At 41.7% G+C, this 243,793-nt stretch overlaps 6 protein-coding genes and 1 long non-coding RNA gene across 9 annotated transcripts; 3 read left to right on the top strand and 4 right to left on the bottom strand.

The window, feature by feature from the left end:
• The first annotated feature begins 18,089 nt into the window (after positions 1-18,089).
• osbpl6 (oxysterol binding protein-like 6) lies at positions 18,090-82,155 on the top strand. 2 transcript variants are annotated; one of them, XM_061234269.1, is made up of 23 exons: positions 18,090-18,265; positions 35,934-36,173; positions 44,650-44,772; positions 44,969-45,022; positions 48,466-48,579; positions 49,106-49,276; positions 50,586-50,691; positions 51,286-51,389; positions 52,127-52,219; positions 58,911-59,079; positions 59,508-59,638; positions 63,919-64,026; positions 65,794-65,931; positions 67,442-67,529; positions 68,712-68,965; positions 71,817-71,954; positions 73,456-73,519; positions 73,823-73,901; positions 74,608-74,752; positions 75,359-75,503; positions 75,825-75,951; positions 76,722-76,844; positions 77,813-82,155. In XM_061234269.1, the coding sequence occupies exons 2-23, from the start codon at positions 36,024-36,026 to the stop codon at positions 77,919-77,921; spliced, it is 2,733 nt and encodes a 910-aa protein (XP_061090253.1). In that variant the 5' UTR covers positions 18,090-18,265; positions 35,934-36,023; the 3' UTR covers positions 77,922-82,155. The 2 variants fall into 2 exon arrangements, with proteins under 2 accessions (XP_061090253.1, XP_061090254.1); XM_061234270.1 differs by lacking the exon at positions 52,127-52,219.
• Positions 82,156-83,048: 893 nt separating this feature from the next.
• Positions 83,049-92,304, bottom strand: prkra (protein kinase, interferon-inducible double stranded RNA dependent activator). Its single transcript, XM_061235603.1, has 8 exons — positions 92,087-92,304; positions 89,587-89,765; positions 89,189-89,270; positions 89,012-89,090; positions 87,385-87,502; positions 85,636-85,730; positions 85,239-85,401; positions 83,049-84,114 (listed from the first exon to the last, which is right to left on the bottom strand). Exons 1-8 carry the CDS (start codon positions 92,143-92,145, stop codon positions 83,957-83,959), a joined length of 933 nt encoding a protein of 310 aa, XP_061091587.1. The 5' UTR covers positions 92,146-92,304; the 3' UTR covers positions 83,049-83,956.
• Positions 92,305-95,557: 3,253 nt separating this feature from the next.
• cfap210 (cilia and flagella associated protein 210) lies at positions 95,558-106,708 on the bottom strand. Of its 2 annotated transcripts, none has more exons than XM_061235748.1 (9): positions 106,446-106,708; positions 103,505-103,716; positions 102,287-102,460; positions 100,250-100,455; positions 99,918-100,074; positions 99,088-99,227; positions 97,655-97,847; positions 97,144-97,308; positions 95,558-96,275 (listed from the first exon to the last, which is right to left on the bottom strand). In XM_061235748.1, exons 1-9 carry the CDS (start codon positions 106,480-106,482, stop codon positions 95,922-95,924), a joined length of 1,638 nt encoding a protein of 545 aa, XP_061091732.1. In that variant the 5' UTR covers positions 106,483-106,708; the 3' UTR covers positions 95,558-95,921. The 2 variants fall into 2 exon arrangements, with proteins under 2 accessions (XP_061091732.1, XP_061091731.1); XM_061235747.1 differs by lacking the exon at positions 106,446-106,708 and adding an exon at positions 103,888-104,039.
• Positions 106,168-107,818, top strand: phospho2 (phosphatase, orphan 2). The gene has a single exon (XM_061235749.1). The coding sequence runs from the start codon at positions 106,229-106,231 to the stop codon at positions 106,949-106,951; it is 723 nt and encodes a 240-aa protein (XP_061091733.1). The 5' UTR covers positions 106,168-106,228; the 3' UTR covers positions 106,952-107,818.
• Positions 107,819-110,579: 2,761 nt separating this feature from the next.
• itgav (integrin, alpha V) lies at positions 110,580-145,351 on the bottom strand. The gene is made up of 30 exons (XM_061233837.1): positions 144,820-145,351; positions 144,265-144,395; positions 140,925-141,016; positions 140,548-140,662; positions 139,934-139,995; positions 139,682-139,727; positions 138,591-138,719; positions 138,311-138,355; positions 136,444-136,487; positions 136,297-136,353; positions 134,452-134,504; positions 133,844-134,049; positions 130,803-130,994; positions 129,962-130,007; positions 129,009-129,116; positions 127,433-127,488; positions 125,508-125,662; positions 124,435-124,572; positions 122,577-122,644; positions 118,416-118,563; positions 118,217-118,321; positions 117,157-117,236; positions 116,435-116,515; positions 115,593-115,698; positions 115,047-115,205; positions 114,787-114,918; positions 113,377-113,490; positions 113,181-113,288; positions 112,943-113,065; positions 110,580-112,430 (listed from the first exon to the last, which is right to left on the bottom strand). The coding sequence occupies exons 1-30, from the start codon at positions 144,978-144,980 to the stop codon at positions 112,338-112,340; spliced, it is 3,153 nt and encodes a 1,050-aa protein (XP_061089821.1). The 5' UTR covers positions 144,981-145,351; the 3' UTR covers positions 110,580-112,337.
• An 8,529-nt stretch (positions 145,352-153,880) lies between these two features.
• Positions 153,881-165,601, bottom strand: zc3h15 (zinc finger CCCH-type containing 15). The gene is made up of 10 exons (XM_061237076.1): positions 165,416-165,601; positions 164,433-164,534; positions 164,006-164,114; positions 162,246-162,398; positions 161,957-162,048; positions 159,741-159,926; positions 159,233-159,379; positions 156,144-156,257; positions 155,625-155,757; positions 153,881-155,061 (listed from the first exon to the last, which is right to left on the bottom strand). Exons 1-10 carry the CDS (start codon positions 165,491-165,493, stop codon positions 154,892-154,894), a joined length of 1,284 nt encoding a protein of 427 aa, XP_061093060.1. The 5' UTR covers positions 165,494-165,601; the 3' UTR covers positions 153,881-154,891.
• Positions 165,602-174,403: 8,802 nt separating this feature from the next.
• LOC133123268 (uncharacterized) lies at positions 174,404-175,183 on the top strand. The gene is made up of 3 exons (XR_009708216.1): positions 174,404-174,496; positions 174,589-174,613; positions 174,724-175,183. It is a non-coding gene; the product is annotated as an uncharacterized LOC133123268 (long non-coding RNA).
• The last annotated feature ends 68,610 nt before the right edge of the window (positions 175,184-243,793 follow it).

The following is a 243,793-nucleotide window of genomic DNA, read 5'->3' as shown; positions in this document are numbered from 1 at the left end:
TAAAAAAAAGGCTCCAGCTGGCGAAGTGGAGGGTCGAATGAGGCCAGTAGCTAGTGACTCACTAAATGTAGTTCTCCATGGCTTGATTTTCCAGAGCTGATAGGGAGAAGAGATGACCCCTTGGGGGTGCAGTGCCTGGGTGGAGATCGATGGAACAGTCATATGGGCGATGATGCGGCAGGGAGCAGGCTCGGGTCTTTTTAAACACAGCATGGAGATCGTGGTAGAAGGCGGGTACTTTAGAGAGATCGATGGGCCCCTCTTTGACAGACGGAATGGGAGTGGTAGGTCCGGATTGAAGGCAGGAAGCATGGCAGTGTGGGCTCCTGCCAGTGATGGGCCCCTAAACCCAGTTGATCTGTGGATTGTGTTGCAGAAGCCAGGGCCGACCCAACACCACAAGAACATGAGGAGACTTCATAACAAGGAAAAGGATTTCTTCCCGATGATTCCCAGAGATCAGGATTCCCACAGGGGTGGTAATGTGGTCGACATCAGCCAATGGAGCACCGTTCAGGGTGTTGGTCTGGAGGGCCAGTGGCGAGACAGGATGTGGGAGTGGGAGTGGGAGTTGGCTGACCCATGAGGGGCAAATAAAACTGACGTCAACACCAGAGTCAAACAAAGCTTGGACGGGACGTGAAATTCTGTTGCAGTAAATTATTGCGTGCATAATGGAACGAGAGTTCAAGGGGGTAGAGTTCAAGGAGACGCCCATCAGAACCCCCTTATTTACTGATGGGCATTCCCTTTTATGTAGCATTGGGCTACAGCATGCCGAGAACTGCCACAGTAAAGACACAAATGTTCATCAAAGCGTCTTTGTCTTTCTCTGCTCGATAATCCAGTTTGATTCATTTGCATTGGTTCTGGAGCAGTGGAATAACTTGGTCAGCGTGACATACGTCTTTCAGCACGTCTCTCCTGCAGTCGGGAGTCCACTCAGATAGCAAGATCAATTAGCGCATCGTGACTCTGTGGAAGTTTGCAGGTAGTAGGTTTGTCTTTAATGGTTTGGAAAGTCTGTCGAGGAAGATACATTGCCAGGGAATTCCAGCCCATGGAGGCAGCTAACGTGTGGAAATCAATTTAATAATCGGGAACGGAACTGTTTCGTTGGCAAAGTCTCAAAAGCTGATGGGTGGTGGCACGGATGTTACGAATCTCAGACTTGTGTTGGCCCAGTCTTTGTCCTTGAAGTCCGAGGGCTTCTTGGGCAGTGGGCAGGGTTGCTGGTTCCATAGTGTGGCTAGATTGTTCTGTAAGAATGCGAGGCAGAAGAACCAATAGCAACCCGGAAGTATGCAGAATAATTTTTTATTCTTTATTCCAACAGAGACAGTCCAAACAGAAATGGATCAATCGGCAGCAGACAGTTGTAATAAGGGTAATCCAAGATGGTGTCAAAGTCACAAGCAAAAGTTTGTTCATCAGCAGGCAGTCTTACCAGGCAGAGGTACAAAAGATCCAGGAATCGTAAAAATAGAATGCAGTACAAAGTCGAAAATGAAATATCCAAACTGAGACAAAATCAGTAATCAGAAAACAAAAGTCAGGGTACACGAAAAGGGTCGCTACATGGGTAAAGCAATCAAATAAACACTGGAGAGTCACAGGTAAATACATAACAATCTAGTAACGAGAAAAGGAAATAGAGGGGTATAAATAGACAGGTGAATTAACGAAAATTACAAACAGCTGAAAGACTGGCAGAACTACGAAAAGCAACAAGGGACAAAAAACACAAAAACGCCAAGGACATAGACACCTACTGGAACGAGAGGAATAACACAGATTAGGGCAGAACAGCTCGGAGTCTGACACATATGTTGTGTGGTGTTCTTTTGGCCCTCTGTAACTGTATAAAATGCAAGAAAATATACAATCTTTAATAAAGAATTATTTTAATCTCAGATTTCTTTGCAGGTGATTCTGGTGGCACTTACTGTACCTTAGGCTCTAAAATTAGATGTTTGTCACAGATTTCTCATATTTATTTAAACTGTTGGGTCAATTTGATCCCAAACATAAAAGCGGTCATAAAATCTTAACATAACAAGAGGGTTAAATATTATCCCAAAAACTAGGTTCATTTTTCAGTTCACTCATAAAATCACCCTTGTTGCAAATGTTATACCTGTGGAAAACCATAGAATGGGAAACCATATTTCAAACTCAGTATTTAATAAACACAATCATAGCGGACGTCACCACTGATAAATGAAAACCATTTTCATGGACAATTGGCTGCTTTGCCTGTTACCTAGCAACAAGCTATGGAATTTTCAGCTGTAATTTTCAGAGAAATCACTCCATTCAAATCAGACTTTTTCTTTGGCTCTGATTTTAGTGCATTCTTAAATAATGTGTAATTTAAAAAGGACACAAATGCAGTGGATTGTAAGAGCTGTTTGTATTGCTGTAATTTTAAAAGTTTGTTTGAATGATTTGGCAAACTCAGCTGTATGCATTGCTATCTGTCAGGGCGCAGATCCCAGGAACCAATTACAAACATTTATTAAATGACTGGCAGGTCAAACAGGCAATGGTCAAGCACGAGCAAACAGGAATGTAATAGCCCATTCGTTGTCAGTAATCCAGGTAGGGGTTTGGTAACCAAGCAAAAGGATATAACACAGGTAATCCAAAATCACAGGCAAAAGTTTGTTAACACAAAAGCAGTCAGAGAAGGCAGGTAAACCGAAACGAAATCCAAAATCACAAACCGGGAATTCAAACAAAGTCCAAACACAAGGGGTAAAGTGCAAACAGAAGGGTAATCCAAAAAGCGGTGGTAGAGGTGCACAAAACAGGTCAAAACACAGGCAGATCAGACAGATATCTCCGCTGGAGAGAATGGCAGGAGTACATTACAATCTGGCCAACAACTGACAAAACACACTGTTTAAATACAACAGATAACAAGGGAAAACATGAATCAGGTGTGCACGATAATCAGGAGGTGAGAGACAAGTGAAACGGATTAATTAAAATGAACCGAAAACACAGCTACGGAAAACACAGAGGGAAATAAAAGGTGAAACACTGTAGACTTAGACAGAAAACAGTTCCAGGAAAAACACAGATCATGACAGCCATCACATATAGGCATGAAGGTCCAAATTATCAGTCAAATATCCAGCAGCTAATTTAAATTGAAATTGCCTGTATGCTCTCAGAAGAAGGTCAAAGTAATCCTTTAGTTGTAAAATTTAGGATCAATGCAGACTCCCATGGGTATATATCCTTGTTGGTATTCCAGGAATGAATGTCATGAAATTGTAGACCTGGAATGAGACATGAGCACTGCACTTCAGCAGGGACCTGCTGAAAAAACCCTCCACTCCCACCACCATCCACAGACCAATGGGGGAGAAGAGTATTCAAGCTCATAGGCCCTCAGTGAGATACATTTGACTGCATGGACTTGAATTGCATTTGAGCTATGCATATTCTGACCAGAGTGATTTGCTTTGCATGAGCAAAATAATCATTTACAACCCACCCCAATCACAATATACATGTTTCCAGAACAAAAGCAGAAATGTGTAAATAATGCATCAGACAAAAACAAATGTGCACCCTAGTCCATATAGAGTAAAAAATGGGTTCATAAAATGAATTAAAAACCTATCCTGCTTATATCAGATAATTTGAAGACTAGATAAAATTCCAGCCACTAGATGGCAGACTAATAACTAACAGAAATAACATCAAAATCCTGTAGCTATTACTGAGTTAGAGGCATTAAGCCTTGCAATTTTCGCAGGGTTTATAATTATGGTGCAGAGTAAGGCAACCTATTGTTATTGTAGGCTTTCTTCTTATTATTAGGGGTCCAAGCAGTGAAGCTGCTGGAACCCTATTGTTTTTGTTGTTTTTTATTATATTGTATATTTTTCTTCCCTGAAATGGAATAGGCGGCAAAAACTGCAAATCATTCAAATTGGCAGGTGTGTTCCTATGCCCACCAACTACTCAGGTTATCAAAATAATGCCTACTGACCAGATGGTGTCGCTGTAACGCAACTATTTACATTTTGCAAACTTATTTGCAAACTTGTCTGGGGCCGTTTCGCCCATCGTTACCAAATTAGGCTAAAAAGAATCTGTGGAGCTGGAACCATGATAATTATCAATACATTTTTGTGGGTGTGCTATAGGAATAAAAAGAATGCTACACCCATGGTCCGTCAACCGGCGGCCTGCAGCGTAGTGGTTAACGTAAATGACTGGGACACGCAAGATTGGTTGTTCTAATCCCGGTGTAGCCACAGATCTGCATAGCTGTTGGGCCCTTGAGCAAGGCCCTTAACCCTGCATTGCTCCAGGGGAGGATTGTCTCCAGTTTAGTCTAATCAACTGTATGTTGATTAGGTAAGATTAGATAAGATAAGAGCATCTGCCAAATGCCAATAATGTAACCATGGTTTGACAAATCAATTTGAACTTTGCATGCTATGTCTATGTGTCAGTTTCCCATTGAATGTGTTGAGCAGAGGAATTTCACACCTTATAATGAGGCACGACCAGGTATATCCAAGAAGGATGAATTTCTTTGCAGAAATAGTACAGTACTTACACACAAAGTGGTCAAGCATGAACTGAAGAGATGGAGGCAGTCTCTGCCATAATAGTCATAAAGTGTCAGCTGGTACATGCATTATCCAACTTCTGATGCTGGTACATAGTTAATGCATAGGCATAGAGTGGAATATAACAACATACAATGAGCACCATAATTCATTGGGCAGTGACACATTTTTCTTATTTTAGTTTTGTACTCCAGCACGTTGAGCTTGAAAATATACACTGAAATGAAGTACAGCTTTAATTTGAGGATATTCTCATCCATATATGATGAACCGTCTAGAAATGATACAGCTTTTTGTACATAGTCCCCCCATTTTCGGGCACCAAAAGATATTGGGCAGTTTAACATAATGTAGAATAAAGTTTTAATATTTGGTTGCATATTCTTTGCATGCTTGAAGTCTGCAATGCATAGACATCACCAGGCACTGGGTATCTTGCCTGGTGATGCTGTGCCATCCCTCTCCTGTTCCTTCTTGACCTGTCTGCAGCAATTGACACGGTCAACCACCAACTCCTGAATTCCACCCTGGCTGAGATGGGCATTTCTGGAACTGCTCTGTCTTGGTTTGTGTCTTATCTAGCAGATAGGTCCTACCAGGTCGCCTGGAGGGGGAAAGTCTCTGCTTCTTGTCCCCTTCTCACAGGAGTGCCACAGGGCTCTGTTCTGGGTCTCTGCTGTTTTCCCTTTACACTAAATCTGTTGGCTCAGTAATTGCATCACATGGCTTTTCTGCCTGCCTGGCCGATATCTCATCATGGATGGCCAGGCAGAAACTGAAGCTCAACCTCAACAAGACAGAGCTGCTCTTCATCCTTTATAGAGCCTCCCTACTACAAGAATTCTCAGTCACCATTGATGGTACTACAGTGACTGCCTCCTGCTCTGCTAGGAGCCTGGGGGTGGTCCTGAATGAGAAGCTGGACTTCAAAGAGAAAGTTGCAGCAACATCAGGAGCCTGTAGATTCCTTCTGTACAACATCAAGAGAATTCAACCATGCCTGACCACATACTCCACACATCTCCAGACTAGATTACTGCAACTCACTACTTGCAAGTCCATAATTCCAAAAATTTTACATGTCATGCCCCTGCAACAGTCACTCCAGTGACTATCAGTTGTTGCGAGGATCAGATTAAAAGTTCTGACTCTGGCTTCTGCTGCAGCCAACAAGACGGCCCCTCCCTACCTGTAGGACATAATTCAGTCATACACACCAGCTTGACCACTCTGCTCTGTTGCCACAGGCCGGCTTGCTCATCCTGCCGGCTGTGTGAATGACTCTCGCTTGTCCCGACTGTGGTGCTTCACCACCATAGCTCCCCAGTGGTGGAGCAACCTCCCCATCCCCAACAACTGCTCACTTGCTGCCCATTTTCCGTCACAGTCTGATGACTCATCTCTTCACACTGTACCTTTACTCCTCTGCAGGAGTCCCCAAAGCTATTGTCACTTTATCACCTGTCAATCTTTACCCCCTTGTATTTTTTACCTTAATCTAGGACTTTTTAATTTGTATTTCTCAGTACTGTAGTTTTTCAAATTGTAGTTGTCTTGGTATGTCAGACTTGGCCTATCTATCGTGTGTACTAGACATATGTTCATAGCCTAACAGCCAATCCTATATGAATTGTACCTTATCTGGCATGTTTGGTCTGCTTGTTGTATGAACTTGAAATGCACGGTTTTGTATGTCACTTTGGATAAAATCGTCTGCTAAATTAAATGTAATCTTCAGTTCCTGCTTGTTCAGCATGTAAAATGCATGTTCTGTGGACATCCCACTGAATTGAATTTCCTTTATACTGCTAAATGCTATGCTAACACATTTCATCATAGGCAACAGGAGCAACAACTTCATATTAGCACATGAAGCATCAAATTGTTCTGTAACCACAAAATTACAAGGCTCCGTATCATCAGTAAATAATCGGCATGCAGCTTTTCATTACTTTTTTAAAATATTGTAATTACGAGTGCATTTGTGTACCAAATCAAACAACAAAGATGGTGTTATCTATCCTCGGCTGGCCAGTTTCATGGGACGTACCAAAACATGTTTGTTTTTTTTCCAATTGCCCTCGACATTGGACACAGATTGCCATCAATAGGCCACTGATAACACAAATGTATCCTATTTGTAATCACGTTTATAAGTTAGAATCAGTTAAGTCAGATTTTTTAAATCACAGGAGATGCTAAATAAATATAGACAGCTCTTTCTCATTCACCCATTCATACACTGCCATGCAAGGCACCAACCAGCTCATCAGGAGCATTTAGGGGGTTCAATGCTACATAGTTATATTTAGCTTCGGACGTTCTATTTAATAGGGAGCAGTATACTGGAACTATCATTCCCCATCCACTTTACCTTCCTATTGGATTCAGATCTGGTGATTGACTTGGGCAGTGAAGGATTTTCCACTTTTTGGCTGCTGGTGTAGTCTTCTATGTATGGTTGACTTTGACACATCTGTACCTGCATCCCGGAGTGTGTTCTTGATCTTTTAGGCAGTTGTCAGGGGGGTTTTGTTCACCATAGAGAGCATTCTCCGGTCATCCACTACAATGGTCTTCCTCTGTCTACCAAATCTTTTGACATAATTGAGTTCACCAGGCGTTTTTTTCTAATAATTAACCAAACTGTTGACTTCGGCCCGGTTTCCGCAATTTTCCTGATTGATTGATTTTAATTGAGTCTTATGACTGTCAGCTTCATTTGCATTGACACTGCAGTCTTCTTCGTGTTGTCACATCCCAACAACAATCTCCAGAGGCAATTGTAAAGTCTAGAATCAAGACCAGACATCAACAGTTTTCTTCTGCATTCACAAACAACACAAATGAATACTCCTGCCAAACGAAACACATCTGTGAAGGGGGGGACCATGTACAAAAGGTGCTGTCATTTCTAAACAGTTCATCTGGAGGAAAATACTCTCAAATGAAAGCTGGCAGTCTGTACCTCAACCTCATTGTATCATTTCAAACTCAGACTGCTAGAGTACAAAACCAAAATAACAAGAAATGTGTTATTGTCCAATGAATTTTGGTGCTCACTGTACATAATTCTACCACTGAATGGTACAAGGTTAACATATAGTCAAATATAACCAAGTCAATGATTGCTTAGGTCTTATCATATAGTATGCATATTGGATGAGCACACAGTGACATTTAGCCCTTAACATCACACAAACAGTTTGAAGTGAGAAATAAGTATTTGGTCTCCCACAGTCATATGTTTCCTAGCATTCAATATGAACATATTTATATATTTTGTGTCGTAAGAAACTGACTTCTCATAAAACTGACTTCTACATTATTTCCAAGTGGGAATTACTTTATTGTCAACAGCATAGGGTCTTAAAATATCTAGTGGTCCAATAACCTCCCCAAACAAGAAGAAAATGTTTTTTTGTCCAGTATAAAGAATTTATATTAGTAATTTGTTCACCAGAGCCCTGTTAGCAAGCAAAGATACCCATCACAATAAATATTTGAGGTTAACAAAAAAAGAATGTCACTATAATATCAACCTGAAAGAAGAAATGTGATGTTACCACCTCCTATGGTGTGGACAAGGGGTAGGACTTTAGGAGGCATAAAACATTAACAGTGATTAGTGAAAAGTTGTTTTTTTAAATACTATGATGGTGAAAACTATTTACATGCCTGCCTCCTCTGAAGGTCATGCCACTCTAATGAAGCAGATGCAGTGTGCCATGCTGCAGAGAGGGACATCACAAGAACAGCACCGTTGCCACCTCCTCATCTTCCCCCTGAACAAATAAACAAATGTGAAATGTTTGAACAGGAACAAATTACATTATTCAAAAAGCATAATCAGCCTTGGTACACACACCAAAATATATAATCACACCACTTTTGTTCTGTACTTCTGTTCTGTAATATACTGTGTATGTTTCACAATTGTTGCCATATACGCTCACTGAGCACTTTATTAGGAAGACCTGTACACCTACTTATTCATGTGATTATCTAATCAGCAAATCATGTGGCAGCAGTGCAATACATACAATCATGCCTATACAGGTCAGGAGCTTCAGTTAATGTTCATTAACCGTCAGAATGGAGAAAAAATGTATGTAATGATTGTTAGTGCTAGATGGGCTGGTCTGAGTATTTCTGTAACTGCTGATCTCCTGGGATTTTCATGCACAATAGTCTCTAGAGCTTTTGGTGCAAAAAAAACATCCAGTGAGTGGCAGTTCTGTGGATGGAAACGCCTTGTTGATGAGAGAGGTCAAAGGAGATTGGCCAGACTGATTTGAGCTGACATAGAGGCTATGGTAAGTCAGATAACCATTCTGTAAAATTGTGGTGAGCAGAAAAGCATCTCAGAATGCAAAATTTGTACAGCAGAATACCACATCTGGTTCCACTTCCACTGTCAGCCAAGAACAGAAAGCTGAGGCTGCAGTGGGCACAGGCTCACCAAAACCGGACAGTTGGAACCTACCCTGGTCTAGTGAGTCTTGATATCTGCTGAGGCATACAGATGATAGGGTCGGAATTTGGTGCCAACAGCATGAATTCATGGACCCATCCTGCCTTGTGTCAACAGTCCAGGCTGTGGTGTAATGGTGTGGGGAATGTTCTCTTGGCACATTTTGGGCCTGGTAATACCAATCAATCATCGCCACAGCTTATTTGAGTATTGTTGCTGACCATGTACATCCCTTCATGGCCACAATGTATCAATATCCTAATGGCTACTTCCAGCATGATAATGCACCATGAGAAAAGTTGTCTCAAACTGGTTTCATGAACATGACAATGAGTTCAATGTTCTTCAATGGCCTTCCCACAACTGTGCAGCTGACAAATCTGTAGAAAGTGTGCGATGCAATAATGGCAACATGAAACAGAATCTCAAAGGAATGTTTTCAACATCTTGTGGAATCCATGCCATGAAGAATTGAGGCTGTTTTGTGCGCAAAGGGCACACATGGAATGACTGTGTACTGGAAGAAGATCAAATTATGAGACCTGACAATGTGATCCAGTAGACGGTTCCCATTGGGTCTTCCAAGATGAGCGGCTCCCAAAGGTGCAGTTTGCAGGCTTCCCACTTGGGACGATGGCCTGGTGACGCTGACTTTCGCACTTACTTTCCCACTTGCTTTATTGCCACAATCCGTAGCTGTGGTCGTGAAGCACTCTGTGGTATACATTGCTAAGCTCCGCTACTGCTATCCTGTCTTTCTCTGGTGAACCTTTTTTGTCACAACATTTGTAAGAATGTTTGTTGTACATTGTTCTACTATCTAGCTAACTGGTTAACTCGATATAGCTTGATAGCTAGCTTGTCAAACATAACAGTTTTTGAGTTTGCTAGTTAGCAGAGCACAATTGCTGTAATCCAGTTCTTTAATACATTTTGTTAGCTGGTTTACCAGCTTTCATTAGCTTTTCTGTGAGTATATTCATGTAGCTAATGTAACAGTCGCCAAATGCTTCCATAAAAATTCCCAGGGAAACATAGAAGCCACATCAAAAATGTCCTTGTCACAGCTAGTCGCATCCCTGTGGCTAACGTCATTGCCCTGTGTTTACTGGTGTATTCCATGATCCTTCACATTTAGTACCCAGTGCGTATTCTCTGGAGCCCAAAGCCCCATAGTCCAACATGGCTGTCTCCTTGAATTGGCTTCTAGTACTATTGAGCAGCTCTGATAGGAATCCAAGGTACCAGAAAGGGGATTCTGTCTCCACTACACTTTGCATTGTCGAAAAGATAACCAAGGGAGATATTTCAAACATTATGTAACCAAGCGTTTTTAACTTGGGCAGTAATAATAACATAACTTATAACACACAAGTGAGTGAGGAGAAAATGATCGAACATTTACTGTCTGCCAGTTCCGACCAGCGGTACAATCGCATTACATGTATCGCAAGTGTTGTTGTCAGCTATATTGTCTCGGCTGTTGTTATGCATTGCCAGCCTAAGTAAAACTACATTCTGCACTCTTGACTCATGTCTCATGTCACATGGCGTGGTGGCAGCGTTGGGAAGACTCACTTTTACTTTCAATTTCAGCGTGGAAGTGCCAGACAATTATGGCACAACAACAGTCACTGTGATAGCACAAACTCACACTTAGTGAAGCAAAAAATGCCGTCTACTCACTATGCACCGAAGCAGTGGTGCATATCTAAGACTGAAACTATAAACAGCTTTGAAAACTGGAAAAATAACCTTATGTACACACTGTCACTAGATGAGAGGTTTGCATTTTTGATTGAGAGAGTTAACTGACTCAAGAAAGGTAAAGCTCAGCCACTGAGAGGATTTCTGGATAACACAGCGGTGGTCCCTGCCCTGAATCGTCTCACTGCTATCCAGGAGGTGAGCTCATTTGAGCTAATGCTCCTACAGATCACTAATTACTGCCCAATCATTTCAAGGAGCACTCTCGTTAAAAACGCCATATCACTGGAGTTCATATAGCAAAGTGTTATACAGCACTTCGGGTTTTAAGTGACTGGAGCACAGTTTATTGACTTTTCCGATATACATCTAGAGGGAGACGAGCGTCCAGAGGACCTTTACCAGCGGCTGATGGTGTTTGTGGAGGACTCATTATTGCACCCCAATGGCCTCAGTAACCATGGTGAAATGTTGCTAGATGATGAGGAGCTCTCACCCATGCTGGAAAACGATGGCTAACACTCATACAGCCTAGCATCCCTTGGCTCGTCAAACAGAGGTATGGCACAAAGCTGAGATCCTGCACACTGGTGTGGCCCCTAGACCAGCAAAAAGGCCGCTCCCTAGAAAGCTCCAGAACAAAGTCTGTGCCCTCTGAAAGCAAGCAGGCCGCCCTGAGACACACCATTTTTTGAGTGTATCTACCTCCCAGACGCCGACTGCTGCTATATCGTCAGAGTGTGGCAAATAGTAAATATCCTCAAGGACAAGTCAGATGAGGATGATGACCAGGAGGAGAGCACACTGACGCACAACACAGACAGCGGAGCAGGCATCCCCAGTGCCATAGCCTACCGCATTCAGACTCGTCAGTCTCCATGATCTTCTTCACCCGATGTGACAGAGTCTTCCCTTTAGAAGGTCTCATTGTAAAGAATCTTGACGGTGACATACTCTCCGGCACACCATTTATGGAGACGAGTGACATCACTTTGCATCCCCCTAATAGAGAGGTCATCTTTGGTGATGGCACAGTATACAACTATGGCTCCCCCACACCGAGTGGACCCAACACGGCAGCACGACTGTACTTTGCGCTCCGACACACTCAAAGACTAGGTAGCCTGGTGAGTTTCTGGAGATGCAGCTGATGGCCGATGTTACAACAGATGCTGTGTATACAATGAACTATTTGCACAGATGGCCAGACCATCGCAGGCGTGGCCTCAACTGTGCATTATCTCCAGTGTAGCGGGCAAGATACGCATTCTAAAGTTGTCAGTTGAGCCACAGAGGCTAAAACACCACAAACACTTCTGCCTGGTCACACCTGATTTTGAGCCCGACACAGACCCTACAGTCGACGTGATACCACACCCAATGACAGTCGACAAACAAGAATACAGATTGACCCTGATGACCTCCTGCCACATAAGACTGTCGCCCAATTCAAGACCCTACTAAAAGACTATGATGTGGTCTTTCACCCTAATTTTTAAAGCTTGCAATGCCGCTGCCGGACCATTCAAGGTTAACATGGGCTCAGTTGACGCCCCGCAGTGGAAAGGACACCTCCCCCTCTACACCTACGGGAAACTTGTGGAGCTTCAGGTTAAGTTTTACCTACTGGAGGACCTTGGTGTGTTCACACAGCCAGAGGACATTGATGTGGTGGTGCCTCAACCCCTCCTTCCTAGTGAAAAAGCCTAACGGGGGGCACATCTAGTGACTGCTTTTGCTGATGCTACAGCAACCCCCAACCCTCTCTGTTGCCCGATGTAGACTCTACTCTGCACCACATACTCTGGTAGCACATTATTGTTACAGACTTGACCAGTCCATTCAACCACATATCCTGAGCATGCGAGTCCATGAAGTATTGTGGTGTTGCGACCCCCTTCAAGGGCATGCGAGTGTACACGCAGTCCGCGTTTGGCATGCCGGGCTCAGAGACGGCCTTGGAGGAGCTCATCTGCCACATCCTGGTTGATCTACTAAAGGACGGCCTTGTGACTAAGATCGCTGATGACTTCTACTGCAGTGGTGATACATCCCGGGAGCTGCTTCATAACTGAAAGTGGGCACTGCAGGCATTCCACAGATGTGGCCTCTGCTTGTCAGCATCTAAGACAATCATGAACCCTGGGTCCACCACCATACCCGGCTGGATTTGGCGTCATGCGAGGCCCCCAACACAGTAGATGGCATGAGATGCTTCATCGGTGTGTACAAAGTGCTATCCCGGATGCTCCTGAAATGTCCTCAGAGACAGTCATGTGGACTGATGACAAGGACAAGGATGGTCATAGAATCAAATCAACAATCAACAAATCAATTAACCATAGCTGGAATGTTTACATAACTTCAGCTTAGGCCTATAGGTTACTCACGTGTCAGTATCTGAGGAAAAGCACAACACAATAAATTCACTGTGTTCTTATGCCTAATTCACTGAATGCATTTTTTACAATAAAATGAATTAAGGTATGAAAATCTGTTCATTTCGTAGCTTTTGTTTTATCTTTCAACTTGTCATTATTATTTTTTTAAAGTATAATTCTGTTTATTAAGGTACTTTTTCTTATTATGGATGTAACTCCACCTGCAGTTGATAAAACTGAACGGACCAAATTTATCCACACACCTATTTGGTCGCTTCCTCGTTGTTAAGCCATACAATTTATACTTTCTGTATCATAAGATTTTTAAAAGCAGCCCTCTGACTTAACAGTGGGGGAAAGCTGAGTTTACAACAGAAAACCAGTCCAGCAATTGAACAAACAAATCTAATTCAGCAACAGCTTCCTTGGCTAATTTGAATGCAATGCGAGTGAAGTACATTTATGGACATTGAGTAATGTTAATGAATCATTGCAGCCGGATTTTCTCCTGAAAAAGTACAGTAGGCTAATGTTATATCTAGCTTGCTATCCTACCTGTAAGGTTTTGCCGCCATCGGGTGCAGTGATTGCGAAGGAAACAGTTGAGCAATTATTTTTTCAAAAAGCTGTCCAGTTTAAGTAGTTTTGCCACCTTTTCCTCCTGGTCATTTTTTATCCTTTCTTTTCTGCGACCCACACTAGGCAGCTAAATGGCAATTCTTATGTATTTTACTAGCTATCAACACATGATCAAGACAGTGGAAACAGCCAACATATTTCCTGGCAGCACTCTTTGCATATCAGAAAATAATAACCAAATGACCTGCAAACTAGTTATTTAATTGAATAGTTAATACATTATATCCTTTTTTCTATAAAATAGACACAGTAGACATTTTGCATGATCACATATTGTACAAAGAAAGTGTAGCTAATAACCATGACCGAGACAAGGTTTGCTCATTTAAGGATATTTAAACACACATCACTATTAAAGCAAACATGGTCTTTGTGTTATTTTCTGGTGAGTGGTTAGAATATAAATACCTGTAAAAAAATGGATGAGCTGATATAAGACACGGAGAGTCATGGGCCCTCCTAAACCATGGGCCCCGGTGCCGCTGCACCTGCTGCACTGCTGCCTGGACCCTGTACATCACATGGGAGGGTAAGCTACACCTAGCTGGCTTCTTTAGTGCCAATCTATGCGGGTCCCAGACAACATGGCTACTGTGTGAGGTGGAAGAACTCTCCATTGCTGCCGCCACCAATAATTTCAGCCCATATATTATACAATCAAAGGAAAATGCATGTTCTCACTGATAGCAAGCCATGCGTCCAGGTGTACGATAAACTGTGCTGTAGTGAGTTCTCTGCAAGCCCACAGCTTTCAATGTTCCTCTCCATTATCAGCCGATACCAGGTCTCTGTCAGAAATGTTGCAGGCGCCGCCATCCTCTTTGCCAGCCGCAACACCCCACCATTTGTTAAGGATGGTTGCCAGGTCTGCGCCTTTATCCAACGCACAACAGACTCTGTCACCCATTTGACGTTGGTGTAGGTTGTGTTTCCCTTCACTGTACACATGCCCTTCACTACCCGTTCAGCCTAGCTGGCCGTACAATCTGAGTGTCCTGACCTTCAGCATACTCATGTCCACCTCATTCAGGGCAGAAGGCCGTCCAGGAAACTCACAAATATTAGAGATGTCAAAAGATACCTAAACGTGGCTACAGTAGCAGCCGATGGCCTACTTGTGGTTAAACATGATGTGCCCCTCGCCCCGTCGCATGAGTGCATCATCGTCCCACGCCAGGTGCTGGATGGCCTACAACTGGGCCACCCTACTTGTTACCAGCTGAGCGATGGGTTCCTGCAGCAGCACAGGATCAGGTTGGAGCTAGGGTGCGCAAAGAACATGAACAAGATTATTGTTGCCGAGAAGGCAGTTCAGGAGCTGGAAGGCAAGCTGTTGCGCCTGGATCCATTGGGTGGTGCCGTCACTCCCCTCACCGTTGCGGTTGCCACGGCTAGTAGATGTACTGTAGGTGGCAGAGCCTTTTCCTCTCAAGCAGCCCCTCTCCAGTGGAATGACTTACCCACTGATGTCACACATCTGACATGGATGAAAACTTATCATGTGGAGGTCACCAACTATAGGAACCCCCCAAAGCTGGTATCTGGGAGGCGAAATGTGTGTAGTCTTACTAGGCGCTACTGGAACAGGATTCATTCAATATGCTCTTGTTTATCTGACTCCAAAGATCAGGTTAATTGCGCCTCTGTTCTAACAGTTCAACAAAAGGAACTGAAAATGTCTGCCAATAGTGTGGCTCTATACCATCGCTATCTATCTGTGAACACGCAGATGCGCCTCTGGCCTATATAGCCAACAATGATACAATTATGTATCTTATGACGGCACTCGTGTATAGGCGAGTGACTATAGGATGCAGGTATCCTATGTTAGCTATGTCTGTTAGGAGTCTAACTGCTAGGTGTCCTGTGGTGCAAGTGAATAAGGATGCAGGATAAAATTAATACAATGTATTTAATAATGTGCAAATGCAGAGATAGAATGACAATGTGGAAAGGTGTAATATGAATGGCTATACGCAAATGGTGGGCACAAGGTTGTATTAGCGAGTCTCCTCAAACCATTCCATGTTTCCCTTTATATATCCAATCCTGTATTGACCAGCACTGTGTTTTCATCAAACCTTGCTGACCCTGTGTCAACATGGTAAACACAGTCTGTTTTCTTTTGGGGGTCTGTAGAAAGGCACACTTGCCCTACACCTATATAGCAAATGATTTAGGTGAGGGACACGGCTTGGTGTTGGCATGAATCATAGAGTCTCTGGTGGACTAACTGGTCACTGCTGTCGCTGTATCATGGCATGGACCCTCTGTGTTGAGTGGATCTAGCCATGGTCTGGTGTTGATCTTCTTAGGGTTCCTTGCCTCTTGTCCCCTAGTTGTGCTGCCATAGAGTTATTCGGCCGGGGGGTTTTCATTATTGCACACAGGAATCTCTTTCCGGAGGCACGGATGGTGCAGTGGGTAGCACTGCCGCCTCACAGCAAGGAGGTCCTGGGTTTGAATCCCCGTCGGCCGGGGCCTCTCTGTGCGGAGTTTGCATGTTCTCCTCGTGTCTGCGTGGGTTTCCTCCGGGTACTCCGGTTTCCTCCCACAGTCCAAAGACATGCAGGTTAGGCTGACTGGAGAGTCTAAATTGCCCATAGGTATGAGTGTGTGAGTGAATGGTGTGTGTGCCCTGTGATGGACGGCGACCTGTCCAGGGTGTATTCCTGCCTTTCGCCCAATGTATGCTGGGATAGGCTCCAGCCCCCCTGCGACCCTGTTCAGGATAAGCGGGTTAAGATAATGGATGGATGGATGGAATCTCTTTCTCCCTCTTTTCTGCTGTCCTGCTTCTCTTTTTCAATTTTACCACAAACCATCCACTAATCATTGCCTTGTTTCTGCTTTCCTCTACCTGCTCCAGGCTCCGGCACCACAACTTGTCTCCAGCTTCAGCTAACCTGCCACTTCTGCCCTCCTTGTGCCAATAATGGAGCTATAGATAATCACCCATATTTGTCATCAGCATAATTAATTATTTGTATAATAAATTATTTAATTTCTTAAATTAATGAATTTATATATTACAAATAAACACTACTGTTACAGTCACTGTTTGCCCATTGCCAACCAGAAGCAGGTAGGCTCCCCCTCTGAGCTTGGTTCTGCTCAAGGTTTCTTCCTGTTAGTCTAGTCGTTTTTCCTTGCCTTTTCGCGCTAGGCTTGCTCTGAGGGGGTTTCAGGCGTGAGCTCTTGGTAAAGCTGCTTTATGACAATCTTGCATTGTAAAAAGAGCTATACAAATACAATTTAATTAAAGTGAATTATCTGCTTCAGTTCAAAGTCTGGAATACAGCGTCAAATTTCTATAAATTGCTTACTATTATTTTGCGAGCTATTAGTTAATAGTCTAACGTTATATTTCCTTTCGTCATTTCCTTTTGTCGATGTTGAGCTATAGCGAATTTTCTTCGACGATGCAGATTGCTTTTAGTTGCAGCAGCTGCTTTAAGTTTTTTTTCTCAGCAGCAAGGACAATTCTTCTCCAGTTCCCATTGCATTTGAATTAATAGGCCTACATTTGTTTCTGTCTAAAAATAAATTGTCCATAACTACATTACTTTGGTAAATTAGCCGTGGTATAAGCGGGATAATACCCTGATGAGTCCGAAGTGCACCACCCTGTCAGGGAATTATTTAATCATAACTGAGTCGTTCATATGATAGCCTATTATCCAATACGTAGCCTGTCATTTAAATAAAACGCAGCATGGTTAAGCAAACTGCATATCGACTGGGCATTACAAGATAAAAATAGGTTTAACGTCTTTGGAATCATGTTTAAGACCGTGTTAACGGTTTTGTGATTATATGCAGCAGCTTGTTGCCTACGTGATGACACTGCAAAAGACGACGACTTCTGTCCGAATTCACTGCTAATTTGCGTATTGCGAGCAAACTATTTCGCTTAGGATACTATATGGACATTCAATAAATAGGGATTAGTAATTGAACAATGAGCCATTTCCGTTTTGTGCACTTAAAATTCTGTGCGTAAAATTGCCTACTGTCGTAATTTATCATTTGTTATTTTCAAGTTATTCGCATCATGATTCTAAATCGCCTATAATGAAGTTTGCTAAGGGCTCATCGGTAGCCTACCGATTCCTCCGTGAGGACGCTACAGTCTCCACTGCCTATTTTCCTTGCGAACCCGTGACAGCCTCGTGCGTGATCCACTCCGGGCCTTAGCTCGTTCCAAACTTGTCTTGCTGCAGGGAGGAGCGCGGCGGAGCATCCGACCAACTGCATCCGAGAAACAGGCAAACACAGCACTTTTGGGGGCTTGCGTCTCTGCGTGACAACATGATTATTTGAAAGTGGCAATGGTCGCAAAATAGAAGGAAGCTGTTCAACGTCGTACAGTAACTGACCAAAAATAACGGTCATATCTGTCTAGCGACAGATAAATTGTAGAGCATCTGTTTCCTGCACCAAGGCATGCCCAACGCATCAAATCCCTGGTAAGCCGGCCCCGTATAGTGATGTTATTTGTTGGGTAACTAGCTATTATTTTTCACTCTCAAACCGTAGTAGGTTGCTAGTTAGCATGCTAACTACCTAATTCAATTAGCTTTGCGTTAGTATTGCGCTAGCTAGCTAAAGGTGAGGATTGCGACAGTGGGTGGTAAGTCATAGTTTAACGTTAGTGAGCCACTATTGTGTGCAGAAAATAAATAAAGCATTAGCAAGTGAAATGAATTCCGATGCATAGCTATTTTTTAGTAACCAAGTTAGCTGTAGGTAGCTAAGTAGCAACTGTAAGTAGCTTTCTCGGGGGCCATGATATAGCCTGAGTTCGCTATAACGATAGCTGGGCACACAACAAGAGTAAGAGCTGGTCAAAGGGAGACAGGTGATTGTGACATTCGTATGAAGCGAATGGCGTTTAACTATTGCATTGTAAAGCGAAATATGTTGCTAATCAGTCGTAGATGTTCATGTACATTTATGATTGATATACAAGACAGTTTTGAGTAGCCACCGGAACATTATTCGATAAATGGCGATAACGTTGGCTAGCCTAACGTTACCTGTCTGTGCTGGGTGGGTTCCAGTGCCTCGGCAAAAGGGAACAACCTAGTTTGCTGGCGATTGTGCATCATGACATATTTTTGATCACTGAACTGTGGCTTAATAATGATGGAAACATTCTAGCTGGCATTTGATAATGTAGCTAATAATGTGTGCTGGTGTAAAGTGTTGACGTGCGACCTTAAACAATGTATGTAATTAGCTGTGTACTTCGTGACCATGCCGACAGAAATAACGTTACTAGCTTTTTTTCTACCATCATCAGTGTTTCATGTAGACTAGCCAACATTAATTTCCTTTTCAGAAGAGATGTTGGCTTATGTTGGCACTAGCAACATGGGTATATCACGCTAGCACAAAAGTAAAATGTTTAGGTATATTGGCTTAGCTAATGGCTGCACTGTAGCAATGTACTAGTCATAGGGCATTTCTCCAGCTAAGTAGTCAGGCTTTCATCGCATGAGCGCCTTGCTAGGGTTAGCGAGATAGCCACCTAGTTATTAGTAGAAAGGAGTTACTGGTTTCAAACCAAGGTCAGAAAATGACATTGCGGGATGGCAATAATTTTAAGCAGGGCTCGACATTACGGATTTTTCGACTGCCCTAGCCGGGACAGTGTTCTACTTGCTCACGTACATTTCCACTGGCCCAGTTGCCAAAAGACAAAATATATTTTTAAATAAACTTTTAACGGAGAATATATTGCATGGGCATATTTCAGTGTTTTAGTGTTTTAGTAAAGTTGTACACTTACGTTTTTGTTGGTCAAACCGAATTTAAGATTCTTGCCGGATTTAGGCTGCAAGTTTCGGTAGCGTTTATTACTTCATTACTCGCACAAGTCTGTAATTTAAAAAGCGCGTTGATGGCACAGCCCATTCAGTGACGGCCAAATAACACAAAAGGCAGGTCCTTATGCCATCGAAGCGCCGAAAAAGAGGAGTTTCTCTGTGTCACAAATTATGTAAAAACTAAATTTAGTCCTATAGCATGGTTCCCTTTTTGGTATAATAAATGTCACAGCCTATGCAATATATCCGTGTAATATCGTACAAACAAAAACATTAAGAATTACCATTTTTGCTCAACAACTAATTTATCAGTTCATACGTAAATGAGCAGACCCACTTCTCACAGAAAACCCAGGATATACACGGATATTGAATCGCGATCGACCCACGTTTGACCCATTCACACCACATGATGGTCCCGGGAATGTCCCGGGTCGTGCCATTCACACCATACCCTGAACTTTCCCTGATCAGCAGGGAAATCGTTAAAAGCGGATGATATGTTCCCGTGAACTGATCTCTAGGCAATTCCATCGTTATGGATGGACACAAAATCCCTCAAAAAATTACTCTTCTTACATGATGAAAAATATGAATACATATTATCATAGCACCCACTTGGCTGAGGGGAAGGGAAAAAAAATCTTAAAAAAATATTGTTAAGCCAATAATAATGTGACAAATAACTGGCACAAAAAGACAGGTATAATACACTTTCTAAAAACTCTAAAGTCTAATGCAGAAAGTTTGCTATCCATGTAATTTAGCTGAGCAGAAAATAGCAATTTTGAAAATATTTATATTTTCATCTTAATTTTCTATGAGGAGATGCCAGTGTTATGGATGTGACGCCATTTCATTATGGCTGTGACACGTCTGAAATGGCCATTGTTTGATGACCCATTTCCCGATCAAATTTTATCATAACACATTTGTTGTCATCTGTTCTGAATATCAGTTTTGACATTAGGAAAACATTGAAATAGTTCTGAATGTTTTCAAGATGGCCATCAAGATAGCATTGATTTCTGTGGAAATGGGACTGGTAAATTAATTTAAAAGAATTTTCCTGTTGTTAGCCTACATTTTATAAGATTTCAAAATGGTCACAAGAACCAAATAACCCCTCCCCTTCCTCATCTCTGAAACATGGTGGTGGTGGTCTTATGGTTTAAGCATGTACTGCTGCCACAGGTACTGGCTCACTTTTCTTTATTGATGGTGTATTTTCTGATGGTAGCAGCAGAATTAATTCTGAAGCCTATCTGATAAAATTCAACCACGTGCTTCCAAACTCACTGGATGATGCTTCATCTAGTAGCAAGATAGACTGCTAAAGCAACAAAGGAGTGTTTCAAAGCCAAAACTGGAAAACTATAGTCAATAACTGACTGCCTAAGTAATTAATCCGATTTGAATCCAATTGTACATGCATTTCATATGCTAAACGGGAATTAAGGTAACTAACCCCCAGAAAAGGCAGACGCTGAAAATGCTTAGTACAGACCTGGAAAAGCATCACCAGAGAAGATCTGTGATAAATGGCCCAAAAATTATGGTGTCTTGAAATGGGGGACTACAGTGCAGTCTGTAAGTATTTGGACAGTGGTATAATTTCTGTTTGTTTGGCTCTGTACTCCAGCACATTTGATTTGAAATATACAATGAATATGAGGTTAAAGTGCAGACTGTCATCTTTAATTTGGGAGTATTTACAGCCATATCGTGTGATCAATGTAGGAATGACATCCCTTTTTTTACATAATCCCTCCATTTTAGGGGCCCAAAAGTAATTGGACACTGTTTCTAATTAGTCTGGTGTATTCAATTGCTAATGCAAATATTTAATCAGCCAATCATGTGGCAGCAACTAAATACATGAAAGCTTGCAGACATAGTCAGGAGGCTTAGCTGGTTCAAGACCAAATGCCATGGAACAACATAGGCTACCTGTAGATATAGTTGCCTGCTAATACACAACTTTAAGTGGAAAAAAAGGAAGTCACGTGTTTTTTTTTCGTTTGGTTTAAAGAAATCTGGTTGCTCATTTGCCTGGAAATGTAACAAGCAACCAGTTTTTCCACACTAGCTTGCGCTTTAATTTTACAATTGATTTAGATATTAACTCCCAGCCAAGGTCCGCAATCGCAAAATCCTATCCAGTTATTTGACACTTGAAGTATCATTTCTCATTGTAATTTCCCCCTTAAAAGCCATCTCATGTTTTCTTTTTTTGTTTCATTTTGTTTCAAAGGTAATAAAAATTAAAGTGACGTTTCTGATTCCAATCAGATCTATGAGCTGCGGTGTTTGCATGTGCTTCTCATCTATGCTGTACTGAGCTTGCAGTACAGCTGTTTTCATTTCCCATCTGTCAACATGTTACAGTCTATGTCGCCGTTGTAAGGGAGGTCACAAAGCTATGAAAGCTATTTACTTTTGGTACTAGTTATTGACCAGTAATATGAACTTGTGTTCTTTGGTTTAACGTTATCATTTATTCTTTTGAGAGTATAAAATGTGTGACATTTCAAGTGGATAATCAAGATGATACCTTTGTTGAGCAGTTGACCAACATACTGTACAGAAATAATTTAATGTAGAAACCTAATGAATGTAAGTGCTTCCATACAGGTGTGCTGCATGATACAGTTACGCAAATTATCATCCTGCCATGCTCTGTGGCCTGTATAAAAATGCTGAGCTGGCCCAGATGACCTTGATTTTTGATCAAGATGGCAAGAGATGGCACAGTGACTTTGAAAGAGGGTTAGTTTTTGGGGCATGGATTGCAGGAGCTTCAGTCACAACGACTGCTCAGTGTTTCAATAGGAACTGTGACTAAAGTGACATCTGGATTCAGATTTATGGGAAAGATGTCAGTAAATATGGTTGAAAAGTGTGGTTGAAAGTGCACATTTAATGGCCTTGATGTTTGTGCATTACAGTGATATGTGAGGGGAAAAAAGAAGAGCAACTCTTCCTTAGGTGACTGAGAATGTCAATGCACGACGTCTCAGACTGTGTCAGCAATAACTACATAGAGAGGGATGTTATTGCAGGGTTGTAGTTTATAAACCCATCCTTTGGAACATTATTAACAACAAAGAGAGCACTGGTGAGCTCAGTAACTGCAAAGGGGCGGGTAGGCTAAGGAAGACCTCTACAGTTGATGACTGAAGACTTTTCACCAGCAGCCATACCATCCGGCAATCTGCTCCTGCCAAATGGCTGAAGATAAGCAGGTTTGGGTTTGGTTAGTAACTTTGATGTGAGACCTCCTGGGAAAACTAAGTTGCTGCTGGATGTTGGTCAAATAAATCCCAATGCCCCAGTGCTGTGATGTGGACACTGCTGTAGGAGATGACTCCTTTCAGATGAGACGTCAAACAGAGGTTCTGACTCACTGTAGTCATTAAAGATCCCATGACACTCTTTGCTTAGAGTAGGGGGTTCGCCAGCATCCTGACTAAATTCCCAACCTGCCACCTGATCATCTCCTGATTCATGGGCAATAAATTGTTCTCTCCCTCTCCTCAGCTGGTTTGTGGTGGGCAAAATGGCTGCAGTTGCATGACCCAGTTGGGTGCACATGGTGGTTGTTGTGGTGAGTTTCCCCTCATCACAGTAAAGCCCTTTCAGTCACCGGCTAGTGAGAAAAGCACGATGTGAATGCAAGGAATTAATTAATAATTCATCACAATTAGGAAGAAAAACCCGCAAATACCTGTCTGACAGATCAGAAACACTGTTAAGGAGGCCGGCATGGATTTGACACTGGCTCCTGTCCACAGAAGACCTACAGAGGCTACACTGCAAGATGCAAACCACATAGTTAACTGCAAAAATAGGATGGTCAGGTTACAAAAAGTACCTTAAACAGCCTGCATAGTTATGGGAAAAGGTCTTGTCGACAGATGAGATTGAGATTGAGTTGTATCAGAGTGATCGCAGGAGCAAACTTTGGAGGCTAAAGTGAACCGCCCAAGAACCAAAGCACCCCTCCTCACCTGTGAAACACAGTGGTAGTGATGTTATAGTTTCGGCATGGCTGTTGCAGGTGCTGGCTCACTGGCCTTCATTGATAATATAACTGCTGATAGCAGCAGCAGAAGGAATTCTGAAGTGTACAGAAGCATCTTACCTGCTAAAGTTCAAGCAAATGCCTTTCTTTCTTTTTAATGATGTTTCAAACCGTTTGCCGTTTATTTGGCTTACCAATGTATATGACTGTATGTCTCTTATTTCTCAGCCTCATGATCGCTTCGTTGTCTTTCATTGGCACAACTCTTGTTGACAAATGGCAATGATAGACTTCAAAGGAAATGAAAAGGCAAGAATCAAGACTAGACCCTGAAAGCTTGACCTGCACTAAGGTAGCAATCAAATGTGACTAATCTGTAACAGCTGAGAAGCAATCTGTCCAATTACATTTGGTCCCCTGAAATGGGGGGGACAATGTATAAAAAAGACATATAATTCCTTCACGGATCACTCGATATGGATGTACATCAAATTAAAGGTGGTCCTCTGCACTTTAACCTCATATTCATAGTTTCATTTCTAATCGATGTGCTTGCGTACAGAGCCACAATAACAGGAATGATACCACTGTTCAAATACTTTATACGGTTTGCACTGTACAGTATTTGAACAGTGAAACAATTGGGTGCTCACAATTGGGAGTCCCTTCTATTTCAGGGGACCAAAAGTAATTGGACAGTTGGCTGCTCAGCTGTTTCTTAGCCAACTGTGTGTAGTTCATGCAAGCAGAAGCTAACAGAGTCTAGAGTTGATTCTATGTATCAGTTGGGTGTGTCAAAATAAACTATTTGATACATTATAATGAAGCGAGAAAAAACTAGTGAGCTAAGCAAGGCTGCAAGACCACCAAGGACCACTGTAGTACATGACCGAATACTTTCAATTGTGATGAAAACTCTTTCTTTCTTAGCAACACCTAGCAACCACCTTAGCAACCACCTAGCAACACCTTAGCAACCACCTACCAAACACTAGCCTTGGCAGTAGTAGCAATAGTCCACCAATTCTCTTTAGGAAAAACATTATTAATCTGCTCAAGCGACATTGGCTCAGGTAAGAGCAGTTGTCTGGCAATCGGAGGGTTGCCGGTTCGATCCCCCGCCCAGGCTGTGTCTAAGTGTCCCTGAGCAAGACACCTAACCCCTAAATGCTCCTGACAAGCTGGTTGGTGCTTTGCATGGCAGCCAATCGCCATTGGCGTGTGAGTGTGTGTATGAATGGGTGAATGAGAAGCATGGATAAAAGCGCTATATAAATGCCAACCATTTACCATTTGCCTGTAAAATAGCAATTATCCAATGCATGACCCTTTTCATTAACATTATGTGGAGATGGAACACAATCTTTGGGCTAGTTTTCAGATGTTTTTATTTTTCTATAACATGAATGCTAGGGCAGTTTATTCCTCCCGAGATGTCTACTCATCAATTCGTTTTTTTTTTTCTTTTCTTTTTTCTTGTCATCTTTTTTTCTCCCCACTATGGAGGTTTTTTTTAAAATTATTATTTTGTATTTTATTAAAAAATATTTACCTCTGTCTTCCTTGCTATTTGGGGGCTCAGGGCTGGTGGTCTTTTCTCCACCTACAGCCAAGTCTTGGGCTTGTGGTAGAGGCAACCAGATTGTCAGCCAAAATTGCCTGGTAGTTGGTGGAATCCATGCTTTTTGTGTTCACTGATTGCAAGCAGTTAGCTGCTCGTTTTTCCAGAAGCTCAGGAAACATAAGACTGCTTTGTTAAGACAGGTGCTCTGCTAAGGTTCTGAAGGATGGGAGTTGTGGTCATACACTCTGAGGTCATTGTTTTGAAGGCTGTGTCTTGTTACCACACTAATTAGGAAACCTGGCTCCTTGCATGTGCAAATTGGATTTTAATCCACTTTGTCTTTGAAACGCTGACAGGGCTTCGGAACGGGCCGGAACAGATTGGGTACCCATGACTTTCTGTCCACAATGCTGACCTATGACTCCACTAGTTTTTTTTTTTTTTTTATAGAAATGGATATAAGTGATTCTTTTTCAGATAAAACAGGATAGAATTTGTATAAGGCGCTTGATTGCATTGATCTTGTATAGTCTTGGCTTGATTGTGTTATCACAGATTCTCAGGAAATAATTGTTTATGTCTCTTTTTTCACGTATGTACTGTTTAATTTACAGTGGATTATAGTGGATTCTCCTTGGAATTTTGGTCAAATCTTTCTTTGGTAATCCACTGGTTACCACAATCTCAGATTTTTTTTACCTTGCTAATGTTCAGTGGAGGTGTTTTTGTTGATATGTTTGAACAAGGCTGGGTTTTGAGGACTGCATGCCCCCTTGTAAATAAGCTGTTAAAATCTTATGGAGCAACCATTCCATGCATTCTCTACTTCAGTACAGAAACACACTTTATCTGAAGTGCAGCTTGTGATTTCTCTCATTTAGATTCCTCAAGGGTGTTGTTGTGGATTACTTTCTCCAGAAGAATGGCATGTACAGAATGCCTTTCAAATATTGGGTTTTCTCACATGCTTTAGCTCATAAGTGGTGGTAAACCGAGTGGTAGAATAATAATGCAGGACAACTGTGTTTGAAAACGCAATTATAGGTGAGAACTGCTGAGATATCACTATTGCAGACACAGGAGACATCAGTGTTGCCACAGAGATCTGACTGCAGCATTGTTGCAGATGCATGCATATGCATTGACATCCCTGATGTTTGAGAGAAATGACTTGGGGCTAGTTCTTGGTGTGCTTGACCAATTTTGAGAGTTATTGGCAGCTGTGGGATTGGAAAGGGGTTCAATTTTGGTATGATTTAGAAAGTAAAAAATGCATGGTGGCTGTGCTTAAAGTCTGACTCCAAGTCTAAACCAAAAAAAAAAAAAAAAAAACATGATAGGGGAAGACAATGGTGACCGTATAATAGTGTATATATAAAGAACGCTAAACTACATATTTCAAATGTGGCCCTTATTTTAAGGTCATCCCTGTCTTTCAGAATCGAATTCAGAGAAGAATATAGGCTGTTTTTGTGTAAGGCTGAGATTTGGTGTCATCTCTGGAAACGAGAAAACCTGGGCGCACAACAACATCCTGACACCCAGGAAACAACCAGGAAAAGCATCTCATTTTTAGAACAGGACAGTCCCAGAACATGCTTATGAAACACTAATACACATGAACAGAACACATTTATTGCTTGGCTCCTATGTTAAATTTAATTATTTTTGTAAGCAAGTGATCAGAGGCCCGTAGGAGGGTCTAGATTATGTAAAAGAAGGTGCCCTCAATTTGTTTACTTAGAAAGACACAATCTTTGAATGCAAATTCAGGTGTCGCTAAAGATGCCTCACTCTGTTTTTAGAAACAAGCACTGAAAACAAGTGGCTAAGGGTGAAATTTGCTTTAGATTCTACTGGAATACACAGCTTTTGTACAGGTAAGTACAAAATAGAACTGGGACAGAGTGTCCTCTTTCTTTATTTCCTCGCTTCTGCTCACATGGTTCGACAAGAAAGAAATGCCGGGAGAGTGCAAAGGTGGGGGTAGCTAGGACCTGCATCTTTAAAGGCCTCACACAGTTGCTTTCTGCTGAGTCATAGAGAGGGGGTATTGCATGTGTATTAACATGAGCTCTACATAACAAGTCTAGAAAGTATAGGCTCCACTGCAGGTACTGTTGGTATTGGTTAACTCGATTCAGCTGATCCAGTGCCTGCTAGTACCAGTTCTAGACTGCTCTAATTGCAGGGCCAGGGTAACTTTTTATTCAGGCAGTGTATGCCATACCATTTAACAAGCTTTTTCATCCTCGGTATACTACAGTGTGTATTATAGTGTATTACAGTGATACATTTTTTGTTGTTTTGGCTTTGTTCTCCAGCAGATTACATTTTAAATGAAGGAATGAATAAGTGGTTATAGTGCTCACCGTCATCTCTAGTTTAAGGGTATTTAGATATCTCAATACAATTTCTATGCTTGGGGGCCTGGCACTCTTTACGGTGTGCATTGCTTGTGTCAAAGTACAGCGACAAAAACAGTGATCGTATCAGTTTGCACAAGGGATGTGCACAGTTGATTAGACTAAGCAGGAGACAATCCTCATGGATTGTTAGCTACTTAGCTATTTTCAGTGGTAGAACCATCCAATGCAAACATATTGAGACTGCAAGTTTCTCTGTTCTGGTGCTTATCCCTGGGGTTTCTGTTTGGGCAAGCACCAAGTTGGCAGTTCAGCATTAATGAGAAGTTATTCCCTGAATTGTACTTATGTCATGAGTTTACAATAGCTACTGTACTGTATTACAAGACATGCAAAGACAACAGACAACTGTCAGCTTGTTATAATATGAGTAATGTGTCTAATGTTGTTTATTATGAAGATAATTACTTTGAGGACACAATATGATCTATATGATCAGTGGTCTGATGTAGTAAGCCATCTAATAATAATAATAATAATAATAATAATAATAATAATCTGAATGAAAACTTTTTTTCAGAGCAGTATTATGGAAATCTCAATTGATACTCTGAAAGCAGACATATTTGTTTCAGAGTACGTCTTCCGGTTTTCCCCTGCATTAATGCTAAAGACATGAGTCTCAAAAATCGAATCCAAAATTCAAAAGTTCATTTTTGGGTGCCCCCCCCCCGACCTGATGATTTGTCATGGAACGATGGACCACAGACAGAGTGCCGGTTCTTTCAGCAGGTGCTTCCCACTGATACACATGTCTCAAAATGTTGCAACGTAAAGGTGCTTTACCAATGAATTGCCTGCTAAATGGAGGGCCAGCCATTTTAGTGAATACCTTTCCTTTTATGCATTCCTGTGGAAATGATATTCACATCTTGTATTGTAGCCTGCAGCAAAGGCTGTGTCATGTTTATAGAAGTGTACTTCTCAGTTTCCTGTCCTTTAGAACAAATCCTACCATTCTCTGTAACCGTCCACTGGATCTTCCCCCCCACTTCAGTTACATGGTATTTTGAACCAGCCCAGAAATTGCTGTTCATAATTGCAGTTATTAATCTCCTCAAGTTATCCTTCCATTAACCTTTGGGAAGACATGGAGAGCTGATGACTCACCAGTGGTTTGGATAGGTTTTTTTCCTCTTGCAGTAAATCAATGACTGAGAATTTCAGGAACAGTCTTTGCACTGCAATAGTTAAGCCTGCAGCCCCCTCAGGTTTAGCTCTCAACATGGAGAAATTACTGTGTTGCCCCCAAAACACAAATGCCTGCATGTTTTTGTGTATTGGCATCACTATTACCTTTATGGCTGCAAAGTAAGCCAAAAATAAGTGGCTTGTTATCACTGCACTTATTTTGTCCTTGGTATTACACCTTTGGTACATAATGTTGTCCCAGGTTAGTGTAATTGTCTGATGGTTTAATAGAACACTTTCATGTTGACGGCTTTGGAGTGGTTTACAGTTTCATCATTTTTGTACTGTAACACAATTTCTACAAACTGTTCCTTCCCAACACTGAGCATAGGTCTGAAAATCATTTTAATGACTTGTTTGAAAAATATTTTAAAGAACTGTAAGGCGCCACCGTAGCTTGTACCATAGCTTGACCAACAGCTGTTGAAATTGGTTAACATTGTTTAACATGTGGGCATTACCTAAATAAAAGAAAAACACCAATATTTTGGGAAATATACAGTCGCCTCCAAAAGTATTGGAACAGGCCAATCCTTTTGTTTTTGCTATACACTGAATAGGTATATTTGGGGCTGAAATAAAAAGATGAACACGAGACAAAAGTTCAGAATGTCAGCTTTTATTTCCTGGTATTTAGACCTAGATGTGTTAAACTACATAGAACATAGCACCTTTGGTATCAGACCACCCAATTTTTAGGTGAGCAAAAGTATTGGAACAGAGAGTATCTTAAGTAGATGAAAGTAAATAACACTTAATATTTGGTAGCATATCCCTTGCTTGCAATAACTGCATCAAGCCTATGATCCATTGACATCAACAAACTGTTGTATTCTTCTTTCGTGATGCTTTTCCAGGCTTTTACTACCACCTCTTTCAGTTGTTGATTGTTTCGGAGGGTTTTTTCCCTTCAATCTCCTCTTCAGGAGGTGAAATGCATGCTCAATTGGGTTACGGTCTGGTGATTGACTTGGCCAGTCTAAAACCTTCCACTTTTTCTCCCTAATTAAGTTCTTTGTTGTGTTGGCAGTGTGTTTTTGACCATTGTCTTGCTGCATGATGAAGTTCCTCCCAACTAATTTGGATGCATTTTTAGGTTTTCGTAGACTTCTGAATTTATCCTGCTGCTACCATCATGAGCTACATCATCAATAAAGATTAGTGAGCCCACTCCAGAAACAGCCATGACACTTCCTCCACCGTGCTTCACCGATGAGCTGTTTTGGATCATGTTGGCCTTTCCATCACTTTAGTAGAGGTTAATCTTGGTCTCATCAGTCCATAAAATGTTGTTCCAGGACTTTTTTTTGTGGCTCATCTTCACTTCGCCTTCCGATTCTTACCACTGATGAGTGTTTTGTATCTTGTGGTATAGCCTCTATATTGCTGGTCTCTAAGTCTTCTTTGAACAGTTGATTGAGATACCTGCGCTCCTCAACTGCTGTTGTTTTCCTTGTTTGACCTGTTTGATGTCTGTTCCTCACTATGCCAGTGATTTCTTTCTTTTTAAGGACATTCCAGGTTGTGGTACAAGCTAACCCCAATGGTTGTGCAATGGCTTTGATCGATTTCCCCTCTTTTCTAAGTTTCACAATGGCTTGCTTTTCTCCCAAAGACAGCTCTCTGATATTCATGTTGGTTTATCTTTTCTAACACAAATTCAGTCGGCAAAACCCAAGGCTAAAACCAAGAGTAGACATTCTCTTTTTATTGTTACTATTTTTGTTTAACCAATCAATCTAACAGGACACATCTGTGCAACAAGAAACACCTGTCAGTCACATGTTCCAATTCCAATTTTGCTCACCTAAATATTGGGTGGCCTGATACAAAGTATGATATCTTCTGAGTTGTTTAACAAATCCTAGATAAAAATACTGGGAAATACTGTCATCTCATGTACATATTTGGACCTCAAATTCAATTGTCTTCAGTGTAAAAACAAAGGAATGTACCTTTCCAATACTTTTGGAGGGGACTTTATTTCTTATTTCCCCAGGCTACAGTGTATATTCACTTTTCCGATAGCATTTTCAGTCTTTTTTTCTGATCTGAGAGAAAAGGTAACAGGCTAATCATTGTTTCATTGCCAGGGGCAGAGCTCTTTGGGTGAACTTTAACAGAAATTCACAAATGTATTGTATAGTTCTAATGTATCCACTTTTTTTTCATCATTTCTGAGCCAGTCATGTCAGCCAGTCATTCCAAAGGCGACTTACATTGCCTGATCCTACAATTCACATTGACCAGCTCCATAACACACAGTGGACTATCAGAGGCAAATGGCCCTGTTTCAGCTCAACAGAGCAGGACAGCTGGCACGTGGCACTTTTGAATTGAGAAAGGTGAAGGTCAAAAAGGAAAACAAAAAAGCCTAATTAGACTGATTCAGCCAGACAATTGCCGTGTTTGTCAAAGAAGCCTGCAAAGTTTAGATAAATGCTCCATTCCTCTTTGTAAACTGTTGTGAGATCACAATCTCGTGCCCTGCAATGGGTGGATGAATGTAATTTGGGAACCACTCAGTTCTTCCTCAGTTGTACAGTGGCCTGCGACCCCATTCTTAAAGGCTTAAAACAAGCCATACTTACATTTGCAGTTGTACCACGTGCCTGTTCCTTCCCACCACAACTATGGAGAAATACTGTATCTTCTTCGTACCACCTTTCCTGTCAGAGGATGTGCTGCAGTATCAGTATGGACAGCGCAGTGTGCCTTCCCATGATACTGCAGTTCGTCTACCAGCGCACTGATATTTCAGACACCCAGCTGTGGAGCTCATCAGTCATAAAACGGGGAATAAACAATGTTCTACTGAGATACCATGGAGATACCATGGAGATACCATGGAGATACCATGGAGATGGAATGAACAGTTAATTTGCCTAAAACTACTTAATAGTCTTACATTTTACTGGGCAATACTGAAGTGTCCACCTGGTGCAAGTGCAGTAACACTTCCTGATGTGGACCCAGTAATGCTGTTGGGATTTAACTATAATCCAGGTTACTAATTGGTCCATAGCTCAAACTCCTCTTTGGAACTATTTTAATATCAAAACACAGTCAAGTTAAAAGAATGGGTTATATCAAAAATAATTGATCATACTTGGTTAACTTTAATGGTTGGTAGACACAAAATAGATGCTTGTTTACATAGTTTAAGGAATATAAAAAACAACAACCTCAACCTTGATGGGAGTGATTTAATTGTCTTTGTCATGTGATAAGGTAGGTTCACCAGTTTTGAGTGTGCTACATTTGGTTGCTTCTCTGTCTAACTGTCTGGGCACACTGTATGGAAGCTAGGGGTGTGAACGATTAAACGCATAAATGGTTAACTGAGACGGAGTTGTAAATGTTTACAGAAAATTACTAAACGATATCCGATTCTTTTTTTCTGGAGCTGAACCCTCAGGTTAAAATAAATGTGCTTTTACCACCAGTGACAAAACACACAAATTGATCAGACACTGATCAGGCTGTTCACATTCTAGTAATTGACAAGCTAGTTCTAGCAAGCAATCTTTGGCTATTTCAGCGGGTGCATATTATACTTATCTTTAAATGTGTAGCTGTGGTTCACTTCACGGAGGTGCTTATTCGTTGACACATGAATTCAAAATACAGGCAAGCGTACGTAGCTTTCATTACATACAAAATAAATCATTAGACAAATGTTGCATGCAACATTACTAATTTACGAGTAAAAAATTAAAACTATAATTGCGTTTGCTTGTAACCACTATTCACAATTTTATTAAATCCACCAACTTTCCAACTAATTTTTAATCTACTTAATAGTGCAAGACTGGGCTGCCTACATTGACATTATGTGTAAAACTGCATAACTAATGATGCCCATGTGGTGGTGAGGGAAGTGAAAGGAATTAAATACAATGTAGATAATGCAGGCTGTACAGTCACACTCAATACAAGGAGTAGTATATCATGAGTTGTGTCATAATAGACATTGCTGCTTCCCATATGAATGACACACAGTGTGCTCATGGTCACGCTTGGTAGGATTTCATTTTTCAGTTTGGTGAGAGCTTGAGTTCTCAGAATAAGACTGATTGTTTCCCTTCCCTGTTGATATCTTGTGTAATTTATTACTTAGGAATGAAAGAATGCAGAGGAAATTACATTTCCAGTTTAAGGTAAAACACTTTGTGAATTTTTCAAGTGCAGTACTGAAAACACAGCATAAAATACAGTGCCTGTAGTATTTTCCACCTTTTTTTTTGGAGCCCACCAACTGGGGCGCTGAGAAGTCAACTGTCCAATTACTTTTGGTACTATGTATAAAGGGGGATGTAATTCCTTGACTGATCAATACTCATGTGAATATCCTCAAATTAAAGGTGACAGTCTGCACTTCAAATCAAATCCAATGTGCTGGTGCACAGAGGCAAAAGAGCAGAAATTGTGCCACTGCCCAAATACTTATGGACTGCACTGTATATGATGGCTCTGGTCCCATGTAATATTTAAAACAACTTTAGAATATTAACTGTTGGAAGCATGGCAGCATGTTGTAACGTGTGCTGTAAGATGCAATTAATTACAAAAATGTAGGACACATTTCTAAGGTTATCACTTTCTGACCTCACCCTTTTAGATTTGATCACATTTTTAAATGCATGTTACCCTATATTTGTCTTAGAATGACATTTGATTAACCAGTATGACCAACCATTCAGGAGACAGGGGACCTGAAAGTCGACCCATATTGGACCCCCCACCCTACCTAAAGACACATATCTTCTTTAAAAATAAACATAACAGTATTCTTCTCTTATCGGCAGGCTTACAAACAAGTTTATTGGTCCAAAATTAATAAATATGCAAATTAGGTGATTTATTTGTCCTTAAAGCTTCATTTGCAAAAAACCTTTTTCATTTTATATATATGTTATAGGGTAGACCCTTCTTTACATCTCCTGAAGTTTTCATGTTGTGCCCGCTATCAGTTGAGCAACAGCAGATTTCTGAGAAGGGATAAGTCAGTCTAACCAATGAAGCCAAAAGATTTTGCCATGTTTTGACTCTATGGAAAAATGAAAGCACCATTTTTGTATTTTTATCCAGTTGTATTTTTATTACTTCGTATTATTTGCAGGTGAAGCTGTCCACACTGTATTTCTTTGGTCAGTTAATGGGCTAGTTGGTTGGTCCAACCACAGCCACACCTTTTAGCTACATAAGCAAGGCACCAACAGACAGTATTTTGAGTTTTCCATCAAAGTTCCATCCTGTGAAAAGTTTTGCATTTGTTTCATCTTTATTGTTCAGAGTTTTATGGGGTTTTTTATGCTGGTGTGATAATGGAGGATGAATAATTAATGTGTCTGAGTGCTGTGCATCTGGGCTTTCTTAGGTGTGTGTGGAGGAAAGGAATGATTGGAGGGAAGACCTTCATTACATAAAATAAGTAATGAATAAGAATTGGCACCGTAAACCAGTATGATTTTCTTGTCTCTAAGGAGGGCAGTGTCCATGGCCTTCTTACAAATGTACGGCAGTGCATTACGTGCACATAAATGTGATAGACATGGCCTGCCTACATGTAAATGGTAAATGGACTACATAATTATTTAAAACATACCAATTTCTCTTCAATAATATACTTGTTTTATATTTTTGTATATGTTGCTATGTATTATCCATAATTAATTATCAATAAATATATTAATAAATTATCGAATGTGTCAATAATATATAAAACGCATAAAACGTGTTCTCAAAGGCCAACCATAGTTCTATTCCTGGTTTGCAGTAATGAAAAGATTTTCAGGAATGTAGAATTGCCGGCCTTTCGCACCAGATCAGCTGATCAGATGGATTCATTTGCAGCTCTGAAACAGAGAGCTGATGCGTTTTTTTAAAAACTGTGAAATTTTAAAGGCCTCTTACACGGTCTGGCAATTCAGCTGGTCTCACTTCAGTTAAAGTTGACAACAGGGACATGAATGTGGGGAAATTCAGATTTTACTGTGGGGTTCAGCTCCCAAGAAATTACAGAAACATCCGGGCCACTGATTGCTGTGTAGAGACAAAAAACACTGAGGAGTTGTACAGATAGAGAATTGCTGACCTACGTGAAGGTCTTGGTGGAGCATCACTCATATTTCTGCTGCAATACTGATCTGTCTTTGTACAGATTTGATGATCCATGAAAATTATAGCACGTTAGTCTGAGATGCTTACAGCTGTGGATTCTATCGTGAACAAGTGCTAGGTGCAAGACGTGATGAATTTTCAATCGATTTTCAGTGGTGAGTTTCATAGAGCGGTATGTTTTGTCTCTGTATTTGCCTCAACAAGGAGGTAATTATATACACACTATAAGCCAGTTTAGCTAATTTCTGCCCATTTGGTTGCTATCAATTTTTAGATTAGTGTTGTTATACGATGATTAGATGATGGCAAATGATTTCCATTTTTATGGGTGTGCTGCAGTCTAAAAGAGCATGGAAAATGTTTGCTTAAACATAAGTTGAGCCTTTGAGAAATGTTCATTGGGACCTCTGTATCTCATTTTTTGGATAAGAACAAGGTCAAAAAAAATGCAGGCATGTGGATCGCACGTAATCAGCAAGATGGCTGGGGTACAGTCCACTGTTTTACAGGGTCTTACTGAGGGAGAGGTGTGGTAGGTGTTAACTGTGTTAGTCTGAATAATTTGTATATGCAACCATACTTAAAAGCCCATTCACCAACACATTTTAATAAGGAAAAAGAAAAACTGGGCCTCGAACTTGCATTCTAAAATTACTTGTTGAAATGAATGGCTGCTGGCACCTATGCCACTTCCAGGCTGTTGAATCTTTTAGCAGAGTGTCTTTCGGAAGAGGTCCAAATGGATCTCCTCTAGCCCGGCTGGTAACAATAGGCCAAACGCCGACCGATTCAGTTTCAAGCCGTTCTTGTCATTAATACAGGCCCACGTGTTGCTAAGTTCTCTTCCCTGATAAACACCCTGTCGGTCCTGCGTGGCCCCTCGACTGGCTAACGGGCGGTTCTGCATCTTGACAGTGGAAAGGAAGCAAAAGCTGACGTCACTTCCTGCCCCCCGCCCCCCCCCCCCTGTCGTTGCAGTTGAGAAGTGCGAGAGAGGGAGGGTGTCCGCGTCCCATAATGCCGTTTAACTGAGAGACCCGGAGCCACCGAGGGAGGAGCCCAGCAGCCATGTCGCACCACCACCACCAGCAGCAGCGGGGTCCGCAGAGCCGAGCCATGAGCGCCGAGGAGCGGAGCAGCACGCCTGTCCACAAGACCTCCACGGCCACGCACAAGAGCGCCTCCTCGTCCTCCTCCTCGCAGAGGGACAGCCGACAGGTGAGGGTGGCCGAGGAGCTCCGTCACGCGGCGGGGGGGCGGGGGGTGGAGAATCGGGTTCCTTAGCATCGCCCGCTGCCAGCGGCTCAACGTTTCCATTGGCAGGGTCAGGTGCTCTTTCATGGAGGGCCGTGAGCCCAGGAGGCACAGCGTCTGAAACCAAAGACTTGGGGCTTGTTCCATTTGCTTATTTTTCATGGTCGCGTGTAAGAATTATTTATCGTTTTTGTCTGAATAATTCTTATTTGCAAGAATTTGTATGTGCTGCTTTAACTCTTGCCTGTGTATTATAACAAGGAATGAAGACTTAAACACTATTACGTTATTATAAGTCCTCATTCCTCCTTATAATACAGTTTTTTATGCTAATGCTGATTCTGTGCGTCAGACTGAGACACAGCCGTACCGTCTTCAGTACGGCAGAGACTACGAGCATCCGCACTCCGTGGTGACATCACCGCTTTTCACAGCTCTTTCTGATGTGCAGATAAGTAACAGGGTGGACTGTGTGGGTGGTGTATTGTCAGTAGCCATAGGAGATCTCTGGCACCCAGGACCTTTCCTGTGGGAGGGCTGGCCCTAAAGGGAGATGCTGCTTGGGACTGGCTCGCTCATGCGTCTCCCTGAGCCTCAGTGTATGCTGCGAGGATCTCAGAGGCTTCATAATGTTACTCACAATTTTGTGACGTTTCCTGGCAGCACAAAAACCAAAAAGAAAAGACATGGGTTTTAGGTCAGGCGTGCTCCTGCCATTGCCCTTGACCAAGGCACTGGGCTCAGAACTGCAGTTGGTCCCCGGGGGCTGCACATTGGCTGCCCACTGCTCCTAAGTAACTAGGATGGGTCAAATGCAGAGGACGTTTTGATTTAGATTTTTAGATTTTTGATTTTTTAAGTTAGTTTTCCGCCAAAGTTGTTCAGTTTGTAAAAATAACAGAAAAACAGGTTCAAAGGGTTCCTGTGCAACACAACGGATTCTTCTCGTTTCCTCATTTTTCAGTTTTTTTTTTGAATTAGAATTGCTCATTATTTACCAAATTACTTTTGTGTTTCCTCAGCAACGTAGCTGCTCACTTTCCTACAAAGGGTGTCTTAGTTAGTTATTGTGAAGTACTATTTTGTAGCTGAATGAAGGTTGATTGGTGTCTTATTCTTTTAGCTGCTTGAATATTTTCTTATGTTTGTCTTTACTTTTTCTATATTTAATAAGAAATAACTCCTGCTAAGAACCTTTATTCACTGCTTCCCACTGAGTGGACGGCAGACACTCTGGGGTCTGATTTATTTCAAGGAAGGTTTCCTATTCCTTATTAATAAAAGATGTGAACTCTTCCCCTCTTGCCTTTCTGCTTTAGTAACAAGGTATTAAATCGCCATTGTGTGTCACAAGTGTGGTCTAAAATCTCGAATAAACATATCCGGGTTTTCTCTGAGACTTATTGAGCGGGTAGTGACATAAGGAACATTGGGTGTTAATATGCATTTCTTAAAAATCAATGGCAGGAAGTTTTGTGAAAGATGACTATATTCTTTTACAGTTTGAATGAGCTACACATCACATAATTCTGTGTGAACTACTGAAAACTATCGTTTTAGAGACCTTCTTTTTACATTACGTGGCATTTAGCAGACGCTCTTATCCAGAGCGATCCAGTGCAAATCAAACACAAGAACAAGTGCAAAAGTGGACCTGAGAGGACAGTACAGTTCCGAGTCCTAGTGTAAACATACAGAAATTCAGAACCCTTGAAGAGTAATGATGTTAGGTGCATTTGATCTGTCATTATTTCTGTCAGATATAGTGCTGAAGTTAGCACTTATACTCATCGAAGCGTTAGGGTTTTTTTCATGTTCTGAAAAGTGATGAAAGAGGGGCTGTTTTGCTTTGGGCAGTAAGAATTAGCAATTATAATGAACTCTATTGATTTCACTATGGATTTTGATCTTCCTTCTTCAGTTCATGCAAGTTAAATAATTGAGAATTGCAACACCTATACATCTTCTTTTGTAAAATGTGTATGGCAATTTATTACTGAGCCTTTGGGGTTATATGAGTAGTTGTTAATAATATTTAAGTTATAGTTATAGTAATATTTGTAATGCTTTTCTCTTGTCCAAGTGTTATCTGTATTTCATGTACATTTCACATTCTTAATTTTATTATTCTTTCATTCGAGAGGAATGAATTGGTCCCTGATTTGGTGATGTGTGTGCACGTGTGTATGCACCACACTGGAGCGAATGAAAAGCTCCCGGCTTTAGGGAAGCTCTAATGAGGCGTCTGCCCTGTGTAGATCAATCCCAGGGTCCTCTTGGCTCTCAGGAGGCACTCCAGTGCAATTAAAAGCTGCCGTATGCGGTCAAGCTCTCATGATGAATACAGACTGCAGGAGGCTCCAGTGGTGGGGGGGAGCAGTGTGGGAGAGGGGTATGTGTGTGTGTGCGCGTGCGTGCGTGCGTGCGTGCGTGCGCGCGCATGTGCATGTGTGCGCGCTGACCTCTTCCGCATGTAGCGGTTCCCACCTCACCTGGGTGTGATAACAGCTGCAGACAGAGCGCCCGGCTCATGCCTGTGCACAGTACTTGAATATGGCACTTAAGTGTTTGACGACAGGGTTTTTAGGTGAAAGTCATGACCCCATTTTTCGCCAGTCACACTAAACCTTAAGTAAAGACCTTGGGCCAGATTTACTAAGCCTTTCGCAACGATTTTCATGCACATATATGACTGCCCCGTGTTTTATGTATGAAACCGCCGTATGGGGCTGAAACCCCAGTATGAAATTTGTACGCCTCGAAAAAGCAAGCATGAACTGAGGCACGGGCGAGACAGAAACAGTTATAGGCTCTGAAGATGCGCTGAAATTATCTTTGCAACAAAAATCACACTATTTCAACTCCAGGAAATCATAAAATTATTATCATTAAATATTAATTATTGTATCAAGCATTAATTGAAGCTGGGTGTTTGTCACAGAAAATAATGTATTAAATCAACCAATATCTCATGCGACGCAGCGGGAAATGACAGAAATGTGCTCAACTGTAGTGACAGTAACAAGTTTCAAAAATCATTGCTGTTAGTAAAAAAATATGAATTGAACTGCTTTTGTCCATTGCAGAACGACACACCTTTTGCCTTTAACAGTGTTAGAAACCGAGCATTCTCAACTGCCATTGGTAAAATAATAAAAACAGGGTTGTGTTTTTGTTTTGATTCGTTATCCTCCAAAACAATCACGGACAAGAAAAGGGCAAAGACTTGTGTGACAAACAATCAAGCATACAAATAATTGCGCTTCTGGGAGAAATAAAATATGTCATGGAACTTCCCACACAACGTTATCATTCTATCATGGTTTCCCGGCAACAGTCATGCTCATTACAACGTTACATCTGGCGGATTAATTGAAATGACAATAGCCACCACAACTGGAATATGTATACGTTTTGTTGTATGCTGGATATGCTTTAACGTGGCAGTAGACAGAAAGATATCGCATGCTGTGAAGATATTCAAAGCACTAAACACGTGTTTTAACTGCGTCTTTTAATATCTGCCTCATTCACAAAATGCGATTCATAGGCAGTCCCATTCGCTGATTCCGTAATGAGCTGTAGCCTTTGTAAATAGGACGTTAATTTCAAGCAGACTTCAGCCGCACCAACACACTCTCGTCAGGCCGCATTTCGCGCTGTGAGCTTGTTGAGTATCAGAGGGCAGGGTGAGGAGTCCGGATAAAGTCCTTATAAGCCCTGCCTGTGAGAACACAGGCCCTTATTTGAATGTCTCGTTTCATTACTGCGGCTGCTGGGGGTCAGAGGTCAGTGGTAAAAACATTTCCCGTCTTATTGTGTCAACTTTCAGTATCATTCATGGCAGGTACTTCCCTAATTATAGCTGCTGTAAAATACATGTGTTGTTGTCAGCCTTTACTTTATATTCACATAACTGTCAATTTCCTTGACATTTGTTAAGATACCTAATGTAAGGCATAGCTCGTTAAGTTGATAATTTTTCATTTTATGAGCCTGTTTGAGGAATTTATGAAAGACCAGCCCACTTCAGGTTTTTTTTCCTGCTTTGGTAGCCACATGTCCATAGATTTTTCAAGATGTATTTTATTGTATTTAAAAAAAAAAACCTTTTTAAGGCACCGGGAAAATGCTTGAAACTGTTCAAAGACAGATTTAAAGGACAACATTTACAGTCTTGTCACCTGAAATTCTTAATTAAACCCTTAAATGCCCTTATAGATACCTAATAAAGTGTTCACTGAGTGTATTTATTAGACTTATTTTTTATACATCTACTGCTGTATACATCCACTTAGAGTTATGATGCATTGTATGTTATGAGATGCTCTTCTGCATACCACTGCTTTAATGTATGGTTATTTGCGTTACTGTCACCTTCCTGTCAGCTTTGGCCAGTCTGGCCATTCTCCTCTGATGTGTCTCATTTACAAGGCATTTCTGTCTGCAGAACTGCTGCTCACTGGATTTTTTATTTTTTTTCCTCCATTCTTTGCAAACTCTAGAGACCAGGAGATCGGCAGTTTCAAACACCCTGTCTGCCACCAACAATCATTCCAAAGGCACACAGTTTTTCCCTATTCTGATGGTTCATTTGAACATTAACTTAAGCTCGTGACCCGTATCTACATGATTATATGCACACACACAATTGGCTGATTAGATAATCGCATGATTAAGTAGGTGTAATAAAGTAAAAGTGAGGGTAGTACTATATAGTATTTCTAGGATGTACAGTAGAGTGACGTCTTTCCATAGTAATTATTTCTTAGATAGCACGTAGCATGTGAGTGAATGTAGAATTTTTATTGTTTGTTATTGTTTCTGACATAATAAGAGTTTTATATAGCCGATTGGCATTAAAAGTGTATAATAACGGTTGGATTGAAAAGCAGCACTTGCAGTTGGTGCATGCCCAAGTTTCAGACTTCATTAATATGAAGGACCTAGTATCTTCATGCCACACAGGACAATTAATACATTTATTAATTAATTCTCACTGGATGCTTAATGATAATGAATAATGGATAAATACGTATAATGTGTATAATATGTATAATGTGTGCAATGTGCATAGAATACAAATATAATGCAGTATAAACGTCTTGCCAACAACCAGTCGATGCATTGTCTTGTAATGCTGTGCTTGTCTCCATTCCACCTTGAATTACAATTTCTGTCACACTGACCATAGGAGGAATATATTTCAAACCTCTGTTGAAAACATTGACTGTATTCACCAAGGTAATGTTTGCAAATGCATTTAAACTTACACTTATCATTATGCTTCAACTGATTAATCTAAACAGCCATGAGTAGCTTTAGTGGATTCTATTCATTTTCTTGTTTGTTATTCATGTCCCCGCTAGTAATGTATTCTTTGTAAAATATGTTGCTCACATGTATCCAGTGTGAGTGTGCTGTATTTATAGATATGGATTGAGTGCTGCAGTGAGGTGTCTCTATGGAGCATTTGTCCTTTCTCCACGTCCTGTTGCCATTACCTGTATTGTTGTGATTCATTGCAGCATTAGGAGCCTAATGTACTGCGCACGCCAGCACTGCTGGTGGGCCACAGGAGAACAGGGAGCCTTTACAAAGAGCTGCAGGGAGCTGCCATAGATCGATGTGACAACGGAAATGCTACTCGGTTAGCATGTTTCCAGGTGTACACCTACCTGACTCCTGGGAATATGCTCACTGGAAATATTTCTGAAGGAAATGTCTTTCATTTGGCTCCCAGGTTTCCAGGTGTACGTCTAACAATTTTTAGACTGATATCGCCTATACCTGTGAATGCGCTGAGTGAAAGATGTACACAGGAAACATGGTAGTATTTGTAAAGACGGACACCTGGAAAATGAAATGTGAAATAATCAGGTGAATGGACATGTGGACAGCTGCTAACTGAAATAGAATGTAATATATAAAATGTTCAGATCACTGGATTCCTGGAAACGTGCTAACTGAAATGTGAGATATTCAGATGGATGGACGCCTGGAAACTTGCAAAATGACATGTTTCTCGGATAAATGGTCACATTCTCTGGCACAATGGTCCTAAAGATTTTGAATTGCAGGAGAAGTGATCTGTTATTCAGAGCAAACCTTGATTTACATCACCGGCAGCACCATCCTCCTGTCCTCTCAACACTGCTCTGTCAAGACATTCAACAAATCCATATTGTTGCTTTGTTGTCTGATAAGCAATATTTGAAGGCTGAGTGATCATATATAGAGAGCTGATCGATAAGGTGTTGAAGAACGGCTCACAGCGCGGTGTAATCGGCGCTTTGCATGTCTCATAAATAAGGCGATCTGTCCTCGGGTGTGTGCGTGTCGCCTTGGAAGCGCAGATTTAGTGCGTTGTCAGGACGCCGGTTTCGACGTGCGGTTGTTCATCTCCTGCGGGCAGTCCCTTTCCTTACCGATGTTTCCTTTTCAGGAATGATTATATGAATTATGATGGCGTTAATAGTCCTGTCATGGTCCGTTCTTTGGGCTGATGCTTGCGACGCATTGTTAAATCCCCCATCCGTTGTGAAAGAGTGCTCCAAGGTCTTCAGGCCAAGGAACGTACAGTCTTGTTGAATCCGGGCTCATGGGTGTTGGAGTGCTGTCCCTCAATGGGCTAACGTGCAGGACTGATATCCTGCTGAGCCTGTGCTATGTATGGACTGTGTTAGCTGTGCTAACCACCCCAGTCATGCAGTCCTCTGGTACACCAGCGCATGCTTGGCTGTTGGGAGACCTGCAGAGCAAGAAGAAGCGGGTTGCATCTGCACTCCCTCCATAAATTTGTGTCGTCACATTGGGGGATAGGCCTGTTGCTATTAATAAGTTATGTAAATTTGTGGAATAAACGCCTTCCCATTCAATCTTTTTTGTGATGAGAAGCGTTCAGGTGAAAACCTGGCTAAATTTGGTTGATAAAAGTTTTCCGGACATTTTCCGGACGCAGGTAAAACCTGTGCTATATTTGTGTTAACCTAGTCCGTTTATGTCAAATGACCTAGATTTTCACTCCTCTACGCATCTACATTCCTGCTTTTGTTCACTGGGATTTGATCTAAGCAAAATAAAGCTGCAGCGGAGGGGGTTGCTTTGAAGTTTCAAGAGTAGATTGCAATAAACTTGATAAAAAAATAAATAAAACTTCATTAATTTTTCTAATTATTTTTATCAACAGAACAAGAGGGCAAAAGTGGTAGTGAATTGTGGTGAATTTCACTGGCAGCAAGTACAAAAACCACTCAGCGGCTATGTTCTAAACTGTATACTAGCATACTACTTGTAAAAAAAAAAAAAAAAAAAAAAAAAAAAAAAAAAAAATGTCAGACTGATTTTTAGTATATGGTTTCGAACACAGCAAGGGTTTAAGTATGGGGTGCAGAGACCCTCCCGGTGCTCCAGGTTACACACAGTGTTGTTTATTCTCTAGACAGCAGGCGAAAGGACAAACCGAATAGCCCGTCCACGTCATTGTGTTTCAGCTTTCTCATATGTATGCCCACTAAGTGGCCGTTTTCCAGTGACTCAGCAGAACATGCGGATGGTTTGACTGTAAAAGACTCTTACGCTCTGGTCGAGTGGTTAAGGAGCCTGATTGCTTGGACAGGGCAGCGAGGTCAGCAGTCACGGTGTGTATACTGTGACAGAAAAAAAAAAAAAAAGCAATAGGATCATTACAAAAAGCCCATGTGTTCATCTGCATACGTGGGGTCAGGGGTCAACTTGCTGTTAGTTTGTGAGACATGGTACCCTTGGGAGCCAGTGATCCCCACAGCTGTGCGCACAGTCGGATTCCATGAATGTTTTCTTGTCTGAGAAGGGGTGGTGATGCGTTCCCACCTCCCCCCTCCTCCCATAGACTGTCAGCAGAAACTTGGTACTGCTGTAGGGGCTACACATTTGCTGGGTTTGTACTGACACAGGCAACGCATGTAAAAAAATATATTATAATAACAATTATGCCACAAAATGGTTTTCGGCAGGATGGTGCACTGAAATACAGGATACAGCTCAAGATGAATGCTTAAATGTTCTGCCCAGTATATATACATATACATTCCAAACACCCACTCCCCCCACCCACAGAAGAGTACAGCCCTACACTACAGACTCAGGAGGAGCAGAATTCTTCAGGAAAAGCGAAAGCTAATGGAGCGGTAATGGCGAGAGCGCTTGATGATTCACAATCCTCCCACAGTTCTTAAATGTGTTAATGAATACTTTTCATTTGGTGTGATGGGTAGGGGGTTCACAATGGCATTGCTCTCTTGTTCCCTGTCTGGGGAAAGGTTTTGTGCGTGCGTGCGTGCGTGCGTGCGTGCGTGCGTGCGTGCGTGCGTGTGTGCGTGTGTGTGTGTGTGTGTGTTGGCCTTCTCTGTGAGTGACACAGAGTTTCATAGTGCTGCGTTTCCTCTTTTTTTCCCTCCAGGAGACAGACAGCTGGGAAATCATTGAGGGGCTGAAAATCGGCCAAACCAACGTCCTGAGACCAGACAAACATGAAGGCTTCATGCTGAAGAAGAGAAAATGGCCACTGAAAGGCTGGCACAAGGTCAGGCTTCAGGCTGGCTGAGGTCTTGAGTTTTTATTTCTTAAGAAGTAAAGAGGTTTTGATGGGCCACTTGGCCAATGTGGACTGCCTCTTGCAGCCCACCAAGATTCTGTTTACTACCAACATCCTTCAGTGACTCTTATGAAGTGAAATACTACATGCCGCAGTTGAAATGTATTTTTGTCTTTCCCCACAGCGCTTTTTTGTTCTGGATAATGGGATGTTGAAGTACTCAAAGTCTCCCATTGAAGTAAGTGTTTTGCTTTCGATAATTCCTGCTTTCCAAAATGTTAAAGGGGCTGGTAATAGTTTAAATAACCATACATTATCACAGAGAGATGTATCCACTACACATCCTCCAATTATCTATTCAAAGTAATGTAAATAACTAGAATAAAAAAACATTTCAGGTCATAAACCTCAGGTCATAAACATGGTTGTCTGGACCTCCTCACCGCCCCACCTCCTTCTTGAACTCCTCCCAAAATATACCGCACATAAGTAAATTGTATTGGTGAAGGAAGGACACCCAGTGAGGGATAAGGTTGGTAGAGGGTTTAAGAGCTGAAAAATAGCAAAAATGCAAACTCCACACAGAAAGGCTACAGTCAGCTTTATCCACTGCACCGCTGCCACATAGCTCACGCTACTAATCTCTATTAAATTGTCAGAAACCTTTTATTTCACAGCTCTTTAAAGGTACACTAGGTCATTTTGGACTTCTAACGGCCAAGAGAGGAATAGCAGCAACAAACACCTTCAAACCACAATACTGTTTATCCCTCCCCCTTCTGTGAAAACGCGCTGACCTTGAAATGCCATTGGCTGTAGCAATTGAAACCAATTTTCAACCAATGAGCTTGAATTATTGTACAGTTAAACAATGTTTTGGTACAGAGTGTCGGGCCGTCCAATGTGTATTTTGAAAAACAAATTTAAGGTCTGTAAACACAGGCAGATGGTGAGTGAACATGGCAGTGAGCCTTTTCTAATGATAGGAAGGGATTTGCAGTGGACTTGTTACAATTATTTAACACAAAAATCTTACCTATTGTACCTTTAAGTACCTAATATTTACTGGGTAAGTACACAGCTACAGTGTGTATGTAATTATTAGATAACTACTTTGAATATTATGGAACAAAGTCATTAAGTACCATATGTAAGTACTATGTAAATACGTTTTACAGCCAGTTTCATAGTGCTTACATCTGAAATCAAAATAGTTCCCTAATAAGTAGCTGGTACTTATCCAGTAAATACTAGGTAATTAACAGGCTGTAAAATATAGAAATTTCTCTATATACTGCTCTGGAAAAAATTAAGAGACCACTGCAAAATTATTTGTTTCTTTGGTTTTACCGTTTATAGGTATGTGTTTGAGTAAAATGAACTATTTTGTACTTACAACATTTCTCCCAAATTCCAAATAGAGCCTTTATTTGCATATCCAGTTAGAGCATTTATTTGCAGATGACACTTGGTTTGAGGTTTTCAGACCTCAAATAATGCAACATTTTTAAACAACACAATACTAATGTTTTAACTTAGGAAGAAATATTTGGTGGAATAACCCTGATTTACAGTCACAGCTTTCATGCGTCTTGGCTCCACCAGTCTTTCACATTGCTGTTGGGTGACTTTATGCCATTCCTGGCGCAAAAATTCAAGCAGCTTGGCTTTGTTTAATGGCTTGTGCCCCATCCATCTTCCTCTTGATCACATTCCAGAGGTTTTCAATGGGGTTCAGGTCTGGAGATTGGGTTGGCCGTGACAGGGTCCTGATTTGGTGGTCCTCCATCCACACCTTGACCTGGCTGTGTGACATGGAGCGTTGTCCTGCTGGAAATCCTCAGAGTTGGGGAACATTATCGGAGTAGAAGGAAGCAATTTTTTCCACTATAACCTGATTCATGCGTCCTTCACAAAGACAAATCTCCCCGATTCCAGCCTTGCTGAAGCACCCCAGATCATCACCAATCCTCCAGTGGGTGCGAGACACTGTGACTTGTAGTCCTCTCCAGGTCTCTAACTATTAGATGATCAGGTGTTGAACGAAGCTGAAAATTGGACTCATCGGAGAAGACGTCCTTACTCCAGTTCTCTACGGTCTGATCCTTATAGTCTTTCACAATCTTCAGCCTGGCTATTCTTGGCTTCTCATTGATGAAGGGCTTTTTTCTAGCTTTGCAAGACTTCAGCCCTGGCCCTAGGAGCCCGTTTCAAACTGTCCTTGCCGTGCACTTCACCCCAGCTGCCGTTTGCCATCCTTTTTGTAGGTCAGATGATATCATCGGTTGTACGGTTGTTGAGTGACATTCAAACAGGTTGCCGGTCATCTTGGTCAGTAGAGAGTTGTTTTTGCCCTCTGCCGGTCTGTAGCATTGTTGTCCCTGCTTGGCCTTGTTCTTATTAACAGCCTTCTTTGAAACTTTAAGAAGGGAAGCAACCTATGCTCACTGTATTCCTCTGCCAGTAAAGCCAGAATTGAACCATTCTTTTCCTTACTCAAGACCTTTCTTTTCAAGTCCTTTGCCATGGTCAATAGTTTATTTTTATTTTTATTCCAATTACATTTGAGGCACTACTAGCACTGTTTTTTGCCATGCAGCTGGTTCTATTGCAAGAGGATAGTGATGACCACCGCAGTGGTTTTTATACTTTTCCTCATTAAATGAGATTTGGTTTAGGCGATCACCGAATCAGTACCTCATTATGTAGAATGAGGTGTGCTTGTGTTGGAACAGACACTGGAATGGAATGGCTGCCATACATATAGAGATGCTGATTTAAGAAAGATTTGGCGTGGTCTCTTAATTCTTTCCGGAGCTGTACATACAAATCTTGTTAAACCATGGGAGGAGATATGCAATGAGACTAAAACATTTATTGGCCATTAGGTCAGGTCATTTATGATGTCATGAAATTATTTGGACCCATTAGCTCAGACTTTGGTAATAACTCCACCCAGGTAATCCCCACATTGGGATATATGGAAATGTTTTGACTGATATAGGTCAATATTGCAATGCATTCAATTTATCTAATTTTGATGATGTTTAATACAAATCATAATAACCCCATACAATGTAGTCTGAATCCATTCATGGATTTACCTTTACAGTCACTTGAACTATTCTGAAGGACTGAATAAAGCAGTATTGGGCAACATGCAAATCCATAAAGCTTTTTTTAAGACATTTTCAAAAATTCACACACATGTTCATACAGTGCAGTCTAAGTATTTTGACAGTGACACCTCCTGAAAAACTGCAGTTTCCAATCACTGGTTTGAAATGAGTGAAGATGATGCTAAATAAACCCATTGTGTGTTTCAAGTACAGTGTGCTTAATTTAAAGTAGTTGTGCTACCCATGGGAAATCTGACAATTTTCTTACAGTTGCTGTACCATCGTGCTTGCTTTAATTAGCCAAAATGCAATTATTCTCCTTATTAGGCAACCAGGCAGTGATATAGAGGATTCGGTAATTACTGTTTTCACCTTTGTCGATTTTATTTTTTTTGCGTTAGAAAAAGTCATTTTTGAGCTGTACATTTTCCTTTGACAGATTCTATAATTGCTCAAGCTCGAAGATAACAGCTCATGTCATCCATGAATATGCTGTACCCCAGTCACAGTGGTTTTACATGGCCTTTAGCATGCTGGCTGTAACCTTTAACTTCACTCTAAGATCCAGAAAGGCAAGCTGCATGGCAGCATTGATGTTGGTCTGTCGGTGATGTCAATAAAGAAACGGGCCCGTCGAATTGACCTGGATACAGAGGAGCACATCTACCACCTTAAGGTACGTACGTACATGCGCGTGTGTGTGTGTGTGTGTGTGTGTGTGTACATGTGTGTGCATGTGCTCGCTTGAGCTAATATATACATGCCTGTGTGTTTGAGCCTGTGTCTACAGTATGTGTGTGTGCACATGTTTATGAATGAATGCATGCATGTGTATTTGTGTGTGTGTGTCGATGTATGTAGTGCGCAAGTGTCGGGTCCTAATCCTGTCATTTTATACAGGCTTGGTTCAGATCGGGCTCTTTATAGCTGGCCCTTTAAATTCTGAAGCAAAAGCACAAAGCGCCACGTGAGCTGGATGGCAGTTGTAGACAAGCTAGTATACGCTAAGCTATGCGAGTGAGAGAATGGAATTTATGTATTTATTTCTTTTGGTACATTGCAAATCATTCTGGTGCCCTCTCTGTGTGTGCGCCTCTGTGTGTGTGTGTGTGTGTGTGTGTGTGTGTGTGTGTGTGTGTGTGTGTGTGTGTGTGTTTGCCCCTGAAGCGGTATATTGAGGTGCTGTCCTCTCCACCATCCAGGTGAAGTCTCCGGACTTGTTCGACGCCTGGGTCTCCAAGCTGCGGCACCATCGGCTGTACCGTCAGAACGAGATCGTCCGCTCGCCCCGTGATGCGTCCCTCCGCACATTCCCTCCTCCGCCTGTCGCAGAGTCCCCCCAGCCTGTCCCCACCACAGCCCACGAAGCAAAGGTAGGTCCCTGCCCCCCACGCTTCTGCTGCCCTTATTAAGGTTCATTAAGGTTCTCTAGGTCTGAATTAGCATTTTGCTCAGCTCCATGCATTATTTCCCAAAGTCATGCAAAATGCTATGCCTGAACAGCTTGAGGAAATTCTGTGAGTAAATGAGATGCCATTAGTCCACCCCATCCAGGGGACATCTGCAAGAGGATTCCCGCAAACTGGCTCTGCCCTCTTGTTCAATCTTTTGAGCACTTGACTAATCAAAAATAGCTGAGAAGCCAACCGTGGAATTACGTTTGGTCCCCTAAAATGGGAGGACTGGGACTATGCATAAAAAGGGATGTTCACAGATTTTCTGGAACATGGACAGAAGTAAAAAGAGTTTTACTTTTTGCTATTATCTGGCTAACTCAGTAATTTTGCTTTGTGAAACAAGCCCCTGGTCCTGTACATTTTGCAACTGGGAAGTATCCATGTCACTGCTTACAGTAGCTTTTGACTGTGTGGTTGACCTTCAATAATGTGAACCCTAGGAGAGTACAATGCAATTATTGGGAATATTTAGGGAACTGGACTTGTAACTCACGGATTTGATTCCCAAGTGGGGCACAGTAGGGCTGTCACTTATGTCCGATAATCAAACATATTTGAATCTCTGCAAAAGGGTTCAAACTTGTAATCCCATTGCCTAGGTGAAAGAAGGGGCCGTTTTGCTCTCTGTGCTCATCTGCGTTGTGCTTATGGTAGGACTCAATATCAAAGAAACAGATAAACAACAAGCCATGTTATTGTTTTGTCTGGACGGTATACTGTTAGGTGGCCTAAACCTAAAGTTCATGTCTGGGTTGTCCTGTCTGTGTAGCATGTAGGCTGTACATTCCGAATGGAGTCAAGGAACATTGTAACTCCACCACACTTCAGGAGTGCCTTTTGGAAATATTCGGGGTTCTATGCTATTGGAGACAAAATAATAACACTTGAAATGTGTGCAAGAGGCAACTGCCATACTAAGCCTCCAATGGGTGACACTTTTTCCCCCTCAGAAGGAGATTTGAGAGTTCAGTTTATTTTAAGTATGCCATGACATTGTTGTGAATTAACGATGGACTTGTGCTTTTATTTTGTTTTAGCAACAGTTGCTCTGCCAAGTTGTCATTATTTCTTGGTTATAGCATACTGCAATTAAGATATTCAACTACTGATTTATTGGGAAATTAGAACTGCTGGGCCATAATAATAATATATTTAGATAGTGTTTAATTTCATAATTTAATTTAATTTTGATGGTAGAAAATTAGGTCTCCCTCCCTTGTCCCAGGCCAGGCCCAGTAGCAGCAGTAGCCTGCCAGCCTCCTACAGCAACGGCCAGAGCAAGGTGGCAGCCTGGCTCCAGGAGTCTGAGGAGATGGACAAGTGCGCCGAGGGTGAGTGCCCGCTTCGTCCAGCCCGGCCTGGGGCCAGAACCTGCTAATAAAGACTGCAGGTTTCTGCAGTCCTTTTAAAACATGTTACACACCTTCTGGAAAGTCCTGAGAGATGTGGAAATGCAGAGAAAATGCCAAAATAATTTACCAAAGAAATACATCTCTCTGCACTTCCATTTTCATTTCATGCTAATTTTATAGGATATTACAACAGCAATAATTACATGATCTTTAAAAGTGGATCTCATTTCTCCCTGAATAGGGTAGTTAGAATTCATAACCTGGGATCAGCTGGTAATCTTTACCGTTCAAGATAATGGAAAGAAAATGTCTGGTTTTGTTGTTATTCAGTGCCTAACTGATTATAGAGTGAACTCACCTGACTGCGTTCTTTAGGTGGACCTGTTTTCCTTTTAGTGTGGAAATAAATAAAAAAAAAGCAGTTATGTGGGTCTCCAGGGCCAGAGTTGGCCAGCCCTGATCCCTTGGAACCTTTGAGAAAGTAAAAAAAATAAATAAAATTGTGATGACCTGTGATCGAAGTCAGCAACAAAATATGTCCCTGCCCCTTCAGCACACTGTGTTTGTCTCCAGAGCTTGCAAACTGCCAGTCCAGTCTGATGGAGCTCAGCAGGCTACTGCAGAGTCTGGAGATCCTACAGAGGACCCAGTCAGCGCCCAACTTCTCCGACATGCAGGTAGGCCAGCCGCAGGGCTGAGAGAGCGGGGTTCCTTCCTTGCCACCACAGGAACACAGCAGTCACACTCCCAGGATGCCTCTACGGGGGGAGGTGGGGGGGGAGGGGTAGACGTGCAGCCAAGAACCTGATGCTGGTGTAGGACCTCTGATTGTGTGGACACCTCAAATGACGTTTCATTTTTCTGTGTACCCTAAACGTTGAAGGAGCAACGTAGATACTGTAGATAGTTATTAGTGTGGATAAAGGCCAGTTTATAGTCCAGCGACAGGGCATCACTGCGCCCAAAGATGGATGCCGCTGGTCGCAGCAACATTTGATTTATACTCTTGGTGACATACGCCAATACTTACGTTTATACTTTTTGCTCGGGACAACAACCACAGTCTATGTCGTGCGACAATAGAATGTTCATGAACATTCTACGATTTCATTCGAACGACACACTGTTGCTAGACTATAAAGCGGCCTTCATACTGCAGTTACAAGTCATTAGCAGTTAGGTCACATTCTCAAGCGCTGCTGTGATCAATTACGACACGTTCAAGAAGGAGAAACAATTCGACTTTACTTTTACTCTGATGCTTTACATGTTGATATTGCCAGTTTTTCATTTCACTGCTTAACATTGCTAAGCCATTTCTTGCCAACCATGACTTGCTGAGGAGGAGTGGTGCAGAGACACCACTCAAGTTTTTGTCTTATTAACCATCTCTTCATCCATCTGTGTAATGTAGGCTAATTGCATAGATATGTCAAAGAAAGACAAGCGTGCAAGCAGAAGATGGAGAACCAAAAGCGTGAGCAAAGATGCAAAAATGCAACTGCAGGTACAGAATTTCCTCATTGTCACTGGCTTTGTCTCGGCTTTGTCTCTTAGATACAGGGTCACTTTTGTCTGTCAGAACCACTGCCTCCAGCCTTCTGTTTCTACTGAGAAAACACTCCTGTGACACACCTCTGTGGTTTTGGAGATCCCAAAACATTTTGATTTCTGATCTCAGTCTATAAGTATGTTCATGGATGTTCAGAGAATACTAACTAGCAACTAACTTCGTGTGATTAATCTGCAGTTATAGTAGTAAATAATTATAATAAGCTTCATAGAGCACTTTCATATAAACTTTTTCACAGTGAAATATATAGGACTATTGGTGCCAAAAATGAAATAAATACATTCATAAGTAGTTAAATAAATACAAAATTAATTTCTAAAGCTTTGAGTATTCCCAGGAGAACGGAGCCCTCAATAATTGAAATCAAACAAGTTTGGAACCACCTGGGCTCTTCCTAGAGTTGGCTGTCCAGCCAAACTTGAGTAATTAGGCAAGAAAGGCCTTGGTCAGGGGGTGACCAAGAACCCAACCGTCACTCTTACTGAGCTTTGGAAGTCCTCTGCAGAGATGGGAGAACCTGCTGGAAGGACGACCATCTCAGCAGCACTCCATCAATCAGGCTTTTATGGTAGAGTGGCTAGACGGACATCACTCTTCAGTAAAAGGCATATGAAAGCCTGCTTGGAGTTTGCTAAACAGCAAAAAACACAAGGAAAAAGAATCTCTGGTTTGATGAGACAAAAATTTTACTCTTTGGGCAGAATTCCAAGCACTATATCTGTTGAACACCAGGCACTGCTCATCACCTGGTTCATGCCATTCCAATGGTGAAGCATGGTGGCATTAGCAATTTAGACAGCCAAGAGCTACTAAGTGCTTTTGTATTATGTTTTGTATGAAGCACTTCATCATTGTACCAGTAGCCTAATATATGAGTGGCTGTCAGTAGTTCATAGCTGACATTAACTAAGATTAAATAGTTATGGAAGCATATCACGGCCAAAATTGAAATGAAAATGAAATGCGTAAAATAGCAATGTAATGTTTTATTTTACAGTTTTTTTTACAATCACTTCGACCATAATCTCACAAGCTTGTGCTCAATCAAAACCTTAGACACAACACTCAAAATGGTAAGCACTTGTTCGCCTGTGTTACAACATGCATCTTTGAAGAAATCTTGCACTTCCAAACTCATGGGTGCAAATTCCTCATTTTTCATGAAATACAATAGGAACATTTGTTTAGATCGCCCACACAAAAGATACCTATAACACTGTTTAGTTGTTTTTACAATACTTTACTATAGCATGTAAAATACTTGATACATGTTTCAATATGGTCTTTTTGTGGTTCTAAATAAAGGGAATAGTGGAAACAGTATAAGAGAATGGAATCATTGAAATAAAAATGAAAATTTATAACATACTGTGGGTTTGGTTCACAGCTGTTGTTTTTTGGGTTTTTTTAACTACAATTGCAAACTTGCAAAAAATATTTTTTTTTTTTTAGAACTTTTCACAGTTAGCACAAGATCACTGTATGTGGACCAAACTGAATTATTTTGTCATTGCTTTTACAAAAAAATCAGGCTGAACCACCAAAACGATACATTTCTACAGTCCAATTTGAAAATCACCAACAGAAAATAGTGCATTGACTGTAATGCCACTGGTTGTTAGTTGTTTTTTAGATTATTGTTCTATGATTAACACAAACAATTCTAGTGCTGGTGCTTTTCCTTTGAGACATGTTCACAGTGGTTTTGTAGTTTTGTGAATGAAATGAACTGACAAGCTGCATGTTGATGCAGAGTGTTGTATGGAGAGTTTTGAAAAAGTGAATTTTTAGCAATTGTAAAAAACTGTAATCATAGCAACAAAATTATAGGTACAAAGTGGGAAACAAATCCTGAACTGCAGAGAAAGACACTGTCCTTTACCAGGACAACCCCCCCCCCCCCACCTCGAAGACGAGAAACAAGGTCACATCTCTGAAGGAGTACTTGTCGTCTGCCATTCCATTGATCAACTCCACCTCTTCCTCCTCCTCTCACTGCTTGATCTCTATTCTAACACGGATCATCTGATTGCTCAATGTTGTCACTATGTTGGTGCAGGTGGATACACATCCTTACTTCTGCTCTTAACACTATGTAAAATCAATCATCAGTCATTTGACCACCAGCTCAAACATGCGTGTCAGTTAGGTTCAAAACCCCTGTGACAAAAGATGGTGATGGTAATGTGGTAAAATTGATCCTGTTCCAAAGTAATTGTTGTCAATAGATTTATTTATCCTAAAACATTCATGATCTAAACATGGAAGTAATCTGTTTTCATAAAACTGTGCTTTCGGAGTAATGTTACACTTAATTATAATTTTTAGTATTATACCAATGTTTGATACATTGGTAGTTAGATGCATTGTAATGGATGGAAAGACTGTATTTTCCGAAGTGTTTCATATCTTTGTTTTCAGCTCAAACTCGGCTACAATAATATGGCAACAGTAATTAGATCAGAATCATTTGAAACATATCCGAACAGAACACGGGGAAGCGGCCGCTTACAAAATAAGCTAGCAAGTCGATAAGATCATTTAGGCCTATGTATTTTTTGAGAGCAAAAATATCATAGTTTCATGCACGCCGCCTTTTATGGCTTAGAGTGGCTCCACTTTTAGGAAGACCACAAGTGGTGGTCGATACATGTCCCCTGTGCTGACACTTGCTGGGTGACATCCAACCTATTTCACATCCGACCTAATAATTACAATTGTTTTTTTTGTTTTTTTTATTACCTCCGGAGGATAACGAGGGCATTCTTCATAACCAGGAACAGAGTGTTCCCAATATTGTGGACTGGAAGGAGTTTGAAGAAGTTTTTAGCAATTGTAAAAAAACTGTAATCATAGCAACAAAATGATATAGGTACTAAGTGGGGGGAAAAAATCCTGAACTGCAGTGAAACTGTCCTCTACCGTGGTAGTTGGTAGTTAGATGCATTGTAATGAATCAAAAGACAGTATTTTCAAATGTAATGTGTGTATTTCATTTTTAAATGCTAATACTTTGAAAGTTAAGTTGAGTCATTGTGAACAAGTGATTTGGTTCAGTGATCAAATTATTTTTCTTTATGTATATTGTATCCAAGCAATTGAAAAAGTGTTTATAGTTTTGAAAAATGCCCTCAAGGTACTGAAATGAGTGTTTTTGTAAATGAAAATTTCCCACTCATATATACACACAACTAGCAATAACACTTGCACTTGCGTTTACAGCCATGTTGCACCGAGTGCAAGATTGAGCCCCTGGTCTCTAATCAACGGCTCTCATTCTACAAATTCAACTGATCCTGACTGAAGGGTCTGTAAAATTCAACCAATCTAGTCAACATCACCCATTAAAGCAGTGTCCACATACCTGGACAAACCTGAGATAATTACATAAGGATATAAATAATAAAATGCGGAAACAAATTTTTTCATTTTATTTTAATTTATCCATTTAGTTTTGTGTTCCATTTTGGCATCAATAGTCCTCAAAGGTTACCAAATGGGCACTCATATTTCACCTTTTTATAAACATAGTTTTAAGATGATTTGGATGTTTTATTCCCTCCACAGTTTGCTAGTTGTCACTGCCATTTTATCACTGATCTCCCATGAAAACATGAGTCATCAGTGGAAAGGAAATATGAGAGGTTAAAAGCTGATACTCTGTGTATTTGATTTGCTTATCACAGGGCACATCACTTGTACAGCATGAAATTTCATATTTGGTCCATTCTGTGTGGTGTCAACACCATATTTATTTGTACATGCTGGTTTGGTTTCCTCTGTAATGCTGGTGGAATATTGGTTAAGCTAGCAGAAATAATTGGCACCTGCAGATGGAGGGAGAGAGCAGTTGGATAATTCTATCTGCTTTCAAGTGCCTTCGCTTTGCTGGTTGATTGAGTCCAATTTTGTGTGTGTGTGTGTGTGTGTGTGTGTGTGTGTGTTTCTGGGTTCTCCCCAGAATCTTTAAACAGAGCGATGTTCAGACCCTCATGTCTTTGAAGTGGATGCGTAGGTGGGGTGCTGTTAATAATGGACTCAAAGTAATCTTAAATTAGATGAACAGATAATAAAAAGGACTACAAAAGAGAAATATGCAGTATTTTTGAACATGAACATAATAAATATGAACATTAATAGACTCCAAAATAAATGAAAGTATTCCAATATAAAAAATTAAATAAGAAAATAATTTTTAAAAATCTTGGTTCGGTAAATACCTCTGTTCTGACATTTTCAGTACAGCCGGGAAAAGTGTAAAATATAAAACTTCTTTTCATTTATTATGAAAATGTAAATAGTGGCCATAAATTCAAGCTGAACAAAATTCATCACATTAACATGAAGGCACCACTGAAGATGTGGAGTTTTGAATTTAAGTACTGCACAAAATACAATAAGGTTCTGCACATGCGTCAAAGCATTTTTGTGAGTTTGCTTCACTGTGAGTGCATTTCAGTGAGCTCACTTCACTGTGAGTGTGCATTTGAGTGAGCTCACTTCACTGTGAGTGTGCATTTGAGTGAGCTCACTTCACTGTGAGTGTGCATTTGAGTGAGCTCACTTCACTGTGAGTGTACATTTGAGTGAGCTCACTTCACTGTGAGTGTGCATTTGAGTGAGCTCACTTCACTGTGAGTGTGCATTTGAGTGAGCTCACTTCACTGTGAGTGTGCATTTGAGTGAGCTCACTTCACTGTGAGTGTGCATTTGAGTGAGCTCACTTCACTGTGAGTGTGTATTTTCTGAATACAGATGCCTTGGAAATGAAAGTGAATGAAATGTGCGCTCTCCCTCTTTCTGTGTAGTGCTTCTGTTTAAGCGTTGACATGACAGGCCATGCTCAGGGTGTGAAGATTCGGAATCCCATTTCAGGAGAGTGACATTACCAAACCACCCGAACTCCCATTGATTAAGCTGACAATTCAAAATGCACATAAAGCACCTTTTTTGTTTCTTCTCATTTTGGATCCTACATCTGTTTGCTTCACTTTCTCATGCATAATCATGAGAACCATAGACTGAATCAGAGGCCTTAGAACACATATTCTGGACTAATTTCTTACTTAAAATAGAAAGTGCTTTCTTTGAATAGCGTTGAGGTCAGGGTCTGAATTTAACACTCACTGCCAGCCTAGTCGCCGTAGTCACCCACCACATTGGTGTTATTTTTTATTTTTTAAATTCATATGATCAAACGAAACAAAATTTGCTTTATGTTTATGATATCAACATTCAGACACTTGCACGCTTGTCTCTTCACTGCATAGCTATAGCCCAGCTGCTATATAGATGCATTGCTGCTAGGAAATAGCCTATACAGTGACCGTGTTCCCAACCCTGATGGTCATTTTACAGGTTATGCTACAATGCAACAAAATCAAGTTCTACTTCAGCAAAATGTATAGATTACTGCCTGCAATGTACCATGATATGATTAAACATATGGTTACCAAATATGTAATGATTATTGTCCTGAGTGTTACTGTACTCATATGCAGGCAGCCAGTGTAGCGTTTTTGACCCAATAATAGTAACGTTTAATAGAGAGATTGAGTGAAAGAATGGATGGCTAGTGCCATTGAACAATGCTAGCCATAAATGTGAAACAACGAGGTTGTGTGTTAGATTTCTGAACAAGCATAATTAAGTAACATTTATGCCCAAAGTCAACTGATTGTCAGCTACGCTACAGGCCTGACAGGCGGCCTATAGCGTAGTGGTTAAGGTAAATGACTGGGACCCGCAAGGTCGGTCGTTCGAACCCCGGTGTAGCCACAATCTGCACAGCCATTGGGACCTTGAGCAAAGCCCTTAACCCTGCATTGCTCCAGGGGATGTTTGTCTCCTGCTTAGTCTAATCAACTGTAAGTCACTTTGGATAAAAGCATCAGCCAAATAACATGTATTGTGATGATTGACTTTAATTTCACAGAATTTTCTATTTGACAGTGGTCGCGCTAATGCAATGCTGCATCCTTGGGACGCATTTTTGCTTCACCAGCTAATACAAAATAAAATAAAACACCGGAGCAATTTCCATTTGAATTAACTCATGTTGAGCAAGCTAGCTAGAGTGTGACATCTAATTTTCAGCTTTTCAAATTAAGCGCTTTCTCTTTGAAGCTCACAATGCCACCAAAGGCTGTGTAAATATTATCATGAAAAAAGATCAGAAATATCCAACCTGGAATGCGAGTGGCTCAAAGAAACAGGAGTAATTATTGTTTTTTTTGTTCAAGTCACCTGTTGTCATCTTAAATAAAGTTAGGTATTTTGTGCATTGAAGGACATGAGAAATTGTACATGTTAAATTTACATATTAAAATATTACTCCTATTCAAAAATGTAAATACATAATTCACGTCTCTTCTTGAATCAGGTTCTCTCTGCTTTGTCACGATCCCGAGTGTGAGCATGTGGGGAGCTATTATCTGGCCACAATTCCCAATGTTTCAATGTGGAAAAGAGTGTCTTTAACCAATGTGCCCGTTTGAGATTTAAAAGATCTGAACGCTTGAGAAACCATCCAGTCCTCCTCTTGAACACTGATCCTCTTTTGCTCACTGACATGTCGGTTTTTAACGGTTGAGTAAAAGCATCTTGGTCTCCCTTCCTCCTCAAGGTCCCTCTGAGCGCCACCATGTCGCCAATGCGTCTGCACTCATCCAACCCCAACCTGTGCGCTGACCTGGGTGACTTCCAGACCCCCACGACCCGCCTAGCCGACGCTATCGAATCTGCCGCCAGCTACATCAAGCTGCAGGAGGACTTCTGCCTCATCGCTCAGAAAGGTATCGGCTCGACCCGAACCCTGGTTCTGTCCGTGAGCCCCCTACAGCGACACGCGATTGCACTGTCGTCCCCACACTGCAAAACATTTGTTTTAACAAGCGTTTTTAGTCTTGTGATAACACTTAAGGTACTTTTTTCCTTTCAAGTACAAAATATTAGCTTGGTTTAAGATACCGTTTGCTTGACAATTCCCTCCCTCATTGGTAAATCTTGAAATGAGTCAAACTTTCAAGGTTTTTTGTCTCATTTAGCAAAAAAGGTAATAGACATATTATTTAAGTCTAAATATAAGACCAAGATACTTGTTAAGACTGACTTATTTTTAGTTCCTTTGCACTGCAGGGAGGGAGGGTTTTGTTTTATGCTTTGCGCTTTAGCTGCTTCAGAATGCTTTGCTTCTTTACACCCCTCACGGTTTCCATTGCAGTTCACTCTCTGTTGAAGTCGGCCTTCAACACAGTCGCCATCGAAAAAGAGAAGATCAAAGAGCTCCTCTCTGAGCAAGAGCAGCCGGAGCAGACGGCCCAGATTATGACCCTGAGGAGGTCTTTATCACAGGTGAGCCGGGCACACCCCAGGTGACCCAAACTGCCCTCTTGCTGGTAATACACTGCTGGACGCTCATGAGCTGGCTGATAACAGGGGGGGGTCTCTGGGAACTGGTCAGGAACAACCTGTTCCAGCTCTCTGACGAAGGGGTCACACTGCGCAGGCAGTCGCGGAGAAAGTGTAGGAGGCGTTCCATGTGGGTTAGGTCATGGTTGCTAGAGCAACAAGCACAGGGTGCCTTCAGGAATTTGTGTCGCAAACTAGAGGGGAAAAGAATGTCAGATTTCAAGAACCCTGTTTGCATGTTAGAACAGTTACTCCTGTGATACAGTGGTAGAATACAAACCACAGAGACCGCATTTCAGTTGGGGAGTGGCAAATGATGACTCAGCGATTCTTGGCCACTGGTAAACAAATGTTTGTCTAATCAATGAGGTAGATCAGATCGATCACGGTGTGTTTTGGAAGTGCTGCTGCAGGGTTGTCTTCCACTACCGCCCCACGCCCTTTCTCCCACGTCAGAACTCAGAGCTGAAAAAAACGGCTCAACTAGGTTTTGAAACCGCTGGTAGCTGGTTGATCAGTTCAGACCAGCTCCCAGCTGGACATAATTTAACCAGTTCAAGATATGTTTTGAAACAGCTCAGACAAGCTACCAGCATACCCAGCTAAACCACCTTATCAATTTTGAAGCTGGTCAAGCTAGCATAGCTGGATTTTTGAGGAGGGTACTGCATGGTAACTTGCTTGAAGGGCTGACCCAAGAGGTCCCCAATTGATTTTCTTGAATCGGGACACCAAGCCAACTGTACCCCGGAGCTCAGCCCCCCAGTGTTGTCAGCCGATCGTCACCTTAGTATTCCCGGCTTTTAGTAAATGGAATGGTAAATGGACTGTATTTATATTGCGCTTTTATCCAAGGGGTCAAAGGCTGAACCAATTGGGGCTGTGTACAGATATCAATCAACTGATATAGGGTAAATGTCAAGCCCTATAATTCTATAACATATTCCATCTGTGGCTTCTGAGAATAAATAACTTTTACTGTTATGGATTTTGTGCATTAAGATGTCATTTTACATTTACATTTTAGTCATTTGGCAGACGCTTTTAATCCAAAGCGACTTACAAGTGCATAGGTTCTACCACAAGTCGAAGCATCACATCCAGAACTAGAAAAATACACCTGGACTGCTGTTCTAAACATATAGTCGTCATCATAAGTGCAATTTTTTTTTTTTTTTTTTTTTTTTTTTTTTGGGGGGGGGGTTAGACAGGGATAGGGGTATCAGAAGGGGGGGGCAGGGTAAATCAGGAGGGGGGACTAAGGTAGAGTTTGAAGAGGTGTGTTTTGAGTCTGCGTCGAAATAGGGGGAGGGATTCTGCTGTCCTGACAGTGGTAGGCAAGTCATTCCACCACTGAGGAACCAGAACGGAAAACAGGCGTGAACGTGCAGCTCGACCGCCAGGTGCCCGTAGAGAGGGAATCGTAAGGCGACCAGAGCTGGCAGACCGGAGTGGTCTAGCTGGGGAGTAGGGAGTGATCAGGGATTGTATGTAATGTGGGGCAGTCCCCTTAGCAGCCTGAAATGCCAACACTAGGGCCTTGAATCGGATGCGTGCGGCAATAGGAAGCCAGTGGAGGCCAATGAGAAGCGGGGTGACATGAGCCGACCTGGGCTGACTGGTGATCAAGCGGGCTGCAGCATTCTGGACCAGCTGGAGGGGCTTGATGGCGCACGCTGGGAGACCGGCTAGGAGGGAGTTGCAGTAATCCAGGCGGGAAATGACGAGCGCCTGGACTAGGAGCTGGGTGGCTTTCTCCGTCAGGAGATGACGGATGCGGCGTATATTAAACAGGAAGAACCTGCAGGTTCTGGCAGTGGAGGATACTTGTGGAGCCAGGGAGAGGCAGTTATCAAGAGTCACCCCAAGATTCTTTGCCGTACGGGAGGAGGAAACTACAAAGTCCTCCACAGTCAGTGAGAGGTCGATTGACGGAGAGGACTTAGCAGGGATGTAGAGAAGCTCAGTTTTGGCAAGGTTGAGCTTCAGGTGATGGGAAGTCATCCATGCAGAGATATCAGCCAAGCAGGCAGAGATCTGTGTGGTGATTTGGGTGTCAGGGGGGAAGGAAATGAAGAGTTGGGTGTCATCAGCGTAGGAGTGATAAGAGAAGCCGTGGGAAGAGATAACAGAACCAAGAGACATGGTGTATAGCGAGAAGAGGAGAGGCCCAAGAACCGAGCCCTGCGGGACTCCAGTTCGTAGGGGTTGAGGGTCGGAGAGTGCGCCCCTCCAAGTCACCTGGTAGGAGCGACCAGAGAGGTAGGAGGAAAACCAAGCGAGTGCAGAACCTGTGACACCCATCCCAGACAGCGATGAGAGCAGAATCTCATGGTTGACTGTATCGAAGGCGGCCGACAGGTCGAGGAAGATGAGGACAGAGGAGAGGGATTTTGCTTTAGCAGAGTGGAGTGCCTCAGTGACCGCGAGCAGGGCGGTTTCAGTGGAGTGGCCACTCTTGAAGCCAGACTGGTTGGGGTCATGGAGATTGTTGTGGAGAAGATAAGTGGACAGTTGGGAGCAGACCGCCCGTTCCAGGGTTTTAGCAAGAAAGGGAAGAAGAGAGACAGGCCGGTAGTTGTTCAGGGCAGAGGGATCGAGAGTAGGTTTTTTGAGGAGGGGAGTGACTCTGGCCCTCTTCAGGGAAGAGGGCATGGTGCCGGAAGAGAGGGAGGTGTTGATTAGAGAGGAGAGAAAAGGGAGAATGTCCTCAGATATAGATTGTAGGAGGGGAGAGGGGATGGGGTCAAGAGGACAGGTGGTCGGGCGGTGGGAAGTAAGGAGTTTCAGCGTGTCGGCGTCAGAGAGGGGAGAAAAGGAGGTTAGGGAGTTGGGGAGGGTAGGAGGGTCAGCAGGGGTGGAGGGTTGGGAGAAGGAATTGCGAATAGCATCGACCTTCTTTTCAAAGAAGGAGACAAAGTCATCAGGTGTGAGTGATGAGGGGGGTGGGGGGGGAGGGGGGGCCAGAAGAGAGGAGAATCCATGTCAGAATCCATGACCGTGACATTTACTGTCTCATGATACATTTAGTTTGTTTTAATGCTAGATGTTTGAGAGCTATGTAGATTGAATCCCCAATGACTGCTCACTTTATTTGTATTTTACAAATGGAGAGAATCGGAGACAAAAAAACAATAACTGAGTACCGTGCTTTCTTTTAACTTCACTTCAGTAAGTCAGGGAAACTGAAGCTTGTCATCTGTAGTCTGTTGGGCTTTCTTGGCGTCACAGTGATTAAATGGAAGAGTTTGTACAGTCTATGCAAATTGTAAATTATGCATTGTTTTTGTGTAATGTATTGCTTTTCACATCTTTGATTTGAATACAATACTGGCCTCTGAGGAAAAAAATATGACCATACTTTTGAATGCCAGACGTTCAAATATACAGTATGCACACATTTCATATATACCAATGCAGCTTCTCTGCCCTCTTAGCAAGCGGTTGCTAAATTCAGTTTTAAGTGAATAAAGTGAAAACCTGTTAGCTGCGCTGTATAGCAAGGATCATTGAATCCAAATCCATCCCTGGTTTTTTTTTTCTCTCTGATGAAGGGACTGTCTTCGCATTTGACTTACAGGTAAAGGGAGGCTGGAAAACCAGCAGTTCTTTGCCCTCGAGTACCATGGGTTGCTGAACCCTGCTGTATGGGAAAAGCAGTATTTCCATAATGAATCTGCTTTGTGTACTGATCAGTAGGAGAGTGGAGTTTATGGGTCACTTAATCAAAGCTGTCAATTGGCTGTCATATTTTTATGGTTCATAGGCCCATGATTTGCACTGATGCTGAGTGTGTTTGTACGTGTGTACATGTATATGTCCGTGTATAGTATGTACGTGTCTGTACGTGTGCTTGCCTGTGTACAGCAAAAAACTGTATCAGACAGTCCTTCAAAGCTCCTTTGGAAGATTTCTCTTTTTTTGGGGTCGGCGGGCAGCCTGTAGCATAGTGGCGAAGATTGGGACCCAGAGGGTTGGTAGTTCAAGCCCCAGTGTAGCCATGATGAGATCTACACAGCTGTTGGGCCCTTGGTAATAAGCTGTCTGTTGATTTTTTTTTTTTTTATATCCTTGAAAAAGAGATCTTGATCTCAATGAGACCACCTGTTTAAATAAAGGAATAATAATAATGAATAATAGGAGCAGCCCACTGCTCCTAAGTAACTAGGATGGGTCAAATGCAGAGGAAGGGTTCAATAAATATCTTCTTCTTCCCTTTTCAGGCGCTGACCCAGAACGCGGAGCTTCGAACCCGTCTTAACCGCATCCACTCCGAGTCGGTCCTGTCCGAGCAGGTGGTCAGCGTGAACATAATCCCCAGCCCCGACGAGGTACCTAATCAATTACGGCTGCCCCATTCGCTCCTCTCCGTCAGTAAGCTGGGAGGCGTGGGCGAAGGTGCTGGACGAGGCACAGCCTAACTCAGCGCTGTAGCAGCGCAACAGGGGGGCGGAGGAGTTTAAAGGCGCTGAGCTTTGTGCACAGGGGCGAACGGTCTATGGAGTAAGCCGTCTGTGGGTGAGTGTTGAACGATCGGCTTTGTGAGCCTCATCCATCATGCATCTGCTGATTAGTAAGAATAACGACGCCGGCTCTTTAATCGGGAGCGGGTCAGCTTGAGAGCACTTACCGTCTGGTATTAGCACGCGGGAATCTTCCCTGTTTTGCATTATATTCCCACGGTAGGCCACACTGTCTAGCAGCTCTAATAATAGCGCTATTAATGTGTTGTTAGCCTTTTCTGTTTCACTCCCACGGCATATATCGACTGGTATGGGATGTATGGATTTCTTGAAATATTTTTGCATTACTTATTGCGTCTCATGTTTTATGGGTGCAATTTGTTATCCTACTATTGATTTTGATCTTGACGGATTTATGCGATAAAAGTGCTGTTATAGTTTGACCCGTGACCTTTAATGATGCATGTTGGCTCAACCATTGAGATAAATGGAGGAGGGAATGGGGTGGCCATTAAAGTGCAGTATCTCAACATGTAAGAAATTGCGATACACATGCATCAATGGGCCTGATCTGTTTTTCACATTGACGGTGGTAGAACTCCACTTTGTGTAGCTTTTTTCGTTATGTCAGAGGCCGAAGACACGGCATTCAGCATGCGCTTGTTTGCATCGAGCTGAGGTGTTTAAAGACAAGCTGAACTTAAAATTCACTATCTCCTCAATTTAGTAAATTCTTCATACCTATACGAACACGTCTGTATCAGTACAGTAGCTTCAGAAAGTATTCAGACCCCTTCACTTTTTGCACACATTGCGTTGTAAATTTTAAATGGATAAAATTGTACATCAATCTACACTCGATAACCCATAATAAAAAAGTGAAAACATGTTTTTAGAATATTAACAAAAATATTTTTTAAATGAAACACTGAAATATCATTTACGTAATCAGACCCTCATGCAGAAGCCCCTTCGGCAGCAATTACAGCTTTGGGTCTTCTTGAGTAAGTCTACAAGCTTTGCACACCTGGATTTGGGCAGTTTATCACGTTCTTCCTGGAAGATCCTCTCAAGCTCCATCAGATTGGATGGGAAGCGTCTGTGAACTGGAGGTCTCTCCACAGATGTTCTACGGGATTTAAGTCTGGGCTTTGGCTGGGCCACTCAAGGACTTCTGTTTCAACTTGTCTTTAAGGATGACTTTCTCCTTATTTCAGCACTTCAGTGAGAAGCTATGAAAGGCCTTATGTACCGAGAGCAGGCTGATATAAGGAGGTACAGCAGTGGCAGGCAGCCTACAGCCCAGAGAAATTCCAAATATTTCTTGAGACGGAGAAATAGAGAAGGATCACGGTACAGACAGTGCTACACCAGGGAATCCAACCCCCAGCCACAGAGAGATTTTGCTTTATGTTGACCTGAAATTTTTCTAATTTGTATTACATATTCTGTAGTAGTATTACACAGTGCTCCTTCAAGTAAATGCGGTCTTGTAGTAATTTGGAGAAATTAGGCCACTCTACAGGACTCTGACGCTGATGTAGAAACGAGTCCCTCTCTCCTGGGCGTGGAGGTAGCAGTACCGACACGAAAGCCGTCCTGACATTCGCCTGACATTCACATTTTCCCTTTCAGCCTGGCAAACAGATCCACGTGGGCATCCCCCTGTCGCAGCAGGCCTCCAATGAGAGCAGGCTGTCCATGTCCGAGTCGGTGTCCGAGTTCTTTGACGCCCAGGAGGTGCTCCTGTCAGCCAGCTCGTCGGAGAACGAGGTGAGGAGAGGGAAGTGGGTGACGTGGAAGGAGCAGTGACGTGTGGCTCATTCCAATCCTTATTTTTATCCTTTTTTTTATTTTCCTGGCTCCTTTTCTTACTTCACCTAGAGGCTAGAAAAAGAGGCCAGAAAAAGAAGTGAAGACGGGGGAAATTGAGAAAATGTTAATTGGGCAAATGGAATGTCCTTGCTCCTTCAAATTCAAGTTCAGTTGAAGGCTACTTCAGTTAGAGACGTGGCAGATGGGTAGAGGTGAATCCACAGGTCGATCATTCATATGTCACGCTTTCCGAAAAGTTACTTCCATAAAGGACGCTCATGTTTCCTTGCTCAAAGGCAAGGTTGGGACTTCCAATTCTAGCTGCTAGAAGGAACATCTGGCAGGTTGGAACGTCCTTAAAGATGGTAGAGCTCGATGGATTTCCGGGTCAGGAGCTAAAGTTAAAGAACAAGAGGAGAAAAACAGGTCATTGGAATGAGCCCCTGGTCTCCACTGCCATTTTCCTGTGGGCCCTGTTTGGGCCCTGCTATCTCTTAATGTCAGCCTCTGTGCATGCGCTCCTCCCTCATTGGCTCCCATACCACACGGCAGAGAGGTCACGTGACCAACGCTCTAACCCTGCCATCTCCCTTCTTCCTGTCTGGACTGGATATCGCTCTCTTCCGAGGGAAAAGCAATTAGTCTCTTTCTGGCGGGTAATGAGCGATGACTCGGCCGTCTCTAAGGCATGCGGTTTCTTAGTCATCGTGCTTTTAACAAGAACAGATTACAAGCCTCCTGAAGCAGCTGTAAGCAGGATGTAGCTCCATCTCCTGCTCAGCTACAGCCTGAGATTGAGATGGACTGTTTCATTTTTAAATTGCAGATGGGATCAATGGACACTGGTCCCTCGTTCATCCTGAGAGTCATTGTACTGCTACGATAAATCTCTCACCGTCCAAACTGACATGCTTTCTATGTACAGTTAGATGTGCAAATGGAGGAATTATGTTAATAGTTGAAATGAGATTCATATGGACTAGTGGCTCTGTGAGCACAGCATTTAAGCCATATGAATAATCTGATTAATGATTTTTGATTAATGAAAGAAATAAGAAGAAACTTTACAATCTCACTTTACAGCAACTCACACATTGCTGCAAATATTGTGCTTGTATGTCACAGAACAGTCCAATGGGGAATATGCTTTAAGGACCTCTAAGTATAGACGTGTATATGTAGTCGCCCTCTTTGCCTGTCTCTGTAGTATGCAGGGTGTGATTTTAGGATTGCTATATTTCCGTTTGTAGTTAAAAAGGCTCCCATAATGCATATTTTTCTGTTCACTTTCACTGCGCTTTGTTTTTGCCCTTGCCTGTGCTCATATGCGCTAGCGCGTGTCCCTTATGTGCTCAGCACTGGGGATGAATGGAGACGGGTTTGCTGCACTGTACTGCATCTGCATGCCTGGCGGCGCCTGTCCAGATCAAACTGTACAAATCCCTGTCCCTCTCGCTCCTTTCCTCAGGCATCAGACGATGAGTCATACGTCAGCGATGTGAGTGATAACATTTCCGAGGACAACGCCAGTGTCACGGACAACCTCTCCAGGCAAAGTACGTGTCTCTGCACCGCACCGTCGAGAGAGAATCTAACTGAGTCACTGGCTGTCATTTTGTTCCGTTTCCATCTGAAACCCCTGTCTTTGTATAGCCAGAATCCCATCTGAAACCTTGTCTAGCCCTGCTTGTTCTATTGCTCTCGGTGAGAATGAAGCTGGCAGACCTGCATGTGTGTGCGTGTACATGCACTCATAGAATGGGTCTTTCCGGGTTATCTTTCATTCAGATGCGATGTACTTGTCTGAGTTGGCAGTATCCTGTCTATACACTGTAGTTTTGCCCTTGGCTGCTTTTTCTCTTTTTTCAGTGCTAATTCTGATTAAATATCAACCCCTCCCCCTTCCCATAACATTAGTTTGGCTGACAATCATTACTGTAAGTCATATATGCCATGGTGTTTATAGCAGGACAAATAGGTGGTATAAATTAGAGCTGACCATTATGAGAGTAGACGGCTGTTGCTCACACTGTAGAAAACGATAATGAGTGTTGGCCAAGTGCATGTCCTTTTCTGTAAAGAAGGGATGAATAGTGCTGCCTAAAGCCACATTTATGAGATTATTTACCTATATGAGTGGTGGTTACAAAGACCATAGCTATTTTGGCTGGATGGCGGTGGTTTATATTAAGGTCCCAAAGCATCAAGTATAAGCATACCATTAGAAATGTTTTAGAAAGTTTTAAAGAAAACAAGCTAACAAGGGAATCTTTTTATTCAGGCTAATGCTTGGTGCAAAAACAATTGTCCCAGTGCACAAAAAATATCAAACAAACATTTTGGTCAAAGCACCGTCATCAGTACTACTACTCCAGGTTCTTTAACAGTATTTTTATATTTTTTGTGATGCACCTTCCACTGGGACAAACTTTTCTCTTGAGAGCTGGGCTTCTTTACTTTCTTTACTTTTTCCCAATGGACTTCTCTTAATTGTTAATGGGATGCGAGTTGTCTACCTGATGCTTTGATACTTTTTTACAAAACTTACGCTACTCCATCAACCATTGAAAACATTCTGTAATATAAGGCACAGCACCTGGCCACATTTATTCATTATATTAAGGCCCCAAAATATACTATTAAACATTATTACCATGTATTTTCCAAACATAGATATCATTCACCTCAGCTAAAGGTATGTTACCATTCAGGCTAAAAGGTATGCCCTGTTCTTGCAGTGCCTAACGGTGAGCTAGCTGGGAGTGGCTTTCGGAACGGACGGCGTACGTGCCTCCCCGCCCCATCCCCCAACACCAGCAACATCAACCTGTGGAACATCCTGCGGAACAACATCGGCAAAGACCTTTCCAAGGTGTCCATGCCCGTGGAGCTGAACGAGCCACTCAACACGCTGCAGCACATGTTCGAAGAGCTGGAGTACTCTGAGCTTCTGGACAAGGCTGCAGACACCACCGACCCCTACGAGCGTATGGTATGTCCCTAATACTCATCACCCCTATGAAGGCATTCTGCGTCCCTAATACATATCACTCCTATGAAGACATGGTATCTCCCTTACACACCACCCCTATCAAGGCATTGTGTGTCCTTAATTCACATCACCCCTATGAAAGCATGATAAACCCAACAAAACACCTTCCCTATGTGTCTCCAGTACATGTGACCCCTATGAAGACATGATGAATCCCTGAGAACCTGAGAAGCACCATCCTTATGAAGGCTAATACATATCTCTCCTATGAAGACATAAGTCCTAAAACATATCGCCCTGTTCAACACATAGTACATCCCTAACACACACCACACCTGTAGAAGACATGGTATGTCCCAAATACACACTGCCCCTGTGAGCGCCTGGTATATAACTTACACTCATAACACCCCAGAGAGAATATGGTATGCCACACAGCACCCACTGAGTTCATTCCAATCACATATTATATCCACTGCTTTCCCTGGGTCCTGACATGACCCGGAATCCGATCTAGGTCTGCCATCTTTAAAGACATTCTGATCTGTTAAATGCTCCTCGGAGGCACAGGGAGGCTTCCAGATGGGATTTCACTGAGGGTACGCAAGCGCAGCCTTTGCGGAAATCTTTTTTCGGAACGTGTACATGATTCACCTCCCCACATCTGCCACATCTTGGTGGGAACACCCCTACACAAATTTAAGTACTTTCAGTATACCTTTCCTTTCCATTTATTATAAAGCACTTTAATCCATATTTTAATCCTTTAATCCAATCGTGTCTATTCTTGAAAAAAGTGCCTTAAAACAGTTAAGAGTAAGCATAATATTTCTGAAACACAACCATCATTGTTTAACGTTAACCCCTCTCCTTTCAAAACCATAATATCACCATATGTAGGCTATGCAATAGGGCAAGTTTTGCCTATGTCCTTGCCATTGAATGCATCCAGTAAATGACTCATGAATTGGCTCTACAATCGCAGCATATGTTTTCAACTGCCATGGCTTAAACAATATGGGCTTGTATGGCTGCCAAATGTATTGGCTCACTTATCTTCATTTATGGCAGTGAATCAAACTATTTACAGCTGCATTTTTCATGCTTGTGTATATTTGTTTTATTATTCCTTGCATTGTATTTTCCAAATTTTATCACTGCTTCTTGGTAGTCTTCTCATCAAACTGATCTACAGGTTTCAAGTTATCTACAGTGCCCTCATAATGTTTGGGACAAAGAGCCATTATGTCTCGATTTGCCTCTGATTTTGGTTAAAGTGCACATTCTCAGATTTATATACATTTTGGTTTCACCATGTAGAAATTACAGTGGTGTTAATACATAGGCCCCCCATTTCAGTGTTTACTTGCCTTAATGCAGGTGTTAGAGAGCTCTCGGCACCTAAGGAAGCTCCACAGCTGATTATAGAAGAATTCTCTACTTAAGAAAGACCAATCCCCAGACAACTGTCCAACAGATCAGAAACATTCTTCAGAAGTCAGGTGTGAATTTGTCAAACCACTGGTTAGCCACAAGTTTGCCAAGATGTACTTAAAAGAGCAACCACAGTTCTGGAAAAAAGGTTTTGTGGACAGATGAGACAAAGAGTAACTTATATCAGAGTGATAGCAAGAGCAAGGTATGGAGGAGAGAAGGAACTTCCTAAGGTCCAAAGCATACCACCTCATCTGTGAAACAAGCTGATTGGTTGTTATGGCCTGGGCATGTATGGCTGCCGAAGGTACTGGCTCACTTATCTTCATTGATGATAGAACATAACTGCTGATGGTAGTAGTAAAATTAATTCTGAAGTGTATTGACACATCCTATCTGCTCAAGTGAATGTCTGAAATCTCATTGGCCAGAAGTTCATTCTACAACAAGGCAATGATTCCAAACATTTTTTTCAAAGCAAAAAAATCACTTGAGCATTCTTTCATATGCTGAAGAGAAAACTTAATGGGACTAGCCCACAAAACAAGCATGATGGCTGCAATTCAGGCCTGGCAGAGCGTCACCAGAGAAGACACCAAGCAACTGCTTCAAGCAGCCATTCCATGCAAAGTATATGTACCAAAATACATGACTACATTAATTTACATAACATTGTAGTGTCCCAAAAATGATGGTGCCCTGAAATGGGGGCACTCTGCATGCGGTCAGTTCTACATGGTGAAACCAAAATACAATATGATGGAATTAATTAAGGCAAATAAATAAATGATGGGTCTTTGTCCCAATCATTAGGAGGGCACTGTATGTGGTCACTGTACTTCCCTTTCAGCATACCCGTCCCTTGTTATGGTTATGCACTTTGAGGTATTACAGCGTCTGCCAAATGCCTATAATGTGATGTAATGTAATGCATTCATGCCCGGGCTCTGCTGCTGATACTGGAGAGTACAGACCGATCTCCTCTGGCTGTTTGTTTTCACACCACAGCCCGGCAGGGGTGGCTGGAGAGCAGAGAAAAGCCTAAACCCGTAAATGTGAACCCTCCTGTCCCCGGCAACGGTCCAGATTCGACCTGAGACCGCAGGGCTCAGCCGCAAAACTGCGGCGTTCGCTAAAACCTGTATTCACTGTTCATTGTAGGTTACGTAATTAAATATTTAAGTAATCATTTTTCAAGAAGATGTTTTAATGGCTGTGCGTGCTGAGATCGCAAACGCACCCTGGCTTTTATTATTTTCCAATTGGAAGCCTCCCGCTGAAAATAAGATGCATTCAGGTTGTTGCCAAGTTCAGTGAGAGCATTAAACTAAAAGTTGGCATTATTACATCAATTGTAATTATTTTCTGGCCTAATGTTAACTCTGTGATAACCAGTCAGTAATCTTTGATCCACCAGGTCCTGGTTGCTGCTTTTGTTGTCTCTGGATACTCATCCACATACTACAGAGCAGGAAGTAAACCATTCAATCCATTACTTGGAGAGACCTATGAATGTATCCGGGAAGACAAGGGCCTCTGTTTTTTCTCTGAACAGGTATGTCCTTTCACTTTCTTTTATTCCTAACTTATGTCATGACTACATTAAAAAAAAAATGTCAGCCTCGGACTCATTTTCAGTTGTTTAACCCGTATTTGCAAACCCATATAAGTCACATGTTGGCCAAGCTGTGCTCCTACACCTACATGGTGGTTATATCATCAAGTACTAAGTCTTCTGGATGGTTCTATAGTCATGTGCACTATAATGGTATTTTCATACTGTATGATAATTATAAGAATTATTCAAATGAAATATAATTTGACAGACAGACCCATCGCACCGGTTTCAGAGCAGGTGGAGTTGTGCAGTTCCTCTCTTGTTCCAAAGTGAGTAGCTGTATGTTAAACTGGCACTGGCAGGACTGTTGCACAATACAGAATCCCCCCTTAGGCCTCCGAGCAGCAACAGCAACATTCCCACAATGCCTCTCTCTGGCTTTTGTGCCAGCTGGAATGTTGGCATTCGGTGCTGACTCCTCCCCCCTTTGTGTTGCATCATATTTAGTGGCCCTGCTATTGTGTCCTCTGTACCCTTCACCCTTGCTTTAGCACCAGTGTCCTGTTTCACTGGCAGAAGTCCATGTCTTCAGATGACGACATGGCAGAACGGGTGTGCACTGTGCACCGGTTCTGTCGTTCAGTTGAGAGAATTTCACTGGATATCATTCATCTTAGAAATGCCATTTCCTCTTAATAGAACACAACACAATCTTTTATAACACTATAACAATCAATGTTATACTTTTAACTTTTTGGCTTCTGTTGTCCATGTCTTTTGTTTTTACACATTGCAAGCCGTTCTTCCTGCCATGGAAGGCGTACACAGTTGTTTGTCATTACTTTATTAACTTATATGTGTATGAATTGGTTACCCTCTGTAAGAGAACTTGATGTAGGGGAAGGTAAAAATATGCTAAAAAGACAGCCATTTGATTATTCTGTGGCATAAACCATCCAACAAAAGAGTATGAAACTGTGTTAAAGCCAGTTTATAGTTTGGCAATGATGATAGCCCGACAGATATCGCTACAGTGTAACCAACATTCCATTATTGCTCTACTTTGATATTGAACGCTGTCGCTCATAAAATGTGTAAACGTGTAAACGGATAAGAACATACTGCCGAACGTGGAGTCATTAACGGAATCTTTGCCCGGTTGGTAGCATACAGGCACTGTGTTTATCAAACTAAAGAAACATTTATTTATTTTAAGGTTAAGCTAGTCGATGATTTTAAGGCCAGTTTACTTTTATTTCATTCCGAAGATTGCGACTTGAGATTAAAACATCCTATAATAATATTGTCAGTGATGGGGTCAAAGTTCAGTACAATTTAAATCTCAGCGAAAGGCGCTCAATTATATTCTAAATGTCAAACATCAAACATGATAATCGCCGGTGGCAACAATCAGACATCACCAAACTTATAAAATGGCCGTTACACTCCAGCCACCTCAGAGAAGCAGTCTTACTGTTTGCAACTGTCCTTTTTACAGGTGAGCCATCATCCCCCCATCTCAGCTTGTCACTGTGAATCCAAAAAGTTCACCTTCTGGCAAGGTAAGAGATGCCGTTCACGCCCTCAAGCCTCTAATAGAGTGAATGAGGACGCTATCTACCGGCTTGCTCCTCCAGACAGGAACTTATTGCCATGTCTGTACAAAGCTAATTGATAGAAAATCAATATTTAGGACAGGCAGCCGGGATTTTTTTTTCTTCCGCACGGAGGGGAAAAATAAGCCAGCACTCGCACACAGAAGTGGACTTGACTGCATGTGTGTCCTGAATGCCAGTGTGTCCTGACTGCATGCATGTGTGTCCTAACTGCAGAGTTGACCGGTCCTCTTTTGCTTGGCCTTTCAGATGTCAGATGGAAAAACAAATTCTGGGGGAAGTCCATGGAGATATTGCCTGTGGGGACAGTGAATGTAATGCTCCCGAGGTGAGATGCAAGACACTACCGATTCTCTTTCTTGTGTGTGTGTAGGTGCATCTGAGTATCTGTGGGTGTGTGCGTGTATGTGTGTCCATGTGTGTTTATGTGTGTGTGTCTGTCTGTGTGTGTGTGCCTGCATGTGTGTGTCTCTGTTTAGATGGAGAGAATGAGATGCTTCGATCTGCCTCTTTATCTCTCCTTCCCCTCTTCCTATCTCTCTGTGTGTGGAGGATTTAACAGCTGGGGACAAACTGTTTAGTGACACTCTAATATCCCATAATGCCTTTTGTAGGGCACTGCAGTCATAGATTCGTGTTGTGCTGTGGTCCAGGAAGTGCTCTGATGTGCTCATTTCCCAGCTGTGCTCCTGGGGGGTAGCTGGAGGGAGGGGGGTACTGAGCGCGCTCAAAGAGCTGCCGATCCCACAGGGAATCCATCAGCTCATGACGCCACTGCGGGGAAGAAACCCACGTCGTCACCCACAATGCCCTGCAGCCTAGAGAGATGATGTCATGCCTCATGACTCAGCAGCTGCTTGTGCTAGGCCCGGGGGCGGGGGGAGGAGGAGGGGGGAGTTGCTGCAGTTTACAGAGCGTATTACACACCACAGGCGGGAAAAAACGGTTTTCAGTGGAATTGCAGGACGTGTGGCGGGAGACTGAGCGTTGAAGTCACCGAGGCTCTACGTCACACGGTAGTTATGTGCACCCAGGTTCGGCGATCACTACGAGTGGAACAAAGTCACCACCTGCATACACAACATCCTGAGTGGCCGGCGGTGGATCGAGCACTATGGAGAAATCACCATCAGGAACAACCGGAGCAGCGCGTGCATCTGCAAGCTCACCTTCGTCAAGGCAAGTTTCGGGTCGGAAACAGTCAAACAAAGGAATATTTATTTTATCTTATAGATTACAAGGTCAAGGCGCTGCTTAAAATGTACTTTTTTACTGTATATCAGAGCAATGTTTGAGAAATTTTTCATTAGCCAGCAGTCGAAATTCCGGTAACGCTTTATTTTACATCTTGTTAATTACCTAGTAAATACCCGCTACAAATTCAGTAACTATTTAGATTTATAGGTAACTACTAAGAAATGCGCTGTAAAATGTATGTGCATAGTACTTACATATAACATAAAGTAAGGTATAGTAATGGAACAGGTGTACCTCCTGCCTAGTTTGGTACCTACTGACGTAGTACCACCGAAATCAAAGTAGTTACCTAATAATTACACAAGTAGACATGTCCTTACCCAGTAAATACAAGGTAATTAACGGGATGGAAACTAAAGCATTACCAAAATTCCCGCCTTAATTAGTATATATTTCTGATTTACACAGTAAAACAGTGATGTCTTTATCAGCTGTGTTTGTCCCACCGAACAGTCAGTCCGTGCGAGCGGTTAACACGCCCGGTCTGTCACCGTCAGCTTGTCACTGCTCTGCTCCGTCTCCCTCCAGGGGAACTACTGGAGCTCGAACGTGAACGAGGTCCAGGGCGTGGTCATAGACCAGGAGGGGAAAGTGGTGCACCGCCTGTTCGGCAAGTGGCACGAAGGCCTGTACTGTGGCGTCCCGCCGTCCGCCAAGTGCGTCTGGAGACCAGGTATGGTCAACGTTTCACCAAGCTTTCGGTCGTTTCACAACCCCGTTTCGGGAATGTCCGTTACATGACGTTACATTTTATTCAGCAGACGCTTTTATCCAAAGCAACATAGAGAGAGTGCATATGAAGGTCATTAGAACACACTGCCAGACAGGTCTGATCAGGGAACACCTGCACGTCCTAGCTAGTGCTTTGATCAGTTACAAGTCTTCACAAACAGGGCTTGGCAAATTTTTATATTTTGCGCCTCGTAATGCAGTTGTCCTTTAAGGTCCTTTCCTGTTGGAAAATGTCTGCCTCTCCTGTGCCCTCTCCACCCAGGGTCCATGCCCACTGACTATGAACTGTACTATGGCTTCACCCGCTTTGCCATCGAGCTCAACGAACTGTGCCCGGAGATCAAAGACCTTCTGCCGTCCTCAGACGCCCGCTTCCGGCCTGATCAGAGGTACACTTTGTCCACTGCTGCCACCTTCAGGATGAAAAAAAGTAGTTCCAATCCAAGCTGATGTACAAACAATTATGTACAATGACAGTTGCACAAATGCCCCTTTGCCAGCCACTGTAGAGTAGACAGGCTGCCAGAAACTTGTGTAAGTCTCTAAAATAATCTTCATTGCAAACTGTCTGGCAGGTGAAGATACACTTACAAAAACAATAATATCGAAAAGCTCCAGAACGTGAACAATCCTGCATTTAAGTTGGTAATGGGTACAATAGAAATAGCTGGGGCCTGGTTAAAGGTCCCATGACATGGCTATATTGATTATGAACATGTTGAAATGTTATAAACACTGTGAAAGTATCAAAATGCATGCCAATTAAAACCACACAATGAAGAAAATATGCATTTAAATGAGCCGTTTGGACTTCGGTGAGGTTATGATATCACAACAATCTACTCGTTTACTTCAGCGCAGCCCACCAGAACAAATGCAAGCACTCAGCACAGAAGGTTTTCAGCTTGTTGGAGCTAGCCAGCCAATCAGAACAGAGGTTAATTGATATCAATGAGCCTTAAAGACACAGTCACTAAAGCAGCCTGTTCTTGGTAAAGATCATGAGAGGCCCTGATGAATGGACATGAAAAACTGGATAGAAATTGTTTTTTGTACTTAAAACCACACAAACGCCATCTTATGGAAGTATCAGGACCTAAAATAAAACACTGGAAAGGTGTACAATATGGGTCCTTTAAAGCATGGTGGTTGTGTGCAGGTACTTGGAGGAGGGGATGGTGGAGCAAGCGTCTGCTGAGAAGCAGCGGATCGAGGACCTGCAGAGGACCAGGAGGAAGTGGCAGGAGGAGAACAACATTAGACACCTGCCCCGCTTTTTCAAGTGAGTGACACATACAGGACGCCTGGGTTACACAAGAACAGCCCTCATCTGATCTGCCTGTGCCAGCTGGCTGCTGTTATGGAAAGAGTGCTGAACCCAACGAAACACACACAGCACACCCACCAATACACACAGAACACACACAAACACACTCGTACACAAACGCATTCACACACTACTGAAAGTGATATTGCCAGCTTTCTCAAGACAAATAAGGGACCTACGCCATTAAAACAAGCCCAAACATCTGGGTTGAGTTGAATACCTAAATCAACTGTAAAACTAAAATGCTTGCTAGAGTCCTTGAACAATAGTAGACTAGCTATAAATGTGGAAATACTGGTTGCTTGTTAAATTTCCATCCAAACGAGCAGCCAGATTTCTTAAAACCAGCCAAAAACCTGTGACTTCCCTTTATCACTTTTGAAATAACAAACGCAAAGTCACGCATTAGCAGGCAACTGTGTCTACAGGCAGCCTGCTGTTCCGTTTCGTTCCTTAGATAATGTCCTATAGTTAGAATATTTTGAATATTTGTTGTTCAGCGAGTCGCCAATTGCTGAATATCTTAGTAATGATGCCATTTTCATACAATCACCTCTTGTCAGTGTCATGCCATCAAAATATTTGGAGTGTGGAAATATTACAGGTGATAGGCTACACCATTATATACATAAGTTGTCTTTTCTGCAACCATAAATTCATGGTCATTTTTTGTTTTTACTGCCCATATTGTGTTGCAACATAGCTAATTAATGTGTTCATACAGAATTATATGGTTTTAGCTGTGTTCCAGCCTATTGGGGCATGCTTGTACAGCCAATTACAGGTGTTCTAAAAATAGATTTTTAATCGGCTAATCAATGAAATTTTGCCAGTTAATCGAAACATGGAAATACTGTAAAATGCCCATCCCTAGTATTTACCAGCCTTCTCCTGTTTCTAACATTCTGTCTCTCTCCTCACAGGAAAGTCATCGATGCCAATCAAAGGGAGAGGTGGGTCTCCAACAATAGTTACTGGGAGCTCCGCAAAGCACCCGGGTTCAACAAACTGGAGAGCCCTCAGCTCTGGTAGCATCTGAAGGGCTGCTTCCAACATATAATCTCAGACAAAAAGGCTTTTACCTATGCACAGTTTTTGTTTTGATCGCCCTCATCACTAAGACCATGACCATGACACACACGGATACCTGGGACTACAGAACCAGTGGAGAAGTGAACATCATCAGTGGCAACAATGTCCATCACCGAAACGTTCCCCTGTAGGACTACATGCCCTTCGCCGACTCGCAGAGACACGGTCGTCAGGGCAGCGGTCTGACTCGTAGATCCGTCCTCTTGCCCTATTATCCTCCGAGTATGTCTTTGCCTTTGCTAAAATGTCTTTTAGCAGAAACTGCAGAACATATTCAAACACTTGTGAAGCTGTAGTGGAAAAAACTTGATTTAGACTGCTGTTCGAATCGGGCTGTTAGTTGCTGGTAGCTATTAGTATTACACGCATGTTAAGGCAGCTTTCATTGCCATAAGTTAACACAAATTCATGTGTGTCTCACAAATCAGTGGCATTTGAAAAGAAAATAATGAAAATACGTAATATTTATGTAAAATCTTTTTTTCTCATGATTAGGTTGAGGAATTTACAAAATAGCCTACGCATTTGTCATTGGAGAAATATATCTTAGAAAAGCTTTCGTTTAGCTGAATCCATTTCATAGCCCTATACTCTTTAGGGACAAGCACGTCCTATGTAAATATGATTTTATTCCAAGAATATAAATAGTTGGCATGATCAATGAAACTCTATTTATAATTTAAAGAGACTGGAACCAGTATAGTATACCATTGTATACTGTTAATAGCGTTTTTCAATCTCTCATTCTACTTGAAAGAGCTTTCGCAGCTATGAGTGATCTGGTTATGCACAAAATGAACCCAAACATTTCCACATCATCATCAGCACCCATACCACATACAGTACTACTGCTTCTACCAATACTTACCATTAGAGATAGTCTATATAAGTAAAAATGAAGTAGGCCAACTAGTAAAAGCCAGTCACTTAGAATCTGGACGTAGACATGCTATTGGTCCGTTAGCGACCGTTTCGTTACAGCACAGCCTGCCTGTGCCTTGGTTACTTGGAGTTAACCTCCACCCCTGCTTGTATGAAGAATGAAACCGCTAACTGCTTGTCTATAAATAAGAGACTACGTGTCAAGTGCTCCACTCATGATGTGGACGTATTTCAGCCAGGAATGTTTGGCACCAGCCTGTACTTTAAACTCCAGCGTGTATTTGGAGGCCGCTGATCGGAACTCCCCACGTCAGTTTGACCCTCACTGTACTTAAAGGGCAATGGTGTATTTCTTTCTTCCCTTGGCCAGAAGCCTTGCCGGGGATTCTGCGAGCGACAGGTGACTGTTCCAAATTCCTTGGAAAACCTTTATGATTTCCCGCTTTACTAGGGAGTAAACGGGCACCCTCCGTCGCACTGTGGAGGTTGAGGTGTCCTCCAGTTTCTGGTTTCCACATTTATGACCCTCACTGTAGGGCCAAATGTTTTTCTCACAGCTCAGTGGAGCAAATGTATAGCGGAACGGCACCACCTACAGTTAAACTCGAGGAATGAAAATAATTGGTAGCAATTTTGCATGAGCGGCCCAATAGGAAATGTGACGACAGCACTGTGCGGTTGAAGACGGTGCATTGGCTTATTCATGAATTTTAGGATTTCAAAAGCATTGCAATGCTTTGATTGTGTTTGAAGTATGCATTTTTTTTGTCCGATTTTTAATTGAATGTTATTTTCTAAAGCCAAAGAAGTGCACGTCCGCGTTTTGTTTTTAAGATACCAAATGGAAAGGGAAATTCATTTTAATGTTTAAAAATACATTTTGCTGTATTTGGTTATGATCTAAAGTTTTATTGGTATTTGAAGAAAAAGAAAAAAATACACTGGCCAACACTGCCTTCTTATAAATCCATACTGTAGATTAACGTTTCAGTTGACTAAATGTGCAGCTGAGTGTAATTTACCATTGTATCTGTAAATGGAGGCTTGGTAAGTATACTGAGCCATCTAAGTGGGTTTTATTAAGCTCATCTTATTCTTATTGTTTTGTGTTATCAGTGAATAATGAAAGTAACATTTTACACTGAATTCACAGTTGAGGCTCGGGAGCAACAGAACATAATCCAGCTTTGATTGAGGGGGAGGGGGGGTGATTTTTGTTATTTAAATCCATTTTATGTTGGTTGGTTTGTGGTTGTTATTTGTTTCATCTCAGAAAATGTCCGACCCATTGAGGAAATCATCTTGTATGTCCTTTCTTGCGTACCATCAGTATGTCACAGGAAAGAACGAGTAAGCAGGCTTGACAGCCTTGCATAACCTGCGACAACTTTAGCATCAGTTAAAAGCTTTTCTGTAAAAATGAGCTTTCTCAGCAACAGTTCAACTTGCTGTGCCTTAACACATTGAGCCCTCAGACATTACATAATGTCATTTAGCAGATGCAAGTTATCCGCAATTTACTCAGCAAACCGGGATCCTCTAAGTCAAGCATTTTGGGTACCTGCACTTTAGGAGGAATTATTTTCAACCATTTTACTTTGGCCCTTTATTTTCCTTGGCTGGTAACCTGAAAAGCTGGTGTTCTTCAATTTAGTTTTGCTCTGCAAAAATGTGTAAACAGCCACCTATCCTAAAGTAATGTTCGGTAGCCTAGCATTAGAATATTAGCATTGTGCGTTTGGCTTCTGGAAACAAAAGGCTAACCTTACCTTTGTATTGATGATTGATTTTCACATTCTTTTCCTTCTTTTTGCTAACTATAAAGAAATTAGTTTTCTCAGTAATCTGTTCCAGTCAGCAGCTAGTTCCCTTTCTCATAACAGTATCTCACGGAAGCCTTGACCTTGCATAGAATCACCACATCATGTCCTCAGACATGGCCATCGATCAATTTCCCGATGTACAGGTCAGTTAACGTGGGCCACCCATTTGAATATCTGAGTGCACCTCAATACATTTTGTTGCAATTTGACTTCTATGTTGTCGAATAGTCATCTGAAAATATATAAGCATCGTCTTTGAAATTATTTCCCTATAATCAAACTACTTTAAAAAAAAAAAAAACTTCAAAAAAACACTACCAAATTAGTGATTCAGTTGCCAGTGGGTAGAATTAGTCAAAATGCTTACAAAGATATTTGCCTTTGGCTTCTATTTTTTTTTTTTTTTGATGCATAATTACAGTTGTTTTATTGTGGGCATTTAGAATTCTACCTTGTATTTTGTGCATGCAGTTATGCTACAAGAGAGGAGAAGAATTCACTGGTATTTACAGATATGAGGAATATGCTTGAATGGTGACCAGGACCGAAATTTTCCAAAATACCAGAAATGCATTGTGCTTTTCTTTTTTTTAAACACTTGTACAAACCTGTTGATGCATTGGATTGGTACTTACGTTCTTGTTGTACAACCACTGCTTTCCCATAAACGATTCACAACCACTTATAATCTCTCCAGGTACCGGTAGCTCAGATTCCACAACACTCTGCCCGTGCCCAGCTTTCAGCTGTGCAGTAATGCATCAAAGGCTGAATCTTAACACTCGTTCCAGTCATAACATGTTGAAAGTAGCAACTGTAGACTTGTGTGGTTTTCATGGCAGCTGTAATGCGTTTCAGTATCAAGTCTTCTTTGATGTTCTGATCTTTACAAAGACTAGAGTTTACAATTTTATGGTGGTTTCTCCTCCTGAGAAACATGGTTCTGCAGGCTGTGTGCTACATTGACATTTCTCATCTGTTGTGGCTATAACAGATGCAATAAAAAAAGACTTGAAGATTTGAATAACTTTGTGTGGAAAGCCTACTATAACGTTTTTTGTTTTGAGATGGAGATCTCATCTTTCAAAACATGCATTCCATGTTCCACATTCTCAGAGCAGCAAACTGAATAGAAAACTAAGACTCATAAGTTACCACTGCACATCTCATTGACTGCAGGAACAACATCCCTTACACCCATCAACTGTTACGTCAATAATACTTGCATGTGCAAATGACATAGCCTGCCAATGAATGTTGCAGATGCCTTTCCTTTAGTTTTCCTTTTTCAGATTGACCTGTGCCACTCTATGGGCACAGTGCTGTGCTATCAGCTTAGTTATTTAAATCCATTTTCTAATGGGTTTCTTTTAAAGAAGTGCAATTGTATAATGACATACATATCTTTTCATGAACACTGTACATTGCTGCTATATAGTGCTTGTTCTAATAAAAACAAAAACAAGATATCTGGTGGTCTTCCTTACAGTTTGTCATGTCTAGAAAACGTTGCCATTAAAAGCTAAGGCACGTAATGCAATCTGGTAAGCGATCCTACAGGTCCTTGAAAACCTTGAATGTGGTTTATTTTTAATGTGTGAAAATCAAGGTTGTGGAGGCGTTTTGATTTTTCATTGTTAAAGGTGGCTCATTTTGATGAACTTCTGCATTTCCACTACACGTTTATTAAATATTTGTATTTCCCATTGTCCAACAGTATTTAATTGTAATAGTCCTGCATGACCTTAGGAGACCTGCCAGCCACAATTTGTTATTCCACAGTCCACTAGCTAAAGCCATTGGTCTATGTGAAGTTGCAACATTCTTGTTGACAAAACTCTCCCTTCCTGGATAATATTTCAATGAAGCACCAATTGCATAGTTCAGCACACTGGAACAGTCTTATTTGCTAGATGCTTCGGGTTCTGTTCAATTTTTATCAAAAGGATTAAAAATATATTTATATATGGATCAGAACAGAATGATCCACTCAGCAGCCACACATTAAAGACCCCCTACAGCTAGACAGGTTGTAACCCAAGATGGTGTGATTGGAAGAAAATATTGTCATTTTCAAAGACAAATGCCCAAATCACCCTTGTGAAAACGTAATTTCCCCATTAAATGTAATAATGGGTTGCACCACCTTTAGCAGCAATAACTGCAACCAAAGGCTTCCTCTAATTTGATATCAGTCTTACACATCGCTGTGGATTTTTAGTTTTAGTCCACTATTCTTTGCAGGTACTGCCTTAATTCAGGTCCTGCCACAGCATCAACAGATTAGGGCTGTAAGATTTCATGTTGTATTTACACATGTATTATGTGCCTGTAAAAGAGTGTTTATACCAAGGAACAAAACCAGGACACAAATGCATTTATGGATTACATTATGAAACAAATCAGCTGCCTGCAAAAAGTCATACATATTTTAGACATACTGATTCACTTTACTTTCCCCCAGCAGTTGGCATGAAAACCATAAAAAGACATGGTCCTGGTCTATGAATAAAATTCATTAAAAGTGCCAATTCCTTTAGAAGGGGTCAACATACTTCCATAGTAAGTTTAATCTTTTATTGCAACTTATCACCATTTATCAGTAATGACAAATGGGTTTGCAATGCAGTGGGCCAATTATATTAATAATTTCCCTTGATATAATATGTATGTAATATTTACGTAACAACTGACAATGACAAAATGCCACACAAGAAGAAACTTTCATTTCTACAGGTGTTTCAGTGCTTATATTCATCTTTCTCGCGCCCAGTAAAGTTTGAGCAGAAGTGCAGCATTCCAACCTAAATTGTTTTAAAAACTGTTTTTTTAACTTAACTGAGCTTTCCAGGGTTTTTTGTTTGTTTGTTTGTTTTGTCTCTCCTTATGTCAAAGGAATGTAATGTTTTCATTATTGAAAGTCAATTAATAACAGCAATTTAAGCCCATGACCCGTACACTGGCTGTTAAATACAACGGCTAAGAACACACCACACAGGCACACCAAAATGGTATGTCACTGAGGAAAACAAAACCTGGAGAACATTTGCAACTCTATTACATATGCATCTATATTACTCTGGGTTTGTTTTCAATTCCTTACTAACATTGTCCAGAAACTTTATAAGCATAATTTATGGACTAAAACACTGTCCAGTAAACCTTTTTCTTATTTCTTTCCTTTTTAAACATAATTTTCCACAATCCATCCTGTAGGTCTGTGAAAGCATGGGTGGGTTGTACTGTGAAACGCGCAGCTCTTGCGTAGCTTCACTTGATGGACACCATGATCTTGATATACTGGAGCGCGCTGTGGGCGGCGTCGTTGTGTGCGTTGCCGCAGGAGATGCCCGTGCCGTGGCACACGGTGACCGGTATGGTGGACAGTTCTGCCAGGCACTGGTACTGCCCATTCACCGTCAGCTCATCTGCCAAACAAACGCCGCGAACATCAGCCTTCAGCTCAAGCCACATTAGACACTTAGACTCAAGCAAACCGAAGTGGGTCCGGTACACTAGCACCATACGTAAATACTGGTTGAACTGCTGTCGCAAGGGCATTTTAAAATAGGTTATGCAGATAGAACTGTGAGTTTTAACGCTTTCAAATGGTATATCCTGTATCCTATATGATCAAAAATTTCTAAAAATGAATTAATTAAGCCCTGGGCCGGTGAGACTTAAGGGATTAACTAAATGAATTAAAATTGTATTGGCAATTTGACTTTGATTTAATTTACAATAATTGCTAGGGGTGCCAATCATTTTAGCAACGGTTAGCACTGGTTTTCAGAAATATATTTGATTACTAAATAAAAAACTGAAACATGAGAGTAAATGTATTTAAATTAAAGTATATAGTTCATTATAAAATATAATGTATATATCATTATCCAGGTTCATTATTACAAGCAGTCTTTTTTTCACCATTTTTATTAATAGCCAATATTTCTGGAGCCCACTGTAAATGACTGTCGCCAACAGCCAACAATGTGTGTAAGAGAGCCAGAATGGATACTGGGTCAAATTGGTTTATTCCTTCATACTCATACTTCATACATAATTTTATTTTATTTAACCCTAATATGAGAAAATACTTTAATAAATTGTGTGTTTGCTTTAATGTCATCTAGATATAATGCTAATTGGCAATATGCCACCACAAATAACCAGCAAACACATTTTCCGTGTACAGTACTGTCTTTTCAGATAGATCTGAGAAACTGTGACTGATAGTTTAGTATTGAATTTGGACTGTTATTACATTAGCAGTGGAGTTATTACATTTTGTAAAACTAAAATGTTCAACCTCCCTGTTAACGTAATAAATCCCACTAATGTAATAAGTACATTATCTGGAAAACATTAATTACGTTAATGGCAGGCAACAGTTACTATGCAGGATTTTTACATTATCAGCTGCACATTATTACATGAATGATTTATTACGTTAACAGGCAGTATTACATGCACAGTAGCACAGCTCATATGGTTCATTCGTTGCATTCTGTAATGAGGATGATGTGGCCCAACAGTTCAGCAGGCAGCTCACCGATGTCGAAGTAAGTGACTTCAAAGCCCTGCTCTTTGGACAGCTCCAACATCATCTGCACATAGTCTGTGTTGGGAATGCTGAGCGGATTCCTTCTCAGCATTGAAATATTATCTCCGGAAGACGTTCGCAAACATTCCAGCCTCACGGTAGGCCTTGGAGTCTGAATTATATAAACACACATACGGGATACTGACACACACTGTATATGCAATTATTCTAAAATTCTAAGTGAGCGTTATAGAACTCCATTGCTTTCTGCTACTAGTAGTGATAAGACACATAAGCACACATAAGTATACAGCTAAGAATGTTCTAATCACATATTTGTTATCTTACAACTAAAAGGGTTAAAAAGTCAATAAAGACTGTTTATAAAAAATTTAATTTTACAGACCCATGGCATATCGTGACAGCCGGACAGTGATTGGATCTTTGCAGCCATTTTCTCTGCAGCGTCTCGCTTGGCAGACCTCTTGGAATTTCCAGTTCCTACAGTAGATCAAAGTTCTTAACTCTTAACACCATTTTGTTAAACTGACTCTTGAAGCATCTCTGTAGAGTTATTCTGGAAGCCAAGAGCCTCTAACCATCTATTCCCGGACATGCAGTACCATGGAAGGAACAGCACTAGAACAGGCCCATGTACTGCAATGCAGCAGTAAAGCCAAAACTCACTCCATTATCTTGGAGATGGTACTTATAGATGCTTGGACCTTATTATAGGTCCGTTACAATTAGTTAGAATTGGACCTCATTATAGGTCAATACAATTAATCTGTCCTAGTGGACAATCTCATGTGCAGTCATGCAAGTCTCAAACTTGCTACCACACTCAGTGTAATAAAATATAGAAAAATGTTAAGATAGATGTCAACACACATCATGTGCTTGGACAAATACTGAAGGAAGTAATGTGAGAATATTTGGAGACTTGTCTCAAAGTCGTTTCCCAATTGACTACATGTAAAAGGAGACACCTACTTTTCCCTCTCTGTATTTTTTTTATTTTTTTATTTCTTTAGCATGAATCTGAATAAATATTAACAAGGGCTTGTTGACCACAATGTCAAAAAGGCAGACTGGACCTTGCTGATAGTGGTAAGCACATAAGATTCTTCACAGCAAGGCAGCACACCCACATTAGCCTTGAACATTCCCACTTCCATATTTTACACATTCTTAGCTTTAGATTACAGGAGGTTCCTCTAGCTCCATTTACCCCTAGACCAGTGGTTCCCAAACTCGGTCCTGGAGTACCCCTGTGTATGCTGGTTTTCGTTCCAACCACAATTTCAATCCAAAACATTCCGTAATTAGGTGCTTTTCTTGTTTAGAGGAATTAGTTACCTCTTAAACCACATTTTGTCAGATAGCGATACATACCAGAGGCTAAAGAATAAAATCCCCATGCACATATTGTGCATATTGTGCTATATTGCAAACAAAGCATACATTTAGCAGGAAAATTGCATTAAAAAAAGTGGTAAATTATCTGTAGCTAATTAAAGACTGAAGTGACTCAGTAGGCTCCTAATTGGTGAGTGTTAACAGCTGGCCAAAAATAATGAACCATTTTGGAAGATAATGAAGAATTCAAGGGTAAAGCAAACGATAACAAGGCAAATCTGCAAGGAAACAAATGACAAATGAAATTAAACGTGTGTTCAACTACCTAATTATGAGCCTATTAGTTAAGCCCAGTCTTTTATTAATTACCTTATTAATTTCTAATAAGCACAATATGAACCTAATTGTATTCTTCATGCCATGCAAAGCTATTACTGGCATAATGTGATTTAAGGTGAACGATCCATCTTAGGATGAAAAGCACCTAATTACAAAAGATTAACAGCTTGTTAAAATTATTCGATGGAAACTGGGGTTGGAACAAAAACCAGCATACACAGGATCTCCAGGACCGAGTTTGGAAACCACTGCCATAGACAATGTTATTTTAGAACTGGTTTCTAGGCTAGGTTGCACCATAGTAAACAATGCTTATTCACATATTACAAACCAAACCATAAAGACTTATCAAATACACTGGAGGCAAAAAAGGCAAATAAACCCCGCTTCTATTAGATTAGACATTCTATTAGATATCGCTGCAGATAATTTAGCAACAAAGACAATGGCGACTGACCCGTTTCTGACAAGACCTCCATTTGACACGTAATGGTGAACTCTCTCTTGTGAGGTGGGCCTACTTCCATGCAGACGGAGTATTCGGGGAGACGCCATCCCCGCTGAAGTGCCAGTTCCTGTCGAAGAGCAGGTGGAATTCAGCAGGGGTGTACCCCTCAAAAGCTGATAGAAAACAGCCCAGTTTACTGGGCAGCAATTCAAAGAACCTCCAAAATGGCACCCTATTGACTGCACCACATCTTGCCTTTAATGTGTTTTATATCAATGGTATGAAAAGCGAAAACATTGACAGACTTAAAGGCGTTGCTACTTGCCATAAATAATTTCATACTTTCTGAGCAGTGAAAAGCAGAGGAAGATGAAAATACTGTTGTTAAACATAATTAAACATTGGCCAAATGGTTGCGCTATAGCAGTCAACTGAATTTACACAAATTAAACTATGATAAGTTCTGCTCCGTTTGATGGGACATCATTTATTGGTCCCTACAAAATCCCACTATATATATACAAAGCAAATTTGCTTCAAGGAAGCTTTAGCCAAGGACTGGATTTTCCACCACTGTGAAAACACTTAATCTCCTCCAAGCAATTTGCAGAAAACTTTCACTGATGTGTTCATTGAATGCCGTTCTTAAAAACATATTTAAATTATGGATCTCAAAAAAGATGGCTGCAGTAAGCCAATGAAGCTGAATGGATAGATGGTACTCTGGTAAGTGGAAGCATACTTTAATTGAATTTTTGAGTGAACTGACCCTTTAAAGAAGGAGTAGGACAGTAACATTATGGACGTCTGTGTACTTTATCACACGGTTACATTTAAGTTATTGTTTATTTTCGCTTTGCTTGTAATCACAGAAACCATCATCATTATCATCCTTATTGGTCAATTTTGTCTTCCCCAATAACGTCATCCATATTATTTTCCCGATTAATATCATCAAATCGACACTTAGACCACACCTTTGTTTTGACTGACACACAAAATGACAAGCACAACCCACATTGATCAATTTGCATGAAACTTCCACAAATTTGTCCAGTGCACTGATTAACAGTTCTATTAAAAATATTGTCTGTGAAAAATCGTGGCCAGTGTGTTCAATTCGGATTTGTTCTGATGCCAAAATGAGGCAATTTAATGTACACTAGATATATGGTATATTGGCTTGAAATTTTACAGATTAGTAGCGCACATTGGTATGAGCAAAACAATATTTGAATGGTGTTGATCAGATGTTGGCATATCCGTTTCTGCATGTAATGCCAACTTCTGCTCTTAACCTCAGTCTTTCATTTGTTACCTCATCTTACGTAATTGTTTGCAAGACTGTGCAATAACCATGATATTAACATGGTCAATGTATTCTTCATGCATGTGCAAAGCTATTTCTGGTACAATGTGGTTTAAAGTAAATAATCCCTTTAAAGATTAACATTACTGAATTAAGAAAGATTAACAATGTACACACCATGGACACTCCAGGACTGAGTTTGGGAACCATTGCATGACATTGTTTAATCCTTTTTTTCAAAAAAATATTGTGCTGTTCTATACACCTTAAGACTGTAAGATGAAAGGCACTTCACAAAAAAAGTATTATAAATAATCAGTTAATTACCTGTAGAATGCCTATAGGATTGTGTTGGTTGTGGGACTCCACAGCAACACCATTATCCTCATTCTTTGGGATGGGAATGCTGCAGGGAAAAGCAGAAGGCAGTGGTAAAGCTAAAAGCTGACAAAACCATCATCAGCTTTTTAGATTTAGGACTGACACGAGATGCTCCAAACTCACTTTGGTCCAGGCTCAATTTTCAAAATGTTCAAGGCCAGTTCGGCGGCCTGGTGCTTTGCCGCTTTTTTACTTGGCCCCTGACCTGTAGTGAGGTAGAAACAAGGCGCTAGCTCTCCCTGAACGAGCACCACACTGCTGAGTTGAAATGAGAACCACAGGGTTGGTTCTAGGTTGGACAACTTGGGCGAGCCCATATGAGGAAAGTGCTTAACCTCAATTGATTCAATTAAATTTCAGATTAATCAATGGATATGTAAACACTGTGGGTCGGCCAGGGCACCTGGTAAACAAATAATGTAGGCCAATTGTATAAATACTTATAATTATTATAACAATTCCATAATAAAAATAGCAAACTGTTCATCAACAGGGCACTGCTTCTCCAAAACATGACATACCTGTACAGGTAATATCTCCTATTGTGACGTTGAAAACGAAACTAGGGTTGTGGGCTTCTCCTTCAGCCTTTTCCATGACGTACAAGGGTAGGTTTCCAATCTTTGTGCCATATTCGTGGAGAATTTGAATGGGAGTTTTTTCAGGGCAAGGAGAAGGCGGCTCTTTGGCACAGCCCAAGCTGTGTGCGGAAGTAAAATACAAATAGCAAGAATTAGACACCAATGACTTGGATGTGCTTCTGGGCGCGTCCCATTATTTGTCAAATGCATACTCCTTCATTCCACTACCACCCTCCTCCACTCTGTGCCCCGGAAACCGATCTTTGTGGACTGCCTCTCTCCACTGTCCCATCATCTAAATAGACTTAAAAAACGGCTTCAACTCCGCTCTCCTCCACTCCCCAGGCATGCACATACATAAATACATAATATTTAAAGTTTTCTTCCCTTTTTCTCTCATTCGTATCAGTCTTGGGTGGGCACACCTCTTGCGGCCCTGGGGCGCACTTACACTGCGCCCATATGGGTGTTCAATAGGAGGGGCGTTTTTTCTTTTGGGTGACATATTTGTGCCACATTGATTGGCTGCTGCCAGAAATACACAAATGCACCTTTTAGTTCCCCTGGCCAATAGGCATTCTATTCCCACCGAGTGCCTTTGCTAGAGCAGCAACCATTGGCAGCGACTCCTCCACATACTTTCTGTGGGCAGGAGACAAGGAAAGAATAAAAGAAGAAAGATTTTGCAAGTCATCAGCACACTATTTTAATATTTTGTGTTGTTACATTCCCTAACTTCTCTATAATTATGTTGAAGGTGAGTGACTTGGTGAAGACATTTCAAGAGATTTCACAGTGGGTGTTCTAACGCTAGCAGAAGCCTATTAGTCTCCTTCACAGATGTAGCAACTATGGCTAGTAGTTTAGCCATTCTGAAATGGCAGGACTTTGTCTTCATCGTGAACTTATAGAGCATCATGTTTGTAGCTAGAGCAACGAAATTGGCTAACTGATTTTTAAAAGCAAGATGCCGGATACTGTCCGGTGCCGAGATTTAACCAGTTAACTTCTAAATTAGCGAACGTATTTGTTCCCGAATTATAATTCGATTACTAGCTACCTCTATAGGTATTGCGTTACTGAGGGATTTATGAAGGAGATGGCGTTGTGGATGGGAACAAAAACTGGAGTAGCCTAACAAACATGAAATTGCATCTTCAAATTTTATATTAAAATAGTTTCATTTAAATGTCAACATTGTAAGTCAGATAATAGCCTAATTAAGGATTTACATCGTGCTCAAAGATGTCCAACAGTCTGTAGGTAAAGCAGTACAGGCTACGTCCAGGCATGCTTGTTGATCGGGTGTCATTTTTTAAATGCATCAGTTAAAATTATCATTCTTTGTGTTTTCACCCCTCTTCCCTTTGGATCCTGTCTGACAGACTTGATTAGCATGAAATGTGCCTAATCTGCTGCTTTTAAGAACTTGAGTTACAGACTAACTCGAAATTCTGTGGTCACGTTAAGTTATTACAAAGGCAGACTCTTTCTTTGAAGTGTCTGACCTATGTGTGCGCTTTGTCACTGGTGGTAAAAGCTACCACCAGGCTATCGGTTAGCAATTTTTGGTAAATGTGCGCAACTCATAAGGATATTAACTTATGGTGGAAGCGGCCGCTAATTTTGAGAGTTTAATGTTAATATTGCAAACGAGGTCGTATTACAAAATGTATATGTATGAAGTTGTTTCATATGTATGAAATATATGTAGCCTATGCATTTTCATAGTCTTGCGTCTTGTCATTGTGAGAATAATTGGCAATGGTTTCTTTATTTACATACACCTATGTTTTGCTGTTTAATTGGCAGACCACGTGTAAGATCGGTAATTGGCTATGGGAATGTGTGCGCTCGGCAAAAAATAACGCTTATGATAGGGCTATTTCATGAACACAAGAAGTGGACTTTGATGATGGGGAAGCCGATAAGCTTATCTGCTCTATATACTTCCGCTGGAGTGGTAGTGGGAGAGTGGAGTGAAAAATAATGGGACACACCCCCCACCACCTCTACTTGTAGCTCCGAGAAAGAGCATAACGGGTTGGATCCTCCTCGATCGATTTCCGGGTCGAATAAGAAAAAGGAAAAAAACAAAATTATAAAAACTATTTGTAAGAGCCCAAAGTCTGAAACGTGTTCGTTAGTAAGCTGGACAGTAAACTATAACAAACGGTTCGCTTTGAACATTTAGGTTCATACACAGTCTCTAACATTAAAAAGCAAATAGAATATTTTGCAGTCAACATGTGAATATAAACATCAAATTTAGCTAAACTAGCTATCAGGCTTAGTATCTTGTCATCGGACGTTTAGTACCAACCTAATCATAAGATAGCTATTCAGCGTAAACACCTAGTTAAATACAGGGTTTTAACTTTATTTGGTAGGTACTCTGCATGTGTGAATAGATAGGGAAAGACATGAATGACGAACGAACCAGTTATTACTGTTAACAGGAGTCCTTGCAGCAGCAGTGGGAAAGCCGTCTTGAGACATCACGAGCTAATTAATTAGCTAGTTTGCCAACTAACTGCCACAACGCCGTGTTGAAGATTGGATTCTGGAGGACGGGACCACAGTGGAATAGGACCCACCGGTTTCCCATGTATAGAAATGTCGACACTAACAACAGAACTACGAAACTACTGCATCCAGTTGTACCATCGAGTTATACAGTATAACTTCCGGGTTCTTCTTTTATTAATGCTGTTTGGATTTGTGCATTACCGCCATCTATTGAATGTTCCGTTGTTTTTGCTGTACACTGAATACAATTGAGTTTGTTACACATGAGATGACAGATGCGAATTTCAGCTTTTATTTCCTGGTATTTGTTAAACAACTTTTTGTATCAGACCACCCAATTTTTAGGTGAGAAAAAGTATTGAGACATGTGACTGACGTGTTTCTTGTTGCCCAGATATGTCATGTTAGATTGACTGATTAAACAATAAATAGTTCTGAATGTCTTCTCATGGTTTTAGCCTTGGGTTTCGCCTGTGAAGACTGTATTTGTGTTAGAAAAGATAAAGCAACGTAAAGCCAGAGAGCTGTCTTTGGGAGAAAAGCAAACCATTTTGAAGCTTAGAAAATATCCAGGGTTTGCATCTTGCTATTTTTCAGATCTTAATCTCACTACCAACCTTATCCATGTGCCAGTCTCCTTCCTTCTCCAGTACAGTTTAATTGTTGGTGGTACATTACTGGAAGAGTCAAGGAGGGAGGTGGGGTGGAGTGGCCGTCCAGACCACGCCTATACAATCCTGACATTTTTTCAATACAGAATTTATGTCTGAATTGAAGTGTGTATTATTACATTTGCATTTTACATTACATTTTCGTCATTTGGCAGACGCTTTTAATCCAAAGCGATTTACAAGTGCATAGGTTCTTCCACAAGTTAAAGCAACACATCCATAACTAGTCAAATACACATGAAGTGCTGTTCTAAACATACAGTCATCATAAGTGCAATTCAAATTCATTCATTCATTCATTATCCTAACCTGCTTATCCTGAACAGGGTTGCAGGGGAGCTGGAGCCTATCCCAGCATACATTGGGCGAAAGGCAGAAATACACCCTGGACAGGTCGCCAGTCCATCACAGGGCACACACACCATTCACTCACACACTCATACCTATGGGCAATTTAGACTCTCCAATCAGCCTAATCTGCATGTCTTTGGACTGTGGGAGGAAACTGGAGTACCCAGAGGAAACCCACGCAAACACGGGGAGAATATGCAAACTCCGCACAGAGAGGCCCCGGCCGACGGGGATTCGAACCCAGGACCTCCTTGCTGTGAGGCGGCAGTGCTACTCACTGCACCATCTGTGCTGCCGCAATTCAAATTTAATATTATTATTTTTTTGGGTTAGACAACAGGGATAGCGATATCGGAAGGGGGGGAGGGGGGGAATCAGGAGGTAGGACTAAGGTACAGTTTGAAAAGGTGTGTTTTTAGTCTGCGTCGAAATAGGGGGAGGGATTCTGCTGTCCTGACAGTGGTAGGCATGTCACTCCACCACTGTGGAACCAGAACGGAAAACAGGCGTGAACGTGCAGCTCGACCACCAGGTGCTCGTAGTGAGGGAACCATAAGGCGACCAGAGCTGGCAGACCGGAGTGGTCTAGCTGGGGAGTAGGGAGTGATTAAGGATTGGATGTAAGGTGGGGCAGTCCCCTTAGCAGCCTGAAATGCCAACACTAGGGCCTTGAATTGGATGCGTGCGGCAATAGGAAGCCAGTGGAGGCCAATGAGAAGTGGGGTGACATGAGCCGACCTGGGCTGACTGGTGATCAGGCAGGCTGCAGCATTCTGGACCAGGGCTGCGGCATTCTTATAGTTATTTACATTACTTTGAATAGATTTTTGGTGGATGTGTAGTGGATACATCCATATGTACTAATGTATGGTTATTTAAAACATTTCCTGCCACTTTACAGTCATTTTAAGTAGGTTAAATTTGGTTACATTTCCTCTCAATTTAGTGTAATGGCAGCTGGTAGCCATTTGCCTGGGTGGGGCGCCATACACACATGCACACACGCAGACACACACCTGTACTCACCTCCAACCTTTATACAACCTATACAAAGAAAAGACAATACAATGCCAATATTAAAGAAATACAAAAACGGTTATCTTAATAATCTTAAACTTGGTGGCTTAATAAACTGTATATGGTTTATCCAATAACAATCTCTGGTGTTTGTAAACAGTGTTACGAGAAATAAAACTGGGAGGTAGCTTATATCACAAATGAATGTGTTAAGAGTTAGACTGAGTAAAATCTTCCAAAACTGGAACATGGACTGAAGCTAAAAAGAGCTGTTCCGGGTTGCACTCTGTGAACTTATTCAGCTAACTCAGTGATCCTGCTTCCTGATATCTACACCCATAATGGGAAATAACGAAAATGGAAATGAAACAACATGGGTAACAGAAATGGCTAATGAAATGGGCGAACACCTCCAGTCCCTAAAAGCTAAAAAACATAAATGGCTGCTGAATCAAAGTAACCACTGTATAAATGTTTTTAGCTATAGGCTACATATGCTTAAAATGAGCCAGGATTTAGCAATTATAATACATATTTCTTGCCTCATTTCTATTCTTAGAAAGATTTTAGTAATATTTATTGCAGAAATGGTGAAACTAAAAACTTGATTTGTAAGCTTGGCTTGTCTCATCTGCCATCTCTCAAAGAATGGTGGGATATTAGGTCCGTTCTTGTTGGGAAAGCATCCAATGTCCATTTATCCATTCTTGAATTCTTGAAATTGGAACCACACTTGGCCCGTGAAAGTTGACGTTAACAGGTTCACAAGAACACAAGAAAAGATGAGAACAGATATTGAGATATTGAGAAACACCACACCTTTTTTGGAAAAGATCTCTCAGCAATAGGCAGTGGGGTTTGTGAATGAACTTGACTGTGGTTGCAGATAGTTGGACATTCCAAAGAGTGGGAAATTGAACATGTGCAGCCCCACGTTATATAAAATAAGAAAAAGCAAACAAAAAAGGACATGCTTTCTTTATATTGTGTTTGCCAATAGCGAAGATCTGGGGCCTGTATCACAAAGCAGGTTAGACAGCTAACTTTGTGCTAAGTCACCACAGTGACTGATCTGTGCTGCAGAGCTAAACAGCATACTCTAGCTCTCTCTGTGCCAGCCTCTGTGATTAGCTAATTGTTACAAACAGCCCCTTTTATGTGAATGTGCAGTTCCAAGGGTTGGCAGAGTAAGTTTATAACCAGTGTTTTGATACCCATTATCCGTGATTGCCAAGTTTAGGATTTGTTGACCCAGCTTTCATGGATTTTGCTTGACTAAATTGAGATACTTTCGTGATACAGGCCCCTGGTGATTAACCATAAGAGAAGCAAAGAGAACTATGAACATTTAAATGTTTTATTGTTTGTGATGTTACACTAGCCTGAAATGGGAGAGCAACACTAAGAAAAATTACAAGGTGGATAGTCAATTTTTGTTTTTTTCAGTACAGGGTGAAGAAATATTTCACACAGGTAAATGGATGAATGCTACACCATTTAAAATATCTGAACTGACCATGATATCCAGTCATATCTATATCCACATAACACATAACTGTTACTGTATAGCCTCTAAGGTATACACAGTATATTCCCACCCTTTTTAAAATTACTTCCAATAATTATTTTGATTTTTGCTTATTTTTTACTAAAATGGGAAACTTGTACTGTAACATTGTTAATATCAACTGTCTAAACAGTTTTGCATTACCATGAAAATCCCAGTCTTTTCTTTGCCTGCTGGATGTCATTTGTCTCGTATAACTCCTTTACGTCTTGTGTTGTGCCAGAGATGTATTTGGGCAGTTCGACCCCAGTGCTGTCATGAACCAGGTAACTGGGTTTCAGTCCTCCAAAAATAGGACCCAGTCCGCCCCCAATGCCCTCTCTGGCTGCTATGCGGAGGGGAAGAGTGTTCCTCTTGGCCTCTGCGGCAGTGCTAATCACTTCATTGGCATACTTCTGGAATTGCTTCTCCTCCTCGGCAACAAGCCCTATGTTTTTAGAATCGAAATCCAGCTGTTCTTTTTTTCCAAGTTGCTCCTTGGCTCGTCTTTCAGCCTAAACAACAATTGGAAGACATAAAAAAAACTTCAGTAACTATTTTTTTTTTCTTTACATGAAAGTGATGCAGTGTATTTGCTGAATAACACGCCTTCAAACCTCCCAAGATTTATTGTGACAATTATGTTTTCTTTACATAGACAGAAAAGCATTTGACCCAATTATAATATTTGAGTTTCAAGATCCCTGTAAGTTCCTGAATTTAAGATCACATGATATGTTTTGTGGTATTTTGAGTGAAACTGGAAAAAGAAAACAATTTTGAAATTTAGAATTGACACATCGGCAGGGGCGGATGCGGAATGCGGAATCATCAGCACGGCAGCTGGCAACATGGCCGACACCGTTCTGGAAAATATGGTCCATCGTTACACATTTGAACTGTAGAAAACTATGGTGTCAGAGAGCACAGATACCAGTTCCTGATCCTCTCCAGACTCACCAGGAGCTTCCATCAAATGGTAAATAGTAAATGGTTAGCATTTATATAGCAACCTTATCCAAAGTGCTGTACAATTGATGCTTCTCGTTCACCAACGGTGATTGGTTGCCATACAAGGCACCAACAAGCTCGTCAGGAGCATTTGGGGGTTAGGTATCTTGCTCAGGGACACTTTGACACACTCGGGGTGGAATCGAACCGGCAACCCTCCGACTGCCAGACGACTGCCTTGCTAGCAAATAAATAGCAAGAAAACATCAGTATCTAAATGAGCTCTCAGCCAAGCTCAAGATTATAATGGGCAAGCACTTACTGTCCAATGCCAGTCACAGGTTGCCACTCCTACTCAATATAAGTGGGTGTTACTACTGGGCTTTAGCACAAATTTGTCCATTCAAGAAAAGATTATTATTATTTTTTTACCATTTGGTGAACATGGAAGTCTTGTAATTCCACACAGCTGTCCTTTATCTTTTGAGCCTTGAGCAGCTGTTTTTCCAGGATTATCTTGTCTGCCTCTTTCTTGGCTTGAAGCATCTCAAGAGCCTTTTGCTTTTCCTCTTTGATCTTCTGCTCCTGTTTTTGTTGCTGAAACAATGCATTGTGTGACAATCTAGTTAATTGGGCAATATTAATGTTTAAATGAATAATAACCACATTATACCGCAATTAAACAAATAAATGTTTTATTAAGGTGGAGTGTGGCCAGATTAAAATATGGCTATATGGATGATTGAGAAGGAGCGACATACACACAGACATAGCAACAGTGCATACTGTAAATTGGAATGTTTCCATCTGAAAACCCTGGCGTCTTCCAAGATCCCATATTCAGCATTAGTGGCATTTTTTATGGATTTATAAGATAATGGGACAGTTTCCCCAGCAAGATAAATCATCCTTGTGTTTAACTGTAATTAGAGAGAGGTGTTACCACGGCTTCTCTGTGTGCTGTGATGGAGTCCAGCATTGCTTTCTTTTTTGCTTCATTCTCTCTCTGCTCTCGTTCCAGCCTTGCTTCCTGCACTGTCACGGCGTTGGCAATGAGCTCTTCATCATTGCTGGCCTTCTCCTGCAGTTGTGCTGCCAGCCTCTCTACCATTTTCTCCTTGTGCGTCTGCAACTCTCTAAACAACAGAATGAAGCTCATTATTATGAGTCTGAATGTGGAGGAGATGCTGGTTGTTTACTAACAAATTATAAAGAATTCCTATAAATTGGTACGTACAATTCCTATCTAGACTAGTCTCATTATCTGCAACCACAATCGCGTTCTTAAACAAATCCCACTGGAATGTAGGCATTCACGGTTCTCTGAAACACGTCATGTCAGTTCCTTCTTTTCACACCACACACTACAACTAAGCTTGCAGTGGAGTCAGAGGAAGACCATTCAAATGCGGCTTTAACATTCAGTCCACAGGCACCTGATCAACAAGCGGGGATCATATGACAGCTGATAAACACAGAACCCTAACTGACTGAACCAGTCGGCACTGGCACAGTCCGGATATGATCAGAGACCATGGGGCTCATCCATGCTCCACAGTATGGTGCTTAAAGGCATACTATGCAGGATTTTCACCTTGAAAATATTATGAAAGAAACATACTCAGTCATTACTATCCTGCCCAAAACCTTGCTTGTCTACTTGTATTTGTTATTCTAAAAACTCCTTGGGCCTCTTCTGGGCATGGCCTTTTTATTTCTGTGCTGTATCTGAAAAACATGTGTCCAATACACTGAAATCATATGTTCTATGATCCAATAGAAGGAGGAGGGGGCAAAGGGAAAGGATTGGCTACTATAGTGGTGAGCTGGGTTTGCGAGAGATTAACCTTGGTGACTTACCATTAAGCAAGTGTTTGCCAGCTTTCAGTAACATTAATTAGCTACCATGTTATAAGCAAACTAAATTTAGTTTTGTATGTCAGCTGGTTGGCCGTGATAGCTGGTTCCCACTGCACAGTACTAACGTCACTGCTTAGCTATATTTTTTGGAGATTCTACCAGCACATTTACACAGGTGCGAAGCAAGGAAAGATATTCCTGCGTAGTTTGCCTTTAAACGAATGAGCAATCCAGCAGTTCACTGATAATTCAATGGCTGATATGACCAATGCGTGGGACTTTCTCAGTCGCCAAACATAAAGCATCTTGTTAGAAACATTTAGCTAAATATATTAAAAAGGAATACACCCCATATACAAGGGACTACAATTCACTAAGAGGCTCAGATGGATAACTTTAGCAGTACAAGCTCATAGAACCTGTGAAATCAAATATATAGTGTAATGCCAATATTATATCAAAGCACATACCTATTTGCAATGTTTTTCATTGCTAATAAATGCATGTATGATTTACCTAAACATTTCTGCCTCTTTCTCTTTCCTCATCTTCATCATTTTCCGCTTTGCATCTGAGAAGAGTTTCCGACACTCTTCTTCTGCCCCTTCTTTTTGCATCTCGATTGCTCTGATGAGGTTTCGGTTGGACAGATGCTCCTTTAAACATGCATGGAAATTATGGGAATTGTAACCAAAAAACTTTACAATCATAAAAAGTCAACAATGTCAAATATTACTTACGTGTCATTATATTTGACATCAAAATGCACATTGTATTACTATTTCTATTTATTCTACTAGCGGAAATCACCGTATGTGTCTGTGCAAGCATTTCTGTACTTTTCCGCCAAAGCACATCAGTATTCTAGTGCAAAGACACTTTGCTGCAGAATACTGCTGTGCTTTGGCAGAAATATATGCTTGCACGTATGATTAAAATGTGCTTCTTTTTTTTTTCCGTGATGTTCACAAGAAACTGTGGCATTATATTTGGAAACGGATGTTGCTGTTCAGTTTTTCAAATGTAAATTTGCAGCAAACTGATTACCAGAAAACAAAGGGCTAATCGAAGTCTATTATAGCACAGTGAACTGCATTTAAAAAATCTAGAAAATATGTCTGAAACTATCTGAATGGATAGATAGTATTCTGGGTAACTGGAAACATACTTTAGTTTAATTTAATTTTCATTTAATTTAATGTCATTACACATCATCATGCATTTGGTGGTCACTGAAGTGAATGAAGAATTTGGTAGCCAACTACCAAAAATCAGGATTGTACACCTCCACTTAAAATGGAATAGTCAAACAGGAGAGTAGTTGGCTTGCTGTTTTTGCCTCTCACCATATGATCTTTCATGATGTTTCTCTTCTCCTCTTGTTTCTTTTGCTCGTACATGCTCCTCTCCCAGTCATGATGATCTTTCAGCTGCTGGAGTTCCTCCGCTTCTTTCTTTCTGTCCAGTTTCTCCTTTTCTCGAATGGCCTCTTGCTCCTTCATCCTTACAAATCCAAAATTACTTTAACCATTACTTTAAATAATTACACATCCAAAAGCTAAAATAGTGTTTACTTGGACATTATAGCTTTTTGTAATTGTGATACAAATGTGCTCAGTGTTGTCAAAAGTCAAAAGTGCTTTCTCAGAACAGGATGGATTATCTAATATAGGCTTACTGCTGCTTCAGGTATTCAGCAACGTTCTCTCTCTCCTGCTTCACTTGCAGTGCTCTCTGTAGCTCCTGCTCCAAGGCCTCCTCGTCTTTCTGCTTTAGCTGGGCAATGATGTCCTTGTTCACATCTTTAGAGGCCATCTGCTTCTTCTGCTTCAGCTCTATCTGAGCCTCTCGTTCCTTCAAGACCTCTGTCAGTAAGAGGCTGCTCTGCAAATAATCATTTGTTAGATTTCACCACTGCTTCAATGCGCAGGCAATACGTTATTATGTTGACACTGGAGTTGTAAAAGTGAGACTTCATGTACCCCATAATAGGTTGGCACTGGCACACTGTGTTAGTCACAGATCTATGCAAAAAGAAAAAAGCCCTTTCTCTCCATAGTGAACAAAATTGTTCACTCATTAGTTGATGATAACAAACAGTGGCTTCAGAAAGTATTCCGATTTATCATTTTAAATGGATACAATTGCCTCTTTTGCCCATCAATCTACCCTCATTAACCCATAATGACAAAGTGAAAACATATTTTTCAAAATGTTTGCTAATTTATTGAAATTGAAATCTCTCATTTATATAGAGACCTGCCTGGCTGACTGGCTCTGGATTATTAATTCTGTAGAATTTGCTGTTGCCTTTGGCAGCAATTACAGCCTTGAATCTTCTTCGTTAAGTCTCTTCTTGGTTAAGTTTATCCCATTCTTCCTGGCAGATCCTCTAAAGCTCTGTCAGATTGAATGGGAAGTGTCTTTGAACTGCCATCTTCAGGTCTCACCACAGATGTTTCTATGGGGTTTAAGTCTGGGCTTTGGCTGCCACTCAAGGCCAGTCAGAGACTTGACCTGAACCCACTCCATTGTTGTCTTGGCTGTATGCTTCCGGTCATTGTGGTGCTGAAAGGTGAACATTCACCCCAGTCAGAGGTTGCATGAACTCAGCAGGTCTTCTTCAAGGACCTCTCTGTATTTGGCTACATTTTTTTTAATTTTTTTTAAAGATATTTTTTAGGCCTTTTTCAGCTTTATTGGACAGTATACAGTATAGAGAGACAGGAAGAATGGGCGCGAGAGAGAGGGGAAGACATGCAACAAACGGATTCGAACCGCCGACGTCGCGGCTCGCAATGAGCATGCGGTCAGTGCTCTACAGGCTGCGCCACCGAGACACCCAAGTATTTGGCTACATTCATCAGTTCTGCCCAAAGAGTTCATTCTTTCCAGATAATGACCAGATAATCTTTTTCCTCATGCTTCGTCCTATAAATGCCGTTTTGCTCCAAGCAGGCTGCCATATGCCCATTACTCAAGAGTGGCTTACATTACATTACATTACGTTACATTATTGGCATTTAGCCAAGCAACGTACAGTTGATTAGATGAAGCAGAAGACAATCATCCCCTGGAGCAATGCAGGGTTAAGAGTGCTGATGGTTCCAAACTTCCATTTCACAATTATTGAGGCCACTCTGCTCCTGGGAACAATCAAAGCTTTAGCAATTGTTTTATACCCTTGCCCTGATCTATGCCTCGCCACAATTTTATTGCGGAGGTCTACAGAGAGTTCCTTGGACTTCATGGCTGACATGCAGTGTGCATTGTGGGACCTTATATACACAGGTGTGTGCCTTTCTAAACTATGTCCAGTCAATTTAATTTGCCACAGGTGGACTCCAATCTAGACACATCTCAAGGATAATTAAAGCAAATCGGATGCACCTCACCACAATTTTGAGTACCACAGCAAACGGTCTGAATATTTATGCAAATGAGAGATTTCTAAATACATGTTCTCATTATGGGTTATTGATTGTAAATAAATGGGCAAAAAAATAATAATAATTTCAGGCAATTACACAATAAAATGTACAAAAAGTGAAGGGGTCGGAATAAAAAGTGTGCTCCACACACTTCACTCTGCCATCAGTTGTTAAAAAGGAAATTCATTAAAAATCAAACAAATTTTACATTCTTCTTGTTGCACATATTCGTACATGAACTGACTCTAATGCTTTATAATAATATGCTCATAGTAAGAACTAACATGAAATCCTTTAACTCGGTCAGTCTGGAAGTACTGTTGACTTTTTGCTTTTTCAATGGCCTCTTTCCGTTTTTGTTGCTGGTACTCCGCCTCCTCTAAATCAATCTGTTTCTTTTCCTCTTCTTCAATTTCCGCTCTTATTTTTTTGGCTTCCAGTTTCTTCTGTCTTTGCCCCTGCCAAATTGGTTACACATTGGAATATTGTAAGTTGAGATAATACGGTACATATACAGGGCAAATACAGTACGGGAGCTTTTATGCATTTTGTATTTATTTTCTGGAAAATAATGTTAACACTACAGCCATAAATCTTTTTAACAGCTTGTTTTACTAAATTTTCAATCCACTTTAGATTCATTTTGCCACCAAAACAAGGTGACAGGAAGGCCACAGCAACTCAAATAACCATGCGTTGCAACAGTGTTATGCAGAAGAGCATCTCTGAACACCCAGCACATCAAACCTCGATTTGCTGTAGCAACTGAAGACTGATAAGTATAAAAAATAAGTCTAGAGTTGAGCAAAGTAACATCTCTACAAAGTAACATCTTTGTAGAGACCGGGGAACCGGGGAGACCGGGGAACAGCCAAACACTTTAAGGTTTTCACTTAATTTAAAAAATATATACACAGATAGGAGAAAAATGTTTTATCCAGAACTAAGATGCATGTCTTTGCTATGATAATACACCATCGGTACAGTTCTACGACATTCCTGCTAATTACAGTTCAGTCGATAATAGGTGGGGCATGTTGGAACACAGCTTCAGTTAATCAAAAAATACATTGATGAAAAAAGATTACTTTCATAGTGCTAAAACACAGATTTGTCAATAACTCTGGAGGTTTTCAAATTTTCCGGCCTTTCACACATGAGACAAACACATCATTCTTGCGCAAATGCAACTATGCAAAATCCCCATGTTTAAACATGCCCCCTGTTAGTTTGTTCACGGGTCTACTTGCAATGTAAGTAGACACCTACTTAAGGCTAAACGTTCTTATTTTCAACATTCGAACGTTCCACAGGAACTACATCGATGGCAGGACTTGATTGGTCCTAAGTAGCCTGTAGGCTACGTGAAGGTGTATTTCATGTAGGCCTACTGCTACATGTCAAAAGGTGAACAAAGTGAATTACATTACATTACATTACGTGGTATTTAGCAGACGCTCTTATCCAGAGCGACGTACAACAAAATGAATGATACTACTCACGGCAATGGTGTTGGACCAGAATTTTACCACTTCTTTGGAACGCAGATGCAACGCATGCCGTTCCTTAGATGCCTCCAGAAGATTCTCTTTGTGTGTATTGACATGGTTCAAGTTGTCTTGTATGCGGAGCCAGTCAGCTTTTGGCAAAACTGTGACTTGACGGAGATCTGGAAGACGCACCGGTGGGGTTGTTTCCTCTTTTGACTGCGCTGCTGTATTCGTGTATCAGTGTTAATTCAAAGAGAAATGAACATTAATTACTTTTACACCACGAAACCACAATTTACATTGTAAGCATAATATTAATAATCTGGCGAACATACTGAAATACAGCTTGCTGGTTGACTAGCCTAATGTTTGGTTGACTAGTCTGCTCAACTTACACTTGCAATCCATACTGGGGTTTTTCATGCGGTTATATTGTGGCGCTGTGGCCGTTGCCATCTTCACTTAACTTTTATTTAAATGTTCTGTCTCAATAACGTTACTCAGTTGTAGAATTTAAAGCAGGACACCTGCAAGCTAACAAACCATAGATTCCACTACAGCCAAAATTCGGAATGGAATGAGAACCCATTGAAATCCATCCGTCTCCGAGCAACGATAAACATTTGCGTCACCATGGTTGCATTGCCTTGGAATTCAGTTTCGCCCACCGCTGTGTACGAAACCGCATACTACGTAAGCTAATACATACAGTGTATTAGTGTTACACTAGATACTGTAGTGGTATGCAGTATAGGACACAGTAAGTCACCATTAATTATTAACACTGTAGTGTACTGAATGATTGTCATTATAAGTTTTTTTCCGAGAGACGCAGTGTATTTTTACCTCAGACAAGTAGGCTACAATTTCTACTAGGCCGAGGACGAATGAGTATTTTCTTTCCAGAACATGTTCAATTATGAGGTTCAGAAAAGGCGAAGAGAGGCATTTGGAGAACGGGAACGCCTGCCCATGATATTATATTTAAACATGAATTTAAGTGAAACAAGCTAACATTCTAAAGCCGGTTTTACACCAGGTGTGCATACATACGGGCAAGGGGAGCGCATGTGAGGGGCTTTTTCCACCAGAAGCGTTTTTAAAACGCAGGCACGCCGCCCGCCAGATGAGACTCATTCGCACAACAGGAGTGGATTAATTGTAAATATAAATATTTCTAAAATGAGTTTGCATGGTACAATTTATATTTTTGAATGTTATTTTTATCTCTATATTTCTTTCTCCATTCATTTGCTTTTTAAATAGGCTAATGGTTCGTTTGGTTATATTTATGGGTATACGTAGCCTGTATCCATCCTCTACTACGTGTTGCGGTTTGAATTTTTTTTTTTTTTAATTCAGATGATCAAATAGGCCCTGGTCCTTATCTTTGTTGTGCAGGTAGCAGTTGAAATTGTACTTCCCTCTAGGGTCTTTCAGCGCACTTATCCCTGGTTATGGGCATGCACTTTGTTGTACGTCACTCTGGATAAGAGCGTCTGTCAAATGCCATTAATGTAATGTAATGCCCGTTTCTTTGTGCTTCTTCAACAGAGCTTGGACAGCACATCTGGAAACCCCTGTCTGCCTTGAAATTTCTGCCTGGGAGAGACCTTGCTAATGCAGTATAGCTACCCTGTGTCTTGTTGCTGTGCTCAGTCTTGCCATGGTGTATGACTGCTGACATTAAACTGTCTTCAGCAACCTCACCTTGGAAGCATAGTTTGGCTGTTCCTCACCCAGTTTTAACCCTCTTACACAGCTGTTTCTGTTTCAGTTAATGATTGTGTTTCAACCAGCATATTAAATTGATGATCGTTAGCACCTGTTTGGTATAATTAATCACGCCTACAAAATCCCTGACTTAGTGCAAGTGTACCTAGAAGAATTGATGCTGGTTTGAAGGCAAAGGGTGGTCACACCAAATATAGATTTGATTTCTCTGTTCGCTTATTTTGCATTTTGTTAATTGCTAAAAAAAAAAAAAAAAAAAACTATTAACATTTCTATTTTTGAAAGCATTTTTTCACACCTGCCTAAAACTTTTGCACAGTACTGTATATGTCAGCAAGCCTACTTTAAAAAAATAGGGTTAAAATACGATGTCGTTTTTTTGGTAATATTAAAATCCCGACACACACTCCTTTCCAGTCAGTGGCAGTATTGCTCCTAAATATTAAAACAAAAGAAGACGAAGACGGAGATTCTGCAGAAGTCCTTTTTAGCCTACAGACGATTAACTCAATTAGGGACATAATTAATATAGCATTTGGAATAGGGGGGGGAGGTAAAGCAATAATTAAAAAGAAAATATTGGAACGCTGGCAAAAAAGTGGGACAGTAAGGGTAGAATATACTATACGGTACAAAAGTCCGTTAGAGCACAGTGTTAACGGGCGAAGCAGAAGAGAGGAGGTATATCCAGATTAAGGTTAGACGAGGTTGGGATTTGGAAGGGACACTAGGAACAAATTAGGAAGTAGGAAGTACAGAAATAATAGAGTTCCTTATAGGCACAGGATTGTTTAATAATCCTTTCCACATACTCCGGTACAGTAGGTGGCAGTATGCACCTAAAGTTAGTACTAAAACTTGCCGAAGAAGAAGAAGAAGAAGAAGAAGAAGAAGAAGAAGAAGAAGAAGAAGAAGAAGAAGAAGAAGAAGAAGAAGAAGAAGAAGAAGAAGAAGAAGAAGAAGAAGAAGAAGAAGAAGAAGAAGTGGCGTTTCCTGGACAAGATGAAGTCCCTTGTCGTTTTCGATTTTGACCACACGATAGTGGACGATAATAGCGACACCTGGGTGATAAAATGTGCTCCTAACCAAAGTCTACCAAGCTGGCTCAAGAACTCGTACCAGAAAGGACGCTGGACTGAATATATGGGGCGAGTGATGTCTTATTTAGGAGATCAGGCAGTTAGCCGCGACAATGTCCGAAGCGTCATGGAATCCATACCTTTTACAGACGGAATGGTCGAGGTTTTAACGTGCATCTCTCAAAACAAAAATCACATTGACTGCATCATCATCTCCGATTCCAACTCCATCTTCATTGACTGGATTCTTGGAGCAGCTGGTGTCAGAACTGCGGTTGACAGTGTCTTTACAAATCCTGCCACCTTTGACGACCGTGGCTACATGTCAGTGCAGTGCTATCATTCTCATGAATGCGGTCAGTGTCCTGTCAATCTGTGTAAAAGGAGAGTTCTGGATGACTTCATTAAACGTCAGAGACAGGGCGGTGTACAGTATGAAAGAATCTGTTATGTCGGCGATGGAGGGAACGATCTCTGTCCCGTAAAGATTCTTAGAGAAGGGGACTTGGTAATGGCGAGAACGGGATATACGTTGGAGAGGCTTCTCTCATCTCCACGTGTCTCGGAGAGTTCATTAAAGCCACGAATCGTTGTGTGGTCAAGCGGATTTGAAATCCTAAATGAAATTCATTCACTGCTTATTTAATGTTTATCGGCCATTACCAACATGTCTTCGCAAGATACCATTCATAATTTAAACAAAGGGGGTTCTTTTTATGCTTTCACTTATGGGCCATTTGTCTTGTAAATTGTTGCCCCCTCCAATTAAAGCATGAAATGGTAAAATAAATCTTTAAATGCTAATAAATAAATAAAAAATCATTACAGTATGATTTAATCTCTTCCAGTATGTAAATGGAAACATTCACAAGGTAAATGTATGAAAATGACAATTTTCACTATGCTTCCTATTAGGACATGGCTGTCCCCACTATGAACCCTTACAATTGTGTTCAAAATTAATACCTCAATAGTTTTCAGTAGCACATTATGTTTTATGAAATATGAGCTGAAATAATGCAATCTGTTTTGTAATGCATGCTCGGTTATGTTGTGGCGCTGCTTAGCTGCGCCTGGCACAGGGTGCCTTGAATCTGTGCAGGGCGCAATGAAATCTCAGGACTACAAGGCATTCTGGAGCCAAACATACTGCCCAGTGTTAGAAAGCTCTGTTTCAGTTGCAGAGCTAAAAGCACCCAAGAATGGATAAGAAAACATTGGACTATTCTGCAGTGGCTGAGTCCTGATCTGAATCCTGTTGAACATCTATGGAAAGAGCTGAAACTTGCAGTCTGGAGAACCTGAGACAGCTGGAGCAGTTTGCTCAGGAGGATTGGGACAAAATTCCTGTTATCAGGTGCAGAAGTGTCATTGAGAGCTACAGAAAATGTTTGATTGTAGTGATTGCCTCTAAAGTTCTGCAACATAATATTAGGTTAAGGGTCTCATCATTTTTGTCCAAGCCATTTTCATTTGTTTTATTAAATATGGAATAAACAATGGTGGCTGCCAATTACTTTTGTCAGTTTCAAGTTATTTCAGAGAAGATTGTGCATTCTTCATTTTTTGTGGAGGGGTACCAACAAATTTGATCATGTCTGTATATTACTGTTACTGCATGGAACCAGGCCTCCCCGTCAACATTAAAACCTACTTTGTCATGATACAAACAGGCATTGAAAATAATAGATGAATGGCACCACTGTATCAAAAGGTATCATTTCCTCAGCTTTAACAGGTTTACACATTTTTCTTTAATTAAATCAATATTTACATTTGTGACCAATCGAGCCCCATCTATACTAGTCAATTTGTATCTGAATAACTAAATAGCAGTAAAGGGACTACTAGGGGCTTGGTAAATGGCAATTGCAGAGTATCACAATGTAAAACAACCTTTGGTAAGTCATCCTTCTCAGTTAAGTACTTTATTAGGTATTTATTAAACTAATTTTTTTAGACTTCTGCTGCTGTAGCCTATCCACTTAGAGTTATGATGTGTTGTGTGTTCAGAGATGCTTTTTTGAATTACTGTCACCTTCCTGTCTGCTTTGACCAGTCTGGCCATTCTCCTCTGACATCTCTCATTAACAAGCCGTTTCTGTCTGTAGAACTGCCGCTCACTGGATTTTTATTTTATTTTATTTTTTTCCAGCATTCTTTGCAAACTAGAGCAGAGGTGGGCAATGAGGGCCATATCTGTTTCTGGTTTTCATGCCAACAGCTGGCCATAATTATTTATTGGTTCTAACATTAATGCCATCTGACATTTTAGATACATTTCTTGGCGGGAATTGCCCACCCATGCTCTAGAGACTAGTGTATGTGAAAATCTCAGGAGATCAGCCGTTTCTGAGATACTCAAACCACCCTGTCTGCCACTAACAATCATTCCACGGTCAAAGTCACTTGATCACATTTTTCCCCATTCTGATAGTTGATGTGAACATTAACTGAAGCTCCTGACCCGTATCTACATGACTATATGCATTGCACTGCTGCCACACAATTGGGTGATTAGATAATCACATTAATAAGTAGGTGTAATAAAGTAAAAATGTTCCTAATAAAAGTGCTTGTTGAGTGTACATTTATGGAATACTGTTCCAGCCGAAATGGAAAAATTGGCTTTAAAAGAATTAGACTTGCATTAATTAATTAAATACTAAAAGAAATAACTATCCTGTTTTTTTGTTTGTCTTCGTGCAATTTCTTTTTTTTAATTCAAAAGCCACGTGGCAGCAGTTGCACATGATCTAGAAACCCTGTATGCAGTGCACTTGTTTCATTTTGTAACCTTTAACAAGGTCAACTTGTATTGTCCCTGATAAATAAACAATGAAAAAAATTTAAATAATAACCGTGTGTCAGATCCAAAAACATTTGAAAGGCATTTAGATTACTAAATGCCTTGAAGAGCTTATAACGTGTTACAGAGAAATGTTTGTGTTCAAATCCTAAACAATTGATTTCACAGTAGAAAACTATTAGCCAACATTAACACATTTTCAAATCTAGCCTTCATTTCAGTTTATCATGCAACTTCAGCTTCTTTGACTGGGTTTTATTGTCATTTTGTCGCAGCTAAAGGGGCATTTGGCCTGACACACAGTGGAGGGTCGTTACCCCCTTGCTGTGATAAACATACAATAAAAGATGCAGCCAATCTCTGCAATTCTTAAATTGTGATCCTCGGGGTCCTTACCGTCACCATCTTCCTCACTGTCCGTGGGGACAGTGTGCACGTGTGTCCTCTTCATGGCAAGTCTGCAACGAGCTAAGTGGTATGTTTAACCGTTTCTGTATTTTTTTTTGTACCGATTACCAGACTTGTGATGGCCAATTACCATCAGACTCTTCTAAATTCAATTCTTTGGCTTTTCCCATACTGACAAAGGGATTTTGCATAATTTTTTTATTCTTGTGAAACAGGAAGTGATGGAATGACACAATTTAATCTTTATTTACAATAAATCAAATCATACATAATTTAAAAAAGGCACGTCCTTTAAAAGTTAGTATGGTTTTCGGTGTGTATTCAAGTGAATTGGTAAGTGACCAAAAACTAAAATGTCCCTGTTTATAGGTGTAATAGCCTCCAAGCTTGCCATTATTTGCGGTTTAACAGAATGCCATCTAAAGAGAAAACAAGACAGTTGGTACACAGGGAGGTCATGGATAGAGCTTCAGATCGAAGGTTAGTGACACTAAATGGTGTTCATGCACATGCAGTGTCCCTTTCTCCCTTGTTTTCAGTGTTTAATATGTATTCAATTAATTAATTTATTTTACATAATTAATTAACTCATCAACATGTTTGACATGTTAAGTTAGTCCCGTGTTTAAATGTGTTCAAATTGCTTGCTTACTTGACATGGAGCATCTAAAAGATGAGGCGAAGTGATTCATTGAAAAGAAACAGCCACCTGGCCACAGATTGGTACCAGATTGGTACCAGATTGGTTTGTATGGTAGGGTATTTGTTTCTTAACAACCAGGTATGCTTCTACAAACAAAAGTAGCTTTCCTCATAGATTTGGATGGTACCACAACTCACCTCACGGTAAGTTACGAAGTTGCTTGTGCGTCTTCTTTCATGAATAAAGCCCCATGCTTCATAATCTGGGGATGTAGCTGGTCTCATGTTACCATTGGAATGTGCAGATTAATATTATCTTCTGCAGAAAAAAAAACCTGGGTATGCATATTACTGTTACAATTATTACACACCTGTACTCCATTCAATCATACTACAAACATCGGACAGCATATACTTTGTTTTTAATTGTATCCAACACAATTAATTTTATTTGGTTTATTTGACTGAATGAAGTCCAAAACTTTAAACGTAAAATTTTACATATTAAATCTGCATATGATTAAAAAAACAAAGATTAATTAAAATGTCCCCACTTTAAAACAATTATTGTTAATGCTATTCTTTGTTCTTATAAATTATTTTCCAGAATTCCATACTTTAAATTAATACCCAGGTGATTTCACATTACACTACAAGGGAACAAAGCTACTTTAAAGAAATCTAAAAGCCTAATAAAATTTTTAAAACAAATCATAAATGAAAACAAACTAATTTGCACATTACACAATTAATTCAGACAATTTAATGCACAATAATCTTGAATCTGATATACACTCAGTGAGCACTTTATTAGGAATTTGAGATTTCTTTGACATATTGGTTGTCTGTTGCTGTAGCCTATCCACTTAAGTGGTTTCATGGGTTGTGTATTCAGAGATGCTCACTGGATGCTTTTTGTTTTTTGCACCATTCTCTGTAAACTGTAGAGCTTGTGTGCATAAAACAAGACCTGCCACTTGATTGGCTGATTAAATATTTATATTAATAAGCTGGTGTACAGGTCTACCAAATAAATTGCTCACTGAGTGTATATATATTTTTTTCTTGCTGGATAAAATAAGGGACATCCTTTTCCTGAAATGTCTCGAATTTACAGTAAAACCATTTTTTTTCCAGCTATGAAAATATGACAGCTATTTATTGTCGTGTATTGTTTAATGCATGTGAATGCGGAATGCGGTGAATAAGTTCCAACAGATTTGAGTAAGACATACGTAACTTAAAAGCACGGAAAAGACACAACGTAGGCACCGCAAATATTCTAAGTAAGTTTACACAAACTCATATTTGTCTCCCAAAAAGAAAACAGTCCACAGAGGATACTAAAAAATTCTGCTGTGTTATACGTATATAGGTATATGAATCTGGCATGGGCTTTTTAATATATCCACAAAAACGTACAAGCCTTATTTACAATTATTATGTTTAAGTATATAACACAGGAGTTTAAATTTGTGCTCTAGAAATATTCTGGATACTGTACAATATAAGATCAATAGAGTGTCCTTGGAAAGGGTGATAATACTATCTCAAAATAATAATAATAATAATAATAATAATAATAATTTGTTAGATGACTGGCTTGAAATGTAACCATTAATTGGCACCACGTTGTACACCATGCCTTGCATTTGAAATCATTGAGACTGTATTTAATTTACCCAAACATTTTCCCATTTTATGTACAACATCATTAGACAAAAAAACCCCACAGCAAACACAAAGCCCCGAAACCCACCCATTGGCAGTAGCCATTTCCAAAAATACTAAATTACTGCAGTCAGATTAGATTAGTTTGAAGTTTCACACAGACCATAGTAAAGATGGAATAGGGTTTGTTTTACTGTACAAAACATTACCACTTGGCCTCTCAAGTTTGCATTTATGAACTGAAGACAGACATAAACTATAAAAATATCAGTGCACTAAAATGCATAAAGTAGTCCACATTGAAGAAGCCCTGAGCTCCTCACCAGCGCAACAAATGGGAGTAACCTAGCAGTACATAGCAGTGCTCAGCCTCCATTCCCAACTGCTATGTTTGTCAGTACCACTCGGTATCACACACTTTCTGCACCCTTTCACTCCGCCCCCCCCGTAGGGCAGAGTCGTAACTGCCTCGGAGAGAGGGATTTTACAGAGTTTGGGGCCCTCAGGCCTCAGCATTGCCGTTCTCCTGCGGCTGCAGCTGTTCCTTCTCCGTGCAGTCCTCCTGGGGCGGCCGCACACGCTTGAAGAAGCCCAGCTGAGGGAAGGAAGTGGGGGAGGGGGGCAAAGCACAAACTCACAAACATTCCAAGACCCACTTCATGAGTGGAAACATTTTCTATGACCCATCTCTTATCATAATGTATAATGCTTTTATAACATTATATTACAATCTTCAGATAGATATGGAATTAATTTTTCTGCCTGCCTAACAACATGTTATTCTACAGAGAGGCACTGTGCAAGTACAAACTGTCACGTGAACAGAACAAGGACATTTGGTCAAGGAGGGAATGGAGTTTCTTTGGCTTAATTACAACAACAATATACATGTGTATCATGCCCCATCGATGTCTTTCTGATCGATCAGCCTAAGCACCTGTGGCATTTTTCACATGTAGTTCCCCATCCACCTCAACCCTTCTGAACCAGTAGAGGGCCTCCACCTCCCAGTCTGTGGAATTGCTGGAGTGCCACCTCAGTCTCACACGGCGAGTAGACATTTAACAGCAGCATAGGAGATGGAGGGGCTGCAGGAAGGTTGCTTACCTTGTACATGATAAAGATGAGCAGAGCCAGGAGCAGGAGCCCGGCCAAAACCGCCAGGGCGATCACCCAACCTGGAACTGGTTGTGCTGTCCCAGTCTGGGCCCAGATCACGGCCGTGTTGACCTGGGGTTAGAGAGAGGCGGGGTTGGCTGGGGTCAGTCGCATTTCACTGTCGAAGGCACGTCTTCCCGTTTCGCCTTCATCCACCAAACTGAGGTTCTTCAGCTCAAATACTCACTCGTGTGGAGTCTGATGGGAGCTCCGACACCAGATTTTTGTAGGGCATTTCTATGACATTGAAGGTAGCAGAGGACTCCACACTATATGACCGGTTCTGGACCTCTGCCTAAGGTAAGGAGAGAGAGCCGGTTACCATCACACAGAACAGAACAGGTGTACAGATGGCGTGGGATGGTTGTGGGGGGGGCTCTCACCGTGAGGAAGGTTGCCACGCCCAATCGGGAGCGGATGAACAGGACAGCGCTCTTTCCCTTCTCCAGGCGGCCCACCTGGCACTTGATCTTCACGCATTCAGTTTTTGTGCAGTCCTGAGAATGTAAACACATCACAAGTGCTCAGGTTCAAGAACAACACATACAGTGTGATCACTTTATTAGGTAGACCTGTACACCAGCTTGTTAATGCAAAAATGTAATCAGCCAATCATGTAGCAGCAACTAAATGCATTAAAAAAATGCAGATATGGTCAAGAGATTTGGCTGTCTGACCAAATGTCAGAATGGGGAAGAAATGTGGTCTAAGTGATATTAACTATGGTTGTTGGTGCCAAACAGGGTGGTTTGAGTATTTCAGAAACTGCTGATCTCTTGGGAGTTTCATGCACAACATTCTCTAGAGTTTGCAGAGAATGGTGCAAAAACATCCAGTGAGCAGCAGTTCTGCTAATGAGAGAGGTAGGGGAGAAGGGCCAGCTGACAGGAAGGTGACAGTAATGCAATTAACCAAGCATTAAAATAGTGGTATACAGAAGAGCATCTCAGAACACACAATGCATCAAACCTCTAAGTGGATAGGACCTCTACAGCAGCAGAAGACCAATAAGTCTAAAAAAGAATTCCCTAATAAAGTGCTCACTGAGTGTATATTCCATAGAGCATCTAACAACTTGGCCATTTTCTAAGAAGCAGAATGTAATTTTTAATTGGCCTCGAAATTGGTCTAATGATTTTGGCAATGTTGCTGTCTTGTGAGGAAGACTGAAAACAGTAGGTTGGGAGCAGTCGATAATGATGGCAGGCTGGCTGACTGCCTGCCGAAGAGAATATCATTTTACTTCCACAGCCAATAGCAGACTATATGATAAGGGAGATATATGATAAAATCACCAAATAAATTTATGAAAGCGATTTGTTGTAATATGCAGTCACAACATTGGAACCTTTGAAAATAAGTTTTATAGCTCTTTTTATTTAATAAAGTTAGTATTTAACATTCCAATTAAAAAAATTAGTAATTTTCATTTTCATTTTTCATTGAATATTCACATTAAAAGAAAAAAAAGAAAAAAGCTACATTGAAATCGAAAAGCACAAGTATTTTCCAAAACCGAATCAAAATTGAACCAAACTCAAAAAACACTAATCGCTCAGCACTAATAGCCTAACCATCGGATCACTCAAAAGAGTCAGTCTAGTAATCTGATAACCAGTCTTCCTACCGGACTCATAACTAACCAATGCAACTAAGCAAGCAACAATTTGCGATGGCAGCACTAGGTTCAATAGCGGACAGCAGCGTGCATCATGCACCAAATGTCAATTGTTTTCATATGGTGCGAGACATTCAGTAGTGGCATGCCCGCTGTTCATGTGGGGTGAAGGTACCAGTATCTCCAGGGACTCCCCGTCCATCCGTTTTTCTTCCAGGTCGCGGCGGTGCACGTGATTCCGCTTCCCGCCTTCAGTCCGGTCTCCACTCTCTGGAATTGTCTCGTTCGTCCCTGCAGCCGTGGGATTCTGGGAATCGAAAAAGCAGGAAATCCCAAAGCTTGGTATGCTTGGTCTCATTCAACATCCTGATAGGGAGCGACTCAGACAGCCCGGCATGCGGTGATAAAATAGCGGGCAGCACGGGGGTAGCGTACCGTGACATTCAGAGGGTTTATCTCCATGTCAGTGCTGCAGTTCATGGGTCCCTCCACCTCATACTTGGTGATGTAGAGTAGGGAGCCATTGTGGAACCTGTAGGGCCAGGATATTTCCAGCATGGCCTTGCTGAAGGTGCTTGGGCCGTTGTTCCGAAGCTGAAAACGGTGATTCACATTCATTCACTTAGTAGAAAATACCCCCCAGAACGACTTGCAGGACTGTGCACACAGTATGGCTGGATGAAAAGAACAGTTCATAAAGCAGTTAGGTTCTTTATAAAGCGTAACTGCATAAAATAATACAGGAGTAAACATATTACCAAGCACATTTGGCACAGTGAGAAAGATAATTCAACACAAGTCAACCTCAAAAGTACAATATCAATCACAAAGTGTGCCAATAATCAAGTACAGACTGACTGTCAAGCAAACTGTCAACGGAAACAAAAAAGGAATGATTAACCTAACCAAGCCTGGCATACGGTGAATTTTCCATTCGTTCAGAAATGGCATAGAGGCATCAGTAAGAGGGGAGGTTCTGACCTCATAGGTATGTTGAACCAGTGGTCCAATGTCATCCTCAAGAATGGGGTTCTCTTTTGGCAGCCAGTTGGCGATGGGGAGAAAGACCTGGTCAGGATTGGACGCACTGGGGAGGCAAAGGGGAGGGAGGTTAGAGTCCATGGTGGACTGATTCCATAAGATAAGCGATGCAGAGAGCAATTTTGTGTGGAAAAAAATAAGTAGAAAATGAGGTGGACACTGATAAATAAATGACAAATAAATGCATACAAAACACAGAATGAAGATGGTTTATTTCCACCAAGAAGGAGAAGGCTACAAAAATGGTGATTAGGCTTAGCACTGCACACAAATAAACCTTTTCCTTCATGTTTCCCCGTTCATTCACTGTGCAAAAACTTGCTATTGTTGTGCATTCGCGATGTTATGTTGCATTCTGACTTGAGTAGTTTAGGCTGCCGCCAGTTTTATAAAAAATATATTGGTTCATTTTTAAAACCGCAATTTTGATGGCAATAATTAAAATTACATTTAAAAATAAATCCAACTTTGCCATGTAAATTAAGGATTCATCATGACTCACCACAATCCATCACGATTCAGTCATGTGATGTGGCAGTTGTATCGTGACATTTGCATTAAGATGCATCAATATATCTTTACACCCCTAATTAGCATGTGGTTAAAGTACACATTCTCATTTTATTAATGGGAAATTTTAATTATTTGCATGGAAATTGCCATTTTTTTAAATTAAAATCTCAAATTTAGCAGTACAGAGGCAAATAAATGATGGTCTTTGTTCCAACATTATGGAGGACACTGGTAATGCTAAAAGGAAAACAGACTGCACAGCTACATACCCTCGGATTTCCACCTTGGCCAAAACTGCAAGCTTTATGACACTGGAAGCCATAGGGCTGGTGTTATTAAACTGGTTGGAACTGTAATAAAATAAAAACATGGGAAGATTAAGAGGAATCTAGAAAGATAGAACAATGTCAAGAGGAAGAAAGGTTTCTCAGTCAAAGGATATTTTATAACCAATCAGGTGGTGGTGCTGTTGCATTAAAACTTTGTCTGAAATCATGCCAAGATGTCATAAAATATGACCTAGGTAAATCTATACCGGACTAAACATTTAAACCATTTTGAACAAAAAATAAACACAGAAGACAAAATAATACATTATTTTATGTATTATTTTTCCTTAACTTTTTAAGAATTTTAAGTTAAAGAATCTGCTCCATTTCTCAAACACAAATATGTTTCAACTACAGAGGGGAATTTTTGAGATATGCTTGCCTACATTTGGCCCAGTTATGAAGAAAATGTACAGTATTTGTAAAAATGTACAGTATCACTTCCTGCTTCTGTGGACATTCTGAGCAGCTCATGCAAAAATTGCATGCTTATATTCTGCATTCGGTTTCCCTGAATAGGAGTCGTCCCTGAATATTCTGCTGAATAAGGTGTCACATTTGTTTTTATGTGGCTTTTCATGTGCGTATGTGCCCTAAACCCAAATAACCTTACTGTTGTTTACTGAATGAGCCGTTATTTTTCTGCTTGGCCTGCGCTGTACCTCTGGATCTGCAGGTCATACTTGACGGAGGTGTCCTGCTCAGAGAGCTGGTGTACACTGAACCGCAGTCCCACAACCAGCTAGAAAAGAGGAAGAAGGAGATGAGTCAACTCTTCTGTGTAAGGGAAGTGGGCACAGAGACTGCTACTGGTCATATCAGCCTGCCATCCACAAAGCGAAACCTCTGCTATCTTTAATCTTGGCAAAATCTTACTACTAATGAATATGAGCATCTTGGGGTATAGCCTCTATATTGCTGCTGTCTAAGTCTTCTTTGAACGGTTGATTGAGACACCTTCATCCCTGTCCTGAGATTGTTGCGATGTCACTGAATGTTTCGCAGTTTTTATTCACAGCTCTCACAATGTTTCTGCAATCAACTGCTGTTGTTTTCCTTGGTCGACCTGTTCAATGTCTGCTGCTCAGTATGCCAGCGTTTTTTCTTTTTCTGGACATTCAAAGTTGTTGTACAATGCTTTTGCAATGTGCAATGGCTCTGATTGATTCCCCTCTTTTCTCATCTTCAAAATGGCTTGCTTTTCTCCCAAAGACAGCTCTCTGGTCTTCATGTTGGTTTATCTTTTCTAACACAACTGCAGTCTTCACAGGATAAGCCCAAGGCTAAAACCAAGAGTAGACATTCAGAACGATTTATTGTTTAACCAATCAACCGACCAGGACACATCTGTGCACCAAGAAAGACCTGTCAGTCAAAAGGTGATAAGTTCTATAAAAATACCAGGAAATAAAAGCCGAAATTCGGATCCGTCATCTCGTGTACATCTTTTGACCTCAAACTTGTCTTCAGTGTATTGCAAAAAACAAAGAAACTGGCCTTGCTGTTCCAATACTTTTGGAGGGAACTGTATGTACCTACTGTACTTCTGATTGGAATGAGACTTGAAATTGCAAGCAGACCCAAGGTATGAACTGGTGGAATTGGGAAATTAAACCCTCATTAATAAGGGTGCATTCAGTCCGTATTCAAACAGTACAGTGCAGTGCAGTAGTGAAAGAGAAAGGTGGAAAGACAATTGGAAAACAGGAAAAAAATACTCACTTTGGTTCCTCCTTTCATTGGGTTTCCCAGGTCACACACCACCACGGCCTGTGTCTGGTTTTCCCTTTTGTACGCGCAGGAAATTCTGGATAGTCTGGATGGAGTCTAAGTGGGAACATTTTCCAAACGTTCAGCCTTTTATTCCAGTACACACTGTTCAACTTCAGCTTTTTGACGGAAAAAAAGGGGTCAAGCTCACCTCCGTGTTACGCACAACGCCGATGTAGTCTGCCTGCGGGGGCATGAAGACGTACAGCTCGGCCTCGTAAGCTCCCTCACCCCTGTTCTCTGCAGTCACCTCCAGGGTCATTGGGCTGTCGTCTCCAATGTAGATCTGGTTCTGATCACTGAGGGGGGGAGAGAGAGAGAGAGAGAGAGAGAGAGAGAGGGAAGGAGAGAGGGAGAGAGGGAGTGAGAGAGTGAGAGAGAGAGAGTGAGAGGGAGAGAGAGAGACAGAGTGAGAGAGAGGGAGTGAGAGAGAGACAGAGAGTGAGAGAGAGAGAGTTAGAGAGAGACAGAGTGAGAGAGAGAGGGAGGGAGAGAGAGAGAGAGAGAGGGAGAGAGGGAGTGAGAGAGACAGAGAGAGAGACAGAGTGAGAGAGAGAGTTAGAGAGAGACAGAGTGAGAGTGAGAGAGAGGGAGGGAGAGGGAGGGAGAGAGAGGGAGTGAGAGAGACAGAGAGAGAGACAGAGTGAGAGAGGGAGAGAGACAGAGTGAGAGAGAGAGAGTAAGAGAGAGAGAGGGAGAGAGAGTGAGAGTGAGAGAGAGAGAGGGAGTGAGAGACAGAGTGAGAAAGAGAGAGAGGGAGAGAGAGAGACAGAGTGAGAGTGAGAGAGATAGAGAGAGAAAGAGAGTGAGAGAGAGAGAGAGAGGGAGGGAGTGAGAGAGAGACAGAGTGAGAGTGAGAGTGAGAGAGAGAGGGAGAGAGGGAGTGAGAGAGAGAGAGATAGAGCGAGAGAGAGAGTGAGTGAGAGAGAGAGAGGGAGTGAGAGAGACAGAGTGAGAGTGAGAGAGAGAGACAGAGAGACAGAGTGAGTGAGAGTGAGAGTGAGAGATATAGAGTGAGAGGGAGAGAGAGAGTGAGAGAGAGGGAGTAAGAGAGAGAGAGGGGGAGAGAGAGACAGAGAGACAGAGTGAGAGAGGGAGAGAGACAGAGTGAGAGAGAGAGAGTAAGAGAGAGAGAGGGAGAGAGAGTGAGAGTGAGAGAGAGAGAGGGAGTGAGAGACAGAGTGAGAAAGAGAGAGAGGGAGAGAGAGAGACAGAGTGAGAGTGAGAGAGATAGAGAGAGAAAGAGAGTGAGAGAGAGAGAGAGAGGGAGGGAGTGAGAGAGAGACAGAGTGAGAGTGAGAGTGAGAGAGAGAGGGAGAGAGGGAGTGAGAGAGACAGAGTGAGAGTGAGAGAGAGAGAGATAGAGCGAGAGAGAGAGTGAGTGAGAGAGAGAGAGGGAGTGAGAGAGACAGAGTGAGAGTGAGAGAGAGAGACAGAGAGACAGAGTGAGTGAGAGTGAGAGTGAGAGATATAGAGTGAGAGGGAGAGAGAGAGTGAGAGAGAGGGAGTAAGAGAGAGAGAGGGGGAGAGAGAGACAGAGAGACAGAGTGAGAGAGAGAGAGAGGAAGACAGAGTGAGAGAGAGAGGGAGTGAGAGAGACAGAGTGAGAGAGAGACAGAGTGAGAGTGAGAGAGATAGAGAGAAAGAGAGAGTGAGTGAGAGAGAGAGGGAGGGAGTGAGAGAGAGACAGAGTGAGAGTGAGAGAGAGTGAGAGAGATAGAGTGAGAAAGAGAGAGAGTGAGTGAGAGAGAGAGAGGGAGAGAGAGAGACAGAGTGAGAGTGAGAGAGAGATAGAGTGAGAGAGAGAGATAGAGCGAGAAAGAGAGAGTGAGTGAGCGAGAGAGGGAGAGAGAGAGACAGAGTGAGTGAGAGAGAGATAGAGCGAGAGAGAGTGAGTGAGAGAGAGGGAGTGAGAGAGAGACAGAGTGAGAGTGAGTGAGAGAGAGAGAGAGAGAGAGAGAGAGAGGGAGGGAGGGAGGGAGTGAGAGAGAGACAGAGTGAGAGTGAGAGTGAGAGAGAGGGAGAGAGGGAGTGAGAGACAGAGTGAGAGAGAGTGAGAGAGAGAGAGATAGAGCGAGAGAGAGAGTGAGTGAGAGAGAGAGAGGGAGTGAGAGAGACAGAGTGAGAGTGAGAGAGAGAGACAGAGAGACAGAGTGAGTGAGAGTGAGAGTGAGAGATATAGAGTGAGAGGGAGAGAGAGAGTGAGAGAGAGGGAGTAAGAGAGAGAGAGGGGGAGAGAGAGACAGAGAGACAGAGTGAGAGAGGGAGAGAGACAGAGTGAGAGAGAGAGAGTAAGAGAGAGAGAGGGAGAGAGAGTGAGAGTGAGAGAGAGAGAGGGAGTGAGAGACAGAGTGAGAAAGAGAGAGAGGGAGAGAGAGAGACAGAGTGAGAGTGAGAGAGATAGAGAGAGAAAGAGAGTGAGAGAGAGAGAGAGAGGGAGGGAGTGAGAGAGAGACAGAGTGAGAGTGAGAGTGAGAGAGAGAGGGAGAGAGGGAGTGAGAGAGACAGAGTGAGAGTGAGAGAGAGAGAGATAGAGCGAGAGAGAGAGTGAGTGAGAGAGAGAGAGGGAGTGAGAGAGACAGAGTGAGAGTGAGAGAGAGAGACAGAGAGACAGAGTGAGTGAGAGTGAGAGTGAGAGATATAGAGTGAGAGGGAGAGAGAGAGTGAGAGAGAGGGAGTAAGAGAGAGAGAGGGGGAGAGAGAGACAGAGAGACAGAGTGAGAGAGAGAGAGAGGAAGACAGAGTGAGAGAGAGAGGGAGTGAGAGAGACAGAGTGAGAGAGAGACAGAGTGAGAGTGAGAGAGATAGAGAGAAAGAGAGAGTGAGTGAGAGAGAGAGGGAGGGAGTGAGAGAGAGACAGAGTGAGAGTGAGAGAGAGTGAGAGAGATAGAGTGAGAAAGAGAGAGAGTGAGTGAGAGAGAGAGAGGGAGAGAGAGAGACAGAGTGAGAGTGAGAGAGAGATAGAGTGAGAGAGAGAGATAGAGCGAGAAAGAGAGAGTGAGTGAGCGAGAGAGGGAGAGAGAGAGACAGAGTGAGTGAGAGAGAGATAGAGCGAGAGAGAGTGAGTGAGAGAGAGGGAGTGAGAGAGAGACAGAGTGAGAGTGAGTGAGAGAGAGAGAGAGAGAGAGAGAGAGAGGGAGGGAGGGAGGGAGTGAGAGAGAGACAGAGTGAGAGTGAGAGTGAGAGAGAGGGAGAGAGGGAGTGAGAGACAGAGTGAGAGAGAGTGAGAGAGAGAGAGATAGAGCGAGAGAGAGAGTGAGTGAGAGAGAGAGAGGGAGAGAGGGAGTGAGAGAGACAGAGTGAGAGAGAGTTAGAGAGAGACAGAGTGAGAGTGAGAGAGAGAGAGAGAGAGAGAGGGAGGGAGGGAGTGAGAGAGAGACAGAGTGAGAGTGAGAGTGAGAGAGAGGGAGAGAGGGAGTGAGAGAGACAGAGTGAGAGAGAGAGTTAGAGAGAGACAGAGTGAGAGTGAGAGAGAGAGAGATAGAGCGAGAGAGAGAGTGAGTGAGAGAGAGAGGGAGAGAGGGAGTGAGAGAGACAGAGTGAGAGAGAGAGTTAGAGAGAGACAGAGTGAGAGTGAGAGAGAGAGAGATAGAGCGAGAGAGAGAGGGAGTGAGAGAGACAGAGTGAGAGTGAGAGAGACAGAGAGACAGAGTGAGTGAGAGTGAGAGATATAGAGTGAGAGAGGGAGAGAGAGAGTGAGAGAGAGAGGGAGTAAGAGAGAGAGGGAGAGAGAGACAGAGAGACAGAGTGAGAGAGAGAGAGGAAGACAGAGTGAGAGAGAGACAGAGTGAGAGTGAGAGTGAGAGAGAGAGGGAGAGAGGGAGTGAGAGACAGAGTGAGAGAGAGAGTTAGAGAGAGACAGAGTGAGAGAGAGAGAGATAGAGCGAGAGAGAGTGAGTGAGAGAGAGGGAGAGAGAGAGACAGAGTGAGAGTGAGAGAGATAGAGCGAGAAAGAGAGAGATAGAGCGAGAAAGAGAGAGAGTGAGTGAGAGAGAGGGAGTGAGAGAGAGACAGAGTGAGAGTGAGAGAGAGAGAGAGACAGAGTGAGAGTGAGTGTGAGAGTGAGAGTGAGAGTGAGATTTTTTCCCCCATTATTCATTTATTTATTTTAACAATTATTGTCTATTGTACTGCTTTGGCAACAACGGTTTATTACCATTCATGCCAATAAAGCCATTTGAATTTGAATTTGAATTTGAGAGAGAGAGAAAGAGAGTGAGAGTGAAGCACTTTGAGTCTCTATTCTCCGGGCTGCACCACCAGGTTTACAGATGGCAGGGACCCACTGCCTCACAAAAGATGTCCCTTTTACCTCACTACTGATATCCTCAAGTCAGGCTTGCAGATGTTGTCGTCCCCACAATCCAGTAAGATGTGGGCCTGAAAAATCAAGATGATGTCAGAGGTTGTTCAGGCATCTCAGACAATTTTGTATTATACAGTACCATCAAAAAGTATTTCCCCCTTCCTGATTTCCTCTACTATTAGACATTTGAGTACAGGGTTTTGTTTCAAAGAGATACTTTAAACCACAGCCTCTGTTATTACTGTCATGTCTATCAGCTAACAGGAGGTTCATGTAATTGTGTAACCATATTTAATTACAGTACAGAAGATGAAAAATAAAATATGAATTCAAAGGTTTATGTTTAATCAAATATTTGCATTTTGGAAAATACTTGTTTTTGAGTTACCATCTGCAATAACCTGAGTAGTGGGAGTTGGAACATAACTGCCAACTTCTGTATCTCTATGATTTACAGTGTTTATACGCTTATACAGTCCCTCCGTTTCAGGGCACTATGCAATGTCATGTAAATGAACATGAGTCATGCGTAGTATTTTGTTGCATATTTGTTGCATTTAGAAAAAGAAACAAATGTTTACTCCATCTTTGCAGGCACCAGAGATCTTTTTATTTTATTTTTTTATATCATGGAACCATTTTTTGAAGATGTCACTGTGAAGAAATAGGGAACATCCACAGCTGCAGTCCTCTCTTAGATATTTTATAAACAACTTACAATTGCAACAACAAGGACATAAAAACCAGCACCACTTGCCACAGATGTGAGAAATACATCTGCAAGGAGCACACTCAAACAATCACATATTGTGACTCATGCATGTGAACACACACACACACACACACACACACACACACACACACACACACACACACACCATCTTGTTCCTATTCAATGTTCAATGTTAATATTGACCTTTTTTCTAATATAGATCTATTGACTCGGAACACCACAGATGTCACTATGGTTAATAATATGAAGTTCTAAAAAACCCACAAGCAATTTACTATAGAAAGTGGGTTCTAATATTAGTCTATTATAAGTCAGATAACATAATTACCTGTTGTCTTCACTATATGAAATATAATGAGTGAATTTAAACCTTTTATTTAAAAAACTGAAAACAAGTGGTATATTTTAAGATAAATGGTCTTGGGACAATAAAAATAAAATGTAAAGCAGTGATTGTATGGTTATGAATGCATAATAAGCTAGTTATGAGGTAAAAAACATTATTGGATGATAATCATAGTTTTTTTGAGTGTTTTGGGCTGAGATAAATCATGGGTCAAATTTGACCCGCTCTAACAAAAAAGGTATGGGCAACTTTCTAACACATTAGGAAGGTTAAAAATCAATGCGACAAATATGTAATAGAGGAAATCAGGAATAATTTTTCCTGGCACTGTACAATACAAACAATTATTTTATCATTTATTACTGCTATAATCTTTTTTCATGAAGTATTATTTCACTTATAATTGAGCCATTTTTTTCTGACTGCTGACCGTGCATTTAACGGACCATTTAACTTATTATCCACTTTTCACTGGTCGGGATTCCCCTTGTCAAGTGGACTTCTTGGACTTCTGTCTCTGCTGAATAATAACCAGGGACTGAACAGCAGGTTGTGCTGGGTGTGCCTTTAAATCCTACTTCCAGCTATGGCTTTCTGCTCTTTCCATGTGTCGCAACTCTTCCAGACAGACACACCCATCCCTACGTACCCACAGAGCAAGTAAACAGCAAACCTCAAATGTGAGAGCAACAATATTTGTTCTTCCCCTACATACATGAGGTGATCCAAAACTATCTGGAACAATTCAGGACAGGCTAGTGGGGACCCAAGGTAAGCGCTTGTACCTGCTTGGATATGTTGGCAGGGGTGAACTGGTTCATGATGGGCAGAAGGCCAGTTTTGTCTGCTGCAGTTTTATAGTCCAGGCTGTACTCCATGAAGATGGTGATGGGCGTGATCTTATCCCTGAACTCTGAGTCATCCTGCAGGGAGAAGCCGAAAGTGAGCTTGCACAAACAGGATGTTCATGTAATTTTGTAACCAGATCCAATTACAGAACAGAGGATTTAGGAACATCACTAGTCAGTGCAGGAAAATATGAATGAATATGAAAAGGTTAATAAATTAAAATGTTTAAGTTTAATAAAAAATAAGTATTTTCTCATCAGAGCTGTACACATATTAACAAAGATATGATACATTTTTCTTCTTCATTTTTACTATTTTTTTATTTAATGAAACCTCAAATACACTACTTAAATCACTGCTACAAGCTTGTAAAAAAATAGCACTCTTGAAGAGTGTATCTTAAAGCTTGTTTAGCACTCTTGAAGAACGGCAGACTCGCTGACAACAAGGCGTGCCAATGGGCAAAACAGTGAGTCAAGAAACGCCTGACCAACTGAAATCCACCAAACCTCGGGTGGAGCCAACCGTGACCAGCTGCTCCACACTCCTGGTTACAGTGGGTCAATGACACACCCCAGGACTGGAACTACCAATCGTGAGATTACAGGGCTCAGCCAGTACTCTGAGATAAGCGTTTGCACTGTCTGAGTCACTAGGGAGCATTTATTTATATGCATTTAGAATGCAGTCCGTAAATATTTGGACAATGGTGCAATTTCTGTTCTTTTTGTTCTGTACTCCTGCACATTGATACAGACAAACATTTACTGACACTTCACATTCAGTTCCTTAATCAGGGGTGCAGAAGCAATGTCTGACTGTGTATTGAAACTGGCTTTAACCACTGGCCTTAACCACTAAGCCACAGTATCATGCACGTGGGGCATGACTGGGACCCGGAAGTTTGATGGTTCAAGCCCTGGTGTAGCCACGATAAGATCCACATTGCTGTTGGATTTTATCATGTCTAATCATGCGATAAGAGATTTACTCCTTCATGGTCACTCACTATTAAGAATGCTTCCAGCTCTTCGCAAGCTGGGCCTTTGCCGTTGGTGACGGTCATGTTCTTGACGTACTGGGACATTGTGCTGTGCAGGAAGAGCACACGCTTTATTGCCCCCTTGTGCTTGAGCCTGTCCAGGACTAGCTTCACCTGGAAGTCTGAGGGACAAAGAAATGTGTCAGAAAACACAATGCGTCAGAGTCTTTGACGATACTATGAGTCAGATTTACGTACATTAAACTTGCAGTGTAAAATGCGGCCTGGCGAGGGTGCGTCGCTGTGGACACAGTCCGCCTGAAACAAATCCGTTATGAAAGCCACAGCTCATTACAAAGCCAGCTAATTGAACTGCCTGCTAATCGCATTTTGTGAATGAGGCAGATGCCTATTTTTTGCACCTCAATAACGCCTGGTCTCTCCTGGCGGAGAAATTTCAGGCAAAAATCTACGTTCTGGATTGCGTTCAACAGAATACATTATCAGCCACATGCATAATATCTCCACCCAGCATTTGCCCAAGCCTCCCTTACATACATATGCACTAAGGAGCGCACTTGAGATAAGGCAGGTAGATACATGCATACTGCCCTTTCCAGCCCCGTACGCTTCTGCGATACATAATACACACGTTTCTGGGGCAGAATGCGTTATAGAGCATCTGGGCCTGAAACTACTAGCAAAAGTCTTAGTACATCTGGCCCTAAGAGCTGGGCCTTGGTATTCACGTGGCTTTCAGTTTTTGTCCAGCTCTGTGGGTAAAGACTGGTCAACCTTGGGCTACATGGAGTCAAATGTAATGGCTCAGCTATGCACTGTGTATCTTAAAGCTTGTTTATTTTAAAGTACACCGTATCATAGTAGAGAGGAGGACCAGCTCTCCCATAAACAAAAGCACACACACAGAAATATATGTACACACAAAATTACAGAGCATGTAGGTGGACACACACACACACACACACACAAATATAGTCATACAAACAGTACAAAAATCTAAAAATGAAACAGTACAGGAAGAAAAGTGCTCTGTATTAGGCCTTGTATCAAAGCAGCCAGCCCCTTCACTGTGTGCGGCTCAAAGAGTAGCCATCAATAGGCAACATAAACAGAAGAAAGTTCAAAGGGCTGTTCGCAACATGTATTGAGAAAATAATTAATAGGATACCCCGTTTGTGGTCTTTTATGTGTCTGACAGCCATTAGACACTCAATATGGTGCCATAAATGAGCCGGAAGCGCTGTTTTTACAGGGACTGCTTCACCACATGTCCTTCTCAGACTATGCAGACAGTGCTGAGATTGGACAAAAACAGACGACATCAATTCACGGATTAGGCCGCTTTAAACGCATTTACTTTTAAGAAAAACTGCGCAAAAACTGCCACAGACCTTGACTCCATAACATGGATGACAGAAGGGAAAGTCCATACTCATAGCACAAGGGAACAAAAAAATATAAATATATAATTTCAGACGAACAATTTAGCCTCGGCTTCCATTAGTTCTGAATGAGTATGACTGAGGCGAGACAGGGTTTCAAAGGCTTGTCTAATTCACAAATCAATATATTTCAACAACATTTTTTATTTTTAAATAAATGCACTTATAATGGACTGTAATTTGAGGAAAATGTCAATAAACCGGCATCAAGCACCTTCAAGCAAGTACATTTTCAGCCTTCAAAATAAAAATCTTTCAAAATTTAAGCATCAAAATATCCTATATCTCTCATTGCATTCCGTTTATTAATTATTAAAACCATCTCAAAATAAACCTAACTTTAGCTTTTGGTTTTAGATCAAATCTCCCAATATGTTTTTGGCCTACACCAGGAATCAGAAAGACAAAGAGCTTGACTTTTATTTCTTTTCACCCAGTATGCTTCAGTTATAAAATAATCATGGATTTTTGGAAGTAAATTGAACTTACGCAATGAATTAGGACTTCCCTTTCCACTGGCCTGCAGACAGTACTTCACTTTAAAGCTAAACAGAGGAGAGAGACAGGAAATATTACTCACACAGCTCAGAGGTCAGATGATTAGATTAAATGAAAACATTTGCCCACATCATGCCCAGATCTTTTGTCTGGTCAACACTCGTAATCTTAGAACATTCCCATAAGAAAAGCTAAGATAAACACCAATGCCAACACTCCCTCCAATCAGGCCATTTTATGCATTGCGAGTCATTACTTTATGAATAACTTGTAACTTATTCTGCCAGTAGCCACTGATTACAGCATGTAGGTGTTTGTAAGTGTAACTTCTCCAAAAACTGGTCGTTGCATCAACTGAAAATAGCCTCAATCAGTATATTCAGAAAACTACCTATATAATATCACGGTGGTCCAACAGCAAAATCTTCAGTTAAAGGTGGTGGCTGGCTAGGCAGGCATGCAAACATTTTACTTGCAATCTACATATATTTTTATACTCAATACTGCAATAAAGAACATACACATGCACGCAAAAGATAGATAAAAATATATAAAATTGCATGCATGATAATGTTTTTCGACAGAACAACTGCATGCTTGAACTCAGGTACAAGTCCAATGCATCACGCCCGTAGTTGGTACAGGGGACCTCTACAAATGGCCTTTGAGATAGGCCAAATACACTCACTGAGCAATTTATTAGGTATTTATTAGATTTATTTTTTAGACTTCTACTGCTGCAGCTTATCCACTTAGAGTTATGATGCGTTGTGTGTTCAGAGCTGCTCTTCTGCATACCACAGTTATAATGTGTGGTTATTTGCATAACTGTCACCGTTGGATTTTTTGGGGGGTTTTTAGCACCATTCCTTGCAAACTCTAGAGACTAGTGAGCATGAAAATCCTAGGAGATCAGCAGTTTCTGAGATACCCTGTCTGCCACCAACAATCATTCCACAGTCAAAGTTACAAAATATGATTAATAAAGTGCTCGGTGAGTGTATATGAAATTGTATAGAGACCTGCATTGGCATTAAAGTAAAATCATTAGACTAGCCGCCTATGGTAAAATAGATCCGGTGTTATCATATATTAGCCAAATATTGCATAACCACAGAATTTTGAGTGCACAATTTGTCTGTAACAAAGTTCTTAACAGCAGCAGATTTACATTTACATTTCAATGAAGTCTGTCAGGCAGAAGCCATAGGGAAGAGGGATGAAAACATGAAAAACTATCTGTAAACTACAGGGATTTAACTACAGACTGCTGTAACTGTGAGGTTACATTGCACAATGTCAATGTAAATTGGAAATATTTAATTTGCCAATTAGGCCATTATCTGACTATTAAGACGGCCCAAAATAAAGTTTGAAAATGCAATTAAAATAGTCAATACGTTTTTTTAAATTTATTATTATTCTTTTATATGGCCCCTAGTGGTCATAAACAGTATCCGTTACACGGTTAACCATTTAAAAAATGGCATGGTAAATGTTAATACTGTTAAATGTAATAATGACTATAATAACACCATCATCTCCCTGGTGCCAGCTTGTCACTCACCAGGACACAGTTTTGGAGGAGCCAGGCAGTGTGCAGGTCTTCTCCTCTGGGTTCAGGATCTGGGGGCTGATGTCCAGGGTTGCATTTACACCAATGACCGGTCGAGCCCTGGAGTCAGACCACAGCAGAGAGGGTCAATATTGATTACTAACCAGAAGAACACAAACACACACACACCCGCACACATACCCACACACATACACAATAACATTTTTGATTAACTGCAATAACATGACAGAGATTAAAAAAGACAACTCATACGCACATAATATTTACACAAGAAAGGCTGTGGACTCGGAAACAAACCCTGGCCAAAAAGCCTTTCATATCAATTAATATCAAAGTGAACAGAAGTGAACCTGACCGCTAAAAGACACAACGCATCTTTTGCATTTTGCACCTTACTGTAGCTGTCAGTTTGGCTCTGTGGGGGTCCAGTATGACCAAACCTGATTCAGCTTACTCAGCTGTGAGCTTTTGCAGACAGGGGGGTGCGTCAGATTTCACAATCCACAGGTTTTCCCCTCTCCAAGAAAACACAAGCCCTGAATTAAGAAACTGGTGCTAACTTCCAAATGTTTCAGGGAGATCAGCCGTTTTAACAAATCACAAAATGCAAGAGTAATACAAAGCAAGTATATATTTGCGGCATTGACTGCTTTGCGGATCTTTTTGAATACTAGTGAGGTTGCATTGACTGACAGTGACAATCAATAATGAAATTAACAGAAAATGACTGAGTATCTGTGTCAATCAATACAGTATAGGCATTGACACACATAGCAGAGTTATCGGAGAGCATGTGGACGTCAGAAGGCTTGGCTTGCTTTCAAGCGGTTGGCACTTCTGTTTGCACTTTGATAATTGCAAAGAAAATGTGCTCTCAGTTAAGGCGGCCCTGAACATAAAATCCTGTACATTGAATGCATGTGTGACTTCAAAGAAACTGGTACCTGTAAAGAACTGCTTTATCCGCGCCGAAGACGCCAACAATTAGGTCTGCAAAAAAAGAGAAGAAAATACTGCTGTAATTTCTGACACCATCACACCTCCCATGAGTGTAAACTAGGACAGTCAAGCAACAACTCCAGTATTTTAATGGACAGCTAAACCCAACAGAAGGATCTCAAATAGATTCAATTTAATTCCAATCTCTTTTCCCATCTAAACACTATGACAAACAGAGAGATGCAGTCTTTTGGCATGTCCCACATCTCAGCTGCAATTCAGACCTAATTCATAACACTCCCACATAACAAAAAATAATTATTTGTAGTATGTGGCTTACATTCAGAGGTGCAAAATCCACATTCTGAAAGTAAAAGTCATTTCCAAGTATTTTGTTCCAATCAACTGGATTTGCCAATTAGCACAATTCCTCAGCCAGGAGGTGGAACCAATTAGTGAAATCAGCTGGCTGCAGGCAGGCATGGCAGGACTTTTACTTTCTGACCCCTGGACTTTCCACCTTCTCTTTCATCTGTATAGCACCTTTCTCCAGAGCACAGGGGCAGCTTGTTGCCTAGTGACTAAGGTACAAGACTGGGACCCGGTGGGCCTAAGGTACATGACAGGGACCCAGAAGGTCAGTGGCCCAAGCCCTGTTGTAGCCACGGTAAGATCTACACAGCTGTTGGGACCTTGAGCTGGGCCCTTACCCCACATTGCTCCAGGGGGGATTGTCCCCTGCTCAGTCTAATCAACTGTAAGTAGCTATGGATAAAAGCATCAGCAAAAAACAAATTATTATTATTATTATTACTTTACAGAAAAGGGAGGTCTCATGTGCTGTACCTGGGTACCCGTTCAGGTCGATGTCGGTGGCACCATGCATGGAGTACCCAAAGCTGGGGGGCATGTAGGTGGAGGCCCACTTCCCCTCCAGCACCTGGGAGGCCACGGTGTCCGGACCACCCTGCCTCCCGTTGTAGATGTACACCAGACCCTTCTGCTCTGGTCCACCGTAGGGGGCGGCGATGGCGATGTCTGAAACACGAACGCAGGGGTTGGGTTGGACGATCGCCCTCGGTCACAGCTCGGTTACTATATCGGACTTATCACTGAAAACGGATGAAACCTGCGCTGGTGGAATGACTGAAGTGTTCATCTGAGAGGAATACCATTAGGTATTCATCTCTTTTTCTCTTCCACTCTCCTCTAACACCCATCCATCTCTCCCACCATCCACTGTCAACTGTCGGCGGAACCTATGCCACCTGTCTTCCTCCACCCTCTAATCTACAATCCTCTCCTCCCTACCATCCGCGGAGTCTTTCTCTTGACTGTCTCCCGATGATGCTGCTACAACTCTCATGTCCTCCCTCTCATCTTCCTTTGACTCTCTGTGTCCCCTCACCACCAAACTAGCTCGGGCCTCCCCCCCCAGTCCTTGGCTTTCTGATGCTCTACGAGCTGTCCGAACTGCTGTCTCTCTAGCTAAATCTTCCTTCTTTCACTCGAAAATTAACACGGCCGCCTCTAATCCCCGCAAACTGTTTTCAACCTTCTCTCTTCTGGCCCCCCCTCCCTCCCACCCCCCTCATCACTCACACCTGATGACTTTGTCTCCTTCTTTGAAAAGAAGGTTGATGCCATTCGCAATTCCTTCTCACAACCCTCTCCCCCTGCTGACCCTCATACCTTCCCCAACTCCCTAGCCTCCTTTTCTCCCCTCTCTGACGCTGACACATTGAAACTCCTTACATCCCACCGCCCGACCACCTGTCCTCTTGACCCCATCCCCTCTCCCCTCCTACAATCTATATCCAATGACATTCTCCCTTTTCTCTCCTCTCTAATCAACACCTCCCTCTCTTCCGGGACCAGAGTCACTCCCCTGCTCAAAAAACCTACTCTTGACCCCTCTGCCCTGAACAACTACTGGCCTGTCTCTCTTCTTCCCTTTCTCGCTAAAACTTTGGAAAGGGCGGTCTGCTCCCAACTGTCCACTTATCTTCTCCAGAACAATCTCCATGACCCCAACCAGTCTGGCTCCAAGAGTGGCCACTCGACTGAGACCGCCCTGCTCGCGGTCACTGAGGCACTCCACTCTGCTAAAGCCAAATCCCTCTCCTCTGTCCTCATCTTCTCGACCTGTCGGCCGCCTTCGATACAGTCAACCATGAGATTCTGCTCTCATCGCTGTCTGGGATGGGTGTCACAGGGTCTGCACTCGCTTGGTTTTCCTCCTACCTCTCTGGTCGCTCCTACCAGGTGACTTGGAGGGGCTCAGTCTCTGACCCTCACCCCCTACAAACTGGAGTCCCGCAGGGCTCAGTTCTTGGGCCTCTCCTCTTCTCGCTATACACCATGTCTCTTGGTTCTGTTATCTCTTCCCATGGCTTTTCTTATCATTCTTATGCTGATGACACCAAACTCTTTATTTCCTTCCCCCCCGACACCCAAGTCACCACACAGATCTCTGCCTGCTTGGCTGATATCTCTGCGTGGATGACTTCCCACCATCTGAAGCTGAACCTTGTCAAAACTGAGCTTCTCTACATCCCTGCTAAGTCCTCTCCGTCAATCGACCTCTCACTGACTGTTGAGGACTTTGTAGTTTTCTCCTCCCGTACGGCAAAGAATCTTGGGGTGACTCTTGATAACTGCCTCACCCTGGCTCCACAAGTATCCTCCACTGCCAGAACCTGCAGGTTCTTTCTGTATAATATACGCCGTATCCGTATGCCCCACCTTACATACAATCCTTGATCACTCCCTACTCCCCAGCAAGACCACTCCGGTCTGCCAGCTCTGGTCGCCTTATGGTTCCCTCTCTACGTGCACCTGGCGGTCGAGCTGCACGTCCACGCCCGTTTTCCGTTCTGGTTCCTCAGTGGTGGAATGACTTGCCTACCACTGTCAGGACAGCAGAATTCCTCCCCCTATTTCGACGCAGACTCAAAACCCACCTTTTCAAACTCTACCTTAGTCCTCCCTCCTGATTTCCCCCCCCCCGCTCCTTTCTGATATCCCTATCCTTGTCTAACCACCCCCCCCCCCCCCCCAAAAAAAAAGAAAAGAAAAAAAAAAGAAATTGCACTTATGATGACGATGATGTTTAGAACTGCATTCCAGGTGTATTTTCCTAGTTCGGGATGTGATACTTTGACTTGCGGTAGAACCTATGCACTTGTAAATCGCTTTGGATTAAAAGCGCCTGCCAAATGACAAAAATGTAAAATGTAAATGTAGGTGGGGCTTCTGGGAATAAAATCTACCAGAAATTTGATTCCACATTTTCATGTGCCGGAATATTTTTTATTATGTCCAAATTTCAGTCAAAAGGCTTTTGTCAAGGCATCAATCCAGAAGTGCATCTTTAATATATGCACAAACATTGATTCAGATTAAAGATTTTACCTGAAAATGAACACAAACACAAAACACAAAAACTTTCCACAAAGTCTCAAAAAAGGTAGCAAACACAAACATACACTCACTGAGCACTTTATCACATAGATATGCATTTCTTTTTTTATTGTTCTTCTGCTGCTGTAGCCTATCCACTTAGATGTTTGACACATTGTGCGTTCAGAGATGGCACCAACAATCAATCCATGGTCAAAATTACATAGATTACATTTTGAACATTTGATCTGAAAAACTGCTGAACCTCTTGACCATGTCTGCATACTTTTAAGCATTTAGTCGCTGCCACATGATTGGCTGATGAAATATTTGCACTAACAAGCTGACATACAGGTCTACCTAATGAAGTGCTCACTGAGTGTATATTATACAAAAATCTATAGACAAATATAACCCAACTTGGTAAATGATGATAAAAAGGTGTAAGCTGCTCTGCTGTGGAGACCTGCTGGGGGTACCCGTACCATTGTAGCCATCCAGGTCCAGGTCTCCCAGGGGGGCGATGGAGCTCCCGAAACGCGAGTAGATCTCTGAGCCCGTCAGCTTCAGGTGCTCTTGGAATGAGAACGCCCCTTTGCCCAGATACACGTGCACCTGGCCCACCTCGCGAAGCTTGCCGTCCGAACCGCGTTCCATGAAGAGAGGCGCTCCCACAAACAGATCGACCATTCTGAGGGTGGGAGAGAGATGGGTTAAATAAAAAGAAAAACTATTGGCTTATGGCACAACACCACAAAGCCGTGGAACATTCTGCTATAGTTACTACGTTGATTAGATACCATTCCTGCCGTCCAAAAATAAAAACGTCTGTTCCGCTTTGAAACGGAACTCAACGCCATTACTATGTATAAGCATACACAAACGCACATAGATAAGGCTCATCTGGTCAGGTGTTGAGAAGGGCTGATGGGTAATGTGTGAGATCAGTGACATTTTGAAGGCAGCCGCACTAAACCACTGTGTATTTGCTACAAAAATAAGTATCTTTGCCACAGATAACAGGAGGGTTGTTTTCTTTTGCTGGTCTATTTGGGAGTGTGGGTTTCATAGCACATGGTACATAATTACTTACCCATCATTATTAATGTCTGTTGCTGCCACAGAATGTCCAAAGTATGCAGCCATCTATTAGGAAGGAGGAGAAATTGACTGTTAAACAACTGAACTGTCCACACAGTTTATAGTGGAGAGCACAAAATATCTTCTTGGCAGTTAATTTCTCTGTAGAGTTGAGAAAAGCACAGTGCTCCCTCACTCCCTGATGATCCAGGGTCAACATTCAGCAAGTGAGCACCTCATGTGCTAGGCTGGCATTGATCCCAGACCATTAGGAAGTCGGACATAAAGCTTTATGTCCCCAAAAGTGTCTAGAATGGCTGCATACATGGTTGCTCACAAGTCTCTGCAGTTTTCATATTTTCCACTGGGGTATGGGAAACACCACACTACACGACACTTTTAGAAATCATCAGTTCTGCTAGCATTCTGATAACTCCCATTGGTATGTCAGCACAGCTCTATAGGCCAGTGTTTTTCAGAGGAGAAAAGACTGGAAGTTTAAACACAGCAGCAGCAGCTAAACTGGTGTTTGGGGGGCATCTGCTTAGCTGACACAAATCAGAACACTGCTCTTTCACTTGCCAACAATCAGCAGGTTAGCTATATGCCCCCACACAGGCACAAGAACATAGTTTTTCAGTCTAGATAGGGGCTAAGGCAGGTCAGTCAGTAAGTGTGACTGCTGGGATTGAAAATATAATCGTAACAATAACGGCAAAAGTGAAAAATATTCACCATTAACCAATACTTCTGGCATCACAGGAGAAATGCCATCAGCGTCAAAGGCTGCAGTTTGTAACGACAACATGTTCAATGTCCGTGTCATTTTTAAATGGCCCGACTAAACACAAGGCAGGAATATAGGTAATAAGTGTCAACTGAAGCAGAAACCTGGAGGGACCCCAGTGCTGGGAGAAGTGAAATGTTTAGTGAATATGAAAGCCCCTGTATCATTTATAAGCCCATCTAAGCACAGTGTATATTAAAGACAGCTGTACATTCTCTGCTGGTACACACTGTACACACAAACTGGAACTGTTACTCAGCTGAGACTGAGATATCACAGTTACATTTAGGAGTGCCAGGAATTTTTTATGGATTTGAACATTTCTCTTTGCAACAGTGACATTCCATGGGTCACATCTTCCCAAAAGATGACATCGTGGCCTTTCAGCCTATCAGACAATGGGTTGTGATGACAGGCGCTATGATGTAATTTCCTTCCACTGGGTGTGTGGCCTCCAGAAGCCAGAATGCTGACTGTGCTCTACTCCCCCTGTTCTCCTGTAATGCTTCTACTGACAGCCCTGCTGATGGTTTCCATATGTGGCAATAGTTTAAGGACATGAACTCCTAGCTTGAAAACAAACACCAAACAAGGCACGACCTTTACCAAAAGGAATCTCTGAGAGTGCTCACACGGGCAGTCACTGAAAACTTGACAGCACGGTCATGGTTTATCGGGTGCCTTGAACCCGACTAGATTGCTTTTCTGCCTTCCCTCTGCCCCAACCCATTTGGAATGGCCAATCGTCTTTTTATCAGCATTCATTGCTCTAACCATCGATTTGGAAGAATGCAGAAAAGGACAATATCTCCATCGTAGCATGCAATACCGAGCAGCATTTCTAATCACACCTCATCACACAGATATGAGAACACGCTTCATGTGCACCTCAAAAGGTAGACTTGCAGGTGACCGTTAGACCAGTGAGTAAAGAGATGCTGTCATTTTAGCCAACTGAGACCTCATTCTCCATGGATCAACCAGATGGAGCCACACAGCAGCCCCAAGATCTGACTGTATTGATTGGCAGCATCATTGACAAGGCACTCCGCTGATCGTGACTCAAATTACCTGCACTCCGGTGAAGTTGATCATAGACGCCATGTTTATTCCGTTGAAAACATTAACCTGAGGAGATATAAAAAGATATTTCATCTTCCAAAAGAGAACATGGCAGGGAACATGTTTCAACAGACCTGAAGAGAAAGGAATTCTTACATAGCCCAGGGCCTGCTCCCCTCTGGGAACTCCTGTGATATAATCTAAGGGAAGAACCACAGATATATATTAGGCATCAGGTTGTCACAGAAATTGGCAGTTGGAAGGCATCTAAAAGCACATGACTTTCTCAAGTGGCAGAGTGGTTAGTAGACCTAAAGTACATTTTCCAACAAGCTGGCAGCACTAAGTGGAGAGCAAACCTTTGCCAGCACTATGAATTTGCCAAGATATGCTAGTTCCACATGTCAAATATTTGCTGAAAGTTTCAGAATTTCTACACAAAGTTTGCCAGCTGTGACTGGAAGACCACAGCATTACAGCTGGTTTATAGCTATGTTTGGTTTACACTCTGGGCGACAACAGTGCATTTACAGTCAGGTCCATAAATATTGGGACATCGACACAATTCTCCTCTTTTTGGCTCTATACACCACCACAATGGATTTGAAATGAAACGAACAAGATATGCTTTAACTGCAAACAGTTTCTATATGTGCCTCCCACTTTTTAAGGGACCAAAAGTAATGGGACAATTGGCTGCTCAGCTGTTCCATGGCCAGGTGTGTGTTATTCCCTCATGATCTCATTTACAAGGAGCAGATAAAAGGTCTAGAGTTCATTTCAAGTGTGCTATTTGCATTTGGAATCTGTTGCTGTCAACTCTCAATATGAGATCCAAAGAGCTGTCACTATCAGTGAAGCAAGCCATCATTAGGCTGAAAAATCAAAACAAACCCGTCAGAGATAGCAAAAACATTAGGTGTGGCCAAATCAACTGTTTGGAACATTCTTAAAAAGAAAGAACGCAGTTTGTAACTGTTGTAATTCCTACACCGTTCACCTGATTTAGATGTAAATACCCTCAAATTAAAGCTGAAAGTCTGCAGTTAAAGCACATCTTGTTTGTTTAATTTCAAATCCATTGTGGTGGTGTATAGAGCCAAAAAGATTAGAATTGTGTTGATGTCCCAATATTTATGGACCTGACTATATATATTTTTGCTAAGGACAACGACCGCAGTCTACATCGGGTGACAATAGAACAATTCTGCAATTTCAGTCAAACAACACTGTCGCTGGACTATAAACAGGCCTTGCTCAAGAGACTTCAGCTGGGATCCCCTGCCTCATCCCACAACTACCGACACGCTGTCCTCTGCAGCAGTGACTATGGCCTCAACCAGTGGGTCGGGCCAAATATAAAAGCAGCGATGGCTGGTTGCCTGTCTTTTTGGCAATGCAAGCCAGCACCTTCTAGAACTGATTGATGAAACAGAGATTGGGTGGGCTAATAAAAATGTTGTGAAATTATAGAATAAAGAAAAATGGAACTAAAAGACACTCCTTCGGTAAAATAAACAGCACATGAAAGATCGCTAGTCACAGGCCATTCCCGACAGCTTGGCTAATTTTTCCCCCACGCTCCAGCAGGAGATGTGAGTAACCGCTCATGCAGATGACTGGTTAGAATGCTTCATTCTTTCTGTTCATGCTCTGCCAGACAAAGTGGATATGCTGCACTTATTCCACTGAACTAGGGAAAGAGCCAATATTGGCAATGTCATGAATCAGTAGTTCTGAAAAGTTATTTTTGGTTGCAGGAAGTAGCCTCTAATAAGCCTTTTTTACATGTCAATTTACATGCCAGCTTTTGCTAGTGTCACTCAACATCAGTTAGGTCGACTATTGGGACATCCCGATCAGCTCTCATTGCCAGCAGTATTGTCAGAGTGAACAGTGCTCCATTGTCATAGGGACAAAGCAGAAGCAACATCTGTGGTCACTTCGGTTTCATGATGGGCCGCACACCACAGACATTTCAGTGTTTAAATGTTTCGAGGCAAGCATAATAATAAGGTCTCACCATCTTCCCCATCACCATTGAAATCGCCGACAGCCACAGAATACCCTGACAGGGCCAATGAAACAAGATTGCGTTAGAACAACAGGGAAGTAGTATCGCACTCCCACCAAACTGCAGACTGAAACGTGCACAAGTGTGTGTGCACGTCTCACTGAGCAGCTTCCCCTAATGTTATTCCTCTAATGGCTGTGAGTGCCACTTTACAAGTGAAAACCAAAAGTGCAAAGACCATTTCAAAAGCTTTCCTCAAAAAAGCATGGCACAAGCAGGAAGACCTTACCTAAATAGCTGTCATCATACTGAGCGCTGGCTGGCTTGGTTGACAGCTGATTGCTGTAAGTTGTATAAGTGGTAAAATCCCTTTTGTACTTCTTTATGATTTCAGAGATTTCATCAGAGATAAGTTGTCCTGTAAGAAAGATACAAATTAATTTCAGGATGAATATACACTGTAGGACTTCTTCAGGTTATAGTTCATCCAAAGTCCATGCATATATTTTTTTAATTTGTCTGGTGATTTCCAAAGCTCCATGGACCTACAGTGGGGTGCAAAAAACGTGGGCACCCCTGGTTTAAATGTCTGTTACAATGAATCTGTATGTGCTCAAAAGCGAACCTGAACTCTAAATGGTACAGAGTTCAAAATGAAAATGAAAAACAACCTTGCTTCTTGTTTAGATGTTTTACTCTTTATAAATTATTTAAAAAAGGAAAAGGGCCCTGTGCAGAAGTTAGGGAACCCTTTTTGATTATTCTTTGTTACTTTTAAAAAAGGTGATTACTAAGGCCCAGACCCAAGTGATTTACTAGTTAGGGCTTCAATGAGTCAGGTGAGTATAGTTTCAGGGCTGAACTTTTTACTTTGAAGTAACTCCATGCCTTTGAAAGTATCCAACTGCATTGGCTGTTCTGTCCGGTGTTAACAACCATGGGTTCCTCTACAGTTGTCCATGGACTTCAGAATGAAGATCGTTCATTTCACCAAGAAGGATAAGGCTACAAAAATGATTTAAACTACCTATTTCCACTGTCAGAAACTGAGAATAGAAGATAAATGGAACAGTTGAAGTCAAGAAAGACCAAGAAAGATTTCAGATAGAATGGCCCGAGACGTGGTGAGAAATGCTCAGAAGAACATCACTGCAAAAGAGCTGCAAAAAAAGGTTCATGTTTTCACACTATACACTACAACATATTTATGGGTCAGAAAAGGTTGTTTTTGCTTTTGACGCTCTCATTATCTACACAGATTCTCTGTCCCACTGCATGACGCATCTCTTAAGATATTATTTGATCTCAGTTGTTTACCTTCGGCCTTTAAAAATCAATCTCAAACAAACACGTTTCTTAAAATGTAATTTACGTTTATACCTTGCCAATAAAAGCTTCCAGGTCCTCCAATGACAACTCGGTCATTCTGTTTGGAGAAAAGAAATGGCCTTGTTTAGTTAGTTAGAGATATATTGAGAAAGTAAAGTCATAAAAATTGGCAAATAATGAAATTAACAGCACAACAGAATATATTTGTAGACCGCACAAGTATACAAGAACAAATAAATCATTGACTCCTGTATAAAGCAAAGATATAGTTTTGGCTCCAGTGATAGTTAAGACATTCCTTGCCTTCAAAAGGTCAACACTGAATCCTGCCTGGCAGAAACCTTGGCCCTCAGGGCTGTTTAAACCTGGAACACACAGACACACACCAGAAATGTTACAACCATATTATCTTACCAAATAATATTAACATTGATGAACAAAACAACTGCAATAACATGACAGAGATTAGATACGTTTTTAAAAAGACAAACTTGTATGCAGCTTAACGACACGTGACCACATCTCTGTAATGATAACAGGGTGAGACTGGACAGAGGATCAAGAAAGGCCGTTGACTCATGTTCTGAAATGCAGCTGCCAAATGTGGTCATGTTGGGGGGTTATGACTGTCCCTGCCCTGTTCTGATTCGGCTTAGTCAGCTGTTACACTACAGGAAGTCAGCTTTCGCAATCCACAGGTTTCTTTGGAATACGCAAACCTGTATTAACAAACTGGTATTAACTTCCAAATGTTTCAGGGAGACCAGCCATTTAACAGGTAAGTGGGTGGAAAGGTAAGCCTGGCGTTTGTATTGATGAAATCTCGGTTTCTGCAATGTTCTGTGGTGGTACTTCACTCTGGGCTCAATTCCACAATGCATGCTAGCCGTAATTTCCACCGGGGCTGTTCCACGTACTGGTACGGCACGGTGAATACTCCACAATACGGTTTCCTTTCTTGAGATAGCAAGTTCCCACGGGCTCCCTCTCCGTCAGTCCAAATGTGCTCCACTGGTATAGAGGGGCGCAAGCCTTAAACAAACAAAACAAAGCTCTGGTTAAAGAAGAGAAAGAAACAAAAACGCCAAAAATAAAACCAGCTCAAGTCAAAATCAGTTGGGAAGGGGCAAATGTTGCTAATATACGGAAAAGGGCATCAACTGTTTCACTACCTCCAGGGATGAATCCATAAGAGATGTTCTATGACTGCTGATTTAGAGGTGGTTCTTGGGGCAGTGACTCAAACTCAGGGACTGCAAACAGGGGCTGAGGTGGGAACAGAGAGTGGGCTCACCAGTATGTTTTCGCCTGACGACCGGACTGAGGCTCCGAACCACTGGTTGGACTTGAACTCCATCTGTACCCCATTAGGATTCCTCCGGTCATCTGAGAGCCAATGAAATTGGGCATTCTCTTGTGAGTACATCACTAGAGAGAAGCTGCAACCACAGGTGCCTCCATGCCATTTAAAAAAAAAAAAGTTTAATTAAACAATTCACAGTCCCCCTTTATTTTCTTCTTAGTTGCGCTACTCAAATGATCACTATATCCTTTGTATCTGCATACCACAAGCACTGGTGAAGCATGCGCATCCCTTCAATCTATTCACCAGACTATTTTTACCCTGCACAGTCCATATAATAAAACAAGTTTTGTATCGCTCCGTGAACAACTGGTAGATTGGTGGTGTGTTGTTGGGGGGGGAACTAATGTATGCAACTCAAGGAATGCTTAGTTGCTGTTAGACAACAGCTGAGGCCGAAACGTCAACCTTTTCCACTTACATGGGAAGTTGAATACATTCAAGAGAAAATGTACAGTACCATGATCTAATGAGTATATGCCAAACATTGTCAGTGTGTTCAGTGTGTGACAACTTTTGGTAGCACACTTCCTCAAGGTAGAAAGCTAAAGGAAACTAAAGTTGTTATTCTCACCCTCCTTTCTGACCTTGGAGGCCACAGACCGAACAGTGTTTCTCTGAGACAGGAAATGAATCACAAATACCATCATTCCCAACCTGCAATAGCAATCCTTGTATGGTGAAAAAACATGACGCCATGAAAACAGCCCACTGAACTATTAACAAACCTTACACAAATTCAGTTTGGACATACTATAACATTGGTAGAGAATTTCCCCTCCAGCTGACTGGTAAAATGTTCATCTTAGGAGCCTTTGGGTGAGAGAGAGAGGCACAGGTTCAAATCTCACCTAGGGTGAGTACTTCTCACTTGTTACACATGTAAGCGTGCATTCAGTTTCTTGACTTGCCAGGGTTACAGGAGAACTGGCTTTGGTTCCTGCTCCACTTCTGTCTTACCACAGATAAGACAAGGTTCACTGAGCTCTGTGGACCCATCAGATTTAGCCTATTTGTTAAAACAAAAATTCAATTGTAATCAAAATTCTGAAAACAAACCTAATTAGGCATGTGCAACCAGCTGAAACCAAAAGCCTCAAGCACCATAAAACCTTGTTGTATCTTGCCAATACGGTTTGCTTCAACAAAAAGACAGCTTGTTCAGACATCTTATTAACAGCCTGAAGGCACTTCAGACCTGCACATGCTGGGATGTCGTTTAAAGGCAATGCCTAAAATGCTTATTAAATAACACTAGAACAACCTGCACACCAATAACCAAAGACCATATTGCCATACAAAATCAGGTTTTGAATAACCTTGTATCAAAACCTACCCATCTAAAGAGACTGATTAGAGCAAACAACTCTGCCTTTCTAATATCAACAATGAACAAAAGAAATGTAATCCCAGAGTAACAAACAATACATGATTTACATCACAGTTCTTGATCGCAATAGGCCTATACTAGCCATGGTAATCAGCGATTCACTGATCAAACAGCAAGGGAAATATTACGCATGCTGCAATTCGGAGGTGTGGGGCTTGCGCGTGCATGCCCGTGCAGAGCACTCCATTTCAAAACAGACTGGGGTAATCTCCTCAATCCCCTCTGCAGGCATACTGTTTGCCACACCATTACTAGACATGGTGGAAGCATTCATCCTACTGCGCAAGCCACTATACACAGGCTCAGGATATTCTTACAAAAGAAAGGGTGTACCAACACAGATCCAGAACTGATTCAATAACATGCCTGACTAATCTGCAGCAAAGCACTCTGTGACCTATGAGGGCCTGAAAACAGGACCTTTAGCTTAATTTGTCATTTCAATGGTCGGACGACATGACAGACACCTTTACACATTGTACGGGTTGTCGGGGGCAGGCCATCCAATCGGATCCTATTTGGGCTATTAGCTCATAACAGGCAGGGTAAAACTTGGCGAGAATGAGGCCTCTGTATGCGTTTAGTAATTGCTGTCTTTTCTTCTCACTTCTGTGCTGCTGCTTACTGTAATCTAGAGCAAGACTGCCTCCCTGCCTCCCAACCCATGGCCCGCCAATACAAAGGAGACGATTGTGTTGAAATGGTCACATTTCAGAACAGAGCAAGGTGCAGTACAGAGCCAGCACCACGAAAACAGCTAACCACCATTTTATTTCTATAGTATTTGTGTTTAATGCAGAGGGTACAGAAAAATTAAACTTCCGATGAAAGAAACAGCATCTGAATTAATGAACCAGACTTGAAGCAATGGGAAATTGGTGGAGCATCCAAAGAAACTGAATAAAGAAGTTAAAAATCTATAAATGGCCTAATCACCATAAGACTGCTCTTCACAAAAAAAGAGTTGAGTGGTCTCCACCCAGCTGTGGCTATATATACTTCCTTGTTTTTATTAAGTGAAGACATGTAACACTTAAGCTGCACAGCCCTTACACACAACTTACAAACTTACAGAATCAAGTTTTTGACATGAAGAAATTCCACATAAAAAAAGCAAACAACTCAGCAATTTTCATTTGCTAGTCTTTGGCAATGAGCCATGTAATAAATAGAAACAGAGAAGGCTGGTACAGTTACTGATAATTATTTTCAGATCACCCCACAGATCAAATTATCAAATTAAGAGCATATGAATCCAACAATTAGTTCAAATATCCAGCTTTGCTGTCAATGACCAGTGCTGTTAGCCTCACTCTAACAGCAGAACTGGGATTCCTGAGGTGCAGTATTTCAAGTCAAGCCCTTCAGGATCGGTCTAGTCTGGCTGTCTGCTCCTGCATCATGCGCAGCTGCACAACACGGGTGATGTGTCTGAATCAGTGTGCGGTCACATTCCTGGATGAGTCCTAACACGAGCACAAATGCCTGATTCTCTGCTCTGCTTCGCATTTAGCACACCTATTGTGAAAATTTGGAGCAGAGCTGATTCACCACTCTAGCGGCATAGGCTACAATAATAATGGCTTTAGGCGTCACTTCTTATAATACCATATACCTCTACAATTTCATTGCAATTCTGATGTCAGCAAGTTTGTGCTAGGCTAGCGACCGTTCTCGGTCGCTTTGAAGAAGTCACAGACACAAACACCATACACCAACAAAACTTGATAGGTTACGATAATGAGCAAAGTGGTCATCTTCGGTCTTGCCCCCAAGAGTGTCCCGCCATTGACAAAAAATAAACGAAAACATTAATACAATCTGATCACCTAAAACGCAGAATGACTGAGAAATGTAGCTTACAGTAACAATTTAGCTCACCTGTGTCGTCGAACGGTATTTGTTGACAGCCTGAAAGTGTTTCTTTCCAGGGACAATTGTATACCGCCCCCCTTTCCACGACGGCCGAAATAGATGTGTTGGCTTTCGGTGCCCCAATTAAGATGTTCAACCTGGAAATAAAGGGAGCGACAGTAGTCTATAAACGAATAACATAAGCTCTTCCAGAGAACACTGTGTAATAGAACTAATACTTAAAAACACTAACACTTAACGTTCTAAAACAGGAACATTTAGTAAGCGAATGTGTAAATGTGTATGCTCATTAATAAGTGTCGGGTTGCTTGAAACAAGGTTGCTTGCTTTATAAAAGATCGTCATAGCAATCTAAAAAAGGGCTCGTTTTAACTAGGGCTTGTTATTGTCATGGTTGACACAAATGTTAGATGAACCATACTAATCTTGTTTTGTAGGTTTTCGGGTGCAAAATGTACATTTTTCAACTTTTCAACAAACAGCAGTGGGCATACATATTGGTGACTACAATCTCAGTAATTGATAAAAACAAGACAGGTAAAGAGCAAAACATAAACTTACTGTGTTTGGTCAGGCTTAAAGAAATCCACGGAAAATCCAAAATAACTTCCTTGTGGACCGGAATAAACTGAAGGATTGTCGATGTCCAGGTTAAACGAGTCAGTAAATTTCAGACACAAGATCAGAGTCAAATATAAATATAGCTTAGGTGGATTTTCCATACTGGCTCGGAGTATTCTACTGTAGTCCTCACAGCGAACGAGTGTTTAGGTTGGCAATACCACTAAGGCGATGAACAGAACCTTTGATGTTCACCCTCTCGCGAACACATTTAATGACCCACGATGAATTTACAATCCCTGCCCACGGATGAGTAAGTACTTTATAAAGACAGACAGAGCGCAGACAGCCATATTAAGTTTACAGTATTTACATAGTTGCCAAACGGAGAACGCTATGCTATCCAAGTCCTTCTTAAATCTCTTAAAAATAACTGCTCCCTTGTCTTTTCGTATTCAGGTTCATGAGAACAAGTTTAAAGTAACAGCAAATACACCAACCAGCTTTTACAGGAAGTGAGAGGCATGATAATCCTGAAACGTAACACACACTTCCGCAATCCTCCTTTTTTCAATGGAAAACTAGCGGTGACGGTGAGACCAAAAATAGAAATTGTCGTTTGATGGAGTACTGCAGTCATGGATTGATATACTTCATAAATTACTATGAACTGGCCGAAATATTAAAGTCAGCTGTGTTCATTCATTCATCTTTATTTATTTAATATTCGGGGACACATTGAGGGGCAGTGTCCTCCTTTTTTCAAGAGTACCGAGTTTACGGAGAAAATATAAAATAACCATAATAATAAAAATTAAAATAACCAATAAATAAATTCGTTAAAATATAAGAATATTTGCAACAGCAAGACCAATTCCTTTGTTTTTTCAATACACTGAATACATTTATGGTTGAGATAAAAAGATGAACATGACACAAGAGTTCAGAATTTCTGGTATTTGCACCTATATGTTTTAAACTACGTAGAACAGACCACCCATTTTTTAGGTGAACAAAAGTATTGGAATAGAGTATTTAAGTAAGTGAAAGTAAATAACACTTACTTTCAATGCTAAAACCAAGAGTAGACATTCAGAACGCTTTATTGTTTAACCAATCCATCTAACAGGACACATCCGGGCAACAGGAAACACCTGTCAATCACATGTTCACAATACTTTTTGCCACCTAAAAATTGGGTGGTCTGATACAAAAGGTGATAAGTTCTAAGTTGTTTAACAAATCTTGATAAAAATACCAGGAAATAAAAGCTACCCGACAGAAGAAAAGGAGTGTCTAGCGATCAAGCCACTTCACCACAATCACAGATCATGCACCGTTGGTATGTATGCCACATAATAGAGACACTAATGCCCAGGTCACAAGATGGTTTTTGTCACTCCAAACTCCAAACTCCAGGCATTTTCTGTACTCCAGAGAGGCCCATGAAAATGTCCAGGAGAGACGCTCTGTGGTGCCAGGCTGCCCCATCCTCCCGGTCAGAGTGGTCAGCGGAAGGATGATTGAGGGGAAATACTTACCACCCACTTTCCTTATTTTGGCAAAGTCCTAACACAGGCTCTGGGAAGAGAGAGAGGGAGAGGTAGAGAGAGAGAGAGAGAGAGAGAGAGAGAGAGAGAGAGAGAGAGAGAGGGGGAGAGAGCGAGAGGGAGAGAGAGGGGGAGAGAGGGAGAGGGAGAGAGAGAGAGAGAGAGAGAGAGAGACTATCTAGAGAATTATGATTTTGGATTTTTGTATTTCATTTCAGAAAATATGGATTCAGACACTCTGGACCATTTGACTTTGTTATGTCAATAGTGCTAATAGACACTTATATACAATACAGATAGACAGATAGCATACTTAAACAGCCCAAATGTTACCTACATGTGACTTCATAATAATGCTCCAATGAAATCTGACTCAAATTTGCATTGTTCATCCTAAACGTAGCCTATATGCCGGTTTCTCATGATTCAAGGCCATTCATTGGATCATAGTTGCATATTTCCAATGTGTAAGCATGATTCTTCTGAAACAAAGCCTTTATCTCAAAAACCTCTGTGCTGCTGCGCAATGTTAAATAGCCTGTCGTATATGAAGATGTTTTGGTCATATTTGGCTCTGCCTGTGACTGGCTGCTGTAATGGTCATGATGAAGTACATCCTAAAGAATTTGAGATCCCCTGGGTTCCCTGTGTAAGGGCAACACAGTCTCAACATTGAAGAAAAACATGGAATGCCTGCGCAGTTTTGCTTGGCGGACAAAGAGAACAACCTCAACCCTCAAACCGCTCACCCTTGTTAAAAAACTGGCTGCATATTTAAGTTCGAGAGCTGAACATGATAACTTGCCAAAGCTATCAATCAAAGGTGATTAAAAATGACTGGATAAACCGAGGAACCAGATTTCTTTTGTTTATGGGCCTAATTTGAGAACAAAAGCAACTTGCATAATCATTTTCACCCATTATAATGGCCCGGGTTGAAATATGAATATTTTTTATGTTGCAGTTCATGGGTTTGAAAAGTATACTTTGTGGGAAAAAGAGAACTATCAAACTGTAATTGTATGGCTAAATACTGAATTCTGTACCTCTGTCAGCAAATTGCACCCAAATGCTCAGTCCTATTCTTAACCTTTTGCAAAAGGTACACTGTGATGAGATATCTATCTGTAATTTTCTAAAGTAATTACTTGCAAGGATAATAGTTATGCAACACTTTAAATGTGCATTTATTTCACCTTGTTAGGCACTGTAAACTTTTTAATGTCAGACCACACCTTGTTTATAGAAAGCAGTGGGAAATTCAGCCAGAAAATTTGCTTTCGGAGAGCAGCTCTGATTAGTAAGATCTCGTTAGTAAGACTTGTTCTAATATGAGCATGATCACACCCAGCAATCAAGGAGTTCCACATTTTCAATGGAAAATGAAATCAATTGAATCTCTCCAATTGAGGTATTAGGTAGGTATGAGGTATAAGGTATTATATCTAAGGTATTATATCTACTCAAGCAGGGGAAATACTCTTCACAATTCATCCATATTTCCTCTGGGATATTATCCACCCCTGATACATTGATGAATTCATCTTAAGTATAGATATCACCATTACAGTTTCACAAGTCTAACACAAAAAGGACAATTATCAAATACATTTTCCTTAAATATTGTCTTGGCCCTCATTAAAATTAAAATTGGCGATTCCACAGCTTTATAGGGAGTGCACTGCATTTGAAATCACAACAGCATAAAGCATTTATTTTAAAAGTGAATTGGGCGATACAAAACCATAACGAGTTGTACCCAGCTAAACAATGTTTAATCCAAAGAACCTTAAAAAAATCTATTATATTAAACCCACCTTCTGAGTATCTTCTAATTATTGTCTTCCTTCTGACATACTCAGTTTTGTTTCTCCATATGAATTTGAACGTTTGAGTCAATGGTTGAGCACGTTCTGCCATCAACATAGAAGGACTAAACAGGGTAATCTTGTGATGCCCTCAGCCTTTATGAGCAACAGACAACCTTGAATTGTTAGATCTCTCCATAGCCAACAACTGAAAACTGTTTTTGCTTCTGTGAAAACATTTCTAATATAAATAAGGGAGACTTATTTATAAAAATACCAAGATACCTGACTATCTTCCTTATTTTGATTCCGTGAAATGTGCACAGCCATAATCTCAGTCCGATTAACAGACAGACCTGATGCACCTGAAAACAACTTTAACCCCTAAAGCATTGCCCCTTTTCTTGAAACAAGCGTAGAAAAGTCATACCCAAAATTAAATGGTTACTATTCTTGAACCCTTTTGATTACAGGCATAATCCTGGTGTCTTCTGAAAGGTAACACTTTGTTTGTTTTTCAAGAGTCAGAATTACTCCAAATATTACAAAAACAAAGTTACATAAGGTCAAACACAGTGAAAGTGGATGCTTTTTTTTCTCACTGAAAAATACAGATTATTCTAGCTGTGGCTGGTTCACTTAAAAACACAATAGAGCCAAGTTACAAAACTGAACAAATCCCCAATCTATGTCTAGTAATATGATTATATCAAAATGCTTTTTAGCCTTCACTTCAATAACATGCCCGTAGTTAGTTGTTTGATGAGCTGAATTTATAATGAGCCTCTGCAAAACATAGATAATAGAATTTCTATGTACAAATACTTTTGTAGAAGTATACAATGGTAAAACGGACAATTATAATTCCTCCAGGAAAATTCTAAGTAAACAATGGACATTCAATCAATGTTTCTCAGAGTTAGCACATTTTTAGAATGAGAAACTATTATGCATTTGACTGACATTACCTAATTTCTTGTAGTATGTGGATTTCCAAAATGCAGAGAAGGTTACAATAGTGATTGAAAATTGAGCCCTGAAAAAGGGAATGAATACAGAAGCCTCAGGCCGGTGAGAAATAGTTAATCAGCCAATTATGTGCCAGTGACTAAAGGCATAAAAGCATGCAGACGAGGTCAAGAGGTTCAACTGTTTTTCCGACCAAATGTCAGAATGGGAAAGAAATGTGATCAATGTGACTTTGACCATGGAATGATTGTTGGTGTCAGACAGGGTGGTTTGAGTATCTCAGAAACTGCTGATCTCCTGGGATTTTCACACACAACAGTCTCTAGAGTTTGCAGAGAATGGTGCGAAAAAAACCAAAAACATTCAGCGAGCAGGAGTTCTGTGGGCCACCTTGTTATTTTGAGAAGTGAGAGGAGAAGGGCCAGACTGGTTGAGGCTGACAGGAAGTAACGGAAGTAACGCAAATAGCCGCGCATCACAACAGTGGCATGCAGAAGAGCATCTGTTACCGCACAATGTGTCAAACCTTTAAGTGGTTTGGCTACAACAGCAGAAAAATAAGTAATAAATACATAATAAAGTGCTCACTGAGTGTATCTTTGTCTGTAGATTTTTATATCTATTTTATTGTAACAGGTCTCTCATCGTCAACAAGACCACCTGTTTTAATAAAGGAAAAACATAAATAAATAAAATGAGCACTCAACACCTCACAAATACATTCTCTTATCCCTAAAATGTTATAGGCCTGGAATTCAAAGGGCAAACTGTCAGGCCCTAGATTCTTGTTAAGTGGAGTTTTCTTTATAGTGTCCAGCTCCTCCAATGTCATCTCTTGCAAATTGCATTGCTTTTTTCACTTAGAATGGGTATACGCTTCTACTTTATCAAAAATATTGACTGCAAAGTTGTGGATTAAAAGAGGAGGTATACAGTTGTTGATAAAATAGATCAGGGCAGGGGGAATACTTGAACAATTAACAAAATAAATGAGCCAATCCAATATGAATCATCTATGCAAGATTTTTATGACATGTCTTAAACCAAGAAAATGAGCTTGTACCATCAAATAAGGAGGGACTTCTACAAAAATCACCAATAACTGTATACATTCTGTTCCAATTTTTTTGTGAACTCATCTATATAATTGTTATAGTCACCACCAACAATTATTCTAGCTGAAGGATATTTACCCTTTAACACAGAGATTTTTGTAGAAATATCCTGAAGGAGTGCACTATTCAAATTTGAGCGATTGAACTTGAGCGACTTGTCTTAACTCACTCATACATTCACTCCTGTCTAGGAGGCTGAAGATTCTCCACAAGGGGGAGCTAGCACTCATGGTGCTTTGCGTCAATGACACTGTATTCCCTTGTTTACTTACTGACAAATCATAATTTAAATGTATCAGTGGGAATTACCATTCTCATAAGAATAAATGAATGTCATTGACAATTCAAACATTGTTTTTTATCTTCTAGTCTTCTGTTGACAAGTGCGTAGAGTTGAGGGTTTTTTAAAACCACGTACACAGGACTGTGTATAGCTGAATAAACTAATGGTCTTAAGAAAACTAGGAAGATGTATGACTCGGATTCTCCATGTGAGCATCTCATATTTATTTATTTATTTATTTATAATATGAGTTGTTTATCTCATACTCAGAGAGATGACCATATCCTTCTAAACACATTGGAATGCATTTACAAATAAAGTATTTAGGTCCTTGTTATGAAAGGTGTAATGTAGTGCACATGTATTATAATATCAGGGACAGAAAGAGCACCAAGACACCTGCTGTGAGTGGAGTGCAGACTGAGTTAGCTGCACATGATACAAGGAAACCTATTTAGCATGCACTGTGAATTTATTATGTGCACCTATCTAAACCCCTTTCACCTACACAATTGCCTGAATTCTTCACAACATGGATTCAGCAAGGTGCCTGTAACATTCCTTTTCAGTCTTTCTGACAGATTTTTCAGTTCTTGCTGATTTATTGGCTTGAGACCTGGGGGCTGTGCAGGCTACTGGAGTAAATTGTGCCACTGTCACATTTGTGGATCTAGTGTGCTGTGTGACATGGCGCTTTACCCTGCTGGAAGTATCCATTTGAAAAAAGTTAAACTGGCCATTGTTATGCCTTTCCCCCTCCTTCTGCTGTTACTTCTCGACTGCTTGTGTTCTCCTCCCCTTTCAGGAAGTGGCAGCCGTGTGGAGGTCGTTAATGAGAGGAGGCTCACCTGGGTGGGATTGGAGCTCCTATTTAACCAGCTGGCTCAGTCTCTTTCAGGCTCTCTCAGCTCCCACATGTGCTCCATTGTTTGTTTGTTGATTTGAATTGTCAGATGTGGCTGTGGCGACAGGGGTGACATGGCTCAGGCAGTAAGAGCAGTTGTCTGGCAGTCGGAGGGTTGCCGGTTCGATCCCCCGTCCGGGCTGTGTCGAAGTGTCCCTGAGCAAGACCCCTAACCCCCAAATGCTCCTGATGAGCTGGTTGGGGCCTTGCATGGCAGCCAATCGCCGTCAGTGTGTGAGTGTGTGAGTGTGTGTATGAATGGGTGAATGGAGAAGCATCAATTGTACAGCGCTTTGGATAAAGGCGCTATATAAATGCCTGCCATTTACCATTTTACTCTTTTGTTGTTCACACACCCAGGCACTTACATACATCACTGATTTCTACTGATTGCGTTTCATTTATGTTACTTCTTGTTGTTACTTTTAAGTTAATAAATCCTTTTCTTTATATTGACCACCCGTGTATCTTCTCCCTCCTGACTACTTATATGAACCGTGAGCCAGTTCCTGACACCATAAATGGTTGCATATGGTCAGCAACAATGCTGAGGTATGCTGTGGTATTCAAATAATGGTCAGCTGGTATTAAGGGGCCTAATGTGTGCCAAGCAAACATTCCCAACACCATTACACCACCAGCAGCAGCCTGCACTGCTGACATAAGACAGGATAGATTCATCCCGTTTCTGACTAATTCTGATCTTACCATCTGTCTGTTGCAGGAGAATTTGAGATTCGTCAGACCAGGCAATGTTTTTCCAATTTTTCCGTTGCCCAGTTTTAGTGATCAAGTACTACTGTAGCCTCATCTTCCTGTTCCCAGTTGCTGTAGCCCATCTGCTTCAATATTCAACATGTTGTGCGTCTTCCTGCATACCACTGCTGCAAAAAACCTTTATTAGAGCATTTGTGGCCTTTCATAATCGTCCTTGTTCTCCTCTGACCTCTGTCACACAAGGTGTTTTCGCCAAAATAACTGCCACTGACTGGATGTTCTTCAGGGATGAATTTGAACTCCTGGTTACTCTTGTACATTTGCACACAAGATTTTTTCTTAAGGCCCAATGGTACCCTCTAGTGGCTCTTCAATTGTCTGCACTCCTGTACTGTAATGCATTCTGATTGATCTCCATGCCTACATCTCTTTACACCAGTACCAGTTATAAGACATTAGGTTAGGGATTATTTTGAACAATTAGTAAATATTGTCATTGTACCGTTATGCTCTCAATGTTTGTTGTATATTGTCTGAAACAGAAATGATCTGTGCTGCTGTCTTTGTCTTTGTAAAGTAAAAATTCAAAAAGGCAAGGCTTACATTGTTTTATTTCTCCCCCAAAAATATTATTGCATAACTAAAGGCTTCAAGATTTTTTTAATCGCCATATGAAAACTGCAGCAGGTACCGATTTAATCAAATTCCTGTTTCACCAGAATGCATACTTGCTCAGGGCACTCACAATGGGACGGACTGAAGTGAATGCATTTAGAGTGTTTTTGTGCATTAAGGGTGCGAATAATTCTTTTATTTATTTTCTCTCAAGTTGAATATTTGAAGAGATATGGTTTCTCGTATGTCGGTTTTGTTAATTATGTATCAATTGCCAGGATATGTTCACTTAGCAGAAACTTGGGTGAGTGCTCTGAATTTTGAGGAACTATAATTTTCACAGATCAGGAGGAAGCACTGCTTTTTTTAAGTACATTTCTGATTTTACCTGTTTTCTCCCAATTTGGTAGCCAATTGTGTCCTATCTATTCCAATTGCCTGCGTGTTAGTTGGGATACACCACCTACAGCGATCCTCAGAACGTCTTCCCCATCATCTCGCCCACGACCGTAATTCCGAGGCGCCTGGGGAGCCTATAATGCCGCTCCAAACCTATTGGCAGTTTGGCAGGACCTGGACACCCTGGTCCTCGGTGTGCAACCGCAACCAACTGATGCCAGCATCAAAGTCTGTTACATTAGGCATGCGCCACGGACTCTTGGCAGATGCACTAACCACCGAAAATGGGGAACAGGCATTTCTTCTGATTCACATCATAGGAAATGCCTGTGAAGTGATATAATTCAGCATATATCCAGAAATGGGATTCTAAAAAGGCTAGTTACCAACATCTACGGAACAGGAAATTATTTCTGCAGGACAGCTCTCGATTAGATCGTTTGGGATTTTGAGATACAATTACATCAGCACATGACCATTTGTTTTCCTCGAACAAGCTTGGCAAAAGCACAGCTAAATGTAATTCAACTACAATCACAATACTTCTGAAAGCCAGCAAACTTATATGTTGGTAGTAGAAAAGCGTTTCACCAAATGGTTTTACAGAAAGGTCCTATTGTACCATTGCTTACAGGACAAAGGTACAATACTGCATCTTCAGTAGGTGATTCAGCCATTAAACATGGGAAATAAAGACCAAACATGGATGAGAACATTTATTAATTTACAATGCTTCTCTGTGTATTGGTGAACGGTAATCTCAAACACACAAGGACTGCACATTTAAATTACCTGCCAGTATGTTTCCTTTATTTTGCCTTCTACAAACTTGAACTTGCAGTCAGCAGTAGAACAGTCAGTCCTGAGCAGCAGAGGTCTTCTGTAATTGGAAAGCTTCTCGTGGTGTGCTTATTATTATGCAACCCATCTTAACTTCATTACTCACTCTGAAGTACAGTAATTTAAACAGCAATTCAAGTCGCCACTTTAACGTGTGAGAACTCCAGCAGCGCACGGCTGTTCTCGGCAGATTTTGTCCCGACATACATGCATTTTCATCCTGCTTCAGAATTAGCTCAAATTTTATTACTGAAAAGTCTTTCGCAATCAATACACAATAATCCATTTGTGAGCACAAAAAAAAAAGAAGAAAATAAATTATGAAAAAACTCTTGATCATTTGATTCCAAAGCACATCTGACAATCGGTTGCTGGTAAATTTACATGCTCAATTTTTCCTTTTAAAGTTCTCCTGCTTGATGAATCGCAGCAAGTTGTTTTGGCAAATAAAATTCATGTTCTGCAATACGACAACTTAGGAAATGTAATTTTAAATGAGTATCTTGAGCCACACTGATATAGTTCAAGACAATTTATGTACATTTTTACATACATTTCCCTCCGTGATTACAGTCCATGCTAAAGCCTCAAATACTAAACGGACAGGAGTCCAAGCCCGGTAGCTGGGACCACGCAGGGACTGACTGCAGTAAAAACCATTCACTTGAATAAGATAAAGAAACCTTAAATGGATCACAGAGCTTAAAAAAAAAAAAAAAAAAAGAACATTTGCCATATCTATGTCTCCTTAAGCCCAGGGACTTAAACGGTTCTTGTGAGATTTCCGACAGGAAGATGTTCGCCGTGAAAACTGTCACCGGTTTCAAGCCTCATGTAGTCCAGGAAATGGTCGTTTGGCAGTAATCCTTAAGCTAGGCCTCCATGTCCAGTGTGTTGAGCTCTTCCTCCAGCTCGTCCAGGTCCTCTCCCGTGAACAGGTTCTCGTCTACGGGCACGTCCTCCGTGTCGTCGTCCAGACTCTCCCCCTCGCAGTGCTCCCCGTTCTCCTCCGCCCCGCCTGAGGCCTCGCTCAGCTTGTTGTCTGCAAGAAGAATGCACACGGCACAGGGTAGTGTGACTCCAACTCCACCAAAACCGAGACGGTTCACTTCGTTGGTTCCCTCAGGTCTGCGACCACGTTTCCTTTATGTCCTGTCTGAAGGGGCGTCTTGCGCAGAGCACAAGACGAGGAAAGAACTGAAATGGAAAGGCTTTCACGGCTACAATCTCTTTTGCGCCATTGTGAAATGATTATGAGCGAGATTACAATGAGGTATTTAACGCTCAACTGTTTCAAATCTGGCCGTTCTAAAGAACTGCAGAACTGTAAAGTAATAAATCAAATTCAGGTGCTTTGTGTGCATGTTAAACCAGGGGACTTTCAGGAGCCTGATTGTACAATGAGACACTGCCATCAGTGCCATCTGAGAACCTCCCAGCCTACAGTTAAAAAATATTAATCCACAGTGGATTTGTAGCGTTTACTTGAATGTGGCCGACAGAGGGCCGGCAGGAAGAGTATGCCTGAAAGGTAATCTAATCGTAACCGATCTGGTTTCTTCTCGCTATCCACCCATCGCCTGAAAGGGCAGTCGTATCTCTTACCGTCCGTTTCAGCTTCTGGGTGAGATTTCGCTGAAAAGCGGTCAGCTGACGCCACAGTGATTCCTGCATCGTCCACTTCCTTCGGCACAAAGCGGGCCACATCGATGTCCTGAAACACCTGGACATCTTCAACCTGCAATGGTAACATAAGAATGGAAACAAACGTTCAATGTTGTTTTCTTGCTAGAATATTAGCTGATTCAAATCTTGTCCCATTGATTCATTAACTTTACTTCTACTACAGAATACAAAATTTACTTCCTACATGTTCAGGAGAGACTCATCGTTTACAGTTGTTTCAGAGGTATCGGTCACGGTGCTGCAGCATTGATATTAATCAAAAATTAACACCAATAATTTTTGGTGTCTCTTAATCAAAATTGCTGTAGCAAGACTGTTTAAGCAGCTGCTTAAAGCACTTATTTCTAAAATAAACTGGCACTCAAAACCGTTAAACATTGTACAATTACTCACAGAAAGGGAAAACACAGCGCGTTCTGCATTTTAAGAAAGGCTCACCTCCTCAACAACGTCCTCATCATTGCCGTTCTTTTCATATTTGGTGTCATCAGCCTCTTCATCATCGTCATCCACCAGCTCTGGGCGGAACTCGAACACTTCTCGACCACTGACCTACGCAACCAAATTATTTATATAATTTTCAAATTCAGTTAGTAAAGAATGAACATAAAATGAACTTCAGGGTAAATCCAAACAATGTGACACCAGTACCAAAATGTGAACCTGTCTTGTGGATCAAAAGCCTGCCATAGAGCAATAGTGCATAAGCTGAAGTCACAAGATACCAGACATGAGGTGTTTTTTGGTTTTAAAATTGGCCGCCATATTATGCACACATTATTATGGTCAAAATAGCTGCATGGATGTACAACTGCTTCCTGTTATCTTGCAAGCTGTGTAGCTGATTGATGAAACCTTATAAAGACAGGTTATCAAACAGATAACGGAAATTAGCCATATCAACATGATTTTATGATAATTAAAACTCAATCAACAGAACACCCATTGAGTGATATTTGACGGTACCTATTTTTCCTCAATAATGAATCCCCTGCCAATCCAGCATGTATTAAGAGTGAACATGTGATGTAGAGTGATGTATTCTTTATTGCATGGGTTCAGTAAAATTTGTAATATTAGTTACCATAACATCAGTTACCACCCTGTAACATCAGTTACCAGACATTTTTTGACTATTACTAAAACGGTGATTGTCATCTTGCAGGTTTTGACGGTCCCAACCTTTTTATCTAGCAAGTTTATTATTTCTGGTTTTTCATATTTCTATGTCCTAAATAATCATTGCCTGCCATTATCATGAAGTGAAGGATGTCATAACGTACACATTATCCAATTTGTTATTTAGATTTTCAGTCTTTTCTCAAACCATTTTTTTGTCTTCAGTTCTTCTCAAGTCAAGACTTTTCGTTAGCTTCTTATGCCTGAAGTAATGATGCAAGGACACTCTGCTGGTGAAGAAACCACCTAGCAGTGTGATGGTAAATTGTCCAATTACGTTTGCTGTATAAAAACACAGCAATCACAATGGTTTAAATGTGATGATTTTGTTTAGTTTGGCAAGCAATGAAAATGATATGGGTTTAACAAAATTATTTAACAAGGTCGTTGACACAATGTTTGTAGATAGTCCTGCCCATTTCCAGGCATCAACACATATTGGACAGTTTAACAATGTAGAATGAAGTAATCATTTTTAATATTTGGTTGCGTATCCTTTCAATGCAATGACTGCTTTAAGTCTGTGATGCATAGACATCACCAGATGATGGGTATCTTCCCTGGTGATGCTCTGCCAGGCCAGTGCTGCAGCCATCATCAGTTCCTGCTTGTTTCTGGGACTTTCCGCCTTCGGTCTCTTCTTCAGAATGTAAAATGCATGTTAAATTGTAGTCATATCCGGTGATTGACTCAGCCAGTCAAGAATTCCATTGTTTGGCTTTCAAATCCCCCTTTGTTTCTCTAGCAGTATGTTTCTGGTCATTGTCTTGTTGCATGATGAAGTGCCGTCCAGTAAGTTTGGATGCATTTGGTTTTATCTGGCAGATAAAATATTTCTGTAGACTTCAGAATTCATTCTTCTACTTCCGTCTGCAGTCACATAATCAATGAAGAAAAATGAGCCCATTCCACTGGCAGTCATACAGGCCCAAGCCATAACACCCCCTCCACCATGTTTCACAGATGAAGTGGTATACTTTGGATCATGGGCATTTCCTTTTTCTCTCCACACTTTCCATCACAATTGGTGTATGTTAATCTTAGTCTCATCTGTCCACAAGACTCCACAAGTTCTTCAGGCTTATCTGTGGTTTGCATCTTGTTCCCTTGTAATGTACCGTCTGGTGTGGTCTTCTACGAACAGTTGACTGTGGCACATCTACATCTACATCCAGGGGCGCGTCTGATCAGTTAGGAGGGTTTTATTCATCATAGAGAGTATTCTCTGGTCATCAACAGTGGTCTTCCTCAGTCTACCGAGTCTTTTGACATAATTTAGTTCACCACTTGTGTTAAAAATGAACCAAACAGTTGACTTGGGTATGCCCAGGGTTTTTGCAATGTTCCTGATTGATTGATTTTAATTCCTGAGCCTTATGACGGCCATCTTAATTTATAGTCACTGCTGTCTTCCTGTCGTCATCATGTTGTTCATTCGGTGTTCTGCTTTTGCGGCAAGAATTGCCGCCGGTCTAGAAAAAATAATAGCGAGATTCCAACAGCAGGGGTCAGCAGTGTTACGTTTCGGGGTGACTTGCCACATATAGAGGATTGCTTAGCGCCGATTTGGATTTATCATTTTTATTTGGGTAAAAAAAAAAAAAAAAAAAAACCTACTCTTTTAGGTGGGAAAATATTAGTTGTCACACCTCTTGATTTATAATGATAGTTATTGCAATTTATGTAGCTTTTAATGAAATTTCCATTTGACTTGTTTTTGCCCAGTAACCGGCTGAGCAGTCATTTGTAGGAAGATTACCCATAGTCCTTGGGTTGTTTTTTGCACAACCTCCACTAGGTGGCAAATGTGAGCACTCCACTCCAGGCTGTTGTGAGCCCACATGACGGAAGGGGTTGAAAAATATACCTTCAAAATTACCTTCCACCATCTGCCGGGTACGGCTTACAGCTGCACAAGCTGAAATTTCAGCAGTATGCACCATGTTGCTGCCAGTGAATGCAATTTTTGTACTGATGGCAAAACTGAGAGTTGTCACTAGTTACCTAGTGACAGCATTATGACCTTGTGTAGGATAGTTTTCAAAAAATCATATTGTATATTTGTTGGTAAAAATGCTTCAGTAAGATCTGGCATTCAAATGCTAAATTATTAATGATGAGATAATATTGATTTGTACCCCCGTGAGGTAATTTGTCCTCTAAATTTGACCCATCCTAGTTTCAACCCCAGAACCTCCTTCTTAGGGGAACAGGCTATTTGCGTTAAACAGCAGGTTTACCAAGTGTACTTAGTGGAATTGAAAGGACTTATAATGAACAAACTACCTTCATAAAATTAGAAAAACTTGTAAAGGACCACCACGCAAGCATCAGACAGTCACACTCACCCCAAATGATCTGCCGGCTTTGAAGTCGGCTCTTTTCCTCTCCATGTCCTCCTCGGCTTTGGCCACCTTCTCCTGTCTTTTCCTCTTCTTCCAGGCCAGGAATGTTTCCAGGGTGATTCGAGTGACATTTGGTCCAAGGGCAGATCGCTGAAATGTAACACAATATGACCCAATTACAGCTTGCACAGGCCGCTCTTAAATCTTAATAAATAAATAAAAGAACACCAAAAGCTGATAAAGAATGCCTCATAGCAGGTGATTTCTTGAAAGTGCTGTCACCCGTTATGCTAACTGACACAATCTCCTTCCATTCTCCAAATCCTGAAAGTGGTATTTTGCAGTGCTAAAATGGCAGCAAAAAAAGTCTCAATTCTGTTTAATATTACATTAAACAGAAATTTTACACACCTAATTTGCCCAGACGACCCCAACATATGCAAATTACTAGCATCATCTTATTTTTAAGCACTATTCTGCAACAAATGGGGAAAAAAAAGACAGAACTTGCCTCATTCTCTATCAGCTCTTCCAGTGAGATTTCCTCCTCCTTCTCTTCCTCTTTCTTCTTGTCTTTCTTGAGCACAAACCCAGGTGGGAGGGCATGGCGGTACATGCAAACGTCTCCTCCACCAGGGCAGACCCAGAACCAACCATACTTGCTGTTCTCGATGGCGTCAAGGAAATATCTGCAAACCTAAGACACCCAAACACCACATCACAGAGGGCTCATTTCATCATTCGCACCCATGCTGATATACAGTGCCCCCCAAAATGTTTGAGACAAAGACTCATCATTTATTTCCCTCTGTACTCCACAATCTGTGATTAGTAAAACATAAAAAAAACGTGGTTAATGAGGTCCAAGGTATCAAATGAGCCCAACAGATATGCCATAGATACACAAAATAATTGTTTCTCCTGAATATTTTTTCCATTGAGTTCAACATAAAAATTTGGCAAGAGAAACTGTTACATTTCCACATCCACTGCATATCTGGCAGCAGCATGGTGGTTTGAGGCTCATTTGATACCTTGGACCCATGGTGACTTGAAGCCATTTAGTCAGCAAATGCGTTCCATACTGTATCAGCATAATTTACTGCTGAATCTAGTCCCACCCCCCAATGCCCACAGAGATCCATACAAATGCAGAGTTTTAGTATCGCTTGAAAGACAACCTGAAAATAAGATATCCAGACTCTGATGTTGATTGGTCACAGACATCAGGAAGTCATGGCATGCAAAGCATATGCAACAAAATACTAAACATCCATCCATCCATCCATTATCTTAACCCGCTTATCCTGAACAGGGTCGCAGGGGGGCTGGAGCCTATCCCAGCATACATTGGGCGAAAGGCAGGAACACACCCTGGACAGGTCGCCAGTCCATCGCAGGGCACACACACCATTCACTCACACACTCATACCTATGGGCAATTTAGACTCTCCAATCAGCCTAACCTGCATGTCTTTGGACTGTGGGAGGAAACCGGAGTACCCGGAGGAAACCCACGCAGACACGGGGAGAACATGCAAACTCCGCACAGAGAGGCCCCGGCCGACAGGGATTCGAACTTAGGACCTCCTTGCTGTGAGGCGGCAGTGCTACTCACTGCACCAAAATACTAAACATGACTACTTTAATTTACATTGCTGTGTCCCAAACATTATGGTGCCCTGAAATGGGGGGGGCTATGTATAAACACTGCTGTAATGTCTACACGGCAAAACCAAAATGTATAAAAATGCATTACTTTATTAAAATCTGACAATATGCACTTTAACTTAATCGCATTTTCACACAATCAATCATGATTTATTTTTTTAATCATTCCATTTAAATGTCAACATTCTACATCAGATAATAGCCTAATTGTCAAATAAGAGATAGGTAGGGAAATCGACAGACAATGGTGCAAATGCAAAAATTGGATTTTGTACAAATACCAGTCGACTGGTCTAATGATTTTACCTTTATGCCATGGGAAAAATCCTTCATTCTATTTACTCTCGCACTCGTGGCTAGTCCCATCTAAATTTCTACTTATCATTGGATGTCCCAGTTAAACACTGCCATTGTAGCCATTTATCGCATTGGTGGATTAACTGGGATATAAATCCAATTAACAAGAAAACTGTAGCTTTTATGACCTTTCCCGTAGCACCATAGCAGAGGGTCAAAAACCTGATGGCCTGGAAATGCTGTTCTCCATTATAAATTACAAAAGTTATTTCAGCAGTGAGCATTGCTTAGCAACAAGCATGGTTTCATAGGATTCACATGAACGTGCATGGCTAAGACCAGGCATAGCTACAACTAGGGTAATTTGCACTTGGTGCACTCAGGGTGAATTCTGATCACAAGGTTGGACGTAACCAGGTCCGTAACCTGGCAGCTACAACCAAATTCATTACACCCAGCTGGTGCCCAGAAGGTAAATTAGATTAATTAAAGCCTGATGGACCATATGAATGAAAAGCGAGTATATACAGCTGATGCACTACATTTTGGCACCTATACTAGGGAACTTAACCCTAAACATGCCAGAGCCAACTGTGCCCAGCACCATACCTGGCTGAAACATCACCTAGAATTTCTGAGACTGGGACACTTTTTTTCCCCCAATTCAAAGTGACCGGCTATGGGATGGACTGATGGCTGTGATTGGGCTTCCACAAAAAGTACAGCATTGAGAACGAGAAGAGTAGAGACGCAGCTTACAATCTGCGTTTTTGCCTTCTTCTTTTCAGCCTCTCCGTGCTTCTTGTTCACAACTTCCTCCAGCTTCTTCTCGTCCCAGTTATCCATGGTGTCTGAATAACATTTTTTTGGGAGAATGAGCATAAAAGTTAAGAGATCAGGAATCAAGGGACCAGGAGGACCTGATACTCATCACCAGGCCATATTTCTGTAAATATATTCCAACATAATTTCATCCTATTAGTGGTAACAGAAGCCAGCTCTTCAAATTCAAACTACATCGATAACAAAACAAGCAGCAGGTTTGTACCCTTTTCCAACTCCTCATCCCTGCCGTCGACATAGACGCTGCGCTTTTCGCATTTCCTCTCCAGCGTCAGGTCATGGGAGAACTTGCACTTGTCCCCTTTGGTGCACTGGCCTTGCTTGAAGAAAGCACACAGCACCGACTTTGGGTCCACACCTGGAGAAATGCAAACAAAAGTGAAATGGTTCAAATGACACAAATAGATTGTGCTCTTTGGATCAGTGTCTAAATCTAAACAATGGGATGCAATGCCAACTCTGCAGAAAACATTAGAAAGGGAAATAGATCCCAAACAAAGCACTTGCCATATTACATTACATTTTAGCATTTAGTAGACACTATTATCCAGAGCAACTTTTCTTTTTTTTTTTTTACATACAATCAAATTATACAGTTGATTATCATACTCTGGAAACATAACATTATTTTCCAAGCTGCTTGGCAGGTCCCTAACATTTCTAAATATATAGAATGCACTTTACCACACACAAAAATGGTCTTTGGAAAGTGAAAACAAACTAAACCTCACTCAAAAACCCCCCAGTGGCAAAACAATGCATTCATTAAGGTATACCAAAGAATTGTTCTTCAAAATAAAATATGGCAGAAATGATCGTCTTCTCAGGAGTGGAAATTTGTCTCAGCCTTCACCTATCATCAGCAAATAGAGAACAATTCATTTGGTGAACACCATTGTGAACATGGCAACACCACAAAAGTCAGGAAACCAACTGACCAACAAAAATTGAGAACACTAAGTATACAATAGCTCTTTGAGAGCTCATATTCTGGTAGTTTTCAAAAAGACCTCAGCCTCAGTTATCATATAACTGAGCAAAGACAAATTTGCTAAGCTAGAGAAAATGAACAGAGGTTCATTTTAAGGACCCGTTTATTCTGATTCTAAGAACACCGGTGTGAGTCTTTTCCCAAATATGCATTCAAATAATCAACTATGACAGCTAATTTGGCACCAATTGTTAAGATACAAAAATGCCTGTACTGCTTTTGAAACATGCAAATGTGAAAATACATAAGCACTACAACACATCTTCAAAAAAAGTACAATTCAGAATGCATCACAAAACGTACAAGCACCAAAACATTTTTTACATAAAAGTGAATAGAAAATGACTTTGAAAATTAGGTATCTTTTTCAATGTGCAGTTCATAATTATATAATCAAAACATCATTAATTGTGCCATTTGGATTTTGATGTCCACCATTTTTCCCCCCCACAGAAAGTTCACCTGACCCCTGAAGCACCTTATGCACTGCTGCACACCAATAAAGTCTAGTCCTTGACTAAATCCTTGAATGGAGATTCACCATACAAAATTCTATTTAGTCTTTGACTAAGCCTAATCTGTGTCTGTGAAACTGGTCTTTTAAATCATTAAGTCAATATATTATGTCACAGAATTCATTCAAACGTAACAATCGTACTTAATAGGCTCTTACAGAAAAAAATCTACTTCAAAAATTGAAACAGAAATTGGGTTTCTTGTCAAAACTCTAAGGAAAAATGATAATTGCTTAGCAATAGTAGGCAATGATCCCACCAATTAATACAAAATCTTGGACGTACAAGTCCACACCGGAACACAAGGTATATTCCAGAGAACAATATTTTTAAGGACCTTCGTGAAACAGACCTCGGGACTTTGACACAACAGTGGGGGTGAAAACAGTCAGAGCAGAGGCACAATTCTTCCCACTGCAGAAAGCTACACCAAAAACATTTAAAAATAAACTTGAATACCTTTGCTGACTTTCTGAGCGACAACTACCGGTTTGAAAAGCTCATTCAGCTCAGACAGCTCTTTCTTCTTGTCCACCTTCTTGTTTTTATCACCTTCGGATGCAGCAATCTGGGACAATGTTAGGGAAGCAGAAATTATGAAAACGGAGAAATTCCTCAAATTGTCACCATTTCTGTGACAGGGCACTAATCACACTAATGGACAGTGTTGCTGGCCATCTGCTCTAGACCAATTCATATGAGCAACCACTGACCCCAAGGGTTGTTTTACAAGTTTGGCGACTTATGCAATATGATAAAGTTAACAGCAGCAACATTCATACATGATCATTAAAACTCACCTGGTTACAGGATTTATTTTTTCATTCATTAAGGTTGAACGTATTATGTATTGCATGGTATTCTAAGACAGTAAATATGTCGCTACCTGTCGGGCATTTTGCTGTCCATATTTCACTTGGTGCGTGACAGTTTTGATGAACTTCTGTTGCTTGGCTCCCTTTTTGTTCTTCAAGCCAAATGTCTTGTCCTTAATTGAAGATGTTAACCATTAGTTTACGTTCACTTATTTGTTTTACAGGATACATGATTGATAACGTGGCATAGAATAAAACCTAGAACATTGTACCATAAACACAGACGTTAGCTATGCAGAATGTCATTAGCTGGCTAACCAGGACGAACGGACCAGTTAAATTAGTCTAAGGCAGGCCGAATAGCTAGCTAACGTGCTAAATAAAATAGCAGGCCATCTGTCCTTTCTAAAAGCATTCGTGAAAAACATCCATAACACCGTTTTGAATTCATAGCTAGCACCATCAGTTAGTTAATGTTAACTGTGGCCCATATAACGTTACAGTGATTTCCAAGCTGGCATTACGTTAGCTGGTACAGTACAGGACGTTAACGCACCTGAAATCGAAGTGTAACATTAGCTTACTAGCAAAGTAATTTAAGCCTCGGATATGATCATGAACAGATCATTATAGAACTTTCAAGAAATAGTTAGCTAGCTAGCCAACTGTTAGCTCCTCGATAGCTGCGTCAATTTAAACAATTTCTGCTTGCTAAAGATTTAAGACGCTAAAGTTAGCTTAAATGTAGACTCCTGTCATTCACTTGATGTGGTATTAATTTAGCTATCTTTACATGCGGCAGCAAGTCAAGTATCGTTAGCGCAGGCCAGTAATACTAGCACTAGCTAACCTAGCTAGCAAGCTAAAATAGCTTATTATATCTTGCTAGCTTGTTAGTTAGCTAGGTCAGGCCGGAGAAATATGCGCTAGCTGGCTAAAGCCGCCATGCGACGAGGCCATGAATGCAGCATGGACTGGCTTCGTAGCTAGCTCTGTAACGTAACTGAGATAACGTTAGGCGGCTAGCCCACGGTACGGGTATTTGATTCCTCACCTCGATTATTTTTTCCTTCTTCTTTTCTTGTGTTTTCTTACTACCCGATGCAGGCTGAGCTGGTTTCTTTGGAGGCATATCGATATAAATTTGCAATTGCAAGACTTAAGCCCGGAGTCACACTCTACAGCTGTGGAACGACGAGGTGTTCCCTCCTCACTTGTTATTTCTTACCAGGCCCCAAGTGACAGGGTCGCAACGCATTATGGGTAGCATAACGCGAGCCTTCGTTTTGACTACAACCCAGTTACAAGTTGTTCAGTGGTGTGTTGTAGCAATAGGTTGTAGCATTTCTTGAACAGTACAGTTCTGCTTTTCATAACACTTTTTGCATATTTTCTACACTGTCACACATAATTTAAGGTATGTGGTGTCCAGTTCACCATTGAAAGAGATCAATTTAGGTGGATCATGGTGAGCCTCGAGATTCACTAATCCATGGATTTAAGATCAAAATGTGTTGAGAGCAAAATATAAATTGTTCAAATTGTGTAAATTAATAAAACAAGTAAATACAGAAATATAATTAAGGAGACTAACACTGTCTTGTTCACAGATGAGTGAGGTTTACTGTAGATGTGAATTAAAATAATATGATTACATTAAATCTTGTTTATGTACATGGATAAATGTAGAGATACAGTAAGTATTCAATAAAAAGATGAAGATTATATTGCTTATCTTATTCCTTAATATTTAACTATATTATTCATAGATTCCTGTCACAAAATGTAGGTAGGTGTTATAGGGTTGGCTATATTAAATGTAGTTTTGGACTGAATTGACTTTTGTATGGAGAATCTCCATACAAGGAATGTAGTTTAGGACTAGGCATAATCTGTGTATGCAAAACTTGCCCATAGTATAATTTTGGTTAAGTTCTATGGTTTCAGCCCACATTGCTTGCCCCAGGTCACATTTGGCTTTCGTAACTTAAACTTAAAGTAAATAATTTTATGATGCTTCAGAATGGCAAGCAGTGAAGGCATTTTTAAAATCACCGTCAGTGTAGCCGTTTCCTAAATATGAGGCAAAACATCTAAGGATAATCACTTCTAATTTGACTTGAATCTCCAGCCTGTGATTTGTACTGTTGTTTGCCGTATGAAGAGAGAGAGCCCACTCACACAAACACACCTGGGGGCCAAGTAGCAAGCCCAACACGCCATTCCAATATTTGAGTAACCTTGAACCAGAGTAACCTTGAAATTACTTTCCTTCATTACGGAAGGCTTTGTGACACCATGATGGGAGGTCAGAAAAGTGTAATTTGGGGGAACATCTAGATTTATGAGCTTATACAACCTCATAGGAACTTGTTGGGCATGAGGAGATGCACCAATGTACAAAATGTCATGACTTTAGTTCAAATTCCTGTTTGAAATGTAGCCACTTTTAAACATTTTAGCTTGTTACAGTAACACTATGTGGCTAATCAGCTTCATATTCCACAAGTGGCCATTAAGGTTGCCCTACTACCAACATACCAAGTTTCAGAAAGATGATCACGATATTGATATAAATATTCCTAAACAGGAAATTAGCTGTCTAGTGGCACCATTTTGTTGCGCCAGGCAAATATGTCATGAGGACTGATATGTATGTAGACAAAAGTTCATGAATTTTTCAATTTCAATTGATTGCAATAACGCCCCCTTTTGGCTAATAGATGTAACATTCATGTCATGGCCTTTTGGCATTACCCTCTACCATTGTACAAAGTTTCATTAAAAAAACAACCAGTCGGTTACACAGTAGGTGCTGCCATAGACTCCGATAGCTGAATATTATTATTAATAATAATAATAATAATAATAATAATAATAATAATAATATAACCACAAGCAGTAATGAATGGGGTCCAAGTACCATGTGACAATTATGAATTTTCAAGCTGTAAGGACACATTCAACGATTCATACACACCAATGGCAATTGGCTGCCATGGAAGGCAGCAACCAGCTTGTCAGGAGCATTTAGGGGTTGGGTGTCTTGCTCAAGGACCCTATGACTGCCAGACAACTGCTCTTACTGCATGAGCCAACGTCGCCAATGATACAATGTTCAAAAACCTGCTATAACACCTCCTAACGGCCTAGTGATTCCAAATTTTACCAAGGAGTAGCAAAGTCCATATTTCAATACACTCACCAAGTTTCATGTTTCAGATGGAAGCTGATATTTGATTGATTTGATCAAATATCAAATATTTGATTTGGTTGATTGACTGATGGTGGCCATGTTGCTTAAGATATCTTTTGACATTTGAACATCCTGTTGGAATTTTGCACAGAGATGGATGATACCAAATTTCAACTTCAAAAGAGTGGTAAAAGTGGTATAGGCATTTAAACTTATTTGCTTCTTATACCGCCACCTATTGGCCAAGAGATGCCAAAATTGGCATGCAGAATCATAGATTACATATTTGTGCCAAGTTAGGATTCATAAATTGTAACTGTTTTAGAAAAAATGGTCAGGCCCACAACAATTAATTAACATGCCATGGGATGTTTAAAAAAAGTGATAACTTTAATTCTATGATTTAATTTAGTGATTTAACTTTAATCCCAGCATATTCCATGTAAAATTTGGTGAAGATTATATTACATTTGGAGAAGAAGAAAAAAATCCAAATGGAGGGTTGCTGACATAATTTCTATAAGCAAAGTTGAAGTAGTAGGATCTACTGAATGGTAGAGTATAGGATAATTTAAAAAACTATGGGTCTCATTCATGAAACGTGAGCAGAACAAATTTGTGTGTAAAATGTGAGCAGAGGGAAATTTACTGGTTTTTGGCATTCATCAATATTTTAGTAGCTCCGATCTTTTCGTAGCTACTAACAAAATCTACACCTGCTGCTGACCACGCGTAGTGCTTGTGTAAATTCAAGAATGCACATAAATAATGCTTGTCACTATTGGAAATTTACATTTTAATTCATATTGCGCTCTGTTATGTAAACAATACGCAGATGCCTTTGAAACACGTGATATGAACATGACAAACAATTAAAAATATAACACATTTAGTTAAATTAGTTGGCAATTAGCAGGTTTAAGATCCAGATTAGGGCGGCACGGATGGTGCAGTGGGTAGCACTGCCGCCTCACAGCAAGGAGGTCCTGGGTTCGAATCCCCGTCGGCCGGGGCCTCTCTGTGCGGAGTTTGCATGTTCTCCCCGTGTCTGCGTGGGTTTCCTCCGGGTACTCCGGTTTCCTCCCACAGTCCAAAGACATGCAGGTTAGGCCGATTGGAGAGTCTAAATTGCCCATAGGCATGAGTGTGTGAGTGAATGGTGCGTGTGCCCTGCGATGGACTGGCGACCTGTCCAGGGTGTATTCCTGCCTTTCGCCCAATGTATGCTGGGATAGGCTCCAGCCCCCTTGCGACCCTGATCGGGATAAGTGGGTTCAGATAATGGATGGATGGAAGATCCAGATTAGGTTCATGATTGTGAATTATCTATGTAAATCGACTCAATAGATTACACATTCTTTGTGATGCATTTGCTTACATAAACCGGAAAAACTTTCATTCCGTTAATGTGCAACTGATCTGTGATGCAAAGTGTATGCTGTTAAACGTTGTGGCACGGTGGCCTGGTGGGACGCATGATGCATTTATGCTGCGTAATAGCGCAGTTGGCATGCGTTTGGAGGATGGAGCTGTGAGGCTGGCTCATTGGTAAGAATATAGCCTGCCTATACAATTGCATGTGTGTTTTATATATGGACTTACCCTTCAATATCCATAGGGGATAGGAGTTACCCACTGACGCCATGGCTTATGACCCCACTGACCAACCCGCAGACACCACAGGAGCTGGCATACAATGAGGCACACGCTGCTACTCAGGCCGTTGTGGAGCGCATAAACGGGGTCTTGAAGGCAAGATGGATCTGCCTGGACAATAAAGGTGGCACCCTTCTTTATGCACCCGGGAAGGTGTGCAAAATAATATTAGCCTGCTGTGTCCTGCACAATGTGGCCTTCCCCTGCCTGAAGTCCCCAATGCAGAGGAACGACTGCCTCCGGAACCATCTCTTGGGCCTCGAAATGCGGCTGCTATACAGACACGCCAACGACTTGTAGAGCAATTTTAAGGTAAGTGTTGCTAAGACTGAATCAGCTGTGCACATTTTAGGCTGACAAGCTTTGCAAAAAGTTAGTTTCATTTGTATTTTGTTTTATATTTATATACAATATCCTGTTTCAGTAGGCTACCTCAGTTCATTTTCATGTCATGCTCTTTAAAATGTATACAAATAGGCTATATTTAATTATCAGAGTGAAAGAGAGTAGCTTGATTATCTTGTAGTAAATAAGTGTTTTCCCAGGATAAACACAGACATCACACAATAATGACAACATAACACTTTATTGTTGAGGACGTAAAAGTGCCTTGCAGATTTCCTTCAAGCTGGTGTTAATTTCTTGGAGAGACGTGTAGATTTGGTTGACTGCTGTAAATAGACTTTCTTGATTCCTCAGGACCTCGTAAGGACAGCCAGATCACCTCTTCGGCCTCGGTACCTGGGTGCAGCAGGAGCAGCAGCGGCGGCAGCAGGTGGTGGAGCCACATCATGGGAGGAGCACTCGCCAGCTAGAAATATGAGGCAACGTTTGTTTTTTTTTCGTTTTATGTGTGGCTCTTTTTTCATTTGAAAGAAACATAAATAAATCTTATTTGAAAAATGTTTAATTTACGTTGGCTGCAGACTGACTTATTTGGAGCTGTACAGTATAAAACAGAGCTTTAGGCTATTAAGATTCAAATAATTTGAAGACGATGCATACAAAACTGCAGTGGGCTATATGTTATCCGTATCCTTTCTTGAAATGAATGTTAAATAGCTCTACATTCCGACACTGATATCCATTATGCACCATTACGCACAATATAACAATACTGGTTTCCTGTTTCCACTTCATTCAATCCGAAGAGAAACCCCCACAAATGTTCTGTTTGTTTGGTGGGACTGTACGACCTAGGTTAAACTAACGTGTGGAATTGCTGCACACATTTGCATCATGTTACAAAATTTGGACTGCAAAATTTGCAGTCCTAGAGTATTTAACAGGCCTTAGGCCTGAAACATACGCTACTCAAATTTGTGAATGCACAATGTTTCCAAAATGTGTGGCCAGGAATTCTTAATGCAAAGCAAGTGTGATCTGCAGTGTCAAATGTTGCAGTAAGGGGCACTATAACAGGCAACAATAGGATCCAGGTTAATCTTCCTCTATTTGTGCTTTCTTCCACTGAGTCTTTCACAACTGTTATGAATCGCCCCCTTGAAGTCTCAGGTTTATTTCCTCCACAGGGACACCACAAGTACACACACTGGGCCTCAATTATCAAACGTGAGCCAAACAAAATTAACCATAAATCGTTTGGAAATGCATTTGCACAAATAATGTGGGATTTATCAATGTCAGTTTTTTTGTTGGAGCCGAACTCTGCTTTGTTTTTCGACACTCCTATGCCTAATTCCTTGTACCTTTGATTTTCTGCTCTACTTTCGGACTGTTTTGTAACTACTCTCTTGCAACTCGATTTGGCACTGTTTCCTGATTACTTGGCTTTTGACTTTGGACTGTAATAAACGTTTTTGGTCTGCATTTGGGTTTCTGGTTCCGAACATAACAGAGGCCCACTGAGTATCTAGAAATGCATCATCCTACTGTTGTCATTTGAAATCACATACTCGCATAGTGTACAGGGCTTTATGCCAGTTATATACTCTACACAGGGACCGCAAACCTGAATGCAGACTCGGGACATACACAAGCTCTTTGCTTATATACCAGTGTCTTTTAGCCCTGTCTGAGGTTGTACACTGCCTGGGTTAATCTGGTTGGAGTGAGAAAAATTGGGCAGAAAGGATTACTTCTTCGTTTGTAGTTGTTCATTGAACAGTATTGACATCCTGTTTACATTTAACAGAAATGCATGGATTTTTGCATCATTGTGCATGTTCCGTGTGTAGAGTATGTAATAGGCTTTAAGGCAGCCCATTGAATGGCGTGTTGCTAATATTGCTAAAATGACTTTCCCATGCAATATGTATGGAAGCATATCACAGCCAATTTCAAATTACAATGAAATAAGCAAAATGGCAATGAAGAAGATTCTTGCTTCTACCTATTACCTATAAAACATAATTGCCCATCCCACTGCTGGGAAGTCCTACAGAGGAGTCACAAATAGACTGGATTTCTAAACTGTTTGTCCATTAATGTGACATTTATCTCTTGCATAAAAAATGCAAAATGTAAACATAGCTGCAAGCAGCAATTCCCCATGTCAAAGCAACACAGCAGCAGTCGGCAACCACAGAGAATTTGATGGAATAAATCCACACAGGCACTTGTTGGGATTCAAACTGCTTCAGTGAATTTACAGATATAAAAATACAATTGCAAGGAAACATTTTAAATAAGGTGATTACATTTATTATTAAAATGATGAAGAATGAAAAAAAATCTGTGTAAGTTGCTCTGGCAAAATGTCTTTCAGGGCAGTACTGTAGGATAATAGTAAGGGAGCTGGGGGTGTAATCCCGATGTTGCACGTTCAGGTAGGGTACTGCTGTTGTAAGTTGAGCAAGATATGTAACCTCAATTGCTTAAGGATATATCAATCTGTATAAATTGATATTATGTGAAAGTATGTGTCCCACTGGACGAGAGCATCTGTTATGTGCTTTAAAAAGTTGGCTAATAGGCAAACTGCTATGGAACTAATTTGGATGGAACTGACATAACGAGATTCTGATCTTGAAGTTCTTCCAGTGAATTCATGAACAGAAATTGGCAAAAGTGATTGCATTCTTGCATTACATTGCATTTGGTCAGGGTTTCTTAGTCATGGGTGTACAGTTCTCCCTTCTTTACTGGAGTCACATTAAAAATGTAATTCTGAAAAGTACAAAATCTACTTTAGTAGCACATATGTACGGTTTGTAAAGGAATACCCCCCCCCCCCCCTTTCTGATATCCCTATCCTCCTTGTCTAACCCAAAAAAAAAGAAAAAAAGATTATTTTTTTTTTAATTAAAAAAAGATTTGCACTTATGATGACTATATGTTTAGAACAGCATTCCATGTGTATTTTCCTAGTTATGGATGTGATGCTTTGACTTGTGGAAGAACCTTGCACTTGTAAGTCGCTTTGGATTAAAAGCGTCTGCCAAATGACTAAAATGTAAATGTAAATGTAAATGTAAATTATGTGTTACTATACACCTCTGCCACTGATTGAGTGAAGAAGGAAAGGACATGGGAGGCTGCACTCTCTGAAAGATCTGTTCTTGTTTATTAGTTCACAGTGCCGTAGTTTTCTTGCAGTGAGGTTACCAGGTCAGAAAAATGTCATTTGTTTTTCATTTGTCATGCCGTATTCACTGAGAAATAAACATGTGAAATAAATCTGTGAATTAAGAGTCTGACCCACTGAGCAATATCATTTAGAAGTGATTTGATTTATCAACATAAGCTAAATAGGTTCTGCCTGCCATGGTGTTTGATGGTGTCTGATCACAAATGGACACCCTGCTGTAGGTAGCCGTCATTAACGGCAGTGCTCTCTCTTTTAGAGCAAATCGACTCCCTCAATCCAAATGGGTTGCTGTTGATAACTCATCTGTTAGTTTACTGCCTGGGGCTACTTTAAAATCAATGACTGCAGAGCAAGGAGCTTATAAGGAAGCTTTACTTCCAGTAATTCAAAACAAAATCTTTTAAGGATTTTGAAAATGCTGCATTTGTTTTCACACAGTAATGCAATACCCCAACATTGTGGGGTATGGAGCCCCATAATGCTAATTCTGTACCATAATTCAACTAACAATTCTGTTCAGTCAGCGATATCCCCCTTGCTCTACACCTGCACCTAGCAATTGATTGCCCCTCCCACTAACTGACAGGTCAGGGAGCCCAGGGGGAAGAAGTTCATCACAGCCATCCTGACCCCTGCCTATAGACCTTCTTACACTTACAGGGTTGTAATGATAGCAATGAGTGATCTGTCTTTTTAACCCCTGGACGCCACTTGTCTCTCTCAATCACAATGGTAACTAGAGGCAGGGACTTCCTTTCTCCATGTTGAGGTGTGTTATTACTTCTAAGAAGGGAACAAGGGAAAGGGAGTAAATGGTAAATTATTTTTATCCAAAATGCCTCTCAGTCAATGTAAGACGACTGCTCTTACCACCTGAATAATTGTAAATTGTCTCAGTCAAGCCCATCTATTGTATACACACTGTTGTTGTCCCTGCACCTTCTCCTGTGATAATTTCCCTAGTGTGTGGAGTTTTACTTGCAGGTTGAGGAAGTACTGGCTCTCATTTTTGCTAGTGCTTGGACCTTCCTCCCAGCTTTCATTAGGTAACTTAGGTAATCCCAGCACCTTCTACTAAATTAACAGAGATGTGGATTCACCAATAAAAACATTCAGTAATTTTGCAGTAATAAAAACCAGTAAGCAAAACCAACAGAGAAATCCAGTAATAACAACAGGATTTCCTAAAACTAAATACAAAACTGGCAGGTGGTAGGTCCTCCCAGCCACCATGGGTGCTACTGGATGGGTGTGGATAAAAGACTGTGGAGGTCGGATTACAAATGCTGCACAAATGTTGTAATATGGACATGGTGAAATAACACAAAATATATCCCACCTATACACCACATGCAATATGGGACCAGCTTGCTGGTTTCTGACTTCCGGTTGACTATAGCTGTGTCTCAAACGGCGTACTCCCATGCTCCGAGTACACACAGCGAGTATGCATCCATATAGGAGTTCAAACCGAAGTCTGGAAGTGCGAGCATGGATAAAGTGCCCGGATGCACACTCCGTTTGTTCAATATGTGGCAGTGGGGTGCTGAGTTAGGAAGTTACACTAACTAGCCACTAGATGGCTCATGTTTGAAACTGGTTCCTCTCTATATGTGATGGGGGAAGGGAAAGTTTAATGAAGGCCACTGATTTTCAGCACCTGTCCCATGCTTCTCACAACGTGTGTGTGCAGCCAGTGGAAGGAAGCTGCTGATCATTCTTCTGGTATGGAGGTATGTGACAAGGCCTGTGTTTGTGCACTGTTTGTAGAGTTTGTAGAGAGTATGAGCTGTTTTTATATAAAAAATGTTTTATCTTGTAACAGATGTGAGCGGGTACTGTTTCCTGGGGTATGTATTTGTTTGCAACGACCACAGGCAATGTGGATTTCTTCTGTTCATTCTGTGCATGTAAACCTTTTAAACAATATGTTGGTGATTGGTGTCTTTGTCTGTTATAGAGACTGCTGGGGATGTTTTTCATTGAGAGGACAACAGCAGAGTGGAAGTGTGTGGCAATCGCTGTTCCTCTGGTGTTCTTTTTCATGTTTCTTTTGTTTGATTTTGTTTCCAAGTGTTTAATCCTTTTTGCTAGCCAGCGCCCATGATAATGCTGATTAGTTGATCAGCCTGTGTTCACTTAGTACTCTGGCCTGTGGCGGCGCTGGTTAGTAGCTTTGTATATTTGTTTGCCAGGCTAACCCAGCGCCGGATATATGCATGTTGGGAGGAAGAGGAGGGCTAATGTTTGCAGTGCCACATTGTGTGAAGATTTGAACTTGGTTCTTTGTTTGCACCTGATCATCCTTTATGTGTGGGGTGTTTCTGACCGACAGTGTGTTTAACCCCTTGCTCTGCCTCAGAAGAGTAAAATAATTGTTTTAAGTTTGGGGTTAGTCGGTTAACTGTGGGGAAGTTTTATCGTGCTCTCAAACATTCTGTAATGAAATCAATGTTTAATAAATTATATTTTGATACTTCCAAACTTTTCCTTGCTCTGCCTGGTTCATTATTAGTATGCTTGTGACCAGATTACAAATATTTGGAGAGCACATCGGTGTATGCTTCGACGGGGAAAAAATATAAGTAATTTAAAGAACTGTCAAGACAAGAAATTTGTCATGTAATGGCGGATGACAGCAGCGAAATCACAGACTCAAGTCCCTCTATTATAACACTGTTATAACAACTGTAGCTGTCTTAATAATGTAAGCTGTTAACAGTATTGCAATGCAATTTGCGGTAGCTAACTGAGCTAGGTAACCTAGCTATTTTAACCAATGTTCATACTCACAGGAGTACAAATGTATTCCTGTGTGCTGTAAAGAACTTGCTAGCTAGCTGGCACAGTCAGTAAAATAGCTAGTCTTTAACATACAACAATAAAGCTAGCAAAAGTGTCATATTTGTTCCCTATTGTAAAATCCAGTTATAATTAACTACAAACTTGTGGGAAAGACGGTACATTATCAGAATCTTCTACGCGACTAAAGCAATGTGAATGAATGAACACATATGACTTAAAACAACACTCGTTTTAAATATTAAGTATATGTAGTGTGATTATCTTAACCAGTGTAGCAAAGTAGCACAGTTGTCTGGCAAAGCACTGCTCACTTCTTCACCGCAGCTTTCCGGTCCTTGCAAGGATCTTTCCATTTCGCCACAAATGACACCCCATAACGACTTGGCTTCGCCACATGCATTACCGGCTCCATTTCAAATTTGCTTGTCACCAGAATAACTGATTGGCCTACCAAGCACCCAGCTCCAAAACTTGTACAGCACATTCATCTGATTTATTTACTAAGCGCAATGTAAATGCCATTGGCATTTGGTAGATAGTCACATCAGAGGTCGAAGGTACCGGGTCAGATGTCGCCACAAAGTCCGTCCCACTGATGAACAAAATGTTCCGAACTACCATGTTTTCGTGCTCCAAGTGCAAACTCCCGATCGCTCACTGGAGTGTGGACTCGGGAGCACGGTAGTGCAGAGCACGGAAGTTTGTGGTTTGAGACACAGCTTATGAGTTGCAGCCAGCGACCTGGCTATCTACCTGACTACCAAGAGAGTTGTGGTCAATTTATTTGAGTAGATATGCCTTTGGGTTCAACTTGTGCCATCCTTGGATGTTGGAATAATTCCAAAAAACGTTGCACATAAAAAAGAAAATAACACCAGCCTATAATCCTACTGTAATAAACCTGCGATGCCTTAAGAAATTGCAGTACTGGCTGACGAATAGAAATATGTTGCCACCACATTTTACTGGGCTGGTTTACTGATTTTCAAGAACACACACCAACCAACAAGGCACATATGAAAAAGAGTTTTAATTTTTATTGTCAAATCAATTTATGTTGAGCTACTCCAGGCCTGGTTATGACAACTAGAAAATCTTTTGTCAATGAGTGGAATAGCTTGCCAGTACATGTAGTGGAGGCAGAAACACTGGGGTTTTTCAAAACCGGCTTGATATAGTGTTGGACACAATTTAGCTTTTAGGCAAACTAAGCCTAGTAGGTACATTTAGGCGTAGGAAAAGGCGAGCATTGCTGGGCTGAATGGCCGGTTCTCGCCATTGCCATATGTTCATTCATTCATTCATTATCCTAACCCGCTTATCCTGAACAGGGTCGCAGGGGGGGTGGAGCCTATCCCACCATACACTGGGTGAAAGGCATGAATACACCCTGGACAGGTCGCCAGTCCATCGCAGGGCACACACACCATTCACTCACACTCATACCTACGGACAATTTAAACTCTCCAATCAGCCTAACTTGCATTTCTTTGGACTGTGGGAGGAAACCGGAGTACCCAGAGGAAACCCACGCAGACACGGGGAGAACATGCAAACTCCGCACAGAGAGGCCCTGGCGGGGATTCAAACCTCCTTGCTGTGAGGCAGCAGTGCTACCCACTGCACCATTCCTGCCTTGCCATATGTTTTATGTTATGTTATGTTATGTTATGTTATGTTATGTTAAGCCCAGCAAAACCGGGACTGAGCAGTGGAATGGATCCATAGTCTGATGAAGGCACCATTCAGAGAACAGTCTCTATCGACAATCATTGAGCTACCTAGTTGAGGGAGGTCTAGCGTTAATATGGTTTGGGCAACAGACCTGCTGCAGATAGGATAAACATAGGAACAGCCAGTGCTCTCCATTATGTTCATGGATATAGATAATTCCCCCAGGAGAAAGCTTGCTGTATGCAATGTGAGGAAAGGGAGAATTTTAAGGAAAAAGGTTCAGCCTTCTTAGATCCAGGATTTGGTGAAACTCCCACAAGGACCCACAAGGCATGGTTCTTGACTAGTGTCTGTCTGACCCCTGGTCTGGCGGCGAGTCTGTATGAGTGTGCACATGAGTTCACAAAGCTCTCTAGCATAAGGTGAAAGCCTGTAGCGAGGTATCACTAAGGCTCTGAGCAGAGTCCTCTAGACTAGATGATTGCAACATCTGGGACAGAGCTAGCATCAAGAGGGAGATACACATTCCAGTGCAACCCATGCAGGCAGTAGTGTCATTGGCATAGGAGATGAGATCATCGGTATTCAGCACTAGCCTCGAAGAAAGCAAATATTGAGTTTCAAGGTTTCACATCTGGTGAAAGGACCAGGGAGACTATAGTTTTTATGGAAGGTATGCGGTTAACCCATTCTCTGCCTCAAGTTTTCCTGTCAGTAGTTTGGTGGGGGAGGGTTCTGGGATCTCCTCAACATCTGTGATGCTTAGTAATGTAGTGTTCAGGGGGTCACGATGAGGGAAGCAGATGCGCTTTATCTGCAAGTGTTAAGTGTTAACACGCAAGCTCAGTGGTTCTAATCCCGGTGTAGCCACAATAAGATCCGCACAGCCGTTGGGCCCTTGAGCAAGGCCCTTAACCCTGCATTGCTCCAGGGAAGGATTGTGTCCTGCTTAGTCTAATCAACTGTACGTCACTCTGGATAAGAGCGTCTGCCAAATGCCAATAATGTAATGTAATGTTAAATTATTAACCATGCCCATCCTTACTAGCTAGAGAGATATGGAGATATTGCGAGATTGGTAGTTAGCTAGTGCGATAAAGAGAAAGATCTAGGTAGCTAGCCAAGAGAGAGATGGATATATTGCGAGATCATAGTAATAAATAATAATCACCAGTGTGATGACATAACTATTCAAACTAGAGGACAGGTAAGACTCATTATAATATTGAAAAATGACATACCCAAAATAAAATAGTTACTATTCTTGAACTCTTTTTACTACACGCATAATGGTCACTTCAGACAGGTAACCGTTTACGGTTTGTTTCCAAGAGTCAGAATTACTCCACATATTACTGAAACAAAGTTAAAGAAGCTGAAACGTGAAGTGGAAAGTGAAATTTATTTTTTCAAACTTTTTAAAAGAATTTCTGTTTTTTACTAGATACAGATCGTTGTAGCTGTGGCTTGTACGCTTAGAAACACAATGGAGCCAAGTCACAACACTGGACAAATACCATTTCAAATTTGTAGACAATATTGCCAAAAATGAGCATTCTGCATAGTTTTGTCTAATCTATGGCAGTTTTCCAAAAAGGGCATTTGGAGACTCCAAAAGGACACATGGAAACAAAATCATATTATGGGTCTTATGAGGTGTCCTAGCGTTTTTTGTTTTACAATCGTGTCTCTTGTGACATATGTCCCAGTTCACTTTCCATAGCCTGTTCTTTCATTCATTAATTTCACCTGCATCTTGTTACCTGTTTTCCTGCATTCACACCTGTTCATCATTTCACTAATTTGTCTATGTATTTATAGCTGTCTGCTTGCTTTAGTTCCCTGTCAGATTGTAATGTGTTTAGACTATTCTCTCCAGCAACAACATGCTATTTATTATTCAAAAGCAGGCTGAATAATAATAAAATATTTTGAGAATGTATTTAGATGCTCGCCGATATGAAATGCTGTCACGTCATTGAAAATGCCCTCGATTGTGGAGTATGTGGATTTCACGGTGCAGTACCGGTTTGGACCACTGGAGGGTGGTTTGTTCAGTTGACAGCCTTTTCCTTTACTCACAGTTGTAATCATTTCTGTGCAATCGGACCGCACCCTTGATAAACCCTCCTCTCACATCACTCAGGTGCTTCCGCGTAATTTGCGCTATGCTGAAGCTGGTAAACGGTATCGCTGGTTCTCTGAGAAAAGAGTTTGTGGGAGTCTAACTCTCCCTTTGTTAGATTATTAGTTTATTTTCAGCAAGAGAAGAGTTTGTGGGAGTGTAACTCTCCCTTTGTTAGAATGCACTTCTATTTTCACTGAGAATAGTTTGTGGGAGTCTACTCTCCCTGTGTTAGTTTATTTGCTATGTTTTCCTTTTCCACCCATTTGGGATCTATTTAAGTTCACCTTCTTTATCCTTCCCTTTGTGAGACATTTGGGGTTCCCCGGTGGGGTAGTTCTCAGTTAAAGGTAATTCTTCCTTTTATCTTTTTGTTTTCCTGTGCCTTTAGTTTGCTTTGCAGATTTAGTGGTTGTCCGTTTGTGAACAGCTTTTAGGAACTGCGTTTTGGTGTTTGTGTTTGGCCTAAAACCCCTCGCCCCACCTCACAAGATTTCCAAAATGCAAAGAAGGTGAAGTCCCCCCATGCTTGTTTTACCTCCCACATCTTGCAAAATAAGGAACTGTTGTCGCTAAAGCAATGGCATCTTAAAATAGGTTAGATAAACCGCATGAAAGTGTTAAAACTCACGGTTCTATCTTGTTACCATAGTGATTGAAAATTGCAGGCCCTGGGATTTTTTATTTTTCATATTGATGTTTCTCCACATTTGGAAGGTTTTTGGAGTTTTTCTATCATGGATTTGGTTTGCTGGACCCTTCCCGCGAAAAGAATACCAATTTTAGCCAGATTTGTGTTGTCTGTGACCACATGTTACAAAATAAGGAACTGTTTGAGGTAAAGGAAAGATATCATAAAACTGTAGCCAGCTATATCCTGTGACAAGACTGTTTGAAAATTTCACCATGAAAGAAGGACTAAATGGAAGCAAACCCACTCCGGCCATGCGATTTAAGGGGTTAAACAGAATCTCCAAAATTAAGAAAAAAAAAAGCTCAGCAGCGTGAGCAGCTCATTGCCGTTTTGGTGTAGCTTACTGCAATTTTTTGGTCAGACAGGTCCGTATTTTACCCTTTTGCCTCCCACCTGCTCTAAGGTGTCTAAGGTGCCAGTCGCAGCCCAAAATAGTGCATATTGCTAATTAGCTTTTACAATGTGCAAATGATCGGCCTACTCAAAAGCCAAATAACAATTTTTGTGGATCATATGCTTTTCAGTTTGTATTTGATATAAATACCAGAAGCATGATAATGCATCGGTATTTATTGTTCACTGTTTTCTTCTTTATAATTTTACTTCCTGTATTTATTTGAGTTTTGTTTGTGGTGAATTGTTTGTAGAGTGTGATCCCTGCGCACGGTATTTTGTTATTTTTCTTACACCTATCTGTAAAGAGAAGAAAGTTGCTTGTTGCTTGCAATTTCTCTCTTGGCATAATAACTAATATGTAATGTAATATCAATTCATATATGAAGACATAATTACCATTTGTTTTAAACAAGCAATGATCATTACACCTACCATGATGTGGTTTCTACCAACATCACTGAGCCGTCCATCTTGCTGCGCAGTGTTTCCAATTCATGCCAGTACTGCATATGCAAGCTGCATTTAGTGCATTACTTATGTCACAGCATATTTTCCTTGTTAATATCATCCCGTTGCGCTCAATATATTAAAGAGTGATAAACAACAAGATGCCTTGTTATAATTTTTTGTCTGGTTGGCTGGCTATGTAGATGGGTAGCCTAAAAATCAAGTTCAAATATTTGGGTCATGGTGATTTTTGCATATGCAACGTGCCAGATGTCCATTGACCCTGACAGAGCTGATTTTACTAATTAGTTCCTTCCTCTCTGGTTAAAGGTGTGCTAATAAGTGAACTCAGCTGGTGTAGTGTTTGGTTGGAATGAAAACCTTTTATCCCTCTGTGGCAGGATGAATGGCGGCGGAGTGGACAGATGAGGCCAAGTGATTTCCAAAATTATTAGTGTTATATTTTTTTAGTGTTACTTTTTTATTTGTATTTTCCAAAAGTATGTGCAAATATTTACAGTGTAATAACACTCAAAAATGCTAAATCAACTGATCAAAATACAGGCATATAAGTTCACCAGGCTATATCTCACTAGACCCAGTGCAACAACAGCCAATTTTCATACAGACAAGTTACCTTGTCCACCTCTCTCCCAAAACTGAGGCCATGGGGCCTAATGCAGCCTAGGGATAGCTGTAGCCCCACCTACTGGACAACCCCACTGTCTAACATAAATCAATTAACTCCATAATCATATTGTTACTAGAGAATAATAATTCAAAGAAACAAACACAAAATAAACAAAAGCACAAAAACATTTTCTTTCACCAATATACACCCCTCTACTTTTACCCCTAGTGGTAGTGTCCCTCGGTTTCCCAACTAGGAAGTAAAGTGCGAGGCGGTATGGTGGTGAGTAAACTGAATACGGTGATGTAATTGTAATGTTTTAACCAATAAATGAGAATGTTTTTAACAGCCAGTGTGTACAGTTGCATTTCTTGATTGTAGATAGTTAATACAGATGAGATATGGAAATAACAATGAGTTTTGAATGAACGTTTTGAATGGAATATAAAGTACAAACATTTGCCTTCTAGATATGCCAGTAAATGGCTGCCTGTGCGCTATGCACTGCGTAAGCGTCACAGCTCAGTCTGTGACATTTCCCCCCCCTTCTGGAGATGTCCCCTGTGGCATCCTTGACAGAAAATAAGCAGTACAGTAAATTTTCGCTGCTCGATATAACACTTCAAAATCAAATGGCTGAATTGCCAAGAACCATCTTGTGATCCTGGCGTTAGAGTCCCTCATTCGCCCCAGCCAAGACAAAGCCCTGTGGTCAGTCTCTAAAGTAAACCTGCGCCCCAGCATATAATATTTAAAAGAGTCCAGTGCCCACTTGATGGCTAGGCATTCCTTCTCAACCGTAGAGTAGTTGCGCTCCCTTGGCAGCAACTTACGGCTGAATTAAGCCACTGGTCGGAGCTGTCCCTTGTCCCCTTGCAAAAGACAGCACCCAGACTGTGCTCAGAAGCATCAGTCTGAACCGTAAAGCACTTTTCAAAGTCTGGGCTGAGGAGCACAGGCTCCTGGCTTCAAGTCTTTAAAAGCAATTTCACACTCCACAGTCCATTCCACCTTGTTTGGCTGGCATTTGCGGGTCAGCTCGTTCAGTACAGCAGCCTTCTCAGAGAAGTTATAAATAAAGCGTCTGTACCAACCCAACAGCCCTAAAAAGGAGCATACCTGCTTCTTGGTGGTAGGGCGCTCGGCGGCCATGATGGTCTCCACCTCTTCACCTCCCCCTGAGGACTCTGTCCATTAGCCTTTGGAAGCTTGCAGGTGCCCCATGCAAGCCAAAGGGGAGCACAGTGAACTGGAAGTGCCCAAAAGGTGTCCTAAAGGCAGTCAGTTCCTTACTGGCCTCAGCCAATGGCACCTGCCAATAGCCTTTACAAAGGTCAAGGGTGCTCAGGTACTTGGCCTTACCCAAGCGCTTGACCAGGTCATCGACCCTTGGCATAGGGTATAGGTCGAACTTTGCCTGGGTGTTGTCCTTTTTGGAAACCAGTATGATGGGGCTGCTCCACTCGCTGAAGGATGGCTCGATGACCCCCAGCTCCAGCATCCCCCATGTCCAGCTCCTCCTTTAGGACAGGCAGCAGGCGCTCTGGAACTCTGTAGGATGGCTGTCTCACTGGCCCCTCATCCTACCCTAGAGAAGAGCTGTAACATGGCAGTGGCAACCTGTTTCGCTGTGACTATTCTTCGGGGGAAGGCTTCGGGGTACCTGGTGGCATAATCGCAAATGACCAAAATAAACCTGTTCCCTGATTTGCTCCTTTCCAGGGGACCAACTATGTCTACCCCAATCCGCTTAAAGGGGGTGTCAACAACAGGTAAGGGAATCAAAGGGGCATGAGCGAGGCCTTTGCCTCCAGACAACTGGCACTGGGGACAGGACTTACAATAACTCTTCACCTCAGCAAAAAGCCCTGGCCAATAAAAACGCTTACTGACTCTCCAAAGTGTTTTCATATAAGCCAGGTGACCGGCCCATGGTATTGAGTGACCTAGCTTCAGCACCTCTTCTCTGTACTTTGCAGGGACAACTAGCTGCAAACCTTCCTCACTCTGTCTGTGAAGGAGGTTATTCGTGATGAAAAAGACTTCTTTACCCAGCACAGGAACAAAGCAAGCCCCACCCTGGACTTTCTTAAACAATTGGGCCAATGTGGGGTCTGAACGCTGCATTTCAGCAAGATCACCATTAAACATTATGTCAGCATCAGTCAAACCCTCCATGGCATATTATTGGGCACCCCTGATCTAAGTGAACAGGAGTGAACCTGACTTTGAAATGGTACAAAGTTAAACATGACATATTTCTTAAAGTTTTTAAAATTTTAAAGCAAGATTACTTTTTATTTACAGTTTAAAAATAATAAAAAAGGCCCTGTGCAAATGTTTGGGAACCCTGTCAGTAAGTACTTTGTAACTCCTCTGGAAAATATAACTTGTAAATTCTTCCTGTAGCCAGCTCAGATTCTTTCAATTCTCCCCATTCTTCCTGGCAGAACCTCTAGCGCAGAAATATTATTCGGCCTCCTTGCATGTACGGCATGTTTGAGATCTCTCCACAGATTTTCAATAATATTTAAGTCTGGGGACCGTGGGGACCATTACAAAACCTTCATCTCTCTTTCCTGGAGGTACATCATGGTTGATTTTGAGATATGGTTTGGATCATTGTCTTGCTGGAATACCCAGCCTCTCTTCAACTTCAATGTCTGGACTGACCTTCCAACATTAGCCTCTAGAATTTCTTGATATTTGGTGGAATCCATTCTTCCTTCCATTTGCACAATATTTCCTGTGCCCCCAGCTGCCACGCATAATAGATCCACCTCACAATTGGCAAGGTGTTCTTCTCTACAAAAGCTTGACCCTTTTTTCTCCAAACATACCTTCTTTGATGGTGGCCACAAAGTTCAATTTTGGTTGCGTCAGTCCAAAGCACATTGTTCCAAAAGGCGTCAGGCTTCTCAATGTTTTCTTTTGCATACTTCAGACACTTAATTTTGTGTTGAGTTTGTTCTTTCTGGAAACTCTGCCATGTAGGTCTTTGTTGTTTAAAGTACGTTGTACTGTTTTTGTAATTATTTTGCAGTGATGTGTGGATTCTTCTGAGCATTTTTCACCAGCTCCATTCTATCTGAAACCTTTGGTCTTCCACACCTTGCCTTGACTTCAACTGTTCCATTTATCTTCCTTTTTCTAATAATGTTTCTGACAGTGGAAATAGGTTGTTTGAAACAGAGAGATTTTGTAGCCTTCACCTTCTTGGTGGAAATGAATCATCTTCATTTTGAAATCCTTGGAGGAACCCATGGAACCCACAACTGCTGGGAGGAACCCATGGTTTTTAACACTGCAGAAACTTTAGAAGGCATGGAGTTAAATAATAAAACTCCATAAGAGAGAATAAAAAGTTCAGCCCTGGAATTATACTCAATTGACTAATTGAACCCCAACAAGTAAATCACCAGGGTCTGGGCCTTGGTAATTATCTTTTTAAAAAGTAACAAAGAATAATCCAAAAGGGCCCTTTTCCTTTTTTATATAATTTGAGATGGCCATTGCAGAACATGGACATTGTTTTCACTTCACCATTTCTGTGTGGATTTTGATGGACATATGTTTGGAGTTAGGCGGCACAGATGGTGCAGTGGGTAGCACTGCCGCCTCACAGCAAGGAGGTCTTGGGTTCGAATCCCTGTCGGCCGGGGCCTCTCTGTGTGGAGTTTGCATGTTCTCCCCGTGTCTGCGTGGGTTTCCTCCGGGTACTCCGGTTTCCTCCCACAGTCCAAAGATATGCAGGTTAGGCTGATTGGAGAGTCTAAATTGCCCATAGGTATGAGTGTGTGAGTGAATAGTGTGTGTGCCCTGCGATGGACTGGCGACCTGTCCAGGGTGTATTCATGCCTTTCGCCCAATGTATGCTGGATAGGCTCCAGCCCCCCTGTGGATAAGCGGGTTAGGAAAATGAATGAATGAATGAATGTTTGGAGTCATTGTGTTGCTGGGCATTCTATCTATGATCTAGTCTCCGCTTCCTGAAAGAGACTTCCAAAATTTCCTGGTACTTTCTTGATTTCATTGTGCCATTGATATTAAATGGTGCCCCTGGACCACTGGCAGCAAAACATCCCCAAAACATTAATGACTCTCCTTCATATTTTACAGTAGGTATGATGTACTTCTCCCTGTATGCATTTCTCTTTTGCCGCCAAACATGTCGAGGTTCACTAAAGCAGTGCTACTGGACTCCACGTCCTGCATCCCGCTGTGTCTGCAGGGATTTACTCCTACTGTTTACGATTACTATCTGAACCAAGCAGCTAAAATAATTACTGAAATCAGGTTGTGTCACACATGTTGAGTAGCACTGAGTAAATGTGATCCTTGGTTTCTTCATGGACTCCCTCTCAATCTTCCTCACTGTCCTTGCCCTTGCGTCCTTTTTCTGGCAAGTTTGCAAAACTTCCATTGGTTTCATTCCATATGAAATCCAAAGATGAGCCCACCCTCCAATTGCAGAGTAGTGGTGGAGTGAAGTCTGCATGTCAACCAGCGGAAGTGGTTGACCACAAACCTCCTCAAAATCAACACAGAAACTACAGAATGTCAAAAACAAAGACTGTGTCTTTAAAAATTATTTTATTCTTATATTCTATGGGGTTGTAGGGACTACAACTTCCACATTCCCACAGGAAAATTCTGCGACGTCCACCACGAATGACGTCTAACTTGGTTCAGCCAATCCCGTAATGGCGGGAGCAATAAACGGTCCCGTATAAGAGCAAGACACGTTCTTGGGATCTCTCTTCTGCTTCTTCTGCCTCTTCTGCTTCTTCTCTTGGACGCACCCTTTTTGGGCATTCACTTCAGCTCATCTGCTCCGAGACTCGGACAGAGGCTGAATGCTGCACAGCGCACTACCAGGCCTACGGACACACCCAGTTACCTCGCGGTAACTTCGTGGCCTATAGCGAGTGGAAACTGGTGTACGCGGAACGCTACATCAGTTTACTCCTGCAAAGCTCACCATCGAACAACAGCAACAAACTTTTCCCACCCGGAAAAAGGACAAGCGAACATCCTTCCAGCAACCGAGTGGACCAGACGATAGCGCGCGGCTAAGACGCCCCAGCCTGCGCATCTCTCCAGGACACGCATTCACAGCACCATCGCGGCTCCTATAAGGACAGCACGTCTTTTGGATCCAATGCGTATGGACTCAGTAAGAGAACAAACATTCAGGCATAGCCAGTGTTTAGTTTAGTCTTAACTGTTTTCGTGAATCTGTGTTTCTATATTTACCATCCTACTATTGAAATGTGTTTGGTTAGCTACATATATATGTACGTGAATTGATTCGCCGTCTTTTGCGCATATATAGAGTAAAACTACTCAAGTAGTCCCATCTCACAGCTAACTCTAACTCATTACCATATCCAGAACTCTAGCTTACTCAAGCTAGCTACTCCCACCTTTCCTTTGTTCAAGCGACACGCGCGCTCGCGCGCGCCCACACACACACATACACGCCCTAACGTAACCTACTAATTTACCCAACTAAATTTCCTTACTAACTTCCCGTTAGTTTATCTGTTATGTGTTTGTATGTTTGTTTAATAAATATATTTTATTAAACCCCGGTGTCCGTTTTGGAATCACATAGACATGAGAGCCGAGTTAAAGCAGTCTTTCGAAGAACTTCCAACCTTCAGGTTATCGGTATGTTTAATCATTAATATTGGTTACTTTAATTATTAATTAAAATACTAAATTTGTGGTTAGATATTTCTGATAATAGTAATTTTATGAGACTGATTACTGTTTGCAGTTATACTGCTACACAACGTTTAACTGGCTCCCCGGTTTCGTAGAGGGTAAAATCCCTGCGTTATTTGGCGGCCCGTGCGAGGACCCTACATAATTTGGAGTCCCGTGCGAGGACCCCTACATATTTTGGCGCCCCGTGTGAGGAAGACTAGCTTTGGCTCAAATTTCATGTCTTGTGACTTCATAACGAATTCCCCATCCTAATTTGGAGCTCTGCGTGAGAAAGACGAGCTTTGGCTCATGTCACGTGCCTCCAGAACGAATTCTCGGCATTCTTTCTCAGCTAAATTGCCACCAGTGCAATCTTTTGAAAATACCGCTAGATGTCACCCTTGTACCATTTTTGAAAGCCTGCATGAGCCGCTTTCTCAATATACTGCCCCCTCGTGTAACATTGTGGCATTACATTCGTAATCTTACACGGTAGTTTGTTGATTGGCATTTACCTTCCGGTATAATACGTATTATCAATAATAGTATTATTAGCCGCACTGTATTATTAATTATAATTACTTGGTCAAAGTAATTTTAATAATTAATTGAATTTTACATTTAAATCCAAATTTAATTGTAATTTCAACCAATCACATTCTGGTATTTAGGATTAATGTGATCAGCATCACAGTTCCTATTTTACGGTCTGAATATCCGCCATATGTTTGTTCATTTTGCTGTTGTTGCATTGCAGTACCGCTAGTGCAACTCGAGTCCCTGTGTGATGCTATAGCTACCTTGTACTATAGTTATAGAGAATATTCAAAGAGCGTTTTAAATTCTTTATCCTTCATCACAACTTGTATGTTGGATTGTGATATTGGGAAACAATTCATTGCCAACTGTTAGGAGCTCAAGGCCCTTGTCAAATTGTTAACTTCAAGAGTACCCTCTTAAGTTACTGATTTTAGCTTTTAGCTTTATTTGGCTTGAGATATGGAACCCATATCTATTGATGAGTACCTTTCCTTTTTAGCCCAAGGTTTAGCACCTGGCTACATAGCTTTCCTGAATCAGATGAACCTCACTGATTGTAGGAAAGAAATGTTCTCATTAATCAACGAGAAAGGTCACTCCCCCAACCATTCAAAAGACCCAATTCTAAGTTGTCTGGTCTTGAATTTTGCCAGACAGATTAGTCTTGCTCTTCAGAGCAACAAAAACTTAGACTCAGAGATGGCATACCTCAGAGGACAACACACCAGTGTTTTACTTGAGCTTCAAACTGTTGGCAAGAAAGCAGTACAATACTTGCGTGATCTGCATTCAGCCGAATCAGATCTTTGTTCCTACAGAGAGGAATTATTTCAGTTGAAGAGTAGATGCCACAAGCTACTGCATCCACTCTCTTCTGTAAGCCTGCTTTCTCAGGCTTGCCCAACTCCAGCTTCTCCTGCTTCCTCCTTACACCACAAGGCAGGGGAAGGGGGGTCACAAATTGATTCGGGTTTGTCAGATCCCGGTTCCACAACTTGCTCTGATGGACACTCGTCAGTCTCCTCAGATTGCAGTGCTGTTGACCACCCATGCAATGGTTTGCCCACCTCTTCCCTGGAGAGGGAAAGGGGGGACTCCATCCCAACGGTGGTCCATCTCCGCAAGGGAGAAACAGTCAGGCAAGTACAGGACTGCACCTTCCATGCCCACCCCTCTCATGAGGAGGTCAGGGAACCCTCCCGTGGACACGGTAGAGGAGATCTAACGTTATTAATTGGGCACACAAAAAGCAACGCTAATCCCGCTAGCTTTCCCTTTATAACTGAGAGGATAGGTGACAGCTCTGTACAGTACACTGACAGCGACAATTCATCTTCTGCCAACCATTGTGAGAATGACTGTTTTGTAGCTCCGCCCCCTAAACCAAACCGAGGACGTCGAGCTCCGCATGAAACGCATTCACATTCAAATGTGATTTCAGTCTCTCCTTCTCCAAACAGGCAAACTAGTGCAACTTCACATGGTCTTCGCTTTGAGGAGCTAGAGGCCATGGCGAAGTATGTCCACACATTTGACCCCAAGGACTCCGAATTTAACATTCAGAGTTACTTGAGAGAAGTTGACTACTGTCTCTCGGATCTGCCCTGGGCAACCGATCGAGAAAAGGTACGACTTGTATGGAAAACCTCTACCAGAGAGATCCATACATTTATGGAACAACTTCCACCACAGGTTCGTTCCAGCTATCCCAAGGTTTGTGAAGCGTTGGTAGCTGAGTACCTGCCACGGTTTGATCAGGCCACAGCCATGATCAAATCTGTGGAGGTTAAACATAGCCGTACAGAACGACCAAAAGACTTTTACCAACGACTTAAACATGCTTTTTTCCAGGGCAGAAACGGACCAGGCTTAGATGAAGATCAAGCCTTCAAATCCCTTTTTGTGCACAACCTGCACCCCTGTGTCCGAACTCATGTTTCACTGTTTTCAAGGGGCCAACACTCAGCCCTTGAATTAAGAAATGAAGCCCAAATGGTCTGGGACACTTTAAGGATTGTGCCCAGGAACGAGGTATTGGAAACAGCTAAGCACGTTGTTCCAACCAAGCCCGCCGGCACTTCCCAAGTTGCCCCATTAAAATCTAATGGCTCAAAACAACGGCATGTGAGTAAGTTCCCGGTTAAGAGCCACCGTGGTCGCTTCTCACACTCTGATTCCAGCCGGAATTGGAGAGAAGACCGACCCGGTAGGCCCAAGCCTCAGAGTCACCAGCATGACTCTGATAGGGAAGATACCTTGTCTGTAGAGAGCTTCTTCAGTTCCTCTGAGGACAACTAAAGCCTCTAACCTTTGTTCAGTAGTGTGTATGCCTTGAGTAACCACTCCAAAGAGCTATCTGGTCTTGTTCAACCTCCATCAAAAGACGTTGAATAAGACTGATCTATAGCCGTGGTCTCCTCACAGGCAGACTCCCAGCTGATGCTTTGACCACTTTCTTTTGCACACCTTTCCTACCAAAGGGGGGTGGCAAAATAAACTGGTAGTTTATAGCAGCCACTTAGATTTGCATGTAGCAGCAGCAAACGCAGATCGTAAGTAGGTACTGTAGAGTTAAATCCGACACCTGCTATAACTCATAAACGTTCATTGCTTCTTTCTATACCTACTGAACCATCGTAAAGTATTGCATGTAGAAACTACAGTGTAATCTTTACAAGTATATTGCCACACCCCAGTGTGCCTTACTCCACCTCTTCCCCAAGCAAGACAAGACCACTTGTGAGCTTACCACATCATTTAGAAATGAGACCACCTCGCCATTTCCTTCCTGATGACACAGCCATAAGGTTAAGCTTGGATACAGAAAGCTGCCCTAATTTGAAAATGTCCCCACATATTTCAGATGACAACCCTCGTCAGCAACCTGACTGTAGGGACTAGAACAATTGGTCAGTCTGAACAAGACTTCCAAAAAGACTACAGCCTCTCCATCCTAGACCCCTACATCATCTGAAAATTTTCATGGCTGGGTCATTCCTGTTGGTGCTCCACCTTCTGGACACCATCCAATAACTAACAAAACACCTGAACTAACAAAACGACTAACCCTTTCACCAAGGTTTCTTTTGTTTTGTGACAATGTATTCACTGTTCGACCTTAGTGTTTCACATTGTTTGTATCATGTGTCTTAGACCAGTTTAGTTAATTGTTGATAAATGCCTGGATGTTTGTCAGTCAATTGTGAACTGTGTTACCGACCCAACGTACTTGACCTGTGGACTGTGAACTGACTTTTATGCTCTCAAGGAACACTGGCTTCAGCCGCATCCTGAGACCACAGGGGGGATGTAGGGACTACAACTTCCACATTCCCACAGGAAAATTCTGCGACGTCCACCACGAATGACGTCTAACTTGGTTCAGCCAATCCCGTAATGGCGGGAGCAATAAACGGTCCCGTATAAGAGCAAGACACGTTCTTGGGATCTCTCTTCTGCTTCTTCTGCCTCTTCTGCTTCTTCTCTTGGACGCACCCTTTTTGGGCATTCGCTTCAGCTCATCTGCTCCGAGACTCGGACAGAGGCTGAATGCTGCACAGCGCACTACCAGGCCTACGGACACACCCAGTTACCTCGCGGTAACTTCGTGGCCTATAGCGAGTGGAAACTGGTGTACGCGGAACGCTACATCAGTTTACTCCTGCAAAGCTCACCATCGAACAACAGCAACAAACTTTTCCCACCCGGAAAAAGGACAAGCGAACATCCTTCCAGCAACCGAGTGGACCAGACGATAGCGCGCGGCTAAGACGCCCCAGCCTGCGCATCTCTCCAGGACACGCATTCACAGCACCATCGCGGCTCCTATAAGGACAGCACGTCTTTTGGATCCAATGCGTATGGACTCAGTAAGAGAACAAACATTCAGGCATAGCCAGTGTTTAGTTTAGTCTTAACTGTTTTCGTGAATCTGTGTTTCTATATTTACCATCCTACTATTGAAATGTGTTTGGTTAGCTACATATATATGTACGTGAATTGATTCGCCGTCTTTTGCGCATATATAGAGTAAAACTACTCAAGTAGTCCCATCTCACAGCTAACTCTAACTCATTACCATATCCAGAACTCTAGCTTACTCAAGCTAGCTACTCCCACCTTTCCTTTGTTCAAGCGACACGCGCGCTCGCGCGCGCCCACACACACACATACACGCCCTAACGTAACCTACTAATTTACCCAACTAAATTTCCTTACTAACTTCCCGTTAGTTTATCTGTTATGTGTTTGTATGTTTGTTTAATAAATATATTTTATTAAACCCCGGTGTCCGTTTTGGAATCACATAGACATGAGAGCCGAGTTAAAGCAGTCTTTCGAAGAACTTCCAACCTTCAGGTTATCGGTATGTTTAATCATTAATATTGGTTACTTTAATTATTAATTAAAATACTAAATTTGTGGTTAGATATTTCTGATAATAGTAATTTTATGAGACTGATTACTGTTTGCAGTTATACTGCTACACAACGTTTAACTGGCTCCCCGGTTTCGTAGAGGGTAAAATCCCTGCGTTATTTGGCGGCCCGTGCGAGGACCCTACATAATTTGGAGTCCCGTGCGAGGACCCCTACAGGGTTCTGCTCACTTCTGGGTACAGCTCTGTCCCACGAAGATGCATGCTTTGGTCACAGGACAATGATGTTCACAACAAGAGCATATCCGATGTAATGCGGAGAAATCGCTTTGAGACATCAATTCTGGTTGATGTCACAAAAGCTACTGATGACCCATTTTTCAAGGTCAGACCAATTTTCACTGTGCTCAACCATTCCTACAAAATCCTGCCATTTCGATGAGAACATGATTCCATACTATGGCCGACATGGGTCCAAACAGTTTATCAAAGGAAAACCAATTTGTTTAGGTTTCAAGCTCTGGAGTCTTGCCTCATCAATGTACATGTACCAGATTGAATCATACTGTGGATCCCACACTCTCCTCCCTGAGACTGGATTGGGTCAGGGACCCAGTGTTGTTTTTTGTGCTTTAATAGTTTCCATGGTGTGTTGTTGCCCATCTTTTGCATTAAGGAAGTTTTTCAAATGGATCTTATGTTTTTTGTATTGTCTGTGATAATGCACTGCATGTTCCCACCAGTCACAGTTCTGACCTACCATAAAACATATTTAGTACACCAACTTCTCCAATGAGTTTTTTAAAACATAATGCAGTTTTCATAGGGGTAACTAAGAAATAAAGTTCATGTAGTGTCATATCGGAAAAGTTTGGGATCAAATGGGTTAACAATGGGATTCATTTGCACTGCAAAATACTGATATTGGGATGCGCCTTCGTGGTGGGAAATGGGATATTTTTTGTGACCAGTTAATTCTGCCAGGTAAAATATTTTCAGTGAACTGAAGATATTTTCATATCAAACCATTTCGCCTTAATTTCAGTGATCGTAAGAGCATCAGATGACACACTATTAACAGCATTAGTAGCTTTCTTTCCCATTACTTGGCTTTTAATTCTACTGAGGGCATTAAATGATTTGCTTTCGTTTATCGATGCCAGAAAGCAGAACTTCAATCTCTGAACTCATAGGGCCAGATTTACGTACATGAAGCTCGTAGTGTAAAATGCGGTTTGGTGTTGGTCCGGTCGCAGTCTGCCTGAAATGATCATCTTATTTACAAAGGCTACAGCTCCTTACACAATCAGCGAATGGAACAGCCTCCAAACTGCATTTTCTGAAAGACAGCATGTTTAGTGTTTAGTGCATTGAATATCTTCATTACATTACATTACATTATTGGCATTTGGCAGACGCTCTTATCCAGAGCGACGTACAACAAAGTGCATACCCATAACCAGGGATAAGTTCGCTGAAAGACCCTAGAGGGAAGTACTGCTACCTGTACAACAAAGATAAGGATAAGGGCCTTTTTTTTGAGAACAAAGAAACAAACAAACAGAGCAAAAGTGACCAAAGTTAACTATCCAAACACTGCTTACCTAGCCAACTAAAAATACCGATACACAAAGCAAGTCACAGAGACAACAATTAAGGTTCACAGGGAGGTAGGGAGGGATGGGGAGAGGTGCTGCTTGAAGAGGTGTGTCTTCAGCTTGCGCTTGAAGGTGGGGAGAGATTCTACAGTTCTGACCTCAACGGGGAGTTTGTTCCACCACCGTGGAGCCAGAACAGACAGTAGTCATGAGCGTGAGGTGGAGGTTCGGAGAGGGGGAGGTGCTAAGCGGCCTGTGGAGGCTGAACGAAGAGGTCTGGCAGGGGTGTAGGGTCTGATGATTTTTTGTAGATTTAAAGTCTTCTGGGGAAGACCCTTTAACTGCTTGGAAGGCTAGCACCAATGTTTTGAATTTGATGCGAGCCATGACAGGCAGCCAGTGGAGGGAAGTAAGCAGGGGGGTGACGTGTGAGTATTTGGGAAGGTTGAAGACCAGACGAGCTGCTGCATTCTGGATGAGTTGGAGGGGTCTGATGGCGGACGCTGGGAGGCCAGCCAAGAGGGAATTGCAGTAGTCCAGGCGGGACAGAACCATCGCTTGGACCAGGAGCTGGGTCGAGTAGGGGGTGAGAAAGGGGCGGATTCTCCGTATGTTGTATAGGAAGAACCTGCAAGACCGGGTCACCGCCGCAATGTTCTCGGAGAGGGACAGTCTGCTGTCCATCACCACGCCGAGGTTCCTAGCACTGGGTGACGGCGTGAGTGTGGTATCCCCGAGGGAAATGGAGAGATCCAGATGGGGAGAGGTTTTAGCAGGGATGAATATCATTTCAGTCTTGCCTGGCTTGAGCTTTAGATGGTGGTTGTCCATCCAGCTCTGGATGTCCCTCAGGCAAGCAGAGATACGGCCTGAAACCTGCGTATCAGACGGCGGGAACGAGACGAAGAGTTGGGTATCGTCCACGTAGCAGTGGTAGGATAGCCCATGTGCAGTGATCACAGGGCCAAGGGAGCGAGTGTAAAGAGAAAAAAGAAGCTGGCCTAGGACTGAGCCCTGGGGAACTCCTGTGGCGAGGGCCCGAGGTGTCGATACCGAACCAGCCCAGGAACCTGGAAGGAGCGACCAGAGAGGTAGGACTCAATCCAGTCCAGGGCTGTGCCACAGATGCCCGTTGCATCTGTGGCACAGCGGCATGGAGTGACTCACTGACGGAGAGGAGCGCAGTCTCTGTCGAGTGGCCCGATCTGAAGCCAGACTGATGGGGGTCTAGCAGGTCTAGCTTCACTGTGTGTGGCGATGTATCGGCTGCTATGTAAAAGCATATCCAGTGCAGGACAAAATGTGTGCATATTCCAGCTGTGGCGGCTATTCTCATTTGAATTAAATGCAAGATATAACATTGTAATGAGCTTGACTATTGCCAGAATAGAATGGGAAAGCTGTGTGGGAGGTTCCAGTACATCTTTTATTTCTCCCAGAAGCGTAATTATTTGTATGGCTGAGTGTTTGTCACAGAATTTTCAGGTGATTTTGTCTTTCCTGGCAATCCCTTTAATTCCCTATTTCTTTTCTGCTATTGTTTTGGAGGATAACTAATCATAACAAACACATACTCTTTCCGTGACGGACAATGGCGATTCAAATCAGCATCATTGCATTTAGCCTCCTCATATTTACTAGCAGAAACACTGATTTCTTTGAAACTTCAGTTACTGTCACTATAGTTGAGCACGTTATTTCAGTCACTTCCCACTGCTTCACATGAGATATTGGTACAAGGTACAATAGGTCATTTCAGACTCCTAATGGTCAAGAGAGGAATTGCAACAACAAACACCCTCAAACCACAACACTGATGCTTACCACAGTTTACGAATATGAATATAACATGTAATATAAAGCGTTATTATACAGTTCCGTGTTCTCATGCATTTTGGAAAGCTGACTGTGACAAACACAACAGAGCCTGCTGTCTTTTCGTTGTGGTCTAGTAAAAAAATGGTGACATTTTTAATTTTTCACTTTAGTTAATCAAATTATGAACTAGCAACATATTTGGCTATGTAACTAGCTGGCTATATAACTAAGATATGATAGCCTACCATACACAATGCAACTAACTTACAGTTTGAGACAAATCAAGGTTTAGCTAAATGCGCATGATTGGGTAAAGAGATACCCAAATTGCACTCCAGAAAATTGATCACTGAAACTTATACTATTGCTTATTATCCAAGCAAATACTACATATTTAGTTATAAAATGATACTGGTTTGTTACAAGCATATTAGCTATTAGTTAGCTTGCTGAATTTACAAATATCCACCTGAGGCACAACGCTTGTGCAACTATGCTCACAATGCTCTCTACTATGTTCGTAAATTCGTCAAGCTAACTATGGCTAATTTGCTTGTTGCTACCGATAGCGAAGTGGTATTGTTTTATAACTAGATATGTAGTCTTCACTTGGATAATAAGCAATAGTATACAGAGTTTCAGTTATCGCTTGTCTGGAGTACAATTTGGGCAGCTCCAAGCGAACAATCAGAATAAGCCTCCATGCCATTGGCTGTGGCAATTAGAACCAATTTTCAACCAATGAACTTGAATTATTGTACAGCTGTACAATGTTTTGGTACAGAGTAACAGCCCGTCAACTGTATATTTTGAAACCCGAATTTAAGGACCATGAACACAGGCTGTCAACATGTCAGTGAGCCTTTTTCAATGATAGGAAGGGATTTACAATTTGTAACAATATTCTTACCTATTTGTACCTTTAATAAATAGTTTTGTAAATATTTTCTGTGACAAACACCCAACCTTAATTATTGCTATTATTCATATTTACTATTAATAATCTGTTTGATTTCTTGCTTTTGGGGTTGAAATAGTGTGATTCTTGTAGCAAAGGTTATTTCAGTGCATCTTCGAAGCCTAGATTGTCTCTGTCTTGGGCCTTGGTATACACCTGCTCTTTAGAGGAGAAGACATTTCACACACAATTGGACCCTTGTTAATTGTGTGAACTTTAGTAAATTCAACGGAATACATAATCAGCCACACTTACAGACAGTCAAATTTGTTGGTACCCCTCCGCAAAAAATAAAGAATGCACAATTTTCTCTGAAATAACTTGAAACTGACAAAAGTAATTGGCATCCACCATTATTTATTCCATATTTAATATAAATAAATAAATATATATATAAATAAGCTATTGATTTTTAATTCAAAATAATATTGTAAATAATAAATCACTGCAATCAAATGTTTTCTGTAGCTCTCAATGAGACTTCTGCACCTGATAACAGGTATTTATCTCCGAGGAATCGCCACCTTAATGTGGTGGAGGGGTTTGTGTGTCCCAGTGATCCTGGGAGCTAGGTTGTCGGGGGCACTGTTAGCCCCCAGTAGGGTCTCCCAAGGCAAATTGCTCCCGGGGGAGGGGCTAGACTAAGAGCGATTCAAAGACTCCATGATGCGGCCAAACAATGACCCAGTTACCTCGCCCGGAAAAGGGAAACCGGGGCCCCCTGCTGGAGCCAGACCCGGGAGGGGAGCTCGTCGGCGAGCGTCTGGTGGCCAGCCTTATCCCATGGGGCCCGGCCGGGCACAGCCCGAACTGGTCACGTGGGGTCGCCGCCCTGTCGACTCACCACCTGCAGGGGTCGGCATCGGAGTCGGGTGCTTTGCCCAACTGGCAGTAGGCAAAGGCGGGGATCCGGGCGTGCTGATCCTCTGTGTCGCAGACTGGTTCTGGGGACGTGGAACGTCACCTGTCTGGTGGGGAAGGAACCGGAGCTAGTGCGGGAGGCGGAGCGGTACCAACTAGATATAGTTGGGCTCACCTCCACGCACAGTACTGGTTCTGGAACCAAACTCCTGGAGAGGGGCTGGACTCTGTTCTTTTCTGGAGTTGCTCAAGGTGAGAGGCGCCGGGTGGGTGTGGGGATACTCACAAGCCACCGGCTGAGCTCCACTGTGTTGGAGTTCCACCCGGGGAACGAGAGGGTCACCTCTCTGCGACTACGTGTCGCTGGGGGGAAAGCTCTGACTGTCATTTGTGCTTATGCACCAAACGGCTGTTCAGAGAATCCGGCCTTCTTGGAGTCCTGGAAAGGATGCCACCCGGAGACTCCATAGTTCTGCTGGGCGACTTCAACTCTCACATGGGCAATGACGGAGAAACCTGGAAGGGGGTGATTGGGAGGAATGGCCTGCCTGATCTGAACCCAAGCCGTGTTTTGTTATTGGACTTCTGTGCTGGTCATGGATTGTCGATAACAAACACCATGTTCGAGCATAGGGTAGCTTATGAGTGTACTTGGTACCAGAGCCCCTTGGCCAAAGATCGATGATCGACTTTGTGGTCGTATCATCAGACCTGCGGCCGTATGTCTTGGACACTCGGGTGAAGAGAGGAGCAGAGCTGTCAACTGATCACCACCTGATGGTGAGTTGGATCAAGTGGCCGGGGAGGCTGCAGACATACCCGGTAAACCCAAACGTGTAGTGAGGGTGAACTGGGAACGTCTGGCGGAGGCCCCTGTTTGCGAGGTCTTCAACTCCCACCTCCAGAGGAACTTCTCACGCATCCCGGGGGAAGCTAGGGACATGGAGTCCGAGTGGGCCATGTTCAAAGCCTCCATTGCAGAGGCGGCAAGCAGGAGCTGTGGCCAGAAGGTCATGGGTGCCTGTCGGGGAGGCCGTCAAGCTGATGAAGGAGGCCTTTCGGGCTTGGCTGGCCCAGGGGTCCCCTGAAGCAGCAGACAGGTACCGGAGGGCCAGAAGGGCTGCGGCTTCGGCAGTCGCTGAAGCAAAAACCCAGGTATGGGAGGAGTTTGGGGAGGCTACGGAGAAGGACTTTCGGTTGGCCTCGAGGAAGTTCTGGCAAACCATCCGACGACTCCGAAAGGGAAAGCAGGGCTTGTCTCAGGCTGTTTTCAGCAGGGGAGGAGAACTGCTGACCCGGACTAGGGATATTGTCGGGCGGTGGAAAGAGCACTTTGAGGAGCTCCTGAACCCGAACAACACATCCTCTGTAGAAGAGGCAGAGCCTGAAGACTCAGGTGAATCTGCACCTATATCCCTGGCGGAAGTTGCTGAGGTAGTCAAAAAGCTCCTCAGTGGCAAGTCGCCGGGTGTGGATGAGATTTGCCCTGAGATGCTGAAGGCTCTGGACATTGTTGGGCTGTCTTGGCTGACATGCCTCTTCAGTGTCTTGTGGAGGTCGGGGACAGTACCTGCAGAGTGGCAGACCGGGGTGGTGGTCCCCATTTTCAAGAAGGGGGACCGGAGGGTGTGCTCCAATTATCGGGGTATCACACTCCTCAGCCTCCCTGGGAAAGCTTACTCTAGGGTGCTGGAAAGTAGGCTCCGACCGACGGTCGAACCTCGGATTCAGGAGGAGCAATGTGGCTTCCATCCTGGTCGTGGAACAGTGGACCAGCTCTTTACCTTGGCAGAGTTGCTGGCGGGGTCATGGGAATTTGCCCATCCAGTCCACATGTGCTTTGTAGACTTGGAGAAGGCTTTCGACCGTGTCCCCTGGGGAACCCTGTGGGGTGTACTGCGGGAGTATGGGGTACCGGGGCCGTTGTTACGAGCCATCCGGTCCCTGTATAACCAAAATGAGAGCTGTGTCCGCATTCTCGGCACAAAGTCAAGCACGTTTCCTGTGGGTGTTGGACTCCGCCAAGGTTGCCCCTTGTCACTGGTCCCGTTTGTGGTATTCATGGACAGGATCTCAAGGCGCAGCCAAGGTGAGGAGAGTGTCCAGTTTGGTGACCTCAGAATCGCATCTCTGCTTTTTGCGGATGATGTGGTTCTGCTGGCTTCATCGGACCGTGACCTTCAGCACGCACTGGAGCAGTTTGCAGCCAAGTGTGAAGCGGCCGGGATGAGAGTCAGCACCTCCAAGTCCGAGGCCATGGTTCTCTGCCGGAAAACGGTGGATTGCTCCCTCCGGGTTGGGAACGAGTCTTTGCCCCAAGTGAAGGAGTTCAAGTATCTTGGGGTCTTGTTCACGAGTGAGGGTAGAAGGGAGTGTGAGATCGACAGGCGGATCGGTGCAGCGTCAGCAGTAATGCGGGCGTTGCTCCAGACCGTCGTGGTGAAGAGGGAGCTGAGTCGGAAGGCGAAGCTCTCGATTTACTGGTCGATCTACGTCCCAACCCTCACCTATGGTCACAAGCTTTGGGTAGTGACCGAAAGAACGAGATTGCGTATACACGCGGCCGAAATGAGCTTCCTCCGTAGGGTGGCCGGGCTCAGCCTTAGAGATAGGGTGAGGAGCTCGGACATCCGGAGGGAGCTTGGAGTAGAGCCGCTGCTCCTTCGCGTCAAAAGGAGCCAATTGAGGTGGTTTGGGCATCTGATCAGGGTGCCTCCTGGGTACCTCCCTTTGGAGGTTTTCCGGGCTCGTCTAAGTGGGCGGAGACCCCGAGGGAGACCCAGAGCCCGCTGGAGAGATTATATATCTCTCCTGGCCCGGGAACGCCTCGGGATCCCCCAGGAGGAGCTAGAATGCGTTGCTGGGGAGAGGGATGCCTGGAATACCCGGCTTTGCCTACTGCCACCACGACCAGACTCCGGATAAGCGGGTGATGATGGATGGATATTTTAACAGGTATTTTGGCCCACTCTTCCTGAGCAAACTGCTCCAGCGGTCTCAGGTTTGATGGGCTCCTTCTCCAGACTGCAAGTTTCAGCTCTTTCCATAGGATTTAGATCAGGACTCATAGAAGGCCACTTCAGAATATTCCAACATATACTTTTGGGTGCTTTTAGCTGTGGGTTTTGGGTCATTATCCTGCTGGAGGATCCATGATCTGCAATAAGACAGCTTTCTGACACTGGGCAGTACGGTTTGCTCCTCAGATTTCATTGTGCCCTGCACAAAATTAACTACCTGTGCCAGACGCAGCAAAGCAGCCCCAAAACATAACCAAGCCTCCATATTTCACTGTAGGTATGGTTCTTTTCTTTGAAAGCTTAATTTTTTGGTCTGTGAACATAGAGCTGATGTGAATTGCCAAAAAGCTCCAGTTTTGACTCATCTTTCCAAAGGACATTCTCCCAGAAGGATTGTAACTTGTCAATATGTATTTGAGCAAATTCCAGTCTGGCTTTTTTATGTCCTCCTGGGTCTTCTTGCATGGAGTCCACTTTTGCTCAAAAAGCGATCAGAAACTGACATACCTTCACATTGGAGTTCAGCTTGTATCTCTTTGCCAGTTATTCTACCCTCCTTCTGTTCATTCTGGGGTCTATTTTCTATTTGCGGTCATGCCAAGTGTGGTTGACTACAGTTCCATGGACCTTAATATTCTTAATATTTGCAACTTTTGTCCCAGGAACATCAAGCTGCTTGAGGATGGTCCTGTAGCCTTTACCCTGACTATGCTTGTCTATTTTCTTTTTGATCTCCTCAGACAACTTTCTCCTTCGCTTTCTCTGGTACATGTTCAGTGTGGTGCACACAATGATACCAAACAGCACAGCGACTACTTTTGTCCATTTAAATAGGCTGAATGACTGATTACAAGATTGGAGTGACACTAATTAAATAAACAAATTAGTTTGAAATTATATATTATCTTTTCTAACAAACGTGTCCAGGCCATCTTTATAGAATCTTTATAGAATAAGCAATAATTCATCTCTTTTCACAGCTTCTTTGCTTTATTCTATGACATGCCTAAAGCATGTAAGTATACATACAAAGCTTATAATTTCATCACTTTTTAGGATGAATGCAGCATTATTTCAATGAGCTGTAAGGGTAGCAACAAATTTGACCGTCTGTATAATATCTCTGCCCTATTTGTGCAATCCACCCTTAAATGCATAGGCATTAAGGACAGAAGCGCATCTTGGATGACTTGAGTAGATCACACGCATACTGTAGTTCTAGCCCCAGGTGCCAGTTTGATACATACGGCGCATGTTTCCTGGCCAGAATACGTCAAACGTGCACCTGAAAATTGTTGCAAAAGGCTTAGTACATCTGGCCCAAGTCTTAGATGCCATTTTTATTTATGTAATTCTACCATTACCATAGTCTATGATGGCACTATACAGTATATACAGTACTTACTTTATATATTTATAAATATTTATAATTGACTTGTAATTGTTTTCAAATATAGTCACTTGTAAGGGGTGGGCAAGCAGTGGAAAATGGAAATGGGTTTGAATGGAAATTGCACTGAAATCCTGCCTCTCACATATGACTTGTCATCATCAGTAACCCTGTAAATTATCTGCCCTTCAACAGTTCATAAATAAAATATCAGAATTTTAATTCAGAAGTATGTGGAAATTCTTGGTGGGGCTGTAATATTCAGTTAGCTTTTATGTTGCTCCATGGAATGTTTTAAAACTTTAAAACTATTTTCTTCTGTCTGAGCTGTGAATTGGTTGTACTAAAGCTGGATATGCATTCATCAGCTGCTCAAGTTTATTGTAGGTTTTGTGAATTCTGCTTTCTGACCCTGAAACTACTGGATGAGGTCAGTGAGACTCTTTTCATGTTGCACAACTAGAGGGAGCCATTTCTCCAAGCTGTTAATATCTCCCGACAATCTCCTAAGCTCCTTTAATGCACTGGTGTTGGGTTTAATGTCTGTCTCCACAAACCTTAAATAAAACCCAGTGTAGTTCAAATGGTACTCTAGACCAGAATACCAAGTTCCCATCTGGATTTGGATGGCTCAGAAGGCAGTCTTATCAGTAAAGAATAAACTTCCTATGCAAATTCATCTCTAGGATGGACTGTTTATCTTATTTCCCTGCTGTGACAGTTTTACTGCATTTACCACATGCTCCATTAACAGATACATGTCATTTTTGGTGATGCTCACAGAATTTCACTGCTCTCTTCCCTGTATGATTTTTCCTCACCTGTATCTCAGCCATTTGTTGTGTTTTTGTGCCTGTGAATGCTGTTTTTTGTAATCTTGATCCTGCGGTCAAGAACCTAAAGATAAGTTGCAAGACATGCATAATATATGATATCCTTTAGAATACAATGTACCAGTAATAAATACATTGTATTACTCTGACATCTTGATGCTGTTTGTGTTTCACTTCCTCCACACTTATCCATAACATTGTTTTGTTTTTTTGGCACTGATGAACACTTGATAATTAGTCCCCAATTGAACTATTAGTCACATGTCTGTACTGACTGGCAAACATTGCTGCACAGTGCCAACCAGATTATGATATGTCTGACCATTTCTGGGTCCTATATTATACATATATGCAATTATTTAATGTAATAATTACTACAAAAGTTTAACAGAGTTAAGTAGGACTTCTCATCAAATATTGTATTAGAATATTTTACTTACAATTATATTAATATTTCAGGAATACATATTTGAGGAGATAGGATTTAAGCTCATTCCTGACCTAGGTTCTGCTTAGTAAGTAACAGATGTTGGTTAGAATGGGCTGCTTGCCTAATTGGTGAACAGCAAGTAAATTAAATAAAGCAAGACAAGCTTACACATGATGACATTGGACCTGTAATCACTATAATAATAATAATAATAATAATAATAATAATAATAATAATAATAATAATAATAATAATATCTATATATTATGTGTGTGTATATTGTAATAAAATAATACAATTAATAACCATAACGGCGGCACGGATGGTGCAGTGGGTAGCACTGCCGCCTCACAACAAGGAGGTCCTGGGTTCGAATCCCCGTCGGCTGGGGCCTCTCTGTGCGGAGTTTGCATGTTCTCCCCGTGTCTGCGTGGGTTTCCTCCGGGTACTCCGGTGTGTGCGTGAATGGTGTGTGTGCCCTGTGATGGACTGGCAACTTGTCCAAGGTGTATTCCTGCCTTTCGCCCAATGTATGCTGGGATAGGCTCCAGCCCCCCTGCGACCCTGTTCAGGATAAGCGGGTTAGGATAATGGATGGATGGATGGATGGATAACCATAACCATCATCTTCACATTGCAAAATTACAAACATAGTATAAGAAAATATAAATACTGACATACAATGGTGCTCGAAAGTTAGTGAACCCTTTGGATTTTTCTGTATATCTGCATACATTTAATCTAACATGTGATCACATCTTAAGTCCTAAATCTTGATAAAGTGAACCCAATTAATAAAAAAACACAAAAAACATTATTTTATCATTTAGTCATTGAGCAAAATTATCCAAAATTTTCTTTGTTGGAAAAGTTTGTGATCCCCTAGGATTATCAGTTCATTTAAAGGGGTAATTGGAGTCAGGTGTTTCAATCAATTGGATGACAATCAGGTGTGAGTTAAGTGGTCCCTGCCCTATAAAAAAAACCCATAAATCTGGCTCTTCACTATCAAAGTCTGGTCTTCACCGCACAGCTTTCTGGATGTGTGCCATGGGTTGATCAAAGAAGAGTCCTGAGGAGCTCAGAAAACAAGCTGTCGATGCTCACCAGGCTGGAAAAGGTTACAAAACCATTTCTAAACAGTTTTGGGTCCACCAATCCACTGTCAGGCAGACGGTCTACAAATGGGGGAAATTCAACACCATTGTTACACTCCCCAACAATAATCACTCCAAGAGCAAGGCGCATAATATTCCAGGAGGTTGCAAAGAACCCCAGAATAACATCTAAGTATAACTTTAACTTTAAATAAAAAAATGCTATTGTTGGAAAATATTTTTTTGCCCACTTGTAATGTTTCCTTGGATCACACGCCACAAATGATGATTCAGCTTACATTTACCTATACATCCCTCTGAAGGATCCTGCTCTATTGCTTAAGGACATTTCTTTGTATGGCTTTCACAAGAGCTTGCTTGCAGCCTGCCCTCATTTTCAATATTTAACTTGACAGTCATGTGTTCTCCCACAGCCACCAGAGGGCAGTGTTTACAAATGCTTCTTTTTAAAATGTAATTACAGCCCAATAATCATTGCTGATAGTGATAACACACATTTATAAAGATAATATTGTGATTTGTGTTTTTGTTTTTTTGTTGTTGCCATTATTGCCCATTTCCTGTGCATATTTAAAACTAAGAGCTATGGTAATGAACAAATGAAATGAAGCTCAGTCTCATGAATGCAGCAATGATTTAACAGGGAACATGAATGTTGAGCGAATGGACACATCGTTAGCATTCAGTATTCAGATTCTGTTGAGCCCAACATTCTGTAATAGTGTAGAATCTACTTTTAAATCTTTATTGCTGCTGTCTGTATAATGGCTAACAGTGCAATGAATCAAGACTTGCCTTGACTAAGCGCCTGGCTGACTTATCTACAAGTCCCCTTAATCACCCATTATTGCGCACATATCTGTCAGCGTCAGCGTTCTTTATGCTAATGGGACAACAGGGCAGCAGATGCCTGGCTCATTTACTTTTACAATAGTATTCTTTTTAAAAAACAAAATTTCCCCTCTTTCTCCCAAATATGTCACCTGCAGCTGCACACCACAAGCACTGCAGCTGAAGCATGTGATGCACTTGCCTACGGACTGGTTTTACACCCTGCAGTCCACGCAGTGCTTTATTGACCAGTTTACACTGTGCAGTATTGAGACTGATGGCAACTGGAAGCCTGTGCTAATCCTATGGCATCTCAAAAACAACAAATAGAACTGGCCACCATTAAACATGGGATAGGAGTAGGTCACTTCAACAATTACTTTTTTTTAGAATTACTGATTGGCTGTAAACATAATGGAATGGTCAAAAATTATATTTTCCTGTTGTCCAGTCTATTCAGATTCACACTTCCTGTGTGACAAAATACACATTTCCAATAACTTGAAAAACAGTGTGGTACAATGTAGAATGGTCACCTACATTCCATTGATCACAATATGTAAAAGTAATTAATAGCATTCTGTGATGGCAATGTCAAAAGATGAGTTACACCTGTCCACATGTAGGATCCATTAGGACAATATTCCCCACACAAATCACACAAGTAAATCATGCGCTGCAATATGCACCCATTTACCGTAAAGGTAATCTCCAATGAATCATGGTGTCAAATAAATCACAGGCTAAACCCACAACAAACAAAATAAATAAATAAATGGAGCTTGATTTGATTTTTGCACATTAACATAAGAACATCAAATCAATGACAAGAGCAGGCCACTCATTCGACAGAAGCAATAAATAATGAAAAATATATGTTTTGTGTTCCTCACTGTGCAGTAAATTATCCTTGGTCCCTTATTTTAGTGCATTATGGCGCAGAGCATGACCCTAGGACAAAACGGTTAAAACTGGGTCCCGCTCAAAGTGCTATTTTCATCCCTCATTCAGGCCCTAGTGTTGGCATTTCAGGCTGCTAAGGGGACTGCCCCACCTTACATACAATCCCTGATCACTCCCTACTCCCCAGCTAGACCACTCCGGTCTGCCAGCTCTGGTCGCCTTACGGTTCCCTCTCTACATGCACCTGGCGGTCGAGCTGCACGTTCACGCCTGTTTTCCGTTCTGGTTCCTCAGTGGTGTAATGACTTGCCTACCACTGTCAGCTTGTTTCTGGATGTGATGCTTTGACTTATGGTAGAACCTATGCACTTGTAAGTCGTCTGCCAAATGACTAAAATGTAAAATGTAATCCCTCAGGGATGACAGGGATGCAGAGCACTTCAAAATGCAACGGGCATGCTTCAGATTTTGGTGAGCACTGCGAACTTCCTAAAATTGCATCCTCAAAAATGTCCTCCACACTTGAAGGTATTCATGGCATTCGAGCAACAGCTCACTTCACTAAAAACATTTCAGTAAAACTTTGCAATGGTGAAAATGCCAAAGTGCATCCTGATAGAACTGACGATGCTATTGTGATCACAATCCATTTGCTATTTAAATTAGACTCATAGAGGAGGAGGAGGACGACAGCGTGGCTTTTTCAGTAGGTTGAATTGTCAGGCAAAAAACCCAATTTTCCCAAAGGTTTAAGGTGAAGAGACCTAGTGAGAGGTTCAATATTAGCTGAAAGCGCACAATGTCAAAGCAAGGAAGAAACATTGCATATAGGAAAATACTGGGAAATACTGTATAGGTTTCAGTATCCAAATGTATAGCTATAGCTAACACTAGTTAACATCTAGCTGTAGCGTGTATTTCATTGAGCTGTTAACATGCTATAAATTCTTTATGTGTTCAATAACTGGACTTAGTTATTAACTAGTTTGATTACATTTCAAGACAGAGGAGCTAAAAGATGTAGCTTGAAGAAAGAAATGAGAAGGCAACATTATCCCATTCTTTCTGTTGCTTCCCTATATTCAGGTGAAAATGAAATGTTAATATTATTTGACTTGTTGATATGTTCATTGAACTCAATGAATATATTAGTGTACAAGATGGTATCATTGTGATTATTGTACTTATTTTTTTATAGTTCTCAACCAGTTGCTGTCTGAGGACAGGGGGGGCGGGTGATAGGCAGGGGGAAGTGCAAACACTTTTTTCAGGATAAAAACTGTATAGTTTAATAAGCAAAATGCAGTATTTTACACCTCATAAGACCCGTAATATCATTTAGTTTCCATGTGTTCTTTTGGAGTCTCCCAATTTCCCAAAAAAAACCATGAGAAAAAACAATGCAGAATGCAGATTTTTGGTGATATTGTCCTCAGATTTGAAAAGGGATTAGTCCAATGTTTTGACTTGGCTCCAATGTGGCACACCAGCCACTGCTACAATAATCTGTATCTAGTCAAAAACATGGACAAGTGAGAAAAAAAGCTTCCACTTTCACTGTGTTTGAGCTTCTGTAACTTAGTTTTAGTCATAAAAACAACACCCAAAGGGTTACCTTTCAGAAGAGATCAGGGTTATGCCTGTAGTCAAAAGGGTTCAAGAATAGTAACCATTTTATTTTACGTATGTTATTTCCAAGCTTGTGTCAAGAAAAGGGGGCGATACTTAAGAGGTTAAAGTTAGATACAGTTAGCTTTAAATCCAACATATCCATGTGTCCTATTGAGACCACATAGAATCTTGTATGACTCTTTCAACAGAGCTACCCCGCAAATAAAATGAAGAAAAGAACACTCAACCTCCAAGAACCTCCAATACCAGGAAGGGTTAGGGGAGAATTGAGATAGAAACCTTGTAGACTCAGACGCAGGGTGTTAGGGAAAAATGCCCTTTTTAACATTTCACAGGTGAGCATCGTCTGATGAAACAGATCCACTAAAAAACACAACAATAGCTATTCTTCTCTTTAACTATTGTAGTTATTTGCAAAGAGATGACAGAAAGTGAGAAAGCTTACCGGCTTTCTGATTTGCATCAGACACAATAAGACTCTTATACACACTTTTCCCAAAGGGGGGGCTTTACCAAAACAAAAGACATGAAGCTGGCCACAAACATTTATCAGTATTTTGTCTTCTGAATACCCCTTGTTGACCTTGCTGTAAGACCAGAATGTGCTAGCTGAGAAGCAGAGACATTAAGGTCAAAGGCTGTCTGTCTGCTGGAGAGAGACAGAGAAAGACTCATAGTAAGCAGTTAATTCAGAAAGTGGTCTAATAGTAATAAGAATTATCACTGAAAGTATTTGTAATCACGTGATTGTCTTTATGTTAACACACATTGTCAATTAAGAATCAATTAAGAAAATGACCCTTACATTTCCCTCCTTTTATCATTTCATAATAACAAAAGCAATTTTCTGATCACATCTACTTAATCGGGTAATAATTTATTTAAAATAACATAACGCAGATGACAACAATGGTCAGCTATGGCTATGTGCAGTGCAGAGCTCCAGTATCACAGGGGAAATCGAAAAACCTGGTTTTTACCGGGAAAAGACATTTCCCCAGCTTTCTTTTCTCCGAACAGCTAAGCATCGCTTCTGGATAATCAAAACAAAGGGGTTGTTAATGTCAGGAAGGCCCAAAGTTGGGGCTGATGTCAATTGTCGCTTTTAAGAATCAATTAAGAAAATTACCCTTACAAGGGCAAGGAAAATAAGGCAGGACAAGGAAAGATACCGACGCCTCACTCTAGCCCTAAATAACAGAAGTTCCTGCTTGGTTTTCAATTTTGAGGCTTCAGGCTACCTCTTTACTGGCTTGTATCCATGTCAGACTGTGACCCCAAAGCCCAGAGCACAGAGCTAACTTTAAAAAGGGTCGCAAACACCTGTAATTAACTCCGGGTAATTAAGCCTGACAGCTGCACATGGGAGATAACATAATGACGTCTGAGCGCCATCTGGTGGCTCAGAGGGGCAACACCCAGAAAAGAAAGCAGGCAGCAACCCATGCCATTTTAACGTTCCATTTATCATTCATCACGATGGCCTACGGAGCCATGATTCGGCTCTCGATGTTTTCTTTGTAGCCAGAAGAAAATACAGGCAGTTTACGCATAGTTCTGCGATGCAATATTTGTGATAGGCATACATTGGCTGAAGTCAGTGGTTGAGCCACACGGACTTTAGGTTGACTTAAAATATATATATATTTGCTGTAGTAGGAAGAAAGCACCTATGCTATTGAACGAGCAGGCGGGTTAGACTAGCTCTGCAGTTTGCTCAAGCAAAATGATAGGCCACGGTACAGTCAGCCTAAAGTAGCCGGCTAGGCTACCAACCACCACCTAAAATTAACGTTACAATAAATATTTCAATTCAGCGAACTTACTTCACCATTTTAAGAGCTAAACATTTATTCATTAACATTATCATTAAAATACTGTACTTACAAGTACGATTAATTTCTTCAACAATCCCTACCGGAGAATGCAGTAAGTCTGACCCAGGTAGAAAGCTCATTCCATACAATATTCATGCTTTGAAATGTTTGGGGTGTTATGGGTTTATTCAGCACAGTAATCCTGCTTGACAAATACCACCAGTTCAGAGTGCTAGCTAGCTAGCTACAGCAGATTCTGTAGTTAAAATGCTATGCATGCATGCATGTAGCAACAACAGCAATAAGCCAACAGGGTCCACCAAGGTAAGCGTTTAACATTATAGTACAGCAACTTTTAGATTAACTAACATGAAGGACCAGAAACAGAGATGTTGAGTAGTTTTCAGTCGTCCTCACAAATGAAAGTGTGTTCAGATCACTTCAGATGACTGGTAATTTGACCAGAAAAATTGGTAGAACATAACAAGCTCACTAGCTAGCTATCTACATTAACATCACAGCAATCTAAAAAAATCCACCGCAAGCAACATCACCGTCACAGCTATACTCAAAATCACAGTACCTAGCTAGCTGGCTAGTAAACATGATTACAAGTGAATAACTCAATAACAAGAATCACCACCAGAAAAAGTGAAATTGACTGAATGTACTACCTTACCTCTTGCTAAAATAATGTCCATGTCCACAAAATTGTGACTGCATCCTCCGTCCTAACAATTAACTTGTCCTTTTTAAAAATTGTTTTAATACTGGATGTATGAATTTAGCTCTGTACCACAGCTTGTTTGAAGGACATGGCTGTGTGTTTACAATGTGTCATGGGAAGAGGCTGGGTTTGGAGTTCGAGTTATTTGTGTACAGTCTAAGGCAGGGGTCGGCAACCCTGGTCCTGGAGAACCGCAGGGTGTGCTGGCTTTCGTCTCCACCTTAAAATAAGCAACCGATTCAGACCCAAGAAACCAGGTGAAGTGAGTTAACTGTGTAATCAACGGCTTTCATTGATCAATTAATGCCAAGTAACAACGAAAGCCAGCACACCCTGCGGCTCTCCAGGACCAGGGTTGCCGACCCCTGGTCTAAGGTCACACATTAATCTAATGCGTAAGTTTACTGAAGCCATTCTGCTTTATCCACAATTTAGGGGTCAACACCGCCAGTAAGGTGAATATTTTCTTTGCATCTTCTCTTTGCTGTCCTTGTTATATTTGCTTTTACTTTTCTTGACTGTGGCCATTCAATGACTGTGGCTAAGTCAGGACACATTTTTTCAATGTCAACAAAATGGCCGCAGTCAACAACTTTGCGAATACTATGCAAGGCTTCAGCTGAGGTAGGCTAACAGGATTGTGTAGCCTACTGCCAAATCTCTCCGGCGAACAGCCTGCTTATGAAATTAACAGTGCTGCTGACAAATGATAACTGTCAGCAACTGATAAACAATGCACAAAATAAAATTATGTATGATTTTTTGTTATATCCTTAATCTGCAGTCGGAACAAGTTCACACAACAGTCTCTTGACATGCACAAGAGAGGAGTGAGGAAAATGGCAGCCAGGCAGTCATTTCTACACATCGAAGGGGGAGGAACCGAATGAATGAGGTTAATACTTGGCTCAGCCCTACTAGCTACTTTTTTTTTCTACAGATAAATAAGTTATTAGCTGACAAGCTAGTTAGCTGGCTAGCTACTTGGCTAACGTTGCACTGTTATCTCACTGAGCAAAATTAATGGGATGTTTAATTAGTTTGTGTTTAATCTCATACATTGCAGGCTGGGAAAACAGATATCCTGTGCTTTAACTTTACTAATGGTAGCTAGCCAATATAGCTAACGTTAGCTACATAAGCTAAGGTAGACACCCCTGATGATGGAGTGTAGCACAGTGAATTGAGTACTTGCTTGCTACTTTAGACAGTCCATCAGACTGGCTGCTACTTGCCTATGGATTTTTGTTAATACGTATCACAAACCATGTGACCTTGAACTTTACAACAAAATCTGCTTATAAATGTTGTAGCACCATGCTTACTGGTTATATCGTAATTCTTTTGGACGTAAAGGTATTACCACAATGAGTGGATAATCAACGATGAAAACGTCCACTTCACATCATAGCAAGTTTTCTTCTTGTTACGGAAATATCATATCCATAAATGAAACTTCAACTTGATTACTGATTTGCGAAATGCCATGGTGTTACAGATAAATGATGCTGAGTGCAGAAAATATATTTTAACGTTAGTGAGTGACTGTGTGATTACATCTGCTGAGTGTAGATGTAGCCTACAGGACTGCTAGCTAGTTACGTTGTTAGCTTATTTCCGTTGTATAGTATTATAGCTAACTAGGTTTCTATTGAACTAAAGTACAGCTGGTGCAACCCAATCCTACCGTGGGCACGCAGAGGGTTGCAGTTGCAGTAGCAGTGAAGTCTCACACCCCCCCCCCCCCCCCCTTAGATCTTTGCTTTATTCTGCTACAGATCAACCATCTAACCTTTATATGACTGATATGGGCGCCATCATAATATTTTTTTAAGGATGCTATGTCATCTAGGCATAGTTGAACCCCTACGTTTTACTGCAAAAATGAATGGGTTGCTATGGGTTCATTTTCAAAGAAATTGTCACGTGATTAAGAACAATCCATTATTGGTGCGCTAATGTCATCTACTGCCTGCCTGCAATACCGTTATGGTCTTGTGATTCTCATGTGTGTTTAATAATATAACTTTAAATTAGCTTCATTCATGTTAGCATTGTGTCTGCCCATGTTAAGTCTATGGATAATTCATTGTTGAAATTTCGAATTTTGAGGTCTAAATCAAATTTAGAAAATGTACAGTCATGAAATTAGGAAAAAAAAACTACCCACAAAATTACCCACAGAATATTCCCTTTATGCTGATTTTTTAGGGGTATCCCTAAAATCAGTAGTTGGCATGTCTGTTGTCTTTGTAGTGAAATGGCATTGAGATTTGTTTTGAAACTGGTGAGATTTTGAGGTTCAAAATATTTTGAATAGAAGTGCCAACCAAAGTAAACATGTAGCTCACTATAATATTTGCATGAGCTAACATTTGGGGACAACCCACAATGGTGCTTTAGTCAAAACCCTGCTTTATACTTAATACCAAGCAATGAGCACATGGCAGGCATTACATTACATCACTGAGCATCTGCTTGTGTGAGGAAATTCTAAACTAAAACAATGAATCATTTCTAGTAGAATTTCTATTAGGCCTATAAATTCACAATAAGCATTTGCTGTAAGTGTCATGGCTTTCTCTTTGCATACATGCACCCACCCTGCTCCTTTGTTTGGTGTATAGGGGTGTGTTTTGCAGAGCTGCCTGGAACAGAGCACAAGCTGTCAAGTTTGGCTCAACCACCGTATATTTCACACATACTATCAGGCTTGGACACTGCCCCTGCTGGTCAAATACAATGTGCCCAAAAAACAAACAAACAACAGCATATAGTAGCAATTCATAAATGTTGAATAATCTGTTTGCCCTCTTTCCCAGCACACTGTGAAAAAAAAATCATCCAGTTTGGCTAGAAAGCACAGGCAGTGGGAAAGAGTCAATGAATTGAGGAACAGCCAAAGACTTAACAGCCTAGGAAGTAAGCAGCAAACTCAGTGAAGCTGCAAAATTGTATTTTTCCTATTTTAAAGGTAAAATAGGTCATTTTGGACTTCTAATGGTCAAGAGAGGAAAAGCAGCAACAAACACATTCAAACCACAACACTATTTATCCCTCCCCCTTCTCTGTAAATGAGCTGATTGAAATGGCATTGGCTGTGGCAATTAAAACCAATTTTCAAACAATGAGCTTGAATTATTGTGAAGTTATACAATGTTTTGATAGTGTTGGGCCATCAACTGTATGTTTTGAAACCCAAATTTAAGGACTATAAAAACAGGCAGAGGGTGAGTCAACATGTTACTGAGCCTTTGTCAATGATAGGAAGGGATTTACAATGGTCTTGTAACAATGTTTTAACACAAAAATCTTACCTATAACTAGTACACTATTTTCAAACCCACCTACAGGATCATATGTTTATTTGATGATAATCTTTCTTACTAATAGCAGAAAGTGAAAAGAACATTATTTGTAAACTTTTTGGAAAAATTTAGTCCCAGTTGCCTTGTCAGACTGGGAGGGGCTTTACTAAACACATCCCACAGTCCATGATAAAAATCCCAGAGTCATTCGCAGAACCCCAGATGTTTGTCTCTGTGAAAGGTGCTGGATGTGTGATTGATTTACAATGTCTTTCTGAACCTTGTGTGTGATTGATTCATAAAGCACACTTTATCTCCTAAAAGAACAATGTCTCAGTGACTGATTGTTTCACAAGGTCTGCCCCATGTGAACGAGAGTTTTAAACCTGGGAATGATTGATTTCGTAAACATTTTATGTCTGTGAACTATGATTTTATAGCTGTGAATGCTTTGAGTGACTGATTGCCAAAGCCTTGTTTTTCTGGTGAAGGATAGCTATAAACCAGAGAGTGACTAAGCTGTGCATCTCTGTGAAGGATAAGTGAATCCTGTGAATGACTGATTAACAAAACCCTGTTCATTTCTCTGAAAGATGGTTCTGAAAAGGGAACAAACAATAAATAACACCAGAAATACCGCCAAGTAGACCGATGCTATTATTGTGCTAGAACTGAGACGCTTCCTTTTTACAAAAGCATGGAGTTTATCATCTTTTGCATCAGCACGATTTTAACTTTTAGTGTTTTTTTGTTTAGTGTTTTAGTGTTTCAAATATGATACAAGTTATAAAGAAAACTTTTAAGATTAAGTTGTTTTAATACAAAAACTGATTACAAAACACTGATCTTAGAGAGGAAGTGGACATTTTGTGGAGCCATTTTTTATTTAAGACCGTATCTTCATAACTCATTGGGGATTAGGCTGTATTATCTGGCAATAGTTTTCTTCAGTTGTATTACAAAGACTTGAGGTGAATCTCAGAACTGGAAATATTCTCCATTTTTTTGTTTGGATAAATCATACTAGGGCTCTAATAGTTTGATTTATTCAAATGCTTATGTGTTTCCAGTTATACATAATTTCTGCATGATGGGAACGAACACAGATATTACTGCTTTTGATAATGACAACAAAATATGAATCCAATTACATCAATGTAAAAATGAGCTTTGTGTCTTTGCAAAGGATACGTGCACTGTTCACACGCAAACCTTCTGCAACAGCGAGAAACCATGGAAACTGATTAAGACAGATAAGATTGCGTCTCGTTTTCATTAAAAGTTCAGATTGACTTACAAAGTCATTAGGATTCCCTACTGTGTGGTTTTGTGAATGCCGGGCTCCGTTGGTGCTCACCCAAGTGTGTGGTTGGAGTGCCTATGATATGAAGGACAAGGTTCCACCTTCCAAATCTAAATCACACACGCTTAATTTGCTCTCTGTCTGCTGCGAGAACCCAGCAGAGCTCTGCCACATTGCTGCTCACAGTGTCGCAGGCTATATATTTTCTCAGCACGAGCTTATCAGCTGGTCTCTTTTTGAAAAAGAGGAAAAACAACAACAGAGAGATGAGAGAACTTTGTTCTTTGTTTGATAACCCCCCCCCATTCCTTTATCACTGCGCTTTGGGATGTAGGACTGTAATCGCTTGAGATCTTCTTGAAGCTATTTCCATGTTCTGCAGGCAACAGGACTGGACAATAATTCTGTCCTGAACTAGTTCTCTTTAAAAGCTGATACTAATTGATTATTATCTGCCGATAGAACAGAAAAAAAGCACTTAACATGTACTTATACATGATAATGTTATGCACCTCGAGGCCCCTTGGAAGCTGATGCACGACTGGGAATGCACATTTTTACACATTTTGAGTAACACCCAGGTTGTCATGAATTGGGGTTTGTTGTACCTTCTGACATAGTTGAAATTAGATCTGTTGTGATTGTTACAGTGCACTGGCTTAAACCCTTTGCACAGATGAAAAATCGGGCAAACTCACCCATTTATGCAGTGTTCTATTTAAAACTTAATAACTCCAGGAGTGAGCGTCACAGAAACCTGGGAAATTGCTTAAATGAAGCAAGACACTTACACCATTTCCAAACTTAGTTTTGTTTATTTATACATAAATTCTGAAAAGTGCCACAAATACAACACAAAAACAAAGTTCTGCTGTGAGTCACAAATGCAAAACAGTTCAAAGACATTTCCTGGATCATAAACACCTTGACCACAAGTATGCTAAATCTGAAGGTGATATTCAGAACTAATAAAGATCTATGAAGAAAAATGTAAGCACTGTACCCTGGTGTCCCTTTGTGTCTCCCAACTGATTCATACCAAGTGGGCATCTTTTCATCAGCATAGGGTTTTAAGAGAACTAGAAAAACTATCCAAAACCACTCCAAAAAATAATATTATGTTTTATCCTTTATAAACCATATACCTCAATACATACATCATTAACTCTTGTGAGTTTAAAGTACTCTAAAGTGTGTAATCTTTAGTTTCAGGGGGTTTTCAACACTCAATTTAATTGTGAGTGGTATGAACTATAACATAGCATGCCACTATGAACCAGGGGCACGTTTCACAAAATTTGTTACATGCAAGCTGAGATCTGCGAGATGTGATAGATTTATCCGGCTCTTTTTGGAGCGTTTCACGTGGAAATCACAATTGCAAGCCATGAATGCAGGTCGCAAGCACGCTCATGTATGCAATCCGTAAATCGGCTATCATGGAAAATTTCATCTGGCTGTTAAATTAGAATTATATGCCTACGTAAAATAAAAATGTAATTTTAATTATTTATTTCATTTGAACTATTAGTCTACATCTCCCTGGTACACCTAATAGCCAACACTTTATAGGAATGTTAGAGATTTTGCCATTTGCAACATTCAAATGAAACCCACCTGTGGCAAAGAACCCATCCATATCAGTAATGTCACCTGTGACGAAGCGGTGACACGCATACCACAGTTACTCCAAATGTAGCTGTTTGTGCTTCCAGATTAACCCAGTAGATAATAGCCTAGCCTGCTCTGTAGCTAACTGCCATCACATACAACTTGTTGAGTGATGTTTACAGAGTGGAAGCCTACCCATTTCTTGGCAAATGTGTGTTCGTTCTCAGTCGGTGCCTTGATGATGGGAATTTGTAAACTGTCAATTGACCAAGGACTTTTGAAAGACCAAGTAGTACGAAGAAGTTTAACTTTGATGCCTGTGTTGCAACCAGCAATATTTGATCAAAGTAAAATTCTATACACAGCATTACTCCAGAATCTTGATGTGTCCGATATCTGAACACCTCCTATACTGTAGCCATAATGTAACGGCTGATGGTAACTCCCTATGTTCTAGGCTATTGTCAGTTGTATTTCTCATATGCTAATTCAGAAACATTTATGTAGATTAGTGAAACGTGGCCTATATGTTGCTTCATATTATTCCAGCTGTTGTTTTCCAATGTTCGGTGTTCACATTGAAACACAATTATTTCCCACTGTAACATCTGTAGTAAATTTATAGGTAATAAATGCATCATATGGAAACAGGTGGTTACATACATTAATCTATCTATGTTCAGGTAGCCTACTGAAATAATGGTAGCTACCATGCTTATTTGAAGTTATTTTCGTTTAATGTAAAAACAAATAAATAAACCGGCTTCCCCTTCTTAAATGACCAAATTATTTATTATTAATTGTTTGAAGGATATAAGCCATAAAAACGAACTGACGTTTCACAATCCGGGTTGGATGCTATGCGTGATAATAATGACACATAAATTTGGCTAAATATCTTGCATATTTGGGAGAATTCAAGGTCTCTGCCATCTCCACTTTCTGGATAGCGCCAGAATTTGTGGGAAGAGCTTTCATAGTTTGTGGGCATGAGCATGATGAAGTCACCCAGAAATGTGAAAAGACTTCCGCTGAAGCTTACATTGATTTACACTTCGCCAGATGACTGGAGGAGGGCATAGTTGTAGCCGGTTCAATCGTCTACACCAAGATTGAGACCGTGGAGGAAGGAGTCCACAAAGATCAGTTTCCTGGTAGTGGAGTAATGGAGTATGCCTTCTTCGAGTAATGGGATGCACACAGATTTTATTGCATAGTTTGGTTGCAGGAGCACCGAATGCCTGAGGTGAACAGTCTCATGGCACTAATGCCATGGCCACCAAGGGCTTTGCGCAAATGGGTTAATTATTCAACGTATTTGTCACAACTGTGTTCACAAACTTGTCTTGCATAAAAGCAAAATGGAACTTTGACTGCATAAATAAATTCATAACACATAAATAAATAAATTAAAAGTTTATTGACCTTGATAACAAAACTGCAGAGAGCTCTGATTTGTTAATGCAGAGGAGAGCGAAGTAAAGCTCCATAAATCAAAACCAAATCTAACTGGCACTTTGTGGAAATTGGGAAGTAAATATTCATAACTCCATTGATCCATTCATTTGTGAAGGGTGTTTAGAATATGCATGCAAACTCCATACAGTCAGGTCAAGAATTTACAAATACAGAAGGTTGTTTACATCACTTTACTCTGGTCATATCATCTGTTATGAAAAATTGAATTTATTATTTATGACTGAGGACTTTTTTTATAATTAGAAGAGAGATGGAAGGGGATAAAAAAATTTTTTGCCTGGAGACTGACAGACAAAATTACATTTGATCATCTACCTGGCACCTATTTTGGTGAGTCAGTACATGTTGGTAGTGCAGATTCCAGTAATTTGAGTCTTCATATATCTCTGTGATCTGACTGTCATCATTCCCCCGGTGTACGCCGCACCAGATTTCATAACAGACCATCACCCCTCAGCTGTCAATCATTGCTGGAATTTGATTTAAAAACCTTGGCAATAACCAGCGGCAAACATGCTTTTGGGTGAAAATGTCTGTTTGGGTATGGATGCTGCTTGCATTTTGTATATTGTCACTGAATTGAAATAAACTGTTGTGAAAGAGAACCCAAAAAATAAATAAATACTGAGGGCAAATTCATGTGAGAGAAAATATCAGACACAACAACTCAGAAATACATGATAGAATCCAATAAATGTTGGCAGAGGTGGAGATACACAGAGGAAAAAAGATGGTCATATTCAGGCTTTCAGACAGGGGTACTACATCACGGTCTGGGCCAATTGTGCAAACTTGTGTAGAATGGAGGTGCTGTACTAAATGTTTAGAGAGCATAGTAATGGGAATTGCAGCCAACCAGTATGCAATGTTAAAAAGGCCTTGTCAGCTGTGAGCTTCCTGTAATGAGTCACTATACTATATGTTTTGTGTGTCACAGTACTTATAACTGGTTTCCAGAACTGCTTTACATCATTATTTAACAAGCTGTGCAAGGAATTTGAAAAGCACTTGGGCCCTCCGAGGTGGAACAGATGTTGAATACCCTAAAGTCTTCCCCCAGCTGTCTAATTCACTTATAAAAATTTGTAATAGCAATATGCGGCAGTACAGAGATTTTGTTTTCAGCAGCAGTCCAAAATTACAACCCTCTCATGGTATTGAAAAGGAAAGGCTTGAATTTGGTCTGTCATGACCAAATGGCTGGAGTGACACTGCACTTTTTTTACTTTGCAACCCGACAGATTCCTTCTGCATAGGACGTGTAGGCCAATGGTGGAACTGGAAAAAGTGAACAGAGTGGAGTGACTGCCAAGCACTCCTCAGAATGTAAAATGCCAAAGAAAGAGGAGAAAAAAAGTTGGAGACATAAGCTTGAAAGCATTAAAGCTGAGTTTCACTTTTTACAGGAGAATAAAAGAAGCGTGCGGAAAGGAATGATATTTTATTTTTGTGTATTAAAGAAAGATTTCAGAATTTAAGATTTTCAGAAGCTCACTGGGAGTGGGCATCATTTCCTACTTGGAGCCTAAAACCCTGGGCCAGAAGGAGCTTGCTGAAGTGAGAGTTCTTTCGTCACTGTGAGGAGGCTGACACTGCACACACAGGCGGTAGTTACTGATGAGCTGCGTGGCACAGGGTCCAGGGAGTTGGCCATCTTGGCGGGGGCTCCCTAGAAGAGCCTCCCCAAAGCAAGGCGGGCAGCTGCTGGCCCAGTGCCACAGGTGGCCCTCCTGCATGGCAACCCATCTCCCAGGCGAGGGGCTTATCTGCGGCAGTCATGTTAACTTTGTGGCGCGGGCGGAGGCAGTGGCGTTGGATTGGGGGGGGGGGGGGGGGTCAGCAAGCATTGCAGGCAAATTCTCCCTTTCTGCTCGCTGAACACATTCGATCTGACAGGCATCCCTGGAGTCAACCGAGCAGCAGATGGTAGGAACGCATTTCCCATCAGCATAAAAACACAGCAAAGTGCCCAGGCCCCCTGTGCATTAGTACCAGTCCTGCAATGCGCTCTCTGTCTTGCTCTCCCTCTTTGCATTCCCTTACCTTTCCTTTTTCACTTGTAATTTGTTTTCTTCAGGATGTGCCTAGTGGCATATCGCCTAGTCTCTTCGACTAATATATCTTTTAGCCTGTCTTTGTGTTTCACTTAAGACTATTTGATGTAATTAGCCCAAATATTACTCTTTTTTTCCACTGTTCTCGTGAGTGGTCATAGTAGTACAGTATCTGTGGCTGATGAACTGAGACAGAATATTAAGATTCCTATTGCTACTTGATAGGACACTACCAAGTATCAGTGATAACTGATGGAAGTGTGCCCTTTTATACAATAATGCCACATTTGCCCTCCAGTATACAGAGGCAGATACTAAAACTGCACTTGTTTGTCAAATAATGGTAAAAACAACTGAAAAAATAAATCCAGAAAATGTGTTTTCTTTTTTCTAATTAAAACCACCCACTGTGAACACGGCAGTATATCTCAACTGAAAAACCCCATTAATGTTTATAGTGCAAACAGCTACAATTTATACACTCATAAATACTGAAAATCAGCCAGCAGTGTTGGTGTTTTCTTCCTCCTATGGCTCATGCTGCATGTCTGAACCTATGCATGTTGTGACATATAATCTTCCTTGACTTCTTCGTAATAATATGGACTCCATTTCTCCATTCACAGACACCCTTCCCCCCCATTCTGGTAGTGATACACCAGCGGCAACACTAAGGCAAGCAGTAGAAGGCTTCATCCGATGCTCAATTCCAATTCTCCTGGTGCTAGGCAACAAGGTCCTTAATGTGACTGGCAGGAAATCAGTCAGTAATGACTAAATTAATTAATTGTAGACCATGTGCTGTGTACCATGTACCCCTGCTCCCATATCAAATCCTTTGTGCCATTTTCCCATTTGTGCACTTGTTCTCACTCTTGTTGCTGGCAGTGCTACATTCTGGTCCGCTGCTCCCCTTACCACTGACTCAGTACTTGTTTTTTGTTTCCCAAAACATTCATGCTGGCCTGAATGCTTGCTTTCATCAAAATATTCCCCGTACTCATACTGATCTCGTACTCTCTGAAGTACGACCATCTTTCTTCCTCTGCCTTTAAAAATACAGTGCCCTCCAAACGTATTTATAACAGCCAATTCCTTTGTTTTTGCTATACACTGAATATATTTGGGGGTGAGATAGAAAGATGAACCCAAGATAAGAGCTTTTATCTACACCTAGATGTGTTAAACTACTTAGAACATAGCACCTTTGGTATCTGACCACCCACTTTTTAGGTGAGCAAAAGTATTGGAACAGCGTATTCAAGTAAATTAAAGTATGTAACGCTTAATATTTGGTAGCATATCTATCCAAACTGTGCAATCTTCTTTTGTGATGCTTTTCCAGGCTTTTACTGCCGCCTCTTTCATGCATGCTCAATTGGGTTAAGGTCTGGTGATTGACTTGGCCACTTTTTCTCCCATATGAATTCCTTTGTTGTGCTGGCAGTGTGTTTTGGGTCATTGTCTTGCTGCATGATGAAGTTCCTCCAGACAGAATGTTTTTCTAGATGTCTGAATTCATCCTGCTGCTACCATCATAGGTTACATCATCAATAAAGATTAGTGAGCCCACTCCAGAAGCAGCCATGCAAGCCCAAGCCATGAAACTTCCTCCATCGTGCTTCACAGATCAGCTTATGAGCAGATCCCCCTTTTCTCCACACTTTGGCTTTTCCATGACTTTGGTGGAGGTTAACCTTGGTCTCAAAACTGTGTTCCAGAACTTTTGTGGTTCATCTCTGTACTTCTTTGTTAATTGTAATCTCGCCTTCCAATTCTTACTACTGATGAGTGGTTTGCGTCTTGTGGTATAGCCTCTATATTGCTGCTCTCTAAGTCTTCTTTGACCGGTTTGATTGAGATGCTTCACCTTTGGGGTTTTTCATCACAGATCCCACAATGTTTCTGTCATCAACTGCTGTTGTTTTCTTTGGTCAACCTGTTCGATGTCTGTTGTTCAGCACATCAGCGGTTTCTTCCTTTTTCAGGACATTCCAAGTTGTTATACAAGCTATCCCCAATTCTTCTGCAAGGGCTCTGATCCATTTCTTCTCTTTTCTAAGCTTCAAAATGGCTTGCTCCAGAGACAGCTCTCTGGTGTTCCTATGGGTTAATCTTTTCTCATACAAATGCAGGCAAAACCCACGGCTAAAACCAAGAGTAGACATTCAGAACGATTTATTGTTTGACCAATCAATCTAACAGGACACATCTGGGCAACATGATACACCTGCCAGTCATATGTTCCAATACTTTTTCTCACATAGAAATTTGGTGGTCTGATAGAAAAGGTGATATGTTCTAAGTTGTTTAATATAAAAGGTGATATGTTCTAAGTTGTTTACCAAATCTAGATAAAAAATATCAGGAAATAAAAGCTGTACATCTCTTGTACATTTTTTGGACCTCAAACTCAATTGTCTTCATTGTATAGAAAAAACAAAGGAATTGACCTTTATTTTTGAAGGGGATGGTAGATTAGACAATTGTGTCAACTCCCCTATCCCCATTCCACCATGTTCTACACAGCCCTCTAATATTCTACACAATCCACCTCATATTCTACATAACCCCCCCAAATTCTACACAATCATATTTCTCCTCATAATCCACACCAGGGATCATCAAATCATGTCCTCGAGGGCCTGGAATTGCTGGTTGCTGAGAAGACTAACTGTTCAGTTAATTACCTGGGAGAAAAGAAAACCAGGGTTGGATTTGATGGCCAGATTTCATGACCAACCAACTCCCCTTATATTCCCCCTTAAGGTCTGCACAACCCCATCTTATTCTCCGTTATATGCCTGTTGATTGCTCAATATCCACATTTCTATTATTTTTTTGTGTTTTGTTTTGTGTTTTTTTACCCACGCACAGAACAATGAATAACGGCAGTGATGTGCATAAGACAGTACACCCTCTTTCAATTCTATGGTTTTATATATTAGGACATAAATAACCTTCATCAAGTCCTACGTAACAGATGAATGTAATCTCATGTGACTTATAACAGATGTATTATAAATAAAGGCAACATTGAGAAGTCATGTGTGAAAATACAGTGGGGTCAAAAAGTCTGTGACCATATTGAAAATCTGGGTTTTTTTCATTATTATTTTGAAATGTACATGAAATTTACATGATACATGGTATTTTTTTAAACAAAGTAAAGTTATAAGATGTAAAATGAAGAAGAAATGTGACACAGTGCTGTAAAGGGTGTATCATCGCGCAGTTCTCAATTTTACAGAATACTTAAAAAAACTGTAAGAATTTGATTTTGGTCAAAAATTAGATTAGTGGAGATCCTATCCACTTAAAGGTTTGATGCGTTGTGTGTTCAGAGATACTCTTCTGCATACCACTGTTGTACTGTGCAGTTATTTGCACATGGTGTCAGCACCATTCTTTGCATACTCTAAGAGACTAGTGTGCATGAAAATCCCAGGAGATCAGCAGTTTCTGAGATACTCAAACCACCCTGTCTGCCACCAACAATCATTCGACAGTCAAAGTCACTTAGATTACTTTTTCCCCATTCTGATGGTTGATGAGAACTTTAACTGAAGCTCATGACCCGTATCTACATGATTTTATGCATTGCACTGCTGCCACACAATTGGCTGATTAAATAATCGCATGAATAAGTAGGTGTAATAAAGTTAAAAAAAAAAGTAAAAAGGATGCTCAGCTAAAATGATCTCAAATGCTTTAAAATGGCAACAAAAACCCGAAACACATGGAAGAAAAGGAGCAACTACTGTTAAAACGGATTGAAGAATAGTCTGAATGGCAAAGATTCAGCCATTCATCGGCTCCAGAAAGATCAAAGATGATCTACAATTACATGTAAGTATGTTTGATTGAAGCTAAGCTATCAGCAAGAAGCCCCTGTAAAGCACCATTGTTGAAAAAAGGGCATGTGCCCTAAAGAACACATCGACTGGCCCAAAGAGAAATGGCGTAACATTCTGTGGACTGATGAGAGTAAAATTGTTTTTTTTGGGTCTAGTGGTCATCGACAGTACGTCAGATGACCCCTGGGTACTGAATTCAAGCCACAGTACACTGAGAAGACAGTGAAGCATGGTGGTGCAAAAATCATGGGAAGGGGATGTTTTTCATACTACAGTGTTGGGTTCAGATACCAGGGATCATGGATCAGTTTGAATACATCAAAATACTTGAAGAGATTATGTTGCCGTATGCGGAAGAGGAAATGCCCCTGAATGGGTGTTTCAACAAGACAACGACTGCAAACACACGAGTAAGCAAGCAACATCTTGGTTCCTGACCTCAACCCCATTGAAAACTTGTGGGGTGACATTAGAAATGCAGTTTCTGAAGTAAAACCCAAAAATTCACTGGGCCGAAATACCTGTTTCTAGGTGCCAGAAGTTGGTTGACTTGATGCAAAGTTCATTTTGAAAGATTTCTTCAGTTTATACAGTAAGTGTTAGTGTCATGTGGGAGGTAATACCCGCTGTTACCAGCAGAGGGCCGAGGATCATTGGTCGCACCTGTTCCTCATTGGCGTTAGGGGAATTACCTCCCGGGAAGCATATTTAAGCTCAGTACTGACTCTCCTTCAGTGCTTGTGTGTCAACTGTTCGCTCTTGCGCCAAGCCGGTAAGCACAAGGTAGACTCTATCAGTAGTTTTGGGAGTCAGGTACTGTGCTGGTGGTTGCTAACAAGAAAGAAAAGCTTAAAAAAGGTAAGGAAGGCGTATTGGTATTTTCTTTTCGGCGGTCCCGGTCTGATACCGTCAGTGCTGTGTGTCAAGCACATTTTGGGTTTTGAGTTTCGCCCTGTTTTGGAGGGTTGTTTTATTTTCCCAGCCGCTTTTGGCTTAATTTCTGTTATCCTTCTAATTCGCCTTCGGGTTAGTTTTTGTTCCTCCCTCTGTTCTGGGAGTAGGGGTTATCGCCTAATATTGAGTTTTAGTGGCGAACACGTTTGCGTGCTCGCTTTAAAAGGGTTTCCCCTTTAGTCGCTACTGGCTCTCCGCCCAACCCCATCGTCACAGTACACACAAGCCACCTTGGAGAGACCAGCGACTAGTTTGGGAATGGAGGTGGGAGATTCCCCGTTAGAAGCGGTGGTAGCTACCCAGCAGGCTGCTCTAAATAGGCAGGAACAGGCGCTGCATGCGCTACAGGCACAGCAAGCTGCCACCACTGAGCAGCAGACCCTAGTGTTCCAACGCCAGGACGAGATCCTGGCCAGGCTAGGCAGCCAGCAGGACATGCTGCTGGGTCTCGCCGACAGTTTTCGGCAACTAGCGAGCGAGTTTCGCTCAGCTCAGGTACAAGCATCATCCCCAGACAATCCCCCACCACCCACGCCTCCCCAACTTGCGGTTCCCTCTTACTCATTTACCACACCTATGGTCAGGGAGCCCAAGTTACAGCTGCCGCTGCGGTATGGGGGAGAGGCGGGCAAGTGTAGAGGGTTCCTCTCCCAGTGCCTGATTTTTTTTTTTTTAAAGCCCAGCCTTCCCGACTGAGGGTAGCATTTATCCTGTCATTACTGACCGGAACCGCTCTGGCCTGGGCGGAACCGCTGATCCGAGCACAGTCGCCCCTAATGAGTGCCTCTCAGCCCCTCATGCAAGAAATGACACGGGTATTCGATCACAATGTTACGGGCAAAGAGGCCGCGGTCCGCTTAACGTGGATGAGGCAGGGAACCCAAAGTGCAGCAGAATTCTCTGTGGCGTTTCAGGCTCTGGCCGGGGAGACGGGGTGGGCTGACGAACCACTGATGACTCTGTTTACGGGTGCACTATCAGACCCTGTTAGGGACGTCCTCGCTACCGTGGACCCCCGGAGAATTTAGGGTCGCTAATTTCCATAGCCATCCGTATTGACAACCGGATTCGGGAACGAGAAAGAGAAAAGGTTGTCCGCACGGGCGGGGTTAAGTGGTCTGTCCCGTCCCCCCTAGGTAGGGTTCTAAGAACCGAGGGGAACCAGGAGGCACACAGAGGGGAAGAGCCAATGCAACTGGGGGTTACTACTATGGCACACTCGAGGAGACAACCCTGGAGAGGAGGGCTATGTTTTCTTTGTAATCAGCCAGGGCATCAAAAGAAAAACTGCCCCGACCTAAAGAAAGCAAAAGAGCAGTCCCACTAGTGGAGCGAAAGTCACTAGTGGGACAGCTCGAGGGTATTAGCTTTCGCACCATCCTACCGATCGAACTGACATGGAAAGGGGTTGTCGTTGGGGCAGAAGCCTTTATTGATTCCGGGGCGGTGGACAATTTTATTGACAGGCAGTGGGCTAAAGAGAAGAGACTGCCGGTTCGATCTATGCCTCAGCCTCAGTCGATTACGGCACTAGACGGGTGTCCTTTGGGGTCTGGAGTGGTACGCCAACGGACAGAGCGGGTTGTCATGCGAAGCCCGTTTGGGGGGCACTGGGAACGCATATATTTTTATTTGGTCGAGTCCCCGGCATATCCGATAGTTTTAGGGCATGTCTGGCTAGTCAAGCACCAGCTTCACATAAACTGGGGTAGCCGAAGTCACCCGGTGTCTCGGTGGGGTCCACAATGCGCAGCCCACTCAGATCGCGGGAATACCTCCGCGTCTCCTCCTACTGATACTGACATAGGGTCCGAATTGGACGAGGAGGAGGCTAAGGAGTTCCTAAGTCCTGAGGTTAGGATACCGGAGGAGGAGGAGCAGGAAGGGAGCCTGGAGTGGGACCCAGTCTGTGACTGGAATCTCCCTATTGACGAGGGAGAGGGTAGTGACGTCACAGACTGGGACGCCGAGAGCCTATTGCAAACCTCTATCAGTGGGAGTGAGAACCGGATAATGGGGGCTATTGGGTTCTCGCTGCCATCAAATGTCCCGAGGGCATATCGTGAATTGGCTGAGGCGTTTAGCAAGCAACAGGCGACCACGTTACCTCCACACCGCTCGTACGACTGTGCAATAGAGTTGCATCCGGGTACAATCCCTCCCAGGGGTGCACTCTATTCATTGTCGGTGCCGGAGAGCAGGGCCATGAAAGAGTACATTCGGGACGCCCTAGCCAATGGGTTCATCAGACCGTCCTCATCACCGGCGGGGGCGGGGTTCTTTTTTGTTAAAAAAAAGGACGGGAGCCTATCGATTACAGAGGCTTGAATGCTATCACCATAAAAAATAGGTACCCCCTTCCATTGATGAACTCTGCATTTGAGCGCCTGCAAACGGCATCAATATTCACCAAATTAGACCTCCGCAATGCGTACAATTTGGTACGCATACGGGAAGGCGACGAATGGAAAACAGCCTTCAACACACACTCTGGTCATTACGAATATCTGGTTATGCCGTTTGGCCTCACCAACGCCCCCGCGGTGTTCCAGGCGTTCGTCAATGATGTGCTTCGAGAGATGCTGGAGAAGTTCGTTTTCGTCTACCTGGACGATATTTTGATCTTCTCCGCCACCCTCTCAGAGCACATCCGGCACGTAAAAATAGTACTGACACGCTTATTAGAAGCTCGCCTTTTTGTTAAGGCAGAGAAGTGCGTGTTTCACACGAGTTCAGTGTCTTTCCTCGGGTTTATCGTTTCCGCCGGCAAAACCGAAATGGACCCGAGAAAGATTGCTGCCGTGAGGGATTGGCCAACCCCGGAATCGGTAAAACTGGTGCAGAGATTCCTAGGGTTCGCCAACTTTTATCGGCGGTTCATCCGCAATTTTAGCACGGTAGTCGCGCCCATCACAGCACTCACTAGAAAGAGTGCCCCGGCGCGTTTTGTTTGGACACCTCGGGCAGAGGCGGCATTCGTGGGTTTAAAAGAAAGGTTCTGTTCGGAACCCATTTTGATAACCCCTAACCCGTCCCTGCCGTTTATTGTGGAGGTTGATGCCTCCGAGCTGGGGGTGGGGGCTATTCTTTCGCAACGGTCTCCCCAAGATCAAAAGGTGCATCCTTGCGCGTTTTTCTCACGGTCACTGTCTCAGGCCGAGAGAAACTATGACGTGGGGGATCGAGAACTGCTTGCGGTCAAACTGGCCTTGGAAGAGTGGCGGCACTGGCTTGAGGGGGCGGAACATCCGTTCACTGTGTGGACAGATCATAAGAACCTGGAATACATCCAGACCGCTAAAACGCGCAACTCACGTCAGGCGCACTGGGCGCTATTTTTTGCGCGTTTTTCATTTACTGTAACGTATCGTCCAGGATCTAAAAACATTAAGCCAGACGCTCTCTCTCGGGTTTGCGACAAAACGGACCGGGAACACAATCCGGAACCCGTTCTCTCTGGGGTTCGGATTGTAGCGCCTATCATTTGGGAGATTGAGTCAGCGGTGCGGAGAGCATTACGCCGTGACCCGGATCCTGGAGGGGGTCCGCCGCACTGCCTTTTTGTGCCCGCTGGGGTCCGGTCCCAGGTGCTACAGTGGGGGCACGCCTCACGCCTGGCGGGGCATCCCGGGGTTCGGCGCACCAAAGATTTGTTGTCCCGACCATTCTGGTGGCCCGGGATGGAAAAGGACGTCCACGAGTTTGTGGGCGCATGTCCAGTCTGTGCGCGCAGTAAGAGCTCCCACCGTCCCCCAGCAGGGCGGCTACGTCCGCTACCAGTCCCGAGGCGCCCCTGGAGTCACATTGCTCTGGACTTTATCACAGGGTTGCCACCATCCGAGGGGAACACGGTCATTTTAGTGGTGGTGGATCGGTTTTCCAAGGCGGCCCACTTCGTGGCACTGCCCAAATTACCATCGGCAGTGGAAACCGCACGGTTGGTGGTTGACCACGTGTTCCGGTTGCACGGGCTGCCTCAAGACGTAGTATCAGATCGTGGACCCCAGTTCACCTCCCGGTTCTGGCGGGCGTTCTGTTCTCTGCTGGGTGCTTCAGCTAGCCTGTCCTCTGGTTTTCACCCTGAGACCAACGGGCAGACGGAACGCACCAATGAGACCCTCGAGAACACGCTACGGTGTCTGGCGGTTGACAACCCCACTTCGTGGAGTCGTCAACTCACGTGGGCAGAATACGTCCACAGGGCTCTCGCCTTTCGAGGTGCAGTCCGGGTATCCCCCGCCACTGTTCCCGGAATTAGAGAGAGGGGGCGAAGTGCCCTCTGCGGAGGCCTTTGTGCGGCGGTGCCAGACTACATGGAGCAAGGTGCGGGCTGCCCTCGTAAGGGCTGCTGCCAACCAAAAAATGTGGGCCGACAGGCATTGCCAGTCGGCGCCCTGCTATAGGGTGGGGCAACGAGTGTGGGGAACGTTGTTGGGTCCCCTCGAGGGACGTTCTGGACCCTGATCTGATCCGGGAGTTTCGCAGGCAGAGGGCAGAAGGAGCGTCTGGGGCTGCTCCTTAGCAGGGGGGTCCTGTCATGTGGGAGGTAATACCCGCTGTTACCAGCAGAGGGCCGATGATCATTGGTCGCACCTGTTCCTCATTGGCGTTAGGGGAATTACCTCCCGGGAAGCATATTTAAGCTCAGTACTGACTCTCCTTCAGTGCTTGTGTTCGCTGGCGCCTTCCTCTAAGGTTTTTGGTTTTGGTTTTTCTTTCTTTTGACTCGTGTGAGTCAGTGGTTGGGGGACGTTGTCCCCTGGTATGTATTTTTGGTTTGTGTTTTCTTTCCGAGCTGCGCCTCGAGGGTTTTATTTTCTCGTGCCTAGTTTTTTACGCTAGGTTGTATTTTCTTTTCGGCGGTCCCGGTCTGATACCGTCAGTGCTGTGTGTCAAGCACATTTTGGGTTTTGAGTTTCGCCCTGTTTTGGAGGGTTGTTTTATTTTCCCAGCCGCTTTTGGCTTAATTTCTGTTATCCTTCTAATTCGCCTTCGGGTTAGTTTTTGTTCCTCCCTCTGTTCTGGGAGTAGGGGTTATCGCCTAATATTGAGTTTTAGTGGCGAACACGTTTGCGTGCTCGCTTTAAAAGGGTTTCCCCTTTAGTCGCTACTGGCTCTCCGCCCAACCCCATCGTCACAGTTAGAGTTTGAAGAGAAAAATGTTGACACATGTTTGAACAGATTCATATTTCCTTTTCTTTGCTTCCTGTAAAAGAATTACGCAGACTTGATAAAACGTGTTAATGCTTTGATTTGGAATTGAATGTGTAATGTTTCCACTACATTTGAAATATGGAACTAAAAGCTATTAAAAGATATTTGTACTTTATTCACTTTTTTAAATGTCTACTTTAAATATTTATTTGAACACAACTGTATATTAAGATTTATACTTATTGATAAGAATATAATATTAATAATATGAAGTTAATTTATGGCCGTAAATGCTGTGTAGTGTGAATGCACAGTATCCACAGTAGTCTAATATTGCTACCGGTCTGCATAATATTAAGTGGCTGGAGCTGTCAGAACTTGGCAGTGGAAACAGGGCTTTGTATCGTTAGTGTACCCAGGGCTGGACTGGCTATATAGTCTACATGCCCGTGGGCATGTGGGCCGGTCTAGTTTTGGGCCGGTTTGGGCCGGTATGATTTATTTATTTATCGAGCGGCCCCCAAAAAATGGACAGCAGCCCATTGGCTCATTTTCTATACTGACAGCGGGCCGGCCCAATCGCATGCTTAAGCCCAACCCCTCCCGTCTGGTAGGCTCAACCCTGACCCCTCCTCCCTGTTGTCAAGTTGTTGTCAGTTGAGAAATGGATCGAAATGGATCGAAAGCGCAAAGGAGGTGCCCAGAAAATTAGAGACAAGAAAGTCCAAAAGTTGGCAGAGGATGCCTCAAAATGTAGAAAGATTACACAAATGTTCTCTGGAACTGCTGCTAGTAGCAGTAACAGTAGCAGCAACGTTAACGTTAGTCAGCAGCAACGCGAGTCGGACAGTGACACAGACACAGACAGAGTCAGTTGTGACAGTGGAGGATATAGCTAGCACTAAAGAGGTAAGCTAAGCAGTCACTCGGTCAGTCAGTCACTCAGTCTCACTAAGCAACGTTACGTTAGCATAATTTTTTGGGCTAGGTCTTATGAATGTTAGCACAGAATGGCTAATGCTATTGCTAACTCTAGATGAGCCTAGTCCAACAACAGCGCAAGCGCGCTGATTTTGACAGACCATTTGAGCGCTCTTTTCAAACCGGTCCCTTCACAGATTTATTTAGTACAGTATCGTACGTTATCGCAGGGGGTTTCAGGAACAATATTATTAACTATTGTCGACGCGATCGAGGATTTACCGCGACTAGACTGATGTAAAATGTAGCTAACTAGCCAGGGCGTCTGGCAGCTTGAGCGTCTGATGCAACTGATGTAGGCTAACGCCGGGTGCCAAAATAATGTTTCTTTTGGGAATAATAGCCACATGTGTTTGATCATTAGACTATACCCCGTAGCAGACTAATTGTAGTAGTAGTAGTAGTAGTAGGCTAGTAGTAGTAGTAGTAGTAGTTGTTGTTGTTGTAGCAAACTAGCTCTGTTATTTTGGATATGGCTATCATTTTTTGAAATGTGGCTACTGGCTATCATCATGCTACTACTGTAGTGATTTTGTAGAATTGTGGTGCCATATTTGGAAAATTATTTTCCATTGACCTGTGTATTAAAAAGGGCTTCGCCTTCTCGGTGAAGAAGCCCTTTGAAACAAGTGTGATATAGGGGCTATATCTATATAAACAAATTGAACTTGAGAAAGCATAGATTGAATTTCAAGATCAAAACATGTCTTGTTGAACCAGGTTGAGCTGCCCTCCCCAGAAAACGAGACTGTCACTGTCAGGGAGAGAGAGGTAAGCCAAGAACAGGAAAGAGAGAGCAAGCAGGACCTCAACTACTTCGCCCATCCTGAACCTTCCATGTTAGATCATTTTTTAGATTACCACCTGCAGCAGAAAACCAAAAATCAAGCGGCACAAAAGTTTTTCACCTGTAGGAAGTGGCTCACGTATTGCGAGGAACAGCATACGTTTTGTTTTGTATGAATGGCATTTTCAAAGAGCACTGACCCCAACAAATGTATTACTGGAATGAATAGAGACACGCACAACAGTATGTAGAGGCGCACGAAAAGAGTAATGCACACCGAAAGTGTGCTGAAGCTTATTTCCTAAGATGCAAAAACGTAGATATCCAGAGCAAGTTTGCCGGCAGTCAGATGTCTGCTCATAGGCAGCAAGTAAGAAAGAAACGCCAGGTTTTGGAGCGTGTAGTGGATGTGGTGAAAGTGACTGGGAAGAGGGGCTTGAGCTACAGGCATGTGGAGAATGAGGCAGCATACAAGTGGGACGACTGTACCCTAGATCATGGAAACTTCTTGGAGCTGATCCTTGTAATAGGAAAGTATGATGTAAGCCTCAAAGAGCATCTTGATGAGTGCATGAAGAAGGGCAAAGAATTGCATGCATCCCGTGGAACAAAAGGTAGAGGGTCTCATCACCTTACTGTCCAAGACCACTGTAAACTCAGTGATAGACAGTATTGGCCATCTCATTCAGGAGACCATCGCAAGTGACATCCAAAAAGCTGGAATGTTCACCACACCACACAAGATGTAACCTCCCAGGATCAGTGTGCAGTCGTCCTAAGATATGTGACTGAAGCTGTGCACGAGAGGCTTGTTGCTGGAGTGAAGTGCCATGCATCCACTGGAGAATACTTTGTCGACTTGCTCTCAGAGGTCTTAGATCGCCTGAAACTGGACAAGGCCATGTGCATCGGGAATTCCACAGACGGGGCATCAAATATGCAGGGCCATACAGAGGGTTTTCAGCACTGATGGCATCCCAATCTACCACTCATGTACATGTATGGCGCTACGCCCATGTACTTAATCTAGTCCTGGCTGACACTACTGGAAGTGTTTTAGAAAATGGATCCCTCTTCAGTCTACTCAATGACGTAGCAGTGTTCATCAAGGACTCCTACCAGAGGGACAACAGAGCCCAAGACAAAAGCCACAGAGAGCTATCTCCAATAGGAGAAACACGGTGGGGGTCCAAGTACGAAGCAGTCAAAAGTGATTGGACACTTTGGTAAACCAACCAACAGCCTCTTCCTCGAAACAGTTCTCACACTGGCAGCCATAGAGCAGCAGGCAAAAGAAAAGCCAACCATCCGTGCCAAAGCACGAGGATTCAAAGGGATGGAAATCCTCTCCGCCCATTGCATGGTGATTGCCACACAAGACAGCCTCAAAAAGATCACTCGGGATTTCACAACTGTGAAGGCGGCTGCAGACACCTTTGTCAAATGGGCAAACGAGAACCTTGAAGAGAGGGAGGAAGGAGCAGACATCGAAGTGGAGACTTCACTGCCTCAGAAAGGAATGAAGAAGAAAAAAAACATGGCGGGGGAGATGGCTCGAGATGAGACTCTTAGCGATGCTCTCAAAGCATATGAGGTGAATGTCCACCACCCAATTCTGGACACAGCTAGTGAGGCAATCCACAGAAGGTTTATGACACATGGACTCTCTTTGCTGATTTGGCGTGCCTGGACCCCAGGAACTTCGACAACATCAAGACGACAGACCTTCCCCACAATGCTCTCCAAGACCTCAGCAAATGTCTTGTCAAATTTGACAGCAGGGCTACAGTGGAAAATCTTCAGTCAGAACTGAAGAACTTTGCTGGCCAGTGGGACAGGCTTAAAGCATCCCATATGGAGGAATACAACACCAGAACGGTAGAAGATGGATCTGCAGGAGAGAAACAGGAGCCAGATATCGTGAACAAAAGCTGCGCCTCCTGCCGAAATTGCCCACTGTGCTGCTTTCAAGTACTTCGGCAGTTCAACATGCTATCAGATGCCTATCACATCCTTGGGCTTGCCTACAAGTACCTGCTGACACTGTCCCTGACTCAGGTGGCCTGCGAGAGAACATTTTCCACCCTCAAATTCATCAAGAGCAGACTGAGCAGCACCCTGTCTGGAGACAAGCTGGAGACGTTCTTGTTGATGGCGATCGAAAAAGATGTCCTTATGGGGTTGGACTCTGACATGACCATTGACAGGGTAGCTGCGAAGAGTGAGCTCATGAGAAAGCTGCTCCTGTAACCTAATAAGGTGAGATAAAGAAAATAATTCAAAATTCGAATGATTATTAAAATATTCAGCAGCTCTGTTTACTTCAAGACTGACCCCCACCTCTCTCTCTCTCTCTCTCTCTCACAGGATGCCCTCCCTTGTGTTTTTAAAGGACTGCAGCCTTTCCCAGACCAAGTATGCATACCATCTCTCCATCTTTCTCAATTACAATAAGATATTGGTACTGTAATCATGTAACTCACCCAATTATTCCCATCTTCCTCTGTCTGTCTGCCTCTCTTTTTCCAGCTTGTCTTTTTTGAGCAGATCTTTTTTGTTGGTTGGTTGTGTGGAGTACGAGTTTACAGGCAGCATTTTGACTTGGTGAGTATACAGTTGTGCTGCAATTCAGTTTTTTTATTCCCAGAATATTCTGATCATCTGAATCTGTCATGGAACCGATTGTGGTGGGCCGGTCTGAGCCAAATGGCAGGGCCTATTTTTTGCCCCAGTCCAGCCCTGAGTGTACCTGTAGCATTATAACAATTCCAGCAGTCCAGTCCAATTCCATCAGTTATCAAGTGGCCCCGGTGCAAGATTTATTTTATGGGCCCTTCCTCTAAGACGCAGATATAACCTATGTACGCACACACACGTACGCAAACACACACACACAGCACCATTAGACATATATTTTACAGACAGTACTTTAGATTTTATTTGGCTCATGAGTAACTTTAGTTATTGTGACACTGTGGCTACATCGTTTGCGAGCGTTTGTATAAATCAATTCGGAACCATGGACGTGGATGGTCATAGAATCAAATCAACTAACGATAGTTGGGATGTTTACACAACTAAAGCTTGTAACTATAGGCTACTCGTGTCAGTATCAGAGGAAAAGCACGACACAATAAATTCACTGAAGGTATTGTTCAGTGTTCTTATGCTTAATTCACTGAATGCATTTTTTACAATAAAATATGAATTCATATATGAAAATCTATTAATTTCTTAGCTTTTGCTTTGTTTACAGTACATTTCTGTTTATTGCTGGTTCTTATTCTTATTATGGATGTAACTCCTCCTGCAGTTGATAAAACGAAACTGACCAAACTTGCCAATCAAACATCCACACACCTATTTGGTTGTTCCTCTTTGTTGAACTATACAATTTATACTTTCTATATCATGTCCAATCTTATCCTAAAAGGGCCGGCATGGGTGCAGGTTTTTGTTTTAACCCAGCAGTAACACACCTGATTATACTAATGAACTAGTCTTTAATCAAGACCTTGATGAGTAGAATCAGCTGTCTTAGTCCTGTGCTAAAACAACAACCTGCACACACACCGGCCCTTTCTGGATAAGATTGGACACCCCTGTTCTATATCATAAGGTTTTTAAAAACAGCTCCCTGACTTAACATTGGTGGAATGCTAAGTGAGTTTACAGCAGAAATCCAGTCCTGCTGCAATTGAACAAACAAATCTAATTCACGGTAACTGCAAGGAGAATTAGCAGCTTCCTTGGTTAATTTGGTGAAGCACATTTGGAAATATAGGTTGAGAGACATTTTGACATATAGACGAACTAGGTTAGCCCCAATACAGCTCAGTGTTTACCTGGATAGCATGGCTATGTCACCTTTCAGCCAAATTCTACCTGCAAGGTTTTGCCGCCGTCGGGTGCAGTGAATGCGATGGAAACTGCTACTGGGAACAGGGTAGCGATTATTTTTTTCAAAAAGCCGTCCAATTTAGGCTGTTTTGCTACCTTTTTTATCCTTTCTTTTCTGCTACCCATTATGCTTGAAGGGTTTTTTCACTCTAGGCAGCTAAATGGCGCTCAATAATTTACGCATTAGACAACACACGATCAAGACAATTCTCATTGGAAAACGGCAAACATATTTCCCGGCAGCACTTTTTGCATATCAGAAAATAATACCAACACCAAATTAATTAGCCAGCCACAAGTTATTTAAATGAATAGTTTATACATTATAGCCTTTTTTCTGTAAAATAGACACACGGTATGAATTTAGCATACATATTGTACAAAGAAAGTATAATAACCATGAGGAGATGAGTTTGCTTATTTAAGGATATATAAATACACACCACTGTTAAATGTAAACGTAGTCTTCGTGTTATTTTCCGGTGAGTGGGGAAAATATAAAGACCTGTAAAAAAGTGATGTACTGATAAGACATGGGTATGGGCGTGTGGGGTTTTAGGTTAATTTTTACTAAAATCACGCATTCAATACATTATAATTTAATACAGCTCATTCAATGACATGTCTGAGAATAGCAACGTTGACAACGTTACAGAGCTACATATACATAACAATAACAAGCTCGATAACCTTGCATCACAGCTCCTGGATACTTTCTTTTAATGCGTGGCTGTCATGCTGCGGTGATCCACCGTTTTGGCACAGCGTGCAAAGCACCATATTATTGGGTTTTTGCTTAAAGAATTCTCACACTTTCGATGCTCCGGTTTTTTGGATAAACTCTCTCTGCACTCTCAGCTTGGCTTGCCCCCACCATGTTCAAAACAATAAGACACGTCGGTCATGAATATCCAAATCGATGAAATTACATTACATTATACGTCATCAACGACGCTAACTAATCGTTGCAGCCCTAATCCCAGAAAATCCACCCCAAGGTCATAACCATGCAAAGAACCCTAAAGTTGCATCCAGGGATCTACAGGACATCTGTCAAGATGATAGATGTCAGTTCATGACACCACCATTACAAAGGGCTGAACAAGTATGGCTTTTACATGTAGTCAGGACAAAACCCCCTTCACCCTCCAAAAAGAACACTAAGGTATGGATTAGGTTTGCCCTTGAATGAACCACAGGACTTCTGCAATACTGTCCTCTGGAGTGATGACAGAAAAATTGAGTTATTTGGCCTTAAGTTATTGACGTGTACGGACACACCGGTGTGATTAGGACACAAGATTAGTATGTCTATGAATGACACAACAAAAACACTGCTCAATGTGAGCATTTAATTGTTTATGCAGATGGATGGAGGATACCTCAAGGGGTTTATGCCGTTACAATACATTTCCAAAAACAGACAAAAAAAAAAATGTCCACATGCTTCAGGGGGTATATCACAAAACAGGATTATTGAGTTAGGCGGATAAGTTCACTTAGTAAAAAAGGTTATTTAATATTACTATTATTATTGTTGTTATTAGTAGTAGTAGTAGTAGTAGTAGTACTACTAGTAGGAAAGTATTATTCAGTATATATCAGTATTATTAGGCTATTATAATTAAAATAGTTATCAGGACTCATATCAAGGCATAGGCCTATTTCAGCTGTGTAAAGGCAAGTGTGATGTAACAGTTGAATTCTAGAACAGCTGTTGCATGCAGAAAAAACTCATGCTGTGTGGCAATTGGAATTCTGGCAATGAGAGTCTGCTACTACTCAGACGATTGGCAGATTGCCGCTGCATTGTTAGGCGATTTAAAGTGAACACTAGCACGCAAGCAAGGCTTTAATTGGCGGACTGCAATGAACTTACACCGCATGCCACCACCTACAGCATAGGAATGTACAGAGAGGAATCATGTGGATAATCTTGGAACAGGTGTGAAAATGCATGAATCAATGTTTATGCGTCACATCGACGACACTGGATCGTTAGCCATTTGGTCGATGCATGGATACAGATTGATGGATTCTTACACCTTTACCGATAATTAACATACGTTATGTCACTTGGGAAAATGTTTTACGAAAGGCTCAGAAAATAGCAGTTCGACCCAATAATATGCATATGTCTATCAAAATTTTGAATCTTCAACTTGAATCAGTATGGAAGTTTATATTCTTATCAGTCTCTTATTTGCAAAGCAGGGCAATGAAACAACACCATCAATCACGGTTTACAACCCTGACCTCACCACCACAGACTCATACAATAAAAGGCATATTCTAACAATCCTTGATCCATTTCTCTACGTCAAAAAAATCTTGTTCCAATATAAGAACAAAAATACACAATTCAGAAGTTGCATGAATTATTATTTTTTTTAAATGTTTTATTTTTTAGTTCACTTTTATTCCCCGTCCGGCCGACATACTGTATTTCCGGTTTGGTAGAAATACAAGCTTGTTTTGCAAATTATTCAATACAGACATTTTTATCGAACCAAATAACCCACCTGGTTATAAACTTAGAACTGTTTTCTGTCTAACGTTTAAGTTTATTTTGTAATCTGTTCAGCCATTTTCGAGAAAACAATGTTTTTGCCGGGACTATACCTAAGCATATTCCACTCCTTTCTGATATTCAATGCCAGCGATGTTACAGTACATGTATTTGTCCACCATGTTACATTGTATGTCTTTGTCAACAATATGACACTTGCATATCATTGTCCATGTCCATGCAAATTTTACCATGTGCAAATAAAAACGTATTTACTGGTACACTTCATAATCAGTCATAGTTCTTCCACCTTGGATTTATGTCAGTATTTTCCTTTCACCATTAACCTTTGTAATAGCTTTGCTGCAGTATTATTTTTGTCAAAACTAATTTTTGTATCTGTTCTGGGGTTTATCTAACTGTCCTGTAAGTAATATGTTATAATAAGTTTGTTTGATCACAGACAAGTGTGTGACATGTGTGAAGAGAAAAATAACAATCCCCTGCCTAGCACATTCTACAACAAAATGGTTTACTTGTTCTCATCAATACCTCCATGATTCTATTATTATCACCACCCCACCTGTGCTGAGCCAGACAATAGTACAATCCAGACAGCTGCATTCTTGTCCCCTTAACTTAACAATTTTTGCCCGGTGGAAGAAGTAGGAATCAATGCCACTTGCTGACTTTGATGCATTGTTTTTTGCTGTAGAATTTTTATACCTAAATGCTGTAATGCACATCATGCAGATTTGTCAGTATGAAGTCACTGGAAACAATCCAGTCAGGCGACTTTCCGTCAGACATCTTGCAGAATTTGTCAGTTTCACAAAGGAACACAACGACGCCCACTGGTTCACAATGTCAAATCTCGTAAAATCTAATTTCCAGGAAGTGGATTGAAACTTTGGTGTGAAAATACACAAGTATTACAATTCTAAACATTTTGTCTGGCCCTTCTCCTCTGACCTCTTTCATTAACAATGCATTTTTGCCCACAGAACTGCTGCTCACTGGATTTTTGTTTTGCGTGAAAATCCCAGGAGATATTCAAACCACCTTGTCTGGCACCAACAATTATTCCATAATCAAAGTCACTTATCACATTTCTTTCCCTACTCTGCTGAACAGCTGAACCTCTTCACTATGTTTGCATGCTTTTATGCATTTAGTTGCTGCCACATGATTGGCTGATTAAATATTTGCATTAACAGGCAGGTATACAGGTCTACCTAATGAAGTGGTCACAGTGTATATATGTTGTCTTGGTAATATGTGCATATTTATGTGCTGCTCAATTCCCTGCTTGAAAACTGTAATTAAGGTGCGTTATTTTGGGAAGGTGGGTCTGTTTTTGGTCCACTGTAACATCAGGGCTAATTGGATATATGATTTATAACAGGACCTGCTTTGTGTGGGAGGCCGAACTATAATAACATCTCTAGTGGAGGGTTACAGGGCATGAAAATAGTCATTTATTTACAGACTTGGATTCCATATCACCTATGAACTCAGTGAAGCCTTTAATGAGCTCTGTGTTAACATTATGTTCCAGAAGTGAGGTAATTCTGTTCATGGTCTGGAGTTATATAACATAATAATTGTGCTATGGCCATGCTCAATAATGTGATATTGCGGTGTGGTATTGGACCTGTGGTTCCCTTAATCAACAACCGTATGAGAACCAAAGGACATTGCTTTATGGAGTTCAAAGAGTCCATTATGAAGAGAAGCAGGCCATGAATGTGTCTCATTGGTTCCCTCCTGGGGTGTAGAGGTGTGGCATGCTATTGCATATGTACTGTGCCAGCCAGAATTTGTTACAGTCCTTAAACAGCTCCTGAACGGCACATTCTGCGATAAAACAGTGACTCCGTTGCAATCAATCAATCTGAAAAAAGGATAACATGTAAATCATGGAATGATGGCTGAATTTCAGTACCTTAACAGGAATACAAAGTCACCTAAAAAGAGATTTCAAATTCTCACCCTAATTTGGAATGTCCAATTAGTAATTTGTAACTGGCCTTTTTCATTCCAGAGAGTGTATACATCTGCAGTTCTCTTCTGAAATGTGATGTCACTAGCTGCTTTTCTCACCACCATCAAAGCTTGCATAGAGTACAGTTAGAGACCAGCAGCCTGTTGCCCTGGTATAACGCAACTTAGGGTGTAAAGTCCACTCAAAATGTTAAGTTGTAACCAAAACATTGTCGCATACAGTGACGTTTCTATATACAGACCAATTACAAACGTTTAAAAAACATAGCTATTTGCCGCTCGTGCCTTTATAACGTCAAGCGTGAAGTAATACAATGGAATTCTTCTGCCTCAATGGCTGCCTACAGCCTGTAGGCTTCCACCACCACCTATTCTAGCTGGTGACTGGTTATGGGCTTTTAGTGGATGTATTTGGACTGCCTTAACAGTGTTTTTTCTTTGATATGTATTGCTCTCCTATGATTGAAATAAAGTATTTTTTATTATAACCTCTTATAATTCATGGAGTAATTTATTCCTGCACTCAGAGAGAGGGGCGGATGTTTTCTGTGTCTCCGCTTGCCCATAACAAAAGCACGAGTGCACATTAATCTCATCATACAAATTAAAGGGGTTATTTTTTGCGGAGAATGCTAGTTTATACCGCGCTGAATTTCTCCTCCCAACAAGTTTACCAATCTTTCAAATCAATGCGCTATGTCAACAGCTGTTTTAAGAATGACTTTACACCTAGTCGGGAGTAGGTGTACATTTTAAGTTGTTTCTTAGCTTCTTATGTCGGAACTAAATCAGTTGGTGCAACTGGTTTACTCTGAATTTACATTCAAACTAGCCTACGTTTGAAATTACTTTATACTGGCGCAACAGGCTGCAGAAAAAATTGCACTTGCATACTAACGAGTACAGTTGTTGAGTACACTGTATGAGAAAGTTGTTAAGTCTGCAAAGTTTTCTCTAAATGTTGTGATGATAAACTTATTTTGGGGCATTCATTGAGATATTCAGGAGTGTACTTTTCATAAGAAAACAACCCCTTTGCTCCCATAAATATGATGCACAACTTTGCTTTTAAAAACAAGGTGCAGCTTTGCTGACGTTTCCTTCTATAACAATGACACATTCGCATGGCCCTGCAAGGGCGAAACATCTTATGACACTTGCACAGTAGACTTCCTTCCACACACCACAACATTCCCTTAACTGAATCACCCAGTAGCCCTAAAGTATTTATATTTAATATTCAATTTCATATATGTTGTCAGGCCTCATTTCAGACTTGGGATAGTGGCATAGGGCATTGTGTTAGGCTCAAGCCAGAATGTCCTGCAGGAGATGTGTTATTTTCAGCCCAGATTCAAACTGAGACAGCAGCTCTCCTGGAAAGTAGATACTGGGTGATATTTTCGGGATCAGTGCCCTTCTGCTCTTTACAGTCTGCTGGTCTGCTTAGAGGTTGGCAGCAAAAGAAAAATGTGATCATGGATCAAGAAATCCAGTGTGTTAAGGGATTATTCACTATCAGTAGTGAGTAAAGAAAGTTAATCAGAATGAATTGCCTCAAAGAAGAGATAAGTGATATAGGGGAGAGTGAGGTAAGATGAGCCAGTGGGTAAGTTGACCCACCCCCTGTATCTAGGCAACTGTATGCAAGGCCACTCTATACATTTTGAAGTACCTTACATTTTTCTCTGGCTGTATTGGAGGGGACCATATATGAGAAGTACAGTAATACGCATATTTGCCATACATAACATACACAGTCCACTTGCATGATCACAAGTAATATTAAATCAATACTGAATTGACAAATAGGATAGCTACAATTGCTTATCTTTTTCCTAGTAGCACTAAATACTACAATACTACTGTCTCTGACACAGTTCAATACTCTCAGTGCTGTTCAACAGCTTAATCTCTATTCTACTATGTCCCAAAATTCAATCAATAGGTCAGCCTATATGTCAACAAACAAATCTTTACCAACACATTAAACATCCAATCCAACTTGGGATATTATCAACTTGGTAGGCTACTAAGCCACCGAACGTTCATTCCCCCTTGCTAATATAACCTTTATACATGTTATTTACATGTTCATTGTACAACTGTATACATACATTGTATACATGTTCATAAAACATTGTCAGCTAAGCCACAAAATAAACCCAATGAGCCCAGGAGCCAAGAACCAAACAAAAGCAATACTTAATCCCCTGAGGTCCACGGACTCGCCGGCACGTCCACGTTATATTTCTATTAATAATGGCGCGAGTAACCAAGGTTTCCCTCAACACAATGTAGCTTACAGCTAAGGACCTGACAGGCAAGTTAGCTAACTGGCTAGCTAAATAGCCAGCGAACTTTTCCAGTTTGACAAAATAAACAATCTGCTGGACTTTAAGACCCAGTACTTCGTAACGTATAAGTTAAATATGCATACATATGGTTCATGTATCATTTACCATGTTTGGTGACACAACGTAGCATACAGTTAAAGACCTGACGGGGCAAGTTAGCTAACTGGCTAGCTAAATAGTTTGCAAACTTTTCCAGTTCGACAAAATAAACAATCTGTTGGACTTTAAGACCCAGTACTTTGTAACGTATAAGTTAAATATGTATACTTATGGTTCATGTATCATTTTACCGTGCTTGGTGACTTTACATACCTGTTTTAAACAGAGAAAAGGATAAAACAGGAGATGTTGGTTACTTGTTGAGCAGGCTGTAGACGTCTGACGGCACGAGCCTGCTGCAACGGACTTCTAGAAACAGCGGCAATACATTAGAAATGTTCAGTCTACATAACATTGAAATTAATCTACCTCCTAATAACAATATATTAAATACAATAAAACTTAAATTGTGACAACACAATTGTGAGTGTCACACAGACATGAACAGAGTGGAATAAATGCACATTTAATCGAGAAATATTTAACTGTCGGAGCAAGCACACACAAGTCTCCACCGAATCATGCCAGTATTCTGGGTGAAGTGCTTGGGCAAAGTGTTGCATTGATTTGATCAGTAAAATCCAGCTATGACCATCTTGAAATTACAACTATCAACTGTTTCAAAACAGCTTGAGCTGGTCAAACCATGTTGAGTATGGAGCTTGTCTGAACTGGTCTATCACCTACCAGCTGTTTCAAAACCAAGATTGAGCCGTTTTGTTCAGCAGGGCTGTTAAGTGACCAGCTAGACTGACGAGCTAGAACCACACGAGGCCAGAACAAAAAGCCGGTTGGGAGAACTTGAGAGGAAAGCAGCATTGATAATTACAGAAAACCGTTATTACATGAAGCATGATTGTCATAGTTCATAGAGTTCACTCAGTCCAGCTCCGACATGTTTACAAGCCATCAAATACAAGTCTGAGTCAAGTCTCAAGTCTCTGAGGGATGAGCCGAGACAAGTCTCAAGTCTGGAATGGTGCAGCCTAAAGCCTGATTTATACTTCTATGTCGAGTCGAAGCCTGCGTGTAGCCCCTACGCCATTGAGAGCATTTATACTTGTGCATTGGGGTGTCTGCATCGCCTTACAATTACACCGCCAAAACGCTAGTTTTCATCGTCATTATGTCCCATAATCATGTGCGATTAACTGTACGGGTCTTACTTCCGTTAAATGAATGGTGGCTGAAAACAGTTCACAAAAAATGGTTACTTCATTAATTTATTCACATATCAATGAACTACCACACCAGAGCCAACATTTTGGCAAAGCCTTTCTCAAGCTGGCTGTGGAAAGGCTCTCCCAAAACCTCAGGTCTGGTGTGGTAGTTCAT

The sequence above is a fragment of the Conger conger genome, chromosome 3 (assembly GCF_963514075.1).
Source record: "Conger conger chromosome 3, fConCon1.1, whole genome shotgun sequence".
In the NCBI taxonomy this organism is placed as follows: Eukaryota; Metazoa; Chordata; class Actinopteri; order Anguilliformes; family Congridae; genus Conger; species Conger conger.
The sequence above is the reverse complement of the archived record's forward strand: the minus strand, read 5'-3'. Positions and strand labels throughout refer to the sequence as shown.

Excerpts from the sequence above, each read along its gene's own strand:
- prkra (XM_061235603.1), bottom strand. The coding sequence starts at position 92,145 with ATGTCTCAAGACGGCTTTCCCACTGCTGCTGCAAGGACTCCTGTTAAC. Across the intron at positions 89,766-92,086 it reads CCTGTTAACAGTAATAACTG|CTTGGGCTGTGCCAAAGAGC; the intron begins GTTCGTTCGTCA and ends TTCCGCACACAG. Across the intron at positions 84,115-85,238 it reads AGTCACTTACTTCGACATCG|ATGAGCTGACGGTGAATGGG; the intron begins GTGAGCTGCCTG and ends TTTGTTTGGCAG.
- zc3h15 (XM_061237076.1), bottom strand. The coding sequence starts at position 165,493 with ATGCCTCCAAAGAAACCAGCTCAGCCTGCATCGGGTAGTAAGAAAACA. Across the intron at positions 164,115-164,432 it reads GACAGCAAAATGCCCGACAG|ATTGCTGCATCCGAAGGTGA; the intron begins GTAGCGACATAT and ends ACATTGTCCCAG. Across the intron at positions 159,380-159,740 it reads AAGAGCTGATAGAGAATGAG|CGATCTGCCCTTGGACCAAA; the intron begins GCAAGTTCTGTC and ends GTTACATTTCAG.
- cfap210 (XM_061235747.1), bottom strand. The coding sequence starts at position 103,948 with ATGGCAACGGCCACAGCGCCACAATATAACCGCATGAAAAACCCCAGT. Across the intron at positions 103,717-103,887 it reads CCCCAGTATGGATTGCAAGT|CAGCGCAGTCAAAAGAGGAA; the intron begins GTAAGTTGAGCA and ends ACACGAATACAG. Across the intron at positions 99,228-99,917 it reads ACATCATGAAAGATCATATG|GAGCATCTGTCCAACCGAAA; the intron begins GTGAGAGGCAAA and ends GCATGTTTAAAG.
- osbpl6 (XM_061234269.1), top strand. The coding sequence starts at position 36,024 with ATGTCGCACCACCACCACCAGCAGCAGCGGGGTCCGCAGAGCCGAGCC. Across the intron at positions 59,080-59,507 it reads CTGCCTCATCGCTCAGAAAG|TTCACTCTCTGTTGAAGTCG; the intron begins GTATCGGCTCGA and ends TTTCCATTGCAG. Across the intron at positions 64,027-65,793 it reads TAATCCCCAGCCCCGACGAG|CCTGGCAAACAGATCCACGT; the intron begins GTACCTAATCAA and ends TTTCCCTTTCAG.
- itgav (XM_061233837.1), bottom strand. The coding sequence starts at position 144,980 with ATGGAAAATCCACCTAAGCTATATTTATATTTGACTCTGATCTTGTGT. Across the intron at positions 139,728-139,933 it reads TCAGTGTTGACCTTTTGAAG|AATGACCGAGTTGTCATTGG; the intron begins GCAAGGAATGTC and ends TTCTCCAAACAG. Across the intron at positions 130,008-130,802 it reads CGACCTGAACGGGTACCCAG|ACCTAATTGTTGGCGTCTTC; the intron begins GTACAGCACATG and ends CTTTTTTTGCAG.
- phospho2 (XM_061235749.1), top strand. The coding sequence starts at position 106,229 with ATGAAGTCCCTTGTCGTTTTCGATTTTGACCACACGATAGTGGACGAT.